We start from the raw sequence: 281,613 nt of genomic DNA, 5'->3' as shown, positions 1-281,613 counted from the left end.
CCAGCTGTGTCAACTATGCTGCAACACAAACACGAAAAGGCGCAAGCACTTCAAACTCTTGAGTTGACTTCAACTTGGCCAAAAATTAGACGTGCTAAGCAAGTAATGGAGACAGCAAATGCTTATTATTTGCATAAAACTAACACACATACAAGACACACACACACACACATCAAGCAGCCATGTCACAGGTAAACTCACATAGTCTTTGGGGCGTAAAAATGCAAATTTTCGTTGCAAATTTAAATGTCACCTAACAATTGAGTTGTTAAACTCACATTAAGAGCACGAAATGCTTGTCAGCGCAGCACCAGCAGCAGCAGCATACTTGCCACATTCCACATGCAGCTGCTGAGAAAAACAAAAGCAATACGTTACACATACGCAGCGTGGTACGTGACAAAGTAAAAACAATTTAGGGAAAACTTATGACAAGGCAGCTGCAGCTGCAGCTGAAAAACAATTAGAATCGAAAATATTTATTAAATCTGCTTTACACATTCATTCTGATGTGAGAAACGAAATTAAGTCAATTCAAATTAAATATATATATTCTTGATAAATTACAATTATTTTAAAGTTTTATCTAAATTATTTATTGTATTTTTGACTATTTTTTGGAAAGAAAAAAAGAGAGTTTTTATGAACTTTATTTGATATTATTTTATTATATGGAAACAAATGCATAAATCTGAAATGTGCTTATGGAAATTGTATTTCGAATTGAATTTGAAATTGAATTGCGTTATGAATTATAAATTTTTAATTCTAGACCAAAAATTAGTTTTATGAATTTTTTTAGCACAAAGCAAACTAGGCTTAAAGCAATAGCAATCTCAAATAAATTGTTTAAGAATAACATTTTTATAATTTGAGGAGTTTTTTCTTTGTAAACACAACTAGAAAAAGCATGCATACATTTAATTGGTTGATCTGCTTAATGAGCCAAAGATAACTAACTCTAAGAGTTGGCTTAGCCTTTTGTCTACTATGTAATTTTCAACAAAACCAATATACCCTGAATACTCACTTTCAACGGATTCGGGGTACGAAAAGGTTCGCTTAATTAGTTATCATCAGTAGTAGATTATTATCTTTAGATTATATAGACAATTTCTAGTAAAATAATTGTTTAACCCTATTATTTATAGCTCAGTTCAATTGATTTTGCTTTAGTTCAAGTTTCCTTCCCCAAAAATCCATTTCTACATATATATCATGCTAATTCGTTTTTAAACATAGCTGCATAGCTGTCATTAGTTCTCTTCTAATTGCTTTAGCTTGGGCACGTACCACGCTGCGTATGTGTAACGTGGGATACCCTCCATCACTTAGCTATATAACTCGCAAATAGCTACAAAGCCTAGATAAGCTGCGTAAAGACGAGCCAAAAATACCTCGCAAGAGCTGTAAGCTGCTCAAAAACCAGTGCATCCTAACCATTAAGCCTATAGGGTATGCAACGCCTGAAGCGTATCATATTTAGGTAATTTTGGAGCGCCTACAAAACCGAAGAAGACGAAGAAGAAAAAAGTGAAAGCCTAAAAAGTTCGAGCGCAAAACTTTTTACTTTGTCGTTGGGAATGCGAATGTGGTTACTAAAAAGCCTTGTTGCTGTTGTTGCTGCTGTAGCTGTGGCATGCGTTGCAGCCTCAGTATTGCCATTCGATGTCAATTTAAAGTTTTTTATTTTTATTTAGTTTTTTTCTCTTCTTCTTCTTTCACTTCACGTTTTTGCTTTACGTTCGGGTCGGATAAAGTTTCAGGAGCAAAGTTTTTCGCATTGTTCGCAGCGGCTGCCGGGTAATCGGACCCAGCGCCGGCAGAGGCAATGGCAAAGGCTAAGGCTAAGCTTGGCATAATCGATTTGCTTCTGCCTTTTCATTTTAATAACTTTCTGTTTTTTTTTGCGCACAGGGCGGCGCCGCAACAAAAACGAGACTGCAACAAAGTGCGGCAACAATTACGTGCGGCAAACAACCAAACTGCAATCGACAAAGCCAACAATGGCTGAAAGGTGCACAAAATAGAGCAGAGCAGGCGACAACAAGACAGCAAGATAAAAAGGGATGGCAAGCAGCAGCTAGTTGAAAGTTGCAGCAAGTTGCCAATGCCAAACTGGGTTAAAGACTTCGTCTTCGTTTGTGCCACTTCCCTTGACATTTGGCAGCAGCTGCTGCTGCTGCTGGTGCTGCTTCTGGTGCAGGTGCAGATGCATTCAACTGCAAGCTTCACCATAATTGAGGCACGCGCAAAACAAATGCTGAGAGCAGCAGCAGCAAAAACAATTTTGAACTGCTCTTATTTTTGGGGGCACGCGTTCTGCCAGCATGCAACGTGCAACGTACAACGTGCAACACGAAAATCATTATTTATAATTTACAATACGCATTTACCAGCTAAAACTGCATGAAACTAATTTATTTATGCATATTGCAACTAAACCGCAAAACTGGCTTAAATATAGCAACAAAAAAGATATATAGATACACACATGATATTACATTTTATATATATATAGACATATATATGCTTCGCCCACAACTCTCGATGTAGTTTAATTCAATTCAAGTTGATTAAAAATTAATTTCAAATTAAATGTGCGCTCAATGATTTTGCGCTTTCAATTGCCACGTAAAGAGGAAAAGAGAGAGAGAGAGAGAGAGGAGGACAAGAGTGAAAGAGAAGCTTGTGGCATCATTTGGTCGTGTGTAAATGTCAGGGCTTAGCGGGTAGTTAAAAGCTGTCAGCAAAAGTAAAAATTCGACACGTTTGCCCCAACTCACCCAGCACACACACATGAGTCAAATGGCAAAAGTTGCTACACACAGAAAGACACACACACTCGCACACAACTTATACAATGCTGACTAATAAGTACACGAGCAGCTCAAGCGGAAACGGAAGTTGTTGCAAAGTCCGTTGAAATCAATTTTAAAGGTAAACTTGTTACAAGTTACTGAAATACAGAAACAACTACAGCAGCTACAGCAACAACAATAACAATATTTCAGCAAAAGCAAAACTAATTGCAATGCTCATTATACCCAATATACCTTGTAAAACACATGTACAAACCTTAGGGCATTTCAAGTGCAGAGCGCAAAGTTTTCAGTGCTAAACAATCTCTGTGGAATTTGTTTACTAATAAGTTGCAGTGTTGTAAAGTGCTTTGTAAAGAAAAAGTTGACTCTAGCTAGAGCTGATATAGAATATACTATATATCATAAATCTATATACTTGATTATCAATCTATATTAATAAATTGATCAACATATTATTTCAATGTCTTACAACACTAACTGCTAACATTTTACAGCACTTTATAGCAGTCTATTGACAGTTGTGTATACAATAAATATTTAAAAAATGTATGCCTTTTCCCTTTTCCTTTTTATATAAGAATATAATATATTCTATAAGAATAGATGCAACAATTATTCCTTTAATTACATATATTCAACGATAACTTCCAGAGTTTGAAAACGAAATATTTTATAGATCTATTTTATATATAACGCATAACAAGTTCTATGCTAGCCTAGTTGACTCTTAGTAAATCCAATTAAAATTTACAGAGCATCTGCTAGTCGTGCACTTATCACTTGCTGTTGTTGATGGGCCTGTGAGGCAAGTGGTTGCTGTTGTTGTCAAAGCAATTGAAGTTGCAGTTGCAGTCGTAGTTAAAGTTACAGTTGCTATAGCTGTTATCGATTGTTGCACACACAGAGATACACACAGGCACACATGTAACACTCATATATGGCATATGTACTACGTGCTCCAGATGCGCCCCATTAGCGTTTCGCATGCCCCGGCAAAAGTTTCAAAATTTATTTGCCTCATTTTGTGCACATTGTTTGGCTGGCTGGCTGCCTGGCTGACTGCCTGGCTGTTGGAATCTGCGTGTTGTGGCACGGTAAAGTTGCAACGCCTGCAGCCTGCAATTAAAAGTGAAGCAATGCCCGCCTGCCCGAATGCTTCTCTAATGCACAGCACTTTAATTAACTTCCCCAGCCCGAAACTAATGGCAATTTATGTGCGTTAATAAACGCTCAATGGAAAAGGCAGAAAAAGGAGCAGTGTAAAGAGTTTAAGGATTTTGCATTACCCTCAATTTCCAGTCGACGTCTGCAATCAGCGTTATCAAAGCCATTTAATTCTCAGAAATCTGGCCAAAGTTGTTAAAAACCCATTTAAAACTGTCACCGTAATGAACGTTCAGCATCTTCTGAGCACTTGGATTTCATCTTTCCGTTCCATTCCGTTGCGTTCCGCCTTGCATTTTCACCCAGCTGCTGCAACTGGAAAATGGCAGCTGCACGCCCTGCCAGCCTTTCATTGGGGATGTTAATTAGAAAACTCTTGAAAATGATTAAAAACTTTCGTGGCTGTCAGGCGGCCAAAAAGAGTTGCCAACTTTTGCTTCCTGCTGTAAAAATGACACGAAACTACACGAGAAAGACGATGAGGCGAAGGGGAGAGAGAGAGCGAGAATAATGCGCTCTGTATGACGGCTGTGCTGTCAGAAACTTGAAAACTTTGCTCAGCTGCACTTGGAGAATCAGCGGTATATATAATGATAGCACTTAGAGAGTTGTCTCAAGCTTCCACTGTAATGCACTGTTAATCGTAAGGTATTATTTGGGTTAGTGCTGCGACTTAAGCTTCTGAAACAATTGAAAACGAAACACTATGCTATATAGCATGATCAAGGTAATGGTGTTTCGTTCCAGCAACATGTGGTTGATGTATTATATGACAATATTGACTTGTGGAACATTTGGAAACGAAACACTTGGAATCAAAATGCTAAGATATTTGAGAGATCTACGCGTGTTCCTAGGTAACTTAAAATACATTTGGAAAGAAACAATTCGTGTAAGTAAGAATAATAGTGTTACCAGGAGTTCTAGAATATTTGGCATCGAAACAGTTAGATATTTTCTACATCTACAATCATAATATTTCGATTATTTGGATTGGATATAATTTGAAGGTCAAAGCTCAAAATTAACTAAATTTATACGATTTAATAAAATGAGATTGATTTTAAGCCCAATTCACATTGCTTCCTTAACTTTTAAGCCTTCCATATGAAACTATAATCAATATTTCAGATCAAGTTTCGCATTCAATATCTATAATATTTACATAAAAATCGCAACCTTTGACGTCTGTTACAGACGTGCTGCGGCAACTCACGTGTTTTCTAATTCTAATTTATAAAGTCAATTCCGCATTTGCAAGATTGGATTTACAAGTGTAATACAGCTCAGGCTGCCGGCATTCTATTTGCTTTTCAACAGTTTAAACTGGCAATAAACATGTGCACTCTAATCAACAATTTGCACATCTCTGGGCTCAGCTACTGAACTGTGAAGCTGTGACATTGTGCGCTGCGACACCTGCCGCACCGGCCGCGCCGCAGCCCGCATAGCATCTTTTATTAGTGCCAATTAAATGGAATGCTACAAATAGACATTCAGATAAAGATAAACACCAGATACTAGCAGAAACCAGATAAACATGGATATACATATTTCACAATGCCAATTGTAACTGAAATCTGCTAGAGCAATCTGAGCGGTTGCGGTTAACTTGAGCTAAATTGTTTCGATGTGTGGAATCAGTTGACAACGCGACCTCAAAGTGTGCGCAGTGCAGCAGAGCTAAAAAGATCAAATTTGTCGAAAATGTCACGGAAGCAAGCGCAGCTAGTGCTCGACGAGAAGGAGAAACCGAAGGAGGAGTGGGGCAATGGCTTGGAGTTTCTCTTCTCCTGCATCTCCTTGTCTGTGGGCCTGGGCAACATTTGGCGCTTTCCCTACATAGCTTTTCAAAATGGCGGTGGCACCTTCGTAATACCCTATTTGATAGCGCTGCTGGTCATCGGACGACCCGTCTACTATTTAGAGATCTCACTGGGTCAGTTTCGTGGCGGCGGCGTATTACGCGCCTTCGATCTGGCACCACTGCTCAAGGGCGTCGCTGCCGGCCAGGTGCTAGCCACAAGCGCCTCCATCACCTACTATTCGAGCATAATGGCATTAACGTTGCGTTTCCTGCTGGCCTCGTTCAGTGCTGAGCTGCCCTGGAGCACCTGTCGACAGAGCTGGGGCAGTGATTGCCACGATGGTAGCTCGGTGAATGCCAGCGGGAAAATGGCACCAGCTCAGCTCTACTTTGAGTGAGTAAACTGAGGAAGCTGTGAATATATTTTCCTAGTTTACTATATAAATAGCAGAGTTCGAAGGTATATATTGGTCTGTATGACATTGCTACATATTTCTTTGGACTCTGCCTTAAATCTAGGTCTCTTAGTGATAGCGATGGTGATAGAGATGCAAAGGTTAGAGTTAGAGAAGAACTAGGGATTACCAGGATTTCATTGTACTAAAATTTAAATAAAATCTTTAGTATTTAAATAGAATTCACTTACTATATCATATCATCATATCATCAGATCATCATATCATCATATCATCATATCATCATATCATCATATCATCATATCATCATATCATCATATCATCATATCATCATATCATCATATCATCATATCATCATATCATCATATCATCATATCATCATATCATCATATCATCATATCATCATATCATCATATCATCATATCATCATATCATCATATCATCATATCATCATATCATCATATCATCATATCATCATATCATCATATCATCATATCATCATATCATCATATCATCATATCATCATATCATCATATCATCATATCATCATATCATCATATCATCATATCATCATATCATCATATCATCATATCATCATATCATCATATCATCATATCATCATATCATCATATCATCATATCATCATATCATCATATCATCATATCATCATATCATCATATCATCATATCATCATATCATCATATCATCATATCATCATATCATCATATCATCATATCATCATATCATCATATCATCATATCATCATATCATCATATCATCATATCATCATATCATCATATCATCATATCATCATATCATCATATCATCATATCATCATATCATCATATCATCATATCATCATATCATCATATCATCATATCATCATATCATCATATCATCATATCATCATATCATCATATCATCATATCATCATATCATCATATCATCATATCATCATATCATCATATCATCATATCATCATATCATCATATCATCATATCATCATATCATCATATCAACATATCATCATAACATCATATCATCATATCATCATATCATCATATCATCATATCATCATATCATCATATCATCATATCATCATATCATCATATCATCATATCATCATATCATCATATCATCATATCATCATATCATCATATCATCATATCATCATATCATCATATCATCATATCATCATATCATCATATCATCATATCATCATATCATCATATCATCATATCATCATATCATCATATCATCATATCATCATATCATATCATCATATCATCACATCATGATTTCATCTATATCAGTCTATATACATATTATACACAAAAAAATCTAAGAAGTCTCTCTCAAATTCTCCATCTAAATTCTACTTTCACATTCGTTCCATGAACAGGCGTGAAATTCTCCATGAGCTGCCCAACTTAGATGAGGGTGTCGGTGTGCCCAATTGGCAGCTGGTCGCTTGCTTAGCTGTGGCTTGGCTCATCATTGGCGCCGTGCTCATACGTGGCATCAAGAGCAGTGGCAAGGCCGCCTACTTTCTGGGCGTATTTCCGTATGTGGTGCTATTGCTGCTGTTGTTGCGTGCGGTGACGCTGCCTGGAGCATGGGATGGCATTGTCTACTTCTTTAAGCCACAATGGAAGGAGCTGCTCAATCCACTGGTATGGTATGCCGCAGTTACCCAGGTCTTCTTCTCGCTGGCCATTTGCTTTGGCACCGTGATTACGTATGCCTCCTATAACAATTTCCACCGGAATGTGTACAAGTAGGTGCCATGCAAACTTCACTCAACTGTGGCCAGCAGCTACATTTACCATTTGCCATCCCCATTTGCAGCGACATTGTTATCATCACAACAATGGACTCGTGCTCCTCGATAATTGCTGGCTGCATTACGTTTGGCATTCTGGGCAATTTGGCCAAACAGACGGGCATCACGGACATCGGCAGCGTCGTGAAAGGCGGCACTGGCCTGGCCTTCATCTCGTATCCGGAGGCAATTGCCAAATTTGAGTATGTGCCACAGGTAAGCTATCGAGAGGAGGGCGCGCCGTGTGCGCTTTAAAGCACAACTACCTAAAGATGTTTGCGGTCCTCTTCTTTTTGATGCTATTTGTATTAGGCATTGGCAGCACCGTCGGCATGGGCTCCTGCATCTTACGCGTCATCCGCGACCAATTTGGCAAACGTGCTGGTCCCAGCTGGGCCCTGGCTGGCGCTCTAGTTGCACTCGGCTTTGGCGTGAGCATCGTTTATGTGACACCCGGCGGGCAGTTCATAGTCAATCTGATCGATTTCTATGGCGTTTCCTTTACCGCTCTAATACTTGCCATTGGCGAGCTGCTGGCCGTGGCCTGGTTCTATGGTACGGTTGTGTTAACTGTGTTAACTCTAGCATATCCTTTTTCTACTCCTCCTCACTCTCTAACTGCATCGCCTGCACTTGTTTTTTTTTTTTTTGGCTCAGGCGTGCGGCGCTTCTGCGCGGATATCAAATTCATGATGGGCATTGAAACGGGCTGGTATTGGCGTTTGTGCTGGGCTTACATTACGCCCGGTCTGATGGCCGCTGTGCTGCTCTACACGCTGCTCAACATGGAGGAATTGAAATACAAAGGCGTGCCATATCCTCGTATCGCCAATGGTAAGGCAGCTCAGAGCTTACTGTCAGCATAAACTAAAAGCGTTTAGCAATTGTAGACTGCATTTGGGGCATTCAGAAACGCTGCTTACCTAATCAATGCCTGAAGACCTTTTATACCATATCAACTCATCATTAAGATTAAATAATATATAGCTAGATTTGATTGATAATTGCAGTCAGACATTGAGGAATTCAACTGCAAATATCAATTGGCCGACTAAATGGCCATTTACAGCTTATCAGATAGAATTTAGAAAGAATTTATCGCACAGAATACAAAAATCTGAAGCCTAGAACTGAGAAGCAGCCAATCAAATTGTAAAGAAAATTGTAGACTAATGAAATTCGTTATTAAATGTATTTTTGCTTATCTTTTATGCATTGATTTGTTTGTTGTAGAAAGTTAGTAAAAAAAATTAAAACTGAGCAATTTATATTAGAAATATTTGAGCACTGATGCCACAGCAGTTCTCAATTAATTAGCATTTGGCATATCTTCAAGGCAGGATATTATGAATTCATTACAAAAACTAGTTGAGAATTATAGTCCAAATTCAGAGTTAAATTATTCTAGCTTCTATCATTATTATATGTCCACTTGTTATAAATTTTAATATAAATTGAACTTAAACCCTTTGCCTTGCAGTCTTTGGCTACATCTTGGCTGCCTTGGGTCTGTTACAATTGCCTGGCTGGGCTCTTTATGCCTACTACAAACAGCGCAAAGCTGGCAATAGCATTTGGCAGGTAACTAGATTTCTATACAAAATATTAATATATATATATATATACACTATAATATTCAACTATTATTGTCTTTCAGCGCCTTTGTGCTGCTAGCAGGCCAGCCGAGTCGTGGACACCAGCCATTGCACAGATGCCACAGCAGTAACCAACGTTGCGTATACGTAATGTGTTTAGAGCATGTGTCAAGTGCATGTGGAAGTGTTTAAACTAGAATGTGTAGAGAGTACGAAAAATACAATCTTTTGACAACGTCAAAAAAAAAACTAAAGTCAAACAACAAAGTTCATTGTGTTGGGTGTAAACACAGACAGCAAATTTACTAGAAGATAAAAAAAAAATGAAAGCAAAAACAAAAAACAAACTTTATATTGACACACACATGAAATACCCTTTGTGACATAGTAGTGCTGCTGTCTGCAGTTTTATGATTAATTAAATTCTTGGCTAAAAGCAAAAATTATGTTTTTCACAAAGTTTCTAACAACTAAGTGAATAGAATATGTATGTAGCTGCATTTTACAGTTTCTAATGACGACGCTGCTGAAGTTTAAATGCTGTAACTGCGAGAGTATATAAAATGCTGCTGTTTGCAACTGGAGCGACAACAACGACAGCAACAACTGAGAACAACTTGAACAACAACTCGAACAACAACAATATGGATAAACTGAGGGAGCAGCCAACTGCAAACGCTTTTAATTACCCCAGGGCGTGCCTTGTGCCACGTCAACAGCATGCTGCATGCAGCATGCGGCATGTGGCATGCAGCAATCGTGCCCTCGCGCAGGATGTGGCATGTCAATGGGTGGGCGAAATAGCTAAAGCAACTGCAGCAACTGTAGAAATGGAAAATGAAAAGTGGAAAATGGGAAATGGCGAATGGGAAGCTGAAGCTGAAGCTGTGCTTTGTGTACGCGTGTGTATGTATGTGTATGTGTGCGTAAGCTTGAAATGCCAGACATGTCGGCAATGCGGAAATGCGCAAATATCAAATGAAAACAAGCGACTAAAGTGAACGAAACGTTAAATAAAACATTTTGCCTATCCGTTGTTCCACCAACTCATTTGAAGAGCGAGGCTGATGTGGCTGAGCTGCTGCTGTGACACAGGACAACAAATCAAAATGGCACACAAATGGCCATTGCATGCATGTATGCATGTGTGTGTGTGTATGCGACAAAAGTTGAAATGTAAATATGCAAAAGCGAGGCGTGCGAAAAACTCACAGTTCGGCATTGCAACGCTTTTAACATATGACAGCGCATTGCTAAGTGTGGGAGTGTGAGTGTGTGCTAGTGTGTATGTGTGTACGCGCATCAGTTGTCAAAAAGTGACAGTGTTAAATTTTTTCGCTTCTCGTCAGCCCTACCAAAGCGCTTTTCTTGCCGCCTTCATTCACAGCGCTTGGCAGCAACAACAACAACAACAGTAACAACAACAACAACAAATTGAAGTGTGTGTTGACTTTGACTGACGCGTTGTTAGCCGTGAAGTGTGGGTGCCCTGCGACGTCACAACCTTTTGGCATTGCGTGCTCTCACAGCTGGCACACCCACAACTCAAACGCACACACACACACACAAACATCCACACACATCCACACACATACAGCACACACATACACACAGTTATATACAAAATATAAAAATGGACTGCGTCAAGTTGGTTGCGTTTTTCAATACCCTGTAAAAGTGTTGCGCATTGAGGGTATTTAAGGTTGATTATTATTTTATGTATATTTCGATTCAACTTAAAACTTTCCAATCAAGTTCTTAACAAGAAGATAAGAGCTATGAAGCTTAGGCTGAAAATAAGATCCAATAAAAGTTCCTTAAAAAAATATCATATTATATTCTTATATGATTTATATTACTTAAAGCTACTGTCTATATAGTTTTTATGTTCTTATTTTTCTAGAGCTTTTTTATCTTTTTTAACTTCTCCACTTCCTTCTATAGCATTCATATCACATCTAGTTTCTATAGCGCTCATATATATCATCAATAGCTCCTCTAATTTCTATATCTTCTATATCTTCCATAGTATATCTAGTTACGTTGAAATGAGCAACAATATTCATACGCAGCTATAAACAGCCCAATCCAATCACGCTTATAGACCATGCAAAGTTCATGCATTTATGAAGTGAATTGGCCAACAATAGAGAGAAAAATCGAACAATATATACAAATATATATAAATATAAATATAAAGCTGTGTTAGCGCAAATAACCTTTAAAGGTCATCTTCCTAGTACCCTCCATATACATAATTAATAAGCAATAACTAAAGCCTACCCATACGAAAACCATTAATAACTTTGATCATTATCGAAAATATTTAACAAAGTTACAAATTATCAACGCATTATCAACTCACTAAGTGCTATTCACGCTATAGCTTTAGTCGCCTAATGTTTATTCAGGCGTAAGACCAACAAACATTAACACAATCACAACTTGTTTTATATAAACTTGTATAGCAAAAACATTTACAGGGTATGACTGAGCCAAATCATTATACCTCGTTTTTCTTTCTTTGTTTATTGCTTTAACGATGCGCGTAAATCTTGACATACTTTTCTATCCAACTAGGGCGACGCTAGCAGCCAAAGGGCGAGCCACACATACACACACACAAACATATTCACACACACACATTCACACACACTCACACACACTTGGCCACTTGCGCGCGCTTTATTAGCAGCGCTTGTAGTTGGCAAGCCAACAGCTCATCTTAGCCATAAAGTATGCTTCATATGCCATGCAGCTGCCACGCACACCCACACACATTCACACACACAGAAACGCATGTTCATATATTAGACAAGTGGCACAGCTGTCCACAGTTGACTGGCCATTCATTCAATTCCTGCATCCATTTATGTAAAGTGGCCCAAGCTGTTGAGAAATCTACCTTCCTGCCAAGCCAACGGCACAACGAGTTTTGGACATGTTCTGGTACTTTTGATTATGAATATGAAAGCGAATCCAAAAGCTGATGCCAAAAAGTTGTTGATAAAACTCTGATATGCACTTCACTGCTCTGCTATTGGCACTCAAAAAAGATGAGTTTTGGTCGGATTATGTTCATGCAGCTAAAACGTTTATCGTGTAGCCACGTTGAAGACTATGTCGTACCACGTGTTGTATACTTAATGTCAGCAACAGCAACAATAACAGCAGCAGTAGCTGAGTCACTCAAAAACGGAATCAACTTTGTAGGGCTTCAATGGCTGGTTGAGTGCATAGCAATTTCAATTTAATTGCATTTGAGATCGATGTGAGCCCATTTCACATGGCGTCCTTTTTGTGGCCTTGTCATTAGAAATTAATGGCCAACAACTTGGCTAACTGCCGTCCAATGTTCGACAGTTAGTTGGTTAGTTGGGTAGTTTGTTAATTAGCTAAAGTTCTTGTTTAAATATACATTATGCAGTGCTCGATAACTGAAACAATATGTTTCCTCTGTATGTGTGTTTGGCTAGGGCTGGGGCTGGGGCTGGGGCTGGTGCTGGGCTTTGTCAGCTGCAATTAAATCAAACGTTGCTAAAGACTTGCCCAGCTCTTATTGCTGGTTAATTTGGTCTAGACAACATAAATTTGTGGTGTTGCTCTACGTCTATTTACGACCACCGGTTGTCGCTTATCAAAGTCACAATAAATAACGAGAAAACACTGATGAACGCCCACACGCTAGCTAGTCAGATGGTCAATGTGCCGTGGCCCCCCTCGCGCGATTCCCTTGACAATTTGTGGGGTTATCGCTAATGCCATTCCGAAGCCAATTACGCTTATTACATAATTTAACAATAAGAACAACAGCAACGAGCATTTAGATAGCCTAAACAAATGCTGTTTAGCGATGTCAGCAAAATACATCATAATAAATTAAAAAAGAAGAATTCCCTCTGTGCTTGGCCGAAAATCAAATACTCTTTCGCGAAATAGAATATTACTCTCAACTGTAGTAGAGTATTTTAATAAGTAGTAATAGTAGTAGACGGTAGTAGTTGTAGGTAGTAAGAGTAGGAGATAATAGAAGTAGCAGTGGATAATAAAAGTAGTAGATAGTAGTTGTAGTATACATAAAAGTAGTAGACAGTAGCTGTAGTAGTAGATAAAAGTAGCAGATAGTAAGTGGATACAGTAATAGTAGTAGATAGTAGTAGTAGATAGTAAGTGTCTACAGTAAAATAAGTAGATGGTAGCAGTATACAGTAATAGCAGTAAATAGTAGTATATTTATATAGAAAAGTAGTAGCTGATATTGTAGTTACGCATAACGTATTTAATGACAACAGAGATGTACATCTCAGAAGGGCACAAAACCAGAAAACATAAGGACAACCCGAAGAGTCCCTAGAGTTTTTCAACCGAGAATTGGGCCTCGTACAATTGGGAAATTCAGCCGTTTGACGAGAACGAGGGAAATCGGTAAAGTGAATAGGGATTTGAGTGGCCAGAAACTGTAACAGAAACAGAAACACAACCAGCAACAGCAGCAATAGCAGCACAAAAGTAAAGTCAAACAATTAAGAAGGCCTAACAGCCATAAGAGCTGCCACAATTTTTAGACAAAGCCGCACCCCATTTGCCACACCCAGACAACTAACTAATGCCCAACCAATAGATGGAAAACAAAAAAGAAATGCAAGAGAATTGAAAGAAATGCGTAGAGGAAGCACCTCGAGCAGGACTCAAAAGGAGTTGCCATGCGTGCTGACAACATAATGCGAATAATGTGGAAAATATTTTCCACGTCTGCTAATGTCTGTCTGTCTGTGTGTTAGGTGTTATGCGAAAGTAGGTTGGGGGCAGACACCAACGAAAAACAGCGACAGTGAAATCCTATTAAGAAGTTTGCTATCGCAAATTAAAATCTAAATGCGCCAACCAAATGACGGCGACGTCTGCGCCGCGGGAGGGTACTGAGACGTTTTCTGAAGCAGAACAAAAGGCGTTACGCCCACAGCTGCTGCCTCACCCACACACATATACAGAGAGAGAGAGTGTCGTCTGCTTACATTTTGAATTATAAGCAAGCGAAAAATTTAATAAAGGTTGTCCCTAAATATGCACGCCAAGGCGAAAAGGCAGACTCAAGACAACCGCAAGACGTCGTGCAGGTTGCTGGGCCAAAGGCAGGGGCCGAGGGTGGCGCAGATTGTAGATTGACGAGGACGCGAACGGGGCTCAGACTATGACAATGTCAAAGAGTTTGTGCACGCAATGTGGGCGTGGCAGCTGTGGCCCTGGCCCCACAACAGCAACAAGAACAAACGTTGGGGACGACGGCAAAGTTTTCACTTTTATTTAAATACCCTGCACACGGTTCAATTGGCCAAAAAGGTATATTTATAGTAAAAAGGGTTGTGAAAGTTCTTAGAGCTTATATATGGTTTATGGATATCTAATAGGAACATAAAAGAAATCCTCTGGATATTACTAAGTTTCACAATCTCAAAAATGAGCTTTTTCTGGTTATTTGCATCAGTTGTGAAACAACAGAATTCAAATTTAAACTTTCTTTCATACTTATCGTCGGCTTCTGAAATTGAGCTCAGTTTGCAAAAATACAGAGAGATGCAGTTCAGAGAGAGAGTATTTTATAGTATCTTATAGAGAGTATCTTATAGTCGTTCTCTTTTTACACACAGAAACTCATATTCGTTTTTCATTTTAACTGCCAAATGGCAAAAGTTTTCCATTTTTTTGTGGCATTTGTTTTCTTGCGTTGCCATTCGCAACTTTAAGTTCTTATTAAATTGTCTGTGAAAGTGTATATATGTATGTATGTGTGTGTGTTTATATATATGAGTTTTGGCTTAGCCAACAACAGCAACAATTGACAGCAAAACAAACGATTGTCATTGTCAAGTGTGTGCGTCAACCTTTGAACCCGCCTGCGAGCGGACAGCCTGGAAACGTGTCTGAAACGTCTCTCTCTATTGCCCTACACACACACACCATGCTCCGTCCCCAATCACGCCCACCTCTGGTGTTATCCTTTTGTATACTGCCAGCAAGACAGCTCGCTTTAAATTGTATTGTTAATTCTTTTGGGGTAACCCGTTTTACGTCAATCCGATTTCGTATCCCAAAAAAAAAATTAACGAATGAAGAGGGGGTAACAGAACTTTTTGTTTAGGACCTTTGTGCGCGCTATGCAAACATTGCCTGCTAGTGACAACAATTGTCATTTGCTAAAAACATTCAAGCAGTCCATCCTACCCACAGTTCATCTCGGGTTTTCGCCATCTCTTGAAGGATTCTGCTTGAATTGCAACAGTTTGTGGCAATTGAAACAATGATATAGCCATGGCACAAGTTACCTTTAACTACATCTCTGTCTACCTGTAGTCGCAGCACTGCCTCTCGTTCGCTCACTGACTATCTCTCAGTCTCTTTCCATCTCTGCAACATCCGTTGCTATTTGTAGCATTTTTTACACCATTTGCATATTCCTATGGAGCACAGTTTCCGGTTCTTCGGCTCTGCTCCTCTCCATCTCTTTTACTCTTTGCCTTGCAGCATTGTTTACTTGGCACTGCTCCATTCGGTACCTCAATGCGCATAAATCAAGCACCAAGCACAAATATTTTGCCAGCGACAACAAATATATAATGACCCCTCCATGCCCTTAACTTCCGCATACCTGTATAGTCGGTCCCTCTTCATCTCTCCCACTCCCTCCCACTCTCTCCTTCCCTGGTTTCTTATTTGACTACGTAATCTATGCGCTGGCTGGTGAGTTTGTCCGTCGCATTGACTGCATTCAGAGTTATCGCATTTCCTCTTATAAATACTCTTATTTGTAAGATAATACAAAGTTCTCATTGCGCTTATTGAAGTTAAATCAAAAGATTTATTATTGAATGCAATAGATCTTTATAAGTTTGATACCATTTACTATTGTCATCTTTTTTAATTATATTTGTTTTTATTTCGTCTCTTTTTAATAGGACTAGTTATTTTTTATATTTATATTTCTTTGTATTGCAGAATTCTTTTGAAATTGTGTTCCATTTGGCTTCACTTTCATCTGAATATGTATTTTCCATATTTATCTTGTTCAATCAACAACTTAACAAATTTCATACCATTTGCAATCATATTGTTCCATTCATCTTATTTCAATTTTTTTAAGGTAAGTCAGTGGCATTGTCGCATGGAATTTTTTATAAATGAATAACATTTGTTATCAGAATATATCGATTGCTTACATTTTTTCACAATTCTATTTTTATGGTTCATCTATCTCCAATATCTTAGCATTTATCTGGTATCTTTCATCTTTATTTTCCATCTTCTATCCCGAATTTTCCCCTTTCAATTTTCATCTTTTATTTTCTATCTTCTCTTCTCCACTTTCTATCCTCTGTTTGCTATCTTCCATTTTCCACTCATCATCTTTAATTTAGCATCTTCCATCTCTCATCCTTTATATTCCGTCTTCCATCTTCCATTTGTTATCCGCCATTTTCCATCTTCCACTTTCATCTTCCATCTTCAATTTTCAATCTTATATTTTCCATTTCCATCTTCTTTCTTTTATCTTCTATCACCTTCCTTCTTTTTATTTTTTTATTATTTAATATGATTTTTTACTTTTCCACATTTTGCTCGTCAGTTGCCTTGACTTATTAGAGTATTCCCTTGTCTACTTGCCTTGCTGTATCCTCATTTTCGCACCATTATTTGTCGCTGCGGTTGCTTTAGTTTTATTTCTTTCTTTTTTCTATTTGCCTGCGCTTTGCTGATTTCATTTTGATTACGGCAAATTGTTTTTAGTTGCTGTCGTTTTCCGTTTTCCATTTTCCTACTCTCAATATATATGTATATTTATTTCTATTTAAGCTCTTGGTGCGCTTTTGCCATTTTCTGTGCCCATTTATTTGCATTTCTTGCATAATCATGGATTATTTATATTACTTTCTATCAGCGATCAGCACCATAATTACTTTTACTGGTTATATAGCTATGGGCATTGCCTAATAATATCACTGATAACTCCAATACAAATAAATATGGCGTGTGACCTTAGGGCGCGGGTACATCAAATGTAAATAAACATTTCGTTGTTTGCAGTGTAATTTGGGACGAAAATAAATGAATACAGTTAACGGTAAACGACTTATACAATGGATTATGTGATTATTGGATAATAATAACGCAAGTTGATCGACTTTAAGCTACCTCGCAATGACTTTTGTCATAAGCTAGTTCACTTATTGTATAATACCTTCTATATAGGCCACTCCTCTTTTTTGCAATCATTTCCGAACGCGTTTTGTTCTCCGCAAAATGCGCAAATTGCAGCAACAATTTGTTTTTTTTTATTTTTCAACACTCGAATAACAAAAGAATCGGTCGAGGTCACTAGGCACGTGCGAGGATTTTCAAAATGGCGCCCAGAACAACAACATCAACAACAGCAGCAGCAGCAAACAGCGAGAACTACTACCAAATTAGTCGCTCTGCATGCAGTTTTTTGGTCTACTTCTACCATTTTTTTTTTTCATTTCGGTTTGTCCCGAATTTGTAGCTGGGTTTTAGTGCCATTTATTGAAGCGCTCTTTATGCTACCACACATTTTTAGTGAAATCAACTTTAAAAACGAAACAGTTAGATGTAGAAAAACCCTTTCAAGTGCGGCGGCTGTGGCAACTCTGGCAACCCAATGGCAGCCTAATGAGCAGCCAACTTTACTTTAGTTTTTCACTTCACCTTAATTTGCGTCTGGGTTTTTGCGTTTCACTCTTTGGCCTGAGTGCAGGCAGTTTGCAAATTTTTGCTCCTCTCTGTTTGCCTCTCAGGATCCTCCATCACTTCATTCGCTAACCGTTGCATCGTTGTAATGCAAATTGGTTTTTACTGCGTCTCGCATCTCGCATGTTGTCCCGACTGTCACGTTGACATTTGACATTTTTCTATGCATTGCTGCTGGTTCAGATATCAATTTTAAAAGCTGACAAATTGCAATGAAATGCGTCGCAAATTGAAATGAAATATGATAGAGAGAATACGAGAGAGAGAGATAGGGAGCGACATAAACAGAGTGGAGTGGGTGGCTGTGAGTGGGCGTTAGGAGAGTCGTTTCTATCAGGGAACAACTAAACAAATTATTGCGTGGCCCATTGCCAATGAGCATGGCAAATATGTGCATGTATATGTGTATGTGTGTGTGCGGGAACATTAATGCGAGCTGACTTATGTCATATTCATGGCAGGCAGACAGGCAGGCAAGCACACATGCCACACCCACGCACACAGACCCGCACACATGCACACGTGTGCAGTGGGCGCGCTTCGATTAAACAAACCTACTCAAATATGCAGTGACATTGAGCCAAAGACAAAAGCCTAGCGTCAAGGCAGCTCAACGTTTCCTCGTGTATGTGAGACAATGGCACGCATACAAACAGTCACACACACACACTTACACAATTGCAAGCCGTAGCAAAGGTCAGAGACAGTTGCATAACATTAAAATAGGATACGGATGCGGCTGCGGCGGCTTTGTGTGTTGGCTAATTAAAAAAATACATCTAAAGCCTGCTATTGCATAAGCCAAAAACAAGAGACGCAAAGCGAGCAGCTGTCTGTGACAGCTGTCCGTATGTGTGTGTGTGTTACAAATTGTCAACGCAACACATGCAACGTGAACGACGCTCAAGGATATGCACACAAACAAACAAAAAATCAAGCCTGTGTGTGTTTGTATTTGTGTGCGAGTAACGCTTGCGTAACGTAAAAGTAGCCTTGAACTGCAGCCTGTCGCTTTCAATGGATTTGCATTCCATGCGCTGCACACACACACACGCACAGACATTACCAAGGTCACGCCAACGCCAGCCGCAAATGATAGTTGGAGTGAGCGGGAGCAAGATAGGGTTATGCTTTCAAACGGCATTAAACGCACACACACACACAGACACTCAAACACAGTCAGTACATATGTATTTGTGGGGATGTCAAGCCACAGCCGAAATGTCAGAAAACTGTCGTAAACTTTTGCCTAATTGGCGCTCAAACAAATACAGCGAAAGAGAAAGAGAGCGACAGCATAGTAAAATGTAACAGCAATAGCCACTACAGTACAATGTTAAATGCAACTGTGTTAGCTAAAAGGAGCGCGCACAAATCTCGTCATTCAATGCGTTCGTTCTCTGCAATATAATAACGGTTAAGCACGCAGAGTCAGGCAACAGCAGCAGCAGCAGGAGCAACAGCAAGGCGCCGCGGCGACAGCACAAAAACAAAAACTTGAAAAAGCAAATGTGCAAGCAGGGCAGGCAAACGAGCAAAACGAAACAACAGTTGGATAATGACGTCAAATAAAACGCAGAGAGTTTTGCGAACAAGTGTGCTTGTAAAAGAGAGAGAGATAGACTTAGCGAAAGCTGCTTAAGAGGGTTGCCAGATCAACAACAACAGCAGCAGTAGCAATAGTAAGAGCTGAAAAGGGTTTCTATGTTTGTCCGCTATATAAATAGAATAAATGCTTAACTATTTATTATATAAATACGCATTAGCTTTAATGTCTGTGTATATTATGCATATTGTATTGTCTACCATTTCCCTAAAAGTCAGACGCTTGTCAATCAGTCAATTAGAGGAAATACATATATACGCACACATTCAAACATACATATATGCTAATGGCTTAAGCTGCCTTGTTATTTGAGTCACCCTCGCTCACACACACACTCTCTCATACACATATATACATAAACGCAACTCTGGCTTCTAAGCGTGTAGCTGGCGCTGGCGCTGACGCTGCCCGCCGAGCCTTTTAATGGCCTTTGCGCTCACACACATTCAAACAGGATTGTCCCTCTCTGCTCCCACCACCCTTTCTGACCCTTTGAAATCGCTATTTGGTTATGCTGGCAGCTCTTTCACTTATTTTTTTTTTTTGCTGCTTCTCTTTTACTCTTCTGACAGAGCGCGTTGTGTGCAAGTTGGTCATAAAAACGGAGTTACATTTATGACCCACATCAGGAATATACAGATAGAAACGAAACGCGAAATGAGTTGTGTTGAGGAGTAGGCGCCGGGGGGAAGGCGACTGGGCAAGGACGGTGGGGCAAGGCGCAGCAAACATTGCGAGCGCTGCGTGTCGGTGGGCGTGTTTGGGCACCCGCTTCGCCTGCAAGCTAGCTACATTCACAAGAATATTTTATTTTACTGTTATTTTTGTTTGCCATTTTCTCTGTGTACGCTTTGTTATTATGTTTTCCCTCTTTCATTCGGCATTTCGATGGCCATTTACTTTTGACTCCAGTTACACCCTTTGCTCTTTTAACAGTTGTTGTTATTCTGCTTGGTATACTTATACTTTCTTCTCTTTCGTCAAATTGCTGCCGATTTTTTTTCTTTTTGTTTAGAACTTGCCTTTGCCGCGCGCACCCCTAGATTTCGCCGTCAAGACGAAGCTGACTCGCCGCCGTCGCTGTTTATTTTACCGTACACATTTTTCAAGGCTAAAAATGCGTATCGGATTTTGTTGAGGTGTGCAATGCCACACACACTCATACACATTACATACATATATGCATATATGCGCATAAATGGCTGGCCGCTTAAAATTGAGCTTGCAGTTAACTTACCTCGTCAGTCCACTGCTGTTGTTAGTGCTGCTGCTGGTGCTGCGTCTTTGGACATTAAGTATTCAGCACATTTTTGCATGCACGTGCATGTGCCACCATTTAATCTTGCGCCATTCACTATACCCCCGCGCGTCTTTCGCACACTGACCCAGTTCGCTTTGTTTTGCGTGTTTATCTTGCACACGTTTCTACACTATGCGGCTGCTGTTTGCCGCCTGTTGTTGTTGTTATTCATCTGAATGTTGTTGTTGTTGTGGTTTTTGCTGCTTTTTTTGCATGCAATGAGTAAAGCTCTCAGTAACGGGATCGTTATTATTGCACTACTTTTTCTGTGCGAGTTGTTCTTTATGCATGCCTTTGCCGTTTAAATGGCAGCATTTTTTGCTAGTTCAGCTTCGCTCAGTAACGGAAACTGCTGCTATTGCGTGCATGTTACTTTTGTTTCTCTAACGGTAGCTGTAAAAATTACAGTGGGCGCACTTAGTTTGCAGCTGGCTATAAAGCTGTCGTCTTCTACTGTTCAGCCCAAAAGTATGCGACATTAAATTGATTACACTTTCACCGTTACTGCGTCCGTCCTTACGCTTTCTTTTGCCTTCAACACACTTCTTAACCCGCTCGTGTGCATTTTTTATGCGCTTGTTTTCACTGTTTGTTTTTCTATTGTGTTGCTAATTTCGTTACTTTCACTTTGTTAGGCTTTCGCCTTGTCTGCCTGTGCGTGTATGTGTGCACTTTTATGTCGATGTTCGTGTGCCTGTGTGTCAGTGTGTGTAAGCCCACGTGTGCGTGGCTGCAGCCAGTTTCTGTTACTGTTTGTTTGTGTGTGCTTGTGTGTATCTGTGCGTCAGTTTTCGTTATTCGACTTTTGGTCGTGCATTGATTTTTCACTTAACTTTAATTTGTTATTGCTTAAATTATTTTCTTTGTTTTTATTTTTTGTTTCAAATATCTTTGCACAATTTCGCATGGAACTATTGTTGCGCGGTTTTCACTTCGTTTTGATTACTTTTCTTTTCAGTTTTGCGCGCGCTTGCTTAACGTTTAACGTGTGCGTCTATTTGTGTGCGAGTGTATGTGTTTATTTAGCAGGTGGAAAATAAAATAGTTGCTCGATGCGGTCCACGGGCGCAGCGCACGTCCGTTCGCCACGACTCTTCACACATTTCTGAGAGAGCGCGCGCTTCATAAAATGTTTACGTTTGGATTCCTTTCGTATGACTCCATCTCACTCGCTCGTTCTCCGAGTCTGTGTCTTTGCAGTTGGCTTTGCATTGCCTTTGCTTACTCTCTTTGTGTTTGCGATGTATTGGAGCTGAGCTAGCGGCGCCAGAATGTCTACGCATAAATAATACGCACGTGGCTCGTACAGCAGAAGAAGAGAGGCGAATCCTAAGAGTTGCTCTGAAATGCAAAGTAAATCCTTACTGATTGGCGCGTGAATGAGTGATACAATAAGCCAAGGTGACTTTACGTGCACCTACAAAGCAAATTATAAATAAGTTTTAAAAAATCGGAATTTGGTTAAGCAGCACTTAGAATATACAAATATTAGATGAATTCAATGATGTTTTTATTTATATTAATATATTGTGTTTATGATTAATAATTAAAATACCGCCTGTAAGCTTTGCTATATATAATCATATTTAATTTAAGTTAAAAATTTAAATTATTTGATTGTCATTAACAGCTGATATGCCGTATACCTTACCATTCATTTCTAACTGTAAACAAATCGCAGGAGAGAAATTCCGATGCAAACACACATCAATGGCCACACTCTCTGTCTCGCTCTGTCTCTCTCTCACATGAACACTCTCTTTTGCTTTTGTTCTGACTCATGCGCTCTCTGACATACGCTCAATGCGCAGCTTCTTAATGTCTTTCTTTAGCTATCGCCCGCTGCCGCTGCAAACAAACTTATGCTCCGCTGTCGCTGTCGCTGTCTCTGCCTCTGCCTCGGTCTCTGCCATTACTTCGGCTGCTACCTCATGCGGAGCACGTGAACTTTTGTGTTTACTTTTTAATTTTCTTTCCTACGCAGGCTTTGGCGTTGTTGTTTTTGTTTAGCCTCTGCCAGCGTCTGTTGCTCGCTGCTTTTGTTTTGCTTTCTTACGTTTTGCTTGTGTTTTGCATTGCATTTCCATTCATAGCATCAAAGACGAATTGCTGTGAGGTTAGGATGAGACTTGGCATTTACTTAGCCAACGATCGACATGGAAATTGGCGCAAAATATGCCCCAGTTGGTCCCCAGCGGCTGCCTGCTTATGCATCGTCTACATCTTCTTCTTCTACAACATCTTTTGCTTATGCACATGTTGGGAGCCCCAATGCAGTTTGCATATGCTAAAAACCTGTTTTCACAGGTGTGTGTTTGAGTGTGTGTGTGTGTCTTGTTAAATCATGCATGCTGATTGTGCTGCGGTTGTGGTCTCTAGGATGCCGCAACACTGCAGCCAGCTGTGTGTTGTCTGCATGCTGATTTGCATTCATTTTTTCCTTTTCCAGCTCTGTTTCTCTCTCTTTTAAATTTGTATTAAACAGTTAGCAAAAATTGTTGATGCACAGTGCTGCCAATTAGTAAATGTACAAACCGCAGCAAAGCAGATGCAAATCGTGCGGCGTTGCCACACTTTTTGGCCCCCAAAATTGTACACGTGTAAACAAAGGCTTTGATTTTTGGGCAAACCAAGTGCATGATAAGCGAATAAACAACAAACCGAGGGCAGGGAGAGGGAAGGAGAGAGAGCGAGAGGAAGACAGTTGATTCAGCACAACAACCCATATAGCTGTCTCCCTCTACTCCCTATGCTATTGCCATGAGTAATTGCTCTTGTGCATGCGCCAGCGTCTATCTGTCTGGCAATGTCCAAAACGAAGCACACACAGTTTATGTGTGTGTGTGTGCTTGGTTGGTTTGCTGGCCATTTAAGCCGGGCCCACGTAGTGTCCACCACATTAAGGTAAACTGTTGATTTCCAGCAATGTTTTTGCGGTCGAGCCGAAGCAGCAAGCCAAAATTTCAGCTGTTGACAATGCAGAGCTACGTATGCTGTGTGGCTGTGTGTGTGTGTGTGTGTGTGTGCGGCATTAGCAGCAACTAAAAGCTAAAAAAAGGTCAACAGTCGTGCAACAAATGCAATTCTAAATGAGCGAGGGGCAGAGAAAGAGAGAGAGAGAGAGCTAAAAACAAGCCCTTCCATTAGGCCCGCCCCTTCTGCCGCCACCGCCGCCTCCCGTGCACTTCTCCACTTTCCACTTAGCTATGGTATGCAAATTTCGTAGCATAGCTTTGAGTGCTGCCATAAAATGTGACAAAATGGAGTCGTGTCTTTTGGGCGCAGCAAAGTATGCTATGAAAAATGTAAAACACAAAACGGAGCCAAATCCACACGCACACACACACACACACATACACACGTACAGCTGGTATGAGTTTGAATGGTTTATTTTCGTTGAGAGTCGATAATTTAATGTGTGCTCAGACACTGGGGAATCGGAAACCCCAAAATACAAAAGCCCCAGAGACGAACCCTTTATGTGTTTTTTTTTATCTTCTTTTTGGCTCTTTGTGTAGCTCGAACTGGTTTGGGGAACTTGGCCTAAATATAGAAAGCTAACAGCCAACAATTCATTGACCAATTCAACACACTAAATAGTGGTTAACAGTTGTTGCTGTTGTTGTTGTTGTTGTTGTTGTAGTTGTCAGTTGTTGTTTCTGGTTGCGGTTTTGAGACTGTGCCTGTTGCAAAGCCAGGCTAAGCTGTTTTTGAGCCTGGCAAGCTGGCATAAACATATTTAAATGGATTTTGAAGATATCAAATATGCATAGATTTGGTTACAGATATGTCTGCTTAAGTGAGTCAGCTGCGCTGGAGTGAAATGAAATGTTTGCTGTATCCACAACATTTGAATTGAGTTTGCCATTTAAAGCAACTAAAGATATGCGCTGAAAAGTATGCTATGAAAAATATATAAGCTTTAAAGGAGTTGCGCATACAAAATATTGAATGCATATGAAATATATACGCATATATACACAGAATAACAATATTCCATTTCCAAAATATAACACTCAATTAATTTAATGCATATTAATTTTTAATAATTTTTTATTAGCTGTCCACCTTAAAAAATAATTGAAAAAACTCTATAAAGTTATGTGTTTACTTTTAATTTAAATAGTTATCTTTTTATGTTGCAATTATTATTTTTAAAATATTTTCTATTATTTTTTTCTTTCATTTTATATTTTTTTTATTTGTTTTTGCATTTATTATTTCATTAAAAATTTGTGTTTGCTTTTTACAAATATTTAAAATGAAATTAATTTTGTAGATAAATTTGCCACAGGCAAATTGTGTAAGTAAACAATAAATGTTTCTGCAGCTTAAACAGCTACGAGAATATTTAACAAATTTAAGGAGAATTTTCGAATACCTTAAAAGCAAACTAGATTAAAGTACATATAGTAGAAATAAAGTTAAGTAAATATAATTTAATACAAGAATTTAATGAAGTTAAAGCAAATAAGAATCTATTATTGTTTGTTGCATAAATATTAATTAATATTATATTAAGATACGAATCTAAAGCCAGAAGAGCTAAGTCTAGTTAGCATTTTGTGATTTGCCATATCTAATTTTTTTTAAATTAAATTAAAATCATTTAATAAGTATTAAGATCTTAGCTATAAAGGGGTTTCCTTTAAGGAATCTTTGAGTACTATTGCTTCTCTTGACAAGCCTTTACAAAGAAAAGCTTCCTCGCTGGTTACTCAATTCTATTATACAGTGTAACTATTGCAACTATTATATAAAGCAAAAATATTTTAAAAAAGCACTTCAATTAAGCTTTAATTTTATATTCATAAAACATTTAAAGCGTATTAAATATTCGACTGTAATTTTAATTGATAGTTTATGTGGTTTTTGTGCCTGTGTGCCAAAGCCGCAGATTGTAATTAATTGAATTTATGTGATGTATGCTTCATATATCATGTATGCCTGCACGTGTCGCTATCTCTATCCATCTCCTTATCTCTCTCGCTCTCGCTCTGCCTCTGTGTTTGCCCATTTAGGCGAATAAACATTAATCCTATATGCAAATTGGAATCAAATGCAGATACAGTCGAAATTAGCGAGACTAATACACAGCTAACCGCAGACTAAATGAAGCAGCAGCAGCAGCAGTAGCAGGTGCCAGATAGTTATACGTAGATATGCACACATACATAATCACACACATATATATATATGGCTATACACAGTGAAAAACTTGTGTTATATTCTGACATATTTCGCCTCGAGTAATTCATTTTAATATAAATAGTTATTAAATTTAGTTAGACTAGTTAAACTATTCATTAACACAAACTAAGTGAAGCCTTCACCACAGTTGCAGCCACATTAGGCAACTTAGCGAGGCACTTAATATATCAGAAGTTGGCTTAAATTATTTTGGGCATTAATTTTTAAGATGATTTAGAATTTTTAATGCTCATCATCTCAGTTTAGACATTTTTAAAGCTCTCTCTTTATCTCTATATATATTTATCTCTCACTCTCCCTCTCTCTACAGTTCTTAGCTGCGGGCAGCGTGCGTAGCTCTGGGGCAAAGCAAACTCTGACTTAAGCATAACACTCAAGTTTATCTTCTTTTTTTTTGCAGTGTGGCTTATATTAGACGCCAGTCGTTCGTGCTCAACTAAAATATACCCGGCAGCAAAGACCTCAACGTTTGCATTTTGAGGCAGTCGAATGAATTTTATAATCATAATAAAATATTATAATAAATGAATAATATTAAACAACATTTAAATAAATTTCAAGTATTTATAAATATAAAGCTATATAAATTAAAGTAAATATAAAAATATAAACACAAAAATAAATAAATAAATATATAAAAAATATTTAAAAAGTAAATAAATAAATGTAAAAAAATATATAAATAAAAAGCTGCTCTCATTTATGATATATAAAGAAATGCATAAGACTTTCGATATTGCACAACTATTTGTTGCAGTGTACGATTATAGATGAGCATTGCTTTAAGCTGTTTCTTTTTCTTTAGAGATTAGGCAATCAGGTTGTCAGCTGGCATTTCGCGCTGTTTGTTTTGCATTTGCTACGTGGCGCGCGTCCGCCACAAGGCGTGCAAGTGGGCGTGGCATGGCAAGAGATTGTCTCTTAAATATTCCATGCGTGATCGAATGCACAGCGACACGCAAACTCTTGGCCTAGACAGAGAGACAGCCAGCCACGCAGCCAGCGTGAATTGAATACAAGACGCGCTCTGCTGGCCCACCTGTCCTGGCTGCCTCTGGGGCTGCTTGGGGGCAGGTGGGGTTCAACATTAATGTCAATTTTGATGCCTGATTTATGGCAAAGCATTTGGGACGCTGTGTCACGGCCGCATGACTTCATTTCAATTCAATTGGCTGCTTTGCAAAAGATGCGACACAGAATGCGACAAATATTACACACACACACACACGCACATTTGTCTATGTATATATATATATAGATAGAGCTCTGTCTTGGCTGAAGAGCACGTGACCCGCTAACCTTAAAAGCGTTTTGCCCCGCCCACACAGCTCGCACAGCCAAAGGGCAATAAGCTGCAACAACAACAAAAAACAGACAAAAAATTGACAGACAAAAATAAAAAAGCATTGAAGCTTAGCCGCCCACCTGCCGCCCACACCTTCGCTGACACATTTTTTGTGGACTTCTTTCTGTTTGTAAGGATGCTGCTTAAGTGCAGGCAGCTGCCGAAATTGCGCTGCATTTGCATTGTCAGCCGCACTCCCCAGTGGCATGCACGCCTGCAGCTGCTATCGTGCATAGTTTAGCGTCATTAAAGCGCCACCTAACGCCTGGCGGCGGAAGCACTCAGCTTGCACGATTTATGAGCAAAGATTTTGAGCGCATTTTGCATTTCTCTTCCTGCAGCTGATAAAACTGTTCGCACTTGCTAACCAGCAGCTTGAATTCGACTCTCTGTGTGTGTGTGTATGTGTGCTTGTGTGTGTTGCGCAGTGTAATTTACAGTTATGTCATGGAACGTCAACTTGTTTGGCTTTCATTTGCTGTCCACATGAAGAGGGCAGCGGGCACTTGACTGCGCCACTTGGCTGTAATCCCCGTCAAGCGTCCAATTTTCTGTATATAATCCATTAAAATGAACAACGCAACGAGGGTGGCAACGAAAGTTGGGCAATTTTCAATTTTGAATGTTGTAAATGAGGGAAGGAGGAAGGGAGAGGGAGGGAGAGGGAGGGAGAGGAAGCAAGCTAGAAAGATACAGAGGGAGAGAGAGCAAGAAAGAAAGAAAGAGAGGGAGAGAGAGAAAGAGAGAACGCAAGAGAGAGAGAGGGAGAGATGTAGAAAGAGAGAGCAAGAGAAAAGGAGAGAGAGAGGGAAAGAGGAGGAGGAAGGAAGTAAGTGAGAGGCAAAGTTACAGACAAAGGGATAGAGAGAGAGATAGTGAGAGTGAGACTGAAAGAGAGAGAGAGAGAGAAACTACATTAAGTCACCTATTAAAGCATATATATTGTTCTCTCGTCTACTTCTAGATGTTATATAACTTATGTAAGGCAAGACAAGTCAAGTCAACCTAGCTGTGTTCTCTCTATACGTTGCTCATTCTGTTTGCTAGTCTAAACTCTAGTCTGCTACTCTCCTACTCTCCTACTCTCTTTAGTCTGCTCTCTCTTTAATCTACTCTAAGTCCTACTCGATACCCTTTCCTATACCCTATTCTAAACTTAATTTCATAACTCAATAGATACCCTACAATATACCCTATTATATAGTCAATCTCTGCCCAATCTATCAATACCTATTCTATACCCTCCTCTATGCCCTCTCATCTCTTCTCCCCTCGTATTCATAATCTATTCCAACCCCTACTTTCCACTTAACAACTTCAGTTGGCACTAAAATTTGCAACTCATGCAAACAGCTCACACTTAAGCTACTTTTTACGTGACAGCAACTGCTCAAGTTACCCTCGCTTTAGCTCAAAATGCTCGCAGTGTTCATCCACTTGGCTCCGCTACTCTCTAAGTGTACTCAATGCAGCACTGAAATTCATTTAACGACTTGCCGCACTTTAACAACACACACTCACGCACACACACACGCATACACACGCACACACATGGAAAAATTGTTGTTCCTGTTGCGCGAGTATTTTTTTTTTTTTGAGGGAAAAATATTTGCTGTTGGTTGGGAAGACAAAAGTTGACAATGGGTGTAAGTGTAACCTGACCTTGACACGTTCTACGTACACACACACTCACACACACACACACGCTGTCAGCACCACCTACGCCAGGCAAGCCGCCTTTGCCGAATCGCCTGCTGCTTAAAAGCTGACTTGACTTGTCTTGGGTGGGCGTCGCTACTTTTTCTTCCTTTGACATTCGTTTGGCTTACGTAAATTCAATTTTCTGTTTGATGAATGTAAACCTTGTGAGTTTAGCTATGTGTGGGCGTAGGTGTGTGTACATATTGTGCCTGCAGCTATGCAAGGGCTTAGCTTGCAGCGAGCAACGAGCCTGAGGCTGCGGCGTGATTTACACAATTTTAGGGCAAAAACTTTTGCCAAAGGTCAAAATATTAATGTATTTGAAATGAGGCAATGCCAGAGCAACAACAACAGATGTGCCAGCCGTTACGAATGAGATACGGCACAAAAACTTTTACTTTTACTTTTACTTTAACTTTTGGACATATCTGCGTCCGCCGCTGAAAGTGGAAAACTTCTTGATGTTTATTTATTCATCTCGACATGCCCAAGAGCCAAAGCAACAACAGCGGCGGCGGCGACGGCGGCATCTGTGTCCATTGGCTACAAGTGGTCGAACAATCGCACATGATGCACGAACGGGCAGCCGGAACCTGTCAATGCGTGGGCGTCGGCCCAAATGTGGGCGCATAATGCGATTTAGAACAGCAACAGCAAAAAACACTTCAACTTTGCCAGCAGCTAGAGACGATGAGCTCAATGAGTAGCTTATTGCGCCTGGATTGTTGATTTATTTATCTATTACCAGTTGGCACAGGTCTTAGAGTAAATCCTTATCAAATTCGACGACCTTTGACAGACAAACAACTGTACAGCCTTTCCCTATAAATTAACGATTGCAATCGAGTTGCAATCCGAAGCAAATCAGAAACAGAAAAAGCGAAACTATTTATAAAGCAACTCAAATAAACGCGTCTAGCTGCAAGTTTCTATCTTTGGCAAGCTGATAACAAAAGCTGTGTCGTATTTTAATCTACAGGTCAGCATACATATATATATAAGACTAATAAACATGTTATTTATAATTACACTGATTTATAGCATTACTCACATAATAATGATTTTATTCATGCATATTCCTATTAAAGAAATGCATTCACAAATTGTTCTCATTTTTGCAATCTTCAAATTTGCCTATAGTGCGCCACACAAAGCCTTTTATGGCGGCAGGTCGATATATTGTCGATAAAACAGTTAACCTACGTTCCACACCAAAAATTTAAATAACAAGGCTTGGCCTTCAGTTGCAAATTGTTTACTTTTATCTTTTGTATAAAAATGTATTTAATTTTAGCCCTGATTTGGATCCAAAACGCACAACATTGACTCGGGATCAGTGACGCAATCTGCACAAACAACAATAGTATAAATATATATTGATAAATTATTAATTGAACTCGAATTACCCGCAGCAACGTTGCAAATGGACGCAGCCAGCGCCCAAGCAGCGAGCAATACAATATTTATGATGCTTTCCATTGAGAGTATATTTATAGAATGCTGGGAAAAAGCCTAGTTGTCAATTATAGAAATAATGGCTCTGCTTATCAGTTTCAATATTATTTATAAAGCAAATCAGCTTTAATCTATAGACTTTACGTCAAATGTAATATATTTAATTTATCTATATACAGTTTCATAAAAATATTTGCCAACGTTCATTTGATCTAAGCGACTTCCAATCAGAAATTTTCCAAAAAAGTCTTCTTATTGTTTCAAATAAGCCGCTGAGTTAGTGGCGGCCATTCGATATGTTATTAAAAGTATAACCAGGGCACACACACAAATATGAATAGCGCGATTTGAATATTTGCGTTTCTGTGCAAATTTAAAGTACAGTGTTTATAAACTTACCTAATACATTATACACAGCAAAAAGAACTCATAATATTATTTATCTTTCACTTTGTTAACACACTTTTTCTTAAAAAATTTACGCGACTTGTCATTTAGCAAAAAAGCGTTCAGCACTTTCACGGTATGGAAATCGACTGTGACTGTGCAATCGATTGTTTGTTAAGTGGAGCCGATTGACTGCTGTTAACAAAATTTTAAACGCATGTTAAGTTTTCGTTTAACAGAAACATATGTTTTTGTTTTCATATGATTAAGAAAATACCTTGCAAACGAAAAAACTTCTTTTGCAATGGACGAAAAAGATAATCCCTTTGACATGGATAGCTCCAGCTTTGACGCTGATCGCTATTTGGAGAAACTGCTGAAAGATTGCTCACTCAAGCAAATCATGGACACAGAGGCCGCCGTCGTCAAAGACACCCAAACGCTGCATTCGGACATGCAGACGCTTGTCTACGAGAATTACAACAAATTTATTTCGGCCACGGACACGATACGCAAAATGAAAGATGACTTTAAGCAGATGGAAACGGATGTGAACCTGCTAATGAATAAGATGCAATCGATTACCACATTCAGCGAACAAATTACGGGCACTCTGCAAGGCACGCGCTCGCAGCTCTGTCGCCTCTCCGAGAAGCATTCGCTGCTCAAGCGCTTGCAGTTCCTCTCAACATTGCCAGCCAAGCTGAAGGCGCTGATAGAGGAACAGAACTATGCACAGGCCGTGCAGGACTACCTGCACGCCCAGAAGGTGTTCGCCCAGTATGGCAGGCAGCCCTCGTTCGATGGCATAAAACGCGATTGCGATGCCATAATGGAAGAGCTGAAGGAGCGACTGCGTCAGGACTTTCAGAGTGCTGGCAATACGGCGCAATCACTAACGGAAATCGGTGAGCTGCTGCTGCAGCTGGACGAGAAGACCTCCGATCTGGCCAGCGAGATGTTGAGATGCGCTGGCAAGCGGCTGCACGAACAGATTGTCATGCTGCAGGATCAAACGGAACGGGATATGCTGGAATTTGTCGACATGGGCATCGATGGCTTTCTCAACGACTTGGCCTTGGTGGTCACCTCCTATTTTGACATGTTTGTGGCCAAGCACTACGAGCACGAACGGTAAATTCCATCATATAAGCTATATATATATCGTATTCATATCTGCCTTTAGCGACGACTTCCAGGAGAATGCCCTGAATGCGCTCAACATCTTTCTGAATGAGAACGTCGACAAGTATTTGACATTGGTTCAGGATCGCGTCGAATCGGACATTGGCTATGGCGACACGCAAGTGATGCTGCGCGCTCTGGATCGACTGCATCGCCGGCTGCAGGCCATGCGCAACATCTGCCGTGGTTTGCAGGTGCAAAGGAATACGCTGGACATCATCATCGGAGCGGCTCACCAGCTCTGCGATGCACATAGCAAAAGCCTAAAGGATCACTTTGCAGATAGTCTGAGTGCGGTGCGTTTGTCCTTGGTCTCGGCCAAGAGCGACGTAAATCTTAGCGAGCTCATTGGCAATCTCTATGTGGCCATGGTCGAGAAGATCAAGGGCGTGCTGCAGGATTTGATGATCTTTCTGCGCAGCGATTGGTCTTTCAATATCAAAGCGGAAAATAAGGGCGCGCTGTGCGTGGAAGGGATTAGGGAGCATCTACTGATTGGCTTCTTGCGTCACATCTCGAAGGTGATGTCCGGCTTTGCGGACGTCTCCAGCTCGAGCCCGCCCAATTTGCTGCTGGTGCTGTCCAAGACGTGTCTCGAGCTCGAACAGCAAGGCGTGCACATGCTGGTAAAGCCTCCACCCGACACACAATTGTAAATTGTTGCTTATCATTTGCCGAATCAACTTGCAGATTGCTCTGGTCGATGATCTGTACGAGATCGATTCGGAGAACAGCGCCACATTGACGCATGAAACGGAGATTTGTGCTGAGATGCGGGAGACGGCACAAGCCCTATTGGACTCATATGTGCGTTTGCAGGGCACAAATATCTCGCAAATGCTGCGCAAGAGCGTGGAGACACGGGACTGGCTCAACTGCCTGGAGCCGCGTTCGGTGCGTGCCGTAATGAAGCGCGTCGTCGAGGAACTGGGCAGCATAGAGACCGTGCTGGCCAGCCTATACGAAAGCGCTGGCAATGCGGGCTTTCGCACCACGGCGAGCAGCGATTCGAGTCGCAAAACGTACTTTAGCAACTTCAATGCATCGAAGCCGCAATATCGTTCCAATTGGTCGAATTATACACCCTCGCAGCTGGAGTCCAGCTATGTGTCCAATATACATCGTTTGTTCTCTGAGCGCGTCGACATCTTCACCTCCGTGGAGTTCAGCAAGGCTTCCATTGTTATGGGCATCATTAAGATTGGTCTCAAGGTGAGTTGCCCAACTCAGTTGCTCGATTGCTGTTAGCTCACTCAGAATCTTCCTCGACAGACGCTGCTGGAGTGCGTGCGCCTGCGCACCTTTAGCAAGTTTGGCTTGCAGCAAATACAGGTGGATGCGCACTATTTGCAAATGAATCTCTGGCGTTTCGTCAGCGATGAGAAGTAAGCGAAACATGTCAACATTTCTCTAGTTCTATATAAGCTATTTAAACATTTACTTTGCTTCGCAGCTTGGTTAACTTTTTGCTAGACGAAATCCTTGGCTCGGCAGTGCATCGTTGCTTGGAGTCGGTGCTGATGGAACCGAATGCCGTGGAGATCATTTGCGAGCGTGGTTAGTACACTGCAACAAATTCCGAGCACACAAATCTCAATGCAACAACATTCCCGGCTTTGTCTATTTCTTTTCTGTTACTCGCTGCTAGCCTAAGGATATAACTTACACATATTTAAAAAAATAAACTAAATTATCATTATATATATATATATATATATATATATATATATATATATATTTACAGCAAACAAACTTTATGTATGTATGAATAAGTTGCACAGTTGAGCTACTCCGCTGGCTGTGGACTGAGCGTGAGCATGTACTCAATGTCTTCGCCTTTGTAATCCTCGTCGTCGTCATCCGGATGCTGTGCCGAGGTTGTTGTGACCAGTATATTGTGCGTCTCCAGCTGGCCATCGCTGGCGTCTGTTGTTATTGTTATCATGCTTGTCGTTTGACTCTTGTTATTGTCGCCCATGCGATTTTGTATGCGCGCCTTGCGCGCCTCTTCAAACTCCTTGGGATGGCTCTTCTTGCGATGCGAATGCTTGTTCGCATTCGAATTGAAGGTCTTGGGGCAATGCGGGCACTTGTAGAGCACCTCACCCGTGTGTGTGGCCATGTGCTCCTTGAGGTTGATGGCCTTTTTGAACTTCTTTTTGCACACGCTGCAGCCATGCACGCGATCTGCGTTGTGCACGTAACGCTGATGGCTGAGCATGGCGCTGCGGTTGGGCGACACCTTGCCGCAAATGTTGCACGTGCACTCCTCGGACGAGCCGTTATGACGACGCACGTGCTTCTTTAAACTATATTTGTTCTTATGCCACGAGCCACAAATGTCGCACTGCACCTTCGGCTCCGTAATGCCAGCATGCTCCAGCTGATGGCGCTTAAAGGCGGCTTGTCCTCGTATGACCTGGGCACAAATGTCGCACATGGTGCCATAATTGCCATGCACCATCTTCACGTGAGTGCACAGCATCGACATGTTGGGGAAACTAGAGGTGCGACAAGAGAAAATGAGTTCATTTACAAAGGGCAATTGTAGAGGCAGTCAAAGAGATTAGCTGACTTTACAAAGCAAACTTATAGACATAGTCAAGCCTAAGACAACAGAGGCTTGGGCTTACACAGATAGCACATAAGCTAAGTCAATTAATACAAGAAAAGCAAATGTCTAAGTCTAGCCAGCTCTTGGAGCTGTTCAATTGGAAGCCTTCAGAATTGTCAGCTACATCACATTTCGCTACGCTCACCGCCGCTCGCATATGTCGCAGGGCACATTGCGCTCCTTGTGTATGATCCTGTGCTGGTCGAGTAAATACTGCTTGGTATAGCGCTTGGGACAGTGTTCGCACATGAATTTCTTTTGCTCGTCCGGCTGATGCTTCAACAGCTCATGATTGCGCAAACATTGCTTGTCCGCAAAGGTTCGATCGCACAATTCGCACCTGAGGCAAAGAGATGAATCGTTAGCGGAATATACAAAAGTTGAGCTGTCGTTTGGGACGATATTGTCGAGTTTACCACTCACTTGAATTTCTCGGGATTCGAGTGCCGATCGATGTGGTCGGTGAGGAAGGAACGTTTATAGAACTTCTTGTTGCAGCAGACCGCATAGCCCTTGCGATGATGCACCGTCATCATATGCTTGCAGAGCGTCAGAAATGTCTCCTGTCCCTCGTGGCAAATGCTGCAGGTGAGTCGCATATGTTGTGCTATTTTCTCATCGATCTCTAACATCGATTTCTTATAGTCGACATAGCGTTTGTTCTTCGGCAATTCTTCTTCAGCATTGGGGCTAACTTTTTCGGCTTTCGATCTGCCTCGACGTTTGGTCGGCGTTGACTGCTCCGCTGCAGCAGTCGCCGCAGCAACAGCTGCAGCAGTTGTTGCTTCTGTCACTTGCTGAGCTTTGCTCTTGGAGCGTGTTGAGCGCGTTTCTCGGCGTTCCTGCTTCACAGTCTCAGTGTTCGGCACTTGTTCGTCTGCGGTACCATCAGCATCAGCAACAGCGTCAGCGTCAGCATCAACATCTGGCTCTACCTGCTGGGCCAGCACATCGTTGAGAAACTGCTCATTGCTAAACGATGCCGCTGCATCGCTCTCATTTCCACTCGCATACAAAGCCTCCACTGTGGGCTTATGCTCTTCATTTGTCAAATCCTCCTCGGCACCGCATTCGCTGTGCATGAGAAAATCTCTCGAATCCTCCTTTTCTTGCTCTTCCTGCTTCTGCTGGTCAGTGTTGCTTCTGCTAAGAAGCCGTTCCTCTCTCTCCTGCTGCTCGGCTACTTTGACTGAGAATCTTTCGGTGAGCAGGCGATGCGCCTTCTCCACACTTGCGTAGAACTCATTAAAATCGCTGACGCGCTTCCAACAGCCCACGCAGATGTCCGTCGATATGGGATCATCACATTTCGGCTAGATTTATGTGTTTTGTGTTTACAATTGCCAAATTGAAATATGTGTTTATACAAATACTTTACCTCGAACCAGAAATATTTGGCCAGCACTGTGGCAACGTTCAGGGACAAGCCGACGCCTTCAAATATTTGAATGGTGTCGCTGGCGCTGTTCAGGCACAGACGGCAAATCATTTTTGTATTGATTATTCCATTAGATGCGTGAACAAAAAACATAAAATTCGCACAATATTACAAATTTAGCATCAAAACAATCTGCTGCTTCTTTTTCAGCTATCGATTACCATACTCTGCAATCGATAAGTGCTGTTAAATGCAGCTCTGCTTAGCAGGTAACATTATTTTGGCGCCGGCAGATGGCGCAAAATGATTTTGGCGCGCAATTTGAAATGACATTTTTAGAGCTTTAATACAATATTAAATGAAGGTAAACTAACTGTACAACATTTGATATAATGTTTGGAGAGTTGGTAATTTATTTAAGATAAAGTTGAATTATTTATTATGTAATCATATGTATAACTAAGTTCTTGTTGTTTATTTGTTGGTTTTCTTGTTTATTTTTGTTTTTGTTTTCATTTGTTTTGTTTTGTTTTGTTTGTATTTTGTTTTCTGAACTAAATAGTTAATTATATTTAAAATCACAGCAGTCTTTTAATAATAGATTTCTCAATTTGTGTTTAATTCAATTTGAACGCATATCGAAGGCGCCATTACTAACCATTTTACAAACGAACAAAGTTTTACTAAATACATAAACTTTTAAAATGTTACGGAATCAAAGAGGCTTACACATATAATGCTTACGAATATCGGAGCAAAAACTGCATACTAACTACACAAATTACCTTCATCATCGTTATCTTTCTAGAATAAAGTTGTTTTGTTGCAATCGAAATCGTGCAGAATCGTTAGCGCTATACACATTTGCCATATCGAATTGCACAGCATTAAAAATTATATATAGTAGACTTAACTATTCACTACATATTAATTACCACTAGAACGTCAGAAAATGTATGAAAAAAATTTAGCTACTGGAATGCATTTAAATTGTTTTCGTTTGAGTTGTTCCAAAAAATGTAAACAAATAAAATAATAATTATAAAATATATATAGTTCAAGTTGGATATAAAAACCTGCCTGTTTGGCTATGTATGTGCGTGTGCGTATGCGCGCGTGTGTGTGTGTATGTGTGTATATATATAGATATATCTAGTTGGTTGTTTTAAGCCTAAGGTGCATTATCATAGCTACATATACATATATATATATCTATCGTATATATATATTGGTTTATATCGTATATACAGCTAAAATCGGAGCTATAAAAATTTGAAAAAAATGCATAATTATTTATCTATATAGTTAACAGTACTATGCAAATTGATAATTAAAATTTTGATTAAAGTTACAAAGTGATTCGAGGAACAGATCTAATTAACAAAATCGTCAACAATTTCCAATAACAATAAACGTAAACTGAACAAGGAAAACTGTTTATCTGTTATCTTTCTCAATTGCTTATAGTGTATTCGTACGGCTGCTTGAATTAATTGTTCTCTTTTCTCCTTTCTATTCTCTTCTCTTTTGACACGCACACACACACACACACTTTACATATTTATATGCACTCTATATATGTACATATCGGCTTAAATCACAGCTACGCAGAGTTTATAGGCAAGGCGAGTCATTTACGTTTGGTTTCTCTAAGCTACGGGACACACAGAGATACAGTTACAGTAACACACATACACATGTACACACACACACACGCACAGGCACACATACATATTGGCTACAATGCCTGAGCCTTAGCCCGCCACCTGTTGCATGGTAATGGTACTAATCAGCTGCTGGCATATTTTACCATACTCGAACTGATCCCCCGAGATGCGCCTCAGCTTGATGCCCTTGGCAGCGCCATGATGATCCCGACTACGCCCCTCGCACACCTGCAGCTCGATCTGCAGGCCACCGGAGTACTCCAGACTCAGATTCGTGGTCGGCTCAGCATAGCTGGCTGTGTTGCAGGCTGGCGCATTGCTGTTGCTAGTGTTGTGGCTAGTGCTGCTGTTGGCTGCGGCATGCGGCATCGCTTCGCTGGAGGCATTGGAGGCGCTGCTATGACGCGACTCGGCACCACTATCCTCCGAGCTAATGCTGCCCTTGTGCAGCACAAAGCCCTTGGGCGGCATAGTCGAATCGATTGTCTGCTTAACCATCTCGAGTATGCGAGTCGAGTCCAAGTTGGAGCATTCGTGTGGCAACGGCACCTCGTAGCACATCTCGTCTGACATGCGACGCGAGTCGCACATGGAGTCGGGCGTCAGATGACCACACTCGGTGTGATCGCCCATTTCGGAATGTGAGTCGGATTTGAAGCCCGAACTGGCCGACGGCTCCTGGCAGGAGGGTGACAAATTATTCGAATCGTTGCTCAGCGAATCATCGGAGAAGCCCAGCGATTTATCGCTGCCACGCCTATGCGCCTCCGCCTGTGCCGAACTCTGGCCAGCATGGCCATGATTGGAGCCCATCGGCTCACAGTCCAAGCTGGCCTTGCGTCCAATGCCACGCGTTATGGATGGCATATCGCTACTCGCCTCGGTAATGATCAGGCCCTGTTCGGAAAAGGGAAAGTCTTAGTCTTAGCCATAAGCCAGAGTTGCTCATCAAAGTTTACCTGCAGCGACATAATCGGCGTTTGCGGCTCCAGCGAATCCTCGCTGTCCCTGCTGTTATCCGAGGAGAGCGCCACGAGCGTTATCTCACTGCCCTGGACATCGGTTAGGCATATCTGTGGCGTTATGCCACCAGTGCAGCCCGCATATGGTGTGCCCGTACTGATGGTATGGCACATCTGTCCATTGCCGTTCTCCTCTTGGATGATGCACAAATTGGGCGATGCCGGCGGCGTGGGCACAACACGCACTGGCTGTGCCGGCGATAGATTTAAGGGCTTTAGGTCATAATACGCTGCCGTGGGTATAAACCAGTTCGGTGTGCTGGCGTAGTCAGCCGGCTGATCTATGCTGCACACGTCCATGGACAAGTCGAGCGGCTGCTGGGCGACGCCTTCGCTGGCAGCGGAGGTGCCGCGCGTGATCGAGCCGCCGCCTGTGCTCAAGCCAGAGATGCCTTTGGTGATCTGATGCAGCGGCGAGGTGGCTGCGGCCACAGCATTCGCATTCACACAGGGACTGAATGGCCCAGTGCCGGGCAGATACGGATTGGGATTGGGCGAGCAGCTGCCGCTGAACCCACTGCCGCTGTTGCTATTGCTGTTGCTGTTCGCAAGGCAGCCACTGTAGACGGGCGACTGGCAGCCGCTGCTGCTGTTCGAGTTGCTGGCTCCCAAATTGATGCTGCTGAACTGACCCACCAGCTGCTGCGGCTGCAATGGCAGCGTTAGCGACAGCGCCGCACCGCCAGCTGCTGCAACACCCATCGTCGCGGTCGTCGTCGCCGCCTGATACTGATAGCCGCAGATGGGCTGGCCGAACATCTGCTTGGCGGAAGTGAGCGAGGCGTTGGGACCGTGCGGCAGCGTCAACGGCGATACACTGTAGCTATGCATGGGCTGCGGCTGGTGCAGATGCGACTGATCCAAATAGCCACCGCTGACCGCTGCACCACTCGCCGCATGGGCCGCCAGGCCCAGCTGCGGCGCCAAATCAATGGGCACCACATTCGATGAGATTATCTTTTTGGCAATTTCGAAGCTGACGCGCTGCTCCTTCACCAGACGATCCAAGGCGGGCATCAGATTCTTGATCGCCTCCGGCGGCACCTCAATGTCGTGACCGCGACGCAAAGCCAGCTGCAAGTTCGTGGGTTTGCCATGTATGGGCGAGCCTGCCAAAGCGAAGCGAGACAGTTAGTTATAGAGAGAGGGAGAGAGAGAGAGAGTGGAATCTCTTGTGTTTTGCCTAACGAGCTTGGACTTTGGCTTACCTGGCAGACTGATCGAATTTTCTAAAAGCGGCGGACTGGGTGCAACCAAAAAATTTCTCTGTGCGATACCTTTTTGCAGCGATTGGCATTCCTGCAGCGGCCCCTGGAACTGTGAGCGTGAGCCCTCCGAGGCGCGACGCACTGGACTGTAGCGTCCTATAGTCGCTAAGCGGCAGCGTGTGAGGAGAGAGCGGGAGGGAAAGAAAGCAGAGAGAGAAATGAAATTAGTAAAAACTCTTGAGCGGAGTTCCATGAACATCGGTTTGATGGGCAACCGCATTGGAGCTAGACCACTTACCACCCTCCTGCACAGTGGGCAGCTTACAGTGGGCGGCGCGATAGGCGCGTCGATTGTTAGCCGCCGTTGGGGGCGCTACTACGAGCGGCACTGAGCTGCTGCCACCGCCCACCCCAGCTATGCTCAATGGCAACGAATGTGGCGCGCCGGAGCCAGCCATGGCGACGCCCAAGCCAAATGTGGCCGCATTGGGCGGGGATTGGCTAAGCGATTTGAGTGTGGGCGGCAAATAGTCGCGATTCATGCGAGATTCAACTTCGCGTATTAGCTCAGGGCAAATGACTGAGGTGAGGTGAGCAGGTGAGTGTGCGAGAGGGTTTCAAGCGTGCAGCAGCAGCAGCAGCAGCAGCGGCAGTTGATTGATTGGTTGTTGTTGTTGTTGTTGCAGTTGTTGTGCAGCAGGCGTTGGCGGTTTTTGTTTTTAAGCGAGTTACGCGCAAGGCAATTAACCAAAAATATCCGAAAAATCATAAAAAGAAATACAAAAAAAATAAGCAAAAATCAAAGTAAATAAAAATTAATTTAAATATTAATTATAAAACTAAAGAAATCATTTGTGAAATCAAAGCTATTAGAAAGCGTTAATGTATATGAAAAACTTAGGACAAATAATTAAAGGGCGTGGCGACCGAGGCGAGGCAGCATTGTATGTTCAATAAGCCCTGTAGCATAGACTAATATTTGATTTGTTTAATTCATTTATTTATTTCCCATCTATTCGTACATTTCCTTTTGATTTATGTTTTTGATATTTGGTTTCATATTTGTTATTATTAATTTATTAACTTGCCCATAATTTGTAATTTTTCCTGCTTAATAAACTTTTATTCATAATTTCCCTTTATTTTGTCATTATTTTTACTTAGTTTATTTCCCATTTTTTCTATTTATTTTTTTTTATATTTTATATTTATTTTTTTATTTTCTTTATTTTTTTCATTTTTCTACTTAGTAAATTTATTATTAATTTCCCTTTATTTTGCAATTTTTCCTAACAGAATTATTATTAATTTCCCTTTATTTTAACATTTTTCCTAACAGAATTATTATTAATTTCCCTTTATTTTGCAATTTTTCCTAACAGAATTATTAATTAATTAAACTTCTATTAATTAATTAAACTTCTATTAATTTCCCTTTATTATTAATTTCCTTTTATTTTAATATATTATTATAGTTTCGCTTTATTTTGTAATTTTTTCCTTTGTAAATTAATTTTTAATTTCCCTCTCTTTTATCATTTTTTCTCCTAATGAAATTGTTAAGAATTTCCCACCTTTTTTTAACTTCCTTTCCGTACTTCCTTTGTCTTACACATTTGCTAATTTACTTTCATTTATTTATTTCCCTTTTCTATTTCTGATATTTTTAGGGATATTTGAGACTCTTTGATAAACAGCAACAGCCATGGCCAAGGTTTTAGGTTAACTTTGATTTACAGCCTCATAAGAAAGGTCAACTATTACACTCTGTAGCCACAACTTTAAAACACTTCAAAGAACAGAGGGAATACACTTAACAGCTAGCTGCAACAGCTGTTGTAATCCTATTATATATATATATAACGTACCTGGCGGTCGTTCCGTAACGGTCAGCAGACCTGTGCGTCGGGTGCGCATATTCCCACCGCCTGCACCATTGCCGGTGGGCGTCTGGGCCTGTGCACCTGGCTGGCCCACCTGCATGTGACCCATTTCCCCGGGACTATGGCTAACGGACAGATCCTCGGTGCAGCCCACGGTATGGCGCTTAACACAACCACGTTTCTGCATGTATCTATAAAGAGGAATGTCGTGAGTCACTTCAGTCTAGCAAGCGATCAAAGATCAGAGCTTTGCCTTTGTATTTCCTCGCTGCACTCCTCGCCGCTATTTTCCGGACAGCAGTGCAGCTGGCCCGGCGTCTGTTCCCCGAGCGGCGACAGCTCCGATGTGCCGGGCGCGTTATTCAAATTGGCATTGATGTAATAGCCCGTGGTGTCCATTTGCTGTGGAGTGGCTGCAACGCCGCTGTTGCCCGCCGAAATGCTGGCGGGGTAATAAATGTGTAGATTGGCGCCGCCATCCGAGGCGCGTCGTCCAAACGAGCCTGATGAAAGGCCAACGATTAGTGACACATGCTAGTACGTAAGGACATTGCGACTTACTGGCACCCATGACAACGGGCGGCTTGAGCAGATGCTGATCCTTGATGGTCAAATTGTGCAGCGGCTGATTCTGCAGCATGGGCAAATTTGTGGGATAGTAGAGCGTCGCTTGGCCCGCATCGTTACACTGCGGCGCACACTTGAAGTCAATGGGCGGCATCTGAGGATTGGCCAGCGCCTGTTCGTGTGCCACATCGCCCGGTCCGACCGTGTGGCGACGCGTATTGGCACCAGAAGTGCCACCCGCCGTGGCACTCAAGTGCTGCGAATTGACAGGTGGCTGAAACAGGTAAAAAGTTGTCATTAATTGGCTACAATTGATAGCTGAGTCTGTGTAGCCTCACCTCATTGGAACGCGCCAGACACTCCAGCTCAAAGTCGCCGAACTTCTCCAAATCGACGCCGACGTCGGCACACCAGCCAAAGCCCAGCGCCGTATTGGAGGCATTCACATTGCTGTTCAGCGGACTGAGCCGATCGAGAGATTCCTGTTTGACGGGCTCCGAGCGATCCACAACGCCAGTGGTGATGCTTGTCTTGCGGGATCTGGAGTAGGCAAGGTTTGCATGATGCTGCAGTCTTTGGTTTTCGCGTCGCTTCTGCAGCAGCTTGTCCTGCAGCAGATTGTATATGGCATAGATGTTATCGAAGCGTTGCTCATGCACCGACTGCGCAATCATATCGGCCGTCAGGCCGGGCAGCTGCAGCATGTGCGTCATGACCACAGCATCCAGCTGAGGTGTCGACGAGACCTCTGAGCTGTCAGCGCCCGATAGCGATGTAGTCGAACTGCCCAACGAGCTGGACTGCAGCTGCGGGCCAGTGCCAAAAGGCAGCGCACTGACATCCAGACGCTCCTCCTGCTGCAGCTCCGCTTGCCAGTCGCTCAGCCAGCGATGTTTGATGATCTGTTTGATGGTATAACGACGATCTGGTTCCACGACGAGCATATTTCGTATCAAATGCTCACAATCTACCAAATGGAATACAAATGTTTAGAGCTGTTCTCATATATGGGGAATGAGCGGGGGCGACTTACCCTGCGACATGAAGAAGGGTATACGAAATTTGCCTTGCACCACGCGACTTTTGAGCTCCAATATGGTCTTGCCGTCGAAGGGTAATGCGCCGCAGACAAGCGCATAGAGCACTACGCCCAAACTCCAGATATCCGACTTGGGGCCATCGTATTCCAGGCCCTGAAACACCTCGGGCGCCGCATAGGGCGGTGAGCCGCACCACGTGCGCAACGGACTGCCCTCCTCGTAGTGATTGCTAAAGCCAAAGTCAGCCAGCTGTAAGGGATATTGGGATATTAGAGTTCGGCTATAGTCGGTCCAAGTCTTGCTGCTTACCTTTATGTTCATGTCCTTGTCGAGCAGCACATTCTCCGCCTTGAGATCTCGATGCACCACTCCACGCAGATGGCAATAGTGCACCGCCGAGATGAGCTGTGTGAAGACACGCGCCGCCTCCGGCTCCTTCATGCGCCCGTTGGCCACCAGATGATCAAAGATCTCGCCGTTGGGCGCATATTCGGTCACCAGATAGATCATCGACTGCGATTCCATCACCTCGTAGAGGCGCGTTATGTGCGGGTGACGCAGCGATTTGAGTATCGATATCTCGCGAAACGTCTTGCTCAGGTATTCCTCGTTGAGGCATGTCTTATCGATGATCTTGATGGCCACCTGGAATTTTAGAGTACAGGAAACAAAACAGCTCACATCAGTCAGGCACCGTTTATAATTTACAATGACAAAACAACAACAATAATTCGGATATGAATGCAAACAAAATATGTGCCTTTTGGGTTTGGCACCAGAAGGTGAACGAACCGGGCTGAAAAGGAGAATGCGACGATTGACAAACGAGAGCGAACCGAGAGCCAGCAAGAAATTCATGCTGTGTGGGCTGCTGACAACATCTTGCGCTCCCAGTAACAAGAGCAAATACCAGGAACTAACCATACCACGACTAGTCAATACACTTCAAAAGTACTTTTTTGATTCATTTTATAATGATTGATATAACCTGTACTTTATGGATCTTTTATACTCTATATATAATATGTGAATTAGTAGAAAGCTTGATTAGATTTATAATCAAAAGCAAACTTCTATCAAATCATTCACTTTTTTCTAGAGATTCAGCTCTATATATACATATATAAATAAAACATATATTTTATATTTTATTATAATAAACTATAAATATTTTTAAGAATTTAGAATTTAATTTAAATATATTTTAATACTTATTTTTTATATTTTATATTTTATATTAAATGTATATTTTTCAATATTTACAATACAAAATATTTAAATCTTGAAAAAAAAATTTTAAAAATGTTCTATAATATATTAAAAACGAAGTTGAAAAATATATAAAATATAATTATAATATAAATATTAATTTAAAAAAATGTACATATTTTAAATACATTTTTTTATTTTATTCAAACAATATTTATAATACAAAATATTTTAAATCTTGAAAAAAAAAATATTTTAAAAATGTTCTATAATATATTAAAAACGAAATTGAAAATACGTTACATTTTTGAAATAAATTTTTTATATTTTTTATTTTTTTTTTATTTATTTTTTTTTTAAGTTATGATTAAAAAAAAAATAATTATTAAATTTTATAGGCAATATAGAAGATAGTAGTAGTATAGTAAATATTTTATATAACAGCATAAAAATAAATCAAAAATCGAAAAATCTAATTTATAATAAAATATCAAAAAAATTCTTATAAATAATTTTAATAAATGTAAGCACAGTAAAATCTTTACATTAAATATATAGCCAAAGATCTAAACATTTGTAGTACCTCTTCAAGAGCTACACAAAACGTCACTTGTTGCCATAATGCCCTGCGTAAGAGTATTTCAAGAAAAAAGAGACAAGAAATAAACGTGTCTCGGCTGGGATAGCACGGCCGCATTTGTTGCTGGGGGTCAGGTGGTAGGTGGCGCACTGTCTGCAGCCACAGCGGCAGCAGCAGCAACAACAACCACAGCGGCGGCAGCAGCAGCAAACACGACAAGCACGACGACGACGACAACAACGCCAAAGATGGCGCGAGTGTTAAATTCTGTGTGGTTATAGTAAGAGAGGTGCTGCCAATGACAATGATGATGATGACGATGGGGACAGGGAATCGGGCCGAGGCGTATGGGGCTGGGCAGACAGAAGAAGCAGAGTCAACAAAAAAAAATAAAAACATTCTTTACACACGACTTTAGACAACGTTGTCCGTTTATTTGCTTTTGTATTTCTGCCAAGCATTTCAATAATTATTTAACAAAAAACTGAAATAATTAACAATCAAGCGTATGGTATGTGTGCACGATAGAGTGAGCAATACAAACTGAGAGACAGAGAGAGAGAGGTAGATCAGTTGCTCTTATAGCAACAACAGCAACATCATGATGAACCTCACACCGGTTTTTCAATTTGTTGTTATTGTTGCTGTTGTCGCTGCCTCAACATTTAAACAATTTGAGTTTTCTGGCCGTTTAGCTATTAAGCCTTAAGCAGCACTTTCTGTTGTTGCTCCACTCGCATGCAATAATTGAATATAAATAAATAACAGGAACAAAAGCATTTGAAACTAAATTTCCAGCACACGGCGTATGCGTAATATTTCAATTGTTTCGCTACTCAACTCCGCCTACGTGTTTGAATCAATTCTTTTTTGATAATCAATAAATTAAAATAATACTTTTTTTAAATATATGCTATTGCTGTTATTCAGAGAAAGACAAAAAACTTTTGTTACTGCAACACTTGGCGTATGCGTAATATTTTCTGCTGTGTCATTTGCCAATTTGTGAGTTTTTTTTTTTTTTTGGTTTGAGCAACTGTTTGCTAATTACATTTGCCACGTGATTAATGTACTAAAAATATATATATGTATATAAATATATAAAAAGAAAACAATAAACCTATCTGTATATAGATAGATAAATAAATGTAAATAAATATATATGTATAGATAGGTAGTTAAGAGATAGAAAATATATAAAGGGAAGGCTGTAGATGTAGAAGGAAGCTGGATAAATATATAAATATATATCTTTATACAGCTCTGCTCATGAAAATAGTAGTTAGACTGAGCACAATAACACAGCGAATATTAAGGTGAGTATATTTTTTATATATGTAAAGAGAGAGAGAGAAAATATATATATAGATAAATAGCTACATCTATATGAAGATAGACAGAGAACTGGATAGATATATGGGGATATTTAAATAAATAAAAATATTTAATTTTATTTTTAATATTAAAGAAAATAAATATAAGCACAAGATAGGGTGGAAGATATACAGATAGAAAGGCAATGAGATGGATTAACAGATCGATACAGAGCTATCTAGATAAAGAGTGAGATAAAAGGATATGGAAATATTCTAGATGGGAATACAAATTCAGATACGTGCGAAGGTATCTATAATGTAATACTTTAATTAGGCAAGATTGATAGATTCAACATTATTAGCCAGACAGATAGGGGGCTGTGGAAGACAGACTGATGGACTACATCGATTCAACTCTACAGTAATGTATATAATCATGGTAAACTATCATCATATTATACACAATTGAAAGGTCAAGTCAATTAAAAGTTTTGGATTAATAAAATATGTTATTACAAAAGTAGGCGCCTCCTCTCCCATAGACTGCAAATGATGTACCACACAATAATTGCATTGAGACAATTGTTTTGTCAGCTGCTGATGGGCACACAAGGCAAAATTTTATATCGTTGCGAAATGCCATTGCCACGTGCCATTTTGACCTTTTGCCGCGAATGCGATGAACCTTAAGAACAAACGCTACTAAATGGGACATTCAAAGTAAGCGCAACAGCAACAACAACAACGTCCACAATGTCACATTTGGATATCCTTCGCTTGGCATAACACAAAATAAAAAGGAAAATAATATATAGCCAAGGCGAATACAAGGCAGAAAGGTTTGCTCCTTGGCGCACATATTGATTTAAAGGCTGGAGGACTACAGCAGCAACAACAACAACAACAACAACAACAAAAGCGAATGCTAAATGCTATTACAAAATGTAAATTCCTTTTGATTGCCAAAGCTGTGACTCATTTGAATCGTTCACGGTTCACAATTTAGAAGTCGAATTAACTTAAAAGCTGAAACATAAATTTACATTTAAGGCTTTCGCTCTCGCTTGAATTGAAATTACAAAATGAAAGGAGATTTAGGACGTGGAACTAGTTCAATCAAGAGGAGCTCCGTTGAGCTTTAGAAAGAGATCTTTTTAAACTTAACTTGTTATTTAAATTGTCAACTGATGACATTAGATGTAAGCGTATTATTAAATGGAACTAGTTCAGTTGAATAATTGTTTTCAGTTTTTTTTTTCAGAATTAGTATGGTATCGTATTAACGAATGTTTGCCACGATAGCATTAACGAATCTTAATTACAAAAATTATGGTTCATAAGAACACAATTAAAATGAACTAGTTCATAGGAATCCTTGTGGATTCAGAATTAATAAAGTATTTGTTAATAATTGATATATTATAAATTCGAGTATTTTGAGATGGAACTAGTTCATATGAACTTTTGACTGTTAGCTAAACTGATGCAAGATTATTGATTCAGAAGCTGCTCTTCTATATCAATACAATTTTGACATCAGCTAAATCAGTTCTTGCGGAACTAGTTCTTTTTTTTTTTTTTTTTTTTTTTTTTTTGCCTTATAGCTTTCTTTTCCATATGAGTGCTTTCAAATGGAACTATTCTGATTCAAAATCAAGTTAAATTTCTTTTTATTATAAATATAGAAAATATATTCTCTTTAGCATTTCTCAAATGCTTCCCTTCCAGACGAATTCGTTCTCGCGTTCCATTTTCGTGTACTCCTCTCGCAGCAGCTCCAGCTCTTTGGCATTCTGGACATTCAAGCGTTCCAGCTGACCATTGAGCGCAATGATGCGCTCTCGCACCACATTCACCGTATAGAGACTGAGGCGTTCCGGCCGAAAGACGTCCTCTTTCAGCGTATTCATATAGTGCCACATCTCCTGCAGCTGGCCACGTTTGTCGGCCTGATGCTTGCGCAGCTTCTCATCCATTTCCAGCTTCAGTCGATCAATGTCATTGATGAGGCCAGCGACTTTATTGCCGCTCGAAGGCCGGCGACTGCCAGCCGACACAGACTTGCCATCCTTGCCGGCATTATCCTTGTCGGCGTCCTCGTGCTCGCCATCTGCCTCAGGGTCGCTGTCGTCGAGAAAATGGCTGGCATTCAGTTTGACTTGATTGCATTCGAGATACTTTTGCTGTGCCTTCAAACGCATTAGTTCGCACAGAAGGCTGGTGGGCGTGGCCTTTGGCTTCTTTTCGGCACGCAGCGGCTTAAAGGGCGCCTTGTGTTTGCCGTCTGAAGGCGTGGCACTTGCCTCAATATCGTGTTCCACGCGCTTCGCCGACATGTGACCTGTTTGCCTCAAACGTTGGCGGCACACAAATGTTGCACAATGCAGGCGAGTCCTTGCAACTTGTATTGTTACTGTTGCTACTTTAGTTGTTGTTGTTGCTGTTTACACGCGGTAATCAAACGTGTGTTGCCAGCCCAACCACACCGCCTCGCTACACCTGGCTCATGTTTAATCAATAGCTGAAACGCGCCCACTTTTCCTCTGCTGCGCCGGCTGCTGCAATTGATGCTGCCTCTCTCTCGCTCTAGCTCTCTCTCTCCCTCGTGTGTCTCTCTCTCACACTCTTTCACTTGCGCTCTCATTTAACCCTTGTGCACCGCGTTTTTATGCCAAGGGTCGCTAAACTTTATTTGGGTTAACTTAGGCGTTGCTTTAAACAATTTCCCTCAATTGCTTGCGCCGCTAGAGAAAATCGATTAATACAAATTTCATAGCTCTGGCCTACTTAGCGTAAGGACAAGTGCCAGTAGCTTACTAGAATATATTTATATATGTATAAAAAACAAGACATTTAATGCGTAGATGGAGCCTTTGACATTTAGTCAAGCAAAGCGATAAATCATTTATAGAAAGTGTTCAAATGACTGAGGAGAAAGAAGGAAAGGAGAGAGAGATAGAGTGAGAGAGAGCGAGAGAGAGAGACAGAGCGAGAGAAACCGAAATAGAGGGAGTGAGTGAGGGCGAGTCTATGAAGTAACTGCGCACGTGATTGATTCGCAAATTGTTGCGTTGTTTACGTAGTATTGTTGTTGTTTTTGTTGTTGTTGTTAATTTACGACTGGAAGCGTATTTTGATAACGCGCTTGTTATCATATGAATGCGAATGTTTATCGAGTGTGTGTGTCAGCCACAACAACAAGTTGCAGACGTAAAGCAAATTGAAGCGCGAATCAACAATAAATTAGATAGCTAAACATGATAGCTAACCCAAAATAATACCCTGTAAAAGTTTTAGAGAAGATATGCCAAGCTCAATGCAAGCTTGGGCAAACAAAACGTTAAGATCAAAGAGGAAATTCTCGAAAATAGTGCTGAGTGAAATGTATAAGATGTAATAAGCTGCAGAGCATGTGAACATTATGTATATATATTATGTATATATATATATATATATATATATATATATATATATATATATATATATATATATATATATATATATATATATATATATATATATATATATATATATATATATATATATATATATATATATATATAATTTAGGGTATTTGCAACTCTCTTCAATTTAAGCATCATTTACTTCGAGGCAATTCTTATTAAACGCAAATTTACAGGGTATTTCGACTACTACTTTGCGCCAACTGCGGTGCAAACGAGACAGCAAATATGAAAAAAAAAACAAAAGCAAGAAAAAAAACCTTGTTGGGCAAAAAAGCGCCAGACAGACGAAAAAAAAAAAAATAAAAGAAGACAACGAATGAAAAAAAAAACAACAAAAGCTGCGAAATAGTTAATGAAAAAGTAAATAAAAATTGTTAAACGATTTGGGCAGCCATGCGACTGAGTCGTAAAGCCATATAATATATATAAATATACATATATATATATATAAATATATATATATATGTGATTTATATATGTGTTGCCTTTATATATATATATATATTTCAGCTGCGATCTGCGAGCGACCAGCAACAAGTTGGAGATCTCGATGCCGTGGCCAGACAGCGTGAGCTCAAGTTAAATATTTGGCCATAGCGAATGATCAATCAATGTTGCCTCAGTGCGCAACGGGAGCGTGATGATTATTATTATTATTATTATAAAAATAATATTGCTGAGTTGGCGGGCTTGAAAATAATAAAAAAAAGAAAAACGAAAGAAAGAAAAGAAAACAAATAGAAGCAACTAGGAGAAATGTTACAGTCGGGCACAACTGACTGCAGTATACTCGTTCCAGTGTTCAGCGGAGTGTTCATCAAGCGCACATCACTTATAGATTTATATATAAAGTTGTATAACTTTTGGTAGTTCTATCTTCAGCTGAAGAAATAGCCATATAAGCAATAAGTCTTAAGACTTAAACGCTTCTATATTTCATACATCTCATATATACAAATACCTATATACTCTTCTCAGTTTCTAAGCAGTTTTTGTAAAAAATAAAAATCACTTGAAATTTTCCAGTTTGTCACAATTGGAGCGTTAATCAGCGGAATGCCTGAAGCCTAAATTCTTGCACGCGCCATAAATTCAATTAAAATTTCCATGTTCAATCAGAATCAATCAATCAATCAATCAATTAATCAGTTCAGGCACAAGGTAAGCCAATTAAAAAAGGGATTCGAAACAATTTGCATTGAGTTCGGCTAGACAGACCAAATATTGATTGAAAGTGGAATTTATTTCGTCGCCGATAAATAAATTTCATGAATAAAGATATAGTTGGCGCAGGAGAAACCCAGAGAAAATTCATAAAGGGCCTAATTAAATAGATATCTCGCTTAGTAGTTGATAAAGCAGTTCCACTTTTAAGTGTAGGCAAAAGTTTTTAATTTCTTTTAGTTTTTAATTACTGCATGCATAGCACAAACTTTACGTTTGGTTTATATAAATATCTCTAGGGAAAGAGGAGTGGCAATAGCTTACATATCCTCTCTCTCACTGAGTGGCATACACCTGCTCTATGTCTCTATATTTTTTAAATACTTGGATGCATTAAAGTTACTTGAAAGGGGAATATATATATATATATATATATATATTTATATATATATATATATATATACATATATATATATATTCTTTATATATTTGTCTCTGTCAGTCTTTTTATACCCTGATCCCATTAAAAATGGGAAATCAGGGTATAATGGTTTTGTGCAAATGTATGTAACAGGCAGAAGGAGGCGTGGCAGACCCCATAAAGTATATATATTCTTGATCAGGACGACAAGCCGAGTCGATTGAGCCCTGTCCGTCTGTCTGTCCGTCCGTCTGTCCGTCTGTCCGTATGTGTGAACGCGTGGATCTCAGCATCTATAAGAGCTAGAGACTTGAAATTTTTTTTGTAGGTCCGTGTATAGCACGCGCAGGTCAAGTTTGTTTCAAATATTCGATAACTATTCGCATTTAATTGTTATCGAATAAAAACATTATTGAAATGCAATAAATAAATTATATCTCAAACGTCTTAGGAGCTAGAGCCTCCAAATTTTGTATTTAGTCTTATGTATATTTTATGCAATTTTGGTTTTTGTTAGATTTTGGATACCGGCTCCAAATTCCCCCAAATTCTTAAAATTTAAGTTTAGTTGGAACTAGGGCCATTATGTGAAGGCGTTTGCATCTCAACCAAGCCAATAGGATATGTAGATCATATGCTGAAAATTTCATTAAAATCCATTAAGTAAAACAGAAGTTATTAAACAAAACGTTTGGCCAATTTGCAAAAGCACATGTCAGCAGCGCCACGCGCACGCATTTTTCCTATGCATGTGCACACATACATTCAAATGCGTGTATTCTTTTCTATTCCAAGAATTGAAATTGCGATTGAATTGTGCTGAATTATTAGCTGCTACTTATGTTCAAATTTGCAACACTTCGCGTATGAAGGACAGTGGCTGCGTTAGTAGAGAGGCTGCTCGCATGCAGCTTGGTCCGGGTTCGAGACCAGTGGAAATGAAATGTTTTTTATTGTTTTATTTTTTTTTTAGTTATGAAGTGGCGGTGTTGGTAGAGTTTGTGCACGTTGCGTAAATAATCCGGGTTCGAATCCTGGTCTCGCAATGTCGATTTTTATTTGTTTTTTTTTTCTTAATACTCGATACAAACTACGGAAAATATTACAAAACTCAAAGGACTGGGATCAGGGTATCTCCTAGTCGGGCACCCCGACTAGAGCTTTCTTACTTGTTTTCTGTTTGTGTCTGTTTCTCTTTTTTTCTATCATCTGCCTTTATCTCTCCGCCTATTTCTCATTCTATATCTCTTTGTCAATCTGTATTTGTCTCTTTTTTTGTGTATATGCTTATCTATATCTTTTTCTCTGTAGATCTGTCCCTATCTTCTTTAGTACTTTTATCTATTTCTCTCTATCTCTCTTTACTTTTCTCTATCAAGCCTCTCACTCTTGCCATATTTCTATATTTCTCTCTTTCTCTCTGTCTCTCTGTTTGTCTCTCTCGCTCTCTTTCGTCATTTCACTAGATCTCTATTTTTGTCACTTTCTATCATCTTTCTGTAACTCTTCTCATCTCTGGATTGTTTATCTCTCTCTACCCCGTTATTTTTCTCTCTGTCTTGCTTTCTAACTCTTTCTAAGACTTCGTCTGCCTGTCTATCGGTCTTTTGAATAACAAACTACACTTACTTAACCTAATGAGAATCGAAAAGAGAGGCAGCACTTCTTTTTTAATATTACTCTGCTTACATAAAAGTTTATACCAATATTCTCGACCATTTATACGCAAACTTATTACTTTCTATCAAATGTTTAACAAATCAAAGTTAAAAACAAAACTTTTTTGACTTATCGCCAAGGCAAGCTCAATATATCATATCAAATAAATATATATTTGTATATTAGTGAATATTCATATGAATATATGATTTGAACTTAACAAACTTCCATTCTTATCGATGTTGTTTACACACTATGTACCATAATGTATACACCATGGCCCATTGATAAAAGTAATAATTATTGGCGAAATGCGCTTAGCAGATAAGCCAGCAATAATACTAATGACCGCAATGATAATATAGCCAAAGTCATGTAGTACTTAAACATTGCATTTCTCATACACACACACATACACACGTGCGTCTCGTGTCCATTGTGAATGTTAAGTAAGATAAGTAAGTGTGAGTGGACCTTGAAATTGACAAACAGCTGTGTATTGCCCCCTCTCGCTCTCCATCACTCTCTCCTACTCTCTCACTTATCGTCATATTGGAAAACAACAAATAAAGAACTGTAAAAGCAAACAGAATGAAAATGGAAATAAAGTGAAAATAATAAAATATTCGCATCATATGCAAATTGTTTTTGTTTTTGTTTTTGTTTTTGCTTTGGTTTTTGCTTTTGTTTGCTTTCGTTTTTCCCTTTTTCTTTCATCAGTCCAGCCGCCATTTTGAATTGCAGGCACGTGCTGTTTCTGCTGTGGGATGAATCTCTACACTGCCGTGTGGAGACTAAGCACACAACAGTTTATATTTTTTTTCTTCTTTCAATTCTGTTCTCAATTATTCACATTCGTTGTCAATTATGCATAAAACGAGGCATTTTTCTGTTTGGCCTACAAATTTGCACTTATTGTTGTGATAAACTATTAAAGAACATTCGCTTATTGTCGTTATTGTTGTTGTTGCTGCTGCTGCAGTTGTTCCAATTGTTGTTGTTGTTGCTGTATTGTGTCACTTGACAGTCGAAATTATCAGCGTTCGCATGTAGTTAACAGCCACTGTGACAGCTGTGGGCTTTGTTGTTTTACTCTATACAAACATATGTCTACACACATACACACATATCTCCCTCTCCCTCTCTCTGTCTTTCTAGCTGTGTTGGTGTCTGTTTGCCCTAAGCCCACAGCGCCCCGTTAACCAGCTGAAGGTGACTCATTATCACTTCTAGCTGCAGCAGCTGTAAAATGCATTCGGAATTTATAATGTACAAAGAATGTTGAGAAATTGTCGCTCAGCTGATAGAGCGCAAGTGGTAAGGGCACTACGTGCATTTGCACGACTATCACATGCTCTGTAAATCACGTATGCCGATTGGATCATAATGCATCATAAAATATGGGTAGCTTATAAAGAGCTGGCACGACTTTTAACTACCCTGTAATTAACTCTTTCATATCTATATCATATTTTTAATCACTTAAGAAAGCTTTTAGATAACGTAATTTGTGCCAACAATTTAATTCCATGACTATGAAATACCCTGCAAATCAGATTTATAACTAATTTCAGCTCAATCAAATGAAGAATTCGAAGATATATAACACAGATACTGTTACAAGTGCATCTCAAGTGCTTGCACGACTGTTAAATACCCTATTATACAAATTCCACGGCATTTCTGACCTTTCTAAAACAGTTCTTTATACAACTAATACACCCTTTAAAACTGCATCCTCTAGGGTAGTTCAGAAGAGATGAAAATGTGTTTTAAGCAATTTTACGAACAGGTGCGAATGTACTCACAGCTGATTACGACATACACTCATTAAATGCAGCATCCCAGCCATTTTAGAGATGCATTTAAGAGATAAGTTTTTACGGAAATTATTCTCGAAAATATTTGTAAATGCAAATTACATTTGACAGCAGGAAAGAAATAACAACAAAGTGATCTTAAGCAGAACGAAACAAAGCTTAATTACTTCCTCAAACAGAGACAGAGAGAGAGTGAGGAAGGGATGCCAATAGCAGGTGTGTGTGTGTGTAGGTAGGGCTCCAATGTGTCTTCTCCGTTAGAGATAGATAGCACAAAACGTAGGCAGGTAGAGCGGGATAGACATGGAATTAAATGCGTTTCAATTAGCATCAACTGATCTGAGAGCCAAAGCCGAACGCGCAGCTGCTGCGTCTGTTGCTCTCAAACCAATTGTATGCAAAAACATAAGGCAAACATGGGTTGGGAGGGGAGGGGAGGGGAGGGGCGATCGGAGTAACAACTGGCCGATCAGCCAGTTCAAATATGTATTGTCAATAAGTTGAGTAAACAGTTAAGTATACTATGCGCACATATTTACGCGGCAATAAACATAACAACAAGAGAATTATAATAACTAAAATCAATTTGATTAAGCCAAATGCGCAGCCTAACGGCAATAATAAAAGGAAATAAAATGGAATGCAAAACCAAATAAGCTATATATTCGATGCGTGAGTGAAATCGATATATGAATCGATATATATATATATATATATATATATATATATATATATATATATATATATATATATATATATATATATATATATATATATATATATATATATATATATATATATATATATATATATATATATATATTAATATGGCTGCTATATTCGATCTCTCAGAGAAACTGAGAGCAAATCTTTGCTTTAACACTTTGGGAATTACAAGCGCGTAAGCTAGAGCTAAACATAGATGCGCTGTTTAGTCCCTTTCAGCCGAAACTTGAACCAATATCTGAACCAAAATCATGTTTCTTGAACTACAAATTGACCAAAATGGGGAGTTTGAGCTGAGAGTTGAGAATAGCAGACTATATCCGAAGCTAACCTCTCTATAAAAACAAAGATTTGTGTCTTATCTTTGTTTTTATATCAGTTTATAGTAAACGTCATACAGGCAAAGATATAATACAAATAATATATTTATAATAAATGGATATAGATCGGGGGACTCTGGGAAAATATTTAATTTAAAATTTGTCAGTTTTAAGATTCATATAGAGTATAAAGAGATAGATATACATATATATATATACAACTTTGTATGATTCACATATATCTAAAGTGTACAGATCAAGGACTGCAGAAGACTTTTCTTTAAGATAATAAAGATACTGTATTATCTAAGATCTGATTATCCATTCACTTATTCATTTATTCATATATTTTCTATTATCTATTCTATACCAATCTATTATCTAAAAAGGCAGACAATATGTATATATATATATAATATTCAGTCCTGCAGAGATCATCTTATAGTTAGTACTACACTATCTATAGAGATAGTTTATGTATGTTTACACTACATATCAAAAGTATACAGTCATAGATCATATATACCAGCATATACATACATATATATATATATAGATATATTGCATAACTCACCTTTGTCTTGGTCACTATGTTTGTGGCCAGTTTGACTACGGCGAAATTTCCCTTTCCTATGGTTTTCTCCAGCTCGTAGTAGCCGACACGTAAAAGTTTATCCACAGATATTTTGCTCGTCGATGGCACTTTGTAATTTTGTGGCGTTGATGTGGAGGCGGCCATTGCACTTTGTTGTTGTTGTTGTTGCTGTTGATGTTGTTGTTGTTGCTGTTGGTTTTGGTAATTGGCTAAAGTTGCGTTGCCTGCGCCGCCTCCCTCCCACTCGTTGTTGTTGTTGTTGCTGTTATTGTGAACGCAGGAAGTTCACTTAAGCTGCATTTTCTTTTGTTTGCGGAGCTTGAATTCATTTGCCACACAAAGCCGCTGCTGCTGCACACATACATACATACACACACTCACTCTCACACACACACACACACGCATACACACACACACACATACACACACGCACGCACACACCGAGGAACAGCAGCAGCGTAAAATTTTAATTCGATTCGTTGCTTTCAAATTGAATTGTTGCAATTATTTGCGCGTTGCATTCGCTGTGTCAAAGGTCAACGGCAGCTGCTTCGTCGCTGTTGTTGTTGTCGCTGTGGCATCTGCTCCCGACTGGGCCATTGGACACGGCCACGTGGCCAAATGCAACGAGCACGTGAGGCGTCTCCTATTTGATTTCCTTGTGGCACTTTGGTTGCCTCACTTGAAACGTCGCTGTTGCTAGTTGTTTGTTGATATTTGTTGTTGTTGCTGTTGTTGTTATTGATATTATTGTTGTTGCTTTGAGGCGTTTTCTCTTTTCACATTTTTAGCCTCGTCGTCGCCGTGCTGCGTTTGCAAACAGTATACAAAAAAAGCAATTAAAAGTAAATCACATTTGATATTTGACCTTCGTTCGGTGTTGTTTTTTATCACTTCTGCTGTTGCTGCTAGTGCTGCTAGTGGGCGTGGCCAGCAAACAGCTGTTATCTCTTTTATCTATGGCAAACAGAAATCCCACACACGGCACTTTTCTATAGCTCTGCTAGGCAACAACTTTTGGCCGGCAGTGTAGGAAACCAGTGTCTGGCACTTCCTCTCTTCGCTCTCTTCTACCTCCACGTTTTACACTGTTGCCTCCTCCTACTGGCTGTCGCCTACTACACAAGCTGTCGTGCATTGCAGACCACGAGAAAACTACCTCTCTCTTTCTCTCTTCACTCTATGCTAACTCTCTCGCCGTAAGCTGATCGCCTGGCCAAGCTGGTGCTTCTTCTGGCTCTCTATCTCTCTCTTTCTACTCCTCCTCCTGACTGTCGCCTGCTACATAAGCTGCGTGCATTGCGGACCACGACAAAACTTAATGGGTTAATGTACAGCATCAAGGTCGCGTGGCCAGACACACACACATTCAAACACACGCACACGCACACGCACACGCTGTTTGAGTGCACGAGCGAGATGGCGCGCGTGGCCCAAGTCAAGTGGCGAATGTTTGCTGGAGCAAGCGTTCAAGTCAACAAATTCTTTATTGAAATCAATTTAAGGCAGCAAGAGCGCGAAATAGTTGTGGAAAGAGGAAGCAGCGCAAAGCAAACACAACAAGTACACACACACACACGCACAGAGAATTGTACAGACAATTGAAGCGCGCAAAAGAATTAAGTTGTGAAGGGCTTAGAAAACTTTTAGATGCGCTACACTCAGCTTGTCCATTAAGAGAAGCGTTGAATTAAAAACAGTTATGTAAGTCCTGAAATCTGTTAAATAAGCCGAATGTAAGCTACAATTCTAATGAACAGCGCTCTTAAAATAATCTGCTGCTGAACTAACTAAATCCAACGCTCGCTTAGCTTTGCTACAAATACTCATTGCTATGAAAAAGGCCTTCCATTTATTATTCAAATTACCTACGCACTTTCAAATGCCCATTGTGCTTGTTTTCTAGAGTATAACAGTTAATGCATGTAAATATATATACATGCATACATACACGCAAACAAACATGCATATAAATTTATGTATATGACGTATAAATTGTAAACAATTTGTTGGTGCGAAAGAGCTACGGCAGCTGTATGTGGCCAGCCAACAATGCAAAAAAAAAAAAAAAACGATTTTTAAGTGGTTTTTCTCAGCCATTTAATTTGCACATTTTCACGTTTCTTGAAAAATTTTTGAAACGAGTGTGAAGCGAATCGAATCAAATTATTAAATACTACTTGAAAATGATTTTTTGTTTGTTTATTAAACGAATAGAAAAGACACAAAACAGTTCCAAATGGTCAAAGCAGCAGTTGAACGAGTGGTTGGAAGAGGCGGTGGTGCGAACAAACATATATATATATATATACATATATCTCAAAGTACAAAAATCAACAGACTGCGACTGCGACGGCAATGACGACGACGACGAATGTTTGAACTAAATGGATGCGAATGCAGTGACGACGATGACCTGTGCCTGGAAGCGCCGCATCAAAGCTGAATGAACTTCCAAAATGGAAGCAGCATTTGAAGCTGGAGCCCCATTTGACTTGACAACTTCCAACGCACGCACGCAAAGGAAGAGCGAGAGAGAGAGAGAAAGAGAGAGAGCGAAAGAGAGTTGCGAAAGCGTAGCCAGCTGTAAAAGACGTCACAAGCGTTTGCGGCGAAATTAAGACGAAAAATCATCATGATATGCGTCGATGTGTGCTGTCATTCACAACTGAGGCGGCGTGCACGGTAATTGGGCGGAGAATTGAAAGCCGGAGTATACAAATTGTTAGTTATTCAAGTTAACTGTAATTATTATTCAATTGGGATAGATCAGTTTAGACAGAAGTTACTTAGCATATGGAATGGTGGTAAACTTATGAAAAGCACTGTGAGCATATGTACATGCATGTATACATATGTACATACATTCATACATACACTTGTACACCATATCTGTTGGGCATAGCTGATAACTAAGGCACCGCAGTAGTTCTTGTTGTTGTTGTTCTGCTCGCACTCGTGCCCTCTGCTGGCAACAACAACAACACGACAGCAAAATCAGAGAAGGCAAAATACGAGAATGATTAAAAAACAACAAGCATAACAAAAGAAAACCAAAAACAACAAAAGTCGCGCGCGCAGGAAAAAAAAGTAACAACAGTCAGGCAAAGTAAATGAGCCAACAAATATAAAAGAGTAGAAAAAACAAAAGCTAGAGAACGACTTCGACTTACAAACAGCAGCAGCAGCCAGACAGCAGAGACGACAATAACAACAACAGTTCAGAAGCGCCAGTGCTCAGAGCAGAAGGCAAATAAAACGCAAGAGCCAAGCAGTAGAGCGCGCGGCGACATGTATGTGTCTGTGTGTGTGTAGTCGGCGGGGGCGCAGCAACAGTTACGGGGCAGACAGGTTACGATGTGCGTGTGTGAGTGCGCTGGTATATTCATGTACGTATATGCAAGTGTATGTGGGTTTGTGTTTGTGCCTGGTTCAAGGAGTCAAGGAAATTCGCAAAAAACAACAGCAGAAATTACAATATGAAGCAGCATGATGACAATTACCCATACACATGCGCTCACACGTATGTTGTGTGTGTGTTTGTGGAGGGGCGAAAAACGAAACTTGTCGAGGTCGAGCATACAAAACCACTCGAATAAAACGTACGTATGTGAGCAAATGAGCGAAAGATAGAGAGAGGAAGACAGTGAAAGCACACAACGCTCACACATATATAAGGTTGATAACGGGGCGAATGAAAAAAGCAAAATTTACAAACGCAAGGTGTCCAATTAGACCACTCAACAGCAATTAGCTTTTCTTCTTTGGCTTATTTGCGTTTTACTGGAGTTGCTATGACGTTCGCAGTCAAACAAACACACCGAACACAAGCACACATGCACACATGGGTTTGCGGGCGAGAGCTGCGCGCACACTCACACACACGCACTACAGATACATATGTAGCTATGCAATCGAAAAACGTCACGACTTCCAAGTGGAAAAGCGTACGTAGTTTTCGCCGTCATTTCGGCTGCGGGCTAAACAAAAAATACAGCAGCATAATTGCCATTCATGAATATTTTTTGCTTCCGCATGTCGCCTCACACACACACACTTACACAGCCGCATTCGGAATCATATAAGAAATTACATTTACACACGCACACACACAAATGTATGTGTTTATAATTGAAATTTAGTTCGCCGCTCCTCTCCCTCCTGCTCTATAACATATTTCTGTTGTTTTTACATTTCCAGCCGTAGCAGCAGCAATAGCAACAATAACAAACTCTGCCTCAAATATGAAACACTTTGTTTAATCTTTCGTCTCCTTTAAATTTGCTTTTTGCTCTTTGCGTACACATTACGAATGCTTTCTATCTTTTATATTCAATTTTGTTTCAATATTTCATTTTTCTTTCATTTGTCGCCAGATTTCTTTTCACGTTGAATTTGTGTTACATATATATACATATATAAATATACTTATATATATATATATATATATATATACATATATTTATATATATATGATTATATATACATATATATATTATGTGTTTATATATATTAATTCTTATCACTTGTGCCTTGTTATTGCCTTTTGGCTTTTGTTGGTTGTTTTCTCGCTTGCACTGAACTTGAACGCGTGGGCGTAGCATGCGCCGCGATTTATATTATCAAGTGCCTTCGCTTTCGGCTATTGGAATTTTTTTATATTGTTTAAGTGGCGATTCTTATAAGATTTTAGCGCGAAGCGCGGCCCACCTGCATACGAAGCAAAAACTCGGCACCAACTGATTGGCGATTCGCTCTCTTCGCACACACACACGCAGACCATACATTTAACATCGACAACTTTACTCTCTTGCTCGCACACAGCGTTGCATGTGAACATTGATCGGACTGTTAAATAACTACATTCTGTTAAAATTAAGCGAATTCCCCTGTTAGCATTTATTTAAATTAGTTGGCAGCACACATTATCTGGCGGGTATTTAGAACAAAATCTTAGTTTAAGTTTCACAGGGAAATCGAGTACTCGATTACAATTGTATAGAGCTGCTAGGCAATATATTAAAGCACATCTCTTCCAGATTCTCCAGCATCAATTATTGTGAAATCATAAGAGAGCTACGCGCCTGGATAGCGGGGTCATTGTCAAAGTAGATTTCGTATTTTTTCTTACGGACGCTTTTCTTGCCTTTTGCAGTATCGTCTTATTTGCGGTCAACTTCTCCCTCAGCAACGTTTTGGGCAATTGTCGTGCCTCATACCAATGTGGATTAACGCGTTTCACCCAGAAGCCGTTTCCCAAATGAAAACCGCTCAGCAATTTGGCAACGCAACCCACGTTCACCATTATGCAGTTTGCTCTTTATGCTTGTTACTCAAATTGTCCTTTATATGTATATGTAAATGAATGAATGTATATGTGTGTGTGTTGGTGTCTGTGTGTTCAATCAGCTTTTAGAATTTGGTTATCACAAGTCTCCTATTCTTATTGACAACACTGGAATACCAAAAAAAAAAAAGTCTATCACTGAAATTTAATGTTGACCGTTCGAAAGCCTAAGAAAAATTAACTGGAATCTTACAATTTGGAGTATAATTTGAAAAAAATGTAAGCTTAAATTGCGCGCCTACTAAGCTGTAAGCCAAAATACAAGACGAGGTGAGACAACTCGACTAGGAGATACCCTGAACCCTGCGAAATCGAAAATATACAAAATCGAAAATACAAAATACTTACTTGTATTTTTTGATTTATTTATTTATTGATTTTTATCGTTAGCATGAAATACCGAAAAATATTATAGCGTAGTGTGTATACATTCTTTAAGCTTAAAGGACGGACAGACTGGCATGGCTGGATCATCCTGATCGATAATATATTTTAAGGGGTCTCTAACACACCTCCTCCTGTCTGTTACATACACTTTCACAAAAACCATTATACCCTGAATTCTCATTGTGGCTCAGGGCATAACATTACTGTCTTCCACTTCAACGCACAACAGCTACGTGAGAGAGCGTTTTTAATAGAGAGAAAGAGAGAGAGAGAGCGGTCTGTGTAGACTTCCAATTGGAGTTGGAAGCGTCGCACTGGAAATGAAGCCGCAATGAATGAAATTTTCCATTTTGACCGGCAAGGAAGGCGCAAAAGCGCGCATGCGATAGCCAAACGTGACGTCAGCAAACGAAAGCTCAAACTGTAAACACGTGGGCGCGCTTTTAAACTAAAAACAGAAAGAAAAGAAAACAACAGAAATGAACAGCTGAGATGCTGCGGCGCTTTGCTTTGCTCGTCAACGTTTTTGGACTCGTAACTGAAGCTTTGCACACTACAGTTATGGCACTAATGTATACTCAAAATTCTAAATGTTAAAACCATACAAATTTCAAGTAAAAATTAGCTTTTTATTATTGCATATCACTAAATAATGATGGTACGACGCCGTGGCATGGGTGCTGGCATAACATGCAGCGCGTTCCAGCAACAGCCCCTGCAGCATCGGCCCCAGCAACAGATGGGCCAACTGAACATGTCCTGGCTAAACGGCGCATCGCACCAATTGACGCCGCGTCGTGACACCTTCGTATCGAACTTTTGCAACAAAATGGTGGGTGCAGTGCCGCGTATGCCGAATCTTCGCTCGCCCGAGCCGTGCAGTCGAAAGTTAAGTCGCCTGCGGCGAAAATTGATGAACATTTCGCCACAATTCTCAAGCTCGGCGAATTGGCAGCCACCGCCTCAGTGCGTGCAGCCCAGTCTATGGCACAGTCCAAACGCCTCATTACAGTCGAATTCGCCCATTTGGTCGCAAACGATGATGCGACCCTGTGCCCAAGGGCAGCTGAAGACAATCAACGATTTATCGATGCAGTTGAAGCAGCAGCTGCGCCAGCTAAAGCAACAAAGTGCGCAGCAGCAGCAGCAGCAAAATAAGCGATTAAGGACAAGCTTTGTGCCGTTCAATTTTGGCAAATGTGCGCAGAACTTGCTCAATTGTCTGGAGAACAATGCTAGCTACATGCATATGAAGCAAGCGGTAAGCAGAAAGAAATCTGCAAACATGAAGCAGCAACAGCAACAGCAGCCACAGCAACTGAAGCTGCAACATCAACAGAAGCAGCTTCGGCAAACGCAATCGCAACTGCAGCAACTACAGCAGCTGCAGCAACAACAGCAGCAGCTACAGCAGTTGCAACTACAACAGAATCAGCTACAGCAGTCGCAAGAGAAGCAGCTACAGCAGCTGCAGCAGCAGCAGCAATATTACCATTTAACGGATAGCTTTGACTATGTGAAGCTGGCCGAGCGTATGGCCACGCAGATAGTGGAACCACTGGACATGAGGCTCAACTCGCCGGTGAGCCATAAAGCTGATAATAATGAGAGCAGCACAACGATAATTAACCAATTCACGGCACCAGCAGCAGATCGCCAGGAGAATGATACCGATGTCAAGGAAGATGCCGTATCGATCGATAAATTCCCAGATTTCGATGCGAGTCTGAAGTATGTAATGGAACTTCTGTTGGCGGATATGTCGGATAAATTGAAGGTGAAGCGGCGGCAGCAGCAATGTTTTCTGACAAATGAATCTAATTTAGAGTCGGAGATCAGTCTGGCAACGCTGCAGCCAGAGCTGAGCATATTGAATGAGAATGCAATTCCGTATGACAACTGTGTGGAATTGCTGCGCGAATTGGAAAACCAGACTGCGCCCGGAGACAGTCTGGTAACGCTGCACGCTGCGAAAGAAGATGCAACGTGCTGTGGCAATAGTTCGCCAGCTTCAAAGCAGGCAATGCAGTCTGGCAACTCTACGGAGCACACTAATCGGACGAAGCAACCAGCGGCGGAGCAAACTGCAGTGCAGCCCGACGACTGTCTGGCAACACAGCTGCAGGTGGAAGCCAATTCGTCCCAGCGAAGCACAAAACGATTTGCCAACGGTGTGGCAACGCCATGCCAATCACAAGCGGACTTGCAACAGTTAAATATAGCTCATACAGACAAAAATCTGGCAACGCTGTGGTACTCACGTGGCATGTCAATGCAATTTGGCAACAGTCCGGTAACGCCGTTGCTGTCAGACTCTGGCCTAACGGACGTAAATGTAATCCAGCCGGAGAACAGTCTGGCAACGCCGTCGCAATCAGAAATCCAACTAACACCGCTAAACCCACAGCAATCTGGCAACTGCCTGGCAACGCCATGGCAGTCAGAAATCGATCTGCCATCGGAAAATCCAAAAAACGCTACACAGCCCCCTAGCCTGACAACACTCGATCCGCAGAAGCCAAGCAGCTGCTTGGAGCCGCCGAGTGGCCACGACAAGTTCAGGGAAATGGACGTAGAGGACATGGAAAGCCATTGCATTGAGGACGAGTTCAATCTAACAATCGAGCAGTTGGAACTATTGCAAGAGATGCTACAGGAGGAGGATGAGCACCTGAACTATATGGATTGGTTAACCATAGGACATGCAAATGACTTCGAAATCAATCCAACGGAAGACGTAACGAGTCCCTTATGGAAATGTCCGTTGATGAATCTGATACATAAGCCCAATGGGAACGGCGAACGCCTAAAAGCCGGCAATCGCAAAGAAACTGACAACGATTTCTCCATCTATATGAGGAATACTCCCGATGATCAGGATATTGATGAGCCAGCAGCGCATAAAGCGAAGATAAACCGCAAGAGGAAAAGCGCCAAGGGAACGTCTAAGGCCAAATCCTTGAGTAAGAGTTCTCGTAGTAGACATCAGCATAAGTCGAAGCGGAGAGATCATGAGCTGGAAATTATGCGAATGCCAACGCGTTGGCCATTGCATTGGCCCAGTCCCCGTGTCATACAGCATATGAACAAGAAGAAGAAGAAGTTGGTATTACGTGGCATGTGCAGCACACGAATGCCCAACCTGAAACTGAACAGCTGTACCTCAAAGCTGAAGCATCCAACACATTCAAATAGCCTAAAGAAAACCTATAGTCGCATGCACAAACCCCTCCTGAATCAACTGCCAATGACAAGAAGCTATTCCGAGTTCTGGTACCACTAAGTCCACGCAATATACATATTTATCTATGTATATATATAAAAGCATGGGTCATACATAAGAACATAGTCTAGTTGAAGATGTCTTTAACTAGGATCTGCTCCTATGTGCAATCCATGCACTCTGTGTCTATATATATACATATACCCGTACATCGTTAAGATATTGAGTGCTTTAATAAAGTTTGAGTCGAACCCTAACCAAAACTGACTGCTTTTTATATGATCATTTGCTATTCCCTTTAGTTCCACGTCTGTTCAAACTGGGCAAACTCTAGGAAATATGTATAGCTAGACGAATCGAATCGGCTTTGCCTGGGCAGCTTGTAAAGTATTTAGTTGTAAAATTATACTTGTCATATTTACACTTGTCAGACACTTTAGATAATGTAAGTCATAAGATATAACGGGATTATCAAGTAGGTAAAGGCGCAACGTCCTATCAGCACAAGCAGCCTCCTTCATAGAGATCCAGATGAAGATCACCTAGTTGGTAAGCGTCAACAGAAGCCGTATACCGGGCAGTATTAAAGAGCAGACCAGAAGAAGAAGAAGAGCAGCCGTACCCGGAGTAGTATACAGAGTCATGTCAGTGGAACAATCGGCAGGTGTTCCAGAATCCTTGGGCGATATGCCGTGCCAGGAGGATTATCAGGAACCATTGCAATGCCCGATGTTATCCGGGGAGCCGTACCACGAAATCGCTCAGGAATCGAGTCAAAATTCATCGGAAAAGTGTTGCGAGGACTCGTGCCAGAAAGAGGATCAAGTTTTGTTGTGTCAGAATTCGTGCCCTGAGGAGCTCTGCCCGATGGCCCTTCAGCAATCAATGCAGAATCCTTCGGGTATGGAAGAATTGAACAAGGATTCATGTGCGGAAGAATTGAACAAGGATTCATGTGCGTTGCCTGAAGAGCTCTACCAGCAGCTGTTGTGTCCAGGAAAGTGCCAGAAGTTGTGTCCGGAAAAGTTTCAGAAGTCGTACGTGGTAGAGTGCCACGATCACTACCTAAAATGGGATAAGGAAGAGTACCGAAAACTTTACCCAGAACAGGAATTTTCGCAGGAGTCGGGCACAGAGAAGTATCTGGAATTATACGCGAAGCCTAATTTGTTCTTCACTAAACAACCGACTACGGAGCAGAACCAGAAGCAGTCCCAAGAACCAACAGAGTCAGCTGAGCAAACTAAGCCGCACGTGTCTGAGGAGCCTTACCGCGAGTACTCGGAGCTGCCGCTCCAAAATATCTCCGAGTTGCAGTACTCCGACTTCATTCCAGATTTGTCTCTAAATTTGTACCAGGAAATGACCGCGATGCAGTATCAGGCCAGCGAAGCGCCTTCGGAGATACTGCCACCAGCTCGCACGCCTGCTGGCATGGGCCAGTTATCTACCAATTCTAACCAGAAGAGAAACATCAGTAGCTTACCCCCAAATAAGGGTGCCGATCAAACGCAGAAGCGCAAGTCCAGAACTCCCTGCGTAAAGTGCAATACTGCTTCACAAACCTATGAGCAGGAAGCTAATTCCCGTCGTGACACAGCTAATCGAACAACGGACTACGGCAGTCAATCACCACTCGCCAGCGATCAGAGTCGTCGTCAAACAACTGAAGATGCCTACATCCTTGGCTCGACCAAGAGTCAGCGAACTTCGACGAATAACGCTGATCTGCGTCGTCAAACAACTGAAGATGCCTACATCCGTGGCTCGACCAAGAGTCAGCGAACTTCGACGAATAGCGCTGATCTGCGTCGTAAAACAACTGAAGATGCCTACATCCGTGGCTCGACCAAGAGTCAGCGAACTTCGACGAATAGCGCTGATCTGCGTCGTCAAACAACTGAAGATGCCTACACCCGTGGCTCGACCAAGAGTCAGCGAACTTCGACGAATAGCGCTGATCTGCGTCGTCAAACAACTGAAGATGCCTACACCCGTGGCTCGACCAAGAGTCAGCGAACTTCGACGAATAGCGCTGATCTGCGTCGTCAAACAACTGAAGATGCCTACATCCTTGGCCCGACCAAGAGTGAGCGAACTTCGACGAATAGCGCTGATCTGCGTCGTAAAACAACTGAAGATGTCTACTTCCGTGGCTCGACCAAGAGTCAGCGAACTTCGACGAATAGCGCTGATCTGCGTCAGCAGCAAGGACCACCGACCAAACCAAACAGCGTAATCGGCTGGCAGGGCTATGAAGTTGAACCCGAACCGGTCATGTATTGCACCAGGAACCCAGATTCGCTCGTTGCCTCATCGCGACCCACCACCGTGCGTATGTGTTGCGAAGCTTACAAGGGTTCGATCGCGCAGCCCAGTGCTAAACAGAAGTACACCAAGCCGCCGCCCAAGCCATTCTGTAAAGTTTGTACAACACGCAAGCCCGAGCTTACCACATTGAGTGAGCCACAGAATTCACATAGGATGCTGCATTGCGCCAATTGCAACGCCTGTATTACCGAGCCGCAAATGCGTGGCAGCGAGTCGAGGGCCCAGAGCTCATCGCGTAACACACAACCCATGATACATGGAGAGTCGTCGGAGCAGCCTAGCCAATTTTCGCTGCCAAACGCTGCACCGTCAAATTATGCTGATGTACCGAGGACAACCTATCATGATACGAACAATGAAAGTTTGGTGCTTTGTCAGCACTGCAAAGCTCTCTATGAGCGCGTCTACCCAGCCAAGGATCCGTCGCCCAGATCGACTATGGAGGAGCGCTACGAGCCGGAATACGTTTCATCCGATGAACCGTATCCAGGCTGTACGAATTGCACGATAACCCGACAGGAAGCTCAGGAGAAATCATCAATATCAAGGGACTATGCGCAATATATAGCATCGAATCGAAATACCTTGGTGAGCGTCAGACCGGACCACGCCTGCCCAAATTCCAAGAAAAAAGCCAAATCGCCAATAATTCAGACGGCTTATGGCTATCGACCCTGTCAGGCGCCACAGCAACCCGAACGGGAGTTCACTGTGGACGACTCCAAAGTGGACTACATGGAGATGCAATCGGGCAGCGGACGTTTCGTTAAGAATCCGTTAACCATTTCCAGCTGCAGTTGCAATATTCAAAAACGTTTTATACCCGAGCCGAGAAAGAAATCGAAGTCCCAAAAGTTGAGCGGTCCACCAATGCCGCTTTGCGAATACAGTGGCAGCCGAGCGCCATCGGAGAGCATGCCTGCCCGACAGGAGGAGACCCAGGGCATACCCCCACTCAACAATAATGTCTGCTGCGCCAATTTCGTGCCCGAGAAGTATTTCCAGGAGAAAAGTGTGCCCAAAACGAATCAAAGATTCAGCTCTGGTGTAAGCATAGACCCCAACTAGATAGATCAACTCTAACTCGTAGTCTTAACTGCCCTACAGCTAGCGCCAAGAACCTCCAGCATCTCACAGAGAGCACGTTGCCAGCCACCCAACAGCTCTTTTGTAAGCGCCTCCAGATTGAGTTAGAGTCTCGTTCTATAACCCATTCAACTATCTATCTGTTCTGCTCTAATCCCGCAGGCGCGTATTAGGCCAGAGAGTAGCCTGCATTTGACAAAGCGACGCTTCAAGATACCCAGTCGTCGGCTATCTGGCTGTGGTGTAAGCCCATTAATCTATATATCAATCAAGATTCTTAACCCTATATAATTCACAGACTGCGCCGGCCAGCAAGAAACTTACAGCGACGAGCCTGATTAAGCCCTGTACGTTACGTGTGCCGAGCAAGGCACAAGGTCTCAAGTGCAAGCAGCTATGCACCGGTGGCAAGCTGACAACGAGTGCCTCTAGTAGCAAACATACAAAAGCTGCCAAGCCTAAGCTAGATGCACAATCCGTAGCCGCCCATAAATCCAACCAAGCCTCCGGCTCGAGGACGAAACGCACTCAGTCGACGACAGTCAAGCGCAATCGACTGTCAACTCAGACGCAAACAGAGCCAAAGCACCCACTCAAAGCCAAGTCACGAGCTGATCTGCCCACAAGATATCAGCCACAGACGCAATGTCACTCAACTTGCAAATCAACAGCTCAGAACGAAAGGTCTGAGCGAACTACAGTCCAGAAGCGAGTCCAGAAGAAGCACACATTAGAGAACTGGCAGGCGGAAGAGCTCGCACGACGACCATATGCCGAAACGGAATGCGGCACACAGTATGCTCAGCCAGAGCAGGACGATCTAGTGGAGCTGGCGCCAAGTCCCCATTTTGTACATCAGCACGGTAATAATAGTGCCGGTTGCATGGACACCAATATCCATCATTTCTATCGCGGCAGCTTTCTGTCCATTCGGTCCACTGTGCAGGCGGAGAAAGCCCATGTTGCCTCCGGGCGACGTCAATCGCTGCTGACTGTTGCCGAGAACATATTTAGGCCGGAAATTTTAAAGCAAACTCAACGGAGAGGCTCGTCCTTTGTGGTGCCCAACAAGTGGCAGATGATTCCCCAGCTCAATGGCTTTATGGGCGCCAGTGCGATTGTGCAACTGGATAGCATGAAGGGTTCACGAACGGTCAGCAAGAGCGGCGGCTGGTCGTGGCGCAAACTGTTGCCCAATTGGCTGCTCAATAGCAAAACGAAGGCAACGAGTGCATAGCCAACGCTGTCAGAAAATGGAAAATCGGAAAATCAACAAAATGTTCGCCAGGTATCGAAATTTTTTCAAAATATGCCACGTTTCGGTTTCAGAAAAATTTTAAACCACTACAAAGACTCGCATGAGGAACACAGTTCAGCCACCGAACAGCAGCTGGACAATCACTCCAATCAAACAGAGCGCGATGTCATCAGCTGCGAGGAGAACGATTCAGTAGCCACTGAGCTGACCGAGTCAATGCCAAGCCACGAGCAATTTCATATCGACGACGAGATGGAACTGCAGCCAACTGCCGATACACAATTTGGGCGGCAAAGCAACAGCGATTATAGTCTGCCAGCTGGGCGTAAGTTCATTAGACCCAAGTTGAACGCCAGACGCAACAGTTCGCGCCGACCGAAGGCCATGCGACAAAGGAAATCGTGTGCCATTTGCGGAAAACAGCGAGAAATCAGTGTTGGCTACGCATCCGATGGATGTATTTGTGATGCATGCAATGCGACGATTCTGTCAACATTTAAGAATTTCATGGATAGATCCCAACGTTTTCCATCGGGCCAACAGCAGCAGGAGGAGGAGACGCAGCCGTACCATGAATACGGGCAATCACTGAAGCAGCGGAGAAGCCAATCTCAATCTCAATCTCAACAGAGACCATCGATTCACAGTCAAGTAGAGCAACCAATCTACAGTCAACAGAGATTACCATTTCCCAGTCAACCACCATCAACGCTCAGCCAAAAGAGGCCATCAGCTCAACTAGTTGAAGGTCAAGAGATGCACTATAATCAACAGGCAAGCCAAACTCAACAGGCACAGCAGCCCACCGCCAATCAGGGCGATGTGCCACCCTTCAGTATTGTAGTGCTGCAGGATTGCGAGAATATCAATCAGCTGATTGATCAGTTGAAAAGTGTCTTGGTGCAGATGCTGCCACAGCAATGCAACAATGCAAATAACAAGAACAACAACAACAACAGAAGCAGCAATAACAATAATAACAGAAGCAACAATGGGAGCTTTGATTATGGCAGGAATTACACGGATAATCGGTTGGTAAAGTTTTTCCGACTTCCGACTTCAGACTTCCGACTTCCGACTTCAGACTTCCGACTTCAGACTTCCGACTCCCGACTTCAGCTATAAGATTAGATACGTCATATGTTCCAATGAGAAGTCCTTGATAGATTATAGAGTTCCATGAATGTTTTAATCGTCTAGTGCTTCAGATATACTAAGCTGAAAGGTTGTTTGTTGCTAAACTACTTCTAGCTAGAGCTCAGCTCTAGCGCGTCAAATCCTAGCAAGTAGCAAGTGGTTGACTCCTAGCTTATATAGACATGTAGATTAATTTAGAGACTGTCCGATATAGTAAGATTCTTTTAAGTTATAGACCGCGACGTCAGATATTACATATCAGATTATATGTCCGATATCTTAAAGCAAGCCAACTCCTTATTAAAATAATTCCTATATCAATTCTTGCCCTTAATAAACTGTATTTCTTAGCTGTCCCTTAAGCCAAGCTAATACCTGTTCCTGCTCTCCGCCCGTCTATTATGGCACTGATGCATCTTCCTGCACATGCGAAGCTCCAAGTAATCAACAGAATCGTGAGCACAATTTTAATCGTAAGTAAAGCTCCAGAATGAAATAAGTAAATCGATAAAATTTCTCCCAACACTGGCATTAGAGCCCAGGAAATATGATTGGCGTGAACGCCTCGAATGTGATTGCTCGTGTGACATGGATGCTGGATCAGAGCAGAGCAACAAGCGGAAGAACAGGAAAAAAAACCACAAGAAAAAAGCTAATAAAAATAAAAACAACAAAAATCGAAGGAACAATGCAAACAACAATCAGAACAAAGTCGACGAGGACGACGACGATTGCGATTGTTCTATTATTGATGATAACGAAGACGATGCAGCTAACTGCTCTGGCTGTAATTGCGTTTGCTGTAAACAGAATTCGAATAATGAGACGCTGTTTAAGCTCTTCGTACAGATATTGCAGATTTTGCGCGACTCTGCCAAAGATACGGAAAGTTCTAAGAAGGGTAAGAAGTCCAAGAAGGGCAAAGGCTCGAAGAAGGGAAAGAAAGACGCGGAAGATAGTGAGAAGAAAGAGGGGAACGGCAAATCGAAAGGTAAAGCAAATGCCAAAGGCAATCGTCAAATGAATAATTCCAATTTGAACTCATCTGAATCGAATAACCAGAGAAGCAATCGAGATGGGGGAGCACGCGGGCCGAACGTTAGACGCAATTGTCCGCCCGAGTGCATAGGCGCGACGACGAGGGCGCTGGAACCATGGAAGCAGCAAGCCTACTGCTGCAGAACTCAGCCAGCCAGATTCAAGTGTTGCAAGCATCCGGATCGAGTGGGTGCAGGTGATGCCACAAAATGTGGCAACATTGGCCAGTGGTCAGCTGCAAAGGGTTTTCAGGCAGTGGCTCATTATCGACCCGGCACGGTGATGTCTCCGGTTACCTATTTGCTCGCCGAGAATGGCGAGTGTGTGCGGCGTAGTCTGGTCCGCACTGCGGCAGGTGCCACACTTCATGAGCGCGTGCAAAGCGAAGCATTTTAGATGTCTATGCATCCATATCGAACGGCCAATCCGAATTGTGCTTCCGGCAGTTCGGGCAGACCCATTCGCTCTCGGTCCGAACAGTTTCCGAGTTGAGTACACAAATTACGCATTGTGTAGATCGTATATAGTATCTGATTCATTTATATGGAAGTCTCCTCCCATTTGGCATTATATACCTATATGGAACATATAATGCATAATTTTGCTCAGCCGCGTAGTGGTTTATAATTACACAGTCAAACAAATCAGTATCAGAAAATTTCCGTAAATAATCAAGATCCATTATCAGTATATTTAATAAAATGGCAAAACACAGGGAAAATTTCAGCTTTTGTATTCTCAAGTAAATTTAATATACCAACTATACTAGAGTATATCTCCAATCCCTCAACTTCCACTCGACTTTTCACTCTGCACTTTGCACTCTCAATTATCCACTCTCAACTCTTCACTCTTCAGTCTCCACTCCAATCTACTCTCCTTTCTCCAGTCTATACTCTCCACTCTCTACTCTCCACTCTCTACTCTCCACTCTCCACTCTCCACTCTCCACTCTCCACTCTCCACTCTCCACTCTCCACTCTGAACTCTGCACTCTGCATTCTCAACTCTCCACTCTATACTCTACACTCTTAACTCTCCACACTCCACTCTCCACTCTGAACTCTCCACTCTGAACTCTCCACTCTCTACTCTCCACTCTCCACTCTCCACTCTCCACTCTCCACTCTCTACTCTCTACTCTCTACTCTCTACTCTCTACTCTCTACTCTCTACTCTCTACTCTCTACTCTCTACTCTCTACTCTCTACTCTCTACTCTCTACTCTCTACTCTCTACTCTCTACTCTCTACTCTCTACTCTCTACTCTCTACTCTCTACTCTCTACTCTCTACTCTCTACTCTCTACTCTCTACTCTCTACTCTCTACTCTCTACTCTCTACTCTCTACTCTCTACTCTCTACTCTCTACTCTCTACTCTCTACTCTCTACTCTCTACTCTCTACTCTCTACTCTCTACTCTCTACTCTCTACTCTCTACTCTCTACTCTCTACTCTCTACTCTCTACTCTCTACTCTCTACTCTCTACTCTCTACTCTCTACTCTCTACTCTCTACTCTCTACTCTCTACTCTCTACTCTCTACTCTCTACTCTCTACTCTCTACTCTCTACTCTCTACTCTCTACTCTCTACTCTCTACTCTCCACTCTCCACTCTCCACTTTCTCCTCTGCCCACTCTCTACTCTCTCTAGCTTATCTAGTTTCTCTCTAGTCTCTCTCTCTAGTCTCTCTCTAGTCTCTAGTCTCTCTCTAGTCTCTCGACTCTCTCTAGTCTATCTACTCTCTCTACACTCTACTCCCTAGTCCAGTCTCTTGCCTTCTAATTCTCTAAGCAGTTGTAATTAAGGTATCCCTAAGTAGCCCAACAGGCTAAAGGATTTTCGCATTTGCTTCCGCTTCCGTTTCCGCTGGCCCAGATTAACTTTTTAGCGGCGCAAATCAAACGGCGCACAGCTACGGGACAAACAATTAACGCCACAGGCGTTTCCTCATAGCGGACATCCCAGACTTCTGCGCACCAGGCGCAAAGTCACTAATCACCAACAATATTTGGTGTCGGACAATGGGTTTTCGGCTGGTACGAGTGTAGGAAATATATAGCCAGATGTACCTGTGCCATATTTAGGTGTTTCCTTTGCTCTTTGGGACGTGAGCGCACAATGGGCGCGTCGAGCTGCTTCCTGCGCTGCATTTCACACTGCCAGACGAGCATCTAATTGCCTACTGGCCACATGTCCTGCTGTGTGCGGACAACTGTAAACAGGCAGCCCAAAGGAAAATGTTAATTGCAGCTACCCAAAACGCACTTTTCCACACTCGTAGCTGAGGCCAACGAGCGGCGCAGAGCAGGACATCCTTTTCCTTGCTTTTGTTGTTTGCCAACATTTGTTTTTACAAGCACGCATCGCTACCTCTCTTTCACTACAACTATCTACCCTCTCTCTCCATAGATATATATATATAAATATATATTTTGTTTGTGTACAAAGTACGCGCCTTCACAGCATTTCCGCTCATTCGTCGGGCCACGCAGCAACAGATGATGATGAACCCATCCCCTCTCTCCCTCTCCCTCCGCCTGGGCTTCCTTTCCTTGAGCCCTTGCTCTGCTGTAAGTAATACAGGATGCGTTTTGTACAGGAAGTGCAATTGTTCACTGTTTGCCTCAAATTTGAGCAAATGTTTGCGAAACGTGTTCGTATGCGTACAAAATTGAATGTAAATCGATTTGCTGCCTTCGACGAGGGGCGCTCCCCAAGACACGCAGCTCAATTGGACGGCAGTTTGAAGTGCATAAGAAATTGTATACAAATAGCAATAAATATGGTTAAGAGTTTGTTATTAGGGCTTCGCATTGCTATTTACTTAACTATTGGCTTGGGTTTGCATTGGCATTTACTAAGCAATCATTCAATACTAGTTTAGATGGGGCAGAAACAGCTGATGAAATCTCTTTGCATGGAAGCATGTACTAAGCTTATTGAGCTCCACGAATATATAGTATATAATATAGTATAGTACAGAAAAAGGCATTCGTAGCCGTTACATGACTCAAATTTATTGTAACATTCAAAGCTCTATAGAAATTCCTAGCTACATTCAATTGAAACAAGGTTCAAGGTTCAAGGTTCAAGTTCGAGTTGTATTAAAAGTTTTGACTACTCTTAATACAACTGGAGTAAAAATACATATTAAATCACAGTACTTCAATGTAGAGCAGCAGTTAAGAACATATAAAAAAAGATTGCAAATTAGTCAATATGGTTTAGTAGGCAATGCCTGACTTAGATATACCCCAACCACTGTAGCTAAATCTACTATTCTAGGCTGTTTTGTGCTAATACCTGATGAAATTGCAATGTGAATTTACTGCCCTGAAAACTATTAAACTTACTTTATAGTTCGTTCAGTTTATGCTATACACTACAAACAATTTTAAAGCGCTTCTTTAGCTTAAATAACAAATTTCAAGTCTAAGTCTTTTAGTCCCTACGGGCAGCTGCAGTAAGACTTTGTACTGATCAAATACAAGAAATCTTCATCTATTCTATTCCGTTGAGTCATATAAATATGCTTCACATATAGCCTCAACTTAAGCTGATTAGCATTCTACATAGATTTGGTTACATTCTATGGGTATCTTTATCAGCTTTAAATACTTCTTTAACTACTTTCCATCTTTTTAAGGTTTCAAATTATTGAATTCAGTTTAGTTAGTTGCTGACAAGCTCTCAGACACACTGCTGATCAGCTTTAAGCTTTCTATCAAATTCTTTAGTTCATGTTGCTGCCTTCTAAATGTTTGCAAACAAAATTCTCTTTTAGCCCACATTCAATGCCAACTAATGCCTCGCTTCAGCAGCCTCCACCTGTTCGATCAGCTACTTTACACTAATTAAAAATATATAGTCGTTTACTAGTTTTCATCATAATTAACAATTTCTGCTCTGAAATACCTTCACTTATCTGTTGCTGTCAAGTTTCTTCCGCAAACTTCAGCTGAGCATCCTCAGTTATCTCTCGCTCTCCCTCTACCCCTCCCTCTGTCTCCAGCTCTTATTGTTGAGCTTTGCCTCGTTGATTGTTCTTGGGCATGTTGCGGGTTTACTTGGGAAACAAACCATTTTACGTGACACATTTCCGAGTCGTTGTACACGTTGTAGTTGCCGTTAATCAGATTCACGGCGCATTTCCACACAGAGTTCTTAAGGTTTTCATTTTTTCTCTCTCTTTCTCTTTCTTCGCTCTTTATTTATTTTCATTGTTATCATTCGAAAATGCCTTAATCCGAATTTATGAAATGAAAGCGGAAGTCTGTGCGGCTTGTTTCCCATTCTTGTGCCCACGAGCATTTGCGCTTGCTATCTCCGTCTCTTTTCTACGCATCTACCTTGCTCTATCTCGATCGGGGGTTTTTTCAGCGTTTACGTTTTGTGTGTGTGGCATTTGAATGTCTCTTGGAATCTGTTCGGCGTTGCTTTTACGATCGCTTTTTATTCCCTCTCTGTAGAGTTACTTCTGGGCTTTAAGTTCTGTTCGGCTCCCCAAAAAATTGGTGTTAATGATCGTTGCAGTCTTCGTCTCTATTTTTTTTATGAACGGGGGCAGCTGCCAACACGAAATGACAAACGATTCCACGCCCATTTATGACGAGCCAACAAAATTACCGCAAGTCTGAAGAAAAACTAGTCAAATCTTAAGCAACTCCCCTTGACACAACTAAATAGTTGCAGCTGAAACGTTTATGAGACATCTGTTTATTGATTTATAGTTCGGGAAAGTGCCAATAAAATGGCAGTGCACGAGCCTGTCTAGGATTAGCTGTGCCATGTGGGCGGCTAGTTTATGTTTTCTCACTGCTTCCCCTCGGCGCTGATCATAAAATTCACTTTTCTCTATATATTTCGGTGCAGTTTTAATGTTCCAGACAAAGCCCGCACCGTTTTTAGCCATTAATCGTTTAGTCGAGGGTGGCTGCAACTCCATATATATATATATATAGCTATATATAGCGGCACATTTGGTACTTGTGATAACATTTGATTAGCAGCGTCTGCTCTCTCGGCGTCTATGGGATTTTCCCATTAACTATTTGGTCACTATATTTGGAACTTGATATATGAATGGCACACGCCCTTCTCGCTTGACTGCCTGCTTCCCGCCCTTGTCGCGATCGTTGCCAGCTGTAAGATCTCAGACGGAGAAATGACTTAGAAATTATCATCATTTTACTTCCAGACCCGACTGTAGTTTATAAAGAGGGAGTCCTTATGTTGTGCAAGCAATTTTAATATATAGAGGTAGAGGTAGAGATAGAGATAGAGATAGAGATAGAGATAGAGATAGAGATAGAGATAGAGATAGAGATAGATAGAGATAGAGATAGAGATAGAGATAGAGATAGAGATAGAGATAGAGATAGAGATAGAGATTAGCGCTAGCGCTCGCAGCTCGCGCTCAGCGCTCGCGCTCGCGCTCGCGCTCGCGCTCGCGCTAGCGCTCGCGCTCGCGCTCGCGCTCGCGCTCGCGCTCGCCGCTCGCGCTCGCGCTCGCGCTCGCGCTCGCGCTCGCGCTCGCGCTCGCGCTCGCGCTCGCGCTCGCGCTCGCGCTCGCGCTCGCGCTCGAGATAGAGATAGAGATAGAGATAGAGATAGAGATAGAGAGAAATAGAGAAAAATAGAGAAAAATAAAGAGATATAGAGAGAGAGTAAGAGCTCACGAATCAAAGAGAGAAAAAGAAACAAAAAGGAAGAGAGAATAAAATTGAGCGAGAGAAAAAGAGTGCATCAATTGGATTAGAAAGACAAAGCTTATCATAAGCTTTGCTTGGTATCGATAAATATCGATAGCTCAAAAAAGTTTGTTAAATCATTTGCTAAAATCCTATAAATATATAAAAAATTTAACATATAATAAATATATATAGCCTTAAATATTTATTATATGTTACATTTTTTATATATTTACATTTTTTATATATTATATATTTTATATATATTTATATATTTTTTATATATTTATATAAATATGTATAGCCTTTCATAAAGCTTAAGCCAACTGATTCAAAATTTAAAAGTAAAAACATATTTAAGTTCTAGAGGCATTGAAATGTCTTAAGCTGTTGCGTGATAAGCACATAAACAGATATTTCAAGCTATACCTAATTACAGGATATCTAGTAGTCAATCAACACTGACTAGAGAACTTGTTATTGCCTGTCAAGCGCTTACTTCCTTATGCTTTACGCATTTTTTTTAATTATGCGTGAGCACAAATACCTGTAATTGAAAATAAACAGGCTAAGCAAATAGGTAAGAAATCACAAATATAGAAAATATATAAAAATACACACACACACACACACATGTATGTACGCACACACTCGCCTATATATGCGGAATATTAACGCACAAGCCATACAGAGTCACGTACCAGCAAACATGTATTAGTTGCTGGGCCTAAGCAAACATCCTTTGTCTGTGGGCTTCCTGTCCGATGCTTATCATGTGTGTGAGCATTCTACAATGCATTGTGTGGGCCAAAGGAAAACGTTGGAAAAATGTGGAAAAACAATGGCAAAATGCAATTGGAGGCAGCTGGACAGGATGCCTATCAGGCTGCCGACTAGAGCCGGATTAACGGCAGCTACTTTTTTGGCAGGATGTGTGCGGCTCAGACCAAATCGGATCACAGCGAGTAGTTTCCATAAGCAGCGCTAAGCGTAAGCAGCAAATCATGCATCATCGTCTGGGCCCAGAGCGAGAGACGACGCCTGCTATCAATTAGGCAGCCAATTAAAGCACTTAATTTATTTGGTCTACGATCGATGTGAGCGATAAACAAGCCATTAGATGTGGGCACACGAGGGCTCTACATTTAGCTGTCTATCTCTATCTCGCTCACACTCTTTCACGCAGCTGCCTGCTCGCTCAGCGAAATGCGAGCAGTCTTCAAAAGCAGGCAGCGACAGGACGAGCAAAGGCAACCTCACAGCAGCTTGAGATACATTCGACAATTAGAGATACGTCGTAAAGTTGCAGCTGATATTCGGCTGATGATAGATAGATAGATTATTAGAGGGTATAGTGAAAGATACAGATATATTGAATAGCTCTAGATAGTTTGCGTAGCTACTTCTATAGGTTTAGATACATTCGACAGGTGAATATACTTTCTAAGGTGAATATACTTTCTAAAGCTACAGATACACTGTGTATCTACAGTTAGAGATACAGATAATTTGTTGAGCTAGTTACAAATGTATTCTATACTTACAGATACATCCGAAAAGCTGTAGATACAGCTACAGCTTCAGGTTTTAGACATGGTCGACAGATACAGATACATTTTATAGCTACAGCTACAGATACATATACATTCTTTTAGCTACATCAACAGCTACAGATACATGGCTCAGCTGTAGATATAATATACATTAAACAGCTGGGCGTTAGGATATAGATACATTGTGTAGCTATAGTCTGAGATACATTCTATTGTTACAGATACAATCTATAGTCTCAAATATATTCTATAGATACAAATACACTTTATAGCTGCAGCTACACTGAACAGCTGCAAATACATTCTATAGCTACAGCTACAGTTACAGATACATGCGACAGCTACAGCTACATTGTATAGCTGCAGATACATAGGAAGCCAGACAAAGGTGCAATCTTAAGTGAAAAAACCAATAGCCATAATTGCGTCGTTCGTGTTTAGATAATTTCTTTGGAACTGTTTGCTGCAAAGGAGCAGCAGCTGCTGCCGCTGCCGCTGCCGCTGCCGATGTCGGTTGCTATTGCAATTTGAACTCACGCACAGGACGCGCGTCCTCGTGCCTCGAGCAGGGGGCGCGTCTCGGGCATTAGTTATTCCAGCGAACTGAACACGCAAGCCAAAAGGCCGCGTAACTCGAGTATTCCACTTCACGCTTGTCTATAAATTCGATGAAAGGATTCTGGCACTTAGCTGGCCCAAAACATATGCGCAGCTCGAACACATGCTAGCAGGATCAAATAGAAATGCCACCCGAATGATCCTTCTTCTGTGCATCGTTTGGCTGTCAGTTTGAAAAGGAAGTCGACACCGCAAAGCGCGCATTCAAATGTGCTGGCTGCGAAGGCAAAAGGATTTCCTGTAATTACAGAACGTCGTCTAGGCAGCATAATTAGTCAGCACGCACATACACACACATATGTGTATATATACATATATAATGCATGTGGCACGTGATGGCCACCGCAATCGTTTATTAATATGTACATAAAAAGATATTTCAATGAAGAACTAAATTGATAAATTGAAGTCTGTCAACGTCGAAGGTGCAGGAAGAGTAAAGCGAGATTAATAATAAGTTGGAATGGTAGCTGCAAGAGGCAACAGATAGAGATGTATGTGTCTATTTGACCTGATGACATAGTTGCATGATGATTCGTGCATAGAATAGTTGTAGTTTAATAATACTAAATATGGCTCTTCAGGCCCACAAGATCTTTTAAGTATACATTTTTCCTTAATTATATATTATATTCCCACAACAGCAATCATTTCTACAAACCAAAAGACCTGCCTAAATCTTAATCAAACACAATAAATCTACTATAATCTGCACAATTTCTTAAGCTCTTACTCTTAAGATAATGTATCTTTAATACGACAAATCCCAAAAAGCAATTGTCTCCAAGCCTTTAACTGCTTTCAACATTGATTGCACCTACGATTTTGTATCTCAATCTGTAAGAGTTATTGTTGCCCATACAAATCTTTATTTTGTTAAGCCATCGATGCATGTGTTAATCGATTTAAGTCTGAACAATGCGAGCTCTAGATTCTATGAATGAAATAAACCGAACGTTTAGTTTTTGTGCGCCGCCCAAACACAATGGAACTAAAAATTTGTCCACTGCTGTCAGGTAAGCGTCTTATCAATAGAGCTCAACAGCAATAGCACAGCATAAACAGAAACATAAAATAAATTATTATTATTATTATTATTATTATTAATTAAAAAAATATTATTTTTAAAATTAAAAAAAAATATTTGTTTTAGCAAGAATTTAAAACAAAAATATAATAAAATATGAAATAAGTAAAATATATAACACCATAAATAAATTCTTTAAAATTAGAAAATTCAATGTATAACACATATTTATTAATACTTAATTAAAAAATTATTTTAAGTAAAAAAGAATAAGAAAATAAACAATAATAATTTTTAAAAATAAATTTAAATATTTTTTATTTTATATATGTTAACTTTAAAATAAAAATATATTTAATTATTTTTTGTACATTTTATCTTTAAGAAATATATATATATATATATGAATATTATATTTCATATATAAATTTTATTTAATTTTATATTTATTTATTTTTATGAAAGAGATTAATGCAGTGTTCAATCATTTAAATATTTGTTTCTTTTTTTAATATTTAATTAGTTTATTTTTTTTAATTTTCGAATTGTTTTTTTTTTTATAATTTAATTTTTATAATTTTTATAATTTTGCTACTTAAATGTATTACAATTTTTGCCAGTGTAGCAGAGAGCGCTGCTCGCCGTCAGACAAGAGAGCGGGAGAGCGGTTATCTTATAGCGTGAGCACATGAGAGTGTGTGTGTAGCGTAGAGAGAGCGACATAGAGAGAAAGGCAGAGAGCGAGCTCGTGCCCTGGCTGAGGCAACAAAACTCGCTGCACAACGACGATCGCAATCAGTTGAGAACGTGAAGTGCGCGTGAACAGAACGTAGTTACAGCCACACTCCCCAACACACTCAAGCACACAGATACACGCATCCGACAGATACAAAAAACTAGCTGAAATACGCAGATACTCGTACGCAATAACAACAAGAAACAGCGAATTGCAGCTGCAAACTGGAATTTTGTGTTAAGTGAACAAAACAGAAAAAAAATTAAAGAAACTCGAAGCTCAACAAAAAAAGTTGCAACAATTTGAAAAAAAAAAAAAACAGAAACAAAAACAACAAAACTTTCGAAATTTGAGCCGATAGAAAAGTAGCTCAGAGCGCGAAATACTCAACTGCTATATTGCTGTTGTTGTTGTTGTTGTAATTGTGAGATAGATTTTTGCAAATTGTGAAAATCTGACAAATAGCTTCAGCTGCCGCCGCCGCCCCTCCTCCTCCAGTGAAAATTGACGGACAAAGAGCGAACAGATAGAGACAAGCAAAAAGCAAAAGAAAAAGCTAAAGCGAAAGCGAACAAGTGCAATTTCTATTTTCGCGAAAACCAGTAAAAGAAGAAGCAAAGATATATTGTATATATATATATATATCTTTCGACTATACATATAGTACAAATTCCGAGCGACAACAACTGAAATTGCATTCGCAATACCGCGCAGGAAGTTCCATAAACAAAACCCAAATAATTCATAAACAAATTGCAAATAAGCACGTATATATTATACGTATATACATATATATATATATATATATCTATATCTTAAGATATATCGCAACGGATATCGTCGGCGCTGTACAACTGCAAGCAGCCTTCGTAAATTTTGGATTAACACTCAACTAGGTAAGCAGCCATATCTATAGGCATATAAAATATGTTTTGATTGAGTGATTGATGGCTTTCAATACATTGACTGATTGATAGCTCTCACATAGACTACAGTTTAAGGAAAGTTTAGCTGCAAAGTAGTTTTCCTTTAACTCAATCAAGCAGGGAATCAATCAATTAATTAAGTTTGAAGCTCAAGCTTGTTTCAATCATTAGTCAATCATTTGATCGTCTGATTGATGTTTCATGTACTAGTTAAACACAGGTTTAGCGCTAGACAGCTAACATTTTGTGTAGATATGGCTAGACTAGGCTCTAGATGATGCTCTGATTGACTCATTGATGTATTGATTGACTGACGATTAATACAGAGACGAAATAGTGAAGGCAGCTAAAATTGTCAGGAGCAGCTGCTTTTAAGGTAAACTTGAATGTCTAGAGCTTTGATTGTTAGATTGATTGATTGACTGACTGATTGAAAGTATAAGAAACGGAAATCCCACAACGGGTTTTCCACTTTTCCCACCCGCATGCTCAGCAAAATGATTGATTTGACCCGCACAACGCCGGCTAAGATAGTTTTTCCCATTTGAGCTGTCGCCCATTAAACAACCAAATTGTCGGTTTCATTAACAAAAACAGTTTGTTGCTTGTTGTTTTGTTTGTGTGCTTAGTGTAAACGTCTTGTTTGACATGTTGAGGAATGCCACAATTAATTTTATACCTTTTTCCTTGTGCGCACAGTTTCGTTTAGCGTTTGTGTTTTCTTCGCGCTAATTGACCTCCAAAAGGTGCTCATATATAGGCATATATAAATGTACGTATATGTATATATGTGCCACCTGAAAGATCATTTGAATTAACATAACATATAGATTTGTTGAACAAAATTGAAAGTGCCCGTGTATAGGTCAGCCTCGAGGCAAGACACAATAAATGTAGCCTTGAGTGGGCATCGTGGGCTTGCAAGAGCACAAACTTGTAGGTAAAGACTGTGGCTATAGATTGGAAATGATCTATGCAGAAAAAGAGAGTAAATTCAGGAGAAGGAAAGAGGGATTAGAGAGTTAGATGTGTATATAGAAATATATAATAGGGAAGGCTTAAGCCAATCGAATACTTTCTAAACTAAAGCTTGTAATAGGTTGCTTATAGGAGCTACAAGTATTACTCGATATATGAGAAACAAAAGAGAAACTAAATAAAACTAAGATATCAGATCTTTATATAGGCAAGCGTAGAGTATAGTGTAGTTCACAAAGCAATGTATAGAAATAATTACAGCAACTCGTATTACTCTAGTTCTACAAACATATATAAGCAGCACTTCTTCAATTCAAATAGACTTCAAAATACAACTTCCATGGGATCTGCACCCATTGTACATATATCTCTCATAGAACAACAGTTCCTATGTTATAATAGAACAACTTGAAGTACTGCCTTTAACGAGTTTAGACACAATCGCTTCGCACCGTGTTGCCAATTCTTGTGCGAACTACAGTTATAAGCCAGGTCTTTAGCGCTGGCCCTTCTCAAAAACCGTTCACAGTTAATATTTTTTTTTCGCTTTAGACTCAATGTGCAGTTGCCATGACCGCATTCATAGTTACTTTTTTGTTTTTGGTTTAGCTGTGCCAAAGCAGAAATAAACCTAACAACAGAATTGTCAAAGCGGTGAGCGGCTAGGCGGGGCAACCGCAACCACAAGACAAAGCGACACACTCGAAATGCCAAGACGGCAGCTGCAAAAAAAAAAAATATAATAATAAGAAACCAGTAGAATCAACTTCAGTCAAGCGAAAGAGCGAGAGGGTGAGAGGGAGAGTGCTCGCTGCATTTTGGGCGCTTTGTTAGCCTTTGCAGCCCGCATATTGTGAATGCGCGCGCATGCGCAAAGGATGTGTGTGACCCAAGTGGAGAGCGAACGTTGAACGTTGAACGTTGAAACTATTGTGGCAGTCGGCGCTCTGTAATCTTTGCAGCTGCCGCTGTTGCCACACATATCAAAAACGCACCTGGCCACACAACAGGAGCATAAAAATAGAATGATCGAATCTGAAATACCCTAAGAACAATTATTTAAAGATATAGATAGCACTGAGTATTATGTATACTTATGTACTCTACCGTGGCTTACATATGGAAGTTCAGTTCTATAGCTCCGAGTGCCAAAGAAAGTGCAAAGCTAAACAAAGCTTTAGAAATTATATATAATTTATGTATTATAATATATATATTTTATATTATTTTATATTATATTATATTTAATGTTCATATACTAAACCAGTGTCTACATATGAAATTTCAGCTCTTTAACTCATATACTTCTCGAGTTATGCTAAATAAACAAAAAAACTTAAGAATTTTATAGAAATGAGAGAAGTATTATCTATAATAATATATTATATATGTTTATACACTCCAGTAGAGTTTACATACGAAATTTCAACTCCATAGCTCTTATACTTCTCGAGTTATGTCAAAGTTAATAATTCACATCTGTCAATATTAAGGAAATATCATAACAGTATGACATACATTTTAGCTTTGAGCTATCCAATTACTATAACTATCAAAATCAACGCGTTTGCCCGATAAGAAATGACGAGTATTTGAATTCGCTCGCTTCTAGCTTGATAAGAAATATATATATAGTTTATATAGATAGTTTGAAGTCTCCAACCAGTGAGCTAAATCATCAATAATATAAATAAACTTAGATAAGCTTCCATTTGTGTAGTCAACATAGCCCATATCATTCACCTACAGGGTATTACAACACTTAATTAAATGCCATTGCAAACTCGCTCCCTCTCTATCTCCCTCGCTCACTTTGCTGTGATTCACGCTCGTTTGGAGCCACTAAAGGAAATAGCTAGCTCATGACATAGCTGTCAAATAAGCTGCAAATGCAACTGCTTAGATAAGTACCAGGTAAAACCCCCCAATCAAAGCACCAAATTTTGATTTGCGATAAGCATTCGTTTGCGCATTTCCTGCTGAGCTGCGAGGGCGAAGCCCACCTGAGCTGCACTCACACCATCATCAACATCGTCATCGTCATCTTAGTTAGACGCTTGTTGGGCTTTGCGTGTCTTGGCTTTGGCGCGTGTCGCGCAGCAGCCGCCTCTTGCCTTGTTGCATGCCACGCCACATTGCCAGCGACACGTGTGGGGCGTGAAATGTTCAATGTCTGTCAGACGACGTCGCCGACTCGTCATCATCAAAGCATTTGCCTCATGTTCTGTTTTCATTTAATTTCCAACTAAATATTTACAGCACAGACTAACTACACGCCCGCCCCCTGCTCACTCAGCCAACTGCATTTGGCGCCATTTGCTTTATTTTTAAACGAGGAAAAGTCGTCACACATCCGTCCATCAACGTGCGCGTCCCGCGCCCCAAATCTAAATGATGAATGGCTATGCAATGGGCGCAGTTCCAACATTTCAATGTGCTCCCCACATGACTGCCCCCGCTCCGGCCCCAGCCCCCTTCCTAGCTGCAGCCCCAAATGCCCCTAAGGTCCAATAGCGCTTTTGCAGACGTCAGGCAGACGCCGACGCCGACAGCAGCAGCGACAGCGTTACATGATTTGTAATATCAGCAAACAAATATACATATATATATATACCTATATATATATATATATATATATATATATATATATGTAGGAATCCGGTTTTGTTGTTTGGCTAGCGAACGAAAAAAAAAACAAAACAAAATGTTTATTTTTAACAATATTCAGCAGATTATCATCTGTCGTCTGCTGCTGTCTATAATTGTTGTTGTTGTGTGCACTCTGTAATATATTTATATATATATATATTTGTTATTGAATTGAATAAGTTTATTTGCCTTGAATATGTAGCCTCTCTGCGTCTCTTAAAACCTTTTTCACATCAACAGCTCGAAACTCCTCAGCTGGAAATTTAACTTAATTTGAGAACCCCTCAAAAAAAAAAAAATAAAATAAAAAGAACTAAGAAAAACAACAGCAAATTGACTTAGGAGGAAGCGCATAATTTAGACATGCGCAAGTGTATCTATGAGATACAGATACAGATACAGCTAGAGCTTAGGATTCGTGAGCGTTCAAATTGTAATCAAATTAATGGCAGCTAGGCAAAAACAAAATTTACATAGTTTGCTGTGTTTGCTATTTGTCAGACATTTGATATGTAAACCAAGCGAAGGAAAAGTGCAGAGAGCGAGAGCGTGCAGACAAGTGACGACCAAAAAATACCCTGTTATAGCAAGTATAGCTGAATCTAATAGCTAAGGAACGTACAATTGTTACCTTGGGACATATAAAGTTGATTATGGTATTTCAATTTTAAGCCAAGAAAATTACTAGATATGCTAGAATACATACTATATCAAGATAGATATGTTATATAGCTGATTTCTGAAATTTTTTAAATTTTGGAAAGAATATTAGAGCTCATATAAATCTATATAAAACTAATTTTAGTAAATAAAATAATTGACTTTATAAACATATATCTAGCTTACATAGATATCCCATGGGATATGTAGTACTCTAACCTTTAGTAGAGCTAAAATAAATACTTGAAATTCACAACTTTTCGAGCTGTCACAAAGCCAACTATACAGTCAACCATAGCACACATGACATACCCTGTCTACAGGGTATGCAAAATCTATATGCGAAATTGTGCAAAAGATTTTTGTGATGCCCGGCAAAAAAAAAAGTTCGCGGTAGATGAGTTCTTCAAAAAACGGAAGCGACCTGCAGATAAAGATGGGAGGCGTCAACAGACAAATATACAGCAAAGATTTAAGTGTAGAGTATTTGTGTGTGTGTGTGTGTGTGTGTGTGTGTGTGGGGAGCAAATTACGCACTTAAAGTGCTCGCCAAATGACAGGAAACGCGTCATTTTTACGAACTTCAAATTACGATTTTACGTTTCGTCGTTTTCGTCGTCGTCGTTGTTGTTGTTGCTGTCAGAAGAAGCAGCGAGTGTATGGGTGAGTGTGTCAGTGTTTATATAGTAGCTGGCACTAAGTAGCAACAACAGCAACAACAAACGACAGTGCAAAGTGCAGACGTCAACGTAATTAAAACTGGCGTAAATGCATTTATATGTATGTGTGTAGGCATATCGCACATTTGCTCAGCTTGTGTGTGTGTGTCTCAGAGTTTCCTTTTGTGCATCCTGTGCGCGGGCGGAGGCGGATATGCGCACATTGCACAGACTTCCTGTCATTGACTCCGACTAGTAACAGAAAACCATTTCCTACCCATGGCACAGACAGACCCTGAGCTAAGGGCAAACGACGACGCGTGCTCAGCGCGCGTTTTGCGTGTAGCTAAACCAAAAAGGAACGCCAATGTTGACAAACCAACAAAAAAAATATATAGACAACATGATCGATGTGTGGGTTAATGATTATTTTGGACCTAGGCGAAACGGAAGCGCAACAGACATGTGACATATGCAGCATTATCAATTGAGTAATTGGTCTGCGCTCTATCGATCCTGTTACATCAACCTTAATAACTGACATATGAAACATTGCCTAATGAGTAATTGAGCTGTGAAATAAATCCTGCTGCAATTTGCTTAAAACCTGACATTACCTATTGAGTAATTGCACTCTGTGCTTAATAGTGCAGCAGCCCACTCAGCGTTGGCACGCCCACTCAATTGCTGACAGCTGCAATGGTCAATTTATCTGTACGTTTCCCTTTGCGCTGTGGGAAATCTGTAAATATAGTCGCCGGAAATTGCCTCATGAGGTGGTCTCCAATACAAAAATTCAAACTGTTATAATTGTCTAATTTAGAGCGCCTGCTGTGTGCACTCATTGCCCGTGGTGCGGTCACATTTGATATTTAAATTAATGTTGATCGTTTATCGAAAATGCTTATCGACAGTTGCTGCTAATGATATGCCAGCTCTAGCGCTAATGTAGCGCATCAAATAATATATAAATAAAAAATAAATAAAGTGCATTTAAAGCGTCGTCTTGGACAAACTTGGGCATGTTTATGGCATCCGCTATCGCCTGAGTCACCAACGCGGCCGACATATACACTGATTCATGCATTTTTCATTGCATTAGGCCAGGGTTTTGACTGAAAGACGGCATTCTCGAATGCCCAATTTATATGTTAATAACTTAGTTTGCTCAACATTTCCCCCCGTCCCAGACAAAACATAAATATACAAATATTGTCTGTACATACCCCAACAAGTGGTTCAGCGGGCATTGTGTGTGGCTTCCTGGACAGCAAACAAAGAGAACAACGAAAAAGAGTTTTTAGAGTTGTTTTTTTTTCTTTCATATTATTTGTTGATTCATTCGAATTCGAATTCGGTGTTCGTGGGAATTATCGCGCCGCGCACGCACACATACACATACACTGACGTATAATTAAAATTGCGGCTTCAAACTTCGATTCCTTGGCGAATTCTCAGCTTCGTTTAACGCACTTCCTTGGGCGGAAGCACTTGAAACGGGTTCCGGAAAACTATTAACAGGCAAATGGCAAATGACAAATGGGCTAAAACCCAAGGGTTCTGCCACAGTTGGCTTCCCCCTATTTTGGGTACACTGTGTGAAATGAAATCTCGGATCGCGGTGGTTGCCGTAACGCCCGCGGCTTCCGTTGCCTTCCACACATTCATACTCATACTCACACAAACACACGCGCGTGCGCGTACACCTTTTAACATTGGCTTCAGCTTTAGTTTTGCGCCGGCGGATGTTTTGCTTGTCATTGCCATTTTCATTTTCATGCCCATTCGCATTTCCCATTCTGATTGCCCATGCTCGCCGTCTTTAGAGTATTGCCGTTTTTTGTTTTGCTCAGCTCATTCGCAAGTTGGCAATTCGCCGCTGCCGCTGTCGCTGCTACCCCGTTTGCTAATTGTTTCCGCTTGCCGCATAGCTTCTGATTATTATCGTAATCGATGCGATTCCGGTTTGGCACTTGCCTTTCTATGTCAGCCAACGCAATTGAACAAGCCACTGAGCCATCAAATAATTGTCAGTAAAACAAATGTGGGCCATTTATTAAAGTGTGGCCATGGCTAATAACATCAGCTGCTGCTGTTGCTGTTGTTGCGGCTACTGTTATTTTCGCCTCATTGTAGCTGTTTTTTATTGTTGTTGTTATCGATACGACAGCAGCGTAGTGATTATTCAGCGCTTCCTTTCACGTGCGACCCGCCCCTCTCTGCTACGCCCCACATACATGCCAACAAGGTCAGATTTAATTTTGCGCTACAATAACAAAAAAATATCATTGAAAACTTAACAACAGAAATGCGCAGACCACGGCGAAATTTGAATACTCTTACTTAACAGCACTGTTAGTGTGCTGCAGCCTTGCATATGCATTTATGATAGCTGCTTAACAGAATGTTATTTATAAAAAGTTTGCCTTAATATAGAAATGGGAACAGATTTATTATTTTTAGTAGATATATTTAAAATTGGCAACTAAAGAATATGGCTCAAATAATCTTTTTCGTATGAAATTTACAGTTTTAATAATATATAGGTCACCTTTATTTAGTATTATCTTTAATAACCACAAACCTGGTGACTAAGTTTTGAGGCTCTTTGTTTGTTTACTGCACGTACAATGTGGCGTATGTGTATTATTGTTGCTGTTGATGCGATTAAACAATTGTCCGGTTGTGAAAGCATTTCCGCCACTTGACTTCTGTCCACATACATACACATAAACACAGTCCTCTCTCTCTTGCCCGTCTCTGCTAATGAATCACTTCCATTAATCATTCCATTTCTATCTGCCATTTGCAGCTCACTGCTGTACGATGCAATTGGAGGCCAGTTACCCGAAATACGCCGGACGCGTGCCGCCATTGGACCTCTCTCAGGTCAATGCCGGCCAAGATCAGCTGCAGCAGCTATGGGCGACCAATAAACGTCATCATCCCTACCAAATGTTGGACAAGTGCCGCAATATGCTCAGCTCCGATGACATCAACAACAACAATAACAGCAGCAACAACAACAACAGCATGCAACATCATAAGAGCAGTCTGCCATATCCCATGGGCTCCGATGGCTTGCCGTTGGATCCGCGCGATTGGACACGTGCCGATGTGTGGAAATGGCTAATCAATATGACCGTATCGGAGGGACTTGAAGTAACGCCCGAGCTGCCACAGAAGTTCCCAATGAACGGCAAAGCCCTCTGCCTGATGAGCATGGATATGTATCTGTGTCGTGTGCCCGTTGGCGGCAAGATGCTCTATCGTGATTTTCGTGTGCGTCTCGCACGCGCCATGGCGTTGCTCTCCTAAACACAAAAACTGAATACCCAAGCGAAATACCCTAAGGTTGTAAATATACCTAGTATATATAGCATACATATACATACATACATATATATATATGTATACATAGAGTTACCTAGTCTTAAGTCGTAGCCCTAAATGCATTTGTTTAATCGCTTAAGTGGTCGAAGTATGCCCCGTCTGTGCCAAGGCTCTAACTCTCATTAGCCATCGGCCCAGTGACGGGGCATACTTCAAATGCTGTCCTATTAGTCATCTAAGTATTTGCATCTAATGAAAATATAAAATGAAATTTTATGAAAAATCAATTGAAATTTTCGTGTGTTCTTATTTGAAGTGGAGTGTACGGTCTTAATGGAAGTGAAGTTGGGATCTTAAGAGGTGGAAAGTATCGCGTCTGGTCTTGAAATTTGTAAGAAAATACATGAAAGAGTTCTCAATGGGTTTGTTTCAAGATTCTGATATTATATTTTGGGCAGCCTACATGAAGGTTCTGTTATACTGTTATACGTTTATTCTGGTATATTGTTATACTGTTATACTGTTATACTGTTATACTGTTATACTGTTATACTGTTATACTGTTACACTGTTATACTATTATACGGTTATACGGTTATACGGTTATACGGTTATACTGTTATGCTGTTATACTGTTATACTGTTATACTGTTATACTGTTATACTGTTATACTGTTATACTGTTATACTGTTATACTGTTATACTGTTATACTGTTATACTGTTATACTGTTACACTGTTATACTGTTATACTGTTATACTGTTATTCTGTTATATTGTTGTACTGTTACAATTTCATACTGTTAATAATAATAAGATACAGCTTGACGGCTTGTTTGTTTAGGACAGTCCATAAAGTAAAGATATATATATATATATAAATTTAAGACAGCTATATCTTAATATCTGAACAATGCAATTAATTATCTATAACTGTCTACATACGCCAGATATGCTGTCTAGGTATTCCGTTAAGCTGTAAACCTAAGATAAGTCTTATCAAAGAAATTCTCATAAGTTGATAGGTATAAAAAGCTGCAAAAAATATTTTAAAAGAAAGACCTTCAACGTTTCCAGTTCCGGACATCAACTGATATGCTTGAAGTATTTATAAAAGATTAAGCTTCCACTTAAAGTATTTACAAAAAGATTAAGCCTTATCTCTCTTCCTCTTTCTCACTCTGTCTTTTCGGATAGCTCGATCTTCATAAGTTCCCACCGTATTCTTTCCTAATCTGCGACTACTTTTTCTAAACAATTTTTGACTGGTCACCAGTTGTTGCCTCTTAGTCTAGTATTTTATGTGCTGTTTATGTCTTTCACAATTTAAAATGGAACTGTGCACTATATGTATATAGATATATGTAGGTACTGAAGAGGAAGAAGCGCCCATTGACATGTTGCCCCATTAGCACATCATTAAGAAAAGAACAGAACGAAACTCGTATCGTATCTCAATGGAAGTGCAATAAACTCTTTGTTATTGTTGGCCAAGAAGTTAATGTTAACATTCGGTAGAACACCCATGAGTCTTTATTTTTAGACCAGACAGAGCGTGATTTATGTGTATGGAAAGATAGAGCGGGCGGCAGGAGGGCGAATGGGGTAAGTAGTCTAGACTTTTTGTGAAGCAAATGATATTTGGTTGAAGGCAATCGAAAGGTTTGCCATCTAATAAACATTAGTAAATATTGGTTTTCTATAATTGTGTGTGAGAGGCGGAAAACAAGACGACTTTAGTTGTTTCAGCCTGTCAACCTATACATATATCTGACCCTTTGCCTGTTCATTCTATAGCCGAAGTTCAGTACACCCCTTTTTAACATGCTTTGAGTAACTGTTTATGTGTTGGTTGGGCTATGCTTTTAAGAAAGCAGCCTAGAATGCTTAAAACAGCAGCTCTGCTCAAGGTAAGGGTATCTACTAGTCAGTCACTTACAACTAGAGCTGCCTTTTTTCCTCTTTTTTGCACAATTATGACAACAATAATAACTAGTCATGATAATCAGCCAAATAGAACCCAAAAAAGAACTACACACAAAGCGAGAGAAGTGAAAGGAGACTGCGGGAGAGATGAAGGGAAATAGAGCTAGGTAACGCTAGCTATAGAGCCAGTTGCTGATTCAAGCGCTTCATCCGCCCGTGCATCCGCTTCTCTATGAATGAACAGCAAGAGCTACAGCCACAGACACAAGCACAGCTATAGTTATAGGAACAAATACAGCCACCGATACATGCACAATCATAGATACAGATACGCCAGCTCTTCCTGTATGTGGCTGCTGCTGCTGCTGCTGCTGTTGTAACTTTGGAACTTTGCATTTAGTGCAGTTTTATGAATTTGTCTGTCTGTCTGTCTGTTCTCTGTTTTTTTAATTCTCTCTTTAGTTTGGCATCCGGGATGTTGTTTGTGCGCCAGTCCGAAAGGTAAAGGAAGTGAGACAAATGGGCCAACCACCGACAACAGCAACAGCAACAGCAGCGGGGGCAAGTACTTTGCTTGTACCTTTGTGCGGCTACCTTGTAATATGAAACAGATGTCGTCAAGAAGCGACGGCCACGACCTGCCACATGCCACATGCTGCATGCTGCATGCCTCATGCCGCATGCCACACACAACACAGCTGACGCAACAACAGTTTTACAAAACGAAGATATTGATACAAGTGATGATAGTGGAGGAGCCTAAAAGAACCGAGAGCTGTAAGAAATATATTTTGATGAATGTTTTATTCATATATATAGTGTCTATAGGGTCTATGGGCTCTATAGGGTGTATGGGGTCTATAAAGTCTATAGGGTCTATAGAGTCTATAGGGGCTCTAGGATCAATATAGTATACAGAGTTTATAAATTCTATAGGGTCTACAGATTCTACAGGGTTCATGGGGCTATAGGGTCAATAGGGTGTTTGGGGTCTACAAGGGTCATGGGGTCTATAATATCTATAGAGTCTATGGGATCAATATAGTATACAGGGCTTATAAATTCTATAAATTCTATATAAGGGTCTGTAGGTTCTATAGCGTCGTATAGGGTCTATAGATTCTTTAGGGTCTAAAAATTATATGGAATCTATAAGGTCTATAGACTAGATATTCTATAGGAAAACCAGGTAAGGCTTGAATGATAAACGGAATGCGCCTCAGTCAGACTTTTAGCTATGAAAGCCCTAAAATCGTAGTTAAAGGAAGCTTGAAGAAGATCCATTCGGATCTATAGGACAAACTAGTTTGGCCTTCATGCTGAAAGGCTAAACGGGTCTATGGCTCTTAAAAGGCTTAAAAGGGCAGCAATAAAATAAATGTATAAGAAAATTTGTTAGAGATATTCAAATGAATTTTGAATGGTTGGTTTCGAGCTAGGACTTGAGCCAAAGGAAGATAGTCAGAAAGTCCAAGCTAGTAATCTAGGCGCTTGTCTGTGAATACTTGAAGGAAAGGTTAGGATGTACTATTCTTACTGATTTTAGAAATATTTGACATGTGCTATGTGATATATAGATAATTAAATAAAGCCATCTAGCTAGAATAAACAGTTTTAAGAGTCACCCAACAAAATATATATTAATACACTCCGAGAGAGCTGAGAGCCCTGCCTCTCATAGTAGGCACTTGTTAAATAATTAGCCATAATTTATATTTATTTTAGAGTTTTAAGCATCTATTAAGCTCTTTTTTTGTTTTAATATCTGTTGAGTTTTTAGCATCTAAATCCAAAATGCAAGTACGCCGCAACATATTAAAGAGGTGATTGCTCTGGGTCCCATTCGATTCCATCAACTACTAAGTCTTGTATCGTAGCATTATGCCCGTACAGATATACAAGTCAAACAGTGCCGTTTATATGACCTGCCTGTCGAAGCTCTCGATATCGGCCTTTGTGCCCGAATGCAATCAAAAGCTGGTTGTGGAGAAGGCGATTGTCGAAGCGCTCGACAAGAGCACAATGCCCCACGCCCATGCGGACAGGCAGCTGGAGGCCGAGCAAATGTTGCACCGTTCAAAGACAAACTTTCGCCACGTGTTTGCCGACAGGTGTGCGGCGGTGAAAAAGGTCCAGTGGGGCACAAACACCAAAATGTGGATCAACAACGAATACGAAGTCGATCGCCCCCTATCACCCTTCAAGGCTGAGCAATATGATCGCATCTTTAAGGAACATTGTCGCCGCAAACACAACGTGCTACTCGAAGTGCCCAATCTGCCACCCATACGACTGTCGCTTGGTGCGTATTTCACTTGAATTCATAATCATATATTCATATGCGCTTTCCTTCCTTCCTCCTTGATCGACAGTGGCGTTTTTATTGAAACTTGTCTTTGTGCTGATCGCCATGAGCATTACAGTTTATCTGCTGGCCGATTTATGACAATAAGTATATTTCCGTCTTGTTTTCCGCTTATAATTTTCCTAATGGAATGTGAAAATGTAGAAATGTAATTTGTGAACTGTGTCTGTGTCTGTGTTTTCTTATTGCCCCGATCGATCAATCAATCAAGCAATGCGAATGCGCTTAGCAAAACAAAGGCGAATAAACCCAGCCCAAAGACCGGGAAAATGTTGTAGGAAATGCCGCTTATGTAAAGTAGAATATCCGCCGGGGCGACCCGAAGTCCAAAACGGAAGCCGAGGTGCGAAAAACAATAAAAAAAAAGAACGAAGCGGAAGTGGCAACCAACGACGTTTCCCTCCAGTCGACAGCAGCAATCGTCAACAACATCATCATCATCATCATGATGAGCAGCTACGATTCTGGGCTACAGATTTTGCCAATTTACTCGAAATGACTTTTCACCCAAAACCCAAAAAACCAAAAATTAACTTTTGTATAGCAAAGGAAATGACTTAACTAAAATATTTTTGGTAAGGCGAGGCGGCCATCAATAGGCTAGACTCAAGTGTTTCGGTTTCTTGTTAATCAAGTGCTGACCCAAGTTTGTCGAACAACAACACCAGACGCTAAACGAAACATCAACAACAACAAACAGTGGGGGCCAATAGGGGGTTACGATTGTGCAATTGAAACTCTTCGGGGGCAGCCGCCTCTTTAATTAGTTCATTGGCAGCAAAACTAACCAAAGGGAATGGGCGCTATATTTCCCACGAACTCTGAAATCGACGGGGTAAACAAATGAAATGAATCAACAAATATGAAAAAATACAACTTGAAAATTGAAGAGCAGCGCTGACTGCAGATTGAAATAGCTCAACGATTGACAGATACCCTGTACCCTGTACCCTGTACCCTGTAGTCTGCTGCCATCAGCTGATAGAGAGAGGCATAAAGAGAGGACAAGAAGAGGACTCGAGAGTGCTAAGCTAAGTCATTTAAAATTATTCTTTGGAACAACAAGTTAAATGCTTAAACGTGTTAGTACAGCCCCTCGATATTTATCGATCTATCGATTCACTTAGCATCCGTTTATAGGCGCATAAAGACTAAGCAAAACTGATTTATTTAGGGTTGGTATTGAGGGAGAAAGAGAGCAAACAAAATAGAGAGACTGAAAGAGAAAGAGAGACTGCGAGACAGATAGTGGCAGATAGAGAGAGAAAGAGCGAGAGACAAAGACGGATTGAAAGAGGGATTTAAAGAGGGACTGAAAGAGAGAAGTAGGCTAAGAGAGGGAAACAGACTGCGGGACAGACAGATATAGAGAAAGAGAGAGAGACTGGGAGAAGGATTGAGAAAGAAAAAGAGGCTGAGAGAGAGAGAGAGAGAGAAGTAGACTCAAAGAGAGATACTGAAAGATAAAAAGATCGGGGGATTGATAGTCTGACTGATACCACAAAGACAGGGCGAAAGAGAGAGAAAGAAACTGTGTTAATAAAGACATCGAGAGAGTAGGAGTAAACGAAAGAGGGAGGACGAAATAGAGGTAGAGACCAAAAGAGCTGAAGAGCAGACAAATAAAGGCACAAGGAGAGGGAGAGAGAGGATCAAAGATAGACAGAACGAGAGAGATCGAGAAATAGGGAAAGAGAAAAAACAGAATGTGTGAGAGATAGGAGAAAAAGTTCAAATGTAGCAACGTAACTTAGTAAATTTTCGCATTAAAAACCTTTTCTTTTTTCTGCATCTCGATATCTATCGATTTTAGATAGTTGACGATAAATATTAATATACCCGCAATTTTCAATATTTACGTGGTATAGTTAGAGAGAGAATACACAGACCCCTTTGCCGCCGTGGAGCTGCACACACACAGACACACATCGAGTCAAACGCCCGCTTGGAAGCTGCCTCCAAAGAGCCACTTGTTCCACGGATCGTGTTTTGTTTGTTTACATGAAGTTTTTTTTGGTTGTTATTCAGTGAAATGTTGGACCATGCTCTGTGTGGCATTAACATAAAAATTGATCGAAGCTGGGAAATTTGAGACAGCAGCCAAAGAAGGAAGAAAATGGACAAGCCCACGACACGATAAAAGCCATCTAGTTATCTAGCTGTCCGACTGTCCGCCATTTGGTGACTCAGTTGGACGGCGGATGCCATAAAGAATGCTTAGAGTCGAGCTTAGGTGACGCTCTGTGTGGCATGCCATTAACACTAAAAGTTCAGGCGCTGTCGATTGAAGAGGAATCGAAAATACAATTTTAGCTTCGGGCGGTCTTTGCAGAGAAACTAGAAACTATAGAATTAATTAGTTCATTTTCATTAAACGCAGCGGGGACCACCAAGAAGCAGCAGCAGCAGTAGTTGGGGGGCGTGGCTACATTAACCACTTCCGGTTACATTAGATGCAGCTCCCACCCCAAAAAATAATGTGGTTACAAAAGCACTTGAAGTTCAGTGGGTTTCTCACGCCCACGCTTAGAGCTCTCAATGATTGCCATGAGAAGGGAAAAGCCAAAAGCTGTGTGAAATGCTGCTCAAGAAAATGCGACAAAGACAAAGCAAAAGAGAGAGCGAGCGAGAGAACGGCAGGGGGAGGGGAGGGCACTAAACTGTCACTGACTTTTGTGTGAAGGAGAGAGAAGACGAACGAGCGCGCGAGCGAACGAGTGGGCAGAGGCATTCTGCATAAAAGAGTGAACTGATTGCCACATCTCAAGTTCATGGGAACAAACGAAACACTGCGACTCGATGTAGTCAAGTGTAAAGCAACTCTTTTAGCTCCCCTCTCGCCTTACCGCGTTGCCCTCTCCTTGTTTTTTGACTGCTCTGCTTTGTCAGCCTCTTTGAGAGCAATAAATAAATGCTTGTAATTTAATAACATGTGTGTGAAATGCGGGGTTGAGGTTACTTAGTCGAGAGAGGGATAGAGAGAGGGAGAGATGGAGAGAGATAGAGAGATAGAGAGAAACGGTCTAAGTCTGCAGTTGCCTTAGAATCATTTGTGCATTCAGTTAAGTTAGTTGTAGAAGATTATGGACAATAAACTGCTAGGCTTATATATATAATTATATTAGAATAATTTTATAAATTATTAAACAATTTAATTTTAAATTTTAAAATATATTCAAACATTTTTCTGTGTAATTTTTAAATTAAAAAAAAATATTAAAGACAAAAATAAAAAAAAATATAAAAATGTATTTAAGCCAATTTATGTGCATATAAGTAACTGTAAAATAAAATTAAGTTAACTGTAAAATAAAGACAAATTGAATATATATATATATATATATATATAAGTATATGCATACATATATTATTTTAATTTGTATTTTATTTATTCTAAAATAGTCAGTTATATTTGTTAAATTTATATTCTAGCTTAAGCTATAAAAAAAATTCAAAACTATTTTCATTTAATTTTAATTCAAATGTAATTTAATTTTTTTCTATGTTTTTTTATATTTTATATAGATTTCCTTTAAAATGTCAAGCCTATTGCCTCTTTAAAAAAATGTAATTTAATTTTTTTTTATATCTCTTTTATATTTTATATAGATTTTCTTTAAAATGTCAAGCTTATTCCCTCTTTAGCTGGCTGCTCTATGAGGATTATTGATTTCTTGTGCCCTCCGCACAGCTGTCATAAATAAGCCTTTCAGCTCAATTATGCTGATGGACAGGCGTGCTCATACATATATACACACATACAATACAGGTGTACAAAGAGAGAGAGAGAGAGGGAGAGGGAGAGAGGGATGGCAGCTATCATATTTTACATTGTTTGCTGTGTGGGCGTGTCAACACTTTCAATTTTTATTTCGTTGTGGTTGCAGCTTGAACATTTACAATTTTGAGTGACAATCGTTTTGAGGCTTCGCTGGTCTTTGTCAATGCCGACTGCATAGCCAAACGAAATGCTGCAGTTGCTGCTGGCCAGGAATGAAGCTAGACCGAAGGCAACTCTTGTGACATTGTCTGCGCCTTGTCTGCCAAAGAAGACGACGACGATGACGACGTCTGCTTTGCTTCCGTTTCCTGCGCGCATAAATTTTAATGAGGCAACGCAATATCAATTGAAAGAGGCAAAGACTAAAGCCTTGACTTTGAACAAAGTCAAAGTCAGTCAAATGTTGGCCAACCAGTTCAATTCGGGGTGAAAACAGAGGCTTTTACTTGGCTTTCCCGAGCCACAACTTTTGCAGACAGCAAGCTAAATATATATATATATATATATATATATATATATATATATAAATATATATATATCTGAGGCGGAAACTAGTTTTTCAGGTTCGGCGCACGGCCTGTGATAACAACAATTGCAATTGCAGGCGGCTGAAATGCCTTTAAGACTGGCCAAGACTGCAAAACATGCCAGGAATGTTAATTGAGTAAAAAAAAATACACAAACAAAAAGACAAATATAAAAAGTGCTAGCGCAGTGAGAACATATCGCGTGTTTTGTGATGGAATATAATAGCAAAGGCTTGGCGTTACTTGGCGATACCATAATTATGATCTTTACCGAAGAGGGGGAACAACAGGGCAAAAAGCGGCAGAGGTGTAGCTGAGGCGAGAAAAATTCTACACGCTGCTCGTATTATAAGTCGTCGACATTCTTGCAGAGCAAAATGAGCTAGCACAAATAAATATGGGCAAGCCAAATGGAATTAGAGTTTGCGTATCTGTATCTGTATCTACCAAATGTATCTGTGTCTGTATCTGCGGCTGTGGCTGTGGCTGTAGCTGTATCTATGGCTGTCTGTCTGCCTGGTTGTTTGTTGACTTGGGTGTTGGGGTCTCTTGGTCGCAGTCAGTGGAGCGCGCTGGGCATACGGAAGCCATAAGCCATGCATGCTGCCTGTTGCTGCTCTTGACTAGCCACACGTCTGGGCAGATTTCTATGCAATGCTCATGTTTCGGCTGGGCTGTTGAACTCCAGCGCCAAGGCGCTCATGCGAAGAGCTGCACACACACACACTCGCGTCTTGCACCACTCATAAACGTGCTCAAGAATGGCAACAGCTCAAAATCAATCATACAGATGCTCCTTGCTGCTGCTGCAAAAAAAAAAGATAATGCGTGCAAAATCACCTAAAATTACAGGAAGCAAAGCGCAAAGCACTTGCCGAAATGGCCAAAAATCATTCAATTATGCTGTTGGTACATGTTGCCACAGGCAACATACAGACAAACAGGTAACCACAACAAGGATGTGCTGTCAGAATGCACACAGCTGCAGCAATAAGGGGCGTGTCAGTATTGGCAAAATAATTACGTAAGCAACCTGGATTAAGACCTGTTGCTGCGCTTAAGGACCACCAGTTGTTTCAGTTTATGAAAGGAAGTAGAACCGTGAAAAAAAATCAGAAAATCAATAAATAAAGTGCCCTAGTAAATGAGGTCAGCAGCCCGGGGCAATTAATTCAAATTTAAATTGCATACCAAAATGTTAATTCAAATATTACGCACAGCTATCGCCTACTTTAACAGCGTACTGTTAAATGAATGTGTTAACATAAATGTGAAGTGTCGAACCGAACGATTTGTTATTGACACAGCTGCTTGTTGTGAGCTCAACAAATAAATTTATGTTTGAATAAAAAACAAATACAAACACGTTTAACCCAATTAGTTTCCAGTCATATACGCATATATTTCACACAAAGCTGTACAATTTATATACAATTGCCTGCACAAATTCAAAAAACGCGCTAAACTATCGACTGTTTCTTAATTGCAAGCTCTAGCAGCACCATTTTGAGTTTAACAGCCTAATGTTAAGTGAAAATAGCCTATCGGGCAATCGAATAGAACGATTAATTATTGAACCAACGTCAGACAGCTGCGAGTCATTTTTTTGTGTGCTCGAAAAAAATGCGTAAAACGTAAACAAAGTAGTTTAAAACAAAGAAAAAACACGCCAACACTCAAATACTTACGCTAAAGCATCTCTCGGTCAGGCCAATGAGTTACGAGACATATGTCCACACACTAAACACAACCCTACAGGCCTTCGCCCAACAAGTTGAACACTTCACTGGCGTCGCTCTGCAAGCCGTAGTCCTATCTTACAGTGAGCTGATCAACTTCGCTGCCGATTGGCATTGGCAGTGGCAAAGTCCGGTTGAGTTTACAGCATTACAGGCTACGCTGCTGAAGGTGTTGCTGATCCTATTACTGGGGACAGGTGTGTTAATTGCTTGGGCGTGGGGCGTCTACGGTCGAGTTATCACTGAAAAATTTGTCAGGCCGAGTGAGTACGATTGCTATTGAAATTAAATATCCCAGCAATAAACATATCGTTAAATTTTTGGTGAAATTCTTTTTTAGGCACTTTGAAGGAAATTGAAGAGCTCAAATTATCTGTAGCCAAATTGAAGTTGCCGAAAGAGCATTCACCCAGAATTTAAGGTTCGTTTAGCCATGTCCAAAATCAAGCGTTTCTTTTCCAAGAAGAAGGAGGAGGCGTCTTTCAAGGTAAGTTCATGCTCATGTTAAAATTGAATATTAATATTTTTTCTCTTACAGTTGCGATTGGGCGGCGGCATGGGTCAGGGTCATAAGCTAAATGAGCCGAAGCCCGATGCACCGTCAAGCAGCTCATCGAGACGCAGTAAGGATGCCTATGTGCCACCCAGACGCAAAGAGCTAAGTAATGAGGCGCGCGCTGCAGCAAATGCCGCACTCTCACGCATCGATCGCAAGGATTCAAAGGATTTCAATACCTCGTTGGCTGCTATTAAGGCACAGGCAAAGCGAGAATTGGAAGCTGAGCGCAAGCAGAAACTGGAGCTGTCTTCCAGCGGCTCCATTAATTCTAGCTCTGCTAACGCTAGCGGTTCCCCTCAGGAGAATCGAAATTTAGCCTGTCAGGGTGTATTTTTTCGCTGTCCTTTAATCAGTGAAGAAGTACTGCCCAAGCAGTCATGGAAGATGAAAATCAAGGAGTTTCTCTACCAACAGCTGGAATTCGAACGTGGCCTAACCGCTTGCTTGATCATCCAGAATTGCAATGTTAAGGAGCGGGCAGACGAGTGTATTGCCACATTAACTAAATATCTGGAGAACATCGTTCAGCACCCGGATGAGGAGAAATTCTGTAAAATTCGCATGTCCAACAAGATCTTCAGTGACAAGGTGCGCTATGTGGATGGTGCCTTGGATGTGCTGCATGCAGCTGGCTTCAATGAGGTGCAAATCGATGAAGAACCTTTTCTATTGTGGACAAATGAACAAATGGAACCTGGCCTGGATCTGGCCACGCTGCTGGATGCCTTGAAGAACTCAGAGCCCATACAGCTGGAGCTGGATCGCAATATTAAAGTGCTGTTGCCGTCGCAGGCACGTCGCGTTGTCCTCCCGGATGATTTCTATCGCATATCACCGGAAGAAATCAAGCGGGAGCAGCAGCTGCGCGCCGAGGCCATCGAAAGCTCCCAAATACTAAAGACCAAGGCAATGAGAGAACGCGACGAGCAGCGCACTCTGCGTATGTATCGCTATGCTCTAATAAGAGTCAAGTTTCCTAATGGTCTCTACATACAGGTGAGCTATCCAAAGGTGTTTTGCTATCTATATCTATCTATTCATTCTGTTTACCTTTGCTATACAGGGTACCTTTAATGTGTATGAAAAGATAAGCGATATATATGAGTTTGTGCAATCTTGCCTAGCTGATGAAACACTCGACTTCAACTTGGTGTCCGCCAGTGAGGGTAAATTCAGTGAGGACGACATGGAGAAGACTTTATATGACTGCAAGTACGTAAGCCAAAAAAATCCATCATATACGAAACTTATAAATAATGTTATGTATTTTTTGTTGCTTTTCTCTTTTCTTGTTCAGACTCATCCCAAATATAGTTCTACTGTTTGCGGTCCCAGCAATTCCAACTCCTGTAGCAGCTGATGTTAACTTTTTAAAGGAGGAGCTGTTTATGCTGGTGCAGTCAATGTAAATGTCCCATTTATATATATATTTATTCCATGCATAGTGTCGGGAATGCATTACGACAGCAGTTCAATGTCGCCAGTTTATTGGCCTGTTTTGGGTATACAAAAATTGTTATTTATTCCACGAAACTAATTATACACACATGCTTTAAACTATCGTAATATTTAAATGCATTCTAATTTCGATACTCAAAATGTATCGATATCACGTGTGTTATGCAGCAAGCTCTTGTAAATGATGTACTTAGTCCGTTGCTGTATTAGCGAATGACCAACTTTTTTTCCGGTTTATTTTATGTGGAGAAATTAAGTTGCTTAGTGATGAATTAGAGCACCATGACTACTATATATTTGTAAGCACAATTTAATATTTACTGAAGAATATATTCAAATATTCCTAATCTTTGAACCAACTTATTAAAATTGATTATTTTCTGGCTTTATTAAATTTCGATACCCCAAATGAATCGATATGAAAGTTGTGGTGCAGTGAAATGTTAAGGCTCACCTTTGCGTCGCTGTTAACGCAGCTCAAATTCTTGCTGTCATCGACCAACCGCCACCGTCAGCGCGACAGCTGTTTAATAATTATTACGCTGCGGTCACACAGTGCCGAACTGAACTATTTACCGTGATATTGCAGCTAACAAATAAAAATTAGCTAAAAAAGTAAAGTATAACTATGAGCTTAAAATACAAATTCTAACTAGTGAGTGCAAAGTGTATATGTGAATATATAAATAAAACAGTGAAAAGTGTGATATGCAAAAATACAGGTAAGTAATGCCGCCACTAAGAACCAAACAATAACAAAGCCCGCAGCTGCTTTGTTTTCGATGTGCAATAAGCTGCTTAACCCTTGATTAATACACTATATTTACTGTGCATATAAGTGGGTATGTGTGTGTGTGTGACTGGTGTAATTTCCCTAAAGACCATAGCTCTTTTATAATTATAAAGTGCGGGGGTTGTGTTGCAGCTGTCTTCGCCTCAGTAGCGTGCCGCTGCCTTTGCTCATTAACCAACATTTTATTGGTTAAGCAGAAATTGTAATTTGTAATGCGTTGTTAATTAAACCAAAAGGGCGCACAGCCATTGACTTTGTCTTGTCGATGTGGGCCACCAAATGACACACACGCACACATGCACAGACACCAACATAAACATATACAGTCCTAAAACCTAGTATTTGTATTTAATGAATCCATTTCGCCGCGCTCAGCTGCAGCGTCTATCGGCGCCGCATCAATGCAACGGTAAAAGAACAGAGAGAGACCATATTCGCCTTAACGAAATCCAAATACCCTTGCCTTTAAGGCTTTCAGGAAGATTTCTGTTAACTAAGATTAAACTAGATATTTCATAAGGAAAAACTTAATTGTTTTTGGCTATTGTTGGTAACTATACGATATAGTAATGTTGTATAAATTATATATAAATTTATTATATATATCATGTACAATCTGAAGAACTTGTTGCTGATCAACTAAATCCACACACAGTTTGCTCAACAAACTCATAATACCCGTTTGTAAGTGTATCTAGGAAGGCATTCAATTGCTGTTTAGACCAGGCCAAGACCAAGACCAAGACCATGCAGTCAATTTGGCGCAAATCTTTTGAGCCGCAGGCAAGTTGATCTTGGGAAAAGTAAATAGGAGAAAATCTGAAACCCTCCGCTCCGCAGCCCAAACGGAAAACTTAATGAATCTTTTGTGTGGGTTCCTTGCAGTTGCTGCTAAATTAAATCGAACGTTCGGCGCGCAATCGCGCCAAATCGAAAAGCAAAAAAAAAAAAATTCCAGCTAAAGTCGAAAAGACACGCAGCCGCATAAAATTGGCCTGAAGCGTCCATTGTTGGGGGCTACTTACGGCGCTGGCCATGGGATCTGGGCCTCTTCATTAAAAACGCTTGACCAAAGCTAGCCAGAGAGGGAGGGGATTAGAGTTAGCTGTGCAGCATCTTCCCTGAGGTTCAAAGCTGAGGTTCAAGTGCGTGAGATATGCATTATTTATCTAAACAATTTTTACTTGTTATTATCACTTCCTGGTTGCTTGATAGAGAAATTGTTGCTTAACTATTTGGGACACATTTTTAGCCAGACGGCTGCACGTGCCAACCTTTTTGGCCCAATGCCTTCGGCTCAACTGATTGAACGATTTGGCAAGGCAGCGAGAAAGATGGCAAGATCATCTTCATCAACGGCCAAAGCTTGGCCAAAGTTGATGAGGTGCAAATTGTGGCTGCCATGAAATTGCAAATCAACACATGCCAGCACAGCCATCTACTTGGCCCCCAATGCCCCCTTCCACCTCCCTTTTGGCTTTAGCCTTGCATTTCATTCAAAATTGTTTACTCAACTCTGAAAATTGCAAATCGAATTTGGATTTTCGCGCTGACTGCCTGACTGCGCTGACTGCCTGCATGGTTGATTTGTTTTTGCGGTTGCTAGCTAAACCACACAGCAGCAGCAGCAGCCCCATCAGTGGCAGCAGCAACAACGGCCACAATAAGCGCCTCAATTTCGAGCGCGCCCTTTAACAAGCGTTTAGACTGCAGCTCAGCTCCGCCTCCATCCACAAAATTTCAACTGCTGCACCTCGTGACCCGTTCCCAGTGCCCGAAATTGATGTTGCTGCCGCTGTGGTTGCTGCTGTGGTTGTTGCTGTGTAATCGCTTTAGAACCAAGAAGTAAAAGCAAATCAGACCCCCCTACAGACCCGACACGCAAGCGCCCTGCATTTACATATTTTTGCCTGCATTTGAACTCTGAACCAAGCCGAAGCCAAGCTCAATAAATGCAACAGCATTCAACTGAACTAACTGTGCCAGTCGCAGCAGCTGCGTCAACTGCAAAACGGAAATGCTGTGCGGCTTGTCACTGCAGAGGAGAACCCTTTGCTTCAATTAACACTATTGAACTTGACTCGAGAACTATAAACTAGACACGCACACGGACGGACGCGAACACGCGCGCGTACTCACACTCGTTCTCTCTCTCTCTCTCTCTCTCTCTCTCTGTTTCTCTATCCCTATCTCTCAGTCTCTCATTTTGCTCTTCCTCCTTCCAGCCTCTCTCTATAGACCTTATCTTCTTAGACATTATTTGATTCTATCTCAAACTCTCTCTTTTTCTATCCCTTTCTCTCTCTCTCTTTTTCTATCCCTCTCTCTCTCTCTCTTTTTCACGCAGACTCTCTATCTCCCATAGTTGCTAAATTACTATCTCTCTCTCTCTTTACCTCTTAGATTCACACACAGTCTCTCTCTCTCTCTTTTCCTCTAATCTTACTTTCTTTCTATTTCATTCCCTCTGTTTCACACTATTTCTTCCTCTCTCTTTTTGTCTGCATATCATTCTATCTATATCGCTCTCTCTCTATCTCTCTCTCTCTCTCTCTCTCTCTCTCTCTCTCTCTCTCTCTCTCTCTCTCTGACACACTCTTGCTCACTCTTTTTCTCTACTTCTCTCTCTCTCTCTCTCTCTCTACTTCTTTCTCTCTCTCTCTCTCTACTTCTTTCTCTCTCTCTCTCTCTACTTCTTTCTCTCTCTCTCTCTACTTCTCTCTCTCTCTCTCTCCCTTTCTCGCTCCCACTCCTTCTTTCTTTCTTTGCATCTCAAAGCAAACTTCCTTTGTCACTTAGCAGGCTGCCCTTTACCTATTCAGCTTCCAAATTTTTTATTTCATAAATTTGGACTTACATTAACTTTTTTATAAACACAAACTTGTTTAATTTGAAGAAATTATTGTTTTTTTTTTTATATTCAATTTTTGTTCAACATTTCTACGAGCGATTTTCATATCTTGTAAGTATTTTTCACTGAATTATTTTAATTTATTTTTTAAGCATACTTATTTTTAAATCTCTATACGATGAGATGGTCATCGTTTGAATGCTTTTGAAGTGACTGAGTTATATAATATCCTTCTCCATGATATGAGTGTGCTCTCTCTGTCTCCGTCTCCCTAATTTAAAGTTGCACTCAAACTTTCTTATTCCTTCCCAAGAAACTGCGATCGTCTTTATGGTTCTCACTATAATGTATATTTTTCTCTCTTCTATATCTTTCGTTATTTTCTATGTTACTCCGCTTAGTATTCTTGTTATTGCCTGTTTCGTCGTCTCTCTCTCACACACTTCTCGTCTATCTAAACTGCGCTCTTCTGTGTGATTCTCATATAAACAAAGATATTGTTTCTATTTCTATACTATGGCTAAGTTGTAGCATGACACCCATTTCTAAGAACACCCACACCCACACACACACCCATCCATTCACACACACTCACACTACAATTGTACGACAATTAGCAATTTGCAATCAAGAACAAGAACTTCCGGTCGCTCAACGTATTTTGTTTCGTTTCTTTGCTGCCTCATTGAACGAGTTAAATATTATTTTCATTATTTTTTATGAATGAATGAAAATCTTGTCATCATCGTGGAGCAGCAGCTGCCGCATCATCGTCGTCGTCTGGCCCTCTATATATGCTATATATGTATATCACGCGCTGCGCCTCATCATTCGCGTCCAATTAGCGCAATCAAGTGGATGGTTGCTGCGGCACCAAGTGCTGTAAAGCCTGCCTGCCACGCCACGCCTTGCCTCTTGCACCGCCCAGACATGTAAAATATAAAAAATCTACGCAAAAGTTCACAGCTTGATAAGATTAATTGACTGCATCAATAGTAAGATTGTCTCACTCTATATCCCTCCCCGCTCTCTCCCTCTCCCTCACTCTCTTGTGACGCTGCTGCTGCTGCAGTCAATTTCAAATACATTTGCAATTTGTCAAATTTAGGTAGCGAGCAGATAAATTAATTTCGGCATCGATTTGATCGCTTGTCTTTGGCAAAAGCCAAGTGTCTGCTGGCTGCTGGCTGCTGCCTGCCTCATTTGGTTGCATGCCACCGAGGCAGACGTTGGCCAAGCTACGGCCACACATTGTAAATGTGCTTTAATGACCATTGGTCAGCAAATCTCATTTTTTTTGTCGTTGCTTTTGTGCCTGAACATGCTCAACATGGACCGCCTGCTGACACACACACACACACACACACACACACACACTCACCTCTCTGGTTGCCAAATAGTAGTTCGTAAGTTGTACCTGCCCCGTAACTAAAATAATGACCACTGTCCACATGCTGCACATTTGCACATATTTTGCGCATTTTCCCATTTTCCTTACCAATTTTATCGCCATCTCTATCAATCTAACCCTCTCTATCTCGCTCTTTCATTTTCAACACTTGGCTTTTCTCCAAGTTGGTCGTCAGCTGAAAAATGGGATTACAAATTGCACACATTTGTCTAATTAAATCCCTGCTCCAATAACGAGATCTTGGATTACAATCTCACAGCGGTGCGTAATGGTCATTTTGGACTTTGGTCAGTTGGGAATTTGGCCTCGTCTCCCCTGCCCTCCTCTGAGCTCCTCTAATAAAGTTGGCAATTGTTCAGGTGGCTGCCAAAAAGTGCTTAAATTTTGATTAGTTTCCTGGGGCGGGCAATTCAAATTTAAAGAAGCTGTTTGATAATGACTTCTTAGATAGAATATTATTATTATAATTTAGAAATTTATCTTATATGTAGAGAGATCTAGTAATAATTTTGAAAAGAAAAATTATATTATATGGAGAAGATAAGATAAGCAATCTTTAAGAATATATTATAACATCTTAAGTAAATTTTATTGAAAAAAAAACAAGAAAATTAACCAAATAGGAAAAGTTTTTGTAGATATTATCAGGCAAGCAAATATAATCGTCATTAATATATTTTAATATATTTATTAGATGTTTTCATCAGCTGTCTCATGGCTACTTTTAATGGGATTGAATCCATATTTGTACTATTTTATATAGAATACTTCATTATCATTTTTTATCTTTATCTTTTTCTGTAAAAATAATCAACACTTAAATTGTTTCATATAGGTGTTTCATATAGATATACATATATTTTATACACTTTTATCACATCGATTTTCACGTTATTATATAAGCTATTTATTTTATTTAATATTGTATCATATCGAACTTTGCTTATAGCACTTCCATTAAGTTGCAATGCAAAATGCTTTCAGTTCGCTTGTGATTCCCAAATAGTATTTGCTTCGAATTGAGTCACTTTCGCTGACTGCTACGACAAGTGTTTCGTCAAGTTGATTAATTCACTTGATGAATCGCTTAATAATAACAATAGCAACATGTCTCAGTTTAGGTCTTACAAATGGAACTGGTTCATTATTAAATTTCGTTGCCATTTCATATATAATTTGATGCGTCTAAACTAAAAGTTAAACTAATTAACATTCCACTTTTTATTTTTATTAGCGATTCATAGGTCTTATAAATGTGTCTAGCGATTACCTGGCTCTAAAATAAAATGATTTTTAATAATAAAAACATGCCTAACTGCATTTCACTTGAAATAAATAGATTAGGTTTGATTAGATAGACAAATAATACAATTTACTTCATTTCTCTCACATGTAAAGCCCATTTCACTATCATATAATGTCGATTGATGAGTTGAGCACCCTCCCTCTTCCTCCCCCTTACTCACCCCTTAATCCCTACTTTTCTGCTGCCGTCTTTCATAATTCTCAAATAGGGGCTTTTGTGTTGGTTTTAAGTGGCCCGTTGTCTGGCACATAAAATATTTGCGGCTGACCAATTAGAGCTCTGTGAGTGGCCAACGTGGCTGCTGGCCAAATGCAACCCCCAGCTGGACGAATGACCGCACACAATAACAATAACAACAGCAAAAGCAACAAAAAGCGCAGCTACACTGCACCAGCATCTAATAAAATTAAGCAAAAACAACACACGAAGAAAATAAAATAAAATAATAATAAGCCCAGGCGCAGCAGCGGCTGTACTCAACTCAAACTCAACGAGCGCCAAATGACTCCAGCCGAAGCCGTTTGCTATCAGTTGCCCGTTGTTGATTTTCACTCAGTTTGTGCTTAGTTCACTCAACTGATAAGAGCACGTGTTGCTGCATGCGGCATCTCTGTCGCGCATGCAGACATTGCAGCCTGAAGAGACAAGCTCTAAGCGCCAGGCTTCCTTCGTGCTTTATTTCCACTCAATGCGCGAGGTTGCCAGATAGCTGATAATGCTGAACTGATGTTTTGAGGATTTTTCTAATATAGTTTTGAGCATTGTAATGAAAGTGAAATTTGTAGGGCAAGTTATTCAACTTTTAAAATCGTTATTAAGTGGCAGCCCAACTCAGTCTCTTTATTTTAATTTATCTATATTTAAATTCTCTTTACACTTAACTGTTCTTTTACATTTTTGAAACTGACCGGCAAAGGGCCTATGTGTGTATTAGTCTGCGACAGCAACAGACGCACACTAAAGCATAAGTCCGAGCGAGTGAGTAAATGAGCCTGTGAGCGCGTGAGCAAGTGAACGATTGAGTGCGTGTGCTTAAGCCAAGAGCAAGAGAGCGCATTTGAGTGTAGGAGAGCGCAGCTGTAGCTGCATGAGTTTCTTTTCGTTGTTGCCGGCGACAGCAAGCATGCGCTCTCTGTCTGACCAGTTGGTTGGGCAGCAGCAGCAGCCAACGACGACGCCGACGCCAAATCGACTTAGTTTTGAGCTTCAGTCACAGCCTCTAGTCGCAGCGGCTCAGTCCGGTTTTTGGAGCCATAACGTTGAGCGCGACACGCGGATTACAGCAATAGTTGATTCATTCTACTTCTATTTGTCGTTATTGTTGTTGTCGTTGTCGCCGTTGATGTTTGTTGTTGCCGTTGGCTGAAAACGTAAAAAGTCGCATTTCCTCCATAAATATCCAAGTGCATTGCACAGTGAGAAAATTAAATAGCCGACGGCTCAGGCATAAAAGTGCATTAACTGTGCGAAATTTAAGCAAAAACCATAAGAAATAAAACAGTAAACAGATGCAGCTTAATAAGTAAATCTGATCAAAAGTGCCCGAAACTGAGAACTGGAAACGAACGTAAGTAAGCATAACAAAAAATCATCTATTTTGGTGTCCAACTGTAAAGATAAGACAGCTTCTTCCTTTGAAAAATTGAAAGTGACTTCGAAACGCATATTCGGATCTGATTTTGAATACAGTTGCCCAGTTTTCGTTTAATTTCTTATCGCTATAGAAACCAAAAAAAAAGATCATAAAAAATTGTTTTAAAATTTTTTCCTTTTGAATCAGTCTTCGCTCTTGCCACTGATAAGCGTTGTGCGTTCATATATTCATAAATCTGTTTGCAGCATTGATTAGTTTTGTTATTAGAAGGGGAAGCTATATACATAGTTTTCATATTGAATATTTGTTTAGATTACGCGTTTGGGGCTTTCCCAATGCCCCTTGGAGAATCAGTTTTCAATATTAATAATGCTTGCCACAAAAGCCGCTGGCAATGTACAACGAAATCATGTAGAAGTGATTAAATTAATTAATGATATAGACACTGCGCAATAATGTCCACGCACACACAGACAGAGAGAGCAGATGCCAGAGTCTGCCTTCTATCGTACCCATTCCATGCGATACCTTGTTGATCTGCCTCTTTTCCTGCAAGTTGCTGTTCTTCGATGTTGCATGGCACCGCATGATGCTCTGTGGAGGCTGCTCCTTTTGGCTTTCTCGAAGCTCGGAGGCGCATTGATCGTTGTCTTAACTTGTCGTACACGATGTCTTATACGTGTAGCAACAATTTATTTCACTGACCGATCCACTCGCAATCGATCGCCGATCGCCGCATCGCATCGGTAACAGCGACGATCAATCAGGCAGTCTTGGTTACACCAACTACGATCAATATTAGCTAAAACTAAAAATAATACAAGGGCTCTTATATCTGTCTATCTACTAACTAAGTTTCTGCGGGTTTTGCTTGTTCCCCTTTTCTGATCCTTAAATTATTAATCATAAAAACTGATAGCCCAACGGAGCAGAGTGCTATAAAGCATATATGTAATTGAATTGAAATATTCTTGAGTTTAATATAGATACATATTTCATGTATCAATTGATCGTAGTCAAATATTTTCTGATCATATAAGACTGTCATATAAAGAGATATGAAGAGAGATTGACTTTGCTGTAATTTTTTAATATTTTTAAAAGGATCTTTATCATATTTACAGAGCAGTTCGATTGATCATGGAAACACTTCAAATCATTAGTAGATTGTCAAATGATATCAGAAATCCATAAAACATAACCATAAAATTTCGTATTTATAAAGATTTTATATATATTTAATATATATATTTATATATATTTGTACACTCAATATCAATTCAATCGATGGAAAACTTTGTTGAGATCAGTTGATTATGTTATTATTATAAATCGAAATCAAATCTCACTTTTAAGCTGAGTTTTCTGACACAATTGTCTAGTCATGGGCACATGTGACTATATTATTCATATTCCTAATTACATTCATAACTTTTCTAATGCATATTTATATTCTTAATATTTATTCATATTTTCAATATTTTTCATTTCATTTTCTATTTGTATTTTAATTTCTGTTCAAATTCATTTTCCAATTTCCTTTGCTGATCTTCGATTGTGTATTATTATACTTTTTAAATTTATATTAATTTTATATTTATATTTATAATTTTTCTGCTGAAATTTATGGGCTGTTGATGTATAGAAAAAGAAATCAGAACATTTTTGCAGCCTAGAAAATCATCAAAAGGAGTTGGCTTTGACTATACCTGCTCTAGACGTTCTAGACACCTAATAATAATTTATTCTTTACTATAAATATTTGGCCCAGATATTACCTCAACTTGATGCAATGTAATTTCTTCGATCTCAGAAAAAACAGTCGCAAATATAGCCAAAATTAAACAGTTTTGTCCATAGCCTAAACAAAGTCTTAAATATTTATAACAATTGAGATTTGCAAGAACCATTTTGTGTTATTAAAAACAATATATGGTTTATCAGTATTGTTATTTATTGTGGAAGCTTTAATTTATAAATTTTGTTTGATTCATATATATAGCTTAAATATATATATGAATGTATATATATATATATATATTATATATATATCTGTATATATGAAATATGGCTTATCAGTCGTGAAAGTGCCTCTTTTTTTAAATATATATAATAATATATAACTCATATGATATGTGTTATATATATAGTCTGATTATACCTATACTTAAGTATATTTTTTGATGAGTCAGTTTGTCAGATATAGTTAGTTGTATATATAGAAATGATAGTCATCGATATGCGCCAGGATGTAGATCTGTCTATAGATAGATATCTATAGACAGCTGTTTATACGTTTCTATATAATATATCGATATACAGATTATACATATATATAGCTGTCTGTATTTCTGTATAGATAGATATTTTTAAATGTAGATAATGTAGATAAAGAACGATCAGATGTCTTTATGTTTATATGGATAGACAAGGATAAGTATCTAAATATTTAAAGAGATGTCTGTACATAGATAGACAAGTATTTAGGCATATCTATATCTCTATAGAAATTTCTTTATATATCTATATTTCACAATGTATCTGCAGATACGTATCTCATCTATCTAGTTATTTAAGTTATATGTCACATAACTTTGTACAGTAAAACTCCATTAAGAAAAGCTGAACAACACCATTTGACTCGCACTTTGGTTGTTTGGGATTTGTGTTTTAATTTTATGACTTCGTTCGTAATTAGTTTTTACTTTAGTCCACATTTAGATGTATTTCAAAGAGGTTTTATGGTGCAGCTGCCCTCGCCGTGTAGGGTTTTGAGCTTTTCAGTGTTTTATGTGCCGCCAGAGATGAAGATGCTATACTAAATCTGTGTGAGTAACTGTGTTTACCTTCCTACTTGTTGTTGTTTTCTCTCTCTCCTTTCTGTACCTTCTTTTCTACTAATATCTGTGTCCAAAGTGCTAATTGAAGCATCTCAAGTCTCTAGCGGGTCAACGATGTCAAAGTTCTTTGGTTTTCTGTGCTTTGTTTATGTCCAAAGAGCGGGATAGCTAGAGGGAGTAGTGGAGGGGCACGAAATAGGGAGAGGGAGAGGCAGTTATGTCTATTCAACTGACTGACGACAAGTGCCTACTATACACCTCTTTCAGGTAAGCTGTCAAGCTGCAGTTTGTTTTCGAGCCATGTTTACAGTCTTCGATGTTGAATTAATTAAACTAACTTGCAACCCTACACACACACACACCCACACACACTTGAGTCTTGCCTGCACCTCAATTTGTACTTTTCAAAAGCAAAATCTGCCTCTTGGTCCAAATTGGTCAAATGTAACCTGAGGCCACTGACTGACCTGCCCAAAAGGCAGTAGCAGAAGGAGCAGCAGCAGCAACAGCAGCAGCAGCAGCAGCAGCTTCAACTCATCAGTTGTCCTTTGGTATATGTGGAATACATTTATATAAATATATATATATATATATCTGAGTAAAGTTGAGCCATTCAACTTGAGCTCTAGTTAAATTTTGTGCCAAGCTAGACAGCAATTTGTTTCTTTATGGCTTCAATTAAAACTCTACAAGTGCAGCTCGAATTTATTCCTTTCATTTTATTTTCTTAATTTCATTGATTTGCTAAACTTTTTATGCTCTTTCCTTTCTTAAATGTATGGTAAGTTTATAAGTAAATATTATTATGAAAATACTTGGTAATATTTTTGATTCATACAATATATTGTTGATGCTTGAGTATATTTGATTGGTTACTGAATTATGTTGCAGTGTGTAGTTAAAGAAACGTCATGAGTAAACTTAGAAACAAAGAAAATCTGAAACTTAATTTATTTTAAATAAAATTTGTATATAAAAATAAATAAATTAATTACAATTTTATAAATATTTATTTAAATTTTGATAAATATATATTTTTAATTTTATAAATATTTATTTGTATACATATATATATATATTTATATTTAATATTTTTTTTTAATTTTTGTAGGCATAAATTTTCTCAGTTCAGATTCGTGAAATAATATATATAAAAATACATTTATTTATATTTATAAATTGATACTTTTACGCCCATTTCTCGCATATTAAGTAACTGTTATAATAGGTGCAAGTCAGTTACTCTATCCCAGTAGATCAATCATATTTCAATATGTATATACATATATTAAAATAAAAAAGCGACTAAAATGAAATTTAATTTCCTGCATATGTAGCAGAGGTCAGTTGCTGTTGTATAAAGCTCATCAGCTTAGTCACCTGCGCCCACCTCACCTGCTCAACATCCTTGCGTTGAAGGTGCAGACAAAGTGTTGTTGGTTGCCATTGATTGGAATATTCATTGAATAGTTTTTAAGCTGATTTATATGCCATTGTGTGCTGCTGCTGCTGTGGCTGCTGTCGACAATTTAATAAATATTTAATTTCAATGCTCTGGTCAACGCTTCGCTTCGCTTCTAAATCCGCAGACGCACATAAAAGATTCAATCAAGCGAAGACATGGCATGCACCTTCATCCTGCTGCAGATGATGATGATGATGTTGCACTCAGTTATTAATAATAATAACGAGTACACACACACACACACACACACAGGGCTGCCAACATCGTTGTCGTAATTTGCAAAACGCACAATCGCTTCCTATAAATCAAGAGAGCGCAGGAGGAGAGTTGAGCTAGAGCTAAGCCCGTTGCCTTCTCCCTCCATGCGACCTATTCAGATCAAATGGAGCAGCACTACGTTCGCCATAATTCACCTGGCATATCATAAATGTATTCACTGTTCACTGTTCGCTATTCACAGACTTTTTTGTCAGTGAATGCACCCAAATCCAAAGCCAGAGACGTCAACTGCTATCAATCTCTCAGTATAAACAGAGCTCTAGCTCTAGCTTAAGCCGTAGCTCCAGCCTTCTATTCATACTCCTACTGCTGCGTTGCCCCCTTCCTTCTGCAGATTGGCTACGTACCGCTCAAAGGAAAGCGACCGTCGCAATAGATCGCACATTGCAGATAGAGGCGTGCCTGCCACTCGACTCTCTGCACAGTGCAGGGCGAGGGGCAGGTGAGCCGCGGTGCGCTTGACGGGGGAGGTGGGGCTACGATTCTGCGCGAATCCAACGAAATTGCTATACTCTACAACAGAAATGAATGAGGCGCGATTATTGGTTGAATTTTTGACTTTCACTTTGTTATACAATAAAACTTTATATAAATATATATAAAAATAAATACATTTAGGAATTCTATTTTAATTGAGCGCCAATCATCCCAAGATTACTAACTTAATCCCTTACCATGTGGATATTATTTGCGGCCTAACTATATTCTGTTTCTATTCTGGCACATTCTGAATGTTATGATATTAAAGGGAATATTTTAAGATTTTGACTTAGGATTTCTTTATTTATTTATTGATATAGATATAAAGTATTGTGAAGCAACTTGAAACGTTCTATGCGATTCTCAATTTTATACATAGTCTTCTATCATTCTTCCTCCCTTTCATGCTCTCTCTACTTCTTTGTCTCTTACTTTGCCTTTTTCTTTCTATCTGCCTCTTTCTCACTCTCTGCGCCTCTCTCATTTTCTATTTCTCTCTCTGACTCTCTCGCGCTTTGTGCCTCTTTCTCACTCTCTTTGTCTCTTCCTCATTTCTCTCTGTCTCTGCCCATTTCTCTCTCTCACTCTCTTTACCTCTTTCTCGCCGTCTCTGCATTTTTCTCTTTCCTTTTCTGCCTCCTCCTCTCGCGCCTTCCGCTTCTCTTTCACGCTCTCTCCGCTTTTCTTTCTTTCTCTATGTCTCTCTATATCTCTTACTCTCACACACTCTTTCCTTCTCCCTCTCTCTTACTCTCTCTCCTCACACAATCTTTCCAATACTCTCTCTGTCTTCCATTCCCTTTCTCTCTCTCTTCCATTCTCTCCCTCTAATATCTCTGTCTCTCCCTAGTTTTCTCTCTTCACATGCCTTTTGTAGATGCCTCACCTTCCCTTTTCAGTTTAGAGTATATACAAAAGACCAACAAAAAAAGGAAACTCAAACTCAAACTCAAACAATGCCCTGCAATTTTATCCACAAAGGATGGAACGCAGCAGCGCGTACGACTTGGAGATGTTGAATGCAGTGCGCAGATCTTAGCTCTCAGCGCGGAGTTTCGCATTTGCCAGTTGGCAGTTGGCAGTTGGCAGTTGGCAGTTCGCATTTTGCAGTTAGCAATTCGCTGTTTGAAGTTGGGCATTGGGCATTGGGCATTGGGCATTTCGTGGTGCGCCTTTAGGCAGTGTTATTCAGTTGTTGTTATAAATTATAGTGCCGCATGCATTGCAATGAATATGGCTGTTGTTGTGAGGCGGTCGCCATAGAGTGAAAACTTGGGCGGCTATAAAAACAACAAGAAAAACCCCAGCCGCCCCCGCACGTAGCGCAATCCAAAATAAAAAGAAACCAAAAACTACTGACTCCTCCTCGACTCCGAGGCCGAGACTGCCGCAGTGAGTGTGCGCGCGGCTGTGCTAAAATATTTTACAGTGTACCGCTATAAAATTTGGTATTCCAAGACGCCACACACTACACAGAGGAGGCTGAGGAGCAAGAGAAGGCTGAGGCGGGGAGGGAAACTTCAGAGGAGACTGAGGCTGAGGAGTATGAAGAAGCTGAGGCTAAGCCTGAGATAGGGGCAGAGGTAGAGGCTAAGGCTGGGGAGCTGGAGCAGACTGTGGAAGAGGCTGAGTTGCAGGCTGTGGGGCTGCCATTACCACGTTGTAGGCATGTTGTAAATGCCAGTCGAACTGCTGTGCATGTTGTCTCGTGTGTGCTGTGTGTGTGTGTGTTTGTTGTCTTGGCCATAAAAACAAAAATGAGCCCACGTTTAACATGGCGCATTTTCATTTGCTGGCGGCGCATCAGACAACAAATAAAAAACAGAAAAAAAAACCAACATCAAATCGCCTCGCTAAATCTGCAAAACTCTTGCCCCACTTTATGCTCATTAGAAAAGTGTTTTGATTTTTATTATTACTGCCCGAATTTTTAATTGCGCTAAATTTGGTACAATTTCTTAGCGAAAGGAAACTTCGTTGAGGGTTTACCTTTGGGTTATTTGTTGATTATGTGGAGTTTGAAGCTGAATATATGAAGTCTTGGAGATTTATAAACAAGATAACAACTAAGTTATAGCTTGGCAAATTTTGTTTAAGCTGAAAGTTCTTCCCTACCTTGAGTTTTTAAGTTACTCTGGGTTACTTCTAGCTCCAATGTGCTATGCAAAATTGCATTTAAATTCATAGTCTTGAAAGGGTTTCTGCTTAAGATAAGATAGATTATAGACGTTGCTAATGTTATATTAAGAGATTCTTTCTACAAATTGATATGCCTGCTATTATCTTATCGTTTTCCTAAGCGCATTTACAGACTGTGCCCTGATTTGCCTACACTTAATTGGCTATAAAGCGCGCATTATTTAAATATAATATATTAGAGTTATGTGTTTCACTTTAGAATATTACCAGCTAACTATGCTGTAAATTTCGCTTAAATCTATTGTCGTTTAGTAGTTCCACTAATAGCCTCTATAGGTTGGTTAGGACTTTAACGAACTTTAGAGTCGGCCAGCTGCTGTGTAGACGTTCAGCTTACAAATGCCAAATGCAGCGTGTGACAATATTTGATGAGACCAACAACCCACGCGATGGACTGTGTGGATGTGGGGCAGGCAAGGGGCCAGCAGTTGGCAGACAAACAAAGCGCCGCAGTTGTCAAGTCGCAACTGCAACAACAACAACAGCAGCGAAGACAAATGCGACTCTGTGCTATGCTAATTACTGGACATGACGGCAGCGAGCGCTTTTGGAATCGGCAGCAGGCAGCAGCAACAACAACAAACAACGAACGTCGCACCATTGTGAACAAAAGGCGCAAAACGTTTTTACGCACACTCCACAAACACACACACACGCACACACAAGTCAGCAGCAGTCGCATTTGCATTTGCATAAGCAGCCATAAACTTAGCAACCAAACAACAACAACAACAACAACAACCTTGTGCGATCGTTGTTGTTTATGGAAAGATATGTACTATGTGTACTTAGCGCGTTGTTTTTCTATAAGCAAAGCTTTTTTGTTGTTGTTTCTTTTCCTAGTATTGCTGATGTTGTTGTTGCTGTTGCTGCTGCGCTGTAAAAGCAAATTTCCTTATTTAGCGCAAGAAAAACAAGAGGAAAACTCTTTGAAATGCCCGCAAATGGTGCTATCAATGCTTGTAATATCATCTGTAATTTAAAGTTGATCTTGTTAGTGGAAGAAGCTTATATATAATACTAAAAGGAAAACACTTTTTCAATGCGTACAGAAATAAGTGAACAATTTTAAGTTCTTCAACTGCCCAGGGTCGGGAAGTATTTGTCGTCTTTCTTAAAACTCTACTATATATAAAATATATTGTATTTCTATTAAATATTTTAGTATTATATGTAATCGTAGTAAAAGCTAATAGAGTATTGAAGTTTTTTTTTAATCTAATAATAATAATAATAATCTAATAATAATAATATTAATAATATTTTCTTATTTATGAACTGGTTTCTTCAGTCTATAAGAAGAAAGTGCAGTCATAATAAATATTCATATTGAAAGTCTACACTATATATAAACGGATGACAGACTTAACTACACTCAATTCATATTCAATAGCTTGACACATCAAATATATATACTCTAATAACAGTAATAACAATATTCAGTTCTAAAATCACTTTTCAAATCAAAACGAAAATCTTTATATCAGCAACAAATATCCGGTAACGAATTCCTGACAAGTCTATGGAAATTTTATGCATTTGTATAAATTGCAAAAGCTGCCGTAAAAAAAGTCATATAGGTAAGGGTTTATAGTTCCTAATTGATCGTTATAATTCGTCTAATAATAGCTTAGTCGAAGCTTATAGAAATAACAACTTAAGATCAAGGAACTCAACGATCATAAGCGCAAGTTTTGAGTCTTCAACTAATTTCTAGAAAATATATATATAATATATAATATATATATATATATATATTAGTCGATCGTCGCTGTTCTAATTAAGTAACCATCGACGATTATTCGATCGCTCGTTTCGCACAATCGTTGCTCGGATGGATGGGAGAGCATAATGAATATTTCACGTTCCGCACATCATTAATCATGGCGCGGACTTCAGTCGTAATTGAAGATCTTTCAATTGGACTCATCGAGCTGCGGGTGAGCATTAGCTAATGCCACCGCCCTCTGCCGCAAATTGCACGAAATTCAATTCTAATTAGGGCTCATTCAATAAGCCAACGAATCGTTAAACCAGTTTTAATTGTTTCGAAGCTCAACTTGGCCACAAATGTCGTCAATTGCAATTTCTAGTTTTGCAATAACAAATTTTATAGAGTTCAACACGAAATCGAAACTTTCGTTTGTTTTTTGCCTTGTCTTGTTTTGTTTGGCGTTTTCCAGGTAGCCAGCCAGGTAGAAATGCAGCTAAAGACTCACGATATTTGCGTGCCTTAACAAAATTGAATGGAAGTCAATTGGCAGTCACGTTTAATACTCCTTCCATAGATAGGCTAGCGTTCGATCCTCTGGTCCTCTGGTCAAATTAAATTGTCAGTTGCTCGAGCCAAAAACAACAACAACAACAACAGCGAACCAACCAAAAAACGAGTCAAAGTCTTTGTAAGGAGTTTCCTTTGGAGTTTCCTTTTAAGCTGCATTTCGAAACGATTTTCCACAATTTCCCCCAAAAAATTTAACCAAGTAGTTCACAAATTTTTTTATGGCCATGAAATGTGTACGAAACAATGACAACGACAACTGCTGCAACAACAACAACAACAACTGCAACTGACAACTGCAGCAGCAACTGACATCGGCAGAGGACAAAACCAAAATCACGAACCCGGAAGCTGGCTTAACTTTTGTCTCTGTTTCAACTCTTTGCCTCTCTGCCAGACTCTCGCTCTCATTCTCTATCTCTGCTTTAACTGTCTCTCTGTCTCTCTCTCTCTCTCTCCCGCTCGCTATCTCTTATTAGCTGCCGCTCTTGCTGCTCTCTTTCTCTCTTATTCCCTTTTAACCTTCCCACTCTGCCTGGGCAGTTTCTATTGTATCTTTATATGAATATGTTTCATATTTCTAGCTCATTATCAGACACAATAGAACTGTATCTTTATGTAATTATGATAAATATTTCTTAATAATTTTCGGCTTTTTTTTTTTCTTAGAAAATCTTTATTTGATACGTGAAAGATCATAATAATTGAATTTTTGAATTTAAATTTAAATTTTAATTTTAATTTAGTATCTCTAGATACTAAGCTTCGCTTGTCTTTCCTTTGATTAAGCATTTTAATTCTTCTATTTGTAGCTAAACCATAAGCCTGAACCTTCCTCGCTTTTTTATTCCTTTTGCATTTAAAATTAAAAATAAAATTTGTCAATTATTGATCTGCTAAATTTTTCTTTTTTTTCATATTCTATTAGAAAATTATCTTTACTCATCAAGAATATTGATGCTCTAAAAAGCTTATATTATAATTTGTATTTCTTTATTATAATATTTATGTCTTTATTATATTATTTATTTCTTTATTATATTATTTATAATTATATAGTGAAACATATTTTGTATTATATTATATTACATATTATTATATACACACATTTTTATTATTGTTTCTAAATAGTAACAATTTGGAGTCTTCAACAAGGAACCCTGTTTTTCCTATGGACACAGCTACTTTTTGTGCAGCCCTCGTTGAGCTCTGCTGTTCGCCTGGCTTTGCGCCTGCGCTTCTTGGTACAGGGTATCACATGTGCGCCGCTTTTGTTGTTGTTATTGTTGTGGTGTTTGTTGTTGCTTGTTTTTGTCTTCAATTTCTTCATTTTCGAGCAAACCCAGCCGCCCACCGACACCGCATGGCGAAATTTCCGCTGAAGATCAGCTGGGGGGAGGGAGGCAGGCAGTCGAGGCAGAGAACCGGTCGTTTGGCTGGTCGAAAATTTGTTCACGCTTGTTGACAATTGTCGTGTAAGGGCCCATAAAGAATTTGAAATGTGCAGCGCGCATGTTAAGCCGGACAATGGAGACAACGGACGGACAGGACAGCCAGGGGGAGCTGGGCAGAGGCAGTCAGATCAACGGCAGTTTGGGTGTAGAACATGCCGCTTGGCCAACGGCAGCCGCATTGTATGTCCGGCTCTGGTGTAAATTACTTTGCCACCAACAACAAGCAACAACGAGTGCCACAAAGATGAACCATTCAGTTGCCAGTTGCCAGTTGGCCAGTTGTGGCAGGTTACAGAGTACCAGAGTGGCAGAGTGGCACTGTGTCTGTAGCAGCGAGTCGTCAAAGGGGCAATCAATCATGCGGCCAAGTGGCGGCCAAGAATGCTGATACCAACTAAATGGAACCTGTTCCGATTGGTCCACGAGTCGAGTCTAGTCTGGCAGCAGCGACGGCGACGGCGACGGCGACGGCGCAATGCCATAGTTTATAATACCCTGCAAATATTATATTGTTATAGGTGGGGTATACCATAGCTGTAGCAGCTTTTACCTGAACAAAGTTAGTCTATATAGATGTGCATATATGTTTATTATATACGAGATAAAGAGTTCTCTGGGTAGCCAAGCAGCTATAAAATTCATTTCTCTATATTTTTAGTATAGGACTGTTTCAGCTTGTCGTTTCTTGTATTCGACTTTTCTAGCTTCTAATATAAGAATCTTCCAGTTATCCGCTTTAATGTAAGTCTTGTAGCTTCCATCATTAGAATCTTCTAGCTCTCAGCTATCAGGAACTGCTAGTTTGCAGTATAAGACTCTCCTAGCTTCCAGCATAAAAATCTTGCAGCTATCATCTTTTATATAATAATCTTTCAGCTTGTCAATCCATAAATTTTGCGTTTAAGACGCTGCATTATCAGTTTCCAGTTTCCAGACAGAAGAGTCCTCTTGCTTATCAGCTCTACGCTTGTATCTCAGAAACTATATGAGCTGCAGATAGCAAATTTGGTTTATATTTGCTGCTGAAGCAGGTGAATAATATAAATATTTCTTTTTTATAAATACCCAATCACAGCTTAAGGAAATTTTAAATATATGTGTAGCTTTGGTCTTCATTCTGGAATAAGCAAAGTTTATCGATAAGCTAACTAATTACAGGGTATTTGACAGTCCAGCTTGCTGTTGCAGCATTGTTATCAAACTTATTGAATTAGTCTATAGTTACAGGGTATAGCGCAGTCGAACCTGTTTTGTTCGCTTGCCGCACTGTCCACTGTGGCTATCAGTGTTAAATCTACAAGATCATTTTCTCAGCGCGGCGCGGCTCGCAAACCCATAATTTGTGATTGTTATAAAGTCGAACGGGCCAATCTCGAGCGAGTGACGAGCGGATGGACAGATGGACAGATGGACTGACGAACTGCTCCAACCAGTCAATCAGACCAGGTCCCCAGGTCTCAGCCACGGTAATAGACTCGTCGCACGCGTAATGAATTGAAACGTTTCTGATGCTTATGATCTTTTCATATTGTTGTTGTTGCTGTTGTTGTAACTGCAGCACGTTGTCCATTGGCTGCCATCGATCATTTGTGCATTCAACTTCAGTTGAATTTCGGCTTAGATAGTCCTCTTGGTCTCTCCTCTTGTTAGCTTCTCAGAACTCAACTCAAAGTGGGCCATTGTCTGTGTGGCTGCGCTCAGCTTTTCACTTGATTTATTTTTGCTTAGAATCGAGCCAAAGCGTTGACAGGCGGCGGTCACTCTATGATTCTAACTGAATGGCAGACAAGCTGCATTTATAGTTCAAATATGATCGTATAGCAGGCGAGTGTACAAGTGAAAGGTGCTTGATTATGGATATGAAGCATTTAAATAACTGAAAATTAATATTTCCAGGCTTGAGAGTGTCTGAAATCTTTAGAAATTTGTTGCAAGTTATACTACTTTAACCCTGTATGCATCGAACATGTATGAAAATTGTATATTCGTTTACTGAGAACGTATATAGCTTGGGATGAGGTGCTCAGCTGATTAAGCTATCTTAACTCGTCTGTATATATCCTATATATCCTATTTGTGGTTGTGTGACTCTTAGTTTCTTTCTCTTTCTTTGTCGCTGCATGTCTCTTAGTCTCTAACTCTCTCTCTTTCTTTCTACAGGACAAATGTCCTCTTCACAAGAAATTTATCTCTTAGAAAACACAGAAATAGGATCACAGAACCGAGTTTTCATAGTATCTATAAATAAATCATTTTCTTAATAAACTGAACTATTTTTCTTTTCTTTTCTTTTTTTTTGTTAACATTTATATAGATATATATGATATTTGTAAATGTTTTCTGTTGACGCCGCTCTTTATATATGTTTATTTATTTTTAAATAAAACCCCTTTACCAATCGCCCCATTTGTTTATGCTGCGTGCACCCAAAATAATCTAAACAATTCTTATATATTTATATAGCTGACTCATAGAAGAAGTAAACTAAAAAAGCTTCAGTTTTTTATAATAATATAGCTTAACTGGCGATGAATCATTAATTCAATATATCTTATAATAACTGAGCTGAATATAATTTATTCATATAATATATAATTTATATTTCATTTAGTTACTTGTTTCTTGATAATATATTGAGTTAAGATAGAAAGTAAACAAATTAAAAATAACTTAGGCATTTTTTTTATTTTAAATTTTCAAAGATTTATGAAACTTGTTTGCCAAGCAAAATCCTTGAAGGTTTTCATATCCACTAAACCCTTGAACCTGATTTACCTTAAAATATTCCGCACCTCAAGCGAAAATTGTTCGTGAATTTCATTTAATAACGCTTTGGGCTGTTTGGCCGTGATGTCAAGTCACAATTTGGCTCATCTCTCATTTGGTTTGCGACTCTCTGGCCACCTAGCGATATCAAATGAATTGAATCTGCGGAGCTGAAAGCTTGTGGCACGAACTGACTGCCAAACGACCACAAGCAAAGCAAACCAAAGAAACGAATGAACGAACGACCTCCCGTCCAGTGGAAACGATATTTGGCCAATAGCTCAGCTGATTTTGGCCTTAAGTATTTGATGGCTTATCCAGCTGCAATTGTCATGAAAGTTGGCTTAGTCCATGCCGCATTTGCGGGTTTATTATAAAGTTTATATAGTGTCTAGGGCTCTATCTTATATGTGAGTATGAGTAGGGACATTACCTGGGTATTGCGAGATAAAGTTTATGTTTTATATGGAGTATATTTATGGCTAGCTTTCGGCTGAAAAGTTCAGTAATTGTTGGGCTTTTTATTGGGTCTATTCTCAGCTGCATTTGTCAGAAAAGTAGGGGTATTCCAGACTTAACTACGGTTATTAGAAAGCTTATCATTTATATTTAGAGTATATATAGGATAAGACTCTTCTCTCTCTATGAATTCTTGTGTAATCTCAGTTTGATCTTGAAAGTAGGGGTATTCCATAGTGGATCACTGAGCTTTACTTCTAGCTGTATAGGGAGTATATATATCAAGGTATATGCTCTTACTATTACTAAATATCACTAGAACTGCCTTGATCACTTATACAGCTGCAAGTGTCAGAAAAGTAGGGGTACTCCTTACCTTGTCAGGGACATTATGAAGTATACTTTGAAGAGTCTGTAGTATTGAGCTTATATCTAACTCAGCCTCAAGCTTTAGTCTGAATTATTGTATAGCTGCAGCTGCAATTGTCAGTAAAATAGGGTTGCTCCACACTTCCAGCTTTATAGCGCATAGTCTATATGTCTAAGGCTCCATCTCAAGCCGTCCTTCCTTTATTTTATTTTAGGCTAGATTGTCTACGCGCGCGCTCGCTTGCCTATCGCGAACTGTCATCATTTTCAAATTATTTCTCGTTAATATCTAATCAAGATTCATGCATGATCGCGGCTAAATTGCTTCCAGGCTACAACAACAACAACAACAACGGGCAACAGGCAACAACAATGCATAATGCAACAGGCAGAGCCAAGGCAAGGAACGTGCAACAGGCAACGCTGCAACATGCCCCCAAAAAGTTCGAGACGCTGCCTTTTGGTTGCCTCACTTGAATTTTTGCTGCTGAGCTGTGATGCTCGCCTGACAAGCGAGAGGAGTATATTAGTTTTGAATCTGTCTGAGATAGCAACAAGAGATTTAGCATAATAAGATTATATAATAATAATAATAATAATAATAAAGCATAGTTTTTTTCCTCTTGCTGGCACTAATCAAATTGGAAGAAACCACTCTTGAGCTAAAATGTGTAGATTGCTATTGATCTTCTGTAAAGATCGAACTAAAGGGATATATAGCTACATCTTACAGCTAGAATTATTAAGTTTAAAGCAGCGGATCCTACAGATAGTTCTACCTGTACTATGATCCACTTATCGATGCCTGCTCAATCAGTAAATATCGATATCGATATCCCATCAGAGTCTACCTACTTGTTGCTCCCCAGGCGAGTATTAAGCAGTCGCTTACGCTCGACTGCAGCATTCTTACTTGTTTTTTTCTTTTATTTATTTTCGCTTTTGGCATTGTTGTTTTTTCTTGTTCCTTGGCTACTTTTAATAGTGTTGTTATTGTTGCTCAATTTCTGGGGCCCCCTCGGACCAGTTATTGTTGTTTGTTCTGCAGCTCGAGGAATTAGTTTTCTCCAATTGTTTGTAAATGCAGCTCAAATATGAATCAGAGATGCTGCCTTGGCTTGTTTTTCAGTCTTTTTCTGTTTGCACTTGAACTTTAACTCATCTCATATTATTTGCTTAATTGAAACTAGTCAACGTCTGTTGCCTGTTGTCGGCGTAGGTAAAAATATGTAACTCAATTACACAAAGTGCGCGAATCGCAGTTGACGCGTTCGAGCTCTAGCTCGAGTTCGAGTCCAAGTCCGAGTCGAGCCGAGTCAATTGCTATCTACTTGACTTTTTCATTGCAATTTGCGCTTGATAAAATTTGTTCAGCACACAGGGTGAGTCAAGTGTAATGCACAGGCAAACAGTGTTGACTAATGCTAAGCTTGGAGTGCTCTTTGCTCTAGGTTGATGAGATGTATTTGTGTGACATATATGCTCATTCACGAAGTGTGTTCGTTTTGTTAACTGTTTGTCCATCCATTCGTCAGTCTATCCGTCGGCTTGTCTGTCCGTCCGTCCGGCCGTCAATCCCTCTTCCGCTCCCTCCCTTCCTTCCTTCCTATCTCCCTCCCCGTGCCAGTCCGTCCGGCCGTCACTCCCTCCCTTCCTCCCTTCCTTCCTCCCTTCCTTCCTCCCTTCCTTCCCCTCTTCCTTCCTCTCTTCCTTCCTCTCTTCCTTCCTCCCTTCCTTCCTCCCTCGCCTTGCCAGTCCGTCCATCTGGCTGTCACTCGCTCTTACTCCCTTCCTTCCTTCCTTCCTTCCTTCCTCCGCCCTTGCCAGTCCGTCCATCCGGCCGCCACTTCCTCTCGCTCCCTCCCTCGCTTCCTTCCTTCCTTCTTTCCTTCCTTCCTTTCTTCCTTCTTTCCTTCCTACTTCCCTCCGCTTGCCAGTCGGTCAGTAAGTCAGTCAGTCAAGTCTGTCCGTCCATCCGTCACTTACACCCTCTCAGTCTCCCTCCCATCCTTCCTACACCTGTACGTCCGTAAGTAACTCATTCAGTCAGGCGTACGGACGTACGGACGTCCATTCATCCATCCGTCCGTTCGTCTTTCCGTCTGTTCGTCCGTCTGTCTGTGCATCTGTCCGTCTATCATTACAAACATCCGACCGTCCATCCGTCGGTCTTTTCCTCCGTGCGTCTGTTTGTCCTATCGAAACAAATGAATTCTTGCTGGGATCTAAGATCTATTTCTCCGCTCCTAAGCTGTCAGCCTTTCTCTCATCCCTCCCTCTCACGGCTTTCTCCCTCTTCGTCTATTTGCCAAGTGTTTGTAAATGACATTTTAATTAAATTATGGAACGTCAATCGGATCGTTAATTTATTGTTGCTCTCATTGCTGATGTTGTTCAGCCAGTAGAGTCACTTAATTGTTATTAACTTTTGTGTGACATTTGTGACTTTTGGTGTGGCATCAATTGACGCCAACAGCGCGTTGTGGCACATGCAACAGCTTTCTTCATATGCGACTCGAACTAATTGTTGACCCAAAGTGTGGCCTCAATAATTATTTTCTTTTTTTATTAGATTTACAGGGCAGCACTTGCACTCCTCCCGCTCCTCCTGCTGCGCCTATCAGGGCAGACAAACGGAACCAATTTCGTTTATAAAGCATATATATCTCAGCGAAAGAAACTGAATAAACGAGCTTAATATATAATATCGCCTGCAGCAACAGCTATGACATTTTTATTTAGCATTGCAAGGGCCAGCCGAAATTTACGAGCCTGGTTCAATTGTGGCTGGGAGAGGGGAATGCAGGGAAGGGGCCTGAGAGTGGGGACCAGGTGTAGCTCGACACTGACAGCTCTCAGCGTAGCAAAGGAAACGCCCTCGAGCTGGCATACAGCTAACAGCTACCCATATTTTTACATTTATTGTATGTGCTTTTGTATGAGAGGGAGAAAGGGGGATGGGGGGAGGAGGAGATAGGGAGAAAGAGAGAGCTTGATCATTTTTATAGGCAGTTTGTAGCGCAACTGTGTTTGAGACGCTGTCTAGTTAGAGTCGGAAGCACTTTAAACAACTAACTAAAATAGCTCTATTATATAGCTTTTTTGATATAGAGAGGGCATAAATTGTTTGCTTGTTTGAAAAACTGATTCAGCTAGGGATATATATTCAGAAGTTGTTTCTTATCTGTCTCTTCAGAAATCCCTTACTATATCATCTGGTATTGTCATTCTAATATAAGAAAACTCATGTTTTGCGACATATTTTGACCTTTTCAATAATCAACTTAAATACATATATAATTCATACAACTCTTTGCCTACTAAAGCTTAGAGCACTCATGAAAAATCGACTTAAAATTTTGTTTTAATAGGAAAAACTTGTGTTCTGTGAGATATTTCAATCAAAGAACTATCCTATTGAAAATGTAATTTTTTAATGGAAAACTTGCTGAATAACTTGGATTTAATGCTACCTATTTATGAGTTATAACCGTCCATCTATATGTGAAACAAAAAAGTTCATATATATATTGAAATTCTCAAAATATTTTGCACTATAATTTGAATTTTACTCCTAGCTTATATGAGTATAAGAACTAACCTTCAGTAGGAGAAAGAATGGTAGATGAAGAGCATAAGCTAGGACCTCATCTAAGCAACATCCAAACTCTAGATCGTATAACCCTTAACTGCCTCCTCCCCATTAACTTTTGTTAGGGTATTCAAGCTACGCCCAGTTGTGGCTCAGATTGCCTGCGAGTTGCTTTTCAGTGCCTTCAAAAATTATTATCAAGAATGCAAATCTTTTGGCTGCCATCTTCGTGGCGGAGTCGCATCGTAAATTGATTTTTATGCTGCTCGTTGTCTGTGGCAAGCGAGACAGAGAGGGAGAAAAATGAAAAGAATAAGATTGTATTGCAAGTCAAATAATGGCCAACTCCACGCTTCTTCTGCACTTACAGCTGGCTGCTACTCGTCTTAAGGGGCCAAGAGAACTCGGCGTAATTGAAATCGAAGCTGTTTGGTGGAGGCGTTGATAACTGAGACTAGAGCGGAGCGTTGCAACAGATAACAGAATGGTGCTTGTGCTGAATGGTGTGCTGCAGGATGACTGCCCCATGGACACGAACAGCCTGTTCCTGCAGCATCCCGTCTACAGAGACTACGCCCATCAGCTGCACTCAATACAGGCCAAGTCCGTTGGCCCAGTGGGCCTGCTCTATGTGGGCCAGCGGGAGTTGGCCGCAGCGGCGCCCCATGACAAGAATATTAACATTATTGGCGCCGACGATGCCACCACCTGTATTATTGTTGTTGTGCGGCATTCAGGTGAGTCGCATTTACATATATAGAATTTGGCACAACTTACTGAACTGCCCGCTCTCGACAGGCTCTGGTGCTGTTGCCTTGGCGCATTTCGATGGCAGCGGCGTGGATGAAGCTGTCTGCACTATGGTATCACGTGTCCAGGAGCTGGCACTTGGCTATCCCGAGGGACGCATCGAATTGCAGCTCATTGGCGGCTACCGGGACTCGCAGGGCTATGGCGAGGATGTCTTCTATAGCATTATGCGTGAGTAACTCAATCTTCAGTCAAAGTACTACCAACTCAGCCACTCTCTCTCTCTCTTTCTATTGCTCCTTTAGAATCATTCCACAAGCATCATCTTGAAATTGATTTAACGCAGGCCTGCGTGGGCGAGCTAAATACAATGCTGCGTGGCGAGATCAATTGCCCGATTATTTATGGCGTTGGCGTCAATATTAAGACTGGCGAAATCTTTCCAGCCTCATTTCCGGATCGAGGACCCGATCGACAGCTGCGCGATGCACGCATCTTTATGGGCTCACAAACGGTACGGCAACATGAGCAGAAATCTGAGTGAAAGCCAGATCATGCAATACTCAACTGGCTAGAGTGGGGAGACAACTATGCAGCTAGAAGCATTAGCCAGCCTAGGAATTAGGATAGAATTAATGGCTAAGGCTGGTTTGATGAGCTAAATACGTTTTATTATTTAAGTTCTTGATTAGCATCAACCAGCTCAAACCTCAGTTAACTGCGCATAAATAGATTATATAGATTCTCCCAAGAGACGAACGAATCGTCCTCTTCCACATGTTGAATTCCTTTTTCCCATTTTCTTTAATATTTGTAGCTAAAACCAGTTGTGCTTTGACACATATGCTCTCTATAAAGAAATAGCTTTACAATTGAGTGCTTTTAGAAAGCAATAGGATCTTCACAATTAGGCGTATATATCTCTAACTATATCTACTAGCTATTAGAATCAAGGGATAGTCAGTGTCGATGATAGCAGCTAGGCATGTTATAGATATAGTTACTTACTTCTTACTTTATAGCTTGTAGACGTTGTAGTAAGGCTACTTAATATTGGCTACAGAATAAGAAATTGAGTTGCTCGCGACCTCTAGTATCTATATACATGCCATAAGTTTATCTGTTAGAAACTTTATCGCATTAGCCTTTAGTATACTAGGTGCAATCGGGTTGCTCTTTAACAGAGACAGTAGCTGAGTGTATTTGCTAGTCAGGCACTCCCCACTAGCTTGCTTTTTGAGGTCGTGACACAAAACTAAAATAGTTTAGATCTTTTAATTATATATTGTTTTTTTATGTTTTTACCTGCCTAGGTGTTGGACATCTATGATTCGACGCTGGGCATGCTGCGCATTGGTCCATTCAACTATGATCCGCTGCGCGGCGCCGATTTGTGGCTATCGCAAACAGATGAATTTCTGCTGCAGCATTTGTCCTCCAGCCCAGACGTGGAGCCGCCGCACTTTGCATCCCAGGTGCGAGCGACCATACGATTCATACAGGAAAATCAATTTCCAGCTGTCACCGTCTTCAGGGACAATCGGCCGCGTTATTATAGACGCGACGATGCTACGGGCTGCTGGGCTTTGGTTAGATATTAAAAACATATTTTTTTAGCATTTAGTTTGTTACGCAAATGTAGGTAAAACAAGACGAGGAAAATGGAAAAAAAAAACTATAAAATGGAAAGTAGGAAAAGCAAACGAGTTTTCCTTCAATATATATACATATATGTAATAGATCACATAGCTCTCAAAATGTCAATCGGTTGCATTGTGTTTTTATTATTTGTCAATTTATATATATATATATATATATATATATATCTTTGAGCTATCTTTAATTTATATTTTTTAATCTTTGCTCTGCTTAAACTTTTGCAATTTAATTGTTGAGTTAATTGTATGTCAAATGTCATAAAAACACATATATAAATATATATATATGTAATTATGTATACAAATATATATATATATATATATATATATTTAGCGAAAAAAACTTTAGAATGCGCCTTATAAATGGATCTGAAAGTAAAAAGAGAATTATTATTATTATTATTGTATATGCATATATGTAAATATATATATCTATATATATGTAATTCTTATTAAACAGAATTGAAAAACAAAAATAGCAAAATATATAACAAATAAAAAAACCATAAAACATTTAAATGCAATCATGTTAGTTTGTAAACATAAACTGTAATCAAATTAAAAATGGCTTGGCTATTCGTACATACATACCACACCTAAATAAACTGCAAATTCGTTTCATTGATTAAATAAATAAACAAAAATAAATTTGATTTAAAATCAAAGTTTTACCGCCTAACATATTTCTGTTATGTTAACATTTTTGCTCCGCGCGGCAAGATTTTTGGTATATGCTACATGTGGTCACACTGACACGATTTGTCATTGCAATCGATTTTACCTAAGTTATCGACAGTCGTGTCGTCGTTGTCTCGGGCTGTGTTACTGGGTGGGCAGAAAAAGTTTTCAATTTTAATACTATTTCGCATTGATTAATTGCTTTATGATATAACTACGACTACTGCAACACATACAAATTGCGGTTGCGCTTGCAGTGCAAGCACATTTCTTTTGGAGGACTACAAAACAAAACAACTGAAAAGACTGAACACTCAACGATTTCTAATCACACTCGAAAGGCTTTCTACCACACGAAGTAACATCACACACAAACAGTGCTGAACAGCCACTGCGGAAAAACACGCACACACATATCAAACAGACGAAAAAAAGAAAATAAAAAGTGTGCCAAAGCCAGCTCGCCCGTAAGCCACACTGCCGAAATCATCAGCATAAGAAACGAATAAGAATTTGTATACAGAATACAGAAGAGCAAAGCGGATCAAATACATATTAACTAATTAGCTGGCCGCTAGGCGACTGTAGTGAATATTGATGCACACAGGGGGCGCTGCTGAGCAGAGGCAAGGGGCTGTGTTTTTCCGAGTTTCGCTTTGGACAACGACGACGACAACGTAAGTAGTTTGGAATTTTGTTAATTGTTTGTCTTGTCTCATGAGATAGAAGTAGAACGTAAATTAAATCTGTATGTGTGGCAAAAATGTTAATTTGCCGACATACATACAGACACCTGTGCAAATTATTGAGCATATGAGTTTGCAGGAAACAGGCCATGTTTACAGTTATTTTCTCATGCATTCCGCCATAGAGTTGTCAACGTGGGTCAATAAAAAATACTCTGGTGCTGACTATTAACTGTTATATGTAGTACATATGTGTATATGTATGTGTGAGAGCGCTTGCAGTGAAATTGAATTTTTGCAAAAATTTTGGATGATAATTGCAAAAAAAAAAAAAAAAAAAAAAACAAAAAAAAGAAAGATTGTGCGCTGCATATTTAATGATTGATTTGTATATATTTTCTTTATTGAATTTTGCAGCAATAATAATTTTGTAGAATGAACGGCAAGACGCCCGTAAATAGTGGCGCGTCTAGCGTAGATTTATATGTAACGCATTTGGATCACGTTGGACCCTATTTGAAGCTATATGGGCAGGCCAATCGGGATGCTGCCTTTTTGATTAGCACGCGCATCGAGACGCTGCTGCCCACCTGCTTTGCCATAGACCCAAGTTGGTCAAATGAACGTCAACAGGCCCTACTCACACCTGGCACCTTTTGCGTTTTCAAGCGAACAAATGGCGCTGCACCTGGCGATGTGGAATATATGCGAACGCGTGTGCTTAGTGCCGGACTCGATGACAAACAATTGAACAATCGCGGCAGCGCCAACAGTAACAGCAGCGGCGGCAGCGGCAGCAGCAGTAAGATGCGCGTCGAGATAGAGTTTCTTGATTATGGCTACAAGCGAAATGTGAGCAGCCACGATGTGAGTGTTTTAAAATGAAATACCTTGCCTATCACAAGTCACAGTTATCATTTATCATTGTTTCAGCTGCTCTTCTCGAAACAGCCACAGCTGCTGCAAAATGTTCCGGTACTCTGTTCGCAGTACATTGTGCTGGGCATTTGCTCGGAATGGGACCAGGCTGAACTGGACACAGTGAAACAGCTGATGGTTAACCATGTGGTCAGCATCGAGGTGGATCCCACACAGATCTGTGGGCAAAAGTTTGCCAGCGTACGCTGGAAAGATTTTGACCTTAACGAATTTCTGGTGCAGCAGAAGCAAATTGGTGCACCGATTGCCAAGGAGATGATCATGGATCATTGTAAGAAATTGTGGAAGGCTCAGCCACAATCGCCCATCATTGAATACAATAATAATAGCATACAGAGCACGGGCAACGGCTCCAACAAAACGCCCACAGATGTGGCACGTGAACAGATTGCAGCGCGCTTCTCACTAGCAGCTCGACTCGACGTGCATCGCACGCTGGGCACAACGCCGCCACGGCCTCTCAAAGCAACAGCACCAGCAGCAGCAGCAGTCAACGAGTATACACCACCCAAGCCACTGCAACAGCAGCAGCCGCAGGTGCAGCTGCCAACAAAAGTGGTGATGCCTACGCCATTAGCCAACTTGGTATCTATAATTACACCTGAAAAAAATATATATATATTTATCTAAAATAATGACTGATTTTCAGACAAATGTCATGCCAAATCCCGTCCAGGCGGCATCGGCGGCAACAGCTGCTCACCTAGTCAATGCTCAGAAAGCGGCCGTCTATGCAGCGGCGAATCATCCATACAATCAACATAGTGCCAATATCAATAAAACTTCCGAGTCCACTCATAATGTCTACACGCCCAAAACAAATCCACGGCCACTGAATATGTATTATAATGTGCGCCTTAATAATCCCATGCATCAGCATCGGCAACAGCAGCAGCTGCCATTGCTGCAGCAGCCATCGTTGAACTTTGTGCCCATACCACGTTATGCATTGGCGCAACAACCAAAGGCGGCAGCTCAAAAGCAACAGCAACAATTGCAACCCATTATGCCGGCTTTTCGTACCACCAGCCTGACCGTTGGCCTGACTTACGATGTCTATGTAAGCTTTGTGGAGAATGGTCCGCATTTGTTTTGGGTGCAGCTGAAGAGTGCCACGAGAGATCTGAATGTCATGATGGGCCAGATTGAGCATATGCGCCTGCAGGCGCTCACTCAGTATCCGAGCGTGGGTACGGCGTGCGTGGCACGCTTTTCTGAAGATGGCAATTGCTATCGCGCCTTAGTTAGTGCCGTCTACGGCCAGAGATTCCGTGTTGTCTATGTGGATTATGGCAATTCGGAGATGGTTGCACTAACAGATCTCTATCAGATACCACAGGACCTGTTGCTGATCAAACCATTCGCCTTTCGCTTTGCGCTAGCAGGCGCCAAAGAGTTGGGCGCCCTCGATGAAAGTATGAAGCGGATATTCAAGAACTCCGCTTTGTATATTAATTTTCAACTGACTGTGCAGGCACCTGAGAGTGTGGGCTCAATGCAAACCTGCCAACTGATGCATAATGTAAGTGCCTTTAATTGGAATTTAGGTGCAGCTGTTAATTTGTATTGTTACTTTACAGAACAACAGCATGCTGGAGGTGCTTAAGAAGCTGAAGAATTCTCGCCAAGCCTATGCCAAGGCGGAGCAGCTGCAGAACGATGATGCTGTCGAGATACGTTACATTGATTCGCCAAGCAATTTCTATGTGCAAAAGGTCAACAACATTGAGCAATTCGAAAAGCTAATGGACGAGATGTTTGCCTACTATAATATCAATCAACTGGTGCCCGAGCAGCTGGTGCTGGGCGCCCCTTGCGTCGTTAAATGCGATCGCGAATGGTATCGAGCGGAGCTACTGCGTATAGACGACACTACAATCATTGTGCGTCATGTGGACTTTGGCTATGAGCAGCACGTGAAACGGCATTTGATAGGCAACATTGCCGAGAAGCATCTGGTGATGCCGCGGCAAGCGATCAAGTGCTGTCTAAAGGGCTTCGAGAACAGCGAGCTGAGCCAGGACAAGATTACGGATCAATTTGAAATGCTTGCCGAGGAATCAAATATCAGGCGTCGCACCTTTAGCGTGCGCGTCTTTCGCATCGAGCCTGATGGCCTAAATGTTGTAAACCTAATGGCCAGAAACTTAAACGTGATGAAGAAGCTTTACAAACTGTCTATGCCTTTCGAGCAGTACCTATCGCTGGAGAAGGGTCAATTCAATTCAAATATCACACGTGCCGAATCAACAGTATCCGATACAATGCCTCAGCAGCTGGAGAAGGGTCAAGTGCTCAATTCGACAACTGTCGAGAGCGAGGATCGCATGCAGCTGCAAAGGCAAAGGAAGATCAACAATTCAAATTCGAATTCCAATGCGAATGCTAATGCTAATGGCAATGCCAATGCCAATACCAACGCTAATGCTAATGAGTGGGACAAACACAGTTCTGCCTCGACCAGCTCGAAGGATACCCAATCGCAGCAGAGCGGCGCTAAACGTCAGATACAACAGGCGCGCCTCGAGCGCAATGGTGCAGACTCCAATTTAGTACGACGAAATCGTGATATACGTATCGACAATAGCTATGAGAACCACAGCACCAGCAGCTACACCAGCGGCATGAGTTCCCCGCGCAAAGCCAATCGACAGAATGGACGCAATCGCTTGGATTCACCACGTCTGCAAAATGGCAAACAGGAGGCGAACAAAAATACGTGAGTGTAAAGCAAATCGTATAAAATGGTTATAAAATGATATTTAATTTCCTATTGCTTGTAGTCGCTTTAGCAACAGTCCATCGCCGCGTAAGGAAGCTCAGCAACTGCAGCAGTCTCAGCGTAATACTTCGAATCAACGTTCGCTTAATGCTCCACAGGGATTTGCACAGAAGTCGCAACGTCAGAAATCTACACTGGATGGTACAACGGGCAGCTCGAAGCGTTCCAGTGGCGTAGAAAGCGATGCCAACTCCAATGCCGACGTAATAGCAACGCCCAAACCTCAACCGCAGCCGCAGCCGGAGAAATATGTACCGCTGGATAAGGCCTATGTGCTCCAGGACATTAAAACGCCCACCAAAGAGGCAGCCAGCTTGTCCTGGTGGGTTTCGCCATTCCAATTCTACGTAGTGCCAAAGTCGCTAGCGACCAAATATGAAAGTCTTTTGCGCGAACTGCGTCAGTTTTATCGTCAGAAGCCACATCAGCCGCTGCAGCTGAAGGTGGGCTCCAGTGTTGTGGTGCGACAGCGCAAAGACAATGCCATACTGCGAGGAACTGTGGTTGCCTGTAATCACATGCTGCGCAAATATCGCATCTTTTGTGTGGATGCTGGCAATTTGCTGACTGTGACCTCTGAGGATGTCTGGCAGCTGGAGCAGCGCTTTGCAGATGTGCCCTGCCTGGCGCAGCGCTGCAGTTTCGATAAGATTGTAACGAACTATGATCATTTATACATTGTGGATCGCATGGAGAAATATGTGCCTGCCAATGCCAAGGTTGAGTGCGAATTCAGATCGAAACAGCCTTCGCAGCAGCAACACCAGAATAACAATAATAATAGCTGGGGCACATATATAGTTAAAATGCTAGTGAATGGTGCCTCGTTGCGGGATACGTTGATCAATGCTCAGTTCCTCACTGAGGTGGCGGAATGTGAGTATTACTATGAAACTCTTTTGAAATAAACGAGATTCTTTATATTTTCTTATTCTGTATAGCTGTTCGCGTTGGTCTTCTGGCTGGTCAACAGGTGCGCGGCAAATTCACCTCCATTCGGGATATGACAAACTTCAAGATTCAACTCGAGAGCTGCAGCGATGTGAACTTCCTGTGCAGCTACGATGATGCCAAGTTTGTCAAGTCCAACAAAGAGTTAGCGAAGCCCTTCAAGGAACACTATGAGGGCAAATCGTATGCTCTCAACATTAAGCATGTCTGTGAGAACAATATGTAGGCAAATGAATTATCTATATTTATATATATCAAAGACTAATGTGACTACATTTTAGTATACACTTGCGTCCTGTTATGCCGCTCTTCAAGGAGGAGCGCAGCGCTTACATTTGCGGTTATCCAGTTTTGGTTAATAGCTTTCAAGCCCTGGTTGTCTATACAGCTAAATCGTATCGCATATTTGTGCAGCCCATCGTTATTGAGCCAGCCATGAAGCAGCTGCTCGATGATATGTATGGCTTTTATACCAAGAAAGGTAAACTATGACATGGAATAACAATTTGAAACAGTCAATTAAACTCAGTTGCTTCGCAGGCAAATACCTACGTAAATTCGAAAAGGATCAAATTTGTGCTGCACTTGGCAGCGATGGTAATTGGTATCGAGCACGTATTTTGGCCAAGGATGCCAAGAGCTCGCGTTTGGATGTGTTATACATTGACTATGGCAATACAGAGCAACTAGCTCGGGAGCAGCTTAAGCAGCTGGAAGAGAAATTCTATGTGAATAAAAGCTGCTATGCAGTTGAGATTAATTTACCCTTTGGGCGCATCAACAACGATGAGAAGCTCAAAGGGCGTCTGGCCAAGCTATTAGAGGAGCAAGTGGTCACCGTGAAGCCCATTGAGACACGACGAAATCATCTTATTGCCGACGTTTTACTGCCCAACGGCAAGGAGAGCGTCCTGGACACTTTGAAGGCAGAGAAACTAATTGCGGGCAGGGATATTGATTATATGCGCAAGCAGCTGGACAAGGAAAAGCCGCATATTTATGAGTACATAGAATGCGTCGATCTAACTACCGACGATGATGAAGAGCTGCAGCAGCGCAAGAGCAAATCCAATTCGGCGAACAGCTCGCCAAAGCCCAAGAAGCCGCAGCAGGAACCGAAGGAGCCAAAGGAAACAAAACAGCGTAATAAGCAAGTAGAACAGGCACCATCACCTACTCCAGTTGCAGCTTCTGCTCCAGCACCAGCACCAGCACCAGCTGCTCCCAAAGTTGAAGTGAAGCCTGTGGAGTCGGCGCCTGTTGTACCCGTTATACCAGAGCCAGTGGAAGTTGTGGAGCCGCCACCAGTTACGGCCAGCGAAGAAATTCCACCTGCAATTTCACCTCAAGCACCTGTTGCTGCAGCTATCACACCCACACCCGATCCATACAAGGACATGGAAAAAGCTGTGCTGAGTCACTGCGATAATCCTGCACATTTCTATGTCCATCCCCTGGATGCAGTGCCTAAGCTAAAGCGCCTAACAGAGAATCTACAAATTGTGTCGCCATCGTTGCCGCAACTGGCAGAGATTGTGAATGGTGCCGATTGCATTTCCATGTATTCCATGGACAAGTCCTGGTACCGTGCCAAAATACTCGATGCTGAGCTGATGGTGCTGCAGTTTATTGACTTCGGCAATACCGACTGTGTCTCTGACGCCAAAGAGATTAAGCAGAGCATATGCTCACAAATGGAGCCGTTCTGTCTACCCTTCGCCCTGCCCATTGCACCCAAAGGCAAGCTGGAATGGGCCGATGCTGCCAATGGTATATTTAATGATTCGTACGAGAAGATTCTCCACTACGAGTACTTGACACGCGGCGACTGCCAGACGCGCAGCTATGTTAACTTGTATATCGAAGGCGTCGATGTGGCCAAGAAACTGGTCGCCGATGGCTTCGCGAAGCCCTTGGACTATGTCAGCAGCGGCAGCAGTTGCTACATCTCGCACGCAAACAGCATCGCAGACTTCTACATACAGCTGGAGAGTGACTCTAAAGCCTTGGAGCTAATCGAACTCTATTTGAGCGATGCAGAGCAAAAGTTGGAGCCGTTGCAGCGTTTCGAGAAGGGCAGCATCGTGGCAGCCCTTTTCGATGATGATGGACTCTTCTATCGTGCCGAGCTGCTGCGTCAGCTGCCCGATTCCCGTTACGAGGTGCGTTTCATCGATTACGGCAACACTTCGTCCACGGCAAAGTGTCTGTTGCTTTCAGAGGAAATAGCCAGTGCGCCGAGCTTATCGAAACGCTGTGCACTGCAGCTGCCAGAGAACTATGTGGCCTGGTCCCAGGAGGCGGAAACCAAATTTGCCGAGCTGACGGGCGAGGGTGAGCTGGTCTTTACCACACAGCTGCTGCAGCCGGGACTGGAGCATATAATTATAAACCTGCTGCTCGACGAGGATAATGTATTGGATCAATTGTTGTCCCTGTGCACACGCAAACAGCCGAAGACACAGGAAGAGCCACAGGCCGAGGCCAATACTAAGTCGGAAGCCGGCGTAGACAGTATCACGGCCATTGTCACGCATGTGAATAGCCCCACTAGCTTCTATTTGCAATTCGAGTCGAACAATGGCCAAATGGACAACATCAGCGAGCTGCTGAATGGCGACAGCGCCAGTCTGCAGCCCATGCAACAGATCGCCAACTTGGATCAGCTGTGCGTGGCTCAGTTTGCCGACGACAAAGAGTTCTATCGTGCTCGCATCTTGGAACTTCTGCCGACCAAGCAATCGATGCAGTATCGTGCGCTCTTCATAGATTTTGGCACTCAGGCGTTAGTCGAGAAGCTCTTTGAGTTGCCAGCGGAGCTAGTTCAAGTGAAACCTCAGGCAGAGGTGCACGCCTTGGAATCTTGCTCGAACTTTATCAAGTATCCCAAGCAAGCGCGGGAGGCGCTGGACGCGCTCATCGACAGCTGCAATGGCGAGGTGACCGTGGAGTTTATCAATAAATCGGCGCAACCGCCAGTTGTGCGGCTAAAGACCATGGACAAACATGCCCTCAACATTTACGAGCAGTTGCAAGAGCTGCTAGAGGCCGAGCTGCAGAAGCCCCAGGCGCAGGCCAACAACAAAGAGTGCATCATCTCTCATGGCAGCTCCCCCAAGAGTTTCTATGTGCAGCTCAAGAAGAATTCTGCTGAGCTGGATTTGATTGTTAAGACTCTGCATGGCATATCCAAGGAGCAGCTGGAGCCACTTCCCAGTCCTGCTGTGCAATTGAATGCAGTCTGTTTTTCCCAGGAAGATGATTGTTATTATCGCTGTTGCATCAAGCAGATGCTGGAAGCGGACAAAGGTTACGAGGTGTTCCTCATGGACTACGGCAGCAGCATGATTGCCATGCAGGTGTTTGCCTTGCCACAGGTAATTTCTGAAATACCGCCATTGGCACTGCACTGCCAGCTGAGCGAGCTGCCCGAGGATGTGCCGGAGACTAAGCTGGAGGAAGCATTCGCAGCGCTGTTGGAGCAGCATTTCGGCGAAGTCTACGAGCTGGTCAACGAGCCACAAGTGGACGCCGCAAAGACACAGCAATCGGTGCAGCTGCGCATCAACTACAAGGACTTTGCCCAGGAGCTGGCCAGCACAGTGGCTGGTGTACAGCAGCCACTCGAAGTTGTGCTGCACAGCTGCATTGTGGTGCAGTATGACAATGCCAAATCGTTCTATGTGCAAATGGAACAGGATGTGCCAGCGCTCGAGGAAATGACCGATAAAATGCTGGATGCTGAGCAAAACTTTGACGTCTTCACGGAGCTGCAGGTGGGCGCATTGTGCGTGGCCAAATTCCCCGAGGACGAGGTCTTCTATCGAGCCGAGATAGTCAAGCTGCTGGACGATGGCAAGTGTGAGGTGCATTTCATAGATTTCGGCAACAATGCAGTCACCGATGAGTTCCGTCAATTGCCCGCCGACTTGGCCCAGGCGCCGCGCTACAGCAAACACTGCGAACTGGAGAGTGCCACCATGGCCAAGTGTGATGTGGCCGCCTTGGGTGCATTCATCGATACACACTTCTCCGAACCATTCCAGCTGGAGATACTGGCCAAGAAGGACGAACGTGAGACACATGTCGTGCGGCTCTTCTATCAGAACACAAACATCAGCGAGCAGCTGCGTCTGCAACAGAAGCCATAAAAACAACAACAAACACAAAATCCGTCAAAGCAAGTCGTCAATGAAGTCAATTGAGAGGCATACGATTCTTAGAGGAGTTGCTAAAAGCACTCTCCCACATAGACACCCACACACTTACACTCTTTACACACACACACTCAAGCATATTTGCAATATGAATGCAAAAGATTGTGATTAGTTTTTGGCTAAAAAGAAAAACATCCGTTGTATTAACCCAATTTAGTTGGAACAAGTTAAACTTATTCAAGCTCATGATTTTTGTTTTTGAGTGCTATTTACATATAGCCGGAAGCTTCATTGATTTTTCATGGAAAACCAAAATAGAAGCTCATTATATAATTTTCTTATCAATAATCTAAAGAAAAACAAGAAAAAAAAACGAATATATATGAAAATATTTAAACAAAAAAAAAAAACGAAAAAAAAACGAAAAACTTGAAAAAAAAAATGCATAAAAAACAAAACGAAAAACAAATGCAATAAAAAAATTTGTGAAAAATATATAGATGCAAATCTAAATAACGAACAGGTGTTGAGAAGGCAAACAACGTGTAATTGCTCAACTATAATACACACCAACACACACACTCAGCAACACACACACACACACATTTAAAGCAATTTTATATAATCAAAAGAGAGAGACAGACCCTCTTTGGGGGGGCGGCTGTGTGTGTTAAAACATTTATGGGCGGGTTTTATTTATTATAACATTTTTGTTTTACGATTAACTCACACTCTTCTTCTTCTTTTTATACTTATTTCTTAATTTGTGACTTTCGTTTGCTCAATTCATTTTCAACTCCAAAAGAGAGAAAAAAAACCAAAACAAAAAAAATTTAAATCATTTTTATAAAATACTTTACATTCAACTAATTATATTAAAGAAAAAAAGGAAAACTAATTTTTCAAAAACCACAAAAAAAGTTTAAAAAACAAATTTGAAGCAAAGACTAAAAACTAATGGAATATGGGTTTTGATATATATTAAACAAAACAAAGAAAAGAAAAGAAAAGAAACGAAAAGATAAGAAATGAAACCTTTTTTAAAAAACACAACGCGATGTCATATTTTTCTACCATTTCTTTTTTCATGTTGTAAACAAAAAAATAAATATATATAAATAAAAAGAAAAACTAAGGAAACGCAACGCGAGAGCGCAAAAAGGATATTTGATGTGTTTGAACTTTCAATTTACCTACAGCTAAAATCAATTGCTACCTGGCCGCAGGTAGCAGATAGCGCTGCTGGACGGACTAATGGAAATGCCCGACATAAATTGAATTAGGGTATATGATGAGCTCTGCATTAATGCTATTTGGATAGGGTATTAAGGGCCAGACTTTGCTTCGTCAGCTTAAAAACAAAAAGTCTGACAATACAGTAAACACTCGCTTGACAGAACACGTCAAAAACAAGATTTAAAATAGTTAAACAAAACTATATAGTAAATATACTTTTAAATTTAAATATATATTTTTTAATATTTTAGAATAGCAACTAGATATATTCACATTATAATTACCTTAAAGCCTCTTCAATCAATTCCGTAAGTAGAACTGTTCTGCTTAATCCCCAGACCGAAGTCTTTCAATAATGAAGTTTGTTTGACAACTGTCAGTTGGGGTAAGAATTTTGTTGATATATTTCATTTGTTTATCATTTTTTCGGACTAAGGTCTTAATGAACTGGTACATTGCTGATAAGAAATTTCATGATTGCATACGCTAACTTCAGTCCAGTTCCAGACTTATCACAGACAGAGTTTTGTAAGTAATCTTCTCCGAAACGGAAGCAACGGATCGTGAGATTTTGATTAAGTTGAACAAAAATGCTGTTGGTTGACATCGTCAGCGGATTCATCCGATCGATTTGTTAGCTATTACGCGCTAATTGAAGCTGAAATTGAGCTACGCACACAGAGGCAAATACAACAAACTAAAGCTGCTGAAATCAGAGAACAAATTCAAATCCATGCTCAGGCACAGTGGGTTGAAAACGTATTTAAGTGTGTATTTACAATGTATTGCTTTCTGTATATCAATTTCATTCTTATCACTCAGTGGCACGAGTGGACTGCAATGTAAGTGAGAGAGGGCAAGAGAGAGCGTAAAGAGCAAACAACGGTTATCATGCTCTCTAAATTTTCATTTTGCCTTGCCCACCGCTTAGCAGCCCTAGCGAATTGATTGCATTTAGTGTTGAGCACAGAAGCTAAAAAAAGCTAGATCAGAAAGCAACGAAAATAAGCTGAATTATTTGGTAAAAGCAGCCGAGTAACAAGTAACAAGCAAGAATATTAAATTGCTGTATGTATTCAGAAAAAATATAGCTAAAAGCTTAACATCCTTTGCTTTATTGATAGCAGCAGTTATAATGGCAGTCACGGATTCACTAGAAAATAGCGAAATGTATCGAAAAAATAGCGGAAGTGGCAGCACTACTTGCATTGTCGTTGATCAGCAATTTCTTCTCGGCTGCTTAGCCGAAAGGCAGCAAACGGGCAAACCACGCGAGAGACCTGCGATCGACGCTGCGTTCGCTTCAATTCCAAGTCGTCAGTCGTACAGGGCGGTTCGGTTCCGGTGCTCGTCGCGATTCGTAAAAATTAAAAAGAATTAAATAGAAAAGAGAATTTAGTGTTAATTGAAATACGACTGAAATTTCGGGTGAAACGAAAATAAATTTTGTGCAGTGTCTCTCGCCATCTATCCACATCTACGATATACGATCACAATAAATAAAGGAAATGATCTAGCTAAAAGTGTATATAAATCATGGCTGCTCAGGATAACGCACGTTAAATGGAAATATTCATCACAAATCTATGGGATTACCTAAGAGGTAAGCACGCTCTGCTCGGGTTTAATGCTAAGGGTTATCGCTTAGTCAGAGATTAAACAGAATTTTGTGTTTCAAGTTTTACTTTAGTCTGCTTTGAACCTTATGTTCGCAGCATGCTGAACTAAAACTACAGTTAAATTGAATTCAATTGAACGAAGTGGAAGTGGAAGAAGAAGAGGGCACAAACTGTGTCGCAATGAAAAGAAAAGTTAAGCGCTCGTCGTGCGTGGTTGAAATTGAAAATAATTTTCAATTATATTTCATAAGAACTTGTTTATATATACACATATAAGATGAAGGATAAGCAGAACGAGATTAGATTAGTCGAAGCTGAACACATTGAAATGGCAATTTCGGGTACAAAGTTTTTCTGGAAATATAGACGTATATAGCCTGAACTCTATCTGTATAGCACGCGCAACTCAAATTTGTCTTAAAACGATCGATAACTTGTCCTGCAAAACGATTATTATCGATATCTAACGTTCGTACTTCCGGCTTAAATTTTGTTTTTTTATTCGTCATAATCTAATCGGAGATCGAATTTCAGCTAATATAACCCCATTTGTGTGACGCGTTATCAAATTCAGTTTTATTTCAAATTGTTAAATATCATTTAAGTAGAACAGTTGGGGAATGAAAGGAATTACTTGTCGAAATTGCCTGCTATAAAGCACGACGCTAGTCTCTCGCGTCCAATAGCGCCCAATCTACAGCAACTGCTATTGCTGATACTTAAACTTTCTGAAGTGGATGATCGTTTAGAATTGTTCTTGGTAACGAAGAGTAACCAATCTATCTTTAACTTGCTGACTGGCTTTATGAAGTTATGCAGAAATGTTTACTATATCTTATCATTTTGAAAGTCTTAATCTCAGTCGCTGCTCGAGATCATTTTGTTTATACGTCTGACCTATCTTAACTTGCTCTGTATCTCTGGATAGTACTTATACTTTTATATTATTCAATAGTTATGCTTCATAACTGTAAGACAGTTTTTAAGACATTTTTGAAAAATTAAATACTATAAATATATTTTTATGATCTGTTATGATCTCCATTCAATATAAACTGAATCTTTATGACATTTTTTGGCAATGTTCTACAAGCTAAGAAAGCTATGCTGAACTATAAAAACTTTAAGAGCTTATCAGACATATATAAAGATATAAATATGTGATTATATATATATATATACTATTTTTTAGATGATTCTTAAGTTATTTTTATAAGACAGCTTTACTGAAAGTGTTCCATTAAAGTCTTCCGATATAAGATGGATCGTTCTTTAGTTAGAGATGTGTTAGCTATAAATTTAGTTTCTAGAATCTAGACTAGTACTCTACTGCCTGAAGAAACTTAGTTCTTCAATTAGTTATATATATAGAGATTGATCTGCAAGTTTATAATCCTGGTAAATTCTTTTGTTGACTTCCTCTGTTCGAGTCTTGCTCTCTGTTTGTTAGTTGAGCTTTAGTTTTCAATATTTATATGATACGATGGTTGTGTTACTCATGGCCTAGAAACAGCGCATTCCCTAATAAGTTCTTCAATTGGATCCCATTGCAAATGCCAATGGTCACTTTTTGCTGAAGCAGCTCGTTTATATTTTTTGTTACTTGGAAGTTTATTGTTTTTGTTTCTTTTGGTATACCGTCTCTGGGGAAAAATGTGCTCTTGATTGTGTTTAATTGAAATAAATGGGCAACGTTTTTATTGCACGTTGTTGTTGCTATTGTAGTTGTTGTTGTTGCTGCACTCAATTAATTTCATGTTGCCTCAACTTCGACTCGAGTTTTGTTTGTTTTCGTCAGCGATGTTGCCCTTCTTAAAGCAACTGGCACTTAAACCCAGTAAGAACCTACGCAGTCGGGCATAATCGACTGCATAATGCTCGTTTAGCGGCAAACAAGGTAAGCTTATGCCAAGTTGCATTGATATTTGGCAATTTGGTAGGGCCTAACGATTGGACTATGGAATTTATTGGCCTATTTGTAGAGCAGGTTGAGAGGATCCTGCTAGGGCGGAACTTGATGATGCTAGATCACTGGAACTTTGTTAGAGTACATTTCATAGTCTAGAGCTGTGGATGATTGTGTTTTCTTAAGTTTGTTAAGCGAGTATTTCACACAAATATGTAATAAATAATAACATCAAAACCACATTTGCAGTCTCTAGTTACAATCTAATGCCCAGCCAATATGCTCTTTTAGCACTCTTAACGGGTATCAACAGAAATACATCTAAAAAACGAACTCTTTCATTATGTTGATAACGACAGGCATGTAGCATATTGTGCACTACGATAAGATTCAGTTACATTAAAGTGTGCTTTCGTAGTTAAAGAGTAGATGAAGAAGAGGAAGAAGTGGGCAGGGGCGTAGCCGCGATCCCCCTCTGCTAGCACACAAAGTCTAAACAAATAAATCTTTATCTCAAGAGTGCACAGAAATGAAAATAAATCTTTCACAAAGCGGAGGCACACACCTGTTGAGGGGTGGCATATACAGCTATGTGTGTGCGTGTATATTTGGAACATCGCGTTACGCCCACAAAGTGTGACAGTGAGCATCAGCGGAGCACATAAATCCATTCACAAATGTTTAGAATGTTATTAAAATATTTGAAACTAATTTAAAGTTTTTTCTTTTTTTTCCTTTCCATTTTTTTAAGTTTTTCAATTTTGGTTTTTTTTACGATTTTTTTTGTGATTTTTACTGAGCTCCCTAATCGCTTGCTTAACATCTGCCTGCTTTATATGCGTATAAATAATATTTTGTACATATTTTTATCATGGACCATGGCCGTAATCCATACGCTGACACGCCCCACCCACCCGGCCGCTGCCTATGTTACCTTACCCCCGCCCTTGGCGGCTCTTTATGAAATATTTTCCTCGTCTCCTCGCTTTGCATTGTTTTGGCTGTGCCCCTTGATTGAGCCACATAAATATAAATAAATATGGTACAAAGTGTTGGGTAAAAGCATAAATACGATTCAGATTCAGATTCAGATTCAAATTCTGAAATTGAAATCTGAATTTTCAGTCGCCCTGGGGCAGAGGCGCGAACGTATTTGCCCCATTTGGTGGCACGGCTGTTTCGGATCTGTTTTTATGGCTATCGAAAAAGTTTCTCTTGTGGCATTTTAGCCCTTCCTCTCAGATATTTTATTGCCAATTCTATTGAACTTAAGTCCCCAACAAATGCCGGCCATAATCTATACAAAAAAAGGAAATGAAACGAAATCAAATATTTTATTTTGTGGCATATTAAGGTCTGCAATGAATTAAAAATTATTGTTGTTTTTTTTTTTATAATACATTTTTCCACTTGCGGCTGTTTCTCTCGGCTTTTTTAAATTTAATTTAGAATTTTTTGTTCAACAAAAAAGCAGACAGAAGGAAAGAAGCAACAGATAAGTATTTTTAGCTAGAGCTCATTGTTGCGGTCGTGTTTCGTGTGGAAATGTGTGGAAATCACTTTAATTTTCTTTTTTTTATATGTATATTTGTTTTGTTTCGTGCATTCTAATGACAGAGGTACTCGCACAGTGCGTGACAATAGTTTGCATACCTGTTTCGGAGAGGCATGCAGCAATTGGCAATGAAATGCATATGACAGGCTGAAGTAGATCGATCTCTGATCTGTGAGCAATATAATGTATATATTTATTTGGAAAAGCTGTCTTAAATAAAGCTGCTGCTCCTTCTCCTTATTTGTTTCAAGTGAACTTTAAGTTTTCCTGTTACTCTCAGCTCTTATATTGACTTTTAGTTATAGACTTAAGACATCTCGAGTAAAATCTTAAGCTTGAGTAAAAGTTTTGTGCGTTTATGGATTACCAAATTTCGCTTTTATGGTATTAGTTAATTTATGTTTTAGTATTAAAGGATTAAATATTTATTTTTTTTTAAATTTCCTTAATTGTTTCTTTTATAGTAAATTTTTTTTTTTGGTTTTCCTAACATTTTTTAAGTTCTCTTTTACATGATATTGTTTATTTTTCATACATTTGTTTTGGTTGAGTAATTAAATGAATTATTTTGATTAATTTAGTTTTAGTTTTTTTTTGCTAAATTTTTTGTATTACATTTTATCAACATATTTTACCTTTTGTAAAATTTTTAAATGTTTTTTCACACATTTTTGCCACGATTTTTTATTTATTTTAGTTTTTGTTGTTTTTTTCTAAAATATTTTTTTATATATATTAAAACGGTGTCTATCTTATGTTTACAACATAAAAATAATAAATTTTTTTTAAATTAAAAAATAATATGATGAAATCAGAAATCTTTTGTCATAAATTCTTGGAACTGTGTGAACCTTCAACTCGATCATACTTTTTGCTCGCAATATGCGTCAACTATTTATGCCAATTGGAGCACATCAATTTCTGGACATTGTCCAAGTTTTTTATTCTGGACTTCGCTCACTTTTTATCACCTTAACAACATTTTGAAATTCGAATGATTCGCGGCTATTGTTGGTCAGTTACTCGGCCAAGATTTTAAAACATTTCGACATCAGCATTGATTGGTTTATTTGTTTTATTTATTGCGCGCTATTGATTAAATATCGACATTTAAGCCCATGCATTATTGTAGCGTCTCCAAGTGGCTTTGGCATGTGTCTTATAGCGCTCAAATGTAATTGCCATAGAGATAGAAGACCGCCAACCCATACATCATTTAGGCACGTTAAGTTCTCTTCAAATAGGCCAGTTCTTAAGCTGTGAGTATGCTCGACTGGCAGATAGCCTATACCTAAATATACATTTAGTCAAGCTAATATGCCCTCTTTACTCTCTACACAGCGCATGCAATTCCTGTCAAGCCATGCATTTCTTATAAGCTGAACTTGAGACCTGAAATTATTATGAATGCCGCACAGAAATGTGCGCAGGCGAGGTGGTGGTCGCGGCTGCTGTATACTCGATACTATATTTTGTAAAATTATATATGCAAACAATGAGTATATATATACGATATATTTGTGTTTATAGGGAACAAAGACAGCAGTGAATTAGTCATAAATACAGCTTTTGCAGTTCCAGTCGGAGTCGGAATCACGCAACTGTTTTCCACCAAAAACTTTTAAATTGGCACGTGCAAAAGGGGGTGGGGGCAGGGAGGGGAAGCTTGAAACATTTGCCTATTGCATGACTTTTACCAATTGTAATTTGTGTTTCATTTTCAGCTTTTTCTTCGGAAGATCGAGCATATGCCCCATTTGCCATGCGGCAGATTATCCCAGCGCGTCTGTTGCTCTTGGCAATTAATCAATTTACATTTGTCTGTGTTCAATAATTGTTTTGCTTTTATTTTCTATTTTGTTCTTTTGGCTTTTGTGTGTTTTGACACGTTCCATAAAAGATTCTTGCGCTGATTCTTGAGTTATGAGTTATTGTGCTAGCTGTTTGATGTTTGGTATCAAAAGAGATATATAATAAATATTATTTTTAGCGATAAGATAGTTTAAGTTAATGAAAATAAAAAAAAGGGGTAACAACAGAAATCTAAGAAACTTTAATGCGGTTGTCAGCGGCAGGTGAGTCAGATCTATGCGTTGGCTTCTGCTGAAGAATAAAATGTTATAAAATTTAATTCAAAATTGCAGAGTGTAAATTATTTCCGGCACGACTCAGCTGCGTATTAATCACGGAGAAGTTTTTAGGCATTTTTATTTTGCCTTCTGCTGAAGAACGAACAATTTACAGGGTATGTGCGAGTCATGCATGTTGTCGAGGCTCTAAGTGGGCAGTTCGCAATGCATTTTGGCTGTTGTGCCCCTTGACACTGAGCCCAAGCCGAACAATAGCAGGTCGTATACGTAATATTCACTTAATACAAAGCAAACATCACTCATACGCCGCATTGACCTAGCGTTTTATTTATTTTGCGCGCCGTTTGTGTTGTAGTTCACAACTAATTCAATTCGCAGCCACGCCCACACACTCGCTGCACGCCCAGCAGAGTTCCGCTTGATCGAACGCTTTGTAAATGGGACACAACCTGACGATCCTCAATGGCGCGGCATTGATCTTGTAATTTGTTAATTCGAAAATAATTGCTTCACTGGTCGGGCCGCTGTGTGTAACCACCCACTGTAGTTTTATTTATTATTTGATAGACAATCCGAGGGGAAATAAACAGCACAATAAAAAGCTGGCGAGAGAGAAATAAAGATTTAGCAGGCGCTATTGATGCTCCATGGCTGGGGCCAATATTTGTTTTCACATTCAATATAATCTCTATCTATGTGTATATTTATATATTTATATGTGTATTTATGTATATGCTATTTGCAGCATGGATCTGCGCTACCTGCTGCTGAACATTGTCTTCATATCCGTTGTTAATGCGATGCTGGCCTTTGGCATTGCCAGCCAGGATGAGCGACGCTGCTCGGTGGGGCGGATTGAGAAATTGATGCGCATTCGCTGCTACAACATGGATCTCAAGGAGGTGCCGCAGAACATGAAGACGTCCGTTGAGGTGAGTCGCGCCCGACACCAATTAGCCGGGCGACCTGCCACAAATAAGTTCAATTTCATTTAATAAAAATCTCATGACCCAAACTTAATTCAAGTCTCTCGCATATCCCCCATTGCACATAAGCAGACCCCACTCGACACACAGCCAAGCTCAATTGGCTTAATTAAAGCATAAAGAGAGTTCACTTGTCGCTTGGCATAAAACATGCGCCAATATAGCCCACATGAATATGAATAACACGGCATTTGCATGAGAGACGCGCCAGTTGAGAAAAACCATCGACAGTTGTGTTCATAAAAATAGTAGTGCTGCAGTAACTGAAACATAAATTGAATATAACTGTAACTTTTTCAATTGAAAATTTAAAGATTCTAAGCTTCTGTTTAGAATAGAATTCAATGTAGAGAATTACGATAGAAGTCTCTTTAGTTTTGGTTAGAAATTAATATATATATATATATTATTATTATATATATATGTATGTATATGTATATATATATATATATATATATATCTGTAACATAATATTTGCTCAAATTGAAATCAATTTTAATGTTTTTCAAGCAAATTCCTTAAATTTTTATTAATTTCAATTATATTTTCGTTTATTCTAAACTCATTGCAGCTGGGAAATCAGTTTGTATACATAATGGCTTATTGATTTTGTTTGACTATACGTATTGGTCATATATATATCCATAAAGTATACCTATAGTTAAGCAGTTAGACAAGCTGAATCGTTCCATCTGTCTGCCTTTTCCTTCATATGAAACCAGTGAGCTCATCAGCTACCACAGCTAGAGCCTTGACGCTCTGGAATATAGATTCTGGTATATCAAACTTAGTATAGGTTTGCATTTGTTATCGATAACTTCTTTAAATTGCCTTTTATCGATATTTCAAGTTGATTTAAGCGTAGCTCGAATGCCATAAAAGCAAGCGATTCCAAATTTGCTTTGAAGACTTTTGTGAGGAATACACAGATTTTGGATGTTTCAAATGTTGTATACAAAATTAGGAAAAATCGTATATCAACTGGCAGTGACTTGCGCTTTGGCAATTACTTCTTTATGGATATCATTATTACATTAAGAAACTTCAGTTATTCAACAAGTAATTTGCCATAGCAAAGCAGGCACATAAAGAACTGAGTTCATATAGAAAGTTGATCTTAAGAATACTAGCTAAAAGCTGCATATAGCTCAAGCTATATTCAGTTCATCTGAATCACTCAACTGATTTCTATGCCCATTTATCCCACTGTTCAGGCAGAAGAGCACTTCAAATGCATTCTACTATAGCCAGCTATAGCCTAAAGATATCTTACACTTGTACTCGTATACCTACCTGCAGTCAGACCCCATTGCCTATCTCTGACTTGCCTTTATCATGACTAAACAGTTTCTTTGGAACAATTATAAAGCGCGAATTAAAGCCATAATTTGTTGTTTTGTTTATTTCCAGGTACTGGACTTATCGTACAATCGCATTAGGAAGCTGAGAAGTGGCTCGTTCCAGAGGTATACCGATATTAAGTTTTTAATGCTATATGAGAACATGATCTTATCAGTGGAGCCGGGCACATTTGCGCCGCTCACCTCGCTCCAGGTAAGCCGTAAATATTTAATTAAAGCTCAGCAATTACGAACTAATCATCGATCGATGCACAGGAAGTTGATCTGTCGAATAATGGTTTGACCACGATTCCCATGGAGCTATTCTCGTTGCCCAGGCTGCGCAATCTCTATATAGACAGCAACGATCTGTGGCAGCTGCATCAAGATATCGAAACGCTGGAGCGACCCATTCGTGCACCGCTCGAATACCTCAATATGGCCAATTGTGAGCTGCACGATATACCCGATCTGGGCATACTGCCAAGTGAGTAACGAATCTTCATCACTTCATTTAAGTTTTAGTTTAAGTGCTTGTCAAATTTGACATCAACTCACATATCTTATGCCTTTTGCAGATCTCTGGCAGCTAAACGTCTCGACAAATCCATTGACTAACTTTCATATCGAGAAGCTGGCCAATATGTGCCATTTAAGGGTCATCGATCTGATGCGAACTCAGATCAATTCATGCGACTGCCAGCAGGTGACCAATCATCTAATGGCGATAGGCGCCAATCCCAAATTTGTGCCCGTTTGCATGGGTAAGCGAGACAAAGACAGAGAGAGAGAGAGAGCAGAAGATGCAGCAACTGTTGCTGCTGCTGCTGCTGCTGCTGCTGCAGCTAATTTTGGCATGTGACCAAGTTTTGAAATTTGCTTTTTACAGATTCGCTAGACAGCAGCGCGTGTCCACTGCCCTACAATCGCACCGTTAACTCGGAAACATTCCGTAGTTGCTTGGACAGCGTAGAGTTGGCCGAGACGCGCAGCCTTTGGCTCTTTGCCGCTGGCTGCTTTGGTGGCGTCATCTTGGTGCTGTTGGGTGAGTTGGCACGAGCAGAACACCTCAACTTGCATATGTGTATATATATAATATGGATTTCTCTTCACAGTGTTCTGGTACTGCATCCACAGATGGCGCAAACGACGCGCCAATCGACGTCTTAGCCAATCGATACAGAATCGCAAACATTTTGTGATATCGCCGCGTAATGCAATTAACAATCGGCTGGAGGACGAGCCCCTGCACTGTGATACTGCCTCAGCATGACCCTAAGCCTACACCTAGTTAAGATCGATCTGTAGTTAGTTTATAGTTATTTATTAGCCTAGCTCTAGTTACACCTAGTTTAGTATACCACAGACTATCTATCGAATTGCCATATGCCAACTACGTGTACCAAAAACTCTAGCAAGTGCCTCAAGTGCTCAAGCAATTTATGAAGTGTTCCATACATTTGATTTAGATTTTAAAGCTATTTTTTTTACTTTTATTTTGCATGCGATTTGAGCCAAGTGAAATGCTGCCTTTTAGTATAAGCAAGCGAACCCTCCAAAACGTAGTTGTATGTATATATTATTTTTTATCTGGGGGCGACAATAATCTAAAGTACACATGCTAGTTAACAAATGCCAAAACCACATGTATATTTAATTTTAAATTCTTATCTGTTATTTAATTAGCTAAAATTTGTTCTAAAGTTTATTCGCGAACTAAATTCTAAGTTATATTTTATGGCATACTTTCGAGCGCACTTAAATTTTAAGTAAATATTGCCTACTTTTGCACTGAGCTTTAAATTCACATCATGCAAAATTCATTGCATACTTTCGTGCATCGCAAAATAAATGAATTCCAATAAACGTGTAACTGTATGTTGGCCAATTTGTTTTGATTGGTTATTGGAAATTTGAAAAAGAGGAAACACAAGGATAGTGGTAAGTGGGGAGAGTGGAAGTTCTGTCTTAAAAATCAATTTTTATCTATTTGACAATTCATAATTGATTACTTTGTGTGTACTCACTAATCTGTAGGTCAAAGTACACTGCATAGTTCTTGTGTAAACTTGAATAATCATGTCCGCATGCAAGTAAATATGCTCAAACATGTTTGTAGCCGAATAAAGTAGACATTTTGATAATTATAATCTACAGCTTAACTAACTTAAACAATTTCCTTCATAAGCGTTACTGTAAGCAGTCCAATTATTTTCTAACACCTTTCGTAATTAAGATTTTCAAGGCCTTTACTAATGCAACAAGTGCACTTGTACTCTTAAAAAGCTGAAACGCTACAATAATTTAAGAGAGTGCGCAGTGAGCGAGCAGCTGTTGACTTTTGCTGTTTGTCTTTACATATGTTCGCACCTCTGGCGCTCGTTCGCCTGCTACTCTCTCTTTTCCAATCTCTCACTGCGCACAGATAGCCGGCGAATATGCTTGAAACAGAAGAATACGAGAATAACAGAAATGAAATTCAAGCGAGCATATAATGCAAAATTCACTTTTGGCGCCTTCCTCGTCGGTTCGCGAATGCCCTCGCCTCCCGCAGCAGTTTTGTGGTTGCTGCCTGATGGCGGCGACAACTAACCGATTGCGACGGCGACGTCAAGCACAGCCCCCACGTTCAAATGTCCACGGCAGCGCAGTTGCCGTCACTCTGCTTTGTCGTTGTCCGGAGTTTTCGTTTGCTCGACACATTCAGTTTCTTGTCGTCGCTCGTGGTAGGCAGAACAGCTAAACGCAAAAACCTCCGCCAGGCAACTCAGACATTTCGACTCGCTCTCGTCACTCAGTGTGTGAAAGCTCAACCAACGGGCACGCCCCACCCTCCACCACCAAATTTCATCCCCGGAACGCAATAAATCGCGAAGGACTCGGTCCGCGTGTGTTTATAAAATATATCAAAAATTAAGTTAACAAACAAAAAGAATTAAACAAATACAAAATGAGCAGTAAGTTTTTACCAACAGCGTTCGCAGCCAAAGAAGCGTGCATAAGAAGTGAACACAGATAAAAAAGTTAAAATTAAAGAGAATCTGTGTGCGTGTGTATGTGTGTACTATGCATGGCTACTGCCTATCCATATCCAAGTTGAGAGGCGCTGCTGGGCCATCCCTTTGCAATTGTATTTGCAATTGCGACTGAGACTGCAGCTCTTCTCTGTTTCTTTTTATCGCAATTAATAAATGCCGCAAATCGATTGCATTCTCATATTTCATAACGCCGCATCTTTGCATAATGCATATAGATTCTATATAGTTGATATGTAACAGTTAATATGAGATTGTCAACTACATGTGTTTTGAGGCCAGCAAATTGCGGCGACGACCTTTATTGACCTTCAATAGCATTTGCCTAGCCGCTGCCTCTACCTCTACCTCTGCCTCTGCCTGTGCGTGTATGCATATGACGGCGAGTATGTGTGTGTGTGTGTGCATGCAGAGCATTTAGATTTCGAAAACAAAGCGCATCAGAAAAAGACGAAAAATATATAAGAAAAACACACACACATCCATACGTAAAACGTCAGTTGTTTGTTTATGAAAAGTATGCGCGAAATTGACTTAGACAAATGTTGACGCACTGATAACGTACACATAGTGTTACGTGTGCCAAAGCTACGCCAGAGAGTCAAGCTTAAAGTTCGTGAGAGGGAGACTGAGAGAAACTGACTGAGAGCGCAAGCCCAGTTATGCTCGACAATGCATAAAGAGCGTAAACAGAGCGTTTACCGCTACTCGCTTTTGTATTGTATCGCTATTCAACGATTTTGCATGGTGAGCAAATATTTGTGGGTTTCTTCATATTCTTTTCTTTTGAAAAGAGAGCGCGTGGTGAAGGTCAGTGCCAGATTTGTTGTCACTTGTCAATTGTCGTCGTCAGCGCCCATTGATTAAAGCAAGTCACGACCTATGTAAGTAACTGTACAAACTAGCGCCAGGCAGCAAAAAGCAAATACAGATGATTATCAGCCAGATTACAATTTCCGCATTTAGTTTATTCGAATGCCCCTATGCCCATTTCTTAGCTCATTAGAACTGCATTCGCCTTGGCACTTTCACACGCGTCATGTTTGAAATGCATGAATCGAATAAATATAATCATATTCTATTTGTATAAGCAAACGCAGGCATTAGTTATAGATGATCTATTTATAGACATAGCAGACATCTAGAAATTATGGCTGGCGACAGGCGCTAACGATTCTCAGTGGTATTTCAAAATTTTCGAGAAGAAAAAGTTTTCCACAGCCAAAAACGCCCACAATGCCAGAAGCAGAAAATTAAAAGAAAATTAAATAAATGCCAATACTTATAGACACACATATATGTACATATGCATAAGTATATGTATCTGTATGCGAGTGTGTGTGTGTGTAACTGTATCTGATGCCCGCATAAATCATAAGGCGCTGCCTTCTCCAGTTTGAGTAGCTCCCTTGCTGCGATTTCTAAAAATGTATCTGTATCTATGAGTGTGCGTATCTGTATCTGTATCTGAGTATCTGTGTATATGCGTGTGCTGCATGCAGCTGGCAGAGTTCGCTGCTTGTCGCGCTACAATTTCATTTCACATTTTCTGGCTATTTTTAGTGGCCTCTTCGCCAGATACAGATATATATATATATCTATATATTTATACATACGTATATCTCGCAGATACATACGCTTGACGTATAACTCGTTTTGGATGTTGGCATTGCTGCACTCGCTGAATTTTGCCGGTCTTTGCCAGTCGGGCATGGCTTTTGCCGGCTGCCGCAAAATGTGGCGTTCACTTTGGCATTGGCGGCGTTGCATGAACGAGTTTTCGTTTTGGTCTGGCCATGCCACTGCATTTGGTGCTCTCTGCCTCATTCACAAGCTCGTCTCATTCATAGGTCAAATGAAATCCTCTACGGCTCATTGAGCATTTGCCATGCCGCTGACCTTTTGAACTGCAAGCCAATCAGCTGATGATTAGCCATTGCTGAGCAGTGGCAAAGAGCAGAGGGCAGAGGGCAGAAGTTGCCAGCTAAGAGAGCGCTGCAGCTGCTGAGCGAGCTTTTACTTAGAGCTAAGAGAGCGAGCGAGCAAGCTTTCGGTTACACTGCGCACAATTTCGAATTGATTTCTTGCACAGGCTGTCAGCTGTCATCAAAATTGCTTATATTACTAGTTAAGCAGGTATATATATAAGAATATTTTTTAAGATCGGTTCGTTTTTTGAAATTCCTTGTGACATTTGGACAACTTGAACAGTTGTCTTTTCAGTTTGGACAGCCAAGTGTTGTTTATTTAATTTAAATCAAAATTTATGGATGTCATTTCATTCGTTTTGATATTTTTCTTTCGGTAAATATAGATATACATATATTGTTTGTTTTTTATTGTTGTGACATGATATTTTCATATTATTGTTGTTTGTGCTCGCATCCGGTAAGTCACGAAGTTATTAAAAACCATTTTTAGTTTGGCCAAGTAAATGATTTCATTTTTATTTTAGGCACAACATCTCATTGCACACATAAAATAAAAAGAATGTCAAGAACGAACACATCCAAAAAAAAAAAGAACAAAAAGATTTCAACAACACCCTGAAGTCGCATTATTTTGCACCCACACACATCCATTAAATCCGTCAGATACATTTTCGTATATGAGAGCGCCACCTGCCGGACGGCGGCACAGACTTTGGTGACCAAAATGCATTCAGCTGTTGCTGTTGCTGCTGCTACTGCTGTTGCTGCTGTCGCTGCTCCTCCTCCTCCTCCGTCGTTTCCATTCGCTGCCGAATGCGTAGCACAGAAGGTAGTTCTTGTTCTCGTTCTTGTTGTTGCAATTCACATATTTAGCTACATCTAAACGCTTCTCAACTACCAAAATCCGGTGCGCTTTCTAATGCTAAATAAACCTTACAGATTATTTAGCTAAAACAAAAACAAAAACCAAAACAAACTACAATCAAAAACCAAATAAACCCAACCAAACGAACTAATCATGAATTTAACCCCAACTAAAGTGTTTTACAGCCACCTGTACAAAAGATTCTTCTCAAGTAGTAGAAATGAATGTTCCAACCATTGTCCATAATACAAACTGAAAATAAATTTTTAATACTTCTATAATAACGACGATATTATGTTGAATTTTCTTTTCTTTTCTTTTTTGCATGAATATTTATTTATTTATAATTTACATATTTATTTCTATTAATATTAAATAAGTTTTACGTTAGATTAATTATTAAATTGTATAAATTTATTTAGTTGAGCCATTGGCAAGAGATTCTAGAAATGATTCAGGCAATTTGAAGAATAATTTTAATATTTTATGTGCATATAAAAATGACATTTAGCTATGCATCATGCAACATTGTTGCAAGCTATAATCATTCATTTAAATTATATAGATCTATTAACAAATACTTAAATTAAACGTAGAAAAGAAAGGAAAAAATATTTTTATGAAATATGAATTCGAAAGCTTAGCTAAATTTACGAACTGTAAGATCTGTTACATATATATGTATATATATTATATTTAGCGTAATATTTAAGCCTTAGTCTAACCGCCAACAAATTCATTTTCCATTTAACATTAAAGAGCTCGTTAATACAATTACTCAACGCCTACATTAATGCTTCATTTCCAAATTAAATTTCAGTTTTATTTGGCTAGTGGAATGTACATGGCTCATTTATATAGATATGTATATCTATGTATATCTATGTATATCTATGTATATATATATATAGTATATATATAGTTGATACAACTAAATGCCAACAACGCAAAATATAATTTGCTGACTAAATAGATGCGCCTGAGAAATGAGTTTTTTTTGCTAGTTCTACTGCTGCTTATTCTTCTTCTTCTATTGCTTTTTTGCGAATCCAACAAAATAGCCGAAATGGGCCTCAATATAACCCAAAATAATCGAAAACATTGCCAAAAATGCTGCATGCGATCGCCGCGTGCCCCGCCCACAAGTTGTTGACGCAGATGCCTGCGCGCACACACACACGCAGACACTCTCACACTCACTCATTCGACTAGATCGTGTATCTATATAAACTATATTTATATAGATCTCTATATATATATATTCCTGCTGCTTGTGTATTTATAATCCATAAATCGCCTGCTGAATGCCAAACTAATAAAAGAAAAATGAAAATGGAAAATGGAAATTTAGAAGAAAAAGAAAAAGAAACTTGTGCTAATGCCAAGCTCTTGCCCTTGCAACTGTCTATGTGTATCTGTGTGGCTCACTCCTCTAACTATGATTACTTTCCAATGTATATAGCTATAACTAAGCAAACTGATCTAACATCTTGTGCTCTTCGTGCTCTTGTTTGACAGAATTCGCCTGGGTTACCTTGACGACAAATGATAACTACTCGCTGGGCGCCCTGGTGCTGGCACATTCGCTGAAGCGTGCCGGCACCGCTCACCAGCTGGCTGTGCTGGTGACGCCCACCGTATCGGAGGCGATGCGCGACAGACTGAAGGACGTGTACAATGTTGTACAAGAGGTGAATGTCCTTGACTCACAGGATGCTGCCAATTTGGCACTTCTCGCCCGCCCCGAACTGGGCGTCACCTTCACAAAGCTCCACTGCTGGCGTCTGGTGCAGTTCGAGAAGTGCGTGTTCCTCGACGCAGATACGCTGGTAAGTAGACCAGGAATCTATGAAGTAATACATAAACATATTCTAATAATTCCCTCTTCACTCGGCTACAGGTGCTGCAGAACTGCGATGAACTGTTTGAGCGCGACGAGCTCTCCGCTGCTCCAGATGTCAGCTGGCCAGACTGCTTCAACTCGGGCGTCTTTGTGTTCAAACCCAGCGTGGACACCTTCAGCAAGATCACAGAGTTTGCAGTGCAGAATGGCAGCTTCGATGGCGGCGATCAGGGTCTGTTGAATCAGTTCTTTGGCGATTGGGCGACCGCAGATATTAAGAAGCATTTGCCATTTGTCTACAATGTTACGGCCTATGCTTCCTATTGCTATTTGCCCGCATTCAAACAGTAAGTTTCGTGCACTCGATGCGACTCTATATTCATGAATATGTCTTTCAGGTTCAGAGATAAGATTAAGATTTTGCATTTTGCTGGCAAATTGAAGCCATGGCTCATACAGTTCAACTCTGAGACAAAGAGCGTTGCCACGCCCAGCGAATACGCCCATGCGCAAGACCTTATCCAACACTGGTGGACCATCTTCTGTGATAATGTGCATCAGTCTCTGAGCGACAATATGGTAAGTGCTCTCCACAATATTTCATTCGTTTCACACACACACACACTCTGTCTCTCTTCGTAATTTATTCACGTTTCAAAGTGTGTGTGAAGATTGTTGTTATTCTTTAATGCTAAAACCAGTTCTTTGAGAGTTTTGCGTTTCGTCCAAACTAAAAACTTCAAATCTAACCGAAATTAAATATCTGTCATTTTAACCCCTAATTTGCTGCTATGCTAAAGCGTAAAACGCCGGATAATACAGATATTGCTAGTGATAATACCGATAGAAGCGTTCCACGAGAGGTAAGCTGATCTATTACCAGCACACGCAACTTATAGAGTTCACGGCGGCGAGGGTCACTCAATCTACTCACATTCTTGTAGCACACATTGTATATATGATCACGCTACTTATTTGATATATATTTGTATATACATGTATAGTATTATTTATTGATTCATGAAATGTAAATAATCGACAAAATATTGCATTTATTCTGAGCTACTTTGTGCTTCAACGACCTCGTTATAGTTTTTAGTTTTAGCTTTAATACTTTCATTTTCTATTAAGTTTACTTTAGCTTTGGCAGCCACGCCCCAAATTGGCCTCTATTCCTCAATCGTTAGACAGACATTTCTCTGAGTGGAGTATTTATTTCTCTTCTGCTATTCTTTCTAATGCCAATCTATGTATATATGTGTGTGTGTATATTGTATTCGTGTGTGTGTGCCTGTTTTTTGTGTTGTTTTCCTCTCGATGCTGCATCGATTTGGCCAGGCGCCAACGGAATGTTTAGTTGGCCACGTCAATAAATTGAAATGATCCAAATGGCATGCAAATTGGTATTGTCAATTTATTGAGGCGTCTGTTAGGATTTCATTAACTGGTATGCCAAGGGAAGAGGCTGTTGGGATTATTGAGATAAAGTCTGCAGATGGAAGGCATGATCAAAGTATAACTAAACATAAAATATTTTGTAGAGAAAAACTGATTTATTTGTACAGGATTTTTATGTTTTTTCACAAATTCTCAATTCTCAATAATTGCTGAATTCAATATATATTCCATATTGTAAATTATTTAAACATTTTCTATACACTAGAAAAATGTCCTTCTCTACTGCAACTGCTCTTCAGACTCTAGCAAATTGGCAGCACTGTACTTTTAGGGTGACCAGTTTTTCTTTTTAAATCATCAAACTACATATAAATAGTTCAATGTAAATGTTTTCAAATATTCTTTATTTACATATAGATATATGCACTAAAACTACAGGGTAGACTCGGTAAAATACCCTGTAAAATGTTGTGTATTTGTTTATCCTGTTCTTTATGGTGTGCTTCAAGTTCTTATACAATTCTGTTCACTTCTCGTAGCCTTAAGCCTTATTATTTGATGCTTGTAAGTTATTTAAATTTATTTTTGATTTTCAACTCTTATCATGCGCTTAATTATCGCAAAAAAACCACAAATATCGCTTAAATCACAAACCAAAGTGTCTTTGCTTGAACATAACGCACTCGTCGAGCTATGCTGAGTACGCTTACGATATGGACAGCTACTATCATGAGCAACAGCAACAACAACAACAGCCAGAGCCATATGTGCCGCATGTCCGTGAATATCGTGATCCCTGGGCAGATTACTATGAGCAAGTGGAGCGACAACAAAGTGAACTCGAACCACAAGCCGAACCCGAACCCGAACAGCAGTTCTGGCATCATGATAGTGACGAGAGAAGAGGAAGTTGGAACCAGTGTCAGAGCGATGCATGTCTCAGACCCACATCACCATCACCTCAAGCACCACCACCACCAACACCGCCACCGCCACCGCCACCAACCACTGCCAATGAAGAGTCCATAGCAATAGATGTAAATAATAGCAATGAGCAAGCACAAGAACCCACCCACGAACCACACACGAACCACCACCCAACGACACAAACCACCTCAAGTCACAATACACAAACTGAAGAAGTCGAAGCCGTCGAAGCTGAGGTAAAAACTACAAATGAAACGGGCAAATGTCAACAAATGCACCACAAACACAACCACCAAACCACCAAACCACCTTTCCAGTTCCCACTTCAGATTTGCTGTTGTTCTCATTGTCTTTGGTTGCACTGTCTCATGTCTCATGTCGCGTCGCGTCTCTCGTCCTGCGTCTATCGTCTGGTGTCTAGTTAAATTGACTTTGGTTACTGCTGCTGCGGCGGCTGCTGCTGCTGCTGCTGTCGCCTGTCACATTTGCATGTCCCATTATCATACAACGTGTTATCGCCGCTGTCCACTGTCCATCGTCCACTGTCTTCATTATCTTCATGCTCATCATCATCATCATGTTGTGGGCTGCTGCTGCTGCTGCTGCTGCTGCTGCATTTGCTGATTTATTGCTTGCTTTGGCGTCCTTTAAAAAGGCATTAAGTAGTCCTTGAGCTGTTCGTGTGGGTGCGTATGTGTGTCAATGCGGGTGGCACTTTGGCATTTGCATCTGAAAAGCATTTAAATGTCAACTGGATTTCTTTATTCTTGTTTCCTATACACACACACATACTCCTATACACAGCCACGCCCATACCCACACCCACACACCCATAGCTACATCTTCATAGAGTAGCCTGCTCATGGTAATCTGCCACACGAGGACATGCGAGCTACACATACAGAGCAGCTTGCAGCGACCAACAACAACAGCACAAGAGCGAAGCGCATTAATCATACGCCACGTTGTGCGGGCGCAACTGCCTAACAGCTAATTGAATGTACATAAAACTAAAACTAAGTAAAGCAATTAACTTTAGAATGTCTGAAGCATGCCTTTATGTAACACACTGTTCTATGCCCATAAACAGTTATGTTTTGTGTTTTGTATATTTGGTTTTCGCTTCTTCTTCTTTTTTGGAGAGTGTCTAACACTGGCAATTGGATAACTTTGTTTTTATAGGCTGGCCTCGCTGGCGCCTTGTCGCAGCTGCGCATCGGCGTGCAGCGCACACCCGAACAGGAGCAATACGAGAATCTGATGCGTCGCCAGTGCTGGGAGTCGGGACAGATTGATTATACGGGCGCCGATGCGTTCGACAACATCTGGAAGAAGATAACGCAGACGCTGGAGTCCAAGCCGGAGAAGGAGGCGGAAACTGGTAGTTCATAGATACGAAGCTAATATATGTAGTGAACAAACAACAACAACAACAACAAGCAATTCTAAACGTTATGTGTGAACACAGACAAGTCCTCACACACACTCGCACACACACACACACGCACACAAGTCTTTGACTTTAATAAAAAAATAAACACAAATTTAAGCCAAGTGATGTCAAGTGTCAGGCAAAATGCCATATTTAATTGCCAGTCACACACACACACTCAGACATGGTTTGTAGCCTAGTTAGCAGCAGTAGCACATATCATAAAATTGAAAAAATATATATATATATATAATATATATATACACTGTTGTATATATAAATAAAAAACGCACAGAAATTTTAATTAAGTTTTCAAATTAAACTTTTTTACACTCGTCAACGACGCTGCTGCTCTCCACGTTACAAATTCATTTAAGTGTATGTGTGTGTGTGACACACTTGACACCTACATACCTACACAGCCAGACATATCCTTGGCACAACAACCACTTGGCCCAGCCACAAAACTTTTACACTTCATTGTATTTTAATTGAAAATTCTGATACTGTTTTTATTTCTGTTCTGCCCTCTTGAGTCTTAACACTTTTGTTTTTTTTTTTAGCTCATCTGCATAAAGGGCCCTAAAATCCCAAATTCCCCTCATCAATTAGAATTTTAATTTATTTTTTCTAATGAAAAATGTGTGTATAAAATGTAAAATAAAATGTTTTCTTAAATATATATTTCGAAACTAACTAGAAAGTGTTGCCTGTGTGTGTGTTAGATGTGTGTATGTGTGTGCGTTTTCACACATACAAAGTTCTTTCTTTCTACCCTTTATGTTGTAATTTACATTGAAATATTGTCTATTTATTCAAGAACACAAAACACAAAGAACAAAAACTCTTCGTTTAATCACAAAACCGTTTGAAATATGCATTTTTATTTTAGCTTTAAGATTTCGTTCGTCTCTCCCCACCCAACACCCCTACACCCTTTACGCGTTCTGTAAGTGAGTTTTAAATATAAGTTTGTTTTTCTTTTTACATTTATTGTTTTCAGTCGTCTATTTCTAAGTTCTCTCATCCTTACATCAAACACCCTTCCATCTGTTGTGTGACGTATTTCCTAAGCTGTGGGGTTCATATTAAGAGATTTACTATATATTTATATGATTGAGAAAGATCATAGTTCATATTCAATCAGCTTCATGAGCACGCACTGCTTGACTCACATCAATTGCCTTCGATCAAGCAATCAATCAATCAATCTTCATTCACTGTGCTGCGCTTCAATCATCTTCAATCATGCCTGAGTAGCTTCTGTGTAATGCAATTCTTTCTGCAGTTTCGCCTGTTAAAATCAAAATTACCCTAACCGCATTTTCCAGATAACGATAACGATAACGATAATGATAACGATAACACGCTAGGCTTTAATCAATTGCTAACTGAAACTGCAAATAAACTGCTGCAGCAGAGGCCAACCAACGAAGCCCATATCAAGGCCAACATTGAACCCAGCCTCAGCCTCAATCTCAGTCCCAGCTCCAGCTCTGGCTTAAGCTTGCCAACTAATCAGGGCTCAAATGTGACAGAGGTCAAAGCCGGCCCCGCAGCCGTCACAACTAACAAACTTCCAACTAACGCACAGAAACCCGTCGTCGCCGCCGCCGCCGCCAACAACAGCAGCAAAGCCACTGTGGAACAGCAATCAGCCAGAGCAACCGCAACAACAGCTTCGACAGCGAAACCACAACGTGTCCAGGCAGTCGGGCAGGCAGCACAGGCGACGGCAGCAACGCAACCGGCGCAGCAACATATCCTGCAACAGAATGCGGCACCCACCAAGCCGAGCAGGCAGAAGGCGTCGCGTAAGTTTAAATAACAATTACTGCAACTGCTGATGCACTACAGCTGCCTGCCGCAACTGGCGACCAGGGCGGCGCTGCTTCGATGTACCCTGCGACTGGATGGCGACAACGAATCTGAATATCTGCCGGAGCCGGTGCATGTCTAGGCCCCGCAAGTACAAGTACAGTAGAACCTAAACAACAGTAACAAATGTAAACAAAACCGAAACCAAGTACAAAACGCTGTAAAAATGTTGCTTAAACGAATTTAAAAACAAAACAAAACAAAACAACAATAATTTACCAAATGCGCCTTAGATGAAACTAATTTGCAATATCTTAGCATAGGAAACCTTTTATATACATATTTATATATCTTATATATAACATGCCACAAGTGCTTGCCACAAACACACACACACACACAGAGTCATACAGAGATCGTTAGCTGCGCTACACAATACAATTTATATCTATTCGAAACACACTCACACAAACACATGCAACTGCAACTTCTTTACCCTCCACGAAGAGCTCCTGACCTCCGCTGACATTGAGGATGGCAAAATTGAGTATGACAGGGCCACCGGTGCTAGCACCCAGTATAAACTGATCGATGGCGGCTATGAGATGATCACCACGACGCCGCAGCCGAACGGCACGGTCAAGACCCAGGTGAAAACTTTCTGGGACCCGAAGCCCGTTAGCGAAGCGGACTTGGCCAAGGAGCAGGCCAACAAGAAGATCATCAAGCAGCGCCTGGGCAAGGAGATACGCATCGATGAGAAGACCACCATGTTGACTCGCGCCATTGAGGGTGGCTACGAGGAGGTCTACACCACCATCAATGACGATGGCACGCGCAGCATGCGCACCAAGACCTTCTACGATTCCGTGCCCACGGAAATCAATGAGAACACCACCACCAAGGTCAACAAGACCAAGAAGAATGTCACCCGCAAGTCGTCGGTGGATTCGACCGACTCGACCGAATCTTCGTCGCGCCGCGTTGTGCAGAAGGTGCAGAAGAATGTCAACGACAAGCAGTCCAACTATCGCGAGGACACCACCATCGAGGAGACGCGCCGTGTTAGCCAGAACATTGAGATCACCGAGAATAATCGCACCGTGCGCAAGAATTCGCTGCAGGAGCAGAGCATCAAGGCCGTCACCCAGAGCACCGGTGATGCCAGCAAGAAGAAGAAGAAGCCCAAGTCATCGGCGCCACCACCACCGGCCGACTTTGTGCAGAACGACACCACAACCGTGGCCTCGAAGCGTGTGCCCGGCGGCGTTGAGTACACCTACTCGACGGAATTGGAGTCGGGCAAGACGATCACCACCTCGAAGACCGTTTACGAGGAGGAGGAAGTCGAGCTAACCGAGGAGGAGATCAAGCAGTATAAGAAGACCTTGAAGGATGCCGAAAAGCACAAGAACGTGACCAGCACCAAGAAGCTCAAGTCCGAGTCGGGCACCAAGAAGATTGTGCCCTCCGAGAATCCCGGTGATGTGACCACCGTTGAGACCATCAAGATCGAGGGCGGCACCGAGTATCACTACACAACTGTGACCTCTGAGGGCATTGTGAAGAAGGCAGTGAAGACTGTGTTCGATCCGGTGCCCAGCAGCAAATCGAATCCCGACGACACCGACGAGGAGGAGATCATTGAGGAATACGAGGAAGAGATCATTGAACCCGGCGAGAAGACGGTCAAAACAATTGAGACTGTGAAGCAGTTGCCTCACAAGTTCGAAGGTAATAGCATAGAAATAAGCAAACTCAGCTTAGACTCAACTTAATCTCAACTTAAAACTATTTCTTCCACGCAGAGGAAGTGACCATCACCCATGAGAAGAAGGAGAAGAAGGTAAAGAAGTCCATGATCATCAGCCAGTAGAGCGCGCACGGCACAACCAACACACAGACACCCCCACTCAGACACAAACAGACTCACACACACACACACTACTACACGCGCTAGCTTTTGTATTCGTTGACATTTGAAAAGTATCTCTTTGACCTATAAGTTTGGAAATTATTGGTACCCCTAATATGTATTTCAGCGCCCAGTTCAGAGAGCTGTCGCTGGTCTTTGTACGCTTCTCGTAAGCTTTGTTATTAATTATTTTGGCAGCTTTCTGTTGCCCTGACGCGAGTTCACAAAAAGTCCCTTGTAAAATGTTTACACAGCACTCGAAATTGTATTAAAAAACTATCAAAAACAATTTTATAAATTTATTCAAACTAATTAACATAATCATAGCACACATTTGTTTATCAATAAATCGTTTTGAGTTATCAAAAAAAAGAGAATTTTGTTCTAGTTTCGCTTGGACTTCGCTTTGAGCTTCTTCGCCGACCGCAAGCTGCGGCAGATGAGCAGCAGAGCCAATAAAGGAAATAAGACTAGAGCTACGGCAATGCCAGCTATGTCTAGGAGATAGAACTGATACCAGGGCAAGTTCAGACCCTCGGATACCAAATGTGCTGCTCCACGATGTTCAATGACGTAGTCGATCCAGTACATGGCCGTATCCATTGCACTCAGTGGACGATCGCGGAAGATGCGTGAAGCACGCTTTATGTTATCGCGGTACTTGGGGTTTTCCAACAGCTCAGTCAAGGCATGGCGCAGCTCCTGCTCCGCAACAGTGCGGTAATCCACGCCCATTGTGTAGCCAGCAATTTGACCCTTTTTAATATTCAAATACTGATCGGCATAGACTGGCATGCCGAGCACAGGCACACCATAGTGAACCGCCTCCTGAGTGCCGAAAAGACCTCCATGGGAGATGAAAACCTTGACGTTCGGATGGGCGAGTATATCAGTCTGGGGCAACCAATCCTGGGTCATCACATTGGGTGGAAGCTTGAGCAATTTGTCATCCTCGAACTTCCATAGGACGCGTTGCTTAAGGCGGGCAAATACATCCAGGAATATCTTGAGCTTCTCAGGCGGAAAGTCAGCGCAACGTACTTGGGAGCCTAGCAGAAGGATTGTAGGATAAAGTCAAGCTTGGCATAACTTATCAATAGCTTACCCAAACTGAAGTAGATGGCTCCATGCACAGCTTCATCCAAGAACTTTTGCATTTTAGGCGGCAAAGGCTTTGGGGGTTTTATGTGTAGTCCACCCACTGGAATCATATTGAAGGAAACGGGCCTAGGAGCTTCGAGTGGCATATAGGTATTCAGCAGAATAACTGAAATGTTGCGTTCCATTTCCCTAATGGAAGGCAGCCTATCGAACGTCTTGGAAAAGTGTTGCTCCAGTATCCCGTCCTGAGCTGGATAGTACCAGTATTTTCGCATGAGCTCTTCGGCCAGTGAGACGTAGACATTGTCAATGCGTTCCGAGAGGGACATGCGATCCGTATAGGGCTTCCAGCCATGGGCCACGTATGACCAAGGCGTGACGATGCCCGTCAAGGAACTCATGTAGTTGGCAAAGGTGAAGGTAAACAGGTTTATGACAGGCACTTGATAGAGATGACCCAGAAAGAGGGCGCCCTCATTGAAGAACTGTTCGACAAGCAACAAATCGTACTTTCCCGCCTTATCCTTTGCATGGATAAGTTTTAGCACCTCAGGAGATTCGAAAGCCATACTTGTGCTCTTCAGTCCCATCTCATAGAAGAGCTTAAGCAGCGTCAAAGTAGAGACATCAGTTAGCTCCACGACAGAGTTGACTTTTGTCGTTTCCAGAACTAGACACGATACAGGATTAGTTAGAGCTGATGAGACTGGATTATTGTACACTCACTTGAGGGCCAGAAGTTGTATTGAGGTATTACAATCTCTGTGTAATTCAAGCCCAGGTTTTCCTTGGCCAATGAGAAGGGCGTGATGTTGGTGACCTCATGTCCATGCTGCACCAACTCCCTGATAACGGCATTCAGCATCATAAAATGACTCTTCCCAGGAAAGAAGAAGGCAGTCAAGATGCGCGATCCAGTGCTTAGCTCCAAATGCTGCAGCCCCACCAGAGCCAGCAGCAGGAACTTCAAGACTCTCAGTTGCTGTAGGTCAAGTAAACGTTGTTGTTGCTTATGAAATTTAAGATCTATGGCATTTCAGTTTATATTCTTATCTTAGTGGGAACTGCTCTAGTAGCAACGAAGTTTTTCTATACCAATTTCAGTTCTTATCTGTCATACGAACAGTCACAAACGTTTGTTTTATCGCTTACGTGCTTAATAAATTTATTTATAAAATTAATCAGGTTGTTTTTGCCTGTGTCGTCTTCAAGTATTTCCGATCAGCTGTTCGCTTAGTTTTCCAAAGCTTAGATTCGCCTGCTTCTCGAACATATTTCGTATTTCACAATATAGTTTATTGATACGTTTGCTAGTTATATAATTAATATAAATTATTTTAGATCAATGACTTTAAAGACAAATTAATGTATCGATCTATATATCTACATCATATCTCAGCTGTACTTTCTCTGCTAAGTTTAGCTATTCAAAATTGTAGTTAGACTCAATTAGTCTCGCTGAACTTAATTTAATTTATATTATTTGTGTTTTGTTTATCACCATTTTTGTGTTCCGGCTTCGCACTCAGGCGGCCGATCTACGACACGATTCAAAGACGACTGAGGCCCAGTCGGCAAGTGCTAAGCCAAATAATCAGTAAAAGGTGTTTAAAAACGAGTCTCTATAATGTGTAGCGATTTGATTGGCTGCTCTTTCAGGTACTCATTTCAAGGGATTCAAGCCATTCTTCAAATCGTGAAAATCGCATAGAAGAGCTCTCTTGAAGTAAGAGATATTCAGTTGGGGTCAAGAGAGAACAGCTTCATACTCTTTTTAATTTGTAAGTCTACAAATTTATTCAATGAAATTAACATACTTAAAACATGTTTGGGAGTTTCTATAAGGCGTATTACTAGTTTCGCTTGGACTTTGGTTTGGGCTTCTTCGCAGACCTTAACTGGCGGCAAAGAAGAAGCAGAGCCAAAATGGGCAACGAAATCAAAGCCAACGCAATGCCCGCTATGTCTAGGAGATAGAACTGATACCAGGGCAGGTTGAGTCCCTCGGACACCATGTGTGGTGCCCCACGATGCTTGATAACATAATCGATCCAGAACATGGCCGTATCCATCGCACTCAGTGGACGATCGCGGAAGATGCGTGAGGCTCGTTTCATGTTATCCATATACTTGGGATTCTCCAGCAGCTCTCTCAGCGCATAGCGCAGCTCCTTCTCCGTGACCGTGCGGTAACTTACACTCAAAGCAAAGCCAGCAGCTTGCCCTTTCTTAATATTTAAATACTGATCTGCGTAGATGGGCATTCCGAGCACAGGCACCCCATAATGAACCGCCTCCTGAGTGCCGAAGAGTCCTCCATGGGAGATGAAAACCTTGACGTTCGGATGGGCGAGTATGTCAGTCTGGGGCATCCACTTCTGGACCATCACATTGGCAGGCAGATTGGGCAGTTTGTCATCCTCGAACTTCCAGAGAACGCGTTGCTTAAGACTTCCAAACACACCAAGGAACATCTTGATCTTCTCGGGTGGGAAATCCGCGCTACGCACTTGAGAACCTGTCGGAGACTGTTAGCCAAGGCCATGAACATATGAATATGAGTTTGCAACTTACCCAAACTGAAGTAGATGGCTCCATGCTTGGCATCGTCCAAGAACTTTTTGATATTCGAGGGTAAAGGTTTGGTAGGTTTTATGTGTAGTCCACCCACGGGAATCATATTGAACGATGTGGGTCTAGGGGCTTCCAAGGGCATGTAGCTGTTCAGCAGAATGACTGAGATATTCCGCTCCAGTTGTTTAACGGTTGGCAAGTTCTTAAACTGCTTAGATAGATGCTTCTGTATTATCTCATTCTGGGCAGGATAATACCAGAATTTGCGCATCACTTCTTCTGCGAGTGAACAGAAGACGCTGTCAATACGTTCTGTAAGTGACATACGATCTGTGTAGGGCTTCCAGCCATGAGCCACATACGACCAGGGATTGATGATGCCTGTCAAGGAGCTCAGATAGTTGGAGTAGCCGAAGGTTGTGACGGTAATCATTGGTATTTGATATAGATGCCCCAGAATGAGGGCGCCCTCGTTGAAGAACTGCTCGGCCAGAAGCAAATCGTATTTGCCCACTTTGTCCTTGGCATTGATCAGATCTTGGACTTCCTTCTGCTCAAAGGCAAAGTTCGTGCTGCCCAAGCCCATTGTATAGGCGACCCTGAGGAATGGGATGGTGTAGACATCTGTCATGTCCAGTGCTGACTTGGCACTGGTCAAGTCCATAACTAAAGAGGAAGATTTGGTTAACAATAGTTGGTTATTACGCCTTCCAAAGAGACTTACTTGCACCCCAAATATTGTATTGTGGTATTAGAACTTCTGTGTAGTTCGCACCCAGTTTCTCCTTGGCCAATGAGAATGGTGTAATGAAGGTCACCTCATGTCCTCTATGAACTAGTTCTCTGATGATCGCATCGGTTATCATGAAATGACTTTTGGCGGGAAAAAAGAAGGGCGCCAGAATACGGTAACCAGCTCCAACTTCCATGTGCTGCAGGGCAACAAGGCCCAGCAGGAGGACTTTCAGGACGCTCTTTGGTTGCTGTGGATGATATAGGTAAGTTACAAATGGAGCCAAAGAACTTATCTTTCCACTTGAAGTTCTTAATCTAATGCTATGTAACTACCACTTTATAGTAACTACTCAAGCAGTTAAGTTTTGCAATGCGAGCCCTTATCTGGCTATTACGATGCGTTTTTATTTTCCTTATCAGCTTTGCACGTTTCATAATTCACTTGAATGCGTTATTGATTTGTTACTTGTAATGAATTCGCCTATAGTATGTCTGTAGGTTAATAGGTGAACATGATGAATTTGTTAGCCCGTTTTAAGTTGATAAATATTTGTATGAAATCCTCTTTCTCCGCGTAGCTTGCAGTTAGACACTCAATTTATTTGATTAATTTTACTTAAGTTTAATTTATTTGCACACCATTTTCAATTTGCTTGCTGCACTTGGCGAGTGTCTCAGGTTGCAGTCGACCGATCCGCGGCTCGATGCACAAACGACTGAAACGTTGCCTCCCATGCACTGTATATGGACTCCAGGCCACTTATCGGCGATGCACCTGTGATGAAATTCGGCTGGCAAATACCCTGCACGCTGGCGATAAGACTGACTCGATGACTGCACTTTGTCGCCCTCTTGAATTGAATCAATCAGTTTTAATATAAAACGCCTGCAGCCTCGCAATTGCAGAGCATTTATCAGTCGAGTGCAGGCTGAGTTAATTCTCATACACTTAATTGCCAGAATTAGCTTGAATCATAAATAATTTATAGCTATTTCCTATATATATTTAATATGTGATATCAATTACAGGGTATTTTCGAACTTGACCCACTCAACGAGAGACAATATTTGAGGATCTAATATATATAAGCTTTAAGCTAGTAGAGAATGTTTTTTGTTTTGCTTTTTCGATGAGTCGACAGTTTAGGAGTGTCGGCTGTGATCGGAGCTGCGCTAGGAATATATAACGTTGTTTCACACTTACGTGTTATCAGCTGTAACAAAGCGACACACTTCATTCTACCTATATAATAAAATATGTATATATTGGCAACTATTTTTATTACTAGAAATAATGATGAGCTACTGATTGAAAGGGCTTTAGATTTCCTTTGCTTTCTGCCGCTGCCGTGGAGCGGAAGTATGTCCGGCGGGCTAAGGCAAAGGCCAGCCGATCTAAGGGCTGTCACAAAGTCAATCATATCCACCAGGTAGAACTGATGCCAGTTGAAGTCGAGACCAGCGAGGGTGCGCCCGTATCTCTTTGCTCTGCACATTGCTGCCTGGAATAGAAGTGGCGAGAAAAGTTATTTGGGGGTAGCTCGTAGTGTTGGGGTTCAAACTTGCCCAGGCTAAAGATGCCGCCATCTGTTGCCGTATCGAGGTTCTCTGGTTCCTCTTAGTCAGCGAGTAGAGTTACCTCAAGTCCACGCTGCACGTGTGTTACCTATCGAAGAAGGCCGTCAAGATGCGTGATCCCAACTTCAAGGGGAATCTAAGTTGCTGTAGGTCAAGTAGATAATTTATTAATAAAGACAGTCTGAGGTGCTTGTGAAATTGTAATCTGTGACACTTGAAGTAATATTCTTATCTTTATGGGAATTGCTCTAGCAGCAAAAAATTTTCTATTTTATGGCTATAACAGTTTGAGTTCTTATCTATCTTCACGAGATTACGAACAGTCTGAAACGTTTGTGTTATCGCTTACGTGCTTATTAAACTTATCTATAAAATTAATCAAGCAAATTTCGTTTTGTGGCGTCTTCAAGTAATTCTGACCAGCTGTTCGCTTAATTTTCCAAAGCTTAGATTCGCCTGCTTCTCGAACATATTTCGTATTTCACAATATAGTTTATTGATACGTTTGCTAGTTATATAATTAATATAAATTATTTTAGATCAATGACTTGAAAGGCAAATTAACGTATCGATCTATCTCTCTATACCATATCAGCTCCACATTATATATTCTAAGTTCAGCTATTCAAAATTGTAGTTAGACTCAATTGTTCTTGTTCTCTTAAGTAGTTGTCCTACTCGCTGAAATATTATTTGTTTTTTGTTTATCACCATTTTTGTGTTCCGGCTTCGCACTCAGGCGGCCGATCTGAGACACGATTCAAAGACGACTGAGACCCACTCGGCCAGTGCAAAGGATGGCATTCAAGCCATCATGAAAATCGCATAGAAGAGCTCTATTGTAGCTCTCTTGAAGTAAGAGATATTCAGTTGGGGTCAAGAGAGAACAGCTTCATACTCTTTTTAATTTGTAAGTCTACAAATTTATTCAATGAAATTAACATACTTAAAACATGTTTGGGAGTTTCTATAAGGCGTATTACTAGTGTCGCTTGGACTTTGGTTTGGGCTTCTTCGCAGACCTTAACTGGCGGCAAAGAAGAAGCAGAGCCAAAATGGGCAACAAAATCAAAGCCAACGCAATGCCCGCTATGTCTAGGAGATAGAACTGATACCAGGGCAGGTTGAGTCCCTCGGACACCATGTGTGGTGCTCCACGATGCTTGATAACATAATCGATCCAGAACATGGCCGTATCCATCGCACTCAGTGGACGATCGCGGAAGATGCGTGAGGCTCGTTTCATGTTATCCATATACTTGGGATTCTCCAGCAGCTCTGTCAGCGCATAGCGCAGCTCCTTCTCCGTGACTGTATGGTAGTTTACGCTGAGCGCATAGCCAGCAGCTTCTCCCTTCTTGATATTCAAATGCTGATCAGCGTAGACGGGCATGCCGAGTACAGGTACCCCATAATGAACCGCCTCCTGAGTGCCGAAGAGTCCTCCATGGGAGATGAAAACCTTGACGTTCGGATGGTCGAGTATGTCAGTCTGGGGCATCCACTTCTGGACCATCACATTGGCAGGCAGATTGGGCAGTTTGTCATCCTCGAACTTCCAGAGAACGCGTTGCTTAAGACTTCCAAACACACCAAGGAACATCTTGATCTTCTCGGGTGGGAAATCCGCGCTACGCACTTGAGAACCTGTCGGAGACTGTTAGCCAAGTCCATGAACATATGAATATGAGTTTGCAACTTACCCAAACTGAAGTAGATGGCTCCATGCTTGGCATCGTCCAAGAACTTTTTGATATTCGAGGGTAAAGGTTTGGTAGGCTTTATGTGTAGCCCACCCACGGGAATCATATTGAACGATGTGGGTCTAGGGGCTTCCAAGGGCATGTAGCTATTCAGCAGAATGACTGAGATGTTTCGTTCCAGTTGTTTAACTGTTGGCAAATCCTTGAATTGCTTGGATAGATGCTTCTGTATTATCTCATCCTGTGCAGAATAATACCAGAAGTAGCGCATCACTTCTTCTGCGAGTGAACAGAAGACGCTGTCAATACGTTCTGTAAGTGACATGCAATCTGTGTAGGGCTTCCAGCCATGAGCCACATACGACCAGGGATTGATAATGCCCGTCAGGGAACTCAGATAGTTGGCGTATCCGAAAGTTGTGACGGTAATAATTGGTATTTGATATAGATGCCCCAGAATGAGGGCGCCCTCGTTGAAGAACTGCTCGGCCAGAAGCAAATCGTATTTGCCCACTTTGTCCTTGGCATTGATCAGATCTTGGACTTCCTTCTGCTCAAAGGCAAAGTTCGTGCTGCCTAAGCCCATCTGATGGGCAAGCTTGAGGAATGTGATAGTGTCCACATCCGTCATGTCCAACGCTGACTTGGCATTGATCGTGCTCAAAACTGAAGAAGAAGTTTTGGTTGACATTTAGTTAGAATTACGTTACCCCAACCAAATGGACTTACTTTCACCCCAAATATTGTACTGAGGTATAATAATCTCTGTGTAGTTCGCACCCAGTTTCTCCTTGGCCAATGAAAATGGTGTAATGAAGGTCACCTCATGTCCTCTATGAACTAGTTCTCTGATGATCGCATCGGTCATCATGAAATGACTTTTGCCGGGAAAGAAGAAGGGCGCCAGAATACGGTAACCAGCTCCAACTTCCAAGTGCTGCAGGGCAACAAGGCCCAGCAGGAGGACTTTCAATGCGCTCTTCGGTTGCTGTAGGTCAAATAGATTAGTTAACTTATCTTTTTACTTCAGGTTCTTTATCTAATTTAATGTAATCACTTTAGGCTAGCTACTCAAGCAGCGCTGTAGACTTTTCATTGTTAGCTCTTATCTAGCGACGGATTTTCCTTATCGCCTACGTGCGTTTAATAATTAACTTGCATTTTCTATTGATTTTGTATTCTGTGAATAGCTTTATGGTATTTATCGCTTGACAAATTCGTAAACGTTTGGCCAGAACGGCAAAGCATATTAAACGTTTGTAAACGTTTGCCGAAATATGAAGACATAAGAGAGAGAGAGAGAGAGAGCGAGAGAGAGAGGGAGAGGCAAACACTTTTATGCGATTTATGTTTTGGGCAAAACCTGTTTCTGTTCAACTGATAAATATTCAATTGAAAAATTTAGCTTATTTTTGTGCACATTTTTGTTGCCCACTGAAGTTAGGCACTTAATTTTGTTTAAGTTAATTTATTTGCTCACCATTTTCAATCTGTTTGCCGCAGTGTGGGAGCTACTCAAGTGTCGGTCGACCGATCCGCGCCGCGATTCACAAACGACTGAGACGTTGTCGGCGCTGGGTCTGCCGTATGTCGACTCCAGGCAACGTATCGGCGATGCGTCGTGATGAAATTCGGCATTCAAACTTCTAGCAAGACTGCGATAAGGTTGGTTCGATGGTTCGATAACCAAAATGTGGTTTTTAATAAGTTTTCATATGATGGAAATGTATATAAAAGACGCTGATTTGCTAGTAATTACAGGGTATTTATCGGTCGACTACACTGCTGAGTAAATTGCTTAACCTCAACTGTTGCGAGTCAATTAAATAATCAGATATGTTCTATATATATTTCACATTTCATTCACAACTCTATGAATTAGCTTGAGTTAGACTTTGAAGAGATAATTTTGTATGCATATAAGACACTCAAGAGTATATTTTTACAGGGTATTTTTGTAGAGCGCAATCCAAAGCAATTCCAGCTGTTTGTGTTATCATCAGAGATGAGCTAGAAATACTTTGGACACGCTCGTTGTTAATGGATCTTCACGTGCCACGAGGGGGCCAACAGTATGATCAGCAAGCCACTGGGAAACTCTCACAGCCTATGAGAGAAGGGCCTTTAATACCCTGTAGCCACTAAAAGCGGTTATGCATGCCTTGTGCTTCTGTAAATATATTTAAAATGTAGTTTCAAGACTCGATTCTTTTTTTTGTCTAGCCAAACTAAGCTGCCCATCAGGCCCAACTTATATTTGTATATTCCACTTACAATTCTCGCTGTCTGCTCATATCAATTAAACATTCAATTCAAATTCATTACAGCAAACAGCCAACAGCCAATGCATTTCATCTCGTAAATAAGTGCGCAGTTCTCTAAAGCATCTGCTGACTGTTACGCACTTCATATACCCTGTAAAGTTAGCACTCTTAAATGCTTACATCCATGACATTACGATTTACAGGGTATATCATAGAGTTGCATGTTCTTTTTAAGCACCAGACTCTATGGCGAAAGACATATAAATCGAGTTCTATATGAATGATGATGTATGAAATAGCTATGAACTATAAGTATATCGATTACTTATCGATTTTTGCACTTGGTCCACTTAAGCTCAGCTAATATTTGAAGAAATTAATTATATAAAAGAATATACAAACTAACGTTTCTACAGGGTATTTGCAAGTGGAACGAACCTGCTGAGCATATATTTAAATTTGCTTTTCAGTTGGATCGACAGCTTAGCAAATGTGAGTTATGATTGGCGCTACGCTAGGAATATATAATCTTGGCTGACACGAACGTGTTATCAAGCGTCTCTGTATAAGACACGTTAGGCTATATTTCTATATATTAACAACTATTTTGATTGACAACAGCAATTACAACTAGAAATAATAATGAATTAATGATTTAATGGGCTTTCGCTTTCCTGTGCTTCCTGCCGCTGCCTTGGAGCAGGCGTATGGCCAGCAGACTAAGGCACAGAGCAGTCGATCCAAGGACTGCCACAAAACCAATCACGTCCAGCAGGTAGAACTGATACCAGCTGAGGTCGAGACCAGCGGATCGCATGTGGGGTGCGCCCTTGTGTCGTATCACGTACTCGATCCAGTAGACGGCGCTGCGGCGCGGCGACATCGGACGATCCCTGAAGATGCGGGAGACGCGCTGCACATTTTCCGCGTAGCTGGCATTGTGGATGAGCTGCAGCAGTGAGTCGCGGAGCAGCTGCTCCGTAATGGACTGAAAGTGCAGGCTAATGCCGTAGCCGCCCAGCACGGCCTTGTTCATGTTGAGATGCTGCGAATGGCGAGGGCATTAATCAAAGAAGTCGTCTATCTGATCAGTGTAAAGCACTCACCTGGTCGCAGTAGAAGGGCATGCCCAGCATGGGCACGGCGTAGTGTACGCCCTCCTGGGTGCCGAAGAGTCCGCCGTGGGTGATGAAGACTTTGACGTTGGGATGAGCCAATATATCCGCCTGTGGCAGCCATTTGCGTATCATGACATTGGGTGGCAGCTGACCAATGGACTCGTCCTCGAATTTCCACAGCACGCGCTGCTTCATGGAGCCAAAGACCTTGAGGAACAGCTGCAACATGTCCCTGGGCATCTCTTTGCTCTGCACATTGCTGCCTGGAATGGGAGCAGAGAGAAGAGTTATTTGGGGGTAGCTCGAAAATAGTGTTTGGGTTCGCACTTGCCCAGGCTAAAGAAGATGGCGCCATCTGTTGCCGCGTCGAGGAAACTTTGCATGTCTGTGGGCAGCGGCTTGGGCGGATAGATGTGCATACCGCCCACTGGCACCATGGCGTCTACAGTGGGACGTGCCGTCGTCAGCGGCGCGTGACTGTTGAGCAGCATAACCGAGATTTTCTTCTCCATGCTCCTGACCTTGGGCACTTCAGCTGTGGGCGGGGCGGGCAATAGAATCAGAGATTTTAAGCTATCAAAATGGGTCAGCACTTACCCAAGGCCTGGCCAAAGTACTGCTCAGTGATGGCGTCCATTTTGGGAAAGTAGTTGAGCAGACGATCAAAGTCCTCGTAGAGCGAGACGTACGTATTGTGCACCCGCTCCATGAAGGACATGCGGTCGGTGAAGGGCATGAAGCCGTGCGGCACAAACGACCACGGCGTAATCAGGCCCATCATTTGGCTCATATGGTTCTCATACCCTAGCGTGCTTGTGGTGACAATGGGTATGTTGTACTTGTAGGCCAGCGCCAGAAAGGCCTCCTGGTAGAACTGCTCGGCGAGCAGCAGATCGAAGACGCCCTTCGTCTGGCGAGCATTGATCAGGGCCTGCACCTTGGGCTGACGTAGCGCATGCTCCGTGGTCTTCAGTCCAATAATCTCCAACATCTTGAGGAAATCATAATTCTTCATCTGCGTCAAGTCGAACAGATGCTGCACTCCAAAGTTAAGCTTCACTGTGGAACGATTCGTTAGTCTGAAAACCCTTTGCAGGTTTCTGCTCGCTCACCATCGTGCCAGAAGTCGTAGACCGGTTCGATGAGCAGCTCCGTGTAGTTGCTGCCCAGCTGCTGCGAGGACAGCGAGAAGGCCGTGATCATCGTGACACGATGCCCGCTCTCCACGAGTTCCCTTATCAGCGCCGTGTGCATCATGAAATGACTTTTGCCTGAGCAATTTACAGCCAGTTAGAACAGTTTTAGTTGCAATTGCAGTACAGTGAAACCTGCTTACCTGGAAATGCATACACGGCTAAAATGTTCGCCGGCCTAGCCTGCGGCAGTGCAGCCAGCGCGCAGTACAGTAAAACAAGACTCAACGACTGCAGCTTCATGCTGGTGTATTCAATGTGAATTTATATTTTCCAATTTATTTTTGATTTATTTTCTGCACTTTTCTTTATTAATTTTCTTTTATTTTATAACATGTTGAGTTTGCACTGATGTCTATAAAGTGTTTGGGAACGAACGCGAATCTCTCACGAGCTAAAAGATAAATGCATGGAATGCAGGTTAGCTTAGAGCTGAAGTATATTTAATATTATTTATATATATATGTTCTACTTGAATTTAATTTCAATTTCTAGTCTTAGAATGAGACGACTATTGCTCTCGCTTAACTAGTTAAGCTTAACAGTCGAGCAAACTCTGCTAATATTTGCTAAGCTCATCAGTTCACTGATGTCTCCTCCTATCAATTAAACATTCAATTCAAATTTATTACAGCAAACAGCAAATAGCAAATAGATTTCAACTTGACTGCGCTTGCAGCTCTGTAAGTGCGCAGTTCTCAGTTGCGTATACCTTGTAAAGTTGACTCAATATTTGTTTTAAATTTTAGCAATTAACTTGCTAAGATGCAGTATAGAATATAGATATGAAATACTTTATGCATTTTTGTTGATTATATTTCAATATTCATTTTGGTTATCAAACACTACTTCCATCTATGTAATAATGCGTTAAGTTTGCAGAGTATCTCATAGAATTGAGTCGATGTAAAGCGACTTATTTACTATTATTATTCGTATATAATTTTCGTTTTGATCAAGGTAAATTTTTAAAAAAAATTTAAGCCTGGCGATTAAACAAGTTTCTACAGTTTCCATTTACAAAACACTTGATCCCATCAAAGAGATTATTTATTCTGTTAAAATAAAGTAAACAAGTTCGAGCTTGTAAGTTTTAATCTAGTCTAAGTCTAGTATCTGGCAACTATTGTCTATTAACTATTGAGACACATATAGAGATATAGATAGAGATGAGAGACAGATGACAGATAGATAGAGATAGAGATTGAGACAAGTATATATAAATATATAATTAAAGCTGAAAATTGTTCTACATTTACTTTTATGCTAATCCTCAGTAGATTCAATGCGATTTATGTTTTGGCCAAAAACTAGTTGAAACGTTTTTCCGCTTAATATTACTACTGATATTAAAGTTTACTTTTATGCACTTCACAGTTAGCTTTCTGGCATTTACATTGATTCAGCTAATGCCTAATTTATATTCAATTTTTCACGCTTCTATCAACCGATCCACGGCGCGATTCACAAACGACTGAGATGCTGTGGGCAGTGCGTCTCACTTTTAACGTGGCCGCCAAGCGGGTCTGTTCAATTTGGTAGGCTCAATTGAAATACCCTGCTAAACATGTCAAGAAGGTTGTCTGATTTGGCTTACAACAGCTCAATCAATAAGTTTTTCTATGATAGAATTGAATATAGCGAGTAAGCTGCTGACTAAATTATCTAACACTCGCCTATCGGAAGTCAATTAAACAATCGAGTCTTGACAGTTATTTCCCATATATATATGACTTATATGAATAAAAAGTATATCAATTACAGTATATCAATTTACAGGGTATGCTCTTGCGACACATTCAAATACAAGCCCCGATGATTCGGCTCTTTTACAAACACCAGCTATCATTGAAGATGAGCTAAAAATATATAGAAAATATTGGGCACGCGCGTTATCAGGTATAGTAAAGCATTTGTTATTTATGAGTGTTTATGAATGTCAACAATTTTTGTTGATAGCTGCTATTCCATCTAGTAACAATGACACATACATTTCGTGAGTTTTGATCTTCGCGTGTGATGCTGCTGCGGTCAGCGTCAACGTATGATCAGCGAGAAAAGCAGATGGCCAGCCAATCCAATCTCTCGAAAGCCTCTTTCGTGCTGCTATTCATGAACGACGATCAGCGCCGCTGAGAAGCTCTCACGTCCAATAAGAGAAGCGCTTGAATACACATTATCGTTAATAGAAGATCTATTGTGACAGTGAGTATATTTATTTGTTATTCACAGATACCCAGCAGGCAGCAGGCATAGACGTGTGTGTATGGCTTGTCTAAACATTAGTTTTTATATTTTATTTATATTTCTCAGCTTGATTCTTGTTTGATTATGCGCACCTTAAGTTAATCACTAAATAAGATTATAGCGACAGGTCAGCAGATGCAACTCAACTAATATTTTTATATAGTAAAGTAAACGTTTCTCACTATCTCCTCATATCAATTAAACATTCAATTCAAATTGATTACAGCAAACAGCAAATGTATTTCTGCACTGGGTTCCGTCGATTGCTGCACAGTAAGTGGGCAGTACCCTGCGAAGAAGGCATAGATTATTAACAAATAAATGTTTAGACTATTCAATAAGTAAAAGGCATCGTGGGCCTTTTTATTTAATCTCCTTTCAATATTAGTTTTAGTTGAAATTTACTCTTTCTCCATATGTCATTAAAGATTTACAGGGTATCTAATAGAAATACACTCAGTTTTTCATAACTTCTCACTTACTCAGTTAGTTGCAATGACTCGATGGAAAGCGACTTATTTGATATTAATAATTATATGAGCTGCATGCATGCAATTTGTGTTTTAAGCAAGCCTATTGAAAGTTCACCTTGCAATGCGCTCGAACGATTAAGTCAGCTACAGTAGAACTCGCTTAATTTATAGATTAAATAAATTATCCTTTGTACTCAAACGCATTCCCAATGAAATGTAACTCCTATTTCTATAAACATAGTTTAAATTAATATTTCTACTATATATAAAAGGTTTCCATATTTATACATGTGTTGTTAAGGTACTAAATATGATTGAACAGCTTCTACATTAATAATAAAATAAAATAAAAAAAATATATATATATAAAGGTACATATTTGAAAACAAATACAGAAAATAAATCGTTTACTTAACGGCAACAAATGAACTGCATAAGATACAGTGAATATTTGAAAGTAAATTTAGCAAAGTTCACAACCAACCCGCGGGCAGCTGAATAATCATAAAATTGTTGCCTACTTTTGTGGGACGCCAAAAATGTTGAAAAGTTGACTTTTGTTGCATACTCTAGAGGGCAGCGCTGAAATTTGTAAGCAAACATTTTGTCAATGATACATCATGTCACTTTTCCAAGGAAGTCACGTAAATTACACAAAAACCTTAATATCTCGGCAACCAATAGCCTGATTTTGATGTCCCTTGGCACATTGATAGTCTTGATGGGCCCATATCGTTCAATACCTTACTTGACAGGATATGCAAGAATACGGCTGAGTTAGAAGTGTTTTTCTCTATACAAAAATATCGCTATATCTCAGCTGTTTGAAGGACTTTTGTCCTTCTGAGTACTAATTTTTAATTAGAAGGCCAAGGATTTTATTTGCCGTGAATCACATCCCGATAGTCCTTTAAATAGCGAAGTTGAGGTGGTCCTTGGCCATTTTCGACCTTGCAGTAATTTGAGAAACAATTTTGGTCGACTCCTGGAAATCTGTGAATGCCAATCGATGGTCCTACTTCCCAAAAGCTGAATACGGTTTAATCTTAACAGATTCTTAAGGATACAGGCGAGTTATGGCTACATAAAGAATGTCCTGATTTTGAAAAATAGCTCTAACTCGGGCAAATCCTTGCAGATTCGGACAGGACTTGGTGCGTTAGGTTGGGGGATTCATCGATAACCGTAAAAAAATTATAGGCTTATCGGAAAGTTAGTCCTTTACTGATTAGAACCCTGAAGTATCCTTGCTTATCATAACGAGTCCTGTGAAGAATATTGAATATTGTTTAGGACTACCAACTGACCAAAGGACATAAGCATTATCCTTTCAGATGTCGAGCTCTTAACAATTTTATGTTAGTTCTCGGACGACTGAGGTCTTCTTTTTCGCTTTCAATAAAAATCTTTGCATTTCCAATGTAATTTATTGTGTGTTTGATTTGTATTTGTTTTTTTTTTTGTATTTTAGTTTATGCTAGGAGTAGGTGGTAGGCATTAGGCAATTACATACATATGTATAAATATGTCAATTACTATATATGTATATGCGTATGTATATATAAACTAAATTTTAATATGTATTATTAGGAATCGTAATTTGATAACGAAGCGGCTTGTTTAGTCATAGGTAGTAAGTACTGTACATTAGGCAATATTAACGACATTTTAAGTAATATTCTTTACGCTTTTTACAATCCGAAAATCACATTCGATTTCTTGTTGTTGTTGGCTTTCAATAGATTTCGAATGCTCATAGCTTAAAACTCATTTGGTGGCAATTAACAAACTCGTCTGTTGCAAGCCACAAAGTGCATAAGTTTATCTTCAACTTTCAATTTGCAATTTCAATTTGAAATTTTGAGAATTTGAAATTTTCGTTTTATGCACAAAAGCAATTTGTGGCCGAGTTGTACGAGCGGCTTTAGGATGGGCAAGGGTTGGTGTGTATTGCTTATGTTATTAGTCTAGGCCTTAATCTAAGATGGGGGAGCTTAAGCGAAATTCAATTTATTGTACGTGTGTGCAGGAGGCAAGCAGTAGACACGCCGGACGAACGGGCAGGACGAACAGGCAGACAGTCGGAGACGCAGAGAGGCAGTCAGCCAGCCAGACTGTTGCCTAATTGTGGCTGCTCTTCTTTTATAATAAATAGCTGCTGCTCCAGGCGCTGCACATTCTGTTGATGGGCACACATTTGCACACTTGCAGCACACACACACACACACGACGTGTGCCATATGTAACCATATGTGTGCGTGTGTGTGTGTGGGTGTATGTGACTGCGTCAGGTTTCCTTCTTGTGGCTTTTTCAAAAAACAAAAAAAAACAAACAAAGAAAAAGTAAACAGGAAGAAGTATTGTTGAGGCTGCCATAAATAATGCTCGGCTCATAACCAGGATTTGGTCCTGAGAGATGAAGCTGTTGGCACGTGCTCGGAATGTGCTGCTGCTGCTGCTGCTGCTGCTGCTGTTGCTTAGCTCACTATATATACTTGGATATATAGCGCTTCTGCACAAGTCGGCCAGCCTTGCGCTTGAGTATGGTGAAGCGTATTAACTGCTAATCGCTAAAGTGCGGCGACTGCGGCGGCACACGTGGATATAGCTGCAAGGGAAGGCAGAGAGGCATAACTGATTAGCTGCTTGCCAAGCTGAAGGATATATATTTATATTACTTACCCCGAGCAGATTACGTGGCACGTAGCCCTCGTCGCCAGCTGCATTACGTGCCCACCACCATTCGTTCTCGGCATCGTCGCCCTTGCGCAACACGATCAGCGGCTCGTTGACGTGAAAGCTCAGCTCATCGCTGTTCTGCGCCTCATAGGAGAAGACCGCATAGACGTCGCCATTGTGCAAAATGCCCAACTTCTCCTGAATGCCTTAAGAGAGACAGCGTGAGGGAGTTTAGAAATTTGCTAACAATATAAACACTGCTAACTTACTGTACAAATACTCGGAGCAGCCGTCAAAGCCCTCCTCGTCCTCCTCGCACTTTTCCGCCGGCGTCTCATGATCAGAGAGCGTCGAGGCAAACAAACAGGCGCCGCTCTCCACCAAAAACTTGACCATGTTCAAATTGTTGCAGCTGGCGGCGCAGTGCAGCGGCGTCCAGCCATCCGAATCCTGGGCATTAACGTCACAGCCGAATTGCACAAGGAATCTGAAAGACAGCTGAGGTTAGTAAAAGGTACTTCATTAGCTTTTAGGCTTGCGACTCACTTGACTATGTCAAGGTGTCCCGCACAGATGGCATTGTGCAGCGCTGTGATGCCCTCGTCATTGGCCGCACTCGGATTGGCCACCTGCATGGCCGTCTTCTTCACCAGCTCCAGTTCGCCCTCGAGGCTGGCATCGAGCAGCAGCGCCAGTGGATCAAAGCTTACGCGACGCCCCAGCTTGGGTTTGCTGGTGGTGCGCTCCTTAAGGCTGCTGCTGCCCCCGCTGTTGCTCACTTCCACTTGGGTGCGTTCCAGGCGATCTGGCTCATCCACGCTCGAGCTGCTCTGCGAGTTGCTGTTGGGCGAGTGCTGTGGAGATTCCAGTGTGGTTCTATTAGGCTCCGGCTTGGCTTGCTGCAGCAGCTGCTGTCCTGCCTCGACCTTGCGCGGCAGCTGCTGTGCCCCAGCCTTGGCCAGGCCTCCGCCTACAGGCAGGGCCTTAAGCCGCGGCGGTTGCTCAAAAATGGGCTGCTTGCGTATGGTTAGCGGCTTGGCCTTAATGGGCAAATTGTCATTGATGTTGAGGGATTGCAGCCCGAAGCTGGGCGCTGCAGGAGCTGCCGTTTGTGCCTGTGCCTTGCCAGCTGTGCTGGATGTGGCGGCTGCTGCTGCTGCTGTTCCACTCAGCTCGCTGGGCTGCTCTGTGGGTGACATTTTGCTGGGCTTGGGCGGCAAAGCGGGCCGCAGCTCAACAGCAGTGTTTGTCACCACGCTGGGCGCCACACGATTCACCTTGGGGCTGTAGTTGATCATTTTGGGTATGGCGCTGCCGCCACTTGCGCCGCTGCCGCTGCTGCTCATCGAGGTCGGCGCCACGCTGCTGATGGGCTTGCGCGGCGGCACTGCTACCTGCACCTGCAGCGGTTTCGTGCTGCTGCTGCTACCGCTGGAGGCGCCCGCATTGGATACGGCCATGGCCACGGATTTGCTGACAGTGCCTAGCGGCATGCTGTGCACGGTCAGCTGCTGCTGCGTGTTGCGCTCTGACAATGTCTCGCTGGTTACCGATATCTCGTTCTTCTTGAGGGCTGATGGCTCCTGCGACTCCTTTGCCTGTTGATTCAATTTATTAATCAGCGCTGAGGCCGAGCTGCTGCTTGAGATGCTCTTCGGTATTTTGCTGGCATTTGCTGTGGCAGTTGGCGAAGTTGTTGTTGTTGCTGTTGCAGTGGTAGCTGCTGCTGCTGCTGCTGTTGCCTCTGCCGCTGCTGCTGCTGCCGCCGCTGCTGCTGCTGCGGCCGCAGCTGCCGCCTCTCTATCCCGCTTCTTGGGTCCCACCTCTGCATAGATGTGCGTGGTGCTATCCATGGCCTCAGTTTGCGCCTGTTTGCGCAGCTCCGCTTCCGACTTGGCCGTCAGCAGCTTCTTGGCCAGCTTCGACTCGTCGCTTTCGCTGCTGCTCGCTGCAGTTGCAGTTGCAGTTGGCGTTGCCGCTGATGTTGTAGCATTGCTGCTGGGATAGAAACTTTGGCCAGGCGTCAACTTGACATGGCTGTGACTCAGATCTTGGATGAGCTGATTCTGCTGATTGGTGTTGGCCGTTGCTGCCGCATGCTTCAACATATTGCCGCCGCTCAGGTAGCTGGCCGTCGTTGTTATTGTGGACTTTTGTGGCGTGTGTATGAAGGGCTCCACGGCGGCCACATTGACGCTGCCCCGTGCCATGGCACGCTCGGCTGCTCGGCCGGCGGCTGCTGCAGCGGCAGCTGCTGCCAGCTGATTGACCTGCTTCTGCAGCAGTTGTTGCTTCAAAGCTGCCACGCCTCCGTGCTTGGAGGCAGGTTGGCGCTGTTGTTGCTGCTGTTGCTGCTGCTGTTGTTGCTGTTGTGCAGCTGCTGCAGCTGTTGCTGCTAGTAGCTGCAATTGTTGTTGCTGTGCTGCTACCTGTTGTTGCTGCTGCTGTTGCTGTTGCTGTTGTTGTTGCTGCTGTTGCTGCTGCTGTTGCTGCTGCTGTTGCTGCTGCTGCTGCTGCTGTTGCTGCTGTTGCTGCTGCTGCTGTTGCTGCTGTTGTTGCTGCTGGTGATGCGTATTCGCCTGCTTCTTGCGCTGCAGGCGTGTTTGCAGCTCGTAAATCCGTTGATCCACAGAGCGCAGCTCCGCCTGCCGCTGCTGCAGCGCCTCGCGTTGCATGTGCAAGCGCGCATCTTGCTGCAAGGACAACTGATTGCGATACTAGATTGACAGAGAAAGGAGCAATAGGTCTTAATTAGCATTTGGTTTTTTCAATTCCCAGCCCACTCCCACGCTTACCATTAGCTCGCGTCGCAGCTTCTCGAGCTCCCGTGAGGCCTGCGGCGGCAAAGCCTGAGCCGCTGTCTGGCCGGTTGCGGCCAGCAAATTGACAGGACATCGTCGGTCGCGTCGCAGCTCCTCCAGCTGGCGTGTGAGCGCCTCCACCTTGGCCACAGCCAGGCTGAGCTCCTTTTCCTTTTCGCTGAACAGCGCACGAATCGAGTCCAAGTCATTGCCTAAGCACAAAAGTTAAACGGATTAGTTGGCCATCCATCCAGCAGTCGAAAGCCCCACGAAGTCGCTTATTTCCTAATGAAGTTAGCGCACTTTCGCCGCTAATTGAAGACGGTTGGACACACAGGTGCGTAACGGGGTCGCCGCTTAAATATGCTCTACAAAAATCAGCTTAGCTTGAGCGCTTCTTGCCTGCGCCTGTCATTGCTCCCATTACTTCTTGGCCCACATCTTTCACTCTTTAGCATTAATTTTCTCGCTAACCTTTTATACATATATATATATATCTTTTAATCGTTAGCATATTTCTGTGAAATTCACACCTTAAAACATTTGCAACGTCTGGTCACACATGCCGCTGAGTAGGGTCCTGCGTATCCGTCGGATGCTGTCTGAACTAATTATCGTCCAACAAGGCGCAACTGAAACCTCATTAACATAACGTCCTAGTCAACGGGTGTATGCCTGAGTCTGTGAGTGTGTGTGTGTGGGCGTGGTTGGGTGTCGTGGCTAAATCGCCAATGCCAGCAAAGCCAATGCCAACAACAATGCGATAGGCTAAAGTACGCGACTGCTAGATACTCAGCAAACTGAGACATTTTGAACTTAATTGTATTCTGACAAGTTTTCAAACGGAATGTTTATCGATTAATGTTGTAACATATAATCGAAAGGCTTTAATAACTGTTATTTTGATAAAAGTTTTACAAAGCTTCTTTAGGATTGCTCCAGAGAATAGAAAAAGTGATGGTTTCTTCTAAAACTTTCAACTACAAAAATTATTTATGAGCGATATTTATCGATTTGGGAAAATAACTCAGATTCTCTTGAAAGTAGTAGCATGTTTAACGTAGCACTATAAGCTAAGGAGTTGAAGAGCTGCGTTAAAACTAAGTCTACAAAATAAACTTATCGAAGTTAATATAAATGAATTTGATCAAACGACATTTATCGATTATCGCCTTGTTCCTATGATATGATTTACAGGTTTTGTGGCTGCCTATTGATTGTTAAATCAATTCATCTTTAAATACCCCGTATCATATGCATCTCTAATGGGTATAGGTTATAACAAGGCCATCAACAAGGATAACATCTTTGGCAGGGCAGCTCAAGAGCCACCCACAGGCAATCATAAAGGACAACAAAGTGCCACACATACATAAATTAAAGTTACACACCCGCACACACACACCGACACCGACACCCACACCCACACACATATATACAGTTACACGCATGCTGAGGTAGCGCCACTCAACACGATTTTAACACATGTTAATCCCGTCGTCCTCCTCGCATGGGCGCCCACGCCCACTAAGCGCGCTTGTCGTGCATGCGATGCTTAACTCAATTGGACCCATCTTCACTTTGTAGTTGCCCTGCACTTGTTAGCCCCCGCCAGTGTCCCCCAGTCGCCCCCAGTCTCCCCAGTCTGCAGCTCATATACTCACTCAGTGTTACATTGTAGGTCTTCTGCAGATCCACTTGACCCCGCAGTGCGCGTAAGCGTCGCAGCTTGGACTCCTGCGCCTCGACACGCTCCCGCAGTCGACGCAATCGCTCCCCCTCGGCGCTGGCCACAGCGCTGCGCACCTCTTGCGATTTGAGGAAACGCAACCGTTGCTCCTTTGTGGCCAGCAGCTGGTGCTGGCTGTCGATTTGCTGCTGCTGTCGCAATGCCATCGCCCTCAACTCGGCTGACGTCAGCCTGCTGGGCACCTGCATCAGGGATAGAGATATGAAGCAAGTGGGTGGGATTAGTGGATTATAGTGGTCATACACATAAGTGGGTGTCGCACCACACGCCCTCCCGCCGTCCCCCTCGCCCACTCCGTCCGTGTGCAGAGATCGTTAGAGATTCAGCTGCGGATAAGCTGCTTCAAAAGGTGTCATTGGCGTTGTCGTTGTCGTTGCCGCGCCTCCCCTTCGAGAAGGCGGAGGCATCAATGGCGTCAAAGTGAAAATGAAATTTCCACAATTTATAAACGTTATCTGCAATCGTTGCCTTCAGCTCCAAGCTCTAGTCGTGTCCGGAGTCGAGTGTCAAGTCAAGTTGTCAACATCCACTTCTGCTCGAGCCGCAGTCGCAGTCGCAGTCGTGGTCACGGTCATGGCCCGGTTGCTTCCCCCTCCCAGTGTAGTACCATAAATCAAGTTATGTTTATGTGTGTGAAAAATGAAAGCTAATTTGCTACCTTTTTATTTAGGGCCTAGCGGAAAAACGAACAGAAAAAAAAAAAACAAATTTTGAGAATAACAAAGGAGACGTTCGCATAAATAGATTAAAGTTAGCCTCGTACGCCTCGCTCCCTCGTTAGCCCATAGCTTCGATTTTGCAGCTAATCGTGCACTGGACATAAAATTAGACACTGAGCGTGTGACTTTGAGTTAGTGCTTTTGAACTAGTTCATGATGCAAAGCATTGCCTTTCTCCAAAGAACTCACAACTAATTTTCAGCTAATTCAAAATTGAAATTCAGCCACAATTTGAAAATCATTAAGGCTTCATGTTGCCAGATATATACATATATAATTTGTATTCATTCAGAACAAATTTCAAACTTAAATGAACGAACTATAATTGTTAGGAAACTATTTCAAGCCTGAATTTCTTTTTGAACTAGCTTCGTAATAGTTAATCTATAAGAACTAGCTCAGGCCTCAAATTCATTTCGAACTAGAATACATTTTAAACTGGTTCGAAATGATACACGAGGAAGAACAAACTCAGACATGAATCGCTTTTTGAACTAGCTGAAAGCTAGATAGCTTTTTGGAGCTGGTTCCGTACTTGATCATGAACAATTATATAAGCAGCTTAAGTGCTCAATTTATTTTGAATTTTATATTAAACTAGTTCGGATTTGAACTTGAGTATAAACAGACTCAAACATAAAGCTCTTTTATCAGATCAGAATTAAATAGAAAACTACAAAATAATATAATAGAACAAATACTATAAGAAATTATGCAGATGTAAAGCATGCAGCCCAAAGAATTGATTGGCTTGTGACTGCATTCAGTTTCTTTCAGTGTAGTTGATGGTTTGCAGTTTACTTACGTTAAGCTTCGGTTCGGATGTCACCACCCGTGTGGGACTATGGGAACCGTTGATGGTGCTGCTGCCCATGCCACTGGCACAGCTGCCGGTGTTGCTGCCGGCGCTGAGCGCCGAGGAGGCCCTCGAGGCGGGCATCAGTGAGGCGGGCGGCATTTTGGGCAGGTTGCCCGACACGGGCCGACACACGCAGGTTAGCATCGTCAATAAGGCTCAACTCGTTCGGTTTATTGGGTTGCGGGTCTTTCGGGGGGTTTGCTCCGTTATATTTTTCACTTTTTTCTTTGCCAGATATTGACTTTGATTTCGTTAACGTTTCGAATTCGGCTTCGAAATATTGTCACACTTCTTGCGCTTTTTGTTGCCGCTTCTTGAATTACTTAAAAATGCACTCGCAGTTGTAATATTTACGTGTGTGTGTGTGTGTGTATGTGTGGTGTGGTGTGCAGGCTATATATCCTTCGTCCTGCAACTACTATTTCTCTTTTATTCCTTTATTTTGCATGTGACTTGCGGAGCTGCTTCGCTGCTCTGCTGCTCCTGTTGCAAATTTGTTTTTATTGTTGCAGAAAATATAACGAACGTAGCCATGACTTGCAAGTACCTGCCACGCCCAACCCGCTGGTTGCACTTGGCCGTCCCCACCCGTGGAGCGAACCGCTCGCTGTCTGCGACCAGTTGCCTTCGCTATGTACTCGTTAATGGATTTTCAATTCAGCGCCTGATTGAAAGCATACTTTGTACTGCAGTGCATACAGCTGTGTGTGTGTGTGTGTGTGTGTGTAAGTGTAGTGTGTGTGTGTTAGTGTGTAGTGTTTGTCATGCGAGTGTTGGTTGTCATTGGCAACGGGCAGCGTCAACAGCCGTGACAACAACAGGCGCTCAATGGCTCCCAGCACGGCAGCCATAACAATTAAAGACTACGCCAACTTTGGCAGGCTTGACTAACAGATACCCTGTAAGCTGTACAAAAGAGTCTATTCAACGCTTAAAAGCAGCGAAGGCAGCACTTCAGCTCCCTTTTGCTTGACTTTCTTTGGTGCTAGTAAGCAGCACGACTATAGAATACCCTGTAAGAGTATGATATGGTATTGCTATCCAATAACATCTTAGCTTTCTCTATGTTGCTTTTTTTACTCTCAATTTACATTATAATATATGAGTTTGCTTTTCTGCCGGCATGCACGACTAGCAGCTACCCTGTAAGTAGTACAATATCTGTAAACATCTGAAAGGTAGCTGTTACTCCCTTCACAGCTCTGCACTCTCTTATTGCATATACCGAAATGCCAGCATAGAGTTGATACGACTCTGAGATACCCATTAATATATATAAATCAAAACAAAAGTTGTACAACAACACGCAAAGTACATCTAAGACCATTCCCATCTCCCTCTCTCTCTTTCTCTCTGCATTAAACTTCCATTTACTTCCTGTTTTATTAGTCTTGGAATAAGCCCAACTAACTTAACCCCATATATAACAACAGCAACAACAAGCTAACGGCTCAGTTGCGTGTGCATAATCACTCGCACTTGCTAAATAAGAGTGGGTCAAACAATAGCTAATGCAAGTCAAATAGGCAAGTCGACAAACGACGAACCACTAAAAACGTAGCGCCTAGGTATTAAAAACAAGGGGGTGGGGAGGGTCGCGCCACGCCCACACACATACAACACAAACACAGAGAGGCAGAGACAGAGACAGAGACAGAGACAAACAGAAGGCAACTAAACACTGAGCAAACAACAAAATGTCGTCATGTGTTTTGTTCGCAAATGGAAAATGAATGCGACGGGCAACTAACGAGGCGTGTGGTGGGGGGAGGCAATGTAGGCGGTGGGAAGGGGTGTGGGGCGTATGTAGGGTGCTTGCGAAACGTAACGTAACGTAACGTCTGCTGTGCGACATGTCAGCAGCTGCTGGCTGCACAATTGGCTTTGGTCACACTGCCGCACAGCCATATTGATGAGCTCCATACTCGACGAAGTCAAGCGGAAGCAGGCAAAGGGCAGAGGGCAGTGGGCAGAGGGCAGTGGGGTAGGAGCAAGGGAGGAGCAAGGGAAGGCTGTCCCTGATCAATGACAGGCAACAGAAATTGCATTTCACAAAAGCATTTTGCAGTGGCGAAAAGACGCGAAACACACACACACACACACACTTACACAGAAACGAAGACTCAATTTATAGCGCTTTTATGGCTAATATAAGGTCATGTATGAGCACAAAAGAACGAGAAGAAGCAGAAGCAGAAGCAGAAGCAGAAGCAGAGCAAGCAATAGCAAAAGCAGTAGCTGAGGAAGCAGCCATATAATCAGAGTTCGCTTCGTAATTTGTGCCAATTTGATTGATTGATTCGTTGCAGTCAATTTTTGATTGGAATTAAGAAAACCTAAATACCAACTGTCAACAACTAAGTACACAGAGACCGAGAGAGACACAGAGTGGGAGAGACGGACAGATGGGGCCACATGCCCAATCGATTAAAGACAAACATTTTGGTTGTGCATATTTTCCAATTAACAAAGTTCGTCATAATAACTCGCTGGCATCTCGATCATGCAACATGGAATGTGGCCTCAAGCATTCTGTCAGCCATTTATGCCACTAAAAAGGGACACTAGAAGTGCCAGTGAAAGAGAGTGAGCGAGAGGCAGGCAGCGGTAGTTGGGGCAGACTTAAACTTTAGCAAAGGAATTTCAAACATTTTCGCTGGCTCAGCACCACATAAAGTACAACAACAACAGCAGTAGCAGCAGCAGCAGCAGCAAAAAACGCAACTATTTATGTTGCAGTGTGGCCAGAGGCATGAGGCGTGCCCAGAAGGGTAAGTGCTAGGGGATTTAGGGTGTGGCACAGCCAACCAATATAATTGTACATTGAAAGAAGTCCACGAAGCCGTCGGCGTTTGCTGTCGTCATAGCTGCTCTATGGTTGCTGTTGCTGTTGTTTTAGAAGCAACAAGCATTTTATTGATTTTAGCCCTTTTTAGCAGCAAACACCCACGAGGCGCTGCTGCATTGAGGCACTGGACAACAGCTGTGCAGGGGGTTTGGCATTGCCCCTGAGGCGGGGACGCTAGACGCTCCACCTTTGGGGCTGCCTTCGCGTGCGCGCACGTTTATTGCTAATTCGTTTTTCTTCTTCTTGTACTTTTGCTGCACCCGCTCTTTGTTTTGTACTTTTTTTCTTTTTGTCATTTGTCGTTTGTCGTTTGTGCTTTTGGCTTCAACTTCAACTTCAACTTCAACTTCAACTTTGCATACCCTAACATTAGGCATTTGCATTTTAAGCACATTCAAAGTGAACGAGGAGAGGAGAGTATTAGCTACTTAAGTGCAGCCAGTGTTGCACAATGGACTTTAGCAACTGTTAAACTCTTTAATTTTTCCATTAGAAACTATTCAAAAAGTAGTGGAGCAAGTTTTGCCAAAAATAAAAAAGAAAAAACTTCTGGTTCCTAAAGAAAACTAAGTTTTGCTAGAATAAAGCTTAAAAAGTTTTGTTTTTAAGTAAATATATTAATAAGTCTATTTGGCAAAATGACAGTGGGTTTAATACGAGTTAGATTCTCAAGCTGTTATTAAGAAGTTATAAAGATAGTTTTGAAACTTTCTTCTAGAATTGCTAAGCTGCTTAAAATGAAAGAGTAGCAATATGAAAAGAAAAAAGATGTTTTATATAATTTCAGTAATTTAATTTATACTATTTAATTTATACTATTCACAAATTGAGTGATTATAAGTATAAAATATTTCTATTTGAACTTAACATTTTAACAGGCGTCAAATTTCAATTTAATTAAGATTTTGTTTGCGCCAATTGAGGCAATTTCTGCCCATTTTTAGTCTGTGTTTCCCTAACTTTTCTCCATTGTTGCTCTGAGCTAGGCATGTAAACTAATCTATTTTTGATTTTGTAGCCAAGACTACCTCAAAAGTTTTCGTTTTACACTTATATATATAATAAAATACTAAAAATATATAGTCAGTCGAATGCAGGTAAATTCGTCTGGCTTTAAGTTTTAAGAATTTCATGCTTAACATTTTAATTACTATTTTGCACTTAAGCCCACTTCTCTCTTGACAATATTCAAGAAGAGCAGATATATATGAATTCATATAGCTATATCAAACATTTTCAATAGAGTGTTTCATATTCGTACATCAGCTTTGTTCGCTATTTGTGCTAGTTCAAATGGCGAGCTGTTAAGTTTCTTAAAAGTTCTGGTCGCTGTCGCTGCTGCTGCCTCTGTTGCTGTTGCTGTTGCTGTTGCTGTTGCTGTCACGTTCCTGCTGCACATTTTGAAATCGATTACAAACAGGATATGCACAGCGGAAGTGTGTTTTATGAGGGAGAGAGATAGCGAGCATGAGAGGGGGTGACAGGCAGACAGCAGACAGCAGACAGCAGACAGCAGCCATCAGCTGAGGCGATTAGCAAACTGCGACTGCGGCTGTCCAGGAAGCGCAGGACTTTCTGCTGCTGCTGCTGCTGCTGCTAGTGCAGTTGCAGTTGCAGGTGTGGCTATACCCGTGGGGCAGACAACCTCAACCGAGGGAGGGCTACACGTTGTTTAATGAATTTGCATGGCATCGAAGATCTCTGACATCGAGCGTGAGCAATTTGTGTACAACAATGTGGGCCGAGGGCAAACGCGTGGCAGCTGCCACCTGCCATCTGGTGGCTAGCTTAGAGCTGTGCCACAGCATTGCGACATGAGTCCACAGTTCACTTGCTTTGTGGGTCGCACGAATGCCCCTCACTCTCTCACGCCCCCCTCTCTCTCGCTCTCTCTCTTCGCCTTGCACTCCAACTGTTGCCCCTTTCTGCGTCTTATCCTGGCTGAGGCGGAAAAAAAGGAAGGCTTGTTCCAAGTGGTTTCAGTTGTGAGTGGCTTTTGCTGTGCCGCAAAACTTTTGCACACTCACATGTTGTGCATGCGTGTGTGTGTGTGTGTGTGCATTGGGTGGTTGGGTCGGATTGGGTGGTGCGCCTACTTGTTGGGGAACTTAAGTTGTCGCTCACGCGAAGCTGTTCGCAGTTAGAGGCCAGCTTGATGTGCTTCACGTTTCTGCTGAGTGTCCGGTGAGGCAAACGAGTGGGGCAAGTTGTGGTTGCGGCTAGTGGTTTGTTCAATGGTTTCAGTTTTGGTTCGGTTTTCGGTTTTCAGTTTTGGGTTCTTCTTATTTGTATTGGAGCATAGGACGCGTTGTAATTTCTCTGAGCGTCATTCATTCAACGTTTTCTTTCTTTGCCTTCAGCTTTTATTTTTTCCCTTTTTTTCCCATTTTTTTTGTGAATTTCCTCTTTCAGTTTTGGTTTTTTTTTTGTTTCTTTGAGGTCAGCCGCCTGACGATTTCGTGCCAAACGCTTAACACTCCACAAAGTTGCGAGTTGAAGCAATTTTACGCAACAGTAATTAAAGCGCTGCGTGGGGCTGCCAGGGAGCTGAGGGGGGCGAGGGGCTGTAGGTAGGCTGTTGTTTGGTTACACGTGAGCGGGTGCCAGGTCAGCAGAGGGCTTGTTTATTTGGAGGCGCAGCAAAGCGAATTAAATTGCCCCAGCCTCAAGGTCGCACAATTGAATTCGAAACACCAATTAAAATGCCAAATGAAATGAACTGCGCTCTGCTCGCGCGCGCGTTTTAATTACGCTCCAGATGAGCCGCCGCTCAATACAAATGATAATGATACGCTTTTCAAATCGACTTATTGATTACCAACTAAACCAACCTATAATTAATGCCCGTAATGAGAGCTAAATGCAATGCAGAGCTTATATATATACAAATATAGGGACTAAGCTGAATCGATATACTGTCTATGAAATGTATTTAAAATTAACTTTTTAGTTCTACTCTTTGACAAGCGCTTCAAGAGTTGCTTCCTAAAAGTAGGCTACAGAAATGAATGGAAATCGCATTGAATGGGAATATGAAGAGCTTAGCTGAGTGGGCTGAAATAATCGTAGATCTACATCCAATGGCAGAAGTTAAGTCTTATCTGAGGCAAAGTCACAGTTGATAGCAAATCAAGGCTATAAGAGAGCTCGAGGTAGATGTATAAAAGTCAAGCTTAGGTTTTCAGTTCTCTTCAAAATATGAACAAAATTGTATGCAAATATCAATAATTATATATATATATATATCTAAATATATATATAAAGAGAGTGAGAGAGAGAGAAAGAAAGTAGAAAGCGAGTAAGCATATTGCGGTAGGGCATAAATAATTGCGTATTTATCGCTTGAGTTGCAAAAATAAACAAATTCATTTAACGGCATCAACATTGACATTTAGATGTCTCCAAATTAGCAAAGTTGAAGTGGGTAGCACAGAATCTTTGAAATTGTGTTCTAATTTAATCTCAGGTTAAATATTATATATATATATATTATATATATATATATATATATATATATATATATATATATATATATATATATAACAGTTGGCTTTTACTGAGCATATAGCTATATAATATTCAAATTGTATTAGTCATAAATCACTTGCAGACCTTACAGATACTTATTATATATGTTTTAGCCAGCTAATATGCCTTTCGACTTCCTTGAAGAGGCATTTGTGTTTGTGTTGTTTGTGTTTGATATTTTTTGATTTATTAACTTTCTTAATCATAAAACAACATCTGTTTAACCAGCTGCAAATAATACCAAGGATTTATTTCTTCATTCGACTTCCTCATGATAAAAGGAAATAATGATCTCTTGCTCTGCTTTCTCTCTCTTCATTGGATTCTTTCTTTACAAAACTTTCTCTTCAAAAAAGTCTCTCTCTCTCTCTCTCTCTTCAGAAGACTTCCTCTTTATTAGACTTTCCCTTAAAAAGGCTTTCCCTTCATACAACTCTTTCTCTCTTTCTCTCTACCTCTCCACAAGACTTTCCCTCTGTTGAAGAGTCTCTCTCCCTCTCTTCCTTCATAAGACATTCTCTTCATTAAAATCATTCTTCATAGGATTCCTTCTACTCATCTCTTTTCCAAAGACTTGCTCTTGAAAAGACACCCACTTCACTTTTCTCTCTCTCTCTCTCTCTCTCTCTCTCTCTCTATCTATCTCTCCCTATCTATATCCCTCGCTCGACATTATAATCTATATTTAGAAGACGCTCCCTTTATAAAAGCCTTTCCCGGGGCTACCTCGTTGTAAAACTTCTCTCACAGTTTACAATTAATCAATATTCAATTATTTTTATAACCTTCTTGATATATATTTTTACAAGCGTGAAACGCTCCATTTATCAGAGCACAAAGAATTCTCCAAACACTTTAAATTAATGCGAAAAACGCGCAAAAATTCAATAAATAAATATGCCCTAAATGGATTACGCGCTTGAAGAACCCCAAAATAAATTCATGTATATATTTATATATATATATATTATAAACTTTTTGTACAAACGATTTGCGTTAATTAAGTGAGTCAAAATGATGAACACACGCAAAGGTTTACAAATTATTTTTGTTGCTTTTTTTTGGTTTTTTGTTTGGAAATTTAATTATAAAATTTGAAAATTTAATTTAATGCTTTGAAATGAAATCTCGTCCTCGTCCTCATCCTCGTTCTGCGTAGCGTTGTTCTTTTTGTTACTGTTGTTGTTAAATAATTGAGGCAAAAATAATAAACAAATTAAAACACGGCCATTCAATATGTGAGCATATGAAATACGTTTAACAAAAAAAATGCGTAATACGCAATGAAAACAACGTTGAATTGTTGCAGCTGTCCGTCCATTTTATATATTTATATATATATGTGTGTTTTATTTTTGGACAGTTGCACGGGGCGTATGCGCATTAAAAATTGATACGCCTCGCGCTTGTTATTTCTGCCGGACAGTGATTATTTACGCGCGCACAAAAGCCAAGTTGGCCACAAGGCAAAAAAAACCTAAAGGGATGTGGAAGAGAGAACCGGATTCCGGCGCAAACCCCCTTCCGGCAACGGACAATGCTTGCCAATTATTCAAAACATGAGCGAGAAGTTTGCAACAAATAAGTTCGTGCGCTGCTTGCGCTCGTTTCTTTCCTCGCCGCTCTGATTGCGGCACAAATAATTGTTGCAATTTCGTGCCAAAGTATTCGCTATTAGCCTGCATACTTGAGTGTTGCTAGCCACGACGAGTGCCGTCCGAAAAATGGGGATCTGGCCGTCAGCTGTTGCTGCCGCTGCCGCTTTTCGACCAAATGACTATTCAAACTTTTCACTGTTGTAATTATTATAAATAAATGAAGCCCTATTTGGTAGGCACCGACTGCCATTTGGCAGTGCTTTGTTTTCGGAATTGGGGGCGTGCTCCTGTTGGGCGGCAGGGGGTGTGGTTCGTGTTTCGTGGGGCGAGCCCTTGCCCCAACACAGGTTATTGCCTTGGGCATGTCCTTCGGAGCAACGCGTCACTGCCTGCTGCTAAATCTGTAGTCCTACAAGCTGCCTATTTATCGATACCCTGTCGTCATTAGGGAATTTAAGTGGACATTATAGTAAGTACAGTCATTATGTGCAGGTGAGAAAAGTGTTTACACGTTATCATATATATATATACATAATATATATATATATATATATATATATATGAAGGTCCTTCAGTCCAAGTTAACAGAGAGATTTGCATGCATTTCAAATTTACGAATTCTGAAATTATCTAACATTTAATAAATTTAATGAAGCATTTTCGAAGTGAAATGCCAAAGGCTGACCTGACTTAAAGTTAGCTTGGCTGCAGCAATAGAACTTATTATTCCAATCATTACAGTAGAGCATGACAATATGACAATGATAGATTAAAGTATATTACATTACTAAGTATATAAATATTACTTCAATCTGTCATACATGCATACATTGGCCCATCTTCTTCAACTTTTAGTCAACTATTTACCGTCAAATACATATTTATGCATACATAATTCCATCTTCTGCAGTTTAGAGGGCATCTGGTAGTCAACTATTTAAAGTTTTTTGGACATTTCTTGTTTATTATTAACTCGACGTACGCCCCACATTTGTGCAGTTGTTCATTTGTGGAGCGTAGCATTTGGTAATGGAAAATAGAAACCAGAACCCGCCAGGCCCAAATCAGCATGACATGAACTGAAATTAGAATAGCAACCAGACACACGCACACACACACATTTACTTTTATATGACAGCTTTGTATGACAATTATTTAAATGTCCCAGCTCCTATATATCTTGTTTTTTTTTCGTACGTGTCCCATTTGCCATTTGGGTCGATATAGCGCAATGGAGTTAAAGGCCTCAGAATTTAAGGCCACATAAATGATGCAAAAACATAAAAATATAAATTACCATTTAAATAATTTGAATGTGCAGCTTTTAAAAAGAGATAAATACATACTTTTATGATTTATGTGTGCGTGCAATTTATCTGTGCAGACGACAATTGAGATAAATCATAGATGTCTTCGCACTTCTGCCGCATTCTTAAACAAACAAAAAATAAGAGAAGCAGCAGCAGAAGCTGAAACAAATTCTTATCGCACAGCTAGTGCCAAGTTTGATGATGAGTTTGCATTGAATTAGCCAGTTCCGCAATTTGTTTTGGCCAAAAAGCAACGACTGCCAAATATTTCCGCATTGCTGCATCAGACTGAGCCAGCCAGAGACAAAGTTGTTAAAACTTGACCATAAACGTAATTTTTGGCATTTTCATTGCAATACTCCATTTCTATTTCAATTTCAATTTCAATTTCTATTTCTATTGCAATTGCCATTTGTCTCCATTTTACATTTCCATTTCCATTTACATTCGCATTACCATAGCTATTCCTAAACAAAATAACAATAAAGCACAAACTGTCTGGCCCATCAACTGCGTGTGGCATAGTCGAGTCGCCCTAAGTGCTGTCTGCGGTCAGCATTGAACATTCATTATGCTGACCTTGACTGCCCTGTTTCTGCTGCTGCTTCTTCTTCTTTGTCTTCACACGCTCATTAGCCAGAGACAGGGCCCATCATTGAAGGTAATCAATTAGATCTTATTGATGCATTTACTACGCAGTCAAATGCTAATTACACCCTTAGCCACAAAGCGCTCCAATCACAGTCAATCTTTGTGCAATGTGTGTGCCATAAAATGAACAGCCCAAAAAGTTGGCTAACTCTAGAGCTGTGGAATACCCTGTGCAGTTGGGCTGCAGAATGGGATATTAGAGACAACTTAGAGAACTTCTTTAGAGCATTACCAAATACCTCGTTTAATCTAATGTAGGAAATTCTGAGCGAACTATCAACAAACGTGTCTACTAAAACATTGACTCATTTACTCACTTATTTTGCTCTTCTCTCTCTCTCTGTCTCTCTCATATCAAAGTGTTAATTGAGCTACACTCAACGCATAATATTCAAACTAACTAAGCATTCAATGCTTATCCTCTCTAGCCTAATCTCTCAATTTCTAACTCAATTTCTGCTATCTTCTACTGGCATTACATTCACTTTAACCGATATAGCAACAGTATTATGTTAATGAGAGTTCAACATGTTAACTGCCTTTGGCTTAAGTGCTTTAAAAGATTTTCGATTGCTTTTAAATGAAACTAATGACTCGCCCATTGAAAAGTTTTTTGGGCATGCTAAATGCTTTGTAGCTCAAACACGTTCGGCTTAACATAGACCCAATGCGTTAGTTGTGGGTGAGCGTGCGTGTGCCTGTGCGTGTGTGTATACAGAATATATTAAGTACAAGCCAAGAACCACAATGGGAGCTCAAACGTTTAGCCTGCTGCTTGATTAAAATAACATTTACGCAACAATCCAAGAAGAACAATGAACAGAACAAAACCAAAAACCAGGCAAACAGCTGTAGGGCAACAAAAGACAGAGCGAAAGAGTTGGCTAAAGCAACAGTAAGCAAGAGGGAGAGACAGAGAGCGCGTGGGGGGTGGGGGCACATGAGACAGAGTTTGAGGCGAACATGGGAATCCGCACGGATTCGTGCATTGAGTCGCCCACTTGCAAACATCAATTGAACTCTTTTGTTCGGCTCGAGGCAATAACAATAACAATAACAACAGCTCGAGCTACAGCTACCAGCCAGCAGCTACCAGCAGCAACGACAACGACTGGCAGCGGCATTTATTGTATGTAATTCGGAATCAATCAATATCACGCATACGCGACGTCTGCTTACAAAATCAAACGCACACACAGCCTCTTCCCTAGTACCTCCATCTCTCTCTTAGCCTATCGCCACGCTCTCTCTTTCTTTCATCTGCTTAGCGCCTATTTAATTAAGTTAATGTAGTTAAATCTGCTTAAGCAAATATTTTCAGCTGCTCTGCTGCGGCCATTCAACACAATGCAAAGAGATAAAACGCCGCCTGTAGCCTGCTCCCTCATCTCCTGCGCCTCGCTCGTCTGTTGGCTGATGCTGCTGCTCCCAGAAGTAAACCAAGTCAAAAGGCGCAGACACAAAAGGCATTCATTACATAGACAACATGGACCAAGGCAAAACTTTCATTTTTTGTTTTTTTTTTTTTGCCATCGACGACAGATTTGCGACATAGAGCTGAGGCTGGCTGCTCTCTGGACTGTGGAAGTTGGAGCCGAGCATCATTAATATTAAGTAATCGTGAAGGATGCTCTTCCACCCGCTCTCTGGTGTGTAATATCTTGGGCGGGCTAACCCGACTGACTAACCTGTGCACTGAAGTTCACCAACCTTCGAGCTGACGCCCCACCCACTGACCACACCCACTGTCCGCTGGCCACTGGCCACTGTCCCGATGCCTAGTGACCATGAACATTGCCAAGTGACCATGAGTGACCAAAAGTGTCTGTCCTTTGGTCGTAAATTCACTTGACCAACGCACACACGCACTCGCTTAGGGGCTAAAAGAAACGAGAAGAAGCAGAAGGAGAGGTAGAAAAATAAACCAGTTATGAAGCGAGCATTTTGGCCCACTCGGAGTGCCCCACAATGGACAGATTAGTGAAGTGCTAAGAGTTCAAGTGTGTATGGCCGAAAATGAACTTCAAGTCATCATCCTCTCAGCCTCGGACTGCTGATCCTAATGCCATGTGGCAAGGGCTCCTTTCCACGCTGCGTGTTGAGCGTATTGTAATTGGGACTGCTTAAGTGGTTAAAAGGTTGCCCAAGGCTAAAGGTGTTAAATGAACAATGAACGAAAAAACAATCGAATGCCGATTATTGTGCTTTCGAGAGCTTTAGCGATTGGAATTGTTAATCGATCAATTTTGGAGAGAATTAAAAATTTTCTAGGAGAAATTGACTTAGGAATGCAAATAAGAAACTCTAAAGCGAAACCAGGCTCAGTTGAATATCAGATGTTAAAAATAATATTGTTAACATATATATTATTATTAAGAACTTGATAGTTTATCGATAACAGCTCGATAAATATTGAGAGTTAAAAATGCTTATATTAATTATTATAATAATATGGGTATTACATATGTAAAAGATGATAGCATATTTAAGAACTATGTTCAAAATCTATTTAGATTTATTATTTATTTATTCCCTTTATGTATGGATATCAAGTTTTTAAGGAGTTTTACATAAAAATTATAAAATGTTTAGATTAAAATGTGCAATAATATGGATGTTACATGGGAAAGAAATGAATGTAACATTTTTAATGTTATGCAAATTCCAGTCACAAAAAAGGTCAACCCTTTGAAGATTTTCACATAAAATTGCAAAATGCTTGATTAAAATTATTAATAAAATTATTCAAATGGCTGGACTGGAATACCCTAAATATTGTGACTTATTATAAATGTTTATCTAAACCACATATATAATCAATATAAATATATTTTATCATATCACCTATCTCCCCAGTAAAAGTGACTAAATTCTGGTTGGATTTTATCAGTTAATATTTAGTGTAAGCTCTCCAAGCGACCTATTTCGACAACTATACATATTAAAACACTAATGAACTTTCCTTTCTTTTGTGTGTCGAGTCCAGTTTCAAGTTTCTGGGCCTTGTGGAAATTATGTAATTAACTCTTGGCTACCTTAAAACTTTTTTCATTACGAATCTGTTTTCTTTTTATTGCGAGGGAGTTGCGCCTACAAAATGGAAAACGCTTAAAATTTATGAGCCAAAGATACGAGAATATTGTGTACATAAATATGTGGAAGGACTCCTTTTTTGCCAGCTTCTTGGGCGCTAGACTATGAAGCAGAGAGGCAGAAAGAGACAGATGGAGAGAGGGAAAGAGAGAGAGAGAAGACGCATGTGAATGCTGTGGAGTGGCACTTAACGCAATTTCAGACAGATGCTGGCTGTTTTGTTTTCTTTCACTTTTTAATTTGAGTTAACTTGGCCTTAACCAAAAATTCAAATGAAACGAACAACGTGTCCAACACTCGGCTACTTTAGAAAACTGTGCTTGAGTGTTACGAGTGGGATATATATGTGCCTGGCATTCCTTCAGTTCCAGTTGGCAAATTGCACATTAAGCTTAATTAAGAAATTCATTGGCGTGTCCAGAACGTGGATGTCCAGAATGTGATGTACTGCTGCTAATGGGCAACATTTAAAGCTGCCCCAGAGCCACAAACTTCAAACTGTGAGCTGTGCAACTGGCAAAAAGGACATCAAGCTGACCAAGCAACGCAGAGAGCACGAGAGACAGTTGGCACTAGTTTTCCTTCTTCTTCTTCTTCTTCTTCTTCGTTTCGCAATAGTTTTCCCCACTTTTGATTGCCAGCGGCGGCTGGCACAACAACAATTGCTCGAATGTAAATAGAATTGTGGCTGCTTTGGGGCAAACCTGAGGGGCCAGGAATTGGAGCTGGTCCAGTGGCACGCAGGACATGAACGTCGCACACTTAACAAATTAAAATGCCGCAACTTTCTGCTAAAAAGCGGCTGCATAAGTGGGGGCCTAATGCAGTTAAGTGGGCGTGAAAAGCAGACGCTGCAAATGGCCAGGTGAGCGCGTATTATCTTGCCCGCTGCTGTTTCTGGTGCTCCTGCTCCCCCTGCTGCTGCGTGCATTAGAACTTATGTGGGCTCTCCGCTTGCCAAACAAAAAGCGCGAATAAAAAGCATAATTCATACAGCTGCTGTCGCTGCTGCAACTGCTGCAACTGCTGCCAGGTGGAGGTCAACAAATGACCTTATCGCCAGCGCCCCGCATCGCTTTAGACAAAAGCCCAGCTCGACGCATTCGCGTTGTCTGTAATGCAAGCTGAAAAGTTTTGTACCTCGGCCACGGGGCGTATGAGCGCTAAATAAGTTGCCAGCGCCGTAACTCTGCCGCTCTAGCTGCACTCAAAATTGCGCTCATTAAGCCGTAATTCAGGCCAAACGCAAGGGGATTGGGCGGGGGCGCCAGCACGCCTGCACTGGAGAGCAACGGTTTTCTATGATTGCAATGAGAGCGCGACACTTGAAAAGTCAGCAACAAATCTGTGCAAATTGCAGCGCGACACAGGCAGTTGATAGAAGGGGGCGTTTGGTGGACTGAGCGGCGACGTGTGACAATATTGATTTAAATGTCATAAACACCCAAAAGTAGCACGCACACACACACACCCACACACATACCCATACACACGCACAGCAAGTGGCACATCCGTAAGATACTTTGAATGTTTTTAGAGATACATGAAGCGGAAGCCAAGTCAAGAAGACGAAGAAAAACAAACAGGCCGGCACGTTGTCAACAAGGTGTGCAAGCGTGTGTGTGAGTGTGTGGCATACTAATGTGTGTAATATGCCACACACGTAGCCAACTATTAACTAAAATGGAGCGACACACAAATGACAGCGCACATTTGTGGACTGACCGAAACCAAAGCCGGCAGATTTCGACTCACGGATCGTAAATATCAGCCAAAAAAATAAATGAAGAAGAGCAACAGCCAGCCAAATACAACAATAAGAGCAGCAGCAGCAGCAACAGCAGCAGCAGCAGCAGTCGCAGCAGTTAGTGAGCTTTGCTTGTCATTTGTAACAGATGCGGGCGCCCGGCCACAATTGACTACACACACAGAGTGAGGCATTGCCTTGGGGAGGAAGGGGCAATGGCATGGGGTAGGGTACATTTGGTTCACTGCCTTGGTAATTGGGCGCCACGCACAGCGAGTGCTCTGATATTGCACAGATATACGCAGTTATATATCTCAATATATATTTATATATACTCTATATAAAATGTATGTTTGTATGTACATAAAAGGCCTGCTGCCAACCGCTTTGTCACTCGACCGCGCCCTCCCCTCTTTTTTTTTTTGAGTGCGCCTCCCGTAATTGCGAGCAAAGATAAGCGCTTTATTACCGATTCACTGGCTTTTATCGCATTTTAATAACTCACAAAATGCGGCCACGAATTTCACGTCGCTTTTGCGTTTCCGTTACGTTAAACGTTGCGTTACGTTACGTTACGTGGCGCCGTTACGTCTGCGTGTTGCGTTGCGTTGCTTTACGCGTTGCGTCTGTCGTCGTCGCCAGGCAATGCACAACTGAAACCGAAACCGAAAGCGAATTAGCGGCAAAAAGCAGAAAACAGAACTGAACGCGTCGGCGACTGCTGCTGCTTTAAACGCTTTCACTCTGGCCCATTGGCTGCCATCCGAGCGACAGCCGACCACACATGCACCCGAGGCAGCGTAAGCCCGACTCGGGAACAGTCACAGACGAAGCCGAAGCCGAATAGACTGCAGCTGTTCCGCCAACACACGCAGCTGGCCTTAGAAGAACGAATGAGCGTGTGAGAGGGAAGGGGAAAGAGTAGAGGCGGTGGGGCTGGTCGGGTTAGTTCACTTGCTCACTTGCATTACACCAAATGCTAAGGATACGGCGCAAGGCACGGAAGTGCGTGCGCTAACAATACAGCACAGTGGTACAAAATGTTTGCTTTAGAGACAAATTGTTGAATGAATGAAGTGATTACAAATGGTTAAATAATGTGGCAACAAATTTATAAATCATTGCTTTTCAATGGCGAAATGTAATTTAAAAAGAAAATATTTTATTGTGTAATATTATTAATATCATTAATTATTTTAAATTATATTATTATATTTTCGAAGGTTTTTAGGTCTATGAACATATTCAAAAAATGGCATAAGCGTAGTCAAACTTTTATATGTTATATTCAAAAAAATTTAAATTGCAAAATTTATGAAAATGTGTATAAATTCAGTTAAAGCTAATTTTATATCTTTTTACAAGTGCTCGAACTACTGTTCAATGCATTTGCCGCAACAGCTTTGTCCTATTAATAAAAAATCAATTAAGTTTACTGTAGCATCACAGCTTTAGTTAAGTTATGCAAATTGCATAGCAAATAACTAACTTTCTTTCTTTCTTTCTTTTTTTTTTTAATTTAATATAAACTTAAAATGTTTTTACTTGAATGGGCCTACCACTGTGCGAGTGCCGTCTTTTAGTTCAGTTGCGCAAATTAGCCGCCTGCTCGGCCGTTTGTCATTTTTTGCGGCACAACTGCTAAGCTCTAGTTGCGCGTGTGTGTGTGACTGTGTACTATAAACTTCGCATGCAAGCGCCTGCTAGTGCCTTCTGCTGCCAGTTTGTTGCTGCAAATCATTGCCGACTTTTGTGCGCAAATATTTACGGCAAAGTCAAGCAACGACTGCTGAGTGGCAGCTGCTGCTGTTGCAGCTGCAGCTGCAACTGCTGCTGTTGCTGTTTACTGCTGCTGCGTGGGTGAGAAAGACAAAGGCATGCGTCCAACAGCAGCAGCAGCAGGGACAGCAACCTGTCACAGCGACAGGGCGCAACACAGAACACAATGCGACATTAGCTCTTCGCCGGGTCAGCACTGGCGTCCACTAACACACACATAGACACGCACACACATCCTCTATGCACACATGTGTCTGCCAACAGCTGAGCTACCCGCTACACCCTTGGCCTTCTAAACAAGAGACAAACTTATTCAGCGCACTTTATTTTTTTTTTGTTTTTTGATCCCCCTCAGCTTGGGGACTTGCTGCCAATGCCACGGGCTATGCTCCATGTGTGTGTGTGTTTGTTGTACATATGTCTTTTTGCAAATTAATTTATAAACACAATTGACATTGAGCGAAAATGTAAATATGCCGTTGAGAATGGCTGCCTTGCATTAAAATTTCAAGCGCTGCTCAGTCACATCTGCATGCCAGGCAATTGCTTTGCATATGTGTCTTTATGTGTGTGTGCGTGACCCCATAACTGTAACTGTAACTGTATCCGTTACTGTGTTGTGTATCTTAGGCTTGTGTGCGTGGTTATGTTTGTCTTTTTGGCCCTGCCTTGGCATTTATTTGGCCAAATAACAGAAATGGGAGCACTCAACCCAATGTTGCACTTAAGGAAATAAGCTACAACACAGCCCGCTCCACCTCTATAGTAAGGGGTCTAGCACTACTTGGGGGCGACAGCTGAAATGTCAAAACGGATTTTTCATTCACCTAACTGCAACACGTTGCGTATGCGTAACAAATGCCAAAACATTTGTCGACTAATTTGAAAGTTTTGCGAGACAGTTGGTCTGCAGCTGCAGCTGCTGCCCCATGTTGCATGAGTTGCAATTAGAGAGCTGTCAGAATATGGTATGGCCAAGGCCAAAGCATTAAGCTTACGTGTTCCATTGTCATTATGAAATTGTATATGTCTATGTCAAGCTCTTCACATATGCCTTCTTAATTAACCTGGGTGCTTGGGCTGAGCTACCTGTCTCTGCCTCCTTGCTGTCCTCCTCTTGCTGTCGTTGCCTCTTTAATTAATAACAAATTGAGTTTTTTTGGCCAAGAACTTTTAATTAATATAGTTTGAAACTAATTGAAGTGAAGCGTCAAGTTTTTATCTTAAATATTTTCACTTTGATTAGAGGCTGCCGATAGATACTCTTGATTAAATTGGTTGGCTGAGATTGAACAATTGCTTAAGCAGTTCAGAATTGTAAGAGCAGACTCAGTGAACATGAATAAATTTCATATTTATATTAAATACAATTTAAATATCTGCTGTATATTTCATGGCAGGATTGAGTATGTACTCACTACAGTATACAATCTTAGGAATAACTGACAGAAGAGATTAGATACAATTGAAGACTTCGAAACTATTAAATTTTTGTATTATTGTAGAGAATTATTTTATATTTAGAGAATTCTATAGAAATAATATTTATTTGAATATTTATAAATAAAAACGTATTACGATTAAGGCTTGCGAGCCGAACCTTAAGAAAAACATCTGAACACACAGCTTAGCTTAGAATGAATGAATCTGATAGACAAATCCTCCCCGAGCCAGAATCAAAGAACTTTTTGTAATGAAATATATGAAATACTAGCTAAATATCCATTTCCAGCAGTTGAAGAAATTTAAGCTTTAAAGAAAAAGAAGCATCGACTCGTCCTACAATGCACTCAGAATCATTTCTTAGACTTAAAATAAATTCAAGTTTTACACCAAAAAAATGTATAAAAATATTATTATATTATTATATTTCCATGTTTACATATCAGCCACTTTCCACAGCATCTGCTGCCAGAAATAAGTGTAATACACTGCACAAAAAGCCACTTCACATGCCCCATTACCAAATCGGTCGCTTGCAGCTCAAGCACCTCACTTGACTCCCCCAACGAACTCTGGCTGCGCGCAAAAGTATGCAGCAGATTTTTTATATTTTTATATACTTCAATATAAAATGTGAACGAAATCAATTTCATAATCCCAGAGCGCATTATATATATATTTTTTACTATATAGTGGCAGCGTTATGTTGCCAAAAATGGACTGCTAGCAAAACATAATCGTAAAATTTCACTGTAATCCCGCAAGCCAAAGGAATTTCGGTTTGGTAACTTTTGCTTACTGGCTAAACGGTTATTAAGTTTCGTATGTGTCGCTGCCCCAGTGCCGCCGCCTGCCGCCTGCCGCATGCCACATGCAACACACACACACAACAAAAACCACTGTAACAACAACAACAATGACAGGCAACTTTATTACTAAATACAGTCATATAAATTCGTATGTTTACACCACGAAACGTGACGCAGATGGAGGCACCGCTTGTTGTTGTCGTGTTGCTGCCTGTCCGAGTGAGGGACGGAATTGGGAATTGGGTTGGCTTGCTGTTGGGCATATCGCTTGTTTTGGCAGCCACAACAACAACAACCTGTCGTTGACTTTCAAACTGATTTGCAATTTTCTAAAAAGAACTTGTGCCTGGCAGAGCACGTCGAGCCGCAGCTGAAGAGCAGCTCGAGGATTAACATGCAGAGGCATGCAACACAAGTTCAGGTGTAAGTGTGTGTGTGTGTGTGTGAGTGCGGGTGGGTCTGGGGCTGTGCATTGCCTGTTCAGTTGCTGCTCATCATCATCAGCTAACCAAACCACAAAATATGCTGACTGCCACAAGTTGAGGCACATTTTTGTTTGGGCGCAGGCAAGCGGCTGTCTGTCTGTGTGTGTGTGTGTCAGTCTATATATCCATTGTGTATGTGCGTCCTTTTGTCTGTGTCGCGCTCGGCTTTGACCTTTTTCGTTAAGCAAAAATTGTAAAACTCATTTACATAACAATTACCCAAACGTTGCGAACCTTTGGCAAAAACTGACGGCCAAAACGCAAACAAACTGCGGCTTGGATAAGTTTTCAACTGGCAATCGGAGGCATGCCACCGCTCCTCCACCAGCTCTCTCTCTCTCTCCCTCTGCCTTTGTTGCTGTCATGTGCGTCACATGTTGCGTTTTGAAATTTTGTTTAACCCTTTTTTCGGCTTTGTGTTTGCACTAGAGACTGGCGCCACCTGGCGGCGTCATCGCACAATCGCATTCTATTTAGATTGATTTTCATATTGTAATACCCCACCCTCTCTCACTCTCTCACTCTCGCACATTGTGTCAGTTGCATTCTCTTAACTTTTCTTAACAACTGTCACGCCGCTTAATGTCCTTTGTCTCTTGTGGCATACCCCATTTTGAGCACTTCTGCCTGTCCACCCGCCCGTCCGTCCGTCTCCCTCTCTCTGTTTGCCTGTCTGTGGCACAATTTAGTTGATATATGAACTGCATGGCACTTACAATTTCATCCAAAGTGTTCGCCGGCTCCTTCATACCATGACGTTAGAGCTTCAGCCAATCTGCAAATGACAAAAAACCAAAAAAGAAATATATATGAATGGAAAGCTGAGTAAAAAGAGGGAATCAAGCAAAGCGCCAAATAAGCAAAAGCAATGCAAACACAAGTGCTCAAAAAGTAAAAAAAACAGTTTGATTGAAGCTTGTATACCCTAACTGCATGTGTCTCAAGCAGAGAGTTGTTTCTAAAGATTTTTATGTCTATAATTTAAAGTAAATAATAACTTACATTTTTTGTTTATGCTAAATAAATTTAAGCCTAACTTTTATTATTATTTTTAATTATTTAATTATATAAAAATAGTATTAAAATTTATTTGATTTGCCAATAATCATCATAAAATGTATTAATTAAAAGTTTATTCGCTAACTTTTTTAAATACATTTAAATTAAATTTTATATCGAATTTTATTTCATAAAAAAATTTTATTATAAAATTCTTTGATTTTTGTAAATATATATTTATATTATGTACCATATTTAAAGTCTCTACTGTTTTAGGTAAGCTGCACTCTCCTCGTTGCTAGTATGAAATTATCATATCTCAAGACAGAGTATAAGAGCCAAACAAACAAACAATCATTAGATATAAGAGACGCTTGGCAGCACAGGTTTCACTGTATGTGTGAGTATGTATGGGTATATTTGCTTTGCAAATATATTTAACAAGGCCACACAATTTAAATTTGTATTTCCATTCGGTCCGCTTGCTATTGTGTTTTTCTTTGCCACTGTGTAAGTGTGTGTGTGACTGCTAACAAAGCAAAAAACCGCATGCCCACACACACAGTCACACACATAGCCAGAGAGACACTAACACATGTGGTCTAACCGCCTTATCAATTTCAAGCACTTGCCGCATTAAAAAAATATATATTAAAATATATATAGATATATATATATCATATATATATACTTTATATACATATATAGATATATATATTTCATTCGTTTTGTGTTTCCATATGCCAAACCCTACTCTGCTCTCGCTCTCTCTCTCACTCTCTCACAATCAGTGCCCTTCGCTCTATCTCTTTATTTCACTTATTTAGTTGAAACCAAAAGGAAAGAGAGCAAAAAAATTGCTTATTAAAATGTTTGCCCAAGTCCTTCGTCATTTGCATTTCACTTACAGTCTTTGCGCCGCAGTCCTAGCCCCAGCTTCACCCAACCCCCAGCCGACTTCCCTTTGCCCTCCCTCACACGCACAAGCCAAACCCTGCTGGTGCTACGCCTAGACAAGGTTTATTTTTTTAAATTGATTGCCACATAAATTTCATGTAATCTAATAAAATTTGAATTGTCGTTGTCGTAAATGTCACACACACAAGCACACACATACACACACACTCACACACACTTTTACACACATTGCCTCTTACGATTCCTGGCACAATTGCAAGTCCAGGATGCTTGTCATGAGGCACATACACCCATCACTGAGTCGACTGACTCGAGTGTCTAAGTGACTGCCAAGCACATGCCCACGCCCCTCATCCGCTGGCCGCCTATTGAAAATGCTGATGAAGTTTCAACTTTGAACGAGCGATAAGCTAATCAAATTAATTCAAGTTAAAACTTGGCAAGCGAATTTGCAACAAATTAATGTTATTTCATGGCTTCTTAAACTTGACACTGCGGTCGTCGTGCCACAGCAGTAGCTTCCACTGCTCTCTCTCTCTTCCTCTCCCCCTCTCTCTTTCTCTCTCTGTTTGCCCCTTGCCTTAACATAACAGCTCGCAGCAGTTCAAAGTAATTCATTTCTGATTGGAAGTTTCCTGTCAGCATTTATCTACTTCTTTTTTCTCTATGCTCTTACAACGGTTCAGCATCATTTCATAAAGCGGTTTGTGATTGTAAAAGTGACTGATGATATCGTTACATATATATATATGAATGTGTATATATATAACTTTCTATAACTTAATGTCTCTGCCTACTCTCAGCATCAATGCTAACACGAGTCATAGATAACCATATAGATCTATAAACGATTATATATTTGCATAATTATATTTTATCTCTCAATTACATTCCTAAGAGTATTTCGACTTCACCTTCGCAAACTTGCCAAACTTCTATTTCTTCTCTATATTTTTTGTCTGCTTGTAAGCTGAGTAAAAAGTTTGCTGCATGGCTTAAAGTGCGGCTAGCTTGCCAGTCCATATGTGTGTGCGTGTGTTTTAGATTTTTCAAGTCTGTGCATTTATAGCTTTATACACTCGTGAGGCATATGTGAGAAGTGCTGCCAAGCAACTAAACAATAAAGTTGAAAATTCACTTGAGACTCGCAAGGAAATTGGCTGCTGTTGCTGCTGCTGCTCTCCGGCGCTCCCCCCTGGGGAATTTCTGATCAACAACAACAGCAATCAGCAACAAGAATCAACAACAACAACAACAATAAACGAGAGTTTGACAAAGTAGATCAATGTGGATTTTGTTATATCAAAGATTCGCATGCAAATTGTGCGGCCGCCCGCATTTTTTCTTGCCTTTGGAGTACATTTTTCTGCTCGTTTATTGGCAAAAAGTTTTTCTTCTTGGCCAAATACTTTTGCTTTAGGGCCACTTTTAATGGGCCCCAAACAACTTAATCAACTCAATAAGCCCCATAAGGCACACGACCAGACAGACAGACAGACGCAGGCAACTTTCCGTTGGCCCACATGACGTATGCGCAATATTTCGTTTGCCTTCTGCTTTGGCTCGCAGCGCATTCAGAACTGAGTTGAATATGAAAACATTTCGCACGTCGCTTATCTCAACGCCCTCTGCTCAATGCAATTCAAAAATGCATAAAAATAAAGAGAAAATATAAAAAAGAGGAAGAAGAAGCAGAAAAAAACAAATAGCAACTGCCGCAATGCCAAACGTGTCAAATGCATAAAAATCTAAATTTACAAAAAACTGCAAAACTGAAAAACTGTGAAGAACAAAAAAAAGATAGAAATAAAAAGAATAGTCGAACGCAGTCATAGACTGCATAATACTCTGTTTGAAATGAAACTTAAAACTATCTCTGCAAGATTTTCTTATATAAATTATGAAAGGAATTTGAACTGAGCAACTGATGCTTTTAGAGAAGATAAGCAGTTGTCCAGGATTTGTTATATTTTTATGTTTATTTTTACTAATCAGCAAATTTGTATACCTATTTCGATGCTATCACCAGCAGACTTCACCATCCACAGCTCATTTGTCATTTACCTCTCGCTTAGGTCTAACCATTTGAGAATTTTATGGTTGCAGCTACGATTTATGTTTTATAATAAGTCGAAGAAACAGTATGTATCAAAGTCCACTGCGAAGCCTATACACCCCACTTCAAGCTAACCAAGCAGAGTTTCTGAAAGAAAAGAAACGATTTGTTTTGTTTTTTTTTTATGTGTAGGAATCAAGCGATGCACATGCAAAATTTTGCATACACAAAAATAATTCGCATAACGAAAACTGAGCTACAACAGAAAATTGCAATGAAGAAGCAAGAAAAGTTCATTGGGAGCAACAGAGAGGGTAAGAGAGAGAGAGAGAGAGAGAGAGAGAGAGAGACAGAGAGAGAGAGAGAGACAGAAACAAACTGAGGCACACAGAGATAACATTTCATAGAGCCAGTAGATCCTTTATAGTCGAAGTCATAGAAATTGGAATAGCACTAACAGATGCTCGCAATGCATTTGAACTGATATAAAACCACATTTAACGTTGCACATGAGAGTCTATGGAAAGACAATAACAACAACAGCGACAAGCAACAACAACAACAAATAGTTACCGCAAAATTGTTATTGTTTCAAAGCATTTGTTGCTTTTAGCTTTTGAACATTATACAGATAGATAATATGCTGCGTTAGCCAACTGTTTATTATTGCATTATTAAGCGGTTTTTTGTTTGGGGTGCAGAGAGTGAGAGGGAGGGGGAGGGCTAGTGGGTTGGTTGGTGGTTTTCAGCCAGCCAATTGCACAAATTCAGCATATCAAATTGCATTTCCGCTCAAAAGTTGCGCCCGACTTAACCAAAAGCACAATTGAATAAATTTTTAATAAGCATAAATATTTCAAATCAAATATTTCAAATTCAATTTGATAACAAAAACAGAGCAAAGCAATGGCAAGTCACGGGGTATGCTAGACTGTAAGGTAAGGTCAAGTAAAGGGCAACAAAAATGGTTTTTTTGTTAACAAAATTTACATTCATTTTTAAATTTAAAAAATTTTTTTTTTTTTTAAATTTGATCTAATTGCAATACAAAAAAATATACCCTGTGCGCGTGCATTGATATGGGGTATTATAATTTGCGCTTGTGGCTGTTTAGAATCGTTTCACAGACAGGCAGGTGAGGGCTGAGCAGATGGGGGTGTGACATAGGCCACAAATTTGTGTGCATTTTGGTTGTTTGCATTTTGGCACATGCCAGCGGCCCCAAATGTGCGTGTGGGTGTAGTTGTAGGTGTGCGTGTGGTGTGCGTCAGCAACAGCAACAACAGCTAACATGAGCGTGAATATCAGCACCTGCAGCTGCAACATGATTGTGGCAGCAACAAACTAATTAAAATAGCTGCGGTAACAAGGAATACTTCACACTCTCTCCCTCTCTCTATATAACCTCACACTACTGTTTCATAACAAGCAGACTTAGTGGTATATATACAAATATATATATACAATATTTAATGACAAATTCCGTTGCAAAATGATCAACGACGCTGCACTTGCAGATACATTTAATGGCTGCAGATACTACTGCATCTGCAGCTGTATATAAAGTTACGTCTGCAGTCATATGTGTGTGTATGTGTGTTTGTGCCTGGCAAAGACAGTAGACATGCACACGGTTCAGCAAACAACAATTGGCATTGTTGTCTGTGGCAAAAGGTAGACAAACGAGATACACTCCTACAGCAATAGCTATGGGGTTAACTCTAGAGGAGGGCAGGTGGGACAGTGTAGCTGTTCTGTGGACCATCTCAATTATTTGCGTGTTAAGCATGTGCGGTTAACACAGCAAATGCGCACTTGACAATGGGGGCTTAAGACAGCAAAGCTTAACATAGTGAATATCAGAAACAGAAACAGAAACAGATACAGATACAAAGATACAAAGATACAAAGATGTTGCTTAAGATATAGATACAGATACAGACACAGACACATATGCAGAGCTTATTATGCACTTAGAGAAATATGTTACGTTAATTGTCGTATGCAAACTGTGAGCTTAAAGTATTTTTATAAGGAATATTTCAGATCTTAGATCTTTAGAAAAGGTTTCGAAAGAGTAAAGAATAAACATGAGAATCAAAAAAATTGTAATTAATTTTAATAAATTTATAAAGCTACAAACTCCATTTTCGCTATATTTCTACAGTTATTAGCTGACTTTTTCTTTAAATGTTTAGCTGGCAGCAGCCGCATAATTAGATTCATCGAACTCTGGGCAGGCGGCCAACTGATTTGTTTGTAGCACACGCTAACAATGCGCCCCCCTCTGTGACCGCTGTCTCATTAGAGACACCAAGAGAAAGAGGGAGCGAGAGAGAAGGGCGCATTCCTGGCGAGTGCCGCAAATTATGGCGGCTGAATGAGTTGTTTCCGTACCAGAAAGCAAGGCGTAGCGAAGTGGAGCTGCTGTTTTCTTAGAGCTGCGCGCCATAAATCAATAGACTCACTGACAGCTTTGTCAATGAATGCAGAACAGAGAATGAGCGAGCGCTGAAGCGGACACACAGACAGCTAGAGCTGGGAGCGCAGGCAGGCAGGCAGTCATAAGGCGGCTATGCCACATCACGTATACGCCGCATTGCCCGCCGATACGCTTCAATTGCGAGCCGCCTTTTTGGAGGTCATCAATAAGTGGCTGCGACCCTTAGAGAATTTGTTGTTGCATTAGCTGATGCTGCTGCTATTGCTGTCAAAATGAAAAGCATTTTCCGCGCTGCCACTTTCCGTTATATTCCCACAAAGAATTGTATATATATATATATATATATATATGTGTGTATGTGCGCGCGTGGGTGGCAATTTGTACAAATTACTTAAGCTTCGATTTGCTTTATTAAAAGCAAATGCGAATGAACAGAAAAATAGCTAACACTTAAGAAAATAAGTAAGAATTTGCTGCTCGGTTGCGCATGACTAGAAAATACCTTATGTGTTAAGCCGAGATCCATTGTTTGGCATATGAATGTGGCAAACACACAGATATATATATATATATATATATATATATATATATATATATATATATATATATATATATATATATATATACACTATAACTCAAAGCTTAACGATAGGCAAGCCATACAAAAAGGAAATTATTTCCATTTTATGTAGACTTCACATATTGTAAAACAACAATTTCTAGATCTAAAAATTATGTGCATTACGATAAACATTTATTTTAAATTGTATAAACTTCAACAATTTCTACACTTTATTCAAGTTTCTCCTAGATACAAAGTTGCTCGTAATATCATTAAAAAAATCAATACAAATTTCTAACATTCAATAGCTGCTTCAGACATTTAATTAAGGCAGTCACATATACTTTCTACTAACTTTTAATGAGTACAGGGTATTTTTGAAAACAATGTGCCACGTCCCCGCAAATCCGTGCTCAGCAATTGTCAGTGGCTCATCATTCAGCTAAGCATTTTTGTGCGGGTGGAGAAATAAAAACATTTTCAATTTAATTAAATAGAAAACAAAACACGAAAAAACGCTTTCATTGTTTTGCGCTTTGGGTTTTGGCCAGCCTCCTGCCCTAGTTAGTCTATGCCTCCAACCACCCCTACCCTTACCCTTACTCCACCCCACCAGCAACACTCATCATCATCGTCGTTGTCTACACGAATTGTTAGCTTAGCCAACAAAATTTTGTTGGCCATGTTCAAATAATAATGCAAATTGTTTTGCAAATGAAATTATATAATGAATTTGGCTCGGTCAAAGTTTTTTGATAAGTTAAGGGCAGAGAGAGAGAGAGTGAGAGAGAGTGCGAGAGGCAACAATAGATAAGCATCCAGCACCGAAGCTGTGGCGTTTTTATCAATTAATGATAAAAGCCCCCTAAAAACCCCGATAAAAACTCTTTCTCAGCATATTTCATGAAGTTGCGAAGCCAACGAGCGATTGCAGTCATCAAAATTATGAAAATTAAATTATATTTTAGCTAATTAATGAAGATGGGGCAAGTATTGCAGTCAAAGAGCGTTAAAGCAGATGTTAAGCCAGTGATTGCGTCGAAAACTGATTGCGAATTATAATTTGTAAAAGCAGAAAGAGGAAGCAGTTGACATAAATAAATGAAATGAGCTCTTCAAATTAAGTGTTTTCATTTGCAGTTAAGTATTATTGTTGGAGAGGCTTATGGATACGCTGTCAAGTTGAGCCCTTAGCGGGTATGCGCAACTGGGATACTTTAAGATGGGGAATTTTATTCAAACTGATTCGAATTCTAAGCCGATAATACAAAGCTTAGACTTAAATTTCAAATCAGTTTCATGTTCTTTTTTTTCTAAGGAAAACGTGTAGTTTCATTTGGTTTTGTGCAGTGCAGCGCAACTATTTTCATGAACACAACTGTATATATATATATGCATATATCATTATCATATATATATAGTATCCTCTGCCAGCTCGCATTCACATCTACATAAAACATTCCAATTTTTTTCTGTCCCATTTCAAATGTTTTGCTCCGTCAAGTATCAGCGATAAATAACGCGCTTTCAGCTCTGCCAGCGACAACCCTCAGAGTGTGTATGGCAACCCTACGCTACCCTACTCAAGGCAATCTAGTAAATTATCATTTTGCGGTTGCGTTTTTGTCACAAACATGGCTAATGCGCCGCATAAACTATATCTCTGTAGTTGGCCAGTTGGCAATGGCTATCACGCGACTCGCCCCCTTTTCTCTCGCCCTCCTGCTCCCCTGTTGCTGCTTTACAGTTCCATTAGCAGGCAGTAAAATATGTAAATGCTGGCAAATAAATCGCAGACGACAATTTGACAAGTTGGGCAGCAGCCGCAGCCGCAGCCACAGCAGCAGCAGCAGCAACAGCAACGTAAAGCTAAAAGAGCGCGACATTCGCTTAATGCGAAAAGGTAAGAGCCAAATCCATCAGCGAATACCCCCTCTCTCTCACTCTCACTCTCACTCTCACTCTCTCTTTCCTTATCCCTCTCCCCTTCGAATGATGAGTTGCGTTTACACACATAAATACGCAATTCGCTTAAGTACTCGACGCTGCTGCGTTTCGTTTTCGTTTTCGATTTTCGCGGTCGCCGCTCATAGTGTTGTTGTTGTTGTTGTTGCTCTTCCGCCACAGACAGACCACGCCCCTACGCTCCTCATACACGCACGTACCCACCTCACCTCACATCAGCAGCTGCGCCCACATTTGCAATTCAATGTGGAGCCTCCTCACACATACACAACAATGGCAACAATAATGCGAATTGATGAAGCGTGAAGGATTTCAGGCAATTGCCGGTTCAGAATTGCGTTGCATATTCGTATATCGCACACACACACACACACACTCATATTTGGTGTAGCAGGAAGAGCTTTTTAGGCCGGAGATATATAAGCATTATCATAGGTCGTAACTGTCGCAGGTAAATTGCAGGTCAAATGTGAATTTCGCCTAAGTAGGAAGAAGCGAAGGAATGAGCGGGGTGAGCCTTTTGGGTCAGAAGTGCGGCAACTGTGTAATTTTAATTGTAAATTGCAATTAAATTAATGCTGACATTGATTTCGAATCTACTAAAGATTATGCAGCTCAAGCTGCGCATATGATGGCCTAGCAATCACCCTGTATTTAGTCAACTTAACCATGCTGGAAGGAAAGGTCAGAAAAAGAAGGCGAACGTAAAAGGCAGAGAGAAACCCTGATCTGGCGCACTAATTGTGGAACTCAATTACGGAGGACAACTGCAGTCGGAGTCGAGATCTTCGATCTTCATTATCTTACATTATTGTCAGAGGCTCTGCGTAAAGAGATTATGCTCAAGTCAGGCAATAGCAGCTGATCAAATGACCATGGCGGGATCACAGAAATGGCCAAGTTTAAACTATCGCAAAATTACGATATCATGCAGGTTATTCTACACTTCTTCATTTCTTTTATAGGGTAAATAAGACAGGCATATTAACAATTTATAAAAAAGCTTTTTGCAGAATTAAAACAATTGCAATTAAATATTATGTTGAAATGATTTTATCTAAAGGACAACATTGCACAGTACAGCACTCGAAAACATATCTATGGTGACTTAGCCTGATGTACTTATAGATACTTATAGATAGACCAAAGCACTGTTAAACATTTTAATAAAAAATAATAGCATATTAATAAAAAACGTTTAAAGCTATTGTAATTAATTATATTATATTTATTCACTGATCAAAATTTCGAATTGAAATGTTTTTTTGATTTAAGAGGAAATTTCAACTGACTTTATAAATAATCCAAGCTAATTCATTTCCTGTGTTCCCATTTCATTTCCAACTGTTTCAAAGCTCAACAATTATTCTTTTTGTGTCCAACGGAATTTTTGGAATTAGAGTAAAACCTGCAATGTTTTCATACCAATCGAGCTGATGAATATATTGATTTTTAATCGAATCAAGAGGCTACAAAAATGCATATCTAAGTTTTTGAAAAAGAAAAAAGTGAAACGAGGTCAAAGAGTTTTCCAATTGCCGAGTTACAGTTACAAATTCGTTAGATTTAGGGTTGCAAAATGCCAAAAAAAAATGGAGATAAAAAACATATAAATAAAAGATAAATAAAAGACAGTATTGTGAAAGGAAAATGGGAGGAAAAAATAAAAATCAAATTCGTATGCAGCAGAGAGAAAACTAAAATTGCGCTGTCAGGGAAAATGAAAATAAATTCCTAAAGCATTTTAAATATTTTACGCGGAGGCTGCATGCATGCGCGTGTGTGGAGGCGTGGCATAAAGCCAAACTCTTTTGTCGCACAACAAAACTTTGATTCTCGCTATGCGGCAAATGGAGCGAACAGATGATCTAAAAATTTGCATAACTGTGCGTGTGTATGTGTGTGTGTTTCTCTGTGTTGCCAAATAAACATATCTTTGGTGGCCCGTTTAAGCAGTTGGCAGGCATATAAATATCTGCAAAGCGCATTTAAGCCGTCTCGCACAAAATAATATAAATAAATAAACACAAAAACCAAAAAAAAGCCAAGAACTGGGCCAAGCACTGAAATTGGGGCGAGCTTTTAAAGGTGGCATGCCTGGGGGCGTGGCTGCAACATAATAATAATAAATATTCAGTTCAGTTTCAGATTCAGTTTTAGTCGACTTTTCTCTTCCTTTATTGTCTTCTTCTTTTTTGCGGAGTGCATGAATGAAGCTGCGATATGAATGAAACTGAATATGAAAACTCGAACAGCCACACACCCACACATCCACACACCTACACATCCACACACACACCATGCACTCCCTGTGTGCGGGTGTAAGCTGCTCGGCAAGTAAGTAAACCAAATGCGAATATGAACAGGGATTTGCATTCATAAAATATATCGCCGTTAAGGCAGATGCCCCCAAGCCATGCCACGCCCCGTTGCTGCCCACAGGTATGCGTTTGTGTGTGTCACTTTCACTTTGTCTGTGTGTGTATGTGTGTTATTTGAATTATGCAAATCGCTAGCATGAAAAACAAATATTAAACTTTTCATAAAAGATTCAAAAATTAAATAAAATTTTACAAAAGACATAAAAACCAAACGGTTGCGTGGCCTCTCTCTATGTCTATCTCCCTCACTCGCTGTTACCCTCTCTTTCATTGTACGTGTGTATGGGCGTGGCAGCAGAAGAGCCAAATATCCTGCTTTTGGCAGCCGCATATAATATTTATATGGCAGGCCGCCTCGCATAATGATTGTACTTACACATGTAAGTACAGGGTAGCCTCTAACTAACCTCCAAGCACGCCCAGCCAGCCACACGCCTCTGGTGACTTCTGTTACCCTGCCTCCTGCCCTTGCCCGTCCTCTGCAAACGGCACATATGGAAAAAGTTGGCAACTCGCTCGCCAAATAAGCAAAATAAATAAACCAAAAACAAAGAGGAAGTTTGAAATGCTCAGCGCGGACAGACAGAAGAAGAAGACTAAGGGATACCCTATAAACTGATTTAAGCTAGACAAAACAGATACAGATACAAATACAGATACTGATACAGATACAGATACAGATACAGATACAGATACAGATACAGATACAGATACAGATACAGATACAGATACAGATACAGATACAGATACAGATACAGATACAGATACAGATACAGATACAGATACAGATACAGATACAGATACATTTACAGATAAAGATACAGATACATATGCCGATACAGATGGGGTATAATCTTATCACACATTCTCTTATAGCAATCAATCTACCCCACTGTGCACACATTCAATGCGTACAGGATATAAAAAACTTATTCTTTTCTGTTGGCACGCGGACAATTGTAACGCTCGGGATTTGGGGTATTGGTGGGCGGTACGGGGGCTCGATTGGGGTGCGTCACATGCCCTCAACACGAACATAAAGTTCGCATTCCCGCTGCGCGCAACTAGTTGTGGCATGTGTTTTATTTCCTTCGTTTTTTCACTTCATACAATATAGACTCAGCCCAAAAACCAAGCGTCGAATTCCTTTCGTGCGTTAAATAAAATCTCGCACGCTTCGTTTGAACGGACGCCAGACAGACGGACGGCAGATACCTCAACCAGCTAGCACACGCACACCAGCACACTCACAGACACACATACACAGTGAGTACACTCTCTCGGAAGTCGAGGTAAAAAAGAAAAACAAATTAAAAAGGACTGTCAACTGTCTGGTATTTTCAGCTTCTTCTTTTTTCCACTTTATTTTTTTCGCTACCAACTTTCAAAATTCAAATTGTGGGCGTTGTGTACGTGCCACGCCTTGATGTGCGGTTGACTTTTAGTTTTTCCAGCCACAATTTCAGTTTCATTTGACCGAAACAAAAAAGAAGAAAACTTTGTTTATAGTTAGCTCTCATTATAATTCACAGCATGTGCTTTTATATTAAATTCTTTTTTGGCTTTTACCTTGATTTTTTATGGAACCAATTTTCAATTGAGTCTGCGAAAAAGCAAGTCAAAAGCCTAAAAAAGAGAAAAGCTTGGGGCACAAAAAGTTTGGGCGAAATTGAAGTAATTAGGCTTAATTAAGCTGTCAAAGACTTGAAAAACTTGTCAAAAAATATTTGAAAAATATTTAGGTTTAACTTTTACTCAAGAACTCGCTCCAGTTGCATATATTTCTATATACAAAAGAATATGTATTGTTTTACAAAGTTTCTATTTACTGTGCAAAGCAATAAAGCTTAAAATTCAAATTTCACACGAAAAAAGAGAAGAGGAGTAAAATTTCGCATGTAGATCAACTGTTAAAAATGAATCAAAAGAAATGTTAATGAGAGATGGGACAAGCGAAATACACCGGATATTCCAATGTCTTTCCCTCTCTCTTTCTCCCTAACTCTGTAAACTTCAGCAGTCGAAAAAAAAGACTGGAAGTTCATTAAACCGTAAGTCAAAAGCTGTGACGTCATAAACATTAACTGATTCTCACGGCTGCAACGGCTGCTTCAGCCAACCAGCCCAACTCAAACGGAGCGTGATGAATGTTTGGGCAACAACAGTGTTACTGACCTCACATTACATGCAGCGAAAAAAAAACAACTAAAAACGTGCAGGTTCATCAATTTTTTTGTTTTATTTTGGGTGGAAATGAATTTGAACGAAATGAAAAAATACAGTGCAGCAAGACGATAGAGGGGGGTGCGAGCAGGATGGCAGCAGATACACGCTGACTTCCAATCAAGTTGTGCTTAAAGTTTGGACGACGCTTCACTTTTCGCACTTTTCGTTTTCGTTGTGACGCCGACTGCGCGGCCCATGCGCTGGAATTTCTAAAAGCAACAACGCCAAAGTGAACAAAAAACGAGCTGTTCATGAATATGTGTGTGTGTTTTGGGCTTGACATTCCTGTTGCCAGGGCAACGTCAACGGCGCCGTCAACGTCGACGCTCTAATTGGAATGTAGCGTTGGCGCAACGTCGTCGTCGTCGTCACAGGCGCAGCCGCAGCAGCCGCACGACATAAGAAGAAAAACAAAAACTGGCCATGTAGCTTTTTAAAGCTCTGATTGTTGTTGTAGTTGTTGGTGTTGTGGTTGCTCAAAGCGTGGCTTGGAACATGTTTTTGAGCGCTGCTGCGTCGCAGTCGACCGTAGAAGCTGCGTGCGTGCGTTGCGTATGCTTGTACGTGTGTACGTGTGTTTGTATTTGAAATTGTATTTGTTTGTGTGGGTTTTGGGGATGCTTTTGTGGATTGTGGAAGCCAAACCGGAATGTGGCTCATTCAGTGAAAAGACGCTGCCGCCGACGCCGACGCTGGCGACGAAAGCGGAGCCTTAGTCGCTGTTGCTGTAACATGAAGCCACTGGCCGGCAATCTATGCAGCAGCAGAGACGTCGGCAGAGAACTGTAGCTGCTTTGTTGTTGTTGCTTGTTTTTCTGGTTTGGCATTCGCGCTCAATTGCGCCAGATTTGCGTTTTTCTTGTTGCTGTTGTGTGGCTGATCGCAGCGACTGCGCCACGCTTCATTTCTTGCGCTATTGAGGCTTGGCTTCCACTCTTGGAAGCTGTATAGCTGTGTAGTTGAAGCAGCCCAAAAATATATTTTTTTTGTTGTACAGTTGCAGCGCCAATTGGCGACATGCGCATCGACTTGTTGTTGTAGTAGTTGCCCACTGCAGCAATCGCAACAAAAATTCACACACAAATGTAAGTGGAAGGGGGAGTAGAAGAGATGCAGAGAGAGGGAGATGGGCAAATTATGGCGATGGCGTGCGGAAAGAGAATCACGTTTATACCGTTTTGTAAACTGATTTTTTTCTTCTATGCTTGCCTGCCTGGCTGTCTGTTGCTGGTGCTTCTACCTACTTCGCTTCTTGTTTTTTTCCTTCTTTCTTTTTTCAAGTGCAATTTCATTGTAGTTGTTTCCAGGCATTTCTTTCACACACACACACACATAGACAGACAGCGACGGGCCACGCTCATTAAATATTTTCGCTGTCGAATTTTTGTATTTGTGTGCGTGTGCGCGTGTGTGTGTGTTGCTATCAAGTGCGACGCTCAACTTTTGCTTACCTTGTCTGCACCTTGCGCTGCGCTTGTGGGCTCCGTTTCTGCTGCTGCCGCTGCGACTGTTGTATTTTGTTGCTTTTATTATTTTTGTTGCACTTTTTCACTTATGCTTTATCACGCAGCTATTTGCATTCTTTTGCTCACTTTTTGCTTTTGTAATTAATTGAATATTTATATACACTCACACACACATACACATACTCGCGCGCGCTGCCTCACACTTATATAGAGTGAATGAGAGAGAGATGGAGACAGGCAATTGCGACAGTTTGTTCTACGCTGGTGAAAACACGTCCGCAAACAGGTAAATACGCTGAACAACTGACGCTCGCCTCGTCTCAATATCAATTCCATTCAGCATTGGCTTGACTTTACGGCCGCGCTCTCGCTGCCGCTCCCGCTCTCTTTGAACTCCAGCTTCAGTCATCGTGTCGCCTCTGTCGCTGTTAGGCAACGCGTCTCGCTTGCACTTGCTCAACTCATGCCCAGAGCGGCGATCGTCAAAAGTTCGTTACAGCGAGACAACTTTTGAATTTTACCTGTGACGCGCGTCGCACTGCTTGCAAAAGAGCGTAAGTCGCGAACGTCGCTCTCACAAGTGCTCTCTCTGTTTCTCTCTCTGGTTGCTGTTGCCCCTCGTTGCCTGCTGTGCGCTCTTGTCTACCTGTCGTTATCTTGCCGTGGCTTTGAGTGCCTGGAAATTAACTGAGTGCTCTCTGGCAAATATGAGCGAGTGTGTGTGGGTGTACGTTGTTTGTGTATGTTGAGTACACAACTGTAGTTATGCCAACCGCATTTGCATATTCTGTTATTTAACATAAAGACTGCCAAATAACATTAAAGCTAGGTTTCTATGCCTACAATGCTGTTAAGTAAGGTCTTATATATATAGCTTAATTATATATTTACAATTTAATGGATCAGTTATATATATAACTAATCTAATCCATTAAGTTTAAACTCAAGCTAAAATTGTTTTATTTTATACGCTTTCAAGATTTTAAATTTCAACGGACATTTCACAAATCAGCAGTTTCCATGCAGATCTGCTAGGTGGCGTCAGCTGCTTAGCAAAGTTACGCACCATTTGCTACCGAATTTCACATACCTCCTTCAATGTTAATATATCCAACACCAATAGTTTCAAGCATTCATGCTAGGTGGAACGTTTACATTTTCATAATCATTAATCGACAACCAAAGCCAATGGATGGCGTGCGCTGCTTAGCAAAGTTACAAGCCATTTAATATTTAAGAGCAATTGTGCTATGCTTACATTTGCTGCTCCAGTGACACAAGTTTTGGATGCACTGCCGCTGATAAACCTCGCATTTTAAACGATTTACGTCTTTCCATTAATATTGACAGCGCTATAAAAGTCCAATTATGCATTTTAATTTTCTGCTCTTTTTAGCATGCTCTTGCGCGTGTCGTTAAAAGTGAAGCTCTTAAACCAAAAGCCTTATCCAGTGGCTTTTCAACTGGCTCTCGCCAATGAGCTGCTGCCGAAAGGTGCATAAATCTGTCAAATTATTCACGCACACATGCACACAAACACACACACAGACACACATACGTAATCTATCAACCACAAACAAAAATGTTTTTTCGGTGCTGTGAATACGTCATAAAAACGATTTAACAACCGCAAAGGCAAATGCCACGCCTTCTCGAGCCCCTACTCCCTTAACAGTTACGCCTCTCTCTCTCTCTATCTCACACTCTTCAATCTCGCTCTCTCTATCAGCAGCAAATCCTGGCTAAAGGCAAACGGAAATGAAGCCTTCGCAAGGCATAAAACAAAGGCATTTATGTATGTATATAAAGCATCTATATACATCTATAGTATATATATATATATGTATATAGTAAAATCCAGCTTTGATAGAGCCGCCTGCCTCACGCGTCCTGCAGCCACTGCTCACGTTTTTATGGCCCATCTGCAGACGCCTAATGCCGGCAATTAAAATAAACGCGAGCAAAGATGCCGCTCGACTAGGATCACAGCCAGATGCTGCTGCTGGCTCCAGGCTAGGATCGAAGGCAATTGCCAGGACTTGAGTCGAGTGTCTGTCGCCTGGACTGCTGCTACGACTACTACTCCTACTCCCAAGGCGCAGCAGCTGCTGCTAGGCGCGCTCCCTAACAAATGTTCGTTTAATGAAATTTTTATTCAATCAGCGCAGAGGCATTTCAGAGGCAGAGGCAGAGAGAGAGAGACAGAGTGACAAGGTGACAGGCTCAGAGTGGGAGGGAGCGAGAGTGAGCAACTGAGATAGACAACCTGTTGATGTGTTTTATGTAGCGTTTGCTGTGTGTGTGCCCCAAAACAATAATAATTAAAGAACTAGTAATGCTAAGCTTAAAGCTTAAAGCTTTAAGCGTTAATGCGTGACTTAATTTGACTTAATTTAACTTAATTTATATCAATATTATCTTGAGACTTTCACATAAGCGCTTTAGTCAAGCTCTAATGCTTGCGCTTAAAAGCTTTAATGTGCTTTAAAAGCTTCTAGGAAGCCATGCGCTCTAGTTAGCTTGAAAGTGTTGGCAGACAGAGTGCAGATAATAAAGGCTTCATAGCAGCAAAAAGTATAAATAGAAAAACTAAAATATATATTTTAGGCATGAGCTTTTAATATGAAAAGGATTCAACAAATTTAAAGCTTAATTGTTTGAAAAGCTTTAAGTATAAGCCTTGTACTAAAGCTTTTACTTTGCAGCTAAGCGCTGTAAAAGCTTTTAGTAGCTTAAGAAGCTGCCTATTAGCTAAGATTTTTGACAATTATTCTGTCATTATCAGTCATGCCTCTCCCTAAGCAGCTTTAAAGATTCAAAGCTTCTTTTTATAAAGAAATTACATATGCTTGGCTTCAGCTCTGCCTTTCTGCGTAATCAAAGGAGTTTTCTTTGATATTGGCAACATATGTATGAGCCTCAGGTGCAGATACAGGTATCTGTGGTTGGCCTCAAAAGTTTTGTTTTGTTCATGATGTCACCTGGCGTCGGCTCCTCAAATATTTTCCTGTCTAATGCATAATTTCCTCAATTTTCCCTTTAATTTTCGTCATTATATTTGCTCTTGGAATGCCCGCAGTCTGCCTTGCGGCTTGCAATTAGATGCTGAGCTTGAGTAGGGGGAGAGCGGGAGTGGGAGACAGGCAGATACAGGTAGCTACAACAAAGGTAACCGCCACGTGAAAAGTGAAAAACAGTTGCTTGCGACTTGGCCACATTTTCGCTCTTCCTTTTGGCTCCTCCCCGCCCCCTCCGCGAGAGAACACATTTCTCATTAAAGTTCTTCCTCGAGTTGGCTTTCAATTAGAGAGTTTCTGGCGCGCTCTCAGCGAGTTCGCTGAATTGGCCGTAATGCCAACAGGTGCGCATTAAATTAGCATAGATTAGGCCTCAATTTTTGGAATATTTGGCCAACTTGTTTGTCTGCACTCGAGCCTAATTAAAAAGTTTATCAAAATAAAAGAAAATTTGCATAAATTTAATTAAAGCTTTACTTCTGGCCAACGAATTGTGCCAAGAGCCCAACTGAAGTGGCAACAATTAAACAGTCCATCCAACGAGCTCAACACCTGCACAACTTTTTACCTTTGCCGATGTCTTCCACTCACCTTGTGGGTCAACGAAATCAATTGACAGCTTTTCCAAGCGACTTTTTCCCGAAGACCCCAGAAAAAGGCGAACAAGAAATGGCAACAAAAGCGGGCCACAGCAGTTCACCAACTTGTGCCCTATAAATAAATCATGGCCTATGATTATACGCCACACACACACGGACTGTATTGATAAGATATGCTCACACCTGTCCGGGCACCTTCTGACAGCATTTGACTTATTGTCAAGAGCTGTGCTTGGCCCTGTGCTGACTTGGCTTTGGTTTGTTTACATGCCACAAGCTGTGGCACGCTCAATCATAATACAATTTGACATATTGTTGCATGTTTGCAAACGGCCCTCCACCACGTGGCGTATACGTAACGCAAAACGAGTGAGAGAGAAAAAACCTTTTTGCAGCGATTAATCAAAGCTGACATTGGGTTCCAAGAGACGTCGGCTGCACTTGCCAAATGATTTTTTTGGGTTTTTCTTCTATTTAAACTACAATTTGTTGGCAGCCACAAAGAGTTTGACTCAGGCGCTATAAATAAAAGCACAGACAGTGAAAAGAAAGGAAAGATTGCAATAAAAAAGGAATATAAAAAATATAAATGTTAAAAAATAAAAAATATAAAATATAAATAATAAAACATTAATAAAAAAAATATATTTATTTATATATATATATATATATATATATACATACAAAATATACATAATAAATCTGCTTTAGGTACATATTAACACGATTATAATCATAAGCTATATAATTTGTCGCCCAGCCCGGCGTATGAGTAATGCTTACAGGTACAAAGAGCAAATGCTGACACTATTGTAGCCTAAATCTAAATATATAACTGACGCACATACACGTACACACACACAAAAATGTCAGAGCTATCAAAAGGAATGAAACGATATGAGCAACGGTTAATCCCAGCGACGGAGCAGCTGCAGAGCCGCAAGGCAGCAGCTAATAAAATGTAAAAAGAATGCGAACACAAATATATAAATAAATAAATAATAAATGCCTGTCAGCATTTTTTTCTTTTTGACTCATAAACAGGCCAACAAAAAGGAAATAGAAACAAAGCTGCACATAAAACGGTAAAAGTGCTCGCAGCGACCGAAAAAAGACAAATGTAACAGCAGCTGCAAGGCTGACAAAAGTAACAACAACAACAGAGATTCCAATAATAGCAGCATAAGCAGTAGCAGCAGCACTGTTAGCAGCAGTCACAGTGACCACAACTGCAGCAGCAATATAAAACAGCGACGTCAGCAGCTATATAAACTATATGAATTGCAACAACAATGATAGGGTAAGGAAAGGCAAAAGCAGCAACAATGGCTGCGCTAGCTGCAACGTCAGCGTCAGCGCTAAAAAAGTAATACCCAAACAGCAGCGCATGTAACTGCAAAAACAGCAACAATAACAACATTGGCGCTAGCAGCTGGCAGCGGCGTCAACGTCAGCGCCAGCAGTAACAAAGCAATAATCAAACAGCAACAACAACAATCGTGCAAGCAACAGCAACAGCGGCGTCAACGTCAGCGCCAGCGCTAACAAAGAAATAACCAAACAGTAGCAGCAACAACAAAAACAGTCGCTAGCAGCGACGTTAGCGTCAACTGCGGCAGCAAAACAAACAGACAGTAAAAACAACAATGGCAAAGCGCAAAGACAAACATAGGAAAAAAAGCTCTAGCTTTTAACGATGACGTGCTGAAGCGGCAAATGCAAAGAAAGCTATTTTTTTATTTTGATTGTATTGGTGTCGTCATCAAGTAAATTGGTTCGATGCGAACATGTTGGATAGCACAGCGCAGAGCAGAACAGACCAATAAGCAACAGCGACTCGCACAGCTCAAACATACGACGGCGCTTGAACGAAACGGACGCGAACGCGCAAATCGGAACGCAAAACTAACGGCATATCAAAAACACACATTTTCGCGCCAAACGGCACGAAAAATTCAAAAATATTCTCCAAATTTATTGTGTATCTAAAAAATTGTGTGTGTACGTGCGTGAGTTATAAATTCTAAAAAAATTTGCTTTAAATTTTACTTTCATTTTTATTTCGCTCTTTTTTTTCGAAATTATTCGAGCGTAAGAAATTTGCTAAAAATAAATAAAAAAATAGAAAAAAGAATACAACAAGTGCATAAATATATATGTATATGTGTTCAAGTGGGTGTGTGTGTGTGTGTGTGTGTTAATACAAATTATCGACCAAATATATAGAGCGGTCGAGCCCCGCGGGCTAAATTAACTTCCCTTTTTGCTGCTGCTGTTTTTGTTGTTGTTGTTGCTGTTATCAATTGGCCTGGATATTTTGACCAAGAAGTTCATTAACCGTAGCTGTCGCCCACATGCCACGCCCACTCTAAACAGGTTGGTTAACTATATTGAATGAATAATTTCTCATTTTTTTTAGTTTTTGTTTTCCCTTTGTTCTGTGATTTGTTTGGCTTTCGCCCGTTTCACGCTTTTCTCATAGTTTTCCCGGCGCTTAAGCATTTCTACGGCCAAATTCATTTGCTCATTCGGCATATAATCGGGAAAAGTCCCTAAATATATTACAAACTCGTAAAAAAAAGGGAGCGGACCAAATACAACACAAATTCAAGCGTTAAATGAAGGAAACCCGGAATAAAAAATCGCTCATACGCAACGTTGACCGCGCACCCTTAGGGAGAAATTTGGGCTTGGGCTTGTGCTGGGACTGAGGCAGGGGCTGTGGCTGGCTGCATTAAATATGCCGAACCATTTGCCAGCCAGTTTATGGCAACATGTCGACTTGCGACTCGCAATGCTAAATAAATACATTTCGCAATGATTATTTCGGCTGTAAAGCATTTTGGCCATCCTTGGGGGTGCCGTAAACCACTTGATGTAAGCCAACTGCCTGCGATTGCAATCAATTTTAATTCCAAAGAGAAACAGTCTCATGCTGGGACTAGCCCAGCATTCCAAAGTGTCGAAGCGCGAGAGAATTTCGACGTTTCAAGTGGATTCTCAGATTAGGCCTAAGGCGGAATACGATTGCCCTCGCACTTTGTTCTTTAGCATTTGACATTTAAATTGCAATTGGTTTGAATTATGCTAAGAACATCTTGCATATGCCTGACAGAATGTAATTTAACAGCTGTTGAACTAAATCTACTTTGTTACCACTGTTAAGTAATAGCATGTTAAATAACATAATTTAGGTAGGATAACAGAAAATGTTAAGGATATAAATGTGCTTCAGAGTCCCAGAAATATTAAATATATTTTAAAAATTAATAATATATGAGTTTGTAAATGTAACATAATGTTATTAACATCAGTTATAGCTGTTACTTAACATAAATTAAATTAAAATGTTTATATTAAACCTAATCGACTATATTTAAATATGAATATATTGTAGAAAACAGCATGTGAAAGTTAAAATGGAATTCTGCACTGTTAACTAACATAAGTATCCTTTTTCAATGTTACACCATTCAATGTTAAGTGCTCCAATCGCAATGTAAGCAATATTTGATTTAACTAGCTTATCGAATACAATTCAATTAGCTAATTCAATGATGTCGACTATATAAACTACGTCTAGAATCGCTTCATCCACTGATTTGCACTATAAAAAAGTGAATGAAGAAGAAGCGGAAAAACACTTGCATAGCTAATGAAACGAATGGCAAACAAATCCCTCGGGCCCAAAGCGCTCGGGCATAATCAAAGTCTGTCTGGCTCGTCCGTTCCGTCGGTGCCGTCTGTCTGTCGCTCGGGTTTCCGCACGTTGACACCACAATTACAAAATCCAATCACAACAACAACAACAGCAATGTGGCACGAACCGCTGCTGCTGCCGCTGCACTGCGTCACATTTGGGGCACATTCGCTTTGGCAATTGGTTTGCGGCCAACGTTGTGTCAATTAGAGTGCAAATGCCAATTGGCACGCGACAGCACGACCACGACCACGCCCCCACATAACCAATATCTACCTACACCCCAGTGTAAGCAGTGGGCAGTGGGCAGTGGGCGTGGCAGTTGCATAGCTTTTATGTCTTATATCAAATTTGGCACAAATAATTCCATTTGCTTTCCCACTGAGCCACTATTAATTGTCTCTCTGTCTCGCTCCAACTCCCCCTCTCCCTCTCTGTTTCTATGTGTTTCACTCAAATTTCATTTGGGCCTTTGGGGTTCCAAAAATTGTAAATTCAATTAAAAGCAGCCACAAAACAGCAGCAGCAACAGCAGCAGCAGACGTTGCACGCTGAACAGGTACAACACACTTAAGCTCGTTGCATGCAACAGCAGCAGCAGCAGACGAGGCAGCTGCAGTTGCTGTTAAGGGGCTACTAAAAGTAGCTGTTGCCAGCGAGTGAGAGAGGCAGAGAGAAGCGTTAGAGCGAGACAGCAAGAGAGGTTAGAGCTGGCTTTGGACTTTTGGTTAGCTCTGAAGAGCTGCAAAGCTGAAGAGCTGAAGAGCCGAAGAGCTGAATAGCTGAAGGGCTGCCGCTGCTGTTAGCTATTTCGCGGCATTGTATTTTGGCCAAAATGCAGCAACAGCCAACTAAAGTGCTCACTGACATACACTGTTTTTTTGCCTAGCAAAAAGGGCATATGAACTAAGCAAGTGCTGAAGTAGCGCTACGAGAAGGACTTTACTTGACTTTCTCTATTAAAGGAGCTCCTAGTAAAGGAGTTCAAATTGTGTTTTATAATAAAATGTGTAGAACATTTTTTAAATATTTCAATATTTAATTTGTTAAAAGAACTTATAAGATTTTAAATAAATAAAAATAAATAAAATACATATAAAATAAATTTCTTTCATCATTCAGAAACATTCTGCTTAAAGGTCTCAAAAAATTGTAAATTTTTTTTGACTTTTCAATTGAAGTTTTTTTCTGCTCTATTTAAAAATATTTTATATTCCTATTTATATATATTTTTTTACTATTTGTAGCTAAAGTTCAATGCATAGTTTATATATAATATATTTTGAAAAATATTTAAAAACTTCAGTTTCAATGAAATTTTATTTCTATATTGATTTTTTATTTCTAAATTGATATTCAGTTGAAAACCTCTACAAAACAATTTCGAAATAAAAGTTTTCTTTGCTAAATTTACTCCTGGACGTCTTTTCATGTCGACTCATCTCAAACCTCTGTCTCTCACTTCACTTTCCATAGTCGCTTACAGTTTGAGAGTCACTAGCTGCAGCAATCACAAAAAGTGGCATACTCTGTATTTATAGAGTATTCTGCACTTGTTTAGACTTTTTCCAGCCTCTCTTCCGTTCACTCTCCTCTTGTTGTTGTCTATTGTAGTTGACACTGCCTGCCAGATGCCAGCATAAACTATGCCCCCCATTCAGCTGCCACTATCTCGCGCTCTGCTCCCACCTCTACAGCCTCCCACCGCCTGCTCTCTTCATGTCGGCATGCCCCAACTTCGCCGCCACCTGCCTAGGCGTGGCCACAACTTCCGTGTGCGACAAGTTCCGTTGCTTTACTTTGAACTATGTTTGCCGTCAGTGTGTGCCAGTCTGATGTGTTGTGTTGTGAGAGTGTGTGTGTGTGTTTGATGTGTGTTGCGTGTGTGTGCATGTGTGCTTCAAGTAGTACGCTCGACGTGGCTAGAAACGTGACTGTGGCTAAGACTTACAGCGAATTTCCGCATCGAAAAAAAAAATTGCCAAATGTTTAGATAAGCGCAAGCAGCAAGGATGCGACAGGACACTTGCCAGAGCACTTTAGTCGCAACTGTGTAGAAGACCATTGCAAACATGCAAAGTCGTACACACACACACACACACACACGCATACATATTAGCAATTGCTGCAGTTTCTCAGGCAAAAAGGGCCAAAAAAATACATTTTTGTATAAAAGCAAAAATAAATAAATTTATAATATATATATATATAATATATGTGAATTATGTAGATATGTAATATATATATAATATATCTGCACGCAGCTCTACATTCTGGCCATTTGCCATATAACGATCTATATATTTAAAGTATTATTTTAGCAGGCGCCCAAAGGACGCCTTCGGTTTGTTGCCAATTTGTTCGGCAACTGCATTAAATGATTGGAACTGGAACTGGCACTGGCACTGGAACTGGCACTTAGTTCCCGCGAGGCTTGGACCACAACTAATCCATTTAATCGATAAGCCAACTTCAACTTTCTACCCAATGACAGCTTCGTCCTGCTTCGTCCAGGGACTGCAGTTGGTAAACATATGTGAAAAGGGGAAAACACAATCGAAAAGCAGGCGGAGGCCATTTTTATGTATAATCAAAAGTGGGACGAGAGCAGTCGACTCAGGGCGCAAAATAGAAAACAGAATGGAGTTTGTGCTCGGTGCATGGAAAGAGCTTACCAAGCACAAATATCCCTCCAGCTCCAGCTCAATAGTACAATGTGAGAGGACTCACCATCCCAGAGCAGAGTAGCTTCCACTCTGATTAATTTCAGCTACAGGCTTGCTAGCTTTGTGGTTGGTAATAAAAACTTGTCGAGAATAGTTGGAAATTTTCCGTAAAGTTAAAATTTTGAATAGTTTTTGCTGTTTGGCTATAAAAGAGAAATTCTTGAAAATCGCATAGAAAGGCACTAGCTTAGCATATAAGCTATGTATATTAGTAAGGCTGTTATCTAGGCATAAATATATATAGTATATATGGTATTTATGGAATATATATCTAATATCTGTAATAAAAATAATTGAAGCTTTGAGTGAAAATGACTTTTTAGCTCAATTAAATCTAAAGTAAATGGAACAAAAAATAAAAATAATAATTGAAGTTGCCAAGAAGCGAGCACAAAGCAAACAAATACAAGACAAGTGTGTGTACACACACACAGAGGGTGGAGTGAGTGTGTGTGTGTCTGCCAAGTGTGTGAAATCAAACGCAGCAAAGGACTCTCAACATATGCGGCACAAAGCGAAGGCACAAAGCTTATATATATATCTTTATATATATGAGGTAGTTAGATAAACACACTCAGCCTGTCAGGCACACACACACCCTCGCACACACACAATTTGGGGCAATAAACTGGCTTTGCAGCAAATGATCCAAAAAAATAAAGAAGGAACCGAAGAATTTTCCAATTTATTTTGCGCTCAAGTTAATTATGACATACGCACATTAACACAGATTTTACAAAGGATAAGCGACGTAGCGTCTTATAGAGTGCGAGGGGCTTAGGGGTGGGTGGGAGCTGTCAAAAAAACTAAATGAAGTGAATTTTTGTGTAAACAGCTGCGCCAAATTGAAAATAAAACAAGAGACTCAAAGCGAGAGCGAGGGAGACAGAGGAGATATTGTTGAGAGCGCCTTCGAGTAGGCTTCATGAAATATGCACGACAATATAGTGCAAGAGGGAGAGCGAGTGTGTGGGTGTATGTGAGAGAGTGAGCCAGCCATACAGCTACATGTGTCATAATCAACATAAAAGACGTTAACTTTAAGCTAAGCAGACGCCAATTTGTGCCAGCAGTCGACGTCGCTGTCGTTGTTGTTGTTGTTGTTGTTGCCTCGTCGATTTGTGCAACGTTTTGGAAAATCTTTGACAAAAATAACATTTAGCCGCATTAATTTGCTTTGGCTCCTTTGGCCACATCGATTTATTGAACTGTATAAAGCTGAATACCTCTGGAACACAATTTAAAATTGAGTTTTCTCATTCAAATGGAAATCTGTTTGGAAAATATATGATTGAATTCCTTTAGCTATTTCATATTTGTTTTTAATTGTAGCTTAAATCTGGCTATGAAAATATCTGTGAAGTCAGCTCGCTCTGGTGTTAAGTGCTCCATGAATTTTGCTTAATAAGTTTATAGAAGTTCTTCTTTTTGTTTGCATTGCTAAATCTTCAGTTTGTTAGCATCAGAGTTTCAGAACTTCAATAGAATTTCTTTTATTTTTTTGGCTTCTGATTTCAGTTCAGTTTTGTCTGTTAAGTTTCGCCATCTAAAACCGTTTTCATTGCTTTGCATTTAGTATTTGATTTTCATGATATTTTCAGGATTTTCTGAGGACTATTCACACTTGAATCTATAAGTAGTTGTTTACCTGTTTAATTACAACTAGTTGCCTTAGGTTTTTTGTTTAGCTTAACTTTTCAGCTTCAATTTGAATTGATGAAATTTTGTTGAACTTGAAGCAGCTGCAAAACTGTAGAAGATATAACTTGTTGGGTTGTATCAAGCTCTCAGTGAACGTAGTTATATTTGCTTGATATGTATATGTAAAGCTGCTATATATATAAATATATGTGTATATATATATGTATTATAAATTCCATCTGCAATTTGCCTTGCTATCTCTAGGATGATACACAAAAAATACCCATATTTTATGAGACGAGTTCTCTCTTTGTACCCACTTTTTATCATCTGGAATGGAAGAGCAGATGGTTATTGTCTACAATTTACAGCAAACTAATATACTCTCTTTTGACTTAACCCGCAAGTATACTCAATGGCTAAGATTGTTTGTTTAACCTGCCGCTTTTTCGACTCCTGGATGGACTCTTTATCTTGCTACTCTTTGAAAACTATAAACATTTGAGAATTATACGCTTAAAGCGTTTGTAAGCATAACCAAACCGTTTACTTATTGTATATATGTATATATATATATAAGTATATATAACAGCAAATTGATGTAGATTCGTATACCTTACATAAGCTACATCTTCTCGTATACAACTTTTTGATAGAAATTTCTATAAAACACTCAAAAGACACAAATCAAGTTACTGTCCCATTAAATGTCTGGTATTTCCCTGTTATCAGAATGACTCATTGTCTACCCACGTACAGCAATTAGACGACAGTCAAAAATTTCCCAAAAAATTGCTACGCATTTCCAGCATTTTATGTCGTGCTCTCTTTGACCGCTGAGACGGCAAGAAATCAGCTCTTGAGGACTTAAATGTGATGTGATTATGTCACAGAAGCGATCAAAGTATAATCGAGATGTATAGCAAGTATATATCACTGTGTGTATATATAGATTTTTATATGCACGCGTGCCAATGGCTTCAGCTTTCGATATTTTTCCAACATTTCTCGAAATATTTTCGGCTTGTCACAAATAAATGCATGGAAATTTATTTGGGCAGCAACAAAATCATGTCTTTTTATTGACAAACAAAGAAAAAGAAAAACAACAAGTTGCTGACAAAAAAAAAAGAGACAGAATAATTTGTGGCGCTGGCGCACGCGGCGTATGAGTAATAAAATTTGTTTTTCGCTTGCCGCAGCAGCAGCATTGAACAAGCCGCGAAGAACCTCAAATGTTAATGCTGATGTTAATGCGAATAAACATGTTCGAATAGGAAAATATCATAGATAAAGAGAAGAAGAAGAGGCAGCACTGACAGCGAGAGAGAGTGAGGAAGAGGCAGGGTCAACTGAGGCTGGTGTTCCGGCAAAGGCATCCGGACAGCGTGCTGACCTTTGTCAAAATGGCACATGTTGCCTGCTCTCTATATCATATATACATATACATATATATGTAGGTTCCCAGCCTGTTGGCTGTGCCTGTTGCCTGAGTCTGTTGCCTGAGCAACAGTGCCTGTGGGTGTGTCTTAGTTGTACCCCATTGAAATTAATTTTATCGCCTGCATGCAACAGGTGTGTGTGAGTGCGTGTAGTTATGTGTGTGTGTGTGCGACCATGGCCATGAAAACAAACGACAAGCGACAAACGCCCTTCAACAACAGGCAACAGGCAACAGTTGAGGCATAAGAAGACAGAACAGTGAACATAACATGAAGCAACTTGTTACCTAATGCACACGCAACAGTTGAGTCCAGGACTCACATAGCAACACTTCAACTAAGGCTGTATATATATATATATTACATATTTATATATCTATTTAAGATGTTAACATGCTCATGCTTAGCATATTGCTAAAAGAACATGAACATTCAGTTGATCAAAAGTTGCTTTGCTGCTTGGGGTCGATGCTAAGGTTCTAACAGCTTTAGTTAATCTGTTCAGTGTACAATATATAATATACAATTTAAAAGTATTCTTAGATTTGTTTCATCTTAACATAAATATTTGAGTTAGTGAATAAAGTCCCTAAGCTGTTTGCTCTATGGCTGGGCTTAGCATTTTTCTAATGCAAAGTGGCTTTAAAGCAAATGATGTTAAGAAAAGGTGTTAATGTTCTTATTGGACTAAATAAATATATCTATATATATATATATCTATTTATATATATTTACTATGTACTGGACTATATATAATATCCTTAAGTTATTTTTTGTTACAGCAGTGGCTGTTGCTTAGAGTTTAGAGCTCACGCCTCAAGCTTGTTTATTTATTTATAATTTTATACAAGTTCTTTTACCAACTTCAAGTCGGCTGTTTGAGTTTTTAGTCAAAATCAATTTCATTGTTAATTATTAATGATAATGCCTTAAGTGAATCTTTTCATTTATGAAGTTCTCTTCTGAAGGTCAACAAAATTTTATGAAATTTAATTTTCTGAAGCTGGGTTCGACTTGTTGAACACGCATATGCAGCCATATATATATATTTATATATTTATATATATATATCTCACATATATGAAGTCTTTAAATTTATAGACAATGCCTGCTGGAGCTTGGTAGGCCTTTGTTTTCAGCTTACTTATATTTCCTTTTCCTTGCATCAAGTTATCTTGCTTTGGACCCAGGCTTATGGCCATTACTGTTTGGATTGATTGAAGCTCATAGCCTTATCTGATTTGCAACTGCTTCTAAACTGTTAAATATCTCAAATATAAGCCGCTTTGTTTCATTAGAAACAGTTTGCCCTGATAATAATACTGATAAAGCTAATAGCTACTCAAATCTAAAATTCCTCTTGAGTCCTTGAGCTTTAAGTAATAGTAAATTGCAAAAGAATTCAGAACATTTATATAAACTCTTATATATACTATATTTTATATATACTATATTTTATGTATCCACTTGGCAAAGTTGAAGCTGAGAATCTCAGATGTAAGATAAGTCTAGGCATGTAGGAAATGTCAAACTTTGCAGTTCAGAGTAGCTGACAGTCAGACAAACTGGGCTCACGCTCACATATTCGCTTAAAGTTTCATAAAATTGTTGAAGGCTGCCAGGCGGCATAGATTTGAAGCTTGCAACTTGTGGCCCACTTGGCGACAAACGTTGACAGGTGTCACTAGGCTCAGCTCAGCTGGCGCTCAGCTCGTACATTGATTGACTGGAGCACGCGTCATAGTTGGCATGGCCAGACCGTACGATATCATGCGGCACTTATCGCCTTTAGTCAACTTTATCTCAATGATAAAGAGAGAAACAAAAAACCCCCCACGCACAACTCGAGTGTGTGTGTGTGACTGATAGCTTCGAGTTGCTGGGAATCGGGCGCAGCTGTCAGCGCCTGAATGTGCAGCGATATGTGTGGGCGGTGCTGGCAGCAGCTGCTGCTTTAATGAACTCCCACATGAAGCCGCCCCTTCACCTAAAAGGTGAGCTGATTAACCAATATGTGGGGCCAAATATTTGAGTTGGCATCAAATTTATGTTAATAGACCGCTACAATGTTTATTTTTGTGTTTTCTTTTGTTTCATTTCGTTTTTTTTTCGCTAGATAAAAAATGTTTCCGAAAACGCACCATGTGGCATCCACAAAAAAAGCCCCAAAAATGTTAGCAACAAGCCGACAATCAGCTATAAAAGGACAACACACACACACACAAACACACACATACATGCTTTGGTCTTGCCTTCTTGTTTGGGTCTCCGGCCAATCAAGGCTATTCAGCGGACATTGTCGGGCAATTAGAGGCGTAACAGCCGCCCCAGTTTATCTAGTTGTCGCTTTGGCCCTTCTTTTTTGCTCCTGATGTGAATGCAAACAAGCCAAGCCCAAGTCCAAGCCCAAAGCCCATCTGCAACACAGCTTTATGCACGAGCGACTGGCTTCGGCTTCGGCTTCGGCTTCAGCTTCTCTACCTCTGCCGCAGCATCTGGGCATCTATTGTATTCCTTTTTGCTGCTTTAAATGCATCGTTGGGTTTTCTCGTAGCAAATCAAGCGTAAAGTCACATTGACAATGCTTGTAAAGAGAGCGAGAGGGAAACCTTTTTCAACTGCTTACCAAGTTTAAAGGGTTCGCTTTGTATTATATTAAGCATACGCCGCGTACGCAAAGCATAAACTTTTTCTGCATTATTTACCCACTTGCCCTTTGTGCGTGTGTGTGTATGCGTGGGTGCTGTGCTTTGCATTGGCTTCTCAGCGTCACTTGACAAGTGCCGCCAGCTGGCAGCAAGTCAACGCAAATAAACGTGCGCTTTTAATTATTTACGTTTTAATCATTCCCCTAACAAAAAGTTAATTACTATAAAATGTTGCAAGGAAGCAGCCAAAGCAAAAAACAAAGAAACCAGAAACAAGAACGCAGTGAGATCCTTGACTTTGTCTCGCAAAGAAGTTAAGAAGGTTACGCTAAAAGTTTGTTGTCCAGGAGGCGTGTAAAGGTGGGAATCCATCCACATCTGTGTGGGCTCAGTGGGCTTAAGGATATATCTATAGTATTCTCTATATATGAAAGACAAACAAAGCAGCTTTATCAGCCTGATTAAGTTCGTCTTTGTCAGTCTCTTTGCCTGCATAAGTCGAGCTCATTTATTGCTAAGTTTGCTCGCTAATCAATGGCACAAAATTAATAAGTTTGAGCACAATCGATAAATATCGATTTAACATATATTTATAGCTTTAGCTTTTGCTGACTATCTCGAGTTTGTTAAAAGCTTTAGATAACATATGTTCGTTTTATTTACACACCATATGTAGCCAAAAATCATCCAAATCTATTGCAAAATTTCATAAAACGAAGACTTATATATGAAGTGAGTGATATGATATCGAAAATACACAATGATTATAATAATTATCAACACAAAATGCTTAGACAGGTCAGAGTAAGACCTGGACCCAAGGCTGAGTGCATAGCTGGAACTAGAGTAGCGCTATCATATGATAACTGCCTGACTTGGAGAAAGAGAGGCAGAAGGGAGAGTGAGAGAGAAGGAGAAGAGAGGAGAAGGGGCCGTTTCGTATTTCAAGTCAATAAACAATTTCAGAAGAATAAATAAAAATTTAAAAAAAATTTTAAAAATTTTTGGAGGAGAGAAATAAGACTTTTAAAAGTAACAGATTTTAAAGGACTTTCAGTTTAGAATTCAGCACATCAAATACCTTTAAAAACCAGTGCGATTGTTGTTAAACTTTGATCAGAACTAGTTTCAGGTGCGAGCTTCAAAGTCTGCTTGGCCTGCTTTACCTAAGCTACTGCAATATCATAAAGAAAGAAAGTTATAAACTTAAAACTATAAAAGAAACTAGAACTCTATATGCGTCCTCTCTCTCTCTGGCTCCCTCTGTCCATCTGCCTCTACGTCTAGCTCTATTCCTTCTCACGTTCCCTATCCCCCTCTCACTCAAAGGAGCAGTAGCTTTTGCAGCTGACAGCTCGTTAAACTGTTTGCCAGCGACTGCTTCTGTTGGCAGCTGCAAGTCTTGGGGGCCATAGCGACTTTGATGCGTAATTCGATTATGCAGTGACCAGGTTAGCTCGATTCTTGGAAGCTCGACGAGATTCAAACGAATTGCCAGCAGCTTATGCTGCATAGCTAAGCAAGCGTGCCAGCCTAAATAGATTACAAATATATTTTGATTGCCAATGCCCAAGACTCTTGCCGCAACATCAGCCGAAATCCGCAGTGTGTTTCTTTTTAAATCTCCTCTGGGCCTACTAATAAATTCAATTTGTATCTTAGTTTTGGTGCACGCCCCCGAGCCCCTGGGGCAATTGGCTTAAAGCTGGCCAAGAAATGGATTTCATTTCATTTAGTTGCTGCAGCAAGCACTTTGGGCCTCGCAAATGGCAATTAGTGTCAATTAAGCTCTGCAGGACTCAGCTCGGTGCTCAGGACTTTGCAGCACTCGCTGCCTATGCTCCTTGACTTTGCTGCCTGCAACAAGCGGCGCCTTCACTAGTTGCAACACTTCGCCGCCTGCCACTTGCGGCATTCCACTTAGATCAACGCGCCCTCGATAAAAAGGCAATCTTTTGTTGTTTTTTTTTCTATTTATTTACATAATAAATTGTGAAATGTTTAAAGAAGCGAGAAACGAGAAAGTTCCGTTTAGGATGATGCAAGAAAAATAGCACAGAGCCAAAAGAAAGCAAAACATATCCAAAGAAACATTTATTTATAGCAGAAAAAACTACGTGATTAAACAACAGACACACTTAAGCACTCGCCGCGTACCACCCGAGAGCGCACACACACACATATCAGCTGTGTGTGTTCTGTTTCTTTAGCTTTGAGAGTTTCGACTACAGCACGGAAATTCGATTAGTAAATCGATAGAGTTGGCACTACTAAGAAAGGAAAAGCCAGCACATAGAAGCGGGGCGGTGCCTCTTTAATGAGGGCTAGTATAGACAAAAATAGAGCATTTTACTATATACAATATATACACAGATATTTTATAAATAAATGAAGAGAATTTCTTAATACAAGATTTTTTTGATGTGGCGAAAAGATAAATTTATTAGCCCAAATTTTTACTTTTTTATGATAGCCCTTACTCAGCATAATTAAATTATATATTTTACATATTTCTATAACCCTTCAGGTCAAACAAACATTTGATTACAATTGCAAACAACAATCGCAATTTCAATTGTAGCTCACATAATTTATTAATTAAATAAAATATTTTTGTTGGGAAAACATGTTTCAAATATGCACATGATCCTCCCATCGGCCGCCCCGCACTTGAGTGCGTGCATTTTTACGCCGGATTGTGACCCAGTTTATGTGAAATGTTTTAAAAATAAATGCGAAAGGGGCAGTGGGGGAATGCGACAAGCGGCAAATGCGACGTAACTGAAACTATGTTTAATGGCGTACGAAAACGAGAAAATTAAAAAAAAGTGAAATGAAAAATCACAGAGCAAATTATGCTGCATGTTGCTTTACACATTTTCGCGACGACAACACAAATTTTTGCTTTCATTTTCGGATTTTTTATTTTTGAAAACATGGCCAAGCAGATGTATAAATATATATATTTGTATTTATAAACATTTATCAAATAGATTTTCTTTTTGAACATTTTCCTTTTTGTTTTGTCTGACATTCTTTGCTTGCTCTTCTTTTTGTTTATTTGCAGTTAATGCGAATTATGCACTCGCAGCAAGTGGCAGCAGCAACCGCAGCAAGAGCACCCAAATAGCTTTTAGCAGTTGTTAAACAAAACGAAACACCACAACAAGTACAGCAACCACAGTAGTAACCACTGCACCACAGTCAAAACAAACCACATACAGTCGAGTCGAGTCGAGTCGAGTCGAGTCGAGTCGCATCATGGTGGATGACATTTCGCCCATGCATCATCGCATGCAAAAGAAGACGCGCAGCGCCTCGATCTGTGCCACCGGCGCCAGCATCGAGACGGTCATTCAGAACATGCCCTCGGGCAGTGCCACGCCCGAGGGCGGCACGCCCGGCTACAGACGCCGCCGGCCCGCCACACGCTCCCAGAGCGCTCGCATCACATCGGGTGCCAGATCGGTAAGTACTATATATATGAGATGTGGAACATCTGGCTGATTGATCATCGAGAGCTTAGTTAGCTTGCTTTGATTTGTTTAAATATTTATTTGCCTCAAATCAATTGTTTTAGCCGTAGCACTTATTTTCTTGTAGTACATAGAGATGTGAGCGTTACTCGTGTCACGATCTAGCAACATGCACTTAGAACTTAGCTGGCATATAATATACTCAATGAGCCACCAATTGATATTAGAGTCCAATCTAGAACGTAGTTAGAGTTGCGAAACTTATTGAAGGTATTCCTAACGAGTTAATAGTTATAAGAGATAATCAATATATCAAATGCAAAAATCAAAAAAAATTAAATAACAATGAAAATGAAAATTGAAAATGAAAAATGAATAACAATGAATAATATAACACAACTTCAATTTCTGAATAAATAATATTAGTAATAATAATAATAATAATAATAATAATAATAATAATAATAATAATAATAATAATAATAATAATAATAATAATAAATAATTTACAATTATAGATAAATTACCTTTGAAAGAATTTATGACCTCAACTTCGCAATTAGATTTTCAATAAATCATTGAATACCAAATACTGCAAATTTAATTTAGCTAGAGCTAAGAAAATCAATTGGATAAACATAATAGGCCTACAGGCACGCGATGTGTAACCAACTTCAGGTCGTTATCAGCAACTATTTTTGGTCAGCTAACTATACATTAATATGCTCAGCGAAACACTGCTGAGTATTGTTAACAAACGTTAAACAGCATTTGGCCAAAAGTGAATAAAAAAAGTTTGAAATCCATAGAATATAATTTTCCAAAGAGAATTTATAATATAAAAAAACTTTGAAGTGTTTTAAATTTAATAAAAATGCTTAAAAAATTATTTGTTTCAAGTTTTGTTTCTAGATAAACATAAGTAAAAATATATATTTAATAAATCAGCAAAGAAAAAGAGCTTAGTTGGCTAAGTGTTGCAGTCACAAAGTTTTGTCTTAGCCAAAACTTGGCAAATTCACTTTAAGAATAGTTTCCAAACATAGTTTCCATATATATAAAACTAATAACAGCATAATTCGTTTTCCTGACAAGTACTTAAAAGTCCATTCACACCAACAGCCAAACAGAAAAGTTTTTATACGAGCGCAAAATGCGTTTCCTTTGACGCCTGCCACATTTTATGAACAAATTATGATATATTGCGCTTGCAATGTGAACCCATTATACAAATTTATCACGCGATCAACAACTTGGGAAATTTGATAAACTCGAGCAGCGCTGCCAGCCCACTTAAAGAGCAAATAGCACTTGGAGCGACTTCATTCGTGCAGTTGGCTGGCCAAAGTCGATGCTCTGGCCAATTGCAGCTTGCAGCTTGCGTGTCGGAATGGAAATGGCAAAAACAAGCTCATTGCATTTGCATGGAAATTTGTTTCGGGCCGTGTTTATTTGCGAACTGCATATTTTAAGCAGTTCGACTATAATTTACAATTTCTAGTCTGTAGCGCCAACAACCAGAAGAAAGTAACGATATGAAGTAATAAAACACAATTATAGAGGGTCGTGTTCGGTGGGTACATAATTGCTAGGCATCAGAGATGGGCTGAGTGCGTAGATCATGCGCTGGACGAGACTGCGCTCCTGTCCCAGTGTTCGCAACGAATTGCATTCACGCAGTTGGGCTAGCCGTGAGCTCAGGTGATTTATACGCATATCATGATCCAGCTCCAATGTATCAATTCTCAGTGATTGTAACGATTGCGAATCTTCTTTTTCCTTTGACATCTTGAGCACGCGATGGTGACAACGATTAAGCTTAGCGCGCCGCTTGGTGTCAGGCAGTGTATCGTCATTGACCTTCGGCTGAGGTTTTACATATTCCGGGCACTGGAGAGCCGGACGCAAACATTGACAGTAGTTCAGATTGTGTAGTAGATAATCGTCGAACTCTTCTCGCGGCTGCAGCATTTTCTGATAGGTAACCAATGAGTCTATATCACCTGGATCCAAGTGACGCGAGTAGCACTCCAGCTTCAAGGAATGGCTGTAGAAATAGTTGAACAACTCCTCGGCCAGTTGCATAAAGAACTTGATTGGCTTGTGGAACGCGTCTCCCAGTATGAACGGCGTCTCTTCGCTTTGATCCAGTCTATTGTACTCTCGTCGCAGCCCCAACAGATTCATGCGTATGGTTGCGAGGCCCCGACTTAGGGTCAGATTCGAGCCCAAGATGATCTGATAGTGCAATTGATATTTGGTGATTAACACCTCCTCGGCATCGACGTTGCGCGGCTGCGGCTCGCGGCAAAAGGAATCCCATTGGTCACGCAAATCCTGCGATATGGGCCACAACTTTTCGGAGGCCAAGCGCTGCAGGTCAAGCTCGCGATGCCAATCCTTGAAGTAATTCCTGTACGCCTCTTCCAACGACATAAGCTCGTTCATTATCTTGAATTCGATGCCGTCGTGCTCTCGATGCACCACCTGCATGACCGCCGAGCTTTGAGGTTTCCATCGTAGAGCAATTGAGCTGGCTTGCAAATTACATTTTTTTCCATGACGATCGTCCATATTTGCTTTATATATATTTGAAATAATCTGAGCAATACTCTGCTATTAAAGAATTTTAACTAGTCTCTGACAAATTCTCTCATTCTCTATCCCTCCCGCTGCCTCTTTATCTCCCTCCCTGTCTCTTTCGATTTGTTTTTGACAATTTATAATTTGTATTATCGAGCACAGTGGACATTGCTTTAAAGGTTCATAGCCTGCTTTGAAAACTTTTTAGAAATGATCTGAAATAACTTTAATCTCTCTTAAATGATTTTTTGTTTTTTAGATATTGCCTTTTCTTGCTTCGCTTGCTCTTCTTATTTCGTCATCTATATTTGTCTTCATATTCTTTAATTTTTCCTTTCTTTCATTAACTGATTTTCCTTTTTCGCTCTGTCTTTTACTTTTGCATTCTCACCTAATACTTTGCTTTTCTTTAACATATCCTTAGGTCTTCAAGTGTATACCTAATTATTTACCCTTGCATAGTTTCCGCTACCTAAGAGATTTCTTTTATGCTAAGAAACTGTGTTCCTATCCTCTATAAGCCCAGCTTTACTCTAACATCCTTTACAATACTTTCGAGGCTCCATATAAAAACAGAAATTGTTCTTGTGCAACTTTTCTATTCTCAGATTCCTATTTGCACTGCTTTCCCTTACAAGCTCTTTAGACGATCTGATTATATCCTCTTTACTCTACACACACACACTCACATCCACACAGATTTGCTCTCATATCATTTCACAATGTTTATCGATTTGTGAAACTGGAATAGAGTCCAAGGGGGAATATGGCCGAACAGGACAACAGTTTGACAGCCAGGCTCTGGCTGGCATTCAGGCATTCAGGCAGGCACTCAGGCAGTCAGGCATTGAGTTTCACATCATAACAAACCCGATACGTTAGCCAAATCGAAACGCAGGACAGCAGCGCTGACAATCTACTAAAGCGCGCCACGTGCCATTTAAGATCTTTGCTTGTCCCCAAATGGGACACTTTTGTGCCGTTTAAGCAGCGAGTCGTCCCTCCATTATCAGCTACATCTGCATTTTGATTGAGTGTGTGTGTGCGAGTGTGTGTGTGTGTGCATATGAGTGTGAATTGAATTATGTGCTGGGGCGAAATTCAATTTTTGCACAAAAGCAACATCACGTGTCACATATGTAGCTGCTGCATACATATATGTGTCACACGTTGCGTATGCGTAATGTCAGCGAACGAGCATGCGAAAACTGAAGTCTGCGCGAGCCAGCGCTGTCCTTGTCATACGTCCTGCTGCGTTCTGGCCTCATTAGCACCCAGCTACACAGCAATGTGCACTGCGCGCTTAAAGCTGCAAATGCCAAACGTTAAATTTATGAGTCTGCGGCAAAAACTCGCACAAACTCTGCAACATTTTGTGTGCAAACAGGGACAGACACACACCCACACACTTTGGTAACATGTGAGCACTGCGGGTGCTTCGCCTGCAAATGGAATGTAATGGGACACTTTTTAGTGCGCTCTACCCTTTGGAAATGTTTGAAGAAAGAGGTATACGCAGGCTTTTGTGAAAGTATGCAACAGTTAGACGGCAGCAGCGCTGATATATGATATATATATATATATATGCCTCTCTGTAAATCAGAAAATCTCTCTAGCTGTGTATTGCTCTGTCTGTATGTGTATCTGTCTGTCTGCCTGTGTGTCTTTATGTCTTTAAGTCTGCATGTCTCCCTGTATGCCTGATGCCCGCTCTATCTGCTTTCACATTTCACTAATCCCTTAACATAATTAAGAATTTTATTATAATTATCCTAAGCTAGGATATTCCCCTAGTCGAGCACAATCAACTTAAGCATCCTTATTCGTTTTAGTTTATTTTTTTTTGTTTTTGCTGCTCGCACAAAACTTCTCACGATGTCATAATAAGTTCACAATAAACGAAGCAGACAGCAAAGTTTAATGAGAATGTTGGATAAGCAGGCAGGCATTCAGATAAAGAGACAAAGCCACCGACAGCGAAGCTGAGGCGGAGACAAAGAGAGCGTAATGACAAGTTAAAATACGCAGCCACCACATAGATTGGCATTTCAGGATAAGCGGAACTACAAATTCAGTACACCAACTGCAACAACAACAACGAACAACAGCAGCAAAAAAAACTCGTTTCATCTGCAACGGAAACAACAACAACTGAATCCTTTTAGATGCAATTTATTTGCATACGTCCCTAAAGGGAAAACTTTGTGTGGGAAATGGAAAAATAGATATCCGCATTAGATATTGTTGTAGTAGAGTGAAATGAATTTGTTATTTTAAAAGGATTTTCAAATAGATATTAGATAATCATATAAATGTGCTATCGATAATGCTACTATCAATATAAATTTTAAGTCTTAAAGTATTAGGAATAATTGCTAAAATAGTTTTGGATAAAGTTCTATTAGAAACAAAGCTTGCAAACAATTTGTATGAAATATTTTTTCTAAGCTTGCCAAAAAGAGTTTTTTAATATACAGAAACACAATAAAAAAGATTATTTGTTAGACGTTAAATCATATGTGAATTAGAATTTATAAGCACAATCAAAAGCATGGCGCTTTACTCTTTGCCAGTCGACAAAGTCTATAAATATTAAGCTGGACAAATAAAATAAATTAACAGCCGGCAGCTATATACCCCAAGGACTAATTGGGTATTAAGCAGATACAAATTGGTAGACAAGTCAAAAGGACATGGGCGAAGCGAACCGAACCGAACCGAAATGATGAACAGCAGATGGAGAGTTGGCCCGGATCAAACGCACCAAAGGCCGGATATAATTAATTTTGGCCTTAGCAAGTTCAGCTAAGTGAGAACATGCTGCATCCGGCAGTGACACTAAAGTATAAGCTAAGTCAAATATATATATATATATATAAATATCTTTATATAGCTGCGCCCGTGCAACATTATTTGATTAATTCGGAAAAAAGCAAAATGGATGAAACAGCCAAAATATGGCACAAGAGCCGCAATTACGGGTCACGCGATAAATTGTTAGAGTCGGGCGGCCATAAAAAGGCGCTTGGCATTGGCCACTAAATAAACACGAGAGAACTTGGCTAATGGCAGCCAGCCAGCTCTCAGCATGGCCCAAATCCACAGACACTTGACGGCTGATGCCAGCACGTAAGCAACGCATCCGGCTAGCACAGCGTGTGAAAGCCACAAACTGAGCCAAGCTAAGAGAGCCTCGTCCAACTATTAGCAACGGCGAAGGCGAGCGAGGCGTGGCACAGACAACAAAGTTCTAAGCGGACAACATTCACACTCACATGTTAGTTAAAGTTTTTGAACGCTGCTAAATGAACCCTGCGCCTGGCAGCGTCAGGTGGGGTTGGCGGTGCATAGAGTGTTGCATAGACAGGTGGCTAAATGAGTTTTCGTTGCCGTTGCCGCTGTCAACACACTGCAGCTGCTACAAACTGGGATTAAGTTAGCCACAGGACGTGCATTTGAAACAAACGCAATGTTGATTGCCAATGCGAAAGAAAACAAAACCAACAACAAGCAACCACTGAATGAATGAGTGGTGCAACACCCTTGACACTTGGCCAACCACCCAACCGCTTCAAATTGTGCTTGGCGTTAATCAGTCAGAGCTGTCGCCTTGATGCTGTGCCAAGTCTTGAAACGGTCCATAAATTCCGGGTAGCGGGCGGCCGGGGGTGTTGGGCGTGGCCTCCTCGTGTGACAAACAAACAAATGCACTTTGATTTGTGTTCGACATTTTGCAATTTAATTTCTTTTGCTTCTGCTGCGCCAGTGCATAAATCAAAGATAGCCTTCGATGTAGCCATTGCCTTGTGTTTCGCACGCTCCTTTGTGCAGCTGCCGTTGCAGCTGATTGATTGATTGCACCGGATGATGGGCTAAAAACGTAAGATTAAGTATACGCCACTTTGGCCTTAAGCTGAGCTAGTTACGAGCCTTGCTGAAGAGCATGAGATGTCCGTAATTGCATGAGTGTGTGAACAGGTTGAGATGTTGCCCTGACTGTGTCTACACCTAGCAAACTAGCTCTTTCCACCGCATCCACCGATTAAGTATACGTCAATTTGTCCTTAAGCTCAGCTAGTTAAGAGATGAACAGAAGAAGATGGCTGTGATGCCATAAAAGAAGATACCAAGTGGTCTTTGTTTTGTGGTCTACGCAGCTTAAGTATATGCCACTTAAGCTTTAAGCTTAGCTGCTTACAAAGCTTATAGAATAGAATGAGATATCTTCAATTTCAAGATGTGTATATATATTTTATTCATCAGTGTGAACAGCTTGAGACTGTGTCTAAGCCTAGCCTTGGTATCTACAGATAAATTGGCTTTAAGCTTTACTAGTTAAGAGTAGAATAGAATAAAAATTAGTTTTAAAGTAGACACCCAGCCGGCACATATTAAGTATACGCCACTTTAGCTTAACTAGTTGTATAGCTTGTGGAAAGAGTTGAAAGAAACTATATATATATATATGTTTATACACATACATATATACATATACATATATACATATATTATGCTAATTGTGTTCAATGCCTAGAAATCTTCATGGTACAAATTACGCATACGCCGCTTGAGCCTACAGCTTAACTTGTTGCGTAGTGTCGAGTGGAATAACACATTTCTCAATTAAGAATATATAAACAGAAAATTGATATGGATTTTTAGCATTCAGAGGCTGACAGTTTCTATAAGAGAGAGTTTTATTCTGCTACTATACATAAATCATATTAAAGTATCAAATATAAATTATATATTTATGACTATATGAAGTACATTTATATTTATACAGTATACATACGTCTGCCTATAGAACAGATAATTTTACTTTATGGGCAAGTTAATTGCAATATAGCATATGTCAAAGTAGTCATTAACTTTAGTCTATATACTAAACATTAAGTTATGAACTAAGCTGAACTTCATTATAATTGAAATACTTTCACGTATTAGCCCTCCTTTGGCAATGAAGTTTTCATATAGGTAAACATACGTTCACTTATTTATAGCTATGATTTGTGGAACTCAGTTGCTCTTGTTTTGCCTTCTATTAAAGCTCGCTCTCTCCCTCTCTCTTCTGCAACAGGTACGTCGACGCACTCAGGCGCAGCAGCAGCAACAGCAACAAAATACGCTGCAGGATACGCGCTCCTATTGCACCAGCGAGCCGCGTCTTAGCGAAACGGAGACGCCACCGCAGCGTCGCAAACTCTCACAGCGACGACCGCAGCCACACGGTAAGTGTAAGTGGCTTGGGGGGATGGCCGCGGAGGACTACCCTTAATGACCCGTAGGGGCTATCATAAAGTGCGGCATAGCCAACAGCAAATTAGACAAGTTGTTAAATGCAGCTCAGCGTATTAGCCAAATAGACCAAACTAAATGTTGGTCATAAAAATGCTTTACAGCCAGCAGGCAGCAGGAGCAGCAGAAGCAGCAGGAGCTGACGGCAAACAAGTTTCGGTTGTTTATTTGTACAGCTGAGCGCACTTAAGTCCGTACAACATTTGATTTGCTTTAAAGAGCATTCAGCTGCTATAGCGGTCTATAATAGATGCTCATTCATATAAAGTTGATTTAATTAACGCCCTGTCGAGGCATTCAGACTGGACGATCGTTGAACTTAACCATTGACCCACTTTCTGCAGTCCATCCAATTGTATAAAACACAAAATGTACTTATGTTAACGCCCCCTTTACGCCTCCCCTGCTGCTGCTGCCTTTATAGAAATCTGTGTCAGGCAGCAAACAAGAAGCAAGGGTGAAGGAAAAAATAACAGAGAAACTTGACATTTCCGGACTATGGAAAAAGAAAAGTCGAACGAGTGGGCAAGAAAATCATTATTTTTGGCTTCTGCTCCTAAATACGCTTCAGAAATAAATATAATTGGTATAAAGGGGGACTTGAGAAAATAGATAACTTCTCTAAGAGCTGTGTGAAGAGATAGAAAAAACTGAAGGGGAAATATGATCAAGCATGTAGTATTTATAGTATATAATATATAAATATATAAAAAATATGTACACAAATATTAAATTCCTATCAATATTTAACAAAGTTTAAAATTCTTAATAAGAAAACGTAGCTCTATTCGAGCTTCAATTCCACATTAAGAAATCGCAACGCTGGCTTCTCCAACACAAATTGCGCAATCGTTGACTATAATGCAATTTAAAGAGCTAGACAGAGCGACAGAGAGAGAGAAATTAAATTAATATCATGATTTTTTTGCAGGGCATAGAAAATCGAACGCCTTCCTGGACGTGCCCACAATGAACATGCATCACCTGAGAGTGAACGACGACGACGAGGATGTGGACCGCCTGCGCACATTTAGTGCATCCAAAGGAGGTAAGCGACAAAGCCAGCTGCCATCGAGAAAGCTGAAAGCCAGTGAGACAGCTACAAAAGGCTTCTGAGCCGCATTTATTAATTTCGAAATTGAAAATCAACGGAAGCGCCGCCAGCACTGAAAGCCATGGATTAGATTTTAGAATGGGGCTACCGGCCAAGCGTGGCACACACAATTCAAATGCCATGCGTGTACAGCTGGAGGGCAAGAGGCGGGCCTACAAATGGATGGCCCCAAGATGTTGTAGTAAAATCTTAAAAGTTGCCTCTGGCCTAAAAGGCTATCAGTGTCATTTAATGCCACTTAAGATGGCCACGATGGCTGCCTATCTAGTCTATATAGCTTCGACAGATGCTATTTCTATATTTGTGTCACGTTATTGTTACGCATACGCAACGTGGCCCAAGCGAAAACCGAAACAATAACCAAAACTGAAACCTTAACGAGGTGGGCGTCTGTGTGTGTGTCTCTTTTTATGCATATATGCATGTTGCCTTTAAGCACGTGTTTAAGGCGCACACACAAGCACACACACTTAACTAGAATTGACACCAAGCATTTATTTGCGCACTCTAATAGCGGGTATTATGAGTTCTCCTGGCAACAGTCAGGGTTTTAGGTTTTAATTGTTAGTTTTCGTTATTGTCCTCCTGGGTGGACTTTAGGGCTCCGCTGTGACTACTGAGTAGTTGTAGACGGATAAGCTATATAGTATTTATACATAATTATGTTGATGCTTTTTATTGCATTTGGCATCAGCATGACATACATATTTGAGTAGAGTGGGATAATTATAATTTATATTTTATATCATATATATATTTTTTATATTTATTTAAGCTATAAAACAACGACAAAATTGCTTATTTTTTATAATATTTTTTTAAGAGAGATTAAAGTATATTTTTTCAAATATTTTATTAAATATTATATTAAATTCTCACTTAACGAACTCTCAATCTTCTCCCTCACAAAGCTGCATTATTTGTTAGGGTATTCAACGAGCAATCAGAAGATTTCACATGAGATTTTGTAACCGACTGTGTCTGTCGCCTTGCATACATTTACATGTATATATTATATACTATAAATTTGAGTTGAGTGCGTTAAATTGTCAGTCTGGTGAAAGAAAATGCCGACTGCGAGAGGCGGAGGAGGAAGAGAAGATAGACGTGAGATGTTACAAATGGCATATGAAACACGCTGCATATTAAAATTCAATGAAGTTGCCAGCATTTCTCAGCTAAATTGCTTTCAAATACATGAACATGTTTGCATTGCAAGAGAGAGTCACAGACTGTGTGTGTGCGGAGTCTTTGCGGTTGTGCTGGATGCGTCATGTGCACAAATTTAATTAAACTTAATACGCACTCGACTTGGGCACGATTCACCAAACCGTAAAGCAAGCAAAACCCCTCCATCAATTATGTTTACAGTTTGAATTTAAACGAGAAAAAAAGAAGACCAAAATGCAAAGGGAAATAAAGAAAATTTACAGAACACACACACACACACATACACACACATGATTGGGCAGTGCGTGAGGGGCCAGAACGGGTTGTTGGTAGCTGATTAATTGAAATGCTGGCGTGTGTCAGTTGTCCGTCGTCTGTCGTTCGTAGTCAGCCAATGAAGCGCCAACCAGTGGAAAATTCAATGAAAAGCTGTCCAAAAGTGCCCACAATGTGATTGCATGTGTCTGTGTGTATGTGTGTGTGTGTATGTGTTTATTACGCTCAAGATTGAAATGGCATGTGAAGTGGGGCTTGGAGCCTTACGGACTTTTTGCGCCTGGTTATGATGACGCTCGCTGTGTAAATTGAATTATAATTGAATGATGTCCACGCACGTTCCGTTCCCGCAGAAATCTGGACATTCAGTGGGCGCCAATGTGGGTGGGCGTGGTCATATGTGAGTACATATAGTGTGTATGAACGCATCGCGAGCATATGACTTAGATGAGTTGCTATTCACACAGCTGGCACAGTTTACAATTGCCCGTAAGCTGAGCTAACTGAATTAAATTTGTAATAAGGAATAGAACCTGAAGTTGGATCATAATGATCAACTAGTAGATATACAGTAAAGAGCTTTGATACAGAGTGGATGCTAGCAGTAAAGATGCAATAAAGTCAAAGGAAAACTTAAGCGGAATGATGCATGACGTTTTCCATACATTTATTTTATATTTATATCATATATAACGAGAGTTATCTTTTACTATGTACAACTGTATCTCTAGCCCACTGTCTCTGTATACAAATTTATCTGTATTCATCATTAACCATTTGTATCTTTATTCAACAGTATTTACACTAAGAAATTGCTGTTTACAAAGACATTAAGATCTCAGCTTAAATGTTTATTATGTTTAACTGCAGCTATATCCAAGTGGGCCTATATATCACTGTATCTGTATCTTTAACCCACTGTATCCGCAGGCAATTGTATATCTTCATATCCAGCTGTGTCTACTTCCTCTTCTATATATATCCAAACGGCAGTCCTACTTGCTATGCCACTCATATTACAGGGTATACAATTAGTATGGTATTGTATACTTAACTAAGCGCAACCTTGAAAGCGTCCAATGGAACTCAACTGATAAAGTCATTTGGTAAACAATTGCAAAACATGTGCAAAATCTCGTGCAACACTCATCGAGCTCTAAATCAATCGGCGTATAAAAATTTATATTTATTTTCTCAAATAGTTATTCATCAATAAAAAATGCGCAATTTGGAATATCGAAAAAATAGCTAAAATAATAATTTAAAGACACATCAAAAAGCGATCGAGCCACGAGCTAAACAAAATTTGCGCCGCCGATTGAAATGGACAAAAAATCCATAAAAAAAACCAAACAAAAAAAAACGAAAAGAAATTCATTTTCAGCATCTTCTTGAGAGAAAAGTTTGCTTATTTTATTAGTTAGCAAGAATTGAACTATTTTTGATTACATTTCCAAGTTCATCTAGGTGGATCTCAAACATAAATAACTTTGGGTATAGCTTCACACTCGATGATTGGCTCAGCTAAATTTAAACATTCGCCATTTGTACAAATATTTATTGTAACAAAACACAAAGCATTCGCATCAAAGCCAAACATTTTATTGCCAGCAGTTTTCACCTTTTGTTTTCTGTATGGAAATGCAAATGAAATGTTTGCCAAATCGCGCAATTCTTTTTCGTTTCTTTGCCATTTTGGTGTTTCGATTGCCACCCAGCCAGGCACTTTTATGGTTTTCCAATGATAAACCAGCAAGAACTTTGTGTTCGACTTCCTAATACTCGTTTATTTGATCAGAAATAGTAGTAGTGGTATATTGTTGGTGTTGGTATCAAGTGAAAGTGACTTAGAAGTCTATCTAAGGAGGAGGTAGATAGTAGTTATATATAGATTTTTAATATCTTTAAAAAGTATTACGTATACAAAATCTTTTCGAAAGCCAATGCAAAACCCTCTGCAAGCCTTATTAATTGAGCATTTAGTTTTCGCTGCTTGCCACAAACTTTGCCAAGGCATCTACTTCTCTATAGATCGATAAAAAATGAAAGATCTATAGAGAAGCTGAGCAGTAGTACCGTTGTTAAAGTCTGTGGTTCTAGCTGTGCTAGTAGATATTTGGAAATCAGAGATAATTAAATTCTATACAAATTTTCATGATTATTATAATTTTAAATTAATTTTAAATTTTCAATTTTAAATTATAAATTTATGAATTGGCGCTCAAAATGAAATTAGTCTGAATAGAACACATTCACATACCTAAGTGAGGATGTTCTCTACGATTATATATTACAAACTTTAAGCCTTCAAATCTACAAATGCAGATGGAGTTATCCAGCAATGCCAATATGCCCTTTTCAGTTCGTGAACGCGTATATGTAGCTGTGTTTTTGCAAATTTTTATTGCCATTTTGGCAATTAATTCAATTTACACAATTAATGACCGCCGCAGCGTTCGCTTGAGTCAAAATCTGTTTCACTCTTTCGTCTAAATACAGAAATAACTGAATGCAATAAAGCGGGCAATAAATCTATTTATGACATTTAAATGTACACAAAACAATCGCCGTAAACAAATGTAAATATTTTGTTGTGGCTTTGGAACAAATATATATATAAGTATTTATTATAGGTATATATATCATTGATTGGAATACGCGACATTGAAGGAATATACAGAAGGAATATACAGATAGACAAACATATATCTACATCCATCAAGAGAGACTATTCAATTTTCAGCTGTAATAGATGGATGAATACATTTCATTTAAATGTCATTTGCTCAGAAATTTATGGAAATGAGAAACATAAACAAGATTTGCTGAAAAACCACGAATTATTTTTGAAATTTTGTTTGTGCACTGCAACAAGAGTGAAAAGTATTATGCACTTCATTGAATCCAACGCTAATATTTGCTAATTAACCAAATTATATGGAAATCCCCTTTGAATACCCTGTATAAGGCTAGTTGAAGCGGGGCTTAATGAGCTGATGAGCAGAGTTTAAGAGCTAAGATATGTATATATATGCAAAATAAACAAAATATTAATAGATTTATATTAAATGTTATCGATAGCATTTATATATAATATATATATATTTATATATATACATATGTATGTATGTATGTATCTGGCATCTCAATCTGAATCTGAATAAACCTTATAAATTTAAGATATGCCAAGCTAAAGACCAGAAATTTAATTAAGTTTCCGCAACATCGACTCAATTAAGGTTCAATTACAATATATAAAAGTTTCATCTTTTTTCCTCAAGAGACTTCAAATTAAAAAAAAAAAAAACTATTTGTAACCAAAGATCTCGTCTGCCAAGCAGCAGCCCCGCATAACTTATCCAGTTACCTGTTTCTCCCTCACGCAGCCAGTCTCCTTTAGCTCTCTGCGAGTGCTTCATGATTTTCCTGGCTTGCTTAATTTATTCAATATTTATATTTATGCATGCAGCAGTTCTCGGCAAATTGATTGTTAGCTGAGTAGCATAAATCCAGCTGCAACGTCCAGTCTAGTTACCTCAGTTACCCCAACGCCCCAACGGCCCAATATTGTATAACAATATTAATTAATACGTGCACTGTTATGTGTGTCTATTATGAGACTTGAGAGTAGCCCAGTGGAGCAATCTGAATTTAATTATTTATGTAAGCAAGCAAACATTTAGTATTTGACATTTAAGCATGCAGTTGGCTGTGTTTGCAGCCGCAAATTGAAATGTATATAAATTTGGCATACGATTTTCCTACCTCAATGTGCTTGACTAAAATGCTATAGATAAGAGCGAATGCCAAAAACGTTTCAGCTAATGAATTTTTAAATTTAAAGCCTCTATTCAATCTAGCTGTCAGCTAGCTGAACAGCTGCACAGTTGCACAGCTGCATACAAAAACCATTTCAAATAAACCACGACAAGAACACAAAATATATATAAAGGGGCGCAAGGGCCACGCCGACTGGCTGCAACATTTAGAGAGGCGCAAAAAGTGGCAACATGTTAGCCAGTATTAGAGGCAGAGAGAGAGGAGAGGGAAGAGGGGAGGCAGAGCAGTACACAAAGGATAGATTAAGCTTGGTTGTTGTTATTTTAGTTGGCCTGCGGCTGGCAACTGTAATTTTAGCCCGGCACAACGTGGCGTATGAGCTGCATATGGCAACACGTTGCGCATACGCCGCACATGCCTAAGCCACACGCTACTGTTAAAGCTGTTCGTTTTTTGTTGTTTCTGTTGTTTTTGGTAACATGGCTTACATTTGTCCGCAGGCATCATCAATCGCGGCGACTCCTTTCGCAGACGCCGCTCGCGCAGCAACAGCCTTGCGCCGATTAGCCCCATGCATACGCGCAATGCCATGGCCGGCTTGAATGGCGGCGGCGGTGGCGGCAGCAGCCTTGGCTTGGGCACCAATTACAATGGCGGCGGCGGTGGCGGAGGCGGCAGCAGCAGCAATGGCTTCGCCAATGACAATGCCGGCCAGGACAATCATCAGCCGGTGGAATTCTATCGCGTCGAGATGCTCGGCTCAGCGGGTGTGGGCAAACAGGCGTTAGTCTCACAATTTCGCACCTCCGATTGCATTAATGCTTACGACGGACCAGGTAAGTGCCACAGAGACAGAGCAGCAGACACTGCTCTTGCACTTGACAAATAAAGACAGTCTAAGATTTTGTCACCTTTCCACAGAGTGCGATGAAGCCGAGCAGAACATTTCAATTATTTTGAATGGCATCGAGTCGGAGCTAAAGTTGCTTACTGGCAATCCAGACAGCAAGGTAAGTCAGGCAATCGACCATTTGTCAAATTGCAGAACACACACATATATATACACACACACACAAACACATACACACACTTAATCACACACACTTAGCCCAACATTAGCTTGTGGCCAGTTGTCCTGTCAAGCAATTTGTCTCCTTTGTGTGTTGTTTGTTGTGTGTGTGTGTGTGTATAGCAGCCTGTTATAATTGTTGTTAAATATTTCATCATTAAACTGAAGACTGTCCACACAATTGGACTTACATTCTAAATCCCTGTACATCAGGTCGCAACAAGAGAAATGTTTGCAAACAGTTTTCTGCTTTGATTATTCAACATTTTGTCTTTGCCTCAATTCAATTAATTACGTATGCTTAGCCAAGTTAATGCAATTTGAATAGCGGGCGGGGCGCAACATCTGCTGACCTCTTCAAACATTTAACAACCTTTAATTAAGCCACAGGAAATTTAGGAATTGCCCAAAAAGTTTACGGAAACTTCAACTTGCATGAAAAACAGAGCAAGAGCAAGGAGTTCTTTGTTGTTGCTGTGGCATGCAGCATGTGGCTACAGTGGTTGCATACACAAGTGGCAAGTATTATGAACGAGACTTCTGGGCCTTCAAAATAAAAGGGCAAACGTGGGTGAAAGGACGCTTTATGCTGAGCCTTGACATTCCGTGCGGTTTGCTCGAGCGCCCGTTAAGCTGGGCAGGTGCATGAAAAAGACAATGGAAACAATATAACAATATAAGATTGGTGCTATGGGTCGACTATGAGATACCCACACTGAGTCTTGAGAGCAGTTTCAAGTGATAAAACTCGCATATTTAGAAAGAAGGAAATATTAAACCTTAAATCAATAATTTATACTATACATCAACGCCATCAATCAAACATATAATTAATGATCAAATTTGTAATTTTAAAATAAAACAAATATTTATAAAAATAAGTATGCTTAACAACAAATGCTTATAACATATAGTTGCCCACAAATATTTATTAAATAAATACAATTTATTTAATATATAAACAAACAGAAATTTCAAAAAGCAATTAGAACTGACCATGGAGGACCGGCGCGTTGCGAATCAAGCAGATCATTTGAAAGAAAAAAGAAAGAAATGTTACGCCTCAGCTATATGACAGACAGCAATATGCTCTAATGAAATATATAGAAGAAGAGCAGAAGCTGCTGCCGCTGCTGGGCCATATGAAACGTTCATATTTGTGAAAGCGGGGTTTGCGGGTTATGGCCAAATGGCAAGAATAACAAATGCTGAACAATTTTTGCAATAACAACAACAACAAGAACAAGAACAAGAACAAGCAGAGCAGAGCGATAAACATGCTATCGAAATGCCAAATTGCTGGCCAAATGCCAAATGACCAGCAAGAAGCCCAACGGGCAATACGACGACAAAGACGTATAGTTATAGATATAGAGAACGGAGGGAATGGAGAGTGATCCTGAGGCAAAAAAAATATACAAATATATATATAAAAATATATATATATATATATATATATATATATAGCGGATTGAGTTGAGGGCAACGCAGTTTGGCGCGAGCAATAATGGCGATGATTAAGGCAACGATTGCGGGGGGCCGACAGACAGACAGAGCCAAGGCACAAGAGAGCGGAACGGCGGTGGAGAGAGTGTGTGCACAGGCGTATTGCAGCGTTGACAAACAAAAGGAAATGGCTACAATTTATCCATTCTGGACACACAAAGCACAAAGCATATTAAAGCAAAAGTTGAAAGTTGAAAGAACAAATAATCAACAGCAAATTTGTTGCCTCAACGCAAAAGGCAAATGCACACAAGCGTGTCCGTCAATCATAAACACCTTGGCACACCCACACCCACACACACACACAAGCGCGCAATTCCAGTCATTTTTAACAACTTGTGCTGTGTGCATTTGGCAACCGTAAATTCCTGCCAAAATGCCGGACGTGCCTGGCGTTGCTTTATGGTTGCCTTTTCCCCACCGCAAACAGCAAGGAAAACGGGAAGAAGAAAAAGAGGAAAAGTGGGAAAAACTTAAAAAAATGCAATGTCACATCCGCCATTTGCGCACCTTGCAACGCTTGTTTGGTAGTTGCTTCCCTGCTAAACTAGAAATAACAATGACGATATGTGCTTTAAGTATGCTTGGAATACATATAGTATCGATAAGTTATCGATTCAGTAATGAGCCAAGTGTTATTAATATGATAATGAATAAGAAATTTCTGTAATGTCTCTTTATTGTAGTAGCCCCAGATACAAGATCTGATTCTGCTCAACTAGAGCTCAGGTAAATACATTTGCTATGCCCCAATTTAAAAATTGCAGGCTGCCCCAGGACTGCTGCTACGACTGGAATCGCTGTCAAGTGCAGCAAGCAACCGCTATATGGCCGTAACTTATAAAATATTCAAAACATCTGTTAATTTAGACGCTACTAAAAGGGCAGCAAGTCGCATTTAGAGTATCATAAAAAGTCTTGCAAACTTTTTACATTCGCTGCGGCAAACGTGGATGCGGATGCAACAGAAAGAAACAAGCCGAGGTGCAGCCAGAGCTTGGTCTCTCTCCGTCGCTCTCTGTTAACTATGGTCCTCGTTATTGGAGCAAAGTGGCCATAATTTTAATTTTTATGAGCGTTAAGCAAAAAAGAGGCAGGAAACACGAATGCAGGCAGCAGGACATGGCTGTGGCCTGGCATTTTATGGCATTGCATGCAGCGCTAGGGCTGCCTCTGTCAGCTGTAGTTCTTAGTTGAGCTTTACTAACTTTTAATTTTGCCTTTTAAATTACACACAGACACACACACACATTGGCTTAAGCCCTTTAATAGTTTCGAGTTGAGTTTGTAAAACTTGTTGAATGATTTTTTTTCTGTGTCTCGTTTTGTTTCAGGATGAATTGGAGCAAGCGGATGCATTTCTGGTTGTCTATTCCTGCATTGATAAGGAGTCGTTTACGCGTGCCAAGCAAATATTATCGCGGCTGCAGGACATGGATTTGCTGCGCCATCGACCCACCATTTTGGTGGCTAACAAAATTGATTTGGCCAGATCACGCGCCGTCTCAGCGCAGGGCAAGTTGTCCAGCCCGTGCGTGACTAACGCTCATTAACTAACTCTACACCCCTCTCTCTCTCTCTGTCTCTTTCACTTGTATAGATGGTAAATGTGTTGCCTGCACATTTGGCGCCAAATTCATAGAGGTTTCGGTGGGCATTAACCATAATTGTGATGAACTGCTCGCTGGCACTTTGACCCAAATACGTTTGAAGAAGGATCAAAATCTATTGCACGTAAGTTGATAGAGAGCAACGGCATTCAATGATAAAGACCTTGATGATGGTAGAGTAACTAGCTGTAAGGAAATCTCGAAACTTTTTGTTTAACAATTATTTGTTATTCATCATCATCGCTTTTCACACTCTTATCTCTCTATCGCGCGCTCTCTCTCTCTTAATCTATCTCTTTCATTGATTTGTGTAATTTTGTTTATTTTCGATGTATGTGTAATGTGTAATCGATCGCTTTCGCAGCTGAATCCAAAAAAGACTAAAGACAAAACTAAATTTAAAGATAGCAAAGACAAGCACGTAGAGACTGTAGAAACTGATAAATGTCTGACTCTGACTGATCTTAAGGCCGACGATGCGGTAAGTAACGCAGCCAACAAAATCAACAACAACAACTGCAGTTCAGTTCTATATGTTACCCCTATCCACACTAGACCCCCACTGGCCCCAAATTCAGTTGATTTCCTGTCTGAACTACAAATGTTAACTAATTCGCATGCTGAACCTAACCCAGAACTGGGATAAATTATAGTTAATACGGATACATACTGAAATACCTATAACCTGATCAAATAAATATAGAAATGTATTATATTAAAACATTAATCGATATGTGAATAAACTACATTATAATATTCAGAACTATACAAAATCAGCTAGAAAACATTTATCGATATTTTTATAACAAATTCTTTCAGAAAATCACTTATCGATAACATTTTCATTGTTTATCTAGATACTCAAGATGCAAAAATTGTGTGTCTAACATATTTTCTGATTCAGCAGTTCATTTCTTTCTAGACATGCTCTAAACATATGATAATATTTCAAATCTTATTAAAATATATACCAATTTATCGATAACCAGTTTTTATCATATTGGTTCTTTTTTGTCTAAATATGATCCAAATTTTTTATAGAAATATATTTTAAATCTGTTCTAATCAACTTTCTTAACTACCCTTAAAAAATTTGTGGTTTAAATTATTTTTGGTTAATAAACTGAAAGGCCCTCTATGTGCTCATTTAGTTCAAATTTCCCATTGCCCCTTTTATATATGTCCTCTTTGATCTCTTAATTTTACCCCTCAGCCATGCCTCCAACACCTTAGCTATGCATATTATAATGCACATAGTTCGTAGGTTTGCCAAAAATGAAAATGATGTCAAATGTAGAAAACTTGTTTCGAATTTACCTCATGCATTTGTTTGTTTTGTTCTTGTTTGTTATTCCTTTGCTACATTTTGTTGCTATTTACACACCAAATTTTCCGACTAAACCAAACACACGTCCACCTGACATTGTGGGACATTAAACTAAGTTTGTTTAACCAGTAAATATATTCCAAATTTATATATATGAAAAACAGTGTCCATAAATTATTTAAGTATTCTAACTTACCCTCGTTTTTAGGGTCCGCGCGATGGCAGCTCGCCGGCTCATTGGTACAAGAGTCGCAGCGTAATGCTGGCCAGCATGAAGGCACGACAGATGCTCACCTGGATACTGGGCAAGGAGGATTCCAAGTTCAAGCATTGCGAGAACTTGCAGGTGCTCTAAATAAGAAGAAGAAGAGAAATAAAGCTCAAGAACAAGTTAAAAAAGAAAGAAAGTAAAAACACCAAATAAAAACAAATGCTTCAAGTTATACGAGAGTATATATATACAAATATATATATATGTAATTGTAATATTTATTAGATAATATGTAATTTGTAATTCTATATAATTATGATATGTGAATATTTCTATACCAAAGCAAAACAAAAGTTAAAAGAACCAGTAAACCTAACCTTACAAATGCAAACAGGTTTCGATATATCGATAACCATAACGATAAACAAACACACACATTCACATACATTAGAGTGCAGCCACAAGTGTGTCTCTCAAGCCTGATAATCAAAAATTAAATCAAATTTAATGTAAAACAAAAAAAGTAACAAAAACAATTTAAGGAACGCGAGCAACTTTATGGAACCAAGCAAATGCAACATTTATATATAACTATAAACTAAACGTAAATCAAGTTTCCTCAATGTGGAACAACGTTTTCTAAGCTTTGAGCTCTAAAAATCAACAATAAATATTTTATTTTGCCAGACGCTGTTTAGCAGAGTTTAATAACTATATACAACCAACTCTTCTTCTTCAGTTTCATATAAGATTTATATATATATATATATATATATATATATATATATATATATATATATGAAATATATGTGTGAATGTGTAGCGTAGTTAAGAACTGAAAAACTTTAGAAATTGTTAAAAGTAGCATATTTTGTCCTTTTTTCTTTTGTCTTTGTCTTCCGAACTTATTTTATTTATATTCTTATTATTTATTATTTATTTCTTTGTATATAAATATATATTTATAGAAATATATATTCAGTATGAAAATCCATCGCAATGTAAGGAATTTGAGTGTTATCCATAAAGCACAAAAAACAATAATATTTGTAAATTAAAACAGAAAATAAATAAATAATTAACTAACTAGAATTGTTTATAGATGTGTGTGTATATAAGCTTAATCACATGTGAATATTTTTCAACAAATAAATAATAATTATAAAATCCAATAAAAGTTTTACCATATAATATATATATAAAAACTTTAATAAACTATATATATATTTAAATGTTAAATAATCAAATGTAATTGTTTTTTAATTGACTATAAACTAAGCTTTTGGTATAAAACGTGTTGATGTGACGTATGCTTTGTGAACTGATGTAGCTGATGAGTATACTAAAAGACTAGCCTATATTATTACAGGGTATATGCAAATTTGTTAACCAAATTGTTGTTGCTTGGGATTTTTCACCTGTCTGGCAACCTCGGCCCGATAACGAAATAGCGGACGGAATACATTTATCTCAGCCAACTCCATATCATCAGCGGCTTCCTCATAGGACAGATCGACCACGGCGCGTCGCAGCCTGCTTAAGGTGCGCTCTAATCTGTAGAGTTGTTCAATTTTTGTATACTCTGCATCTGTTTGCACAGCATCTGTCGTCAGTCTTTGTTCAATGGAACTGGGATATGCACAAATCATTTGTAGGGTAACTAGGCACGCGAGTATTTGGCAGATTTGCTATTTAATAATGAGAAAGATATCTATGAAGACTCAATTCACCTGTATATTTACACGGCTTACTCACCTTAGTGGACAACATTCTGTTTGATTTTGTTGTTAACTGTTTCTACTGTAAGTGATGCACAATAGAGCTGTTATCTTCTTGAAGACGGAATTCGAAGTGTAACTAAGTTGAGTCTCAACAAAGCTTTTTATACAATTGAGCTAAATGATATTTTACTAAGCGGCGGTTGGCTCTAATTAGCACCTTGAATTGTTCTAATTACACACCTTGTTTTTCACATGTAAAAATCGATTGCAATAAGTCTGTGAAATTAGCATATTGCGTTTGTTTTGTACAGTCAAGAAAATCAGAAATATATAGAGCAGTCTGTTGTCGAGGCTAGGGAAGCCGAATCATGTGAATTGGATTTGTACTTCACTTCTGATTTGAATTACACGGAATTGTCAATGCAAATACAACTGACTAATAGTTAGTACTTGATTATTTTTTATCCGGTCGCGTGTCCGCCACATAATTAGCGCATGATCTCAACAATGGCGAGCACAATAATATATAGCTAAGCTGTCAAAATCAACAAAAGTTCTTAACACGTGCAAATTTTTTTCTATTACAATGTTTAAACAGTGTTTTACAAGTCAATTATTCAACTTAGTACAAGTGTTGGTTTTTAATTTAAAATTTGAATTTAGGCGCGGAAACTTAATGTTAAACGAAAATCATGTCGGAGTCCCTGGCAATTTAAAGACGCTTATCGATTAAAGAGTTAACAGAGCTGGTTCTGTGGTCGATTAACATTCTGTTAGTATTTGGTTGTCGATATATTGGTACAATGCAAATGGCGCGCGCATTGAAAACAGAAAATACATAGCGAACGAATGTACAAATGAAAACGCGAAATGAAGAAATAAGAACTAAACAACGAAAATAAAAAGCAGAGACGTAGAAGTTATAAGTGAAACTAAACAAAAACTACATTTTGTTGCCTTAATTTATATTGCAAACCGGACGACGAAAACAATAATAATGGTGTGTATATGTTCTATTGTTGTTTCATTTAATAATGAAACAACGGTAAGTAACCGCTATGTACGCATAGCCAACTGTAACTATTTCTTTGCTGACTCAGTTTGATTCGTATATCCACTAAATCTATTTCAAATGTCATTTGACACAACTCCAACACTGTACACATTTTTGAGGCTCAATTGTTTTACAATAACACACAAAAACATGGAAAAATAAATTTTACGCGCGCACAAAGTTGCTCCACACAGACAACATAAACTCAATTTGGCACAAACCACCAAACTATCGATAACTTGCATAAATATTTGCATAAAAAGTGCCATAGTGAGCGGTCACAGCTGTTAGCTGTTCAATACAGACAACAGACCGAGCTGAGAAGTTCGCTCATTCAGTTTCTTGAGTCGTTCGATTGAACATATCCCGAACGATTCGATACAACTTTCAATGTGCTACGCTTTTTTGTTTATTTGTTTAATGTTCGTTTAACGGTAAAGTAAACAATAATAATATAATTGATTTCAACTGACAGCTTTTTAGGAGTTGCACTGACAGTTTGCCAAAAGTAAGCAAACAACACCAACAACAACGGCAAACAGACGCAGTTCAACGTCACACAAACAACATAGTGTCTTTTTTCAGATATCATTGAACAAATAAACTACGTTGCAGTATTCATATTTCATATTTGCCACCGTAACAAAATTATTACAACAATTATAACACGTACATATATTACTGCCGGCGATGATTCAATTCCATTTTGGGCATTTTGTTTTCTGCCAAGTCTGACAACATATGTTTATCTGTGTGTGTACATGTGTGTGTGCGTGCGTTTGTGTTTGAATTAATGTGTTTCTGCGCAAAATAAAAAGACAAAAAATGCGATAAGGGCAACTTCATCGGAAACTAAAGCGGTCGCTGTGAAACAATCACAAATGAGCCGCCGACACTATCTCACTCCCGCTCGATCGCGCTTTCCTCCAGCTGCGTCAACGTTACAGTCAACACTACCTGTTGATGTACAGCCTAACTTGACCTGCATTTTTGTCTCGCCATTTATGTTGAGCCCGGGGTTCATGCAGTTTTCTAATGAAATGCAAAATCTACCCGCGGGGGTTATCCAGATATGTGTATGCACAGTTAATCCCATTCAAGTTGAAATTCGTTATAGTCAGTTCCGTCTGTTCATATTTTTGCGTACAATCTCGCAATTATGATACGGTTTGGCATGAATTGATTTTCTTTTCATTCAAGTACCTGCATCGGTATATATATATTTATGCATATAAATATTTAGATAAAATTGAATAAATAATATAATAAAGAAAGAAATTATAGTGTAACAATGCACTTGAACAAAGCGAATAACTACGTAAAAGCTAGTATCGGAACAATAGAGATAAAATACCATTTGTTCCTCAAAGATATTGATATCTTAAAGAAAACTAAGCTAAACCATGAATTCAAATGCATCTGTCTAATACTACAGCATAACCCTTATCCCTAATTCAAACTCGAGTAGCTTCAATGATCTAATCTAAAAGTTTGTAAGATTAAAATTTTAAGAAGTCTATAATACCCAAGGAGTTAGCGTTTTTGTTAATGGGGCGATAGTCAAATTGTGAAGCTAGTGAAGCTTTACTGTATTGATATTTTCTCGGGGTTTCTATGAAACTTTATTTTTATAACATTATATCAATCACTTCTATAGAAAAATTAATTTGTTTCTATACAAAATTATCTAATATCTCTAATGTTATCTATTTTTAAAAATAGTCTTAAATATGTTTACAAAAGCATTTACAATTTGTCTAATTGTTCTTTCTCTTATTCTCTCTCTCTCTCTCTCAAATGCTTTCTCATCTCTCTCTATTTCACTTCATCTTCTTCTTATTCTCCTGTTCACCTCACCTCTGATTCCCCTCTTCTTTTTCTCTCCCCTCACTCTCTTTTTCTCTTCAACCTTCTTGCCTCTCTTACTCTTTTCTTTTTCTCTCCACATATTTTCTCTTCATCTCTGTCTCTCTCTTCCTCTTCAACTCTCTCCCTTTCTCCCTCTTCCAGCTCAATTTAGATAAGTAGCTACACGAACCTGCCCTGCCTGGACGTGTTCAGCTGCTTGATAGCGAGAACGTGCTTTGGCCCAGTCGATGAGATCGTCAGTGACGCGAACGCGCAAAATGAGTAACAGCTATAATGATATACCCATTGGTATACGGGTCCTGCAGAAGCTGTCGCGACATTGCCCACGCTTCCATGCACGCAAGGAGCTGTGGTAAGCCGTTAAACAGATTTAATTGAGCAATTAAACCAAGATTTGTCCTTATATTTGCAGCTATAAGATGTCCATAATTCTGCTGACATTCGTTGCCTATGCCTGCTATCACATGTCCCGCAAACCCATATCTGTGGTCAAATCAGTGCTCCACTACAACTGCTCTGAAACGCAGGCGCAGCTTCATGAGGGCAGCGATTGCGGCTATGCGCCGTTTGGTAAGTTGGTCTAGGTTTCGATCATCCTGATCGTGAAGGGTCTTTCTGGATACATTTGGTTCGTTTAGATTCCTGATTCTAGATTTAGATCCTCCAGCTATGAAACTCGGTTTCTCTTAGGTCTTGAAGCCTTCACGCTTCGACAAGCTTCTTCTGGTTCTTTTCTCCAGGAGTAACCCTGTCAATTCTTTCATTAATCCATTATAATCCAATATATTTCTAGACGGGCCCGACTCGAAGAGACTGTTCGGCATGCTAGACTCCGCCTTTCTCTTCTCCTACGCGATAGCTATGTTTATCTCGGGATTCGTGGCGGAACGTGTTTCTTTGCGTTATTTTCTATCCATGGGCATGATCATGACGGGCGTGTTCACCTACCTGTTTGGCGTCGCACGCACCTCCAATATACATAGCCTCAGCTATTTTATATTTGTGCAGATCTTCGCGGGCATCTTTCAGACAACCGGCTGGCCAGGTGTTGTTACCCTGGTGGGCCGTTGGTTTGGCAAAGAGAAACGCGGTCTGATCTTTGGCATCTGGAATAGTCATACATCTATTGGCAATATATTGGGCACGCTGATCGCCGCGCACTATGTGGAAACGGATTGGGCGCTGTCCTTTGTGGTGCCTGGCATCATAATTGGAGCAGTTGGATTTCTATTGTTTCTCTTTCTGGTCGATCAGCCAGAGATTGTGGGATGTCATCCACAGCATAGCACGCAGGAGCGTCGCATTGTAGCGAACGAATCGGATGCGGACAACGACGATGATGAGGAGAAAGCGCTTCGCGGCGAAGCTGTGAGTATACCTGGCTTTTGTGCTCTTCCAATTTCAGCTATTGCATTTTATGATTTCGCACATCTAATATAATTCGACGTACGCCCAGTTATATGCACAGTCCTTTTTTGCCGTACCACAAACCGTAAGTGCATGCCGTGTCCTATGTCCTTATTAGCTGTTTGTATATGTTCCGCTTCTACACGTGCTTTCTGTATATGCTATATATATATTTATACCTATGTAGATAGGTTAATTGTCTGCTTTGATGAACTCATTAATTGTATATTTTTATTTCGAATGCAGGACCAGGTCAGCTTCCGTTCGCCGCCCACCGAGCGCACGCCCATTTTGGCGCGCCAGAGCTCAAGGGAACGACCTGTAGCGCATGGTCGTCCCATAAGCCTAAAAGATGCACTCCATATACCAGGTGTTGTGGAGTTTTCACTTTGCCTGTTCTTTACCAAGCTGGTTAGCTATACCTTCATGTACTGGCTGCCACTCTATATACAGTCTTCCAGTAAGTTTTTAATCCGTCATAAATATATATATATATATAAATATTCATATATGTTTGTCTACTTTTAGGTACGTTGGGTCCCGAGTTATCCGCTGATCTCTCCACGCTGTTCGATGTAGGTGGCATTTTGGGCGCCATAGCCGCTGGCTATCTATCTGATCTCACAGGCATGTCCGCCACAGTGTGCACAGTCATGTTGTTCTTTGCGTCGCCTATAGTAAGACTTCAAGGTCTCTTCTATTGATCTATTGATACACATGCTTTCTCTCTTGCTTCTAGCTGCTTTTGTATCAACAATATGGCGCATTGTCGGTTACGATTAGCGTGCTGCTGCTCATCATTGTGGGCATCTTTGTGAATGGGCCGTATGCTTTGATTACCACCTCGGTTAGCGCTGAGCTGGGTCAGCATAGCTCATTGGAGGGCAATGCAAATGCTTTGGCCACAGTCACGGCCATAATAGACGGCACAGGTTCCATTGGCGCGGCAGTTGGGCCACTGTTAGCGGGCCTAATTTCCAGCCATGGCTGGAAGAATGTCTTCTATATGCTGATCGTGGCAGATATTATAGCCATGATATTGCTAATGCGTTTGGTCATTAAGGAATGCCTAACACTGCGACGTTCGACGACCCGCATAAGGATCGAATAGCATCGGGTCAATTGATTTTATTTAATCGGAATTTAATATGTCATATGTATATAGTGCACTGTATTGCATGCACACACACACACACACACACACATGCCCACACATGTGGGTGCACATTTGCATTAGCTATTTTAATATTATTCTACTTCTATTTGTATGCCCATACATATATATATATTCGCTTAAGTACCGCGTGCTTGTGTGTGTATTCAGCAGAGAGCATATCACTTGTTTTTCTCAACCTAATTAGTTTTTTTTATCGCTAATAGTTTTTTATATATACATAGCTATAGCTATTTGAAGGCCAAATCTTTACCATATTTGTAATATATGGCACATTCAAAACATTGGCTAACGAGCTATACGAGTTAACAGTTTTATATATATAAAAATATATATTTTATACAGAGTCTCCTCCAATAAGCTATAGTCTAATTGTAAGGCATGTTTACACTGCTATGTAAATATAGTTTATGTACACTTTTCGTACCGTTAAACTAGGACACTACTGTTAACGCGATTTGTCCCAATAAAAACGAGAAACAATTTTTAAGCAACTGTTAACTAAATGGGTTAATGTAAAGTCACCAGGCTGTTAATCTTAACATACTTAACAGTGAGTTTTGATAGTCTGCGCGCTGTTAAGCTTTAAGTCTCTGTTAAAACAAGAGTAAATTAATTTTTTAAAATTCTATTTATTTACGTAAGATTTAAACTAATTGTAGATTTTTTCTTTAGCCTCGTCGAATTAAGAGATTTATCAGTTTGCTACGCTTAACGTTAGCCTCATGATTGCGCTTAAATTAGATACAGTCAGAGCTCTATATTCTATATAACTAGAACTGAAATGGCGTATATCTCAATTGAACTTATCACAATATGAATGAAATGAAATGTAAAGCAAAAGAAATACAACCTTAAGGCTGATATTAATATCAGTAAATATATGTGTATCGTCTACAGTCGCTGCACACAACGGCGCACGATCTTCGCCTTGTGCTGGCAGAGCAAACGTAGCAGAAAGATGACCAGAAGCAGGCTGACACCATAGCCAACCACGAGGACGGCGCGCTTGCGTCGACGCCAACGTTGATAATCGGTCCAGGAGACGTAACGATTTCGAAATTGAGGCGGAAGCTCAAATTTGCTCCGACGTGGGAAAAAGGATAAATAGAAATCCTCTAGAAGATGACGCACTAGCTCATTGTCGTCGCCACGCTTAACATCCAAATTGTCGTTGATGCAGTTAAATTTACGCGGATTACGACGCATGCGATCGAGCGCCTCGACAACCTCTGTCAGATTCGAGGTAAGCATCATAAAGTTGCTATGCGAGGCGCGTTTCGGACTGACATGAAAGCGATATTTGGAGCGAACGCCGAAATTGGCGGTCAGAGCTTCTGCAAGCAAGGGGCAGTGATAGACCAGCTCGCGGGTTATGGTGGGCTGTACGAGCAGAAAGAAATACGTTAATTGTTGCAGAGATTTTATTACTTCATCGTTTACCAAATTCGAATCCTCGTAGCGTTCGTAGACCAAGGTGGAATGCACAATCTTATTGCTGTTCCCATCCTTTTCCATGTTCCTCGTGCAATTCTGCACCACCTCCTCGAAGTAGCGCATCGCCGACCAATCCAACGGTGGCGGATAGATGCGTGTTAGGCACGTGCGCACCTCTCGATCCGACCAGGTGCCCGAACCATCCGTATCGAATTCATCAAAGATTTGCTCGACGCTCAGCGTTTGTGTCTCACTCATCAGAAATGAATAATATGCGAAAGCAAATTGTAAATCTGTCGCCGCTCGAAAGCGTTGTTCAGCCGTCTGCTGCACCTCCTGCTGGAAACGTTGCTGCATATCCTCGACAATGTTACGCTCGATGAGGAAGCCGACATGGGCCAGCACATGGCGTGCCTTGAAGCCATAGACGCGATTGAGCAGCATATTGGTGGCTATTAGTGAATGCGAGTAAATGTCTGTAGAGGATTTGAAGTCTTCCTTGTGCAGCAAATTGCTGGCGCTAGTGCTGCTTACATCGAACTCAGGGTTCAGGGACTTAAGCTTATCCTTATTAAAGCGCTCCACAATCCGACGCAGCTCCAACAAAGTGGAGACATTGCGATGCTTCATCAACTCCTTGAAGTTGGTGGAGCTGCGCTTGAAGAGCTGCTGCAAGCCCATATTGGGAAACTTATGAACAGGCGAATGAGCCACAGGAGCCACTGCTTCAGCTGCATTATGCAGCTCCTCTTGCAGTTGGCCAGCTGCTGCTGCTCCTATGCCACCCTCACTGCAATCACCGCCATCATACTGGCACGCATCTATGTTACAATGCCGATCGCAAGCACCGTCTCCTATATAGGTCCAGGGACAGTCCAATGCGCAGTCGGGCACCATCCAAGCCTGATAGACACGCACGCCATCCGCCTGCGTATACAAATCTTCCGGATAGAGTGGTGCACCCAAAAAGATATCATCATTCAGATATAGAAACCTCTTTGATAGCTTTGGTATACGATGCAAAAATGTTTCAATGGCAGCACTAGAAAATGTGGGTAATAGCTTAGGATTCGGTGCGAGCAGCTCGTGTGGCACCACGCTGACTTTTTCGTAATTCAGATCCAGCCAGCTGGGTATTTGGCCATTGGTAACAATATACACATGCCTTATCCAGCTAGCATGCTTCTCCAATGAGCGCAGCGAATATTTTAGCTCATTTTTGTCATCAAATCGTGAGGGATCGTAGCTGGCGTCATATCTTCGAACCGATTCTATGAAATCGGGATCAGATCCATTTACCCAGGTATAGACGGCGTCTATGGGTGCACAATGAGTTTCGCTATAATATCTACTTTCGTGGCTATCTGAAGCAGTAAAAATTTGTTGCCCTGCTACCCAGAGCAGCAAGCATAACCCTCCAAATAGTGCTAAGAAAATTAGTTTACGTCTCGACTGCATCTTAAGCCGATAGATTTTCTCAATTGTACGCCGCATCCGCCGATGCCAGCGGCGCCGCAGACGCATTTCGTATAGGCTGCTTGGCACTACATTGCCATACACTTTCAGTGCACGCTAAGTAAACAATCTGTCTCTATTATCCACACAATTTACTCAAAACAAAAAAACAAAATTGATTTTAAGTCGGCCTCTTATTAGTGATGGTGGTCTAATGAGGTCGGTGAGCTATCGATAGCAACTATCGCTTTAAAGGCATAAATATTATGGTTAATATTGTACCTATTAATAATTTAAATTGATCATTACAATTATTTATTATATACACAATAATTTTTTATTTACTTTTATATAACAAGTATATCATATGTTTTTTCATTTAAAAACAGAGTCTAGCGCTCACAGCATAATAGCGATAATTCTTCGCTGTGACTGCCAATGTCGAATCGACTACGATATCGACTAAGTGCATTCGTAATCGGTCAGCTGCTTGGCCATCACATGACCTGTCATATGAAAACTTTTTCACTCTTGACAGCGCAAATCGAGAATCGGGCAGTGCAAAACGAAAAACTTTTACCACATTTTTCGTTTGTAGTTTTTGTTCATTTTTGGTTGGTTTTATTTGTTAATTGTGTTCAACTATGTTCGTTTATTGATTATAGTTTTATTTTATTTTAATTTGATTGATTGCAACAGCGAGCCAGGCAACAAAAAATGTTGTGGAAATCGGTGATTGCATTGTGCGTCATTGGAGTCGCCTTGGCCGAGCAGACGCCCGTTTTTCTATGGGGTGCCAACAGGTGGGTGTTTTATTCGTAATGATTAACTTTATATATTTTATTTGCGACTCCCATTCTTAATAACAGTATAACGAAGCCATCGCTGCGCACGGTGCCTCAGTCTGAATTTCAAGAGCAGCTAGCGACTTTGCTCAAAGATCACATGGTTGTGGCCTTCGAGGAAAATGGCGTAAGTGCAAATGCAAATAACTGCGTATTATCATAATATATACGTTTCTCTGTCTCTTTTTAACTCCAGCTAAGCAACAAGGATTTCCTGTGCTCCACCAGCGATGCCCAATCCTGTTATGCACGTCTACAAAGCGTTAGCCCCAAGACTTATTACACAAGCGTTGAGAATCCAGCTGAGGCATTGCGTGCAGCTGCCCAAAAGCGTCAGCACAACAGCGTCGATGCCAATGGTCAGCTGGTGCATCCAGTTGAATGCGAAGCAGGCACCGCACATTTCGTTTCCTTTGAGGATGTGGAAGAGACACGTGCCGCTACACTTCAGTCACATGGTAAGTACTTGCTGATGGCCAACTACCCAAATTGAGCTAATTATGTATTGTTTTTATATACAGACTCCGCCATAGCTGCTATCAGCCAGCAACTGAACTGTAAGGTAGCTTATCTGTATTTCGCGGCACCTGCTACAGCGCCCGTTGTCCAGCGTCGCGTACGTCGTTGGACGGCAGCGGAGACAACTAACAATAGATTTTACGAAGGCAACCAATTTGCCATTAGTTTCATCGATGTTAAGTACTATAACCAGGCAGCGGGTTCAACGACACCAATAAATGTCGTGAGCATCAAAATTACCAATGCCACCAGCACTCAGTTCTCCGTTGCGCTGAAAACCGATACCTCAAACGATATCACCTTTGATGTTTCCTATAGCACCGTGGATGACTATTATACAGTGAGCAATGCAGCCTATGGCACCGATACATTCCGTACACCTGGAGTTAGTGCGCCGCCAACTTTCTCATACACCTGCGGCAATACGACCTGGTATACGCCAGTCAATAAGGAGAATCAAATTAATTCGCTGACATGGACCTCACTCCAGCTGCAGGCGCCATTCAGTGACAAAATGCAGTCCGATTTTCCATTCGGTGATTCTTGGGATTGTGTGGGCTTTGTAACACCCGGCATTTTGATGGGCCTGTTCGTCATTGTCATTTTGCTGGTCATTGTCTTCCTGGGTATGTGCTGGATGATGGATATCAAGACCATGGATCGTTTCGATGATCCCAAGGGCAAGACCATTACGATCAATGCCAGCGCCGATTAGACGCTATCACCTGCTAGCTTCACATTTGTTTTTTCTCCTCTTATTGTTTTCTTTTTGTGCATATATAGTAGAGATATCCGATATCCGATATATTCAATATTCATTCCTACCTTCACATAATAACTATAATCACTACAATACTTAAATAACAAAGAAACAAAAAAAGGCAGGAAATTAGCGCTCACAATTTATAAATCATACAATGTACAAATTTATGCCCGCAAAGTTGAGGAGCAGCCAGGTGGGAGTCACATTCAGCATCAAAATAGAAGAAGAAACCATAACATGTGCACCTGCCACAACTGCCTCTTGGCTTTGCAGCCGTAAATTCAATTATGTTTATATATATATATATATATATATATTTATATAGTTTTGCTTGCAACGATTTGTGCTGCTGCATTTGTTGATCTTTTTATGCAGTATTTTGTTTAAGTTGAAAATGTTAAAAAAACAAATGCACAAAAATTACTTTTAAGGACGCACACTGTGTTCGGTTTGTGTGTGTGTGAGTTATGCGTGTGTGTGTGACTGTGCGTGTGTGAATGTGTGTGAATTTTTGTAAGCTAAGCCCGATTTTTATTTTGTCATTAGGCGAAAATTTATTGTATGCCCTTGTATGATAATATAAATCATTTATGTATGCTCCAACCCGCCCACAATAAAGTTTTTCAATTGTTTTACAAACATACCAACAACAAAAACATATATAAATACATAAAAAAACAACAAAACAACAAATCGTATCGAGTTAATTGAATTCCCACAGTTTCCAGCGCGCCAAAAAACTCATAAATACAAATCAAAAGTTTTATGAAAATTTATTGACTGCGCCTCTTGCCACATTTTGTTGCCGCTGCTGCTGCTGTTACTGCTGTGGCTGCCTCTCGACTTCACATAAGGATTAAAGATATATGGTTTTATGTGTGTGTGTGTGTGTGTGTGTGTTTGTGTTTGTGTTTCTGTATTCGTGTTGATTGTTTGCAAAAACTTTCAAGTCTCAAAAATAGTTTTACGTAATACTTTACGCTTGGCTTCTCTGCTCTTTGGCTCGAGCTCGGGCTCCAGCTCCGTCTCGGCCTGTGTGACCTGCAGCTTTCATTAAGTTGTTTTAGCTGGATGCTCAAAAAGCATTGTTTATGACATTTTAATCTCTTGTTTATCCGCTTGACTTTATCCCAAACGTCAGCAAACTGACCACCCAACCAAGCAAACCCAACTCAGCCACCCACCCGGTCTCTGGTCAAGGCTTCCGCTGCTCTGGCTGTACAGTAAAACACGGTCAGCCATTGCTCGACTGCCAAATGACTTGCTAAGAGCTTTATATGTATATACAAATAACTTTTAAATTTATTGAATAGTTCCTCTATTAACCATCTGCCCCTCCCTCTCTTTTACTCTAAGTCTTGCGTAAGTCTCTCTTGCTTGAACGTTTACTCGGAGACTAGTTAAAATTTTTAGGAAATTAAAAACGTGAGTTGAAGATGAGAAATAGCTCTATTGGATACAATACATTTTTTTTAAATAAAATTTTGTGGGTGTTACAGAAATACAACTCGGAAAGCCACTTCGAAATTGCAGCGAAATGTATAGTCTGACACTAAGTGTAACATTTTGATTAAATTTTTATATTTTGCATAATTATTATTCTGAATAATAATTGTGTCAGTTATATAAATAAAAGTATAAATTATTGTCCTTAGATCTAAAATATATATTTTTTTATAAATTAAAAATATATCAATCAATCTAACATCCAACTATTTATTTATCTGTCGATCTATCTATCTATCTGAATTCTATTTATACATCTATCTATACATTTATCTATCTATCCATCTGTCTATCAATTCATCCAACAATCTATATCTATCCATCTATCATCATCTATCAACTTTATAGCTGATGTAAAAGAAATAGTTAATTTATCTCTAATGTGACTAGAGTGTATCTAAGCTTAGCTAATGCAAAATTTACACGCAATAGAAATGTGAATCAGAATCGATCTATCAATCTATTATATGCTATAAATATTTTCTGACTTTAGCATAATTATGGGAAAACTTAATTTCCGCATATTATAAGTCTCTTCACATATTAGTTGAGACACAAGCAGAGTTCATTAGAAGCTGTTTAAGTACATAAATATTTCTGGTCAAGACGTTACATACTCTGAGTCTTATGCACTTTGCAGTGGGCGCTAAAAAGTATGCTATATAAGCAGCAGACGAAGCAGCGGCAGCAGCAGCAGCAGCAGTTCACTTGCTGCGTCCGGCTGTCCACGCTGCCTAAGAATCCAGTTGACTGCACCAAGTGCCTTTCTCTTGTTTGTTCATTTTCTTCTCCTTCTGCTTTAAAACGTTTTCTTTTTGTTGCATTTGAAACAGGTCAGTGCGTCATGCACACCAAATGAGCATATGAAACGCTGCAGCAAAACCTTTTTGGCCCGCTGCTGCTGCTGCTGCTGCTGCTTAGTTGGCTAAAAGAAAATTTGCGCTGCCCAACAAAGTGCAATATGTCCCACACTTTCTTTGCTTCTTTTGCAGACAATTTGCCTTGGCTTGGAGCTCTGCCCCCAGCCTGATGCCTGTTTGGTGCCTGGCTCTGCTGCTGCCTCTAGCTTGGCAGCTAGCCTTGCCTCTGCCTCTGCCGGCAACTCTATCCCTGGCTTTAAGCCTGCCCCTGCCGCTCGCCCTGCTGCCTCTCCTGGCCAGCGGCTGCTTTGGCTATAGAAAACAGTAATTATGCATAAGTCAACACGCGGCGCAGCGTGGCGGCATTCGTAATGAACTCCACTCAAAAGCCAAACGAGCACTTTGCAACCAAACCGCCACCTACCCCCTCCCTTTGCCACCCCTTGGGCTGCTTCATTACGCGCCAAGTTCAAAAGTTTTTGGCTGCCGAAAATGTCACCAACTGCAGAGTCGCCAGCAAACAAAACGGGGCGCAAATTCAAAAAAAAAATTATATAGTAGAAACGGAAACTTGTCTCAAAGTTTTTGGGAGTAGCCAAGTGCCAACTATGTAGGAGTTTATGTATATATATACACGTATATATGTATATATGTATTGCATAAGATGTAACCAGGGCAACAGTTGAAGCTGTGCCCGCCACGCTGGGCGCCAGCCACAGTTCTGTAATAAACACAGCTTGGCAGCAAATTGCGGCATTAGGAATGGGCAGGGAGGCGTGGCAGGGAGTGGAAATCAAAGTAGTCAACAGTTTGGAACATGTGTTTTATTTGGCTATGGCGC

At 40.4% G+C, this 281,613-nt stretch overlaps 30 protein-coding genes and 1 long non-coding RNA gene across 46 annotated transcripts in view; 18 read left to right on the top strand and 13 right to left on the bottom strand.

The window, feature by feature from the left end:
* Nucleotides 1-31,584, bottom strand: part of LOC111604217 — a 63,468-nt gene extending 31,884 nt beyond the window's left edge. The window contains exons 1-2 of one of the 3 annotated variants that reach the window (XM_030225527.1): nt 31,407-31,583; nt 21,233-22,712 (exon numbers count right to left, since the gene is read on the bottom strand). The gene's annotated coding sequence lies outside the window, so the exon portion shown is untranslated. Of the gene's footprint in view, nt 1-21,232; nt 22,713-31,406 lie in introns of all 3 variants that reach the window. The other 2 variants (XM_030225529.1, XM_030225530.1) reach the window with 2 other exon arrangements.
* LOC111604257 (sodium-dependent nutrient amino acid transporter 1) lies at nt 5,617-10,326 on the top strand. Of its 2 annotated transcripts, XM_023322252.2 has the most exons (7): nt 5,617-6,190; nt 7,615-7,989; nt 8,061-8,250; nt 8,307-8,589; nt 8,692-8,868; nt 9,515-9,615; nt 9,692-10,326. In XM_023322252.2, exons 1-7 carry the CDS (start codon nt 5,697-5,699, stop codon nt 9,758-9,760), a joined length of 1,689 nt encoding a protein of 562 aa, XP_023178020.2. In that variant the 5' UTR covers nt 5,617-5,696; the 3' UTR covers nt 9,761-10,326. The 2 variants fall into 2 exon arrangements, with proteins under 2 accessions (XP_023178020.2, XP_023178029.2); XM_023322261.2 differs by lacking the exons at nt 8,692-8,868; nt 9,515-9,615; nt 9,692-10,326 and having other exon boundaries at nt 8,347-8,534.
* Nucleotides 31,585-31,598: 14 nt separating the features above from the next.
* LOC111604210 (vacuolar protein sorting-associated protein 51 homolog) lies at nt 31,599-34,283 on the top strand. Its single transcript, XM_023322177.2, has 5 exons — nt 31,599-32,528; nt 32,581-33,205; nt 33,270-33,791; nt 33,852-33,964; nt 34,033-34,283. Exons 1-5 carry the CDS (start codon nt 31,699-31,701, stop codon nt 34,139-34,141), a joined length of 2,199 nt encoding a protein of 732 aa, XP_023177945.2. The 5' UTR covers nt 31,599-31,698; the 3' UTR covers nt 34,142-34,283.
* Nucleotides 34,284-34,342: 59 nt separating this feature from the next.
* LOC111604038 (transcription factor grauzone) lies at nt 34,343-36,773 on the bottom strand. Its single transcript, XM_023321898.2, has 4 exons — nt 36,572-36,773; nt 35,617-36,506; nt 35,339-35,533; nt 34,343-35,080 (listed from the first exon to the last, which is right to left on the bottom strand). Exons 1-4 carry the CDS (start codon nt 36,722-36,724, stop codon nt 34,366-34,368), a joined length of 1,953 nt encoding a protein of 650 aa, XP_023177666.2. The 5' UTR covers nt 36,725-36,773; the 3' UTR covers nt 34,343-34,365.
* Nucleotides 36,774-38,009: 1,236 nt separating this feature from the next.
* LOC111603991 lies at nt 38,010-57,597 on the bottom strand. 3 transcript variants are annotated; one of them, XM_030225432.1, is made up of 11 exons: nt 57,215-57,597; nt 44,268-44,603; nt 43,952-44,207; nt 43,257-43,885; nt 42,913-43,192; nt 42,605-42,854; nt 42,337-42,542; nt 40,767-41,048; nt 40,469-40,633; nt 39,198-40,369; nt 38,010-39,135 (listed from the first exon to the last, which is right to left on the bottom strand). In XM_030225432.1, exons 1-11 carry the CDS (start codon nt 57,377-57,379, stop codon nt 38,326-38,328), a joined length of 4,551 nt encoding a protein of 1,516 aa, XP_030081292.1. In that variant the 5' UTR covers nt 57,380-57,597; the 3' UTR covers nt 38,010-38,325. The 3 variants fall into 3 exon arrangements, with proteins under 3 accessions (XP_030081292.1, XP_030081293.1, XP_030081294.1); XM_030225433.1 differs by having other exon boundaries at nt 38,011-39,135; nt 40,469-40,624; XM_030225434.1 differs by lacking the exon at nt 40,767-41,048 and having other exon boundaries at nt 38,011-39,135; nt 40,469-40,624.
* Nucleotides 48,767-49,688, bottom strand: LOC111603980. The gene has a single exon (XM_023321828.2). It carries the CDS (start codon nt 49,397-49,399, stop codon nt 48,773-48,775), a length of 627 nt encoding a protein of 208 aa, XP_023177596.2. The 5' UTR covers nt 49,400-49,688; the 3' UTR covers nt 48,767-48,772.
* A 4,507-nt stretch (nt 57,598-62,104) lies between the features above and the next one.
* LOC111604170 lies at nt 62,105-62,778 on the bottom strand. Its single transcript, XM_023322108.2, has one exon. It carries the CDS (start codon nt 62,538-62,540, stop codon nt 62,301-62,303), a length of 240 nt encoding a protein of 79 aa, XP_023177876.1. The 5' UTR covers nt 62,541-62,778; the 3' UTR covers nt 62,105-62,300.
* Nucleotides 62,779-63,475: 697 nt separating this feature from the next.
* Nucleotides 63,476-66,455, top strand: LOC111604167 (putative uncharacterized protein DDB_G0271606). Of its 2 annotated transcripts, XM_030225538.1 has the most exons (2): nt 63,476-64,551; nt 64,619-64,780. In XM_030225538.1, the coding sequence occupies exons 1-2, from the start codon at nt 63,622-63,624 to the stop codon at nt 64,697-64,699; spliced, it is 1,011 nt and encodes a 336-aa protein (XP_030081398.1). In that variant the 5' UTR covers nt 63,476-63,621; the 3' UTR covers nt 64,700-64,780. The 2 variants fall into 2 exon arrangements, with proteins under 2 accessions (XP_030081398.1, XP_023177873.2); XM_023322105.2 differs by having other exon boundaries at nt 63,485-66,455.
* A 108-nt stretch (nt 66,456-66,563) lies between these two features.
* LOC111604166 lies at nt 66,564-70,861 on the top strand. Its single transcript, XM_023322104.2, has 4 exons — nt 66,564-69,570; nt 69,631-69,693; nt 69,772-69,852; nt 69,908-70,861. Exons 1-4 carry the CDS (start codon nt 66,835-66,837, stop codon nt 70,844-70,846), a joined length of 3,819 nt encoding a protein of 1,272 aa, XP_023177872.2. The 5' UTR covers nt 66,564-66,834; the 3' UTR covers nt 70,847-70,861.
* A 39-nt stretch (nt 70,862-70,900) lies between these two features.
* Nucleotides 70,901-73,763, top strand: LOC111604168 (myb-like protein AA). Of its 2 annotated transcripts, XM_023322107.2 has the most exons (4): nt 70,901-71,898; nt 72,356-72,477; nt 72,540-72,995; nt 73,067-73,196. In XM_023322107.2, exons 1-4 carry the CDS (start codon nt 70,919-70,921, stop codon nt 73,105-73,107), a joined length of 1,599 nt encoding a protein of 532 aa, XP_023177875.2. In that variant the 5' UTR covers nt 70,901-70,918; the 3' UTR covers nt 73,108-73,196. The 2 variants fall into 2 exon arrangements, with proteins under 2 accessions (XP_023177875.2, XP_023177874.2); XM_023322106.2 differs by having other exon boundaries at nt 72,540-73,763.
* A 9,707-nt stretch (nt 73,764-83,470) lies between these two features.
* LOC111604157 lies at nt 83,471-92,074 on the top strand. The gene is made up of 2 exons (XM_023322084.2): nt 83,471-83,568; nt 91,357-92,074. Exon 2 carries the CDS (start codon nt 91,371-91,373, stop codon nt 91,860-91,862), a length of 492 nt encoding a protein of 163 aa, XP_023177852.1. The 5' UTR covers nt 83,471-83,568; nt 91,357-91,370; the 3' UTR covers nt 91,863-92,074.
* Nucleotides 92,075-95,509: 3,435 nt separating this feature from the next.
* LOC111604127 lies at nt 95,510-96,276 on the top strand. The gene is made up of 3 exons (XM_023322044.2): nt 95,510-95,626; nt 95,681-96,105; nt 96,176-96,276. The coding sequence occupies exons 1-3, from the start codon at nt 95,598-95,600 to the stop codon at nt 96,247-96,249; spliced, it is 528 nt and encodes a 175-aa protein (XP_023177812.2). The 5' UTR covers nt 95,510-95,597; the 3' UTR covers nt 96,250-96,276.
* A 5,664-nt stretch (nt 96,277-101,940) lies between these two features.
* LOC111604134 lies at nt 101,941-102,640 on the top strand. The gene is made up of 2 exons (XM_023322052.2): nt 101,941-102,478; nt 102,556-102,640. Exons 1-2 carry the CDS (start codon nt 102,190-102,192, stop codon nt 102,633-102,635), a joined length of 369 nt encoding a protein of 122 aa, XP_023177820.1. The 5' UTR covers nt 101,941-102,189; the 3' UTR covers nt 102,636-102,640.
* Nucleotides 102,627-104,566, top strand: LOC111604132 (UBX domain-containing protein 6). Its single transcript, XM_023322048.2, has 4 exons — nt 102,627-102,702; nt 102,754-103,770; nt 103,838-103,986; nt 104,072-104,566. The coding sequence occupies exons 1-4, from the start codon at nt 102,649-102,651 to the stop codon at nt 104,181-104,183; spliced, it is 1,332 nt and encodes a 443-aa protein (XP_023177816.1). The 5' UTR covers nt 102,627-102,648; the 3' UTR covers nt 104,184-104,566.
* Nucleotides 104,567-107,872: 3,306 nt separating this feature from the next.
* On the top strand, nt 107,873-132,819 carry LOC111604133 (protein N-terminal asparagine amidohydrolase). 2 transcript variants are annotated; one of them, XM_023322050.2, is made up of 5 exons: nt 107,873-107,987; nt 130,742-131,108; nt 131,170-131,352; nt 131,427-131,635; nt 132,435-132,819. In XM_023322050.2, the coding sequence occupies exons 2-5, from the start codon at nt 130,856-130,858 to the stop codon at nt 132,720-132,722; spliced, it is 933 nt and encodes a 310-aa protein (XP_023177818.1). In that variant the 5' UTR covers nt 107,873-107,987; nt 130,742-130,855; the 3' UTR covers nt 132,723-132,819. The 2 variants fall into 2 exon arrangements, with proteins under 2 accessions (XP_023177818.1, XP_023177819.1); XM_023322051.2 differs by lacking the exon at nt 107,873-107,987 and adding an exon at nt 111,850-112,160.
* Nucleotides 132,820-133,550: 731 nt separating this feature from the next.
* On the top strand, nt 133,551-143,232 carry LOC111604131 (maternal protein tudor). Its single transcript, XM_023322047.2, has 9 exons — nt 133,551-134,134; nt 134,561-135,010; nt 135,077-135,667; nt 135,732-136,604; nt 136,663-137,801; nt 137,866-138,740; nt 138,806-139,037; nt 139,097-139,296; nt 139,356-143,232. The coding sequence occupies exons 2-9, from the start codon at nt 134,579-134,581 to the stop codon at nt 142,964-142,966; spliced, it is 7,953 nt and encodes a 2,650-aa protein (XP_023177815.2). The 5' UTR covers nt 133,551-134,134; nt 134,561-134,578; the 3' UTR covers nt 142,967-143,232.
* A 1,317-nt stretch (nt 143,233-144,549) lies between these two features.
* Nucleotides 144,550-155,480, top strand: LOC111604090 (leucine-rich repeat-containing protein 4B). Of its 2 annotated transcripts, none has more exons than XM_023321986.2 (7): nt 144,550-144,593; nt 152,124-152,310; nt 153,775-153,918; nt 153,981-154,191; nt 154,283-154,468; nt 154,594-154,749; nt 154,820-155,480. In XM_023321986.2, the coding sequence occupies exons 2-7, from the start codon at nt 152,125-152,127 to the stop codon at nt 154,975-154,977; spliced, it is 1,041 nt and encodes a 346-aa protein (XP_023177754.1). In that variant the 5' UTR covers nt 144,550-144,593; nt 152,124; the 3' UTR covers nt 154,978-155,480. The 2 variants fall into 2 exon arrangements, with proteins under 2 accessions (XP_023177754.1, XP_023177753.1); XM_023321985.2 differs by lacking the exon at nt 144,550-144,593 and adding an exon at nt 145,734-145,811.
* A 1,151-nt stretch (nt 155,481-156,631) lies between these two features.
* Nucleotides 156,632-167,410, top strand: LOC111604097 (glycogenin-1). Of its 3 annotated transcripts, XM_023321994.2 has the most exons (7): nt 156,632-156,661; nt 161,054-161,364; nt 161,436-161,725; nt 161,777-161,957; nt 163,436-163,939; nt 164,886-165,084; nt 166,467-167,410. In XM_023321994.2, exons 1-7 carry the CDS (start codon nt 156,655-156,657, stop codon nt 166,961-166,963), a joined length of 1,989 nt encoding a protein of 662 aa, XP_023177762.2. In that variant the 5' UTR covers nt 156,632-156,654; the 3' UTR covers nt 166,964-167,410. The 3 variants fall into 3 exon arrangements, with proteins under 3 accessions (XP_023177762.2, XP_023177763.2, XP_023177765.2); XM_023321995.2 differs by lacking the exons at nt 156,632-156,661; nt 163,436-163,939 and adding an exon at nt 162,179-162,241; XM_023321997.2 differs by lacking the exons at nt 156,632-156,661; nt 163,436-163,939.
* LOC111604099 lies at nt 156,632-169,062 on the top strand. The gene is made up of 3 exons (XM_023321999.2): nt 156,632-156,661; nt 167,461-168,687; nt 168,762-169,062. The coding sequence occupies exons 1-3, from the start codon at nt 156,655-156,657 to the stop codon at nt 168,827-168,829; spliced, it is 1,302 nt and encodes a 433-aa protein (XP_023177767.2). The 5' UTR covers nt 156,632-156,654; the 3' UTR covers nt 168,830-169,062.
* A 92-nt stretch (nt 169,063-169,154) lies between these two features.
* LOC111604098 (UDP-glucuronosyltransferase 2C1) lies at nt 169,155-171,519 on the bottom strand. The gene is made up of 4 exons (XM_023321998.2): nt 171,471-171,519; nt 170,696-170,951; nt 169,974-170,639; nt 169,155-169,917 (listed from the first exon to the last, which is right to left on the bottom strand). Exons 1-4 carry the CDS (start codon nt 171,471-171,473, stop codon nt 169,253-169,255), a joined length of 1,590 nt encoding a protein of 529 aa, XP_023177766.2. The 5' UTR covers nt 171,474-171,519; the 3' UTR covers nt 169,155-169,252.
* Nucleotides 171,520-171,737: 218 nt separating this feature from the next.
* LOC115483459 (UDP-glucuronosyltransferase 2B15-like) lies at nt 171,738-174,028 on the bottom strand. The gene is made up of 4 exons (XM_030225531.1): nt 173,918-174,028; nt 173,268-173,526; nt 172,544-173,209; nt 171,738-172,487 (listed from the first exon to the last, which is right to left on the bottom strand). The coding sequence occupies exons 1-4, from the start codon at nt 174,011-174,013 to the stop codon at nt 171,823-171,825; spliced, it is 1,686 nt and encodes a 561-aa protein (XP_030081391.1). The 5' UTR covers nt 174,014-174,028; the 3' UTR covers nt 171,738-171,822.
* Nucleotides 174,029-175,753: 1,725 nt separating this feature from the next.
* LOC115483450 (UDP-glucuronosyltransferase 2B15-like) lies at nt 175,754-178,269 on the bottom strand. Its single transcript, XM_030225447.1, has 4 exons — nt 178,040-178,269; nt 177,289-177,547; nt 176,560-177,225; nt 175,754-176,503 (listed from the first exon to the last, which is right to left on the bottom strand). Exons 1-4 carry the CDS (start codon nt 178,040-178,042, stop codon nt 175,839-175,841), a joined length of 1,593 nt encoding a protein of 530 aa, XP_030081307.1. The 5' UTR covers nt 178,043-178,269; the 3' UTR covers nt 175,754-175,838.
* A 955-nt stretch (nt 178,270-179,224) lies between these two features.
* LOC111604073 (UDP-glucuronosyltransferase 2B13) lies at nt 179,225-182,607 on the bottom strand. The gene is made up of 7 exons (XM_030225448.1): nt 182,394-182,607; nt 181,278-181,528; nt 181,054-181,212; nt 180,539-181,000; nt 180,273-180,476; nt 179,930-180,204; nt 179,225-179,868 (listed from the first exon to the last, which is right to left on the bottom strand). Exons 2-7 carry the CDS (start codon nt 181,375-181,377, stop codon nt 179,479-179,481), a joined length of 1,590 nt encoding a protein of 529 aa, XP_030081308.1. The 5' UTR covers nt 181,378-181,528; nt 182,394-182,607; the 3' UTR covers nt 179,225-179,478.
* A 2,801-nt stretch (nt 182,608-185,408) lies between these two features.
* On the bottom strand, nt 185,409-227,258 carry LOC111604115 (apoptosis-stimulating of p53 protein 2). 3 transcript variants are annotated; one of them, XM_023322024.2, is made up of 8 exons: nt 226,955-227,258; nt 212,670-212,728; nt 190,999-191,266; nt 189,329-189,546; nt 187,080-189,250; nt 186,803-187,020; nt 186,537-186,739; nt 185,409-186,462 (listed from the first exon to the last, which is right to left on the bottom strand). In XM_023322024.2, the coding sequence occupies exons 2-8, from the start codon at nt 212,700-212,702 to the stop codon at nt 186,418-186,420; spliced, it is 3,156 nt and encodes a 1,051-aa protein (XP_023177792.2). In that variant the 5' UTR covers nt 212,703-212,728; nt 226,955-227,258; the 3' UTR covers nt 185,409-186,417. The 3 variants fall into 3 exon arrangements, with proteins under 3 accessions (XP_023177792.2, XP_023177791.2, XP_023177790.2); XM_023322023.2 differs by lacking the exons at nt 212,670-212,728; nt 226,955-227,258 and adding exons at nt 192,609-192,984; nt 207,907-208,132; XM_023322022.2 differs by lacking the exons at nt 212,670-212,728; nt 226,955-227,258 and adding exons at nt 192,609-192,975; nt 207,907-208,132.
* LOC111604117 lies at nt 225,032-225,505 on the top strand. Its single transcript, XR_002751725.2, has 2 exons — nt 225,032-225,328; nt 225,393-225,505. It is a non-coding gene; the product is annotated as an uncharacterized LOC111604117 (long non-coding RNA).
* A 5,492-nt stretch (nt 227,259-232,750) lies between the features above and the next one.
* On the top strand, nt 232,751-266,367 carry LOC111604145 (GTP-binding protein RAD). 2 transcript variants are annotated; one of them, XM_023322067.2, is made up of 10 exons: nt 232,751-232,961; nt 245,810-246,210; nt 253,882-254,032; nt 255,031-255,147; nt 260,940-261,275; nt 261,361-261,449; nt 264,349-264,529; nt 264,615-264,748; nt 264,989-265,105; nt 266,160-266,367. In XM_023322067.2, exons 2-10 carry the CDS (start codon nt 246,004-246,006, stop codon nt 266,304-266,306), a joined length of 1,479 nt encoding a protein of 492 aa, XP_023177835.2. In that variant the 5' UTR covers nt 232,751-232,961; nt 245,810-246,003; the 3' UTR covers nt 266,307-266,367. The 2 variants fall into 2 exon arrangements, with proteins under 2 accessions (XP_023177835.2, XP_023177836.1); XM_023322068.2 differs by lacking the exon at nt 264,989-265,105 and having other exon boundaries at nt 232,752-232,961.
* On the bottom strand, nt 247,190-248,956 carry LOC111604146. Its single transcript, XM_023322069.2, has one exon. The coding sequence runs from the start codon at nt 248,790-248,792 to the stop codon at nt 247,773-247,775; it is 1,020 nt and encodes a 339-aa protein (XP_023177837.1). The 5' UTR covers nt 248,793-248,956; the 3' UTR covers nt 247,190-247,772.
* A 1,080-nt stretch (nt 266,368-267,447) lies between the features above and the next one.
* LOC111604149 lies at nt 267,448-268,866 on the bottom strand. The gene is made up of 2 exons (XM_023322073.2): nt 267,918-268,866; nt 267,448-267,850 (listed from the first exon to the last, which is right to left on the bottom strand). Exons 1-2 carry the CDS (start codon nt 267,930-267,932, stop codon nt 267,548-267,550), a joined length of 318 nt encoding a protein of 105 aa, XP_023177841.2. The 5' UTR covers nt 267,933-268,866; the 3' UTR covers nt 267,448-267,547.
* Nucleotides 268,867-269,043: 177 nt separating this feature from the next.
* Nucleotides 269,044-273,863, top strand: LOC111604148 (glucose-6-phosphate exchanger SLC37A2). 2 transcript variants are annotated; one of them, XM_023322072.2, is made up of 7 exons: nt 269,044-269,371; nt 270,948-271,158; nt 271,219-271,376; nt 271,600-272,174; nt 272,460-272,673; nt 272,742-272,890; nt 272,953-273,863. In XM_023322072.2, exons 2-7 carry the CDS (start codon nt 271,034-271,036, stop codon nt 273,322-273,324), a joined length of 1,593 nt encoding a protein of 530 aa, XP_023177840.2. In that variant the 5' UTR covers nt 269,044-269,371; nt 270,948-271,033; the 3' UTR covers nt 273,325-273,863. The 2 variants fall into 2 exon arrangements, with proteins under 2 accessions (XP_023177840.2, XP_030081380.1); XM_030225520.1 differs by lacking the exon at nt 269,044-269,371 and adding an exon at nt 269,379-269,445.
* Nucleotides 273,864-274,067: 204 nt separating this feature from the next.
* Nucleotides 274,068-276,478, bottom strand: LOC111604105 (N-acetylglucosamine-1-phosphotransferase subunits alpha/beta). Its single transcript, XM_023322009.2, has 2 exons — nt 274,831-276,478; nt 274,068-274,770 (listed from the first exon to the last, which is right to left on the bottom strand). Exons 1-2 carry the CDS (start codon nt 276,346-276,348, stop codon nt 274,282-274,284), a joined length of 2,007 nt encoding a protein of 668 aa, XP_023177777.2. The 5' UTR covers nt 276,349-276,478; the 3' UTR covers nt 274,068-274,281.
* A 315-nt stretch (nt 276,479-276,793) lies between these two features.
* On the top strand, nt 276,794-278,668 carry LOC111604114. The gene is made up of 5 exons (XM_023322021.2): nt 276,794-276,893; nt 276,979-277,082; nt 277,149-277,251; nt 277,321-277,582; nt 277,646-278,668. The coding sequence occupies exons 2-5, from the start codon at nt 276,997-276,999 to the stop codon at nt 278,356-278,358; spliced, it is 1,164 nt and encodes a 387-aa protein (XP_023177789.2). The 5' UTR covers nt 276,794-276,893; nt 276,979-276,996; the 3' UTR covers nt 278,359-278,668.
* The last annotated feature ends 2,945 nt before the right edge of the window (nt 278,669-281,613 follow it).

The sequence above is a fragment of the Drosophila hydei genome, unplaced genomic scaffold (genome assembly GCF_003285905.1).
Source record: "Drosophila hydei strain 15085-1641.00,03,60 unplaced genomic scaffold, DhydRS2 tig00008134-arrow-pilon, whole genome shotgun sequence".
NCBI lineage: Eukaryota > Metazoa > Arthropoda > Insecta > Diptera > Drosophilidae > Drosophila > Drosophila hydei.
The sequence above is the reverse complement of the archived record's forward strand: the minus strand, read 5'-3'. Positions and strand labels throughout refer to the sequence as shown.

What these genes read in the sequence shown, in the direction of transcription:
- LOC111604257 (XM_023322252.2), top strand. Translation starts at nt 5,697, where the DNA reads ATGTCACGGAAGCAAGCGCAGCTAGTGCTCGACGAGAAGGAGAAACCG. An exon ending in TTCCACCGGAATGTGTACAA is followed by an intron (nt 7,990 to 8,060) that starts GTAGGTGCCATG and finishes CCCCATTTGCAG; the next exon opens with CGACATTGTTATCATCACAA. An exon ending in AATTTGAGTATGTGCCACAG is followed by an intron (nt 8,251 to 8,306) that starts GTAAGCTATCGA and finishes AACTACCTAAAG; the next exon opens with ATGTTTGCGGTCCTCTTCTT.
- LOC111604210 (XM_023322177.2), top strand. Translation starts at nt 31,699, where the DNA reads ATGGACGAAAAAGATAATCCCTTTGACATGGATAGCTCCAGCTTTGAC. An exon ending in AAGCACTACGAGCACGAACG is followed by an intron (nt 32,529 to 32,580) that starts GTAAATTCCATC and finishes ATCTGCCTTTAG; the next exon opens with CGACGACTTCCAGGAGAATG. An exon ending in CGTTTCGTCAGCGATGAGAA is followed by an intron (nt 33,965 to 34,032) that starts GTAAGCGAAACA and finishes TTTGCTTCGCAG; the next exon opens with CTTGGTTAACTTTTTGCTAG.
- LOC111604038 (XM_023321898.2), bottom strand. Translation starts at nt 36,724, where the DNA reads ATGTTTTTTGTTCACGCATCTAATGGAATAATCAATACAAAAATGATT. An exon ending in TCGAATCCCGAGAAATTCAA is followed by an intron (nt 35,534 to 35,616) that starts GTGAGTGGTAAA and finishes TCTTTGCCTCAG; the next exon opens with GTGCGAATTGTGCGATCGAA. An exon ending in TGCGACATATGCGAGCGGCG is followed by an intron (nt 35,081 to 35,338) that starts GTGAGCGTAGCG and finishes TCGCACCTCTAG; the next exon opens with TTTCCCCAACATGTCGATGC.
- LOC111603980 (XM_023321828.2), bottom strand. Translation starts at nt 49,399, where the DNA reads ATGTCGGCGAAGCGCGTGGAACACGATATTGAGGCAAGTGCCACGCCT.
- LOC111603991 (XM_030225432.1), bottom strand. Translation starts at nt 57,379, where the DNA reads ATGGCCGCCTCCACATCAACGCCACAAAATTACAAAGTGCCATCGACG. An exon ending in ACCCTTCTTCATGTCGCAGG is followed by an intron (nt 43,886 to 43,951) that starts GTAAGTCGCCCC and finishes TCCATTTGGTAG; the next exon opens with ATTGTGAGCATTTGATACGA. An exon ending in GCCCACTGTGCAGGAGGGTG is followed by an intron (nt 40,634 to 40,766) that starts GTAAGTGGTCTA and finishes GCTGCCGCTTAG; the next exon opens with CGACTATAGGACGCTACAGT.
- LOC111604170 (XM_023322108.2), bottom strand. Translation starts at nt 62,540, where the DNA reads ATGGTGAACGTGGGTTGCGTTGCCAAATTGCTGAGCGGTTTTCATTTG.
- LOC111604167 (XM_023322105.2), top strand. Translation starts at nt 63,622, where the DNA reads ATGATGGTACGACGCCGTGGCATGGGTGCTGGCATAACATGCAGCGCG.
- LOC111604166 (XM_023322104.2), top strand. Translation starts at nt 66,835, where the DNA reads ATGTCAGTGGAACAATCGGCAGGTGTTCCAGAATCCTTGGGCGATATG. An exon ending in ATCAAAGATTCAGCTCTGGT is followed by an intron (nt 69,571 to 69,630) that starts GTAAGCATAGAC and finishes ACTGCCCTACAG; the next exon opens with CTAGCGCCAAGAACCTCCAG. An exon ending in AGCCACCCAACAGCTCTTTT is followed by an intron (nt 69,694 to 69,771) that starts GTAAGCGCCTCC and finishes CTAATCCCGCAG; the next exon opens with GCGCGTATTAGGCCAGAGAG.
- LOC111604168 (XM_023322106.2), top strand. Translation starts at nt 70,919, where the DNA reads ATGCCACGTTTCGGTTTCAGAAAAATTTTAAACCACTACAAAGACTCG. An exon ending in AGGAATTACACGGATAATCG is followed by an intron (nt 71,899 to 72,355) that starts GTTGGTAAAGTT and finishes TGTATTTCTTAG; the next exon opens with CTGTCCCTTAAGCCAAGCTA. An exon ending in TCGTGAGCACAATTTTAATC is followed by an intron (nt 72,478 to 72,539) that starts GTAAGTAAAGCT and finishes CACTGGCATTAG; the next exon opens with AGCCCAGGAAATATGATTGG.
- LOC111604157 (XM_023322084.2), top strand. Translation starts at nt 91,371, where the DNA reads ATGCAATTGGAGGCCAGTTACCCGAAATACGCCGGACGCGTGCCGCCA.
- LOC111604127 (XM_023322044.2), top strand. Translation starts at nt 95,598, where the DNA reads ATGCAAGTACGCCGCAACATATTAAAGAG. An exon ending in CGCCGCAACATATTAAAGAG is followed by an intron (nt 95,627 to 95,680) that starts GTGATTGCTCTG and finishes CTTGTATCGTAG; the next exon opens with CATTATGCCCGTACAGATAT. An exon ending in ACCCATACGACTGTCGCTTG is followed by an intron (nt 96,106 to 96,175) that starts GTGCGTATTTCA and finishes CTTGATCGACAG; the next exon opens with TGGCGTTTTTATTGAAACTT.
- LOC111604134 (XM_023322052.2), top strand. Translation starts at nt 102,190, where the DNA reads ATGAGTTACGAGACATATGTCCACACACTAAACACAACCCTACAGGCC. An exon ending in TGAAAAATTTGTCAGGCCGA is followed by an intron (nt 102,479 to 102,555) that starts GTGAGTACGATT and finishes ATTCTTTTTTAG; the next exon opens with GCACTTTGAAGGAAATTGAA.
- LOC111604132 (XM_023322048.2), top strand. Translation starts at nt 102,649, where the DNA reads ATGTCCAAAATCAAGCGTTTCTTTTCCAAGAAGAAGGAGGAGGCGTCT. An exon ending in AGGAGGAGGCGTCTTTCAAG is followed by an intron (nt 102,703 to 102,753) that starts GTAAGTTCATGC and finishes TTTCTCTTACAG; the next exon opens with TTGCGATTGGGCGGCGGCAT. An exon ending in AAGACTTTATATGACTGCAA is followed by an intron (nt 103,987 to 104,071) that starts GTACGTAAGCCA and finishes TTTCTTGTTCAG; the next exon opens with ACTCATCCCAAATATAGTTC.
- LOC111604133 (XM_023322050.2), top strand. Translation starts at nt 130,856, where the DNA reads ATGGTGCTTGTGCTGAATGGTGTGCTGCAGGATGACTGCCCCATGGAC. An exon ending in TGTTGTTGTGCGGCATTCAG is followed by an intron (nt 131,109 to 131,169) that starts GTGAGTCGCATT and finishes CGCTCTCGACAG; the next exon opens with GCTCTGGTGCTGTTGCCTTG. An exon ending in TCTTTATGGGCTCACAAACG is followed by an intron (nt 131,636 to 132,434) that starts GTACGGCAACAT and finishes TTACCTGCCTAG; the next exon opens with GTGTTGGACATCTATGATTC.
- LOC111604131 (XM_023322047.2), top strand. Translation starts at nt 134,579, where the DNA reads ATGAACGGCAAGACGCCCGTAAATAGTGGCGCGTCTAGCGTAGATTTA. An exon ending in CTACGCCATTAGCCAACTTG is followed by an intron (nt 135,668 to 135,731) that starts GTATCTATAATT and finishes ACTGATTTTCAG; the next exon opens with ACAAATGTCATGCCAAATCC. An exon ending in CCTCACTGAGGTGGCGGAAT is followed by an intron (nt 138,741 to 138,805) that starts GTGAGTATTACT and finishes TATTCTGTATAG; the next exon opens with CTGTTCGCGTTGGTCTTCTG.
- LOC111604090 (XM_023321985.2), top strand. An exon ending in ACATGAAGACGTCCGTTGAG is followed by an intron (nt 152,311 to 153,774) that starts GTGAGTCGCGCC and finishes GTTTATTTCCAG; the next exon opens with GTACTGGACTTATCGTACAA. An exon ending in CGATCTGGGCATACTGCCAA is followed by an intron (nt 154,192 to 154,282) that starts GTGAGTAACGAA and finishes TGCCTTTTGCAG; the next exon opens with ATCTCTGGCAGCTAAACGTC.
- LOC111604097 (XM_023321994.2), top strand. An exon ending in TCCTCGACGCAGATACGCTG is followed by an intron (nt 161,365 to 161,435) that starts GTAAGTAGACCA and finishes ACTCGGCTACAG; the next exon opens with GTGCTGCAGAACTGCGATGA. An exon ending in AGTCTCTGAGCGACAATATG is followed by an intron (nt 161,958 to 163,435) that starts GTAAGTGCTCTC and finishes CACAAACCAAAG; the next exon opens with TGTCTTTGCTTGAACATAAC.
- LOC111604099 (XM_023321999.2), top strand. An exon ending in GTTGCCTCACAAGTTCGAAG is followed by an intron (nt 168,688 to 168,761) that starts GTAATAGCATAG and finishes TCTTCCACGCAG; the next exon opens with AGGAAGTGACCATCACCCAT.
- LOC111604098 (XM_023321998.2), bottom strand. An exon ending in ATACAACTTCTGGCCCTCAA is followed by an intron (nt 170,640 to 170,695) that starts GTGAGTGTACAA and finishes TATCGTGTCTAG; the next exon opens with TTCTGGAAACGACAAAAGTC. An exon ending in AGCCATCTACTTCAGTTTGG is followed by an intron (nt 169,918 to 169,973) that starts GTAAGCTATTGA and finishes TCCTTCTGCTAG; the next exon opens with GCTCCCAAGTACGTTGCGCT.
- LOC115483459 (XM_030225531.1), bottom strand. Translation starts at nt 174,013, where the DNA reads ATGGGAGGCAACGTTTCAGTCGTTTGTGCATCGAGCCGCGGATCGGTC. An exon ending in CAGCAAGCAAATTGAAAATG is followed by an intron (nt 173,527 to 173,917) that starts GTGTGCAAATAA and finishes TATCATCCACAG; the next exon opens with CAACCAAAGAGCGTCCTGAA. An exon ending in ATACAATATTTGGGGTGCAA is followed by an intron (nt 173,210 to 173,267) that starts GTAAGTCTCTTT and finishes CTTCCTCTTTAG; the next exon opens with TTATGGACTTGACCAGTGCC.
- LOC115483450 (XM_030225447.1), bottom strand. An exon ending in GTACAATATTTGGGGTGAAA is followed by an intron (nt 177,226 to 177,288) that starts GTAAGTCCATTT and finishes CTTCTTCTTCAG; the next exon opens with TTTTGAGCACGATCAATGCC. An exon ending in AGCCATCTACTTCAGTTTGG is followed by an intron (nt 176,504 to 176,559) that starts GTAAGTTGCAAA and finishes AGTCTCCGACAG; the next exon opens with GTTCTCAAGTGCGTAGCGCG.
- LOC111604073 (XM_030225448.1), bottom strand. Translation starts at nt 181,377, where the DNA reads ATGAAGCTGCAGTCGTTGAGTCTTGTTTTACTGTACTGCGCGCTGGCT. An exon ending in CGCCATCTTCTTTAGCCTGG is followed by an intron (nt 180,205 to 180,272) that starts GCAAGTGCGAAC and finishes CTCCCATTCCAG; the next exon opens with GCAGCAATGTGCAGAGCAAA. An exon ending in TGCCCTTCTACTGCGACCAG is followed by an intron (nt 179,869 to 179,929) that starts GTGAGTGCTTTA and finishes CGCCATTCGCAG; the next exon opens with CATCTCAACATGAACAAGGC.
- LOC111604115 (XM_023322023.2), bottom strand. Translation starts at nt 192,806, where the DNA reads ATGCTAACCTGCGTGTGTCGGCCCGTGTCGGGCAACCTGCCCAAAATG. An exon ending in GACCTACAATGTAACACTGA is followed by an intron (nt 189,547 to 190,998) that starts GTGAGTATATGA and finishes TTTTGTGCTTAG; the next exon opens with GCAATGACTTGGACTCGATT. An exon ending in TGCCACGTAATCTGCTCGGG is followed by an intron (nt 186,463 to 186,536) that starts GTAAGTAATATA and finishes CTTCCCTTGCAG; the next exon opens with CTATATCCACGTGTGCCGCC.
- LOC111604145 (XM_023322067.2), top strand. Translation starts at nt 246,004, where the DNA reads ATGGTGGATGACATTTCGCCCATGCATCATCGCATGCAAAAGAAGACG. An exon ending in TAATGCTTACGACGGACCAG is followed by an intron (nt 261,276 to 261,360) that starts GTAAGTGCCACA and finishes ACCTTTCCACAG; the next exon opens with AGTGCGATGAAGCCGAGCAG. An exon ending in ATCTTAAGGCCGACGATGCG is followed by an intron (nt 265,106 to 266,159) that starts GTAAGTAACGCA and finishes CCTCGTTTTTAG; the next exon opens with GGTCCGCGCGATGGCAGCTC.
- LOC111604146 (XM_023322069.2), bottom strand. Translation starts at nt 248,792, where the DNA reads ATGGACGATCGTCATGGAAAAAAATGTAATTTGCAAGCCAGCTCAATT.
- LOC111604148 (XM_023322072.2), top strand. Translation starts at nt 271,034, where the DNA reads ATGAGATCGTCAGTGACGCGAACGCGCAAAATGAGTAACAGCTATAAT. An exon ending in AAGCGCTTCGCGGCGAAGCT is followed by an intron (nt 272,175 to 272,459) that starts GTGAGTATACCT and finishes TTTCGAATGCAG; the next exon opens with GACCAGGTCAGCTTCCGTTC. An exon ending in TGTTCTTTGCGTCGCCTATA is followed by an intron (nt 272,891 to 272,952) that starts GTAAGACTTCAA and finishes TCTTGCTTCTAG; the next exon opens with CTGCTTTTGTATCAACAATA.
- LOC111604105 (XM_023322009.2), bottom strand. Translation starts at nt 276,348, where the DNA reads ATGCGTCTGCGGCGCCGCTGGCATCGGCGGATGCGGCGTACAATTGAG. An exon ending in GCTACGAGGATTCGAATTTG is followed by an intron (nt 274,771 to 274,830) that starts GTAAACGATGAA and finishes CTGCTCGTACAG; the next exon opens with CCCACCATAACCCGCGAGCT.
- LOC111604114 (XM_023322021.2), top strand. Translation starts at nt 276,997, where the DNA reads ATGTTGTGGAAATCGGTGATTGCATTGTGCGTCATTGGAGTCGCCTTG. An exon ending in TTTCTATGGGGTGCCAACAG is followed by an intron (nt 277,083 to 277,148) that starts GTGGGTGTTTTA and finishes TCTTAATAACAG; the next exon opens with TATAACGAAGCCATCGCTGC. An exon ending in CGCTACACTTCAGTCACATG is followed by an intron (nt 277,583 to 277,645) that starts GTAAGTACTTGC and finishes TTTTATATACAG; the next exon opens with ACTCCGCCATAGCTGCTATC.